Source organism: Schistocerca piceifrons, chromosome 7 (genome assembly GCF_021461385.2).
Source record: "Schistocerca piceifrons isolate TAMUIC-IGC-003096 chromosome 7, iqSchPice1.1, whole genome shotgun sequence".
NCBI classification, from domain to species: Eukaryota; Metazoa; Arthropoda; class Insecta; order Orthoptera; family Acrididae; genus Schistocerca; species Schistocerca piceifrons.
The window spans coordinates 399417240-399705597 of record NC_060144.1 but is presented as its reverse complement, the minus strand read 5'-3'; the positions used below and the strand labels follow the sequence as shown (position 1 = coordinate 399705597).

General features: G+C 43.7%; 1 protein-coding gene across 1 annotated transcript; it reads right to left on the bottom strand.

The window, feature by feature from the left end:
• Positions 1 to 55483: 55483 nt before the first annotated feature.
• Positions 55484 to 272819, bottom strand: LOC124805121 (myrosinase 1-like). The gene is made up of 12 exons (XM_047265573.1): positions 272692 to 272819; positions 178371 to 178569; positions 160558 to 160691; positions 150697 to 150831; positions 126770 to 126892; positions 110860 to 111049; positions 104328 to 104422; positions 75301 to 75448; positions 70622 to 70770; positions 69345 to 69479; positions 60207 to 60313; positions 55484 to 55781 (listed from the first exon to the last, which is right to left on the bottom strand). Exons 2-12 carry the CDS (start codon positions 178546 to 178548, stop codon positions 55631 to 55633), a joined length of 1545 nt encoding a protein of 514 aa, XP_047121529.1. The 5' UTR covers positions 178549 to 178569; positions 272692 to 272819; the 3' UTR covers positions 55484 to 55630.
• Between the last annotated feature and the right edge of the window lie 15539 nt (positions 272820 to 288358).

Sequence of the window (288358 nt, the reverse complement as noted above, 5' to 3'; positions counted from 1 at the left end):
AGGTGGTAGTAGGCTTCAAGTCTTCACGTCAGTGGAGGAGAGGATGGCAGGTAACAGCATGCTGGGGTGGCTGCAGTCTCGAAGGTGGTCATTGCGTCACAGGTTCTGCCTTTGAACTGGCTCACTGCAACTGAACAGAAGAAGGAGTCGAAAGCCCTAGCATTTGTAGCTGTCTGTGGGGGCAATGACGTTAGCCCTTAGCGAGAATGAACGAATGTGACCTGGTTTTCTTAGCCCATCAGCATTCTTCACCGCGCCACTGTGTCCCATCCATTCGCAAGCTTTCTGTTCGCTACTTTCTGCAATGTGAGCGTGCCGAAAGTCATTCTTGTGTGTGATTTATTTGTTACACCAACGTGTGTGCTTCGCAGAATGACAATAGTCTCCCTTGACAGTGGGGTTATACTGATGAGTTGGTGATTCATGACATCTCACTCAAGCGGTGTGTGGTAATGGCCTCGATTGTATGTCAAGTTGTGTATCGGCCCTCCTGCCCATTTAACATTACGATGCAGACATTGCACAATAGCTTCACTTTGCTTGAATCGGTGCTGGTCAGGAAGGTACTTGAAAAACATTTCCCCAAGGATATCTTTCTGCACTGCGACAGTACACAGCACTGGGACACATCTGAAACCGAACGTATTGCCGCCCTTAAGTCCATTGTTGCCGCTGCGAGCGTCAGCGTACCCCTCTCTGCTGGATCCAGAGAGACCGCAACAATGGTTGGCGTCTAACACAAAGTATGCGACGTAGCTGTACGATCCTGTACAGCTGAGTCATCAACATACCTGCCCTCTCTGACGTTAGTTTCGTGGGGCCGTTGAGATCCTGCAAGTCGTTGAGTAGGGGCCCTCGTGAACCCACCAATTCGGTATTCGCAACGGTATTCGCATGACAATCGTGGGAGCCCGACTAACGCGAGCAGCAGTTGTGGAATAATAAATTGCAATCTCGATGGGCCACAGTTTCGTCACTGACAAACCTTCTCATGGACAAACTTTTAAATGCGATTTCTCGATGTGAAGTTGTTACGTAATAATTCCTTATACGAAGTGTTCTGCAGTTACTATTACAGGCTTACAGGCTTCTAGGAGTTGTAGAGGGACTCGGTAGATTAAGTTTTGATAAGAAACTCAAGTCTGTAAATGTACCGTTTGGGTACAAGTTTGAAGACCAGGTCTCCCGGATCACCTTCAAATCTCCTGTCCTACGGTTGCCAGAAGTCAGGTGTGCTGTGAACAAGATCTGTTGCTCATCAGGTGCATAGCGGGTATGCAGATTAGACTAATGCTAAATCTATCACCCCAGATCATAAAAATGATAGATTATCACCATGAAGTTAACAGGCTACTTCAAAAGTCAACTGCAGCTCACATCAGAAACGCTGCTAGATGAGTACCTGAACGTGTCAGAGGTTCCTGGATGATAGAGTTTGAGCTGGTAAAACAATATTTATTGACACAATATGAATAATTACCCAGGACACATAAAAGTCGATACTATAAAACAATTTGAGAATTAATTTACATAACTAAACTAGAACAATGATGAAAAATGAATGGTTATTGCGGACGCCACCAGCATGATGCTGGACAACAACGATTTAGATGGTGCTCAGACACACCAAGGACACGAATTATGCTTTCAAACGTGATTGTAAGACTATAAAATTACGCAAGAAAGATATGTATTCGGACAGAGCTCACAACCGATCAATGAATTAAGGAAAAATCAGAAAAAATCATCACCAGAGAAGTGAGCTCCAATGAATTCAACTCGCTAACAAAACAAAATCATAAGTGGTTATGGAAAATGTCCCCTCTGAAGGAAGAATTAGATTGCAGAAGAACTTGCGTACCAAAGCGTGAACCTTGTTTCCAAATTAGCAGGACGAAAAATAGATACCAGGAATGAACCGCTCTTCCCTTGGTATTGTATTGTATTGCATGTTAATCGAGGACCTAGAAACGACGGAGAGGCTCCTTCCGCCGGGCGGATTTGTGCCGGGGACCAGGCGCTCCTTCCCACTACGGAAAGCCGTGCGTTAGACCGATCGACTAACCGGGCTGGCCTCCCTTAGTATACTGCACCTTAGTGCGCGTTAGGCTTATTTCACATCAACCCGGCAACCGACAAGCCGATATTTTTGCCGGGCCGACACGGGACCCACCGCCTCTTCATACGTAGCCGACAGCTGCACGGCATGCCGTGAGGTACCTCCGTGTCTTGTGTCTTGTGCGACCGCTATGGTCGCAGGTTCAAATCCTGCCTCGGGCATGGATGTGTGTGATGTGCTTAGTTTAGTAGGTTTAATTAGTTCTAAGTTCTAGGGGACTGATGACCTCATAGTGCTCAGAGCCATTTGAACCATTTTTGAACTTGTTTTGTAAATAAAACTGCCTTTTCCTACTGCTAGTTACTTTATTTACCGTATACCATACACGTTTCGCCTTCTCCTGTTCTAAGGCATCATAAGTGGGATCTATAACGATACAGTTTTGTTAGTTTTAGATTTTTAAACAGTTCACTTCGCGATTTTTTTGTAAAAATGTAATTACTCACGATTTGCTGATTTACGTTACCTCACATATGGTCTGGCAGTGATAAAAGTGATAGTGCGACCTCCAGAGCAGATGTGAGGAAACACAAATCATCGAATCGTAAGTAATTACTTTTTTACAAAAAATCGCGAAGTGAACTGTTTAATGATCTAAAACTAACAAAACTGTATTGTTATAGACCCCACTGATGAAGCCTTAGAACAGGAGAAGGCGAAACGCGTATGAGATACGGTAAATAAAGTAACCAGCAGCAGGAAAAGGCAGTTTCTTGTACAGACGTTGGAAAAACAGGAGGAGAAGAAGAGTGCATTGGATCCATCCACTCAATATGAGAAGAGACGAAGTGGGTGCATTCTTTGTTCTTTTTGAGGAATTAAGGGGAGATGAAGATAAGTTTTTTAATTATTTTCGGATGAGTTTACGAAGTTTTGACGATCTACATGCACGAATGAAGAGTTCCATTCAACGCCGTAATACTTCCTTCCGAGAATGTATCCAGCCTATACAAATGTTGGCAATTACAATCAGGTGAGTGGGAAAGAAAACTATAGCTAAAATTTAAAAAAAAACTGTTATCCTAAAGGACGTACATTTTTGTTATCTCCTTAAAAAATAAAGACATTGGTTAAACATTGAGTGATCCAATAGTGAATTTTTAGAGATTTATAAAGCGTGGGGATCTGGAAGATGTTCCTGAAAATTGTTCCAAAGCTCGTGTCAGTAGTGGGTGGTTGACTATTTACTGCAGCATTTGTAGATTGTTGTTCCTGATAGAGAGGGAAACTTGAGTTGTACGCACATGATGCACTAGGATGAGCGGTTGTATTAATGTTTCCCAATGACTTTTTGCGTTTCTTAATTTCGGAGACAACCTGCATAATGCTTAACTGATCATCATCAAATATTTCCAAAGTTCGAACTATACCACTGAAAAAAAAACATATGCCGATTGGGCTTTCTGTGTAGCGCATTAATCAGCTCTACCTCTACAGGGTCAAGTTCCCTTTTTTTATTATTGCGTGATTCTACTGTTTTAAAAGTACGTACTTCCTCTGTGATCGTCTCATTACCACCATTTTCTCGCTCCTGAGCGTCGTCCTTGACAGAAAAAGTGTCATCAGAAAGTGATCTTTCCGTAAATTCATCATTGTCAGTGAGTGGGAAACTGTCGGCAGTCGCTCGTCCTTCTGTGGTTTTCTTCAAAAACTGAAGCTGTTGACTGTATACATACGTTCTGGGTGGCTGGCTATCAATGCCAGATTTTACGGATGACTTTAAATCTTCTCACTTCTATGGAAGGAATCGTGAATATTCGCCTACTTCTTCATAACTAATTTGCCTGAAGCAAGAATACTATCTGAAGTGGTACATCACACTATTATCCTTAAAAACAAGTTTAATGGTTTTCAGCCTGTCTGAAATAATATATTCATGAAAAGCGGAAACGTTAAATGGTCTAGTGGTGTAGAAGTTTATGTTTTTAGAAAACCAATCAGTTTTGCCCTCAATTTGAAAAGTATTAGAGAGCAATAGGAGATCGAAATTTTATATTGTAAAACCATATGTTGGTAACCAGCAACAAAGCAAAATACAAGTGGCCGACACACGATAGTTGTCGGGCAGATGGGTAGCGCTCTACTGTTCTGCATGCCCCAACACCTGCGCCGGTATTTCCGAACGACACCGACAACGGACCGACACAGTGGCGATCGCCGGCATCCCACAGCCTCGGCTCGACTGTCGGTTGTCGTTTAGCCGTCCACGTCGTTTGTCGGCCTAGTGTGAAACGTCCCATAAGCGCCTCACCCTCACAACTGGCTAGCCGGTGAAATGCTGTCTTACCGGGACTGCAGTCGTGGTGGCTGTGGATTAGTCGCGGTGCGCTGAACTACGGCCGCTGCTGACTGTTGCTGGGTTGAGCCGATGTGATGTCACTGCGTCGTGGTGGTTGTGGATTAGTCGCGGTGCGCCGAACTACGGCCGCTGCTGACATTTGCTGGGTTGAGCCGATGTGATGTCACTGCGTCGTGGTGGCTGTGGATTAGTAGCGGTGCGCCGAACTACGGCCGCTGCTGACATTTGCTGGGTTGAGCCGATGTGATGTCACTGCGTCGTGGTGGTTGTGGATTAGTCGCGGTGCGCCGAACTACGGCCGCTGCTGACATTTGCTGGGTTGAGCCGATGTGATGTCACTGCGTCGTGGTGGCTGTGGATTAGTCGCGGTGCGCCGAAATACGGCCGCTGCTGACTGTTGCTGGGTTGAGCCGATGTGATGTCATTGCGGATCGCGAAACTCCTCATCCCCCTGGTTACTGGTCGCGAATACGAGTAAGTCCCGAACTTCAAAGACTTAGCAGGAGACCGAAGTCAAGAAAAATACGTACTCGCGCGGAGTCCAGAGTAGAACTACCAAGCAGAAGTTCGAATCTTAAGACCTCTCTCAGTTTTGATAGCTTTCCTTCAGACCTCGGAAAGGCAACCAGCACAATCTTTTCCAGCCAATCCCGGAAAGGTCCTAAGTGCTTTTCCAATCAAGCTCCTAGCCGGACGGTGTGGCCGAGCGGTTCTAGGCGCGTGAGTTTGGAACCGCGCGACCGCTTCGGTCGCAGGTACGAATCCTATCTCGGGCAAGGATGTGTGTGATATCCTTAGGTTAGTTAGATTTAACTAGTTCTAAGTTCTAGGGGACTGATGACCTCAGATGTTAAGTCCCATAGTGCTCAGAGCCATTTGAACCATTTTTTGAACAAGCTCCTACCATAAAGTTAATGATGTATCCACCAATGAAATACGTGTATATGGAAACGGAAAATGAGCGTCGTGGCGTTCCCACGTCCAGACTTGTTTGTCGAAAATTCAGGATTTTTTTTATACTTTGCACAGCGTTCCCATAGGAAAGAAATTTTCAGGCGCAGGATGTAAAATTTCTGGCTTTACAGCTTCCATATTCGGCTACGGGAAGCTCTTCTAAGAGCAGTTGAGAAGGCAGCAGTGACAAGATGACGTAATGTGGTGTGAGGTGCCGATGACAGATAGTTTTTTCGGTAGAGGTATCGTGAATAAGACCGCCTAAGCTGTGTCCTTCTCTACGACTGGATGCTGCGTTCGGAAGTTGAGGGCCAAAATGACAACCTTCAGTTATTATTATTAGAAAAACTAAACAGTGTATTTACTGGCATTTCACCTTAAAGCATCTCTCAGTAGCAGGCTATCATTCCATTATTTCAAAAGTGTTTGCAACCAGCAGAGTAGTAAACAGCTGCTAAACGAAAAGGCAGATGAAGCACTTCGGAAATCTTCGGATGGCACCTAACTTGGATGACGGGCGAAGTGGTTCGGCTATGAAGGCAGAGTTGGTTCGGCAGTCTCGGGACACAGACATCTTGTCTGCATTCGTCGGTATCGCTTGAGAACTTAACTAGCAATCTCTGGTTGTTTGGTCATGTAACTGAAAACAATTTGATGATAACTATGCAAATGGGCAGTTCATTGTTTTGTTTATTTTTCATGAACGTGTAAAAAATTGAAAAAATTTTGATTTATAAAGTGGAACATAATTGTGCAGTTTCTGGTATTCAGCTAATAAAAAGCGAATGGTATCCCTATAAACTAACTGAAAGCTTATTATTCATACAATATCAGATCCTCCTAAGAGTATACTACAGCCTCACGATAACGGACTCACGACCTATGTGCTGTTTTCTGTTCAGGTGACAACCACTATAGAAGACTGCAGGTTGATGAACAACAATTAGAAATTACGCATTCCGCTCAGGACGGTGGAAGCAAATAGGCACCACGCGTGTACTGCAGTCTTAGTACAAACGGGATCAGTGACACGTCATCTGTGGTAACGCAGAGGAGATAAGAAGGAGAGAAATTTTCGAGGGATGGGGTTTATCACATGCACGTACATATCTCCCTCTCTTTTTCAACTTGCCGTAGCAAGTAGCTAAATTTTGCTTGAAGAAATATATTTGGAGGGCAAATGGATACCTCAGGATTCCACCCAAAGTTTGCTAACAAGCTGAGTTCTAACTCCTTCCTCCAGCAGTTGCTCGTTCTGCTGTTGAGTAAACCAGTCTTCCATTCCGCTGTTCATTGTCCCCAGAAGTTGAGCCAGAACGATAATCCCTGAAAGGCTCACCCGACTGTCCCTGCAGTCCACTGGCGTGAGACCCTGCACTCTAAATGATTGGCAATTCTTCCAGAACGTTCGGAAGCCCTACCTGCTTTCGCCTCAGAGGAAAGGAGTTACCTTGATCAAGACCAGACACATCTAAGAGAAAAGCTACTACAAGAGATGTCAGATAAGGCACAGAGAGATTGGTAACCTACGTTTCTGCAAGTTACCCCCTTAACCACTTATCTAATACAGGAGAAAAGTCGACAAATAGAAACGAGTTTGAAAGTAAATGAAGCAAGAGAGTCTCGTACGCAAATTCAGTACGCAAATAGGATAAAATTTGAGGAGAAAGGACCGAAACAGGCCACCGCCTCATACGGCATGCACACAAACCGAAAAGAGGGCGTTGTCTCCATTTCCTGTGTTAATTATGAAATCACATACCATTTTGTCCGCCTACAACAAAGACTGCAAGAAACGTATGCTCGCGGCTAGGAAGGCCGATTATAATGCTCCACAGGCGCACCGCACTCTCGACGTTGACGAGGACGTACTTCGTCAAGCAGAAGAGAACCCGAGGACGAGTTCTCGAAATATTACCCCATCCTACGGATTTCTGTAGAACACCCATATCAGAGTTAATTGACTCCGCTGTGTGTGTACCATGAGTCGCAAGATAAGAAAGTGATCCAATATTCAAACTTACTTTTCATTAAAACTATACATTTCCGCGCATATGTTCCTCCTCAATACTTTGTCTACTAAGTCCCCTCTACAGTCCCTAGGAGACTGTGATGCGACTGTGATGTACACAGAAAGCAATGACAGTGCCCCTATTAACTATGTGTGGTTACACTGAGATGCTTACCACTCACGCATGCAAGCATTTAGAACTCATCTTGTTAGTGTTGTTGCATGCCGCCTACATGGAACTGCAGTTTAAATTCCCAGAAGTACACTACTGGCCATTAAAATTGCTACACCACGAAGATGACGTGCTACAGACGCGAAATTTAACCGACGGGAAGAAGGTGCTGTGATATGCAAATGATTAGCTTTTCAGAGCATTCATACAAGGTTGGCGCCGTTGGCGACACCTACAACGTGCTGACGTGAGGAAAGTTTCCAACCGATTTCTCATACACAAACAGCAGTTGACCGGCGTTGCCTGGTGAAACGTTGTTGTCATGCCTCGTGTACGGAGGAGAAATGCGTACCATCACGTTTCCGACTTTGATAAAGGTCGGATTGTAGCCTATCGCGATTGTGGTTTATCGTATCGCAACGTTACTGCTCGCGTTGGTCGAAATTCAATGACTGTTAGCAGATTTTGGAATCGATGGATTCAGGAGGGTAATACGGGACGCCGTGCTGGATCCCAACGGCCTCGTATCACTAGCAGTCGAGATGACAAGCATCTTATCCGCATGGCTGTAACGGATCGTGCAGCCACGTCTCGATCCCTGAGTCAACATATCGGGATGTTTGCAAGACAACAACCATCTGCACGAACAGTTCGACGACGTTTGTAGCAGCATGGACTATCAGCTCGGAGACCATGGCTGCAGTTACCCTTGACGCTGCATCACAGACAGGAGCGCCTGCGGTGGTGTACTTATGCACCTGGGTGCACGAATGGCAAAACGTCATTTTTTCGAATGAATCCAGTTTCTGTTTACAGCATCATGATGGTCGCATCCGTGTTTGGTGACATCGCGGTGAGCGCACATTGGAAGCGTGTATTCGTTATCACCCGGCGTGATGGTATGGAGGGCCATTGGTTACACGTCTCAGTCACCTCTTGTTCCCTTGACGGCACTTTGAACAGTGGACGTTACATTTCAGATGTGTTACGACCCGTAGCTCTACCGTTCGTTTGATCCCTGCGAAACCCCACATTTCAGCAGGATAATGCACGACCGCATGTTGCAGGTCCTGTACGAGCCTTTCTGGATACAGAAAATGTTCGACTGCTGCCTTGGCCAGCACATTCTCCAGATCTCTCACCAACTGAAAACGTCTGGTCAATGGTGGCCGAGCAACTGGCTCTTCACAATACGCCAGTCACTACTCTTGATGAACTGTGGTATCGTGTTGAAGCTGCATGGGCAGCTGTACCTGTACACGCCATCGAAGGTCTGTTTGACTCAATGCCCAGGCGTATCAAGGCCGTTATTACGGCCAGAGGTGGTTGTTCTGGGTACTGAATTCTCAGGATCTATACACCCAAATTTCGTGAAAATGTAATCACATGTCAGTTCTAGTATATTTGTCCAATGAATACCCGTTTATCATCTGCATTTCTTCTTGGTGTAGCAATTTTAATGGCCAGTAGTGTATGTAGTTTGCTACGCCACAAAAATTAATGGTAATGTGTGATTAATCATTTGCTATATCATTTCGATCAACACTTTTTCCGTTAATCTAGACTGTCTTTCTCTTGAAGTGAACTGGTAGGTTAACTGATTACACAGTTTTAAACATTTTCAAAAGTTTTCGGGTCATGGAATCAAAAACTGATGCTTTATTTTGTCACAGTATCTCATTTTTGAGACCATGATGTATAGTTTATGTTTCGCACATTAAAATACGAAAAAAATAAATATGTAATATCTTAAGAGGTTCTCTTTGCCGCCGGTGCTGCAGGTGTGTTCCTTTTCGAAACACAACAATCACTTAATATAGTCGCACCACATTGCCTTTTGTACCCTATGTATCCTGGTGAAAGCATTCACCATGTTCATTACCACATCAGCGTAATGCGGGGGGGATAAACCCAGATGTGACTGCAGTAAGCGCAGTTTAAGAGATATGTTGCATTGCAGCTGTTTATACGTGTGCATCTGTCATCAGAAAGTGATATTCAAACTGCGTGTCCTTAAAAGGTTCTCGGTTCTGTTGACCGATAAACATACCTCCTTTTACTTTTTGCGAAACTGAGCCTGGGTGGGGAGTCTGCATTTCTCGAACTGGACGAATTCTGGCGGACGATCTCTCATCTTCAGTTTAACATTTATTACTGCGCTTTTCTGGAGGTTCAGAACAGGAAGTTCTCTGGCACAGTCTACAGAGCGTATATTTGGTATACAATTGTTACTTGTTTTTCTTTACGTAGACTCCTTTGTATATAGTACCCATACATGAAGATTTCATCTTTTTTCCTGATCTCCTATAGTACAACCAGAATTCGAGAAATACGCCCCATTTTTGTAGAACAAGTAATTGAACGTATCCACAAAGCAAATGTCTCATCGCCATAATTGAAATGGAAGTTACCTCCATTATTAATACATTTACGAAACATTTTTGTACCTGGTTGTTAGAAGTAGACTGTCAGCAGAGATACATTACAACATAATTTTTGTAAAAAGCACTTGGAGCAGCGTCAAAATCTTACCATTGTATTACACGAATTCTTAAGAAGTCGCATAGGGAGCGTTGCCACGGTTCTCGCGGCTGCCTACGTCGGAGGTTCGAGTCCTCACTCGGGCATGGGTGTTTGTGTTGTCCTTAGAGTAAGTTAGTTTAAGTAGTGTGTAAGCCTAGGGACCGATGATCTCAGCAGTTTGGTCCCACGGAACTTACCACAAATTTCCAAATTTCATTAAGAAGTCAAGACATTCTCTGACTACAGCAATATAGATTACGTTTGCATAGCATGTACCCGATCACGTGATACTATCGTGCTGTGAGAATTATGTGCTTAATCAGTGCTGCCTGCTGCTTGTATATGCAGTTCAGTATATTAATGAAAAATGTGTAATTGCAGGTTGTTGTTGTTGTGGTCTTCAGTCCAGAGACTGGTTTGATGCAGCTCTCCATGCTACTCTATCATGTACAAGCTTCTTCATCTCCCGGTACCTACTGCAACCTACATCCTTCTGAATCTGCTTAGTGTATTCATCTCTTGGTCACCCTCTACGATTTTTACCCTCCACGCTGCCCTCCAATAATAAATTGGTGATCCCTTGATGCCTCAGAACATGTCCTACCAACCGATCCCTTTTTCTAGTCAAGTTGTGCCACAAGCTATTCCTTCCCCAGCTCTCTTCAATACCTCCTCATTAGTTGTGTGATCTTCCCATCTAATCTTCAGCATTCTTCTGTAGCACCACATTTCGAAAGCTTCTATTCTCTTCTTGTCCAAACTATTTATCGTCCATGTTTCACTTACATACATGGCAACACTCCATACAAATACTTTCAGAAACGACTTCATTACACTTAAATCTATACTCGATGTAAACAAATTTCTCTTCTTCAGAAACGCTTTCCTTGCCATTGCCAGTCCACATTTTATATCCTCTCTATTGCTGAAATTCGACGACTGGAGTTAATTGTCAATTTTATTGTCAGTTCCGCATTAATTCATACCATATTAACAAACTTTAACTCATTCCGTTATTAAAACATATTATATATTTAACGGTGTTACTAATTAATCCCTTCACTGATTGGTCTTTTTATTTAATAATTTGAGCTTAATCGTAGTGATTTAAATTGATTGCTGAGCGCCAGGTGCTGCGGTGTTATACCGTGGCATTTCTTCATAAACTGTGTGTATTGTTTGTCCGTTAATACCCTGGTAGTAAAAGCCTAGTATATGGTGCCTACTCATGTTTTTACTGTTTTGAACTTTTAAGTGTTAATTTTAAATTTCTCCCTGCGCATCGGATTTTTATACCTGTTCATATGATACGATCTAACTGCTATGGAATGTTAGTGATAGAATCGGCTACATGCAAACTTTAATTTTTATAACTAAAATTCACGAGTGGTTATTCTGAAACAGTGTAATGATGTGTGTTCTAGTGTAAAGAAGTATTCTGATACACATGCGTATAATCTGCTCTCTGTTGCCTTTAAGGCGATAGTGAGCTCAGCTTGAGTGCATTGAGAATTTCTTGACGTTGATTCTTATGTAAATGATAAAACCTACAGTTATTCATTTTGAGTTGGCACTTACTATTTACAATTTGTTTTCAGCATAAATTGCTGTAGTGCAACCCCCATGAGCCATGGACCTTGCCGTTGGTGAAGAGGCTTGCTTGCCTCAGGGATAGAGATAGCTGTACCGTAGGTTCCACCACAATGGAGGGGTATCTGTCGAGAGGCCAGACATACGTGTGGTTCCTGAAGAGGGACAGCAGCCTTTTTAGTAGTTGCAGGGTCAACAGCCTGGGTGATTGACTGATCTGGCCTTGTAACACTAACCAAAACGGCCTCGCTGTTCTGGTACGGCGAACGGCTGAAAGCAAGGAAAACTACAGCCGTAATTTTTCACGAGGGCATGCAGCTTTACTGTATAGTTAAATGATGATTGCGTCCTCTTGGGTAAAATATTCCGGAGGTAAAATAGTCTCCCATTCGGATCTCCGGGCGGGGACTACTCAGGACGACGTCGTCATCAGGAGAAATAAAACTGGTGTTCTAAGGATCGGAGCGTGGAATGTCAGATCCCTTAATCGGGCAGGTAGATTAGAAAATTTAAAAAAGGAGATGAATAGGTTAAAGTTGGATATAGTGGGAATTAGTGAAGTTCGGTGGCAGGAGGAACAAGACTTCTGGTCAGTTGAATACAGGGCCATAAATACAAAATCGAATATGGGTAGTGCAGGAGTAGCTTTAACAATGAATGAAAAAAATAGGAGCGCGGGTAAGCTACTACGAACAGCATAGTGAACGCATAATTGTAGCCAATATAGATACGAAGCCCACGCCTACCACAGTAGTACAAGTTTATATGCCAACTAGCTCCGCAGCTGATGAAGAAATGTTCAGATGTGTGTGAAATCTTATGGGACTTAACAGCTAAGATCATCAGTCCCTAAGCTTACACACTACTTAACCTAAATTATCCTACGGACAAACACACACACCCATTCCCGAGGGAGGACTCGAGCCTCCGCCGGGAGCAGCCGAGTAGTCCGTGACTGCAGCGCCTTAGACCACTTGGCTAATCCCGCGCGGCGATATGAAGCCATTGAAGAACTCTATGATGCGATAAAAGAAATTATTCTAATAGTGAAGGGAGACGAAAATTTAATAGTCACGGGGGACTGGAATTCGATAGTAGGAAAAGGAAGAGAAGGAAAAGTAATGGGTGAATAGGGGTAAGAAATGAAAGAGGAAGCCGCCTGGTAGAATTTTGCACGGAGCATAACTTCATCATAGATAACATTTGGTTTAAGAATCATGACAGAAGATTGTATACGTGGAAGAGGCCTGGAGATAATGGAGGATTTCAAATACACTCCTGGAAATTGAAATAAGAACACCGTGAATTCATTGTCCCAGGAAGGGGAAATTTTATTGACACATTCCTGGGGTCAGATACATCACATGATCACACTGACAGAACCACAGGCACATAGACACAGGCAACAGAGCATGCACAATGTCGGCACTAGTACAGTGTATATCCACCTTTCGCAGCAATGCAGGCTGCTATTCTCCCATGGAGACGATCGTAGAGATGCTGGATGTAGTCCTGTGGAACGGCTTGCCATGCCATTTCCACCTGGCGCCTCAGTTGGACCAGCGTTCGTGCTGGACGTGCAGACCGCGTGAGACGACGCTTCATCCAAACATGCTCAATGGGGGACAGATCCGGAGATCTTGCTGGCCAGGGTAGTTGACTTACACCTTCTAGAGCACGTTGGGTGGCACGAGATACATGCGGACGTGCATTATCCTGTTGGAACAGCAAGTTCCCTTGCCGGTCTAGGAATGGTAGAACGATGGGTTCGATGACGGTTTGGATGTACCGTGCACTATTCAGTGTCCCCCCGACGATCACCAGTGCTGTACGGCCAGTGCAGGAGATCGCTCCCCACACCATGATGCCGGGTGTTGGCCCTGTGTGCCTCGGTCGTATGCAGTCCTGATTGTGGCGCTCACCTGCACGGCGCCAAACACGCATACGACCATCATTGGCACCAAGGCAGAAGCGACTCTCATCGCTGAAGACGACACGTCTCCATTCGCCCCTCCATTCACGCCTGTCGCGACACCACTGGAGGCGGGCTGCACGATGTTGGGGCGTGAGCGGAAGACGGCCTAACGGTGTGCGGGACCGTAGCTCAGCTTCATGGAGACGGTTGCGAATGGTCCTCGCCGATACCCCAGGAGCAACAGTGTCCCTAATTTGCTGGGAAGTGGCGGTGCGGTCCCCTACGGCACTGCGTAGGATCCTACGGTCTTGGCGTGCATCCTGCGTCGCTGCGGTCCGGTCCCAGGTCGACGGGCAAGTGCACCTTCCGCCGACCACTGGCGACAACATCGATGTACTGTGGAGACCTCACGCCCCACGTGTTGAGCAATTCGGCGGTACGTCCACCCGGCCTCCCGCATGCCCACTATACGCCCTCGCTCAAAGTCCGTCAACTGCACATACGGTTCACGTCCACGGTGTCGCGGCATGCTACCAGTGTTAAAGACTGCGATGGAGCCCCGTATGCCACGGCAAACTGGCTGACACTGACGGCGGCGGTGCACAAATGCTGCGCAGCTAGCGCCATTCGACGGCCGACACCGCGGTTCCTGGTGTGTCCGCTGTGCCGTGCGTGTGATCATTGCTTGTACAGCCCTCTCGCAGTGTCCGGAGCAAGTATGGTGGGTCTGACACACCGGTGTCAATGTGTTATTTTTTCCATTTCCAGGAGTGTAGATTACATAGTGGTTAGACAGAGATTTAGGAACCAGGTTTTAAATTGTAAGACATATCCAGAGCAGATCTGGATTCTGACAACAATTTATTGGTTATGAACTGTAAATTAAAACTTAAGAAACTGTAAAAAGGTGACATTTTAAGGAGATGGGACGTGGATAAACAGAAAGAACCAGAGGTTGTAGAGAATTTCATGCAGAGAGTTAGGGAACGATTGACAAAAACGGAGGAAAGAAACACAATAGAGGAAGAATGGACAGCTTTGACAGATGAAATAGTGAAGGGAGCAGAGGATCAAGTGAGTAAAAACACGAGGGCTAGTAGAAATCATTGGGTAACAGAAGAGATGTTGAATTTAACTGATGAAACGAGAAAACATAAAAATGCAGTAAAAGAAGGAGGCAAAAAGGAATACTAACGTCTCAAAAATGAGATTCACAGGAAGTGTAAAATGGCTAAGCATAGATGGTTAGAGGAAAATGTAAAGATGTAGAGGCATATATTACTAGGGGTAAGATACATACAGCTTACAGGAAAATTAAAGAGACCTGTTGAGAAGAGAGAACTACCTGTGTGAATATCAAGAGCTCACGTGGAAAACCGATTCTAAGCAAAGAAGGGAAATCAGAAAGGTGTAAGGAGTATATTGAGGGTGTATACAAGGGCCATGTACTTGAGGATAATATTATGGAAATGGAAGAGGACGTAGATGAAGATGAAACGGGAGATATGATAGTGTGTGTAGAATTTGACAGAGCACTGAAAGATCTACGTCGAAACAAGGCCCCGGGAATAGACAACATTCCATTAGAACTACTGATAGCCTTCGGAGAGCCAACCGTGACAGAACTCTACCATTTGGTGAGCAAGATGCATGAGACAGGCGAAATACCGTCAGACTTCAAGAAGAATATAACAATTCCAATCGCAAAGGAAGCAGGTGTTGATAGGTGTGAAAATTGCCGAATTATCAGTTTAATAAGTCACGGTTGGAAAATACTGACACGAATTCTGTACAAACGAATGGAAAAACTGATAGAAGCCGACCTCGGGGAAGATAACTTTGGATTCCGTCGTAATGCTGGAACACGCGAGGTAATACTGACCCTACGACTTATCTTAGAAGACAGATTAAGGAAAGGCAAACCTACTTTTCTAGCATTTGTAGACTAAGAGAAAGCTTTTGACAATGTTGACTGGAATACTCTCTTTCAAATTCTGAAAGTAGCAAGGATCAAATACAGGAAGCGATAGGATATTTAAAATCTGTACAGAAACCAGATGGCAGTTACAAGAGTCGTGGGGCGTGAACTGTAATCAGTGGTTGGGAAGGGAGTGAGACAGGGTTGTAGCCTCTCTCCGATGTTATTCAATTTGTATACTGAGCAAGCAGTGACGGAAACAAAAGAAAAAATTAGAATAGGAATTAAAATCCATGGAGAAGAAATAAAATCTTTGAGGTTTGCCGATTGCATTGTAATTCTGTCAGAGACAGCAAAGGACCTGGAAGAGCAGTTGAACGGAATGGACAGTGTCCTGAAAGGAGGATACAAGATGAAAATAAAAAAAACAGAACGAGGATAATGGGAGGTAGTCGCATTAAATCAGATGACGCTGAAGGAATTAGATTAGGAATTGAGACACTTAAAGTAGTAGATGAGTTTTGCTATTTGGAGAGCAAAATAACTGATTATGGTCGAAGTAGAGAGGTTATAAAATGTAATTACAATGAAATGAATACCCCTAGCTGCATACAGGCGTTGATATAAGGCAACGGGGACAGTTTAAAATGTGTCCCCCAACCGGGACTCGAACCCGGGATCTCCTGCTTACGTGGCAGACGCTCTATATTTTATCTTATTTTGTTCTATATTGTTCGTTGAATGTGTTCGTAGCGGACGTCCAGTGACACTCGTTCAGATTGTTCGTTGATCCGTTCACTCGGTTTTTTTTTATTACAGAGTGTAGCTAAACTTTCTGATCCATCTGAGCCACCGAGGACACAGAGGATTGTGCGACTGCAGGGACTTATCTCCGGCACGCCTCCAGTGAGACTCTCATTCCCAACTTATTGTCCCGCACTATATTCATCGTGCCACTGCCCATTATTCTCATTAATGGCTGCTTTTTTCTGATTGCCGCAGGAGTTCGGGCACTGTTTGTGCATCCGCACAGAAGAAGATGGTCAAATGCCCGGTGAGCCTTAGCTATATATGAAGACGGTATCTGTTCTTTCGGACATACACTCCTGGAAATTGAAATAAGAACACCGTGAATTCATTGTCCCAGGAAGGGGAAACTTTATTGACACATTCCTGGGGTCAGATACATCACATGATCACACTGACAGAACCACAGGCACATAGACTCAGGCAACAGAGCATGCACAATGTCGGCACTAGTACAGTGTATATCCACCTTTCGCAGCAATGCAGGCTGCTATTCTCCCATGGAGACGATCGTAGAGATGCTGGATGTAGTCCTGTGGAACGGCTTGCTATGCCATTTCCACCTGGCGCCTCAGTTGGACCAGCGTTCGTGCTGCACGTGCAGACCGCGTGAGACGACGCTTCATCCAGTCCCAAACATGCTCAATGGGGGACAGATCCGGAGATCTTGCTGGCCAGGGTAGTTGACTTACACCTTCTAGAGCACGTTGGGTGGCACGGGATACATGCGGGCGTGCATTGTCCTGTTGGAACAGCAAGTTCCCTTGCCGGTCTAGGAATGGTAGAACGATGGGTTCGATGACGGTTTGGATGTACCGTGCACTATTCAGTGTCCCCCCGACGATCACCAGTGCTGTACGGCCAGTGTTGGTGATCGCTCCCCACACCATGATGCCGGGTGTTGGCCCTGTGTGCCTCGGTCGTATGCAGTCCCGATTGTGGCGCTCACCTGCACGGCGCCAAACACGCATACGACCATCATTGGCACCAAGGCAGAAGCGACTCTCATCGCTGAAGACGACACGTCTCCATTCGTCCCTCCATTCACGCCTGTCGCGACACCACTGGAGGCGGGCTGCACGATGTTGGGGCGTGAGCGGAAGACGGCCTAACGGTGTGAGGGACCGTAGCCCAGCTTCATGGAGACGGTTGCGAATGGTCCTCGCCGATACCCCAGGAGCAACAGTGTCCCTAATTTGCTGGGAAGTGGCGGTGCGGTCCCCTACGGCACTGCGTAGGATCCTACGGTCTTGGCGTGCATCCGTGCGTCGCTGCGGTCCGGTCCCAGGTCGACGGGCACGTGCACCTTCCGCCGACCACTGGCGACAACATCGATGTACTGTGGAGACCTCACGCCCCACGTGTTGAGCAATTCGGCGGTACGTCCACCCGGCCTCCCGCATGCCCACTATACGCCCTCGCTCAAAGTCCGTCAACTGCACATACGGTTCACGTCCACGGTGTCGCGGCATGCTACCAGTGTTAAAGACTGCGATGAAGCTCCGTATGCCACGGCAAACTGGCTGACACTGACGGCGGCGGTGCACAAATGCTGCGCAGCTAGCGCCATTCGACGGCCAACACCGCGGTTCCTGGTGTGTCCGCTGTGCCGTGCGTGTGATCATTGCTTGTACAGCCCTCTCGCAGTGTCCGGGGCAAGTATGGTGGGTCTGACACACCGGTGTCAATGTGTTCTTTTTTCCATTTCCAGGAGTGTATCTTTCATCTCTGGACGCGGCAATCGATGGCTCGTCGGAATTTGGCCTACATGGAATTTACTTTTGTCCCACTTTGGTAGATGATTCAGGCATAGACCTTCCTTACTTTTAATGACAATCGCATTGAATCTGAGCTACGTCTCGATGCTCTCCGTCAGTTTATTTGTTATTCTAGTGCAGATATATATTATTGGAGGATATATTGTTTACCACCTCTTCTCTCCAACGGTTTCAGATCTTTTTTAAGTAGCGCTTGGAGATTGGACAGATAATGCTCTCTTTTATCTGTCACTGACATTGAAGTCCTCGATTCTGACCGCGGGATTGGTTGTCGTCTTTTTTACCACACCCAGGTTGTGCTTCATGCACCATCTGGCACTGGTCAAACGGTGGCGGGATCGAAATTTTACATAGGACCTCTCTTATCTTTTCCACGAGAATCCTCTGAATCTTCTGCTGAGTGGTGAGTTCAACTGCGTGTCGCGTCCTGTTTTAATTTTAGTCGTGATCTCCACGAATTGCTTCTTATGATGAGTTTGTGATATGTTTGGGAACATAAATTTCCGGCGTTCGTGTAATTCACGTTGTTTACGTCTAGTAGCAGACTTGACAGGTTTAATTTGAGCGATGTTTTGTGTCATCAGATTATTGCAGTTGACGGAATTCCTGCGCCTTTCGCCGGCCAGTGTGGCCGAGCGGTTCTAGGCGCTTCAGTTTGGAACCGCGCGACCGCTGCGGTCGCAGGTTCGAATCTTGCCTCGGGCATGGATGTGTGTGATGTCCTTAGGTTAGTTAGGTTCAAGTAGTGCTAAGTTCTAGGGGACTGATGACCTCAGATGTTAAGTCCCATAGTGCTCAGAGCCATTTTTCCTGCGTTTTTCACTGATCACTGTGCAATTTGCAACGACTGTCAGTCTCGCCCGACAACCCATGAAATATTGTCATGCCCAGTGGATGTTCAACGTTCCCCGTCTTGCTGATGGGTCCGTTGATGGCGTGACTGATGCTGAGTGGGAGTTTTATCTCCGCGCGATAGAGTGTTACCCATCCTTAATAGGATAATGGTATGAGCATGCAAAGCCGCGAATCCGAAAAACGCTAAAATGTTATTGTGCTGCAAGAGCGAGAGACTTTCGGAATACGTATGAGATTTATTACATTGCCCTTCGTTAAATATAACCACGAGTACGTGATGCTCCTCAGGGCAATCCGCTCTCTACCCATTTGTTGATCCTGTCTCCAGAATCGTTGTTGCGAAAATTTGCAGATCGACTGTCAGGTTTAAAAGTCTCAGGATAGAACCTCAGCGTTGGAGTTTATGCCGATGACGTTGTGTCCTCCTTCGGCGAAGTGAGGAACTCCCCTTGTTAAAAGTGATAAGCGATGGTTTTTATCGTACTTTAGGTATGCTCTTAAATGAAGACAAATGCAAATTTTTCAACCTACGCGGCTTCGAGGACGCTGTCCTTGCTTGAGCACGTTTTGCGGATCGGCATACATCTTTGAGGGCTAACGTTGATCGTTGCCCCTGAGGTGGCGGCTTTGAATTGCAGATCTGTTACTGATAAAATTCAGCATGCCATACAGGAACATGAACTACGCTCGTTTTCAATTTTGCAGGAAGTGATAGTATTGGATACCTATATTCTGTGAACGGCTTATTAGATTGCGCAGATGACAGCGAATAAATTGCGCCAACTGTCTCGCCAATTTTTAAGGAATGATCATATATGTAAACTGAAAAAGGTCTTTACGGAAGGAGGATTGTTCCTCTTAGATATTACATACAAAGCGTCTGTATTGTATGTACGACACATGATGCTGTTATCCGCGAACTGCGTACTGTCACGTTACGACTCTTCACACTCGTATGGCCAGTGACTTTTGCTTCGCCTATTGACGTAGGTTACTTTCATTTCAGATTGCGTCGTGTTCCAGACTTTTATATTGCTCTGAATGGTCTGGGAGACGATATCTTGAGATGGCGAGTGGTCGTGACATCTACTTCTTGCTCTCGGGGACGTCATAGTCTGCTCCAATACCGCTGAACAATTATCAACCGCGTTTTCATTGGAAGGTTGTATGGACCAACAGCTGTCTCCCATTAAACACGATTGAAATGGCTTCCTCTTGTGTCTTTTTTTTTCTTTCTAACTTCTTCATCTCAGAGTAGCACTTGTGCCCTATATCCTTAACTACGTGCTGGATGTATTCCAACCTCTGTCTTCCTCTACAATTTTTACTCTCTACAGCTCCCTGTAGTATCATGGAAGTTATTTCCTGATGTTTTAACAGACGCGTGGGATCCTGCCCACTCGTCTAACATAAGGGGCCTAGGAATTTGTTTTCTCGGATACCTAGACAACATTCAAGCAAATCTTATTAATGGAGTTTACTACAGTAAATTAAATAGACAATACTTAACTTTGCCTTCTTACAGTGATGGGTCACAAGCAGATGGCAACTTGCAAATAATCAATGTCCTTCGATCTATATAATTTCCATGCAAGCAGTTTACATAGACCACAAGTCACAGCTCCTCTTCTAGTGCTCCTCTTCCAGTGCGGCTGAAACTGGCTGGAGCGGTGCTTATATTATCTTCGTGTAGATGCCGCTCCTGTCGTGGTGTCGTCCTAGTCAGCGCACCACTGGCAGACGTCGGCTCACAGCCCTCTCTGCTGTAACGTTCCAGGCCGACGTGCCGATTCTTGATGTTACGCCGGAACAAGATGTCCTACCATACTGTCCTTTTCTTCTCGTCCATGACCGCATATCGTCCTAGCTTCCCTGCGCTTCCCATTTATTTCATTCCACAGCGACTTGTATTTCGGTATTCCTGAATTTTCCGGAACGTTTTTGTAGTTTCGTGTTTCAACGATCAATTATAGTATTTCTTCTATTACCCATGGCTTCTTGCAGTTACGTTCTTTGTATCTATGTTTTTCTTTCCAATTTCAGTGATTGCCCTTTTTAGAGATGTGCATTCCTCTTCACCTGTTATGCCTAGTGAGCTTGCAGCATCTGTAACCTTAAATATCTTCGAGCGTATCTCGTCATTCGTTAGTACTTCCGTATCCCACTTCTTTGCGTATTGTTTCTTCCTGACTAACCTCTTAAACTTCAGCCTCCTCTTCATCGCCACTAAATTTTGATATGAGTCTGTAGCTGCTCCTGTCTACGCCTTACAGTCCAGTATCTCGTTTCAAAATCTCTGTCTGATCATGATGTAATTTAACTGAAGTCTTCCCATACCTGCAGGTCTCCATCAAGTATACCTCCGCCTCTTGTGATTCTTGAACATAGTATTCGCTATTAGGAGCTGAAATTTACTGCAGAACTCAATAAGTCTTTCTGCTCTCTCGTTCTCTGTTGCTGTTGATATGATGCTATAGTCATCTGACCAGAAATCCTTGTCTTTTTTTCCATTTCACTTCACTGACACGCAAGATATCTAGATTGAGCATTTGCATCTCCCTTTTCATATTTTCTAGCTTCCCTGCCACGTTCAAGCTTTTGAAATTCTGCACCCCGACTCGTAGAACGTTATCCTTTCGTTGGTTATTCAGCCTTTTTCTCATGCTCACCTTCCCCTGGAAGACCTCTCCTGGAGACCCGAAAGGGGTACTATTCCGGAAAGTTTTGCCAATGGAGAGATCGTCATGACACTTTTCTCATTTACAGGCCACATGTCCTGTGGATATACATTACGTGTCTTTAATGCAGTGTTTTCCATTGTCTTCTTAATCCTGATGCCGTTGATCATTCCTAATTTTTTCGCCTTTAGGGGTAGTTTCCCACTCCCAAGACGAAAGAGTGCCCTGAACATATGTCCACTCCTCCGTCCTCTTTCACAAGGCCTTTCGCAGAATGAGTGTGACTTCTTATGCAGGAAGTCTTCGGCCGACAATTCTGATGTTTTTTTATCCAAAATTTAAGCGGTGACGAGATTCGAACCCGAGACTGTGGACGATTACTAATCAAAGACGCTACCCCCAGACTCTTGGTACAGAGTCATTAATAGCTTATTATGTACTAATGAATGCCTACGCCGAATTGCACATGTTATCGAAGTGGTCCCTTGGACACTCTTCCGTATAGACTCACCTACAGTGGTCACTTGCCGAACTGGCTCTGGCTGCTGAATCAACTTGCTTTCCCCACCAGGACCGCTGTTACTGTCTGCATCACCGATATTATCCTGCGACCGGATCCCTTCTTCTTCCCGAAGTCGAACACTAATTCCATGATGTGGTTAATATTGCCCATTTTGTACATTTTGCATACCCGACCGAGTGGTAGCGGCTCCAGGTCACGAAAACTGACAACGGCCGAGTGAGCAGTGTGCTGATACCACGACACTCCACACGGCATCCAATGACACCACTGGCTATGGATGACACGGCAATCAGTCACTACCGATGGACCTGGCAGGGATTATGGATGGAGCTTTAGCTTATTAACGACAAATTTCGCCGCACTGTCCTAACGGATAAGTTCGTCGTACGTCCCGAACTGGTTTCTACGCTTATTTCAGGCAGTGTTGTATGTCTGTTACCACTGACAAAAAATGTGTGTGAAATCTTATGGGACGTAACTGCTAAGGTCATCAGTCCCTAATCTTACACACTACTTAACCTAAATTATCCTTAAGACAAACACACACACCCATGCCCGAGGGAGGACTCGAACCTTCGCCGGGACCAGCCGCACAGCCCATGACTGCAGCGCCTAAGATTGCTTGGCTAATCCCGCGCGACTGTTAGCACTGACAACTCTACGCTAACGCCGTCGTTAGGTGAAGGCCGTAGGCCACTGCGTTGTCCGTGGTGAGACGTAATGCCTGAAATCTGGTATTGGCGGCACACTCTTGACACAGTGGATCTCGGAATATTGAGTTCGTTAAGGATTTCCGAAATGGAATGTCCCATGCGTCTAGCTTAACTACCAATCCACGTTCAAAGTCTACTAATTCCCGTCGTGCGATCGCTTCGGAAATCTTTTCACATGAATCATGTGAGTAGAAATGACAACTCCGCTAGTGCCCTGTCCTTTTATATCTTGTGTACGCGATACTGCTGCCAGCTGTATATGTGTATATCGCTATCCCATAACTGACATCACCTGGGCGTTTTTTTGAAAGGTTCAATGACAAAAATCATGAGTATTTCTCGTATTGTCGGTGCTCAAAACACAAATCAGGTTTCTGTGCGAAATCAGTGGGTGATCAGTAGTGACGCACGTCTCCTTATTTCATTGTAACATCCGTGTTATATTCGGTAGAACTTCGCATTTAAGCACTTCTTTCTATTTCAAGGTGATGTCAGAAATTAAAACACGAATACATCACAAATTTCGCTTCAACAGCTACGATAGAGCATAGCGTGATTTCAGTAGAGATACCGAAGAACACAACATGAAGCAGTGTTTGGAATATTTTTTCATTCTTTTTTCTTTTCTTTTCATTTCAAAGAGAATTGCATAGAGCAGATTACGTGTTTCTTTCTACATATTTTATGCATTATTCGCACAAACCGAGCTGACACTCTGTGTCACGGCTGACGGCAGCGACCATAAATGCATTTCCCATTTGCCGCCACACCCATCAACCACCGAGCCGCATGTCAACTTGGTTAGCGCGAACAATATCTGCCTTTTATGAAATTACCATTTTTCATTTTCTGCTGTTGTATGCTTAAAATATTTCTACGTGCATAAAATTGTAATGGCGCTTAAAAGTTTAAAACATCGTAATCGATGTAATACGAACTTTGAAAGGTATCCATAGGTCGCTTTGTTTAGCAGTAACAAAGAACGAAATAGATTCCCATTCTGTGGATATTCAGTGACATCAACTGTTCGTCACATCAAATATTTGTCCTGGACCAGATCTCGAACCCGGATTTCCCCCGTATCGCGAGCAGTCCCCTTGACCATTCGGCTATCCAAGCACGCCTACGGGAACATGTGACTACGTGACACATTGGGTGTTTGAGTCGGTGCGTGTTCGCGTAGCCGAAGTTATTAAGGGTACTGCTCGCGATAAGCGGGAGATCCGGCTTCGAGTGACAGTCCGGCACACATTTTCATAGGTCGCAGATAGCTGACACCAACGTATAGTTGCAGAACGCGAATCTATTTCGTAATGTTTACCACACCTGTCATCGTCAGTGACGGAAGGACATTATTGTTTTGTGAATATACATACACTGTGTGTACACAGACATTGTGGCCATGAGTGAAGTAACGAACAAGTCTGGGGAGAAGCGCGGATTCTGATTATTGTCACGTAAGCAAGGGAAAGGCGTATTTCTAGCAGCAACTTTAGACTGTTTTTTCTGTCTATAATGCGCAGTGTTTTCGGTGTACATGCGGAATGTTTTCGGTGCATACTACGGACTGTGAAAGTAAAATATACCATTATATGTGTTAAATTGGTTCCTGTCATGGACTATCATTGCACAAAGTAAACTTGAAAAATACGATATGCAGACAGTGGTGTCACGAGTTTGATGAGTGGACTGTGTACGACGCATAGTGTCGACCGTGATCTTATGAACTTATACATAAAAGTTATAGCCGCTATAAACTGGTTGTTACTTTGAAAGGGTACAGTACCGCCCGACACTGAAAATAGGTACAACATACTTCATTATTTTTGTCAGAACAACACTTTTTTTGTAAAACTAACTCAATTTCAATTAATACAGCGAAGCCGGATACCAGTGTGGGAAAGAATGACAATTTATTTATTTAATTGATCACATGTGCACTCCCACAAAGTAAATCCCTGCATCCAGTTTGGTGAGATCTGTGAAATGAATGAATGTATGGTCGTCTGCTAACCGCAGATAGTGAATGTGAATATATGATCATCTTTGAGTCGATCCTTTGGCCACCTTTGGTGGGACCAAAGAGATGAAATTTGCCTGAGCTTTGAGCGCCTGAAATGTGGCTGACCAATGCAGTAGAAAGGTGCTCCCCCACTTCGACAGAGGTGGGAGAGAACCTCAAGAACGGCCATGTTTCAGCACTCTGTTGCTGGATCTTGTGCTGTTAAGACCTGTTTTAGTTGTGCTCCGTAATGACGAAAGAGTGGAGACATGGTATGCATGTGGAATATTTAAGAGTAGTTTGAAATAATAATTTCTCTATTTCAGGAACTTTTGTGGGGAGAATTAAATGTCAGGCAGGTAATATTAATGGGATTGTAGGAATCTTCGGAAGTGACCAACGGTCACAATGAAACCACGTGTAACAATAAGTTGAAATACTTCCGTGTGCTTAAGTTAAGCTGAATTACTAGCGTGTGTACAATAAGTAGAAATATTTAAGAAATAGCGTGTGTACCATAAGTTGAAATATTTAAGAAATGGCGTGTGCAGGACTTGAAATTAGAGAAGAGTACTTCCACGTGGTGAGTACTGTGTGAGTCTCAAACTGTGTATGAGACAAAAGATAAAGAGAAGTACTCGTCCATGGTATCAGTTGAGGACTCGCGTGTGTGATGAATACGTTCTTAATATTACTTTGCGTGATATAATTCCGTGTGACGCTAGATTCAAACTCTGAGAGAGAAGCAAGGTGAGTCGGCCGTCTATCCAGCAACGCCACTTGGCTTGCATTGCACAGGAAGACGTGCATATATCTCCAGAGTTCGTAGTAGGAAAGTAGAATTACGAAGTGGGGCAGTGTCGTGTGAAACTGGGATAAATATTAATTGAAGTGGGAAAGCTGAAAGTGATAGTGTTGTGACTATTTAGTGTTTTATATTTCTTATTGCAGTGTGATGTATGTCATGTAATTTGGGTATGTGTGGTTTGCATGGGAGAGTAGCAAGGTAGTTTCAAAAGATTAGTGAGTTATGCTTGTTCCTTCTGTATCGCTCGATCTGGAGGAAAGTTTCGTGATGATGATTGTGAGAGTCGAAGTGTGAGATATAATAAAAGATCCACCATCCTATCCAGAAAGTGCACTGTACCGTTAAATAATTACGAGACCATAATATAGAGATTCACCAATGTAAAGCTGTGCCCACTGGGCGGAATTTCTCATGTGTTATTGTTGTAGGTTATAGAATTTGTGTGTTTAGGTTAGAGAATTTATCGGAATAAATAAGATAGTGAAAAGAAAAATATTGGTGGACTTTTCCTTCGAATTGTATGTTGCCATAATGTCCCGAATTTATAATGTGTGCGCCATTCATATTCAGTGCGGTGGCCACGTGTTGACAAAAGCCGATAAATAAAAAAAGAAAGAAAATGTGGTATTGCCAGTGCGTAGTGTACAGTCAGAGTTCTGTAAATTACTGATAGTCAGATGCGTGTTTCTGTTGCGTATTAATCATATAGGAGGATAACTTGTAACTTAAGTGTGAGTACTAGAGTTCATGTTACTCGATAAATAAGAATGAATCCACTCGCTTGGCAGACCACTCATCTTGCAGGCCTGACTGCTTGATAGCACAGTATGAGCAAGGCATGTGGGTGCCTCTCAACTTCATATATCATAACAAAATACTGTGAAAAATACAAAATGGAAAGTGAAGAGACTGGTTTACCAGGCTAACTGCTTTCGATACACAGCGCGATCTGTGAAGTTAAAGTAAAATTATGCTTCTTCTCATGAACTAATATTCCACAAAGTGACTTAAAAGCTACGCTTTTCGGACAGTGGAGTCACGTGTTTAGTAAGTGGACCTATTTTTTCCATTAAGTCCGTACTCTGAACTATAATATAAATGAGGAGCGTGTTTGGTTTATATGGCTGATTACAGGTACTTCAGTCCACCAACAAACTGCAAATAAACCACCATCTACCAAATCTATATATAAGTGGCTATTTTAAGGAGGACAGTTACAGCGGATATTCTTAAAGAAGATTACACAGTATGATTTAAGGATCACCAACGTGGGATGACGACACCACATTTCCCACAGCTAAGTGTTTTTTCCATCAACATTGTGACTGTTAGGAAGCTCACCTCTCGCAAATTTATTTCAAGACTTTTGCTGAAATTACTTTTATGACTTCTGGTTGTTGCTGCTTATCTCACTTAACATAATCCTCCGACTACCGTTGGGATGTAGGTGTCCCACGCCAGATTATCAGATAGCCAGCGGGAATTTGTTGCATGTTATTGCCACGTATTAGTGCCCGCTGGTAAAGGGCAGCCCGCTGATGGTATGCAGAATTGTTATTATTACAGACTGCACCTTTAGTTGTGCTGTCCTCAAGCTTCATTGCCACATCGAGTTAGTCCGCGCCTAGAGGTAGGCAACCCAATTAACAGATTTGCAACACGCGATGCAATCGCTCCTTCACCGACACGTGTAATGGACAGCACGCACGCATTGGCGTTTGCCACAGACGAATCCCACATTGTGCACCTGTAATGTGAATCATGCTAAATCCACTTATGTGTGTCTGCTTTTATATGTCTTGTAGTATTTGCGCCGTAGTCTTCTGAAACCCCAGAGCCACTTTCGAATAACCCTGTATGTCTCATACCCCCTTGTGTTGGAAAATGAGATGGCGGGAAATATTCGTTTTATATTGTCACTTCTGACTACGACATTAATTAAACTAATCATGCATTAATGTGTTTGAAATAAAAATTGGTAGTCAAAGGGTTAAATTTCTTCACACATATTAAATTTTATTTTTGGCAATATAAAAAGAGTTAACTGAAATTAATATTTTTTCATTAAATGCTTTATTTTTCCGCCAACTGTCTTGACAATCTTGGACACTGCTAACATCTCTCAATACCCCCCCCCTCTCCCCCCGACGATTCAACCCTTCTTCAACGATGTAAGGGCCTGCAGCCACATTGAACCTGTTCGCATCGCTTTGGAGTGTAGTACGACCGCAATATTTGCTCTGTTGTACCTAGTGGAACCTCTAGAGACCGCTCAAAACTTTCGACGAAATTTGAACGTGATCTGAAGCAGAAAAAGGTCTTTATCCTGTTACAGCCCTCGTGTTTCGCGCCCTACCATGACGTGGTCACAGGAGGGGCGGGGGCTGTGATGTTGAGACATGCATCAATAAATAAGTGGCTCTCTCTGTAAAGGAACATTCTTCAAGTGTCCAGAAATGTTGTGCAGGCGTCACCAAGTGTGTTGTTGAACTGTGTGGGTCATAGAGGGGCGTCGTGCAGTTTTATTTGCGCATGTGTCAACGTCACACATTTTACTTCCCCCTCCCCGCGCTCCGTTATTAAGCCACAAGAGGGCCGAAACAGCTTAAACACACGTTTCTGCTTGGCTAGCTTTGAACGGTTCCTAGTGGTACCACCGTGTACACGAGAGCGAAAATTGCGGATTTACTACACTCCAAACGGGTACGATCAGGGTCAGTGTGGCTGCAAGCCCACGATGTCTTCCGAGAAGGGTTGAATAGTCCGGAAGGTACCAGCAATGTCAAAAATTGTCAAGAACTTCTTCCTGTTGCTCATCACACTGAGAATGGACGTTTCAGACCGTGAAATGTGATGGGATCAAGGCCCTAAAGAAGGTGTAGTTTCATTGTCGCTCTTTATTCCACCCACGAGGCCTTTTCGTGTTGATTTACAGCAGCGATGTGTCTCAAGCGTTGTCCTCGGCCACACATAAGAAAACCGCGTGTTATCAACATGGGACGTCTCGGTTCTGACCCCCGTCGCAGAAGAGTCAAAAGAAGAGGTTTGATGACCTTCTCAACATGTGAAACGTCCCCCGTGAAGTTGGTCAAAATTGTGGTGAAACTTGGTGTCAGTTCTGAGGTCTGGTTTTTATTCGAACCTTTCAGCACCTTGTATGAAGCGCTGCCGAGCCCTAGGGTGACGTCGCAGGGCTCAACAGTTTTGCATCACTACAGACGAAGGTTTTCTGATCTGTTTCTTTACTTGTACTGTTAAACCTTTCTTCTTGCAAATTTAATGATTCTACATCAAGGGGAAGTACCCTATAGGTTTTAACGAGTGAATTTGCGAGTATCAAAATAAGTGACATAAATAGCACTAGCTTTTGATTGCACTGACTTAGAAGCTTCACTTCTGTCCATCGGCAAGGGACCCCAGACCATAATATAGGACAAAAATTTCAACTTGATGCGTCTGTCTGTTCCTAGGAAGCATGGTTTTGTACAGTCGGACACAGAGACAGACAGACAGACGGATAACAAATTGATCCTATAAGAATTACTTTTCACCGACTGATGTACAGAACCATAAAATGAGTTGGCAAAGAGTTCTCGGGCTTCCAGCCGGGTGGCGGTGTCTTCAAACTGCGACGTTTCGACGAGTGACATACTCGTCATCTTCTGGCGAAATGCCGAGACTTTGCGGATGCCGGTCCCTTTATACCTGCGGCGTGCCCCCCACCACCTGGCCACGGGAGGCTGGATCCAGAGGAGACAGGCTGACAAATTTCAGGAAGAGGAAGAAGAGGAACTTAACAAGATACTCGCCTTTCTTCCATATTTGGGGCCCATATCAGCCAAAATCGGGAGGCTACTGAGAAAATCAAACATAAATACCGTCTTTCGATCACCGCCGAAGACGAAAGAGCTGCTGGGCTCAGCTAAAGACCAACTCAAACTCAACACACCTGGTATAAACAGCATTGCCAGCGAATTTGGTGTACAGTACATTGGACAAACGCAGCGCTGCATCTCGAAAAGATGCGAGGAACACATCAGGCATGTCCGACTTGGACAGATAGAGAAATCTGCGATAGCTGAACATAGCATCAAAGAAAACCACACCTTTGATTTCGAGAACACCAGGGTGCTGTGCCGAGCCGGGAGCTATTGGGACAGCGTCATTAAAGAATCAATAGAAATACGAGTCCACGAGAATCATGTGAACCGGGACGAAGGTTATCAACTGAGGGCGGCCTGGAATCCAACATTAGCCGCAATACGCCAAGAACGCACCAAGAACCGTCCAGCTCACCAGACGCGACCGGAATGCTCTGACGGAGACACGAACGGCGCACCTGCTTCCCCCTCCACCCCACCCGCCGGCTCCGCTGGATCTAGCGTCCCGCGGCCAGGTGGTGGGGGGCACGCCGCAGGTATAAAGAGACCGGCATCTACAAAGTCTCGGCACGGGGCCTACCAGCTCCTTACAGGCATCTTCAACCAGGTCCTCCGCTCTGGGATCTACCCCTCTGAGTGGAAACACGCAGAGGTGGTAGCCATACCCAAAGCGAATAAGGACGCCCGGCAAGCTGAAAACTACAGGCCAATCAGCCTTCTCCCGTCCCTCTTCAAAGTGTTCGAACGTCTGTACGCCAAGAGGCTGCTCCGACATGTGACGGTCGAGAGCATCATCCCGGACGAACAGTTCGGATTCAGGAGCGGTCATTCCACCACCCGCCAGCTTCTGCGGCTGGTGGAAGAAGCCATGCGCGCCCTGGAGACCAGGGAATACCTTGGGGCGGTGTTCCTTGACGTCTCCAGAGCCTTCGACTCCGTGTGGCACGACGGCCTCGTGTACAAACTCTTTGTGCACGGGGTACCGACATCACATGGAGTCCTCATCCGACTGGACCTTCCACGTCCGACTAGATGATGGCACCTCGACCCACAGACCGATACGAGCAGGAGTACCACAGGGGTCCGTCCTTGGCACCCTGCTGTGCTCCATTTTCACCGCAGATGCCCCACGAGTGGCGCCGGTGAAGTTAGCGCTCTACGCTGGCGACACCGCGCTATTCGTGCGGAGCATGAACGTGAGGGAAATGCGACGCCTCCTCCAGATTGGCTGCAACACCCTGGGCGAGTGGTCAACCAAGTGGCGGCTCAAGCAGAACGCCGCAAAGAGCCAGGCAGTAGTATTCACTGAAAGACTTCTGCCTCCCGATTTACCGCCCGTTACTATCACGGGAAGCCCCGTGCCGTGGAGTAAAACCGGCAAATACCTCGGGGTCACACTCGACCAGAGGCTTACCTGGAGACCACACGTCCAGGACGTTAGGAGCAGGGCTATAGGGCGACTTCACACCCTGTACCCCCTGCTTAACCCCACGTCGACGCTGGCCCCCCAGCACGGCATCACCCTGTACCTAGCGCTGGTCAGACCAGTGCTAGAGTATGCAGCCGTGGTGTGGGGCATGGCAGCCGACACTCATATAGGCACGCTGCAGAGGGTGCAGAACAGAGCCCTAAAGCTCGCCCTGCGCCTTCCAAGAAGATACTCCTCCACTCTGCTACATGAACAGACCGGCAACTGCGGAACCGCTTCAGACAGTCTGCACGACTGTTCTACAGCAAGGCCGAGAATTCAGAAAACCGGCTCATACAGGACCTGGGCCAAAACATACACCACAGGCCAACCACACGTTGGCCTGACCTACTGAGGGACTAACAACCCTCAGCAGGCAGGATGCAACTGCATCCCCATAGGCCGAACCAATAAGTCAGGATCCATAACCAAAACCACAGGAATAGCAGGAACAACAAAACATTGTTTACACTGCACCTACGCGAGCAAAGGACAGCTCGTAAGGTAGAAGCGAAGCGAAAGTCTCGGCACTTCGCCAGAAGATGATGAGTATGTCACTCGTCGAAACGTCGCAGTTTGAAGACACCGCCACCCGGCTGGAAGCCCGAAAACTCTTCGCCAGCTGTATACGCCGGGAAAGCATACATTCACACTAAAATGAGTTGTTTATGTTCTAGATTTTGTTGAAATTTCTCCAGGTGCCCCTGGTAGATCTCAAGTATGGTTTCATCAATATAATCAGGGGAAATTTAAATCTTTCCCTTAATCTACCATGTCCCTTCTATTTCACTCACCCCTTTTCCTGTTGCTTCAGCAGTCCCTGTCCCCCCTCCAACCTGTCTCCTCACGGGCTGTACCCGTTCCATCTCCACCAGCATTCTCATACTGTCTCCCTCTTCCTCCTCACACTTTTTCCACCTGCCTCCTCGCACCCTCCTACTATTCCATTTGCCCACTACCCCACTCCATCTTCCAAATGTCTCTTACAACCCTCCCTTCTCCATCTCCTCCTCCGCGCTCTGTCAGTTCATCTCCTCCACTCCCCTCTCTCTGTCCACCTCCTATGCAACCTTGCTTTCACACCCACCCCAATGGGAAATGATTACCACCACAGCACTTTCTTCCAGACAATAAGTGTTAAGTGTACCAAATTTTGTTGAAATGGATCCAAAGATTTAGGAGGATTTGAGAACATACACACATACACGTATTTTTACCCATTCATATCATAAAAAGTGTACGTATCTATGTTCTGCATCTCCTCCTATACCACTGGATCGATTTCAACTGAACTTGGTACACATATCACTTCGGAAAGAACCGCTGTGGAGGTAAGAACCACCTACCTCTCAGACAGGTTAGGGTGAAAAAGAAGATTAACTCACGTCGCGCAAATATGCAAACTTCATTAACCAGCATCTGAGAATGAAAGTATTTAATGAGCTACAACAAATTTTACACATAACTTCAAACCTTTATGAAACTACATAATAAAGAAACAGGGTTTTGTACAGTCGGGCATACAGACAGACAGGCAGACGGACAACAAAATAAAGAAAGGAAAAAAGTTTATCGCTTACCACATGTTCGCTGTTCATGCTGTAAAACTGCCGTGTCAATCATGACGTTTCATTTATCACTTCTTTATTATTGATTTCACTCGCAACTCATTTTGCAGACAGTTTTCACTTATACCAGTGAATGTACTTGCAAATTTATATCTTTGTACGACTTGTAGCACAGACGATATGACATACTACTATCTGTAAATAAATACAGGGCCGGGAGAGGGGGGGGGGGGAGGGAGGGGGCGTAACAACCACGAACATCTTACTAGGGTGGAGTGATAAGGGAGTGGGAGAAGGGGGAAACAGAGAGACAGAGAGGGCGAAGAAGCAGATGGAGAGGTAGTGAGGGGGAAGAAGAAGATGGACGATGACAGGAGAAAGGAGACTGATAGAAAGAGGGTGGAGGTGGAGATGGACAGAGAGAGGGGACGGGGAGATTGGCACAGGGAGGATGGCGGAAGATATGGAAGACAAATAGATGGACAGAGGGGTTCAAGAAATGGCTCTGAGCACTATGGGGCTTAACTTCTGAGGTCATCAGTCCCCTAGAACTTAGAACTACTTAAACCTAACTAACCTAAGCACATCACACACATCCATGCCCGAGGCAGGATTCGAACCTGTGACCGTAGCGGTCGCGCGGTTCCAGACTGTAGCGCCTAGAACCGCTCGGCCACCCCGGCCGGTCACAGAGGGGGAGGAAGAGATGCACAGAGAGAGGGGCAAGAGGAGAGAGACATAGAGTGGGAGTTGGAAAAGTAGGCAGAGAGATGGGGAGAAAGGGTAGAGTATGAAATGGAAAGAGGGGAGGAGGAGATCGACAAAGGGAGAGCTATGGGATAGACAGAAAGGGAAGAAGGAGATGGGAGGAGAGGGTGGAGGAGGAGATGGACAGAGAGAGTGGGGAGTAGGAGATGCAATAATAGAAGCTTGGAATAAATACATACCAGGGCAACACCGGGCACTCGGCTAGTAATATACAGGGTGTTACAAAAAGGTACGGCCAAACTTTCAGGAAACATTCCTCACACAAAAATAAACAAAAGATTTTATGTGGACATGTGTCCGGAAACGCTTAATTTCCATGTTAGAGCTCATTTTAGTTTCGTCAGTATGTTCTTCCACCTACGCTCAATGGAGCACGTTATCATGATTTCATACGAGATACTTTACCTGTGCTGCTAGAACATGTGCCTTTACAAGTACGACACAACACGTGGTTCATGCACGATTGAGCTCCTGCACATTTCAGTCGAAGTGTTCGTACGCTTCTCAACAACAGATTCGGTGACCCATGGATTGGTAGAGGCGGACCAATTCCGTGGCCTCCACGCTCTCCTGACCTCAACCCTCTTGACTTTCATTTATGGGGGCATTTGAAAGCTCTTGTCTACGCAACACCGGTACCAAATTTAGAGACTCTTCGTGCTCGTATTGTGGATGGCTGTGATACAATACGCCATTCTCCAGGGTTGCATCAGCGCATCAGGGATTCCATGCGACGGAGGGTGGATGCATGTATCCTCGCTAACGGAGGACATTTTGAACATTTCCTGTAACAAAGTGTTTGAAGTCACGCTGGTACGTTCTGTTGCTGTGTGTTTCCATTCCATGATTAATGTGATTTGAAGAGAAGTAATAAAATGAGCTCTAACATGGAAAGTAAGCGTTTCCGGACACATGTCCGCATAACATATTTTCTTTCTTTGTGTGTGAGGAATGTTTCCTGAAAGTTTGGCCGTACCTTTTTGTAACACCCTGTATATAGATTGACTGTTATGATTTTCCCGTCACTTCGCGAGATGTATGTGGAAGAAATTAATACTCTCGAAATTTCCTTGATGAACAACGCCTCTCATTCAGCGTCTGTCTCTGCAGTTTGATGGGAATCTCCGCGACATTCCCGCGCTTCCTAAACGAACCCGTGACGAGATGTGCCGCTCTTCCTGGGACCTCCCCAACTGTTCTAAGAAGCCTACATGTAGAGGGGCAAATGCGGGAGATACACATTTCGATCACGTTCAGAGGATGCGACTCGATCTCTTCGGAACTTCCTCGAAATTTTCCGACAGTGGAAGTCCATCGGTTGACCGGAATGTTTTTCCTGCGTCATAGGATTACGCGCTCGTCTAGTGACTTCCACAAGGAAACCTGAACGTCACGTAACAGGCACATATGCAACCTTGGCATCAAAGTGTAGCGTTACTATATGAGATTTTCTTTTTGTGTGTTACAGATGGATGCCACCATCAAGAGAAATGGCGTACATTGCTTCACACAGATCAACTGAAGGACCCTCTCACGGGCTTAGCACTCTCAGAACAACAGAACAACCAATCCTTTGCATATGGATGTCATGTATTCTAAACAATTTTAACTGCTGGAGATTACTGTGACACCTGTCGAAATTTCTAAACTTTCTTTGGAAGCACATGTGCTGAAAACCGAGAGGATTTTCTTGTCCTTACTGTTTTAGCTCCATCTCATTTCTTTGAAAAATATTTCGTGTCAGCGTTGTTGAAAAGCTTTCTTAAATGTTAGAAACTGCATCATGCCATAAACAACAGGACTTAGTTTTATTTTCACTATCTTTTCGGATTACACTCTGACATTCGTCGACTTATCTGTATCAAAGAAGAACAATTTGCACACAATAACTGTACACGGTTCTTGATAAATCTCTTTTCGTCGAGTGTACATACATCAGCATGTCATGCATGCATACTCACCTGTATCCTTAGCCCAGGTCGCCAACGCACGCCTATGCGGTGGCTGTCGACTCAGAGGTACGCCGGTTCGAATCCTGGTGGTGGATGAAATTAGCACTACCAGTGTTTGATTTGCAACGGGAAGATAGGCGGTGGATCAAAGTTCCTGCTCACCAGTCTCTGCTCCAGTGTCCCGGATTAAATTCCAAACCTCTCCGCAGCGTCTCATTAAGTGAGGACATGTGACACCGTTGATGATGTTCCGGATGGAGGCGTAAAACACAAAGGCCGCCTTGGTGTTGATCGAGAGGAGTAGTCTATGTGTCAATACCGGGCCCCACCCACAACCGCTTCATCCGTAACAACACAAACCCAATAGTACGCTATACTCGCATCCATTACACTCACCTACATTCTGAAAATACACTTAAAGTGCAACTCTATCATATTGACATGAGAAACAACCAAAGTGAGCGTAGGAAGACCAACCTTTATACTAGACGGCTGAATACGCCCCGTGAGATATGGCAGCCGATATTTTCACACAATACTAACAACCTTACGTATACACTCAAAACTGGTTAATGAACCACTATGTATAGCTACTGTAGGCGGCTTATGTATAATTATTTTCCCGTGGTACAGATGCCCCGAGGATCGGCAGGGTATGACGGAAGCCGATAATGGAGAAAGTACTGCTGTGTATTGCATTGTGCAGTTCCTAAAGCCTCCTTTAAATCAGACGTCATAAATATCGAAGAAACGCCCCAGGGTGTTTTTACTCCCGAAGATGGCATTTGTGTAATTGACATACAAGAGGTTGTTTCATGAACAATACAAAATAGCATTGCCTTTATAGCGATTCTTCATTACCAGTGATTGTATTAGAGTCGCCACAGATGGGTACAAATAAGTAATAAGCGTTGACCATGTACTTTATGAGCAGTCACCGTTAAAACAGACGCGTATACCGACCGGGAAACTGGTTTGTACTCTAAAAAAAGTCATGAATTCCGCCATATTGCCTGCCCTATCCGCCATATTTTATTGCAGTGTACCAACTACAAGTTATGCGCCATTACAGAGTTTTGGTATACTCAGATTACGCGGTAAAGTAATTGGCACACTGACGTCATTTAGTTCGTGGCATGGCAGCCCAGCAGAGTTAGCGAATTTAAAAGCGAATGAATAATGAAGCCGTCATCTAGTCCCATTACCACATTAATTGAGCTATATTCTCCATTTACTCCCATCGATTAGAGCAAATTTGTCACTGTTAATGGCTAAAGCTTGGTCGTTCCACGGTGTTAATGTTATTGTCGAAGAGAAACAAGGGTTTCATGATTTGTTACCCTTATTAATGTAGATACAAGGAAACATAAATACCAAGTCCGTTGAAGCTGCTGTTGTCCAAAACTGTGTAATCCCGTTAGCCCGCGAAACCCGTCAAACATCCCGATTTTTTGCGGAAACTTGTGATGACGTTCATCGTCAAGGGTGTGACATCACCTTCCCTGTTAATAAATGATTTACTTTTCCCCTCGCAAATAGAGCTAGGAAAAAACTGTTGTCTAAAAGTCTCCGTGCAAGCCCTAATATTTCGCATCTTATCTTCGTGACCCTGGGGGAAAATATACCTTGGCGGCAGTAGAATAATTCTGCAGTCGGCCGCAAATGCCGCTTCTTTAAAGTTCTGCAACAGCGCCTCTCGAAAAGAGCGTCGTTTCCCTCCAGGTATTCCCATTTGAAACAACGAAGCATCTTCGTACTACTTGCGTGCTGATCGAACCTTCCGGTAACAAATCTAGAGGCACTTCTGTGACGGTTTCGATGTCTTCCTTTAATCCGACCTGGTGGGGAACCCAAACACTAGCGTTCTTCCCCAAAATTCTCCCAATAAAACCAAGTCGAGCATTCACCTTTCCTACTACGAACCTGAAGTGCTCATTCCATTTCAAATTGCTTTACAACTTTACGCCTGGATATTTAATCGATGTGGCTATATCAAACAGCATCCAATGCTGTATTCCAAGGTTACAGGATTGTTTTTCTACTTATAAGCATTAACTCACATTTGTCTACATTCAGAGCAAGCTGCCATTCGTCGCACCAATTATTCCACTCAATTGATTTTTCAGCGCCTTTGTCGTCTCCGACAGAATTACAACGTCTTCGGCAAAGATCGAAGGTGTTATTTTCTCCCTGGCTTTAATTAATTTTCCAAATTTTTCTCTGATTTCCTTTACTGCTTGCTCAGTGTAAGATTAAATAACATGGCAGAAAGGCTACAACAGTGGTTCACTCCCTTCTTAGTTGCTGCAGTTATTACTGTCTGGATTCTGTATAAATTTTAACCTTATGTTGTCTGCATTTTATCTCAGATATCTTCAGAAATTAGAAGAGTGTGTTTTAGTCGACACAGTGAAAACGCTTTCCTAAATCTATAAATTAGACAAACTTATCGTCCTAGTATTTTGTAACGGAAACCACCTGGACAAACTGCACGAAGTACCTCGGAGTGAGCCGGGCGCTGTGGCCGAGCGGTTCTAGGCACTTCAGTTTGGAACCACGCTGCTGCTACGGTCGCAGGTTCGAATCCTGCCTCGGGCATGGATGTGTGTGATGTCTTTAGGTTAGTTAGGTTTAAGTAGTTCTAAGTCTAGGGGACTGATGACATTATGTGTTAAGTCCCATAGTGCTTAGAGCCATTTGAAATTTTTGAATCTCGATGTGCATTTCGACAAGCTCCTCTTCAGACTTTTCCTGACTGAGAAGAGAACGGGTATCCTTGGATTGATACACCAACTCTTCCCCTCTGTGACAGCACCTTCATGAACGTCTCTACAAAGCTCCGTCTCTATAAAGTCACAGTACTTCTAGCAATATCGTACGAGTGCTCCACCTGGGAGACGGCGTGCGCATCAAACATCAGACTACCGCAGATTCTACAAAATCTATGCCTTCGGCTTATCGTCGGGGCTCCCAGGTCGGTCAGGGTCCTTGACTTGCACCAGGATCTCGACATGACGACTGTCCAGGAACTTACCATCTACTACACACTTATATTTTTGAATAAAGCGGATGCGCTGAGGCTTTTGACAAGACACCTGCACCACACGGGAACAGTCACCCCTGAACATTGATACTGCGATGGAGTACCTCGGGTTAAAGGCGCTGCAGTCTGGAACCGCAAGACCGCTACGGTCGCAGGTTCGAATCCTGCCTCGGGCATGGATGTTTGTGATGTCCTTAGGTTAGTTAGGTTTAAGTAGTTCTAAGTTCTAGGGGACTAATGACCTCAGCAGTTGAGTCCCATAGTGCTCAGAGCCATTTGAACCATTTTTTTTGGAGTACCTCGAGCCATCGTCGACGCGCCGCACTGAAGCATTAAATAAAGTAATGAAATCAGTCCATACCTACGTTGCCTCAATCCCATCCCAAAAGGGCTCAAGGACAATTCCGAGTTCATATCCCTCTTACTCAAATAAAGAGAGAACACCCCCATTTACCAGTCACCCAGGAAGTCCAGCCGCCAAGGTGGTACCACTTTAGCAGACAACGCCTCCCCTCCACCCCTGCCCCACAAAAAAAGTCTGTGAATCTGTAAAAGAGGTTCGTTGTGTGCAGCGACATTGCGCTGCATGTAGAAGTTCCTTGTCACAGGTGATAGAGACGTGCACTGTGGAAACCCATCTGCTTGTTCATAATAGTTTCCATCATACAAGTATGTTGTTTTTAACTACGAAGGAACAAGCTTATCATACGGAGAAAAAACGTATTGCTCCGGCAAAGAAAGGGCTTCGTGGAGAGGAACTCTCGCAAAGAGTCAAATTACATCCACACTGACCAATACGTCTTCAGGATCCACCATTACTGAATTCGAGATTTCTCGTTGCCAGGATTTATGATACTCTTGGAGGTTATAAGCCCCTCAAATGAGGAGTTTAAAAGTCATAGAGTGTCATAAATCTTGACACAGAGGAATCTCAGATTCAGTAACGGTGGTTCCAGAAGACGTATTGCTCAATTTGGATGTAATTTGACTGTTTACAATAGTTCCTCTCCACGAATCCCTTTCTTTGCCGGAGCGATATGTTTTTTCTCCATATGTTAAGCTTGTTCCATCGTAGCTAAAAACAACATACTTTTATGAAGGAAACTATTCAGTGGCTCCCTTGGAATTATTCGGGACAAATAGTCTACGTATACTGACGGCGGCGCACTAGTTCTCTCGTGTACCTCTCAGCTTCATCTACCTAAGAGGCACAATACTTCGCTCGCTTGCGGAGGGTGAAGATTGCTAACGTATTGCCCACAGAGGCATTGAAAAATTAATCACAGGTGTCGGAACATTTTCGTGTGCGTTTATCCATCAAGAAATACGCGCCTCCCTCTTTGACAGGATTATTTCTCTTGAAGCTACTGCTGGACCCTCCACCGCGTGCGAACTGGCACACACGGCCTCGTCGTTTGTCACTGCCTCGCACCCCTCCTGTCTCAACAACAACTAGGCGCTTACCCTCAGTTAGGGGCAAAGTTCCTCGCCTCTCTGATCCTTGCTCTTTCTGCGCTAAAAGGGAATTTGATGACTACGTTATCGCCAGTCCCTATTCAATCCATACGTCGCTTAAACAATAACTCAGTTGCTTTGCACATGCTTAGGTCCACAGACCACGAACATCGAATGAAAGAGTTTTGTTTCCGCTAAGATTATAAGTTATTGAAATTGCGCAGTAGTGTTTAATAAAAGATCTTATTCAAATAATATACAACCTCGGGAGATCCATTGCTTCTTTATTTTAAAACAATTACATCCATCCTCTGCATAGCAAAGGGTACTTCCTAGTGTACCAGTTAGGGTTTTTTAGCGTTCCCTTCACGCATGGATCTCGAGGAGAATGATTGCTTACATGCTTCTACGTGTGCTGTAATCAGTCAGATCTTGTCTTACTGACCCTTACAGGAGCTATACACGAGGGTTGTAGTTTATTCCTCTCTAGGAACTGGTTCCTGAAAGTTTGTAACTAAGCATTCACGGCGTAGTTTTCACCTATCTTCAAGCGTTTTCCGGTTCAGTTTTCTTCAGCATTTCGGCAACGCTCTGCCATGGGCCAAACAAACCTGTGACCAGCTCTCTGTTAATCCAATCTGGTACGGGACCCATACACTAGAGCAATATTCTATGAATTGTACAAGTGTTTTGCTTTCAGCATTTCTGTGCTATTGCAACGGAAAGGTGTTTGCGATGGTAATCCAGGAGACAAGTGATCTAATATGTAGCTGACTCCGTTTGTATGTGATATGGCTGCAGTAATGATACAGCTGATTCTGTTTGAATGTGATACGGCTGCAATCAAGATTTTTTTTTTTTTTTTGTCATCAGTCTAATGACTGGTTTGATGCGGCCCGCCACGAATTCCTTTCCTGTGGTAACCTCTTCATCTCAGAGTAGCACTTGCAACCTACGTCCTCAATTATTTGCTTGACGTATTCCAATCTCTGTCTTCCTCTACAGTTTTTGCCCTCTACAGCTCCCTCTAGTACCATGGAAGTCATTCCCTCATGTCTTAGCAGATGTCCTATCATCCTGTCCCTTCTCCTTATCAGTGTTTTCCACATATTCCTTTCCACTCCGATTCTGCGTAGAACCTCCTCATTCCTTACCTTATCAGTCCACCTAATTTTCAACATTCGTCTATAGCACCACATCTCAAATGCTTCGATTCTCTTCTGTTCCGGCTTTCCCACAGTCCATGTTTCACTACCATACAATGCTGTACTCCAGACGTACATCCTCATAAATTTCTTCCTCAAATTAAGGCCGGTATTTGATATTAGTAGACTTCTCTTTGTGGTGTCACCGCCAGACACCACACTTGCTAGGTGGTAGCTTTAAATCGGCCGCGGTCCATTAGTACATGTCGGACCCGCGTGTCGCCACTTCAGTGATCGCAGACCGAGCGCCACCACACGGCAGGTCTCGAGAGACTTACTAGCACTCGCCCTAGTTGTACGGACGACGTAGCTAGCGATGCACACTGACGAAGCCTCGCTCATTTGCAGAGCAGATAGTTAGAATAGCCTTCAGCTAAGTCAATGGCTACGACCTAGCAAGGCGCCATTAGCAGTATATTGTCTGAAACTATAGAGTCTCTCTTGTGTCGTCAAGAGCTATGTACCACAAGGATGGATTAAAGTTAAGTATTCCAGCAGCTACGTACTTTTCTTTATAGCATTCATTACGTATCCTGTTTCAGACCTATCTCTATTCTGCTTGAGCTTATAGCGTGTATTTCGGTCTCCTCAAACCACACTGTGTCGGCACTTCTGTCGACACATCACTCTTGGCCAGAAATGCCTTTTTTGCCATAGCGAGTCTGCTTTTGATGTCTCCCTTGCTCCGTCCGTCATTGGTTATTTTACTCCCTAGGTAGCAGAATTCCTTAACTTCATTGACTTCGTGACCATCAATCCTGATGTTAAGTTTCTCGCTGTTCTCATTTCTACTACTTCTCATTACCTTCGTCTTTCTCCGATTTACTCAAGATACGGTTCCAATCTCTGCTGCAGGTACTACGTATGTTTCTGCCAACGTCAGTTCATAGGAAAAGAAGGTGTGACACTACTATGGGTTCATTAGTAACGGAAGGTATCTCGCTTGGAAGCATTATCCATAAAAATACCTTAGATGCTAAATTGACACGTCAAAAACCAGCTAAAGCTCATTTTGTTGGGCATTTAAGTAACTATAGCCTAGTCTCTGTGATGAGATTAATCTCCATCTGAACTACTGTAACTGTAAAAAAAATAAACAAAATAAAATGAAAGCAAGTAAAGAATCAACAATGATAAACAAAAGAAATGAAGTACAGTCGCATCAGCAAAGTGAATGTGTTCTTTTCCCTGCAGTAAACCTATTTTCGTAAATAATGTAGCTACTAAAACACCTTCCCCCAACATAGTGCTTTCACGAAAGTCAGCTGCTAGGTCAACTCGTTCATTATGCCCTCACCGGCATAGAACGATCTTCTCGTAACAATGTCAAAACAAAGTTCATCTGGTCTACAAAGCAATCGAGTGTAGACTATCCTCCTCATAAATCCAGGAAAAGTTACTTATTTCTGCACTTGCAGAAACAGTCTAATGCGTTGCTCAGCTTCTCTACGCCCACCGAGTTCTTCTGCAGCGCGAATAGCAGCGTCTCTTATTTGTTGTCTGAAGCATTTGCCATGTTCGCTGCATTTTCTTTTCTTCATCCCTTCGTATACAAACGTAATTTCTGTCAGTTCTAGATTATGAATCTAATCCATGCTTCATGATGCTTCGTAGTGCCGAGGAGTTCTCGGTGGTGCTGTTTAGTCTTGCAGACTTCACTGCGTCGATGGCAGCGTCGCTGTGTCTTTCGTGACAGCAACTGCTTCTACAGACCACAAAACAGAAAGTTAAATGGACAGGTGAGCTGACGAGACAGCATGTACCGGATGGCTTGAGACTAACAGTTCATTTGTCTTAATGTGCGCGATTTATGACTCATTAGCGACCCAGCTGTATCTTTCTTGATGGCAACGTTCGGAATGTCAAGTCTACAGCCTGACTTTGGGTATATGCGAAGTCCAAAGGTGTAGGTAAGACCCCATTCCGCTACCTGTAAGGATATGGTTCACGTTGAAGTCGCTTGCTACGAATAGCTTGACGGTTTCGGGCAAACTTGCGGCGCATTGCCACGATTCGCGACGCTCCATCCGTCGGAGGTTCGAATCCTCCCTCGGGCATGTGTGTGTTTGTGTGTGTGTGTGTTTGTGTGTGTGTGTTTGTGTGTGTGTGTATGTTGTCCTTAACGTAAGTTCGTTTAAGTTAGACTAAGTAGTGTGTAAGCCTAGGGACCGATGACCTCAGCAGTTTGGCCCTTTAGGAAATTCCTAATTTCACATTTTCCAAACTTGCAACGGATTTGATTGTCATCTGGTAGGCAAAGCTATGAGGTCACGCTGCCCTGATAACGGCGTTGACAGATGGCAGCGACATCCACCTAACAACAAAATGAGATGGACCAGTGGTTAAGAATAATTCGATAGAAGATAGCGTAGTGTTACCACACCAACTGGTGAGCAAAGTGTTGGCGGTGCGCTTTATTGAAGTTGATAGAGAGTTAGTAAGTACCTCGAGATACTGTTACCTAAAGGCGCAGACGTGGCCACTAGTACGCTAACCAGATTCCTTGTGACACTTACAGTAGTCCAATCAGAAAAATAAGCATTTTTGGTGGAAGGGCTCACAACAGTGTAGATGAATAGGTAAATGGCAAATTGTACTGATAAAATCAACAATACATTCTTTCATCAGCAAGACAGTGTAAAAGAAAACGCAGGAAAAAAGGTTCTACACTATGAACAAAAAAAATTAATGTCAGTGCTAGTGAAAAAAGTCACTTGTTCAATAATGGAACAAACACAACCTTTTAATCAACCACAAGGATATGATGTTACATCACTACCCGAATGAACACAAGAAGTACGAATGTATAGAAGGCTGGTTATGAATCAGTAGGATGGAGTCCTGACACCACGTCAAGTGAGAAGCTACGAGCCCTGCTGCAGTTGTCCGGCTACGGATGATGAGAGTCATCACGAGTGTTGTGGTGGACATCTCGGTTGACACGATGTGGAAGCCGTGGACGTAAAATTTTCAGTACCTGGAGCATGCTCTAAAACCACGAACTGTGCCTGTTGCGGTACCTTCCACACAGACATATGTGTACTGATTTAAAAAATTAGAGTTGCACTCTACCAAAACTACGGTTCGGTAGCTTTGGTACAGTAGATAAAAAACGTAGTAAAAAGTAGGATTACCGGTACTATTAGTAGCACTGGTAGGGGAAAAAAAACACAATGAACGTTTAAGAGAGAAACTAAAGGCTGACGCCTTCTTTTTATTCATTTGTTTGTTTGTTTTGCATATAAGTATAACGGCACATCATTCAGTATTAGTTCATTGTGTATTTTACTGTATATCCCTGCAAAATATAAAGTACATTTTGTAAGTAATAAAAACTGGCTGATCGCTTAACTTCTGCGCCTTTATGCTATCCAAAACAACCACTTTTGAGACAAGTACAGTTTACAAGCACAAAAATGCATATATAATTATTCTTCTTACTTTTTTACTCAATAGAACATTCTTAATTATGATCAAAGGCAAAAGTTTCCTGTTATTATTGATAAATACGAAGTTCCTTATCAATAACAGAAACATGTTTTACATAAGTTCGAAGAAATATTGAAGGGATGTTCGACATACTTCTATTTTGAGTTTCTTTACTTTACCTATTTTTTTGAGGTACTTGTGTTTTATAGCGCTTATGATTAATCTCTATCATATTCTTTATTTTTACTGCTTACTTTACTTACTACAGTTACTGACTGTGTACATTATCAGTCTCCCCATCTTGAACCACTGCCTTGAAGCCATTTATTTGATCGTGATATCTGTTGGTCATATTCCGAGCACCAGACACAGTGCATCCACTCAGGTGGTGCCGAAGGCTCCTGATAGCTTAAATGGGACACTCCTCTGCCCTCGTCTGACTGATGCTTTCTTGGCGGCCAAGTTCAGTCCGTGTGCCCACGTGCTAGCTGAGAAGCTGAGTACTGATTCGAAGAGCACATAGTGGTACGTCCGTATGAATGGTAGAGGTAGTCTGAAAGGTTCTGAATTTAGCTTATGTAGTATTTTTTCTGATATTCCTGTTGTTAGCCTTATGTGTTCGTAGAAATTCAGTTTCCCAAGGTAGCGTGTTACATGTACTCGTTTGATTTTTTCCTTCCCTATTTTAACTGAAGGATTCCTTTGGAGTGATCGTTTCAGTAACGTCTATGTTGTTTTGTTTTTGGCTATCCTGAGTTTGTGGTTGTTACACCACTGTATAATTGTTTGTAGTATTCCACTGGCTTTCGCTTCTAGCTGGGCTCTGTTGTTTGCAATGACTATAACTAATAGGTCATCTGCTTAGCCGACAGTTCAGGTATGATAGCCAGATTGGTCCATATCTCATCAGGTTGGTTTTCTGACACATCTATCTTACACGCCGTGTTGTGCCCTTCAAAGCGGCCGCCACACTAACAGACCTGTACCACGGGTAAGGTGCCGCACTTGCTGCTAGTAAGCCTACTCCGAGAGGTCGCATAGAAAAAGTGGATGCCAATACGACTCGCTGGGTCTCACACAGCCTCCACAGCATCAGGGGGAGCGAGCTGCTCCGATACGTTGCACCCATGACACGATAAAAACGTTGCAGTCATAGGCACAATTTCGCTTTCGCGTGATCACGTGCTCACGTAAGGCCCCGTCAGTCTTCATCTGTTATTTAGCTTGCCGCTCGTGTACTCTGGTGCTCGTGTCTTCCCCCGGCCGTGAGCATTAGCCGTTAGACGCTCGCTGGATTTTCGTCATCCGCCCCTGAGTGCAACACTTCGCTGTACCTACGTCTCAACCGCCTACGAGCCCACAGCCTCGCGGCACCCTATCGTTAATCATCCTGGGCACCATTCCTGCTAGGAATTGTCAAGGATTGACGTTTCAGTTGGCAATCAGTGTGGACACTCATCCTCCGAATGTGCATAAAGTTCTGTTCATAGTTAATAAACAACCAAATGTTACTCCTACCTGCGCATTTCAGGTTTCGCCTGCTGCATACATCAGCCACGGGCAGAAAAATATCATTAGAGCAATCTATCTTATAATTTTAAGCTATACCAGCTCCTTTAGGAATTTCTGACACTTTTTCTTAAACACATTACGAAAATTAATTATGCTATATACACAGTCTCAACTACATTTTGTTTAGAGTCGTAAAACTACCGCCACCTATCTTAGATTGACACAAGTAAGAGAAGACTTCAGTAGTTTTGCTGATAGGTTTGGTCACTTACGGTCGTACCAGCGTTCGGTGTGTTGCATGCCTATCGGGCGTTACCTCATAAGGATCGCTTTCATTACATAACCGATCAGTGCCTTACTACTCGTAAATTCCCCCAGGAACTGGAAATCGTGAACCGTCTAGAAACTGAGTGGGAATACACAAAAGGGCCACATAACCTATGGAACAGTTCATTTCTAAACAGTTATCATCCAGTCTGTTATGTAAAAATAGACAGTATTTTTAGCAAAACTTAAATTTTCAATGTTTAATTCAGGTTTTATTCACAAACTGTTGATTTCTAACGTGCAACAGAAATACAGACAACACGTCATGTTAAAAGTAGGTGTTTCGATACATGGTAAGGTGAGTGGGATGTAAGTGATAAGTGAATGTAACTGCATCTTCTGTCTGGATTATGAGACTACGGCTGGTCAATGTCTAATAAAACAATACCAATCGCCGTAACTTAGATTTTAATTTTTAGGCTACCAGTTTCGACGATACACTACGTCATCTTCAGGTCTATACAAAGAAGGTTATAACAGAGCAATAAGTACATATTAAAATACAGAGCGTATTGGCTAAAAGATGCAAGTGCTGCATATTATTTTACGTAATTAAAATATCTACAGTGAAGGTTATAATAGAGCAATAAGTAAATATTAAAATACAGTCGTATTGTCTAAAAGATGCAAGTGTTACATATTAATTTACACAATTAAAAGAACGCAGTCTTAATTCAAATCTACATGATACAACTTAAAGAATAAAACCTAAATAACGGCGATTGGTATTGTTTTATTGGAAATTGGCCAGCTATAGTCCCATACTCCAGACATAAGATGGAGTTACATTCTTTGAATATACCATACCAGGTAATGGGACGAACCTGCAGATTTTTGAACAGCAAGCTCCAACTTATGAGGACAACAGCTGCAATTCATTTTAACAAAATGTGCCAGTTTGCAAGTGTAATACCTAAATATGCTCACGTTAAAATAAGAAGTCAGGGTAACGTTGCTCTGCAAGTTAAACGAAATTGTGAGAAAATGTCGATAAGACGAGAGATAAGGAACTTGTGTAGAAAATATGACCACCTCTCTAAATACTTGTACCTAGAGCACCTTCAAACTGAGTAAATTGTTAAATTCTCAACAGCTAGACAACCTTATGTGTTATGCAGAGAACGTAGTTGAGATTAAAAGGAATATTATCGATAAAACGCATAGTAAGAAGTTATACAAACCGACACGGCAGTAAAGCAAGCAACTTAATAAAGTATGTAAATTTAGTGGCCACAAATTTTTCGACAAAGTGGTAAATAGCACAAATATTGATTTTAATAAGGACGAACTGAGCTTATTGCAGAATGGAAACAAGTAAGCCATTAGTAAGAAATTACGTTGTAAGAACATTAAGTCCATGATTGTTGATATAAAAACAACTATTAATTACAATAAAATTGATAGATCACAACAGGTTATCCTTAATAGTAAGGTAGCAGATGCTACCACGATTGAAGAATCCATAGTACAAGATACTGATGATAAATTAAAAGTACATAAGCTCTAGTTCTCGAGGCAGATAAGGGAAATACGTTGGTGATTATGTATGTAGATGATTGTATAAGTAAAGTTCAAGAATTCTTTGAACAAAATGGTATTTCTAGATTAGAAAATGATCCAACTAGGCACTTTGTTAAATATATAAAATATTCCTTAAATAAGACTTTTTTGCTATTGGATGAGAAGACGTCCAAAGCTTTAGAGGTAATGAACCCCCATGCTCCATACCTTAGGGTACAACCTAAAGTCCACAAATTAAATATTCCTATTCGCCCAATAGTTAATTACATCATAAGCCCTGCCCATAGGTTATCTGGTAGACTTAATGCAATTCTTAAGGAATATTTTGTGTTTGCTCAACAGTTTTCAGTGAAGAACACTACGAACTTGTTGATAACATTAAAGACATTGAAATACCAGAAGGGTATAAGTGGGTGTCTCTAGATGTAATTAATTTATACACCAAAGTAACAATGAAAGAAACTGTTAGTACTGTGAAGAATGATCTTATCAAACACAAAAGACTTTCTGTAGGTGAAGTACATGAATTGATACAGTTACTTGAACTAGTCCTTGCTTATAACTATTTCAGTTTTGATGATACTATTTACAGACAACAGGATGGTTTAACCATGGGGTGTAGTTTATCATGCACCCTGTCCAATATCTTTCTGAGCCAGCTTGAGAACCCAGGATTGAAAAGGGTTATTATCTATCACTACTGGTATGTGGATGACACAGTATTACTGTAGAATGACGAAAATGGTAGCTTTGATAGGATACTGGCAATCTTTAACAGTTTACATCAGAAAATTACATTCACTTATGAATAACATGTGAATAATAAAATTAATTTTTTATATATCTCTTTTATTAACAACAATGGTGCACACAAGTTTGCAATTTACAGAAAACCTTCCACGTCAGATGCCGTTATTCCATTTCATTCAGCACATTTCAACCAGTACAAAACGTCCTTCTTTTACAGCCTTGTTAGTGGGCTTACTAGAATTCCACTTGATAATGAGGAAATCAGAAAAGAAAAGAGTATACTCAAGAACATAGTGGTGAGTAATGGTTTTGCACTGGACATTGTTGATAACATTTATACTAGAATATTGAGGAAGGATTCTAACCTGTTAAATGAGAACTCTTGACCGCGAATACTCAATGCATAAAATTATACAATTAAGGAGTACAAGGGCCAGATATCTAGTAAGATAGCAAGTGCATTTAAGAACATTAATGTTAACGTAGGTTACAGCAATACAAAAACTTTAGGTAAAGTCCTAACGCATTCGATCGAGCACACTGACCCTCTGATGAAGTGTGGTATTTATAAAATTAGATGTAGTGATTGTAATGGATTCTATATTGGTCAGACTAGTAGATCAATTAAGGAACGATTCCGAGAACACACGTCCCTACATACAATTAAACGTTCAAACTGTAAAGAACACCTCAAAACCAATAAGCATCACGTAAAAAGCATTGTTGACGATTTAGAGATTTTGCAGTTTGTAGATAAAGGGGGAACGATGGATTTACTGGAAGAGATGGAGATATTTATCTATTTGGGTAATGAACCTGATGACCTGTTAAATGAGCAGGTAGTTTTTAAAAATAAACAGTTCTTTGAAAAAATTTAGTGACTTCTTTTAATTTTATCAATTACACACATGTTTTTATGCAATATAAATTTTTTTCTGACTACCTTTGTTATACAGAAGTGTTAATAGTAATGGAATAGCCTCCTATAAATTTTTTGTGAGTGTCCTACATATGCCTACATCAAATATTTTTTTAACAGTTAGAATTTCTTTTGCCTCTTATGAAGGCTGCAAGACTGAACAGCAGAAAATAAACTCGTTTCTTTTTTTGTGACAAACGTCTCCTGTGACGTATTCGTCTGAATGTAGCACTTAAGCCCAATGTCCTCAGTTATGTTTGATATTAAAAATCTCTGTCTTCCCCTATTGTTTTTGCTCTCTACAGCTCCCGCTAGAAACATGGACATTATTCTTTGATGTGCTAAGACATGTTTCATCATCCTGTGCCTCGTTCTTGTCAGTGCTTTCCACGTGCTCCTTTGCTCATCCATTCTGCGTAGAACTTCCTAACTTTTTATCAGTCTACTTAATTTTCAGCGTTGTTCTACAGCAGTGGTCCCCAAACTTTTTCGCTAAAGTACCACTACTGACATTCTAAGTTGGCACCTCGGGCGGCGTGTAACTTACCTTATTATTAACTGGTAACCTACATAAACTAGCATGTTATGAGTCCCCAGTATACTACCTGTAGTAAGAACACTATACGTTCGCCGCCGGTCCTCAAGTATTGATCGTTTAAAGCAGGTACCGTTTAGAACACTTCGTGTCGACTGTTCTCTTTTTCAGAGGATACAAGATGTCTTAGACGAAATGCCTAGTTGATGCAATGATGACAGCTTGCTATAAATGTAGAAAGATGTAGGTTAATGCAGATGAGTGGGAAAAACAATCCCTTAGTGTTCGAATGAAGCAACTGGTGGAAGAAGGTACAGCAGTCAGTCGCAACTTGTGTTTATTGTAGCTCACACTGTCATCATTAGATAATTTGCACGTGCGACGAGTCAATATAAATATAAAAATTTCCTGAAATATTAGTGCCGATGGAAACTTTAGATTTTACCGTAAAAGTTCGATATGCTATCAAATCACGAGGAAGGAAATTTCCCATACGAGTAGCCACTCAGCGTAATGCGGAATTAACACGAACAATAGCAACAGAAAGCCAAGCTTGACTAGCTTTCCAAATGGAGCCAAATTAAAAAAAAAATCGAATAATGCATTAACCATGAGCAACTTAGTACAGTCACGTCACTAAATATATAGTTGTAACGCTACAAAGCGATAAGAAATGCAACGAACACCTAAGGAAGGTAATAGGGGAGGCGAATGGTCGACTTCAGTTCCTTGGAAGAATTTTCGGAAGGTGTGGTTCGTCCGCAAGAGAGATCGCGTCACAACACTAGTGAGATCCATTCTTGAGTACTTCTCAAATGCGTGGGCTCCCCATCCGGCCGGATTAAAGGACGACATCGAAGCAATTCAGAGGTTAGATTTGTTACCAGTAGGTTCGAGCAACACGTGAGATTTACGGAGATGCTTCGAAAACTGAAACTGCAATCCCTGAATCGAAGACGACATCCAATTGAAGAAGTTAGGAGAACCGGCATTTGAAGCAGACTTTAGGACTATTCTACTTCCGCCAATGTACATTTCGCGTAAGGAGCACGAAGATAAGAGAAAAAGAGCATATACGCAGTCGTTTTCTCCCTAGCTCTGTTTGCAAGTGGGACAGGAAAGGAAATGATTAGTAGTGGTACAAGGCATCCGCCGAGTACGGATGTAGATGACGATGTTGATTTCTGTCACCCTCAGCGAACCCAATGTTGTGTCACTGTAATTGCCTGACGAAGTCTTTTTGTTGGGGTTGGGTTGTGTTGGGGGAGGAGACCAAACTGCGAGGTCATCGGCCTCATCGGATTAGGGAAGGAAGTCGGCCGTGCCCTTTTCAAAGGAACCATCCCGGCATTTGCCTGAAGAGATTTAGGGAAATCACGGAAAACCTAAATCAGGATGGCCGGACGCGGGATTGAACCGTCGTCCTTCCGAATGCGAGTCCAGTGTGCTAACCACTGCGCCACCTCGCTCGGTAGTCTTTTTGTGTTGTGTGTGACAGTGGATGACTAATTGACTGTTAACAGTAACAGCACTTACATTTCAATGAATGACGCAATAATGGTTACTAAATCTTTTGAAACTCATTTTCCTTCTATTCACTGCGTTGTACAACAACAGCCTTAATCTAGTTTCATATTTGTTGCTACTAATATGTACCGTATTTGAAATTTACCGTCTCTATCACACGTATTCACGAATCAATGTTACTTCCGTTTGAAATTTATACCAGAGCCGCTGAAGATTACGAGCCGCGAACGGCCATTAGTTGTCAGGACTGGAAGACAAACAAAGAAATATTCCCGTCTAACATCATCTAATCCTGCAGTGGCTGTGCTAAATACGCCTCTACCCATAAGGCAAGTGGCGACCTTTACTTAGCTCATGGACGCATTCACAAACTTCAATTACACTACTGGGCATTCTAATTGCTACACCGCGAAGGTGACGTGCTACAGACGCTAAATTTAACCGACAGGAATAAGATGCTGTGATATGCAAATGAATAGCTTTTCAGAGCATTCGCACAAGGTTGGCGCCGGTGGCGACACCTACAACGTGCTGACATGAGGAAAGTTTCCAACCGATTTCTCATACACAAACAGCAGTTGACCGGCGTTGCCTGGTCAAACGTTGTTCTGATGCCTCGTGTAAGGAGGAGAAATGTGTACCATCACGTTTCCGACTTTGATAAAGGTCGCATTGTAGCATATCGCGATTTCGGTTTATCGTATCACGACATTCTTCCTCGCGGTGGTCGAGATCCAATGACTGTTAGCAGAATATGGAATCGGTGGGCTCAGGAGCGTAATACGGAACGCCGTGCTGGATCTCAACTGCCTCGTATCACCAGCAGTCGAGATGACAAGCATCTTATCCGCACGGCTGTAACGGATCGTGCAGCCACGTCTCGATCCCTGAGTCAACAGATGGGAACGTCTGCAAAACAACCATCTGCACGAACAGTTCGACGATGTTTGCAGCAGCATGGACTATCAGCTCGGAGACCATGGCTGCGGTTACCCTTGACGCTGCATCACAGACAGGAGCGCCTACGATGGTGTACTCAACGACGAACCTGGGTACACGAATGGCGAAACGTCATTTTTTCGGATGAATCCAGGTTCTGTTTACAGCATCATGATGGTCGCATCCGTGTTTGGCGACATCGCGGTGAACGCACATTGAAAGCGTGTATTCGTCATCGCCATACTGGCGTATCACCCGGAGTGATGGTATGGGGTGCCATTGGTTACACGTCTCCGTCAGCTTTTGTTCGCATTGACGGCACTTTGAACAGTGGACATTTCAGATGTGTTACGACCCGTGGCTTTACCCTTCATTCGATCGCTGCGAAACCCTACATTTCAGCAAGATAATGCACGACCGCATGATGTAGGTCCTGTACGGGCCTTTCTGGATACAGAAAATGCTCGACTGCTGCACTGGCCAGCACATTCTCCAGATCTCTCACCAATTGAAAACGTCTGGTTAATGGTGGCCGAGCAACTGGCTCGTCACAATACGCCAGTCACTACTCTTGATGAACTGTGGTATCGTGTTGAAGCTGCATGGACAGCTGTACCTGTACAAGCCATCCAAGCTCTGTTTCACTCAATGCCCGGGCGTATGAAGACCGTTATTACCACCAGAGGTGGTTGTTCTGGGTACTGATTCCTCAGGATCTATGCACCGAAATTGTGTGAATATGTAATCACATGTCAGTTCTAGTATAATATAAATGTTCAATGAATACCCGTTTATCATGTGCATTTCTTCTTGGTGTAGCAGTTTTAATGGCCAGAAGTATACAATTAAGCACTCCTAAAATGTTACTTTATCCCAGTACAGATTATTTCGCCCACATGCATTTTACAGCAGTATGATTCCCATACCATAATCATGCAACAAAGGTTTGATGAAAATGACGTCAAATTCTATCGTACCGGGTTTTATATTCTACAGTTAACAACCCTATTTATTGTCACTGACTGCCCACTAAGAGGTCAGATGCCAACTACTCGATTTCTGTGGACATTTTGGTGTCAGTTGGCGAACCAACATGCTGTAGTAATAATTGAGGTTTTTCGGAAGTTAGTACTTGACATGCTGCTGGAGGCATTCGTGTCAAGGTTTTCAGCCGATAATTGTTTGATTGATAATCTAACGCCAGCGTGAGCGGTATTCTAAAAAAAATATTATACTCCAATGAAGTATGCCTCACGGCCGCATAGTTCTCATATTATGTGAATGCCTGGTATCTGTTCCTTCGAAGGAACAGACAGCATAACATAACTCATAAGCCTGACTGGTAAGCGTGAGTGGGCAATGGATCCACTCTATTCAGTGCGAATGCACGAATACGTCCGACCCCCTGCGGGAATCTCTAAGCAGCGAAAATCAGTATAATAGACAGGGACTGCGGATAGGTGGCGCTCGGTGGGTGTGTGACTCGCCCGTGAGGCGTACCGAGGCAGTCTGTGCAGTTGCGACAGCGCTGCGCCCCGGATGGCACAATAGTCACCGCACCTCGCTAATAAAAGGAGATACCGGGTTTGAATCCCGGTCGGAACACATTTTCGTTCGACGCCGCTGACTCCGCTTAATATCCCACTGCAGATTACAGGAGTCACCCCCCTTCAATTCACATGTAGTTCTCATACTGTCTGAGACACAACGCTCGTCGCCACTGACTTCGCTTAATGTCCCACTGCAAATGACAGGAGTCACCCCCCCACCCTTCAATTCACATGTATTTCTCATACTGTCTGGGGCACTACCTGCAGTCATTATTACTGGCGTACCTACTCACTAGCTGCCAATGATCAGTGTTCTCAGTATCGTGACCAGAGGATATTTTAGTTATAAATCTTGATCCTTTGTCCATTTTCTTAACGAATGATAGCGCATACACGTTGTATTGTTACTGTAATGGCCTTCTACAGGTCAAGAGGAACACTTGAAGACGGGTGTGTATCGTCCGGGTCGACACAGCCCCTTATATTTACTCCCAAAACGCCACGCGTAATATTGTCTTCCGATGAGTGACCCCTACAACTTCAATTCTTTGTGTCCGACAACTGCTGAACTAAATGTCCCTAAGACGTCGCTGCGGTATATGCCTATTTGGCAAGCTACTTCCTGTACTTACAACCATTGTTACCGTGAAACATCAATGCGTGCTCAGACTGTCTGAAATGGTACATCGAGACATTTATTTAATGTGGTGAAACGTCGTAAGTAATTCGCTTTCTCCCGTATATGATCGGAGACTGAATGCTCCACTACACTGCAGTGAGAATGTAGGTTTGTTCTTACCTCAGGTGATTGAATATATTGGCATCTTGTCATCAAGAGAATACTTGGAAAGGGGTTTCCGCTCGAAAAAACATGAACTATTCAAAATGAGATTTTCACTCTGCAGCGGAGTGTGAACTGATATGAAATTTCCTGGCAGATTAAAACTCGGGACCTTTGCCTTTCGCGGGCAAGTGCTCTACCATCTGAGCTACCCAAGCACGACTCACGCCCCGTCCTCACAGCCTTACTCCTGCCAATACCACGTCTCCTACCTTCCAAACTTTACAGAAGCTCTCCTGCAAAACCTTGCAGAACTAGCACTCCTGAAAGAAAGGATATTGCGGAGCCATGGCTTTAGCCACATGCTGGGGGATGTTTCCACAATGAGCTTCTGTAAAGTTTGGAAGGTAGGAGACGGGGTGCTGGCAGAAGTACGGCTGTGAGGACGGGGCATGAGTCGTGCTTGGGTAGCTCAGATGGTAGAGCATTTGCCCGCGAAAGGCATAGGTCGCGAGTTCGAGTCTCGGTGCGGCACACAGTTTTAATGTGCCTTGCAGTTTCATGAACTATTCAAGTTACAAGCGTGTAGAAAACTTTGCTTTTTTTCGTTAGTTTATTATAAAGTGAAATGTAAAAGTATCTGCCACAATATATTCTGGAAAAGCGACATGAAATAAAAATGTGGTTGTTCAAACGTAAAATAAATTTATTCCATCAATTTGTGTCTTTCATTAATTTAGAAAAGACGTTACATTGAACGAGTCCTCTGATGACCATGTAGCGAACAACAGTCGCATGACTATAAGAAAGATCTACCACGGCTAGGTTTCTGCAGTCACTTGTCAGAGGCCACAGCTGACGGTTTAAAGTGCTCCGGAAGCAGCTGTTTGGTCCGGAAGACATCTGCGAGGAACTTGGCAGAAGCCCGCGCCTTCCTTGGCCTGTCCGGGTCTTCAAAGTCCACGTGGAACAGTCCAAACCTCACTCTGCCAAAAGAACACATACATATGAAGTTCCAACATAATGTGGGAGCGAGGACCAACAACTTCGATTACTAAATTTTATTTTTTCCAGTCTCTGTCACTATCGCATACAAAAATTTTTACGGATTGCATTGTACATTCTCAAACCATAGCCTTCAACGTAAACATTAACTTACATTTCCGCCAATGCAGACATCTGCAATAGCAATAACTGGTATTTTTATATGTATAAAACAGTAATGCTTATACAAGATACAATGATTTCTTAAAGACAAGAAATGACAGCTCACTCCAATCGTGATGCTTAGCCGCGCGGGGTAGCTTCGCGGTCTAAGGCGTCTTGTCACGGACCGCGCGGCTCCCCCCGTCGGAGGTTCGAGTCCTCCCTCAGCTCGGGCATGGGTGTGTCTGTTGTCCTTAGAAATAAGTTAGTTTAAGTTAGATTAAGTAATGCGTAAGCTTAGGGACCGATGACCTCAGCAGTTTGGTCCCGTAAGACCTTACCAGAAACTTCCAAACTTCCGTAATGCTTAGCATACGCATTATCATTTTATACATACATAAAAATAACCGTTATGACTGTAGGATACGTGTGCACTGGTGGAAATATATGCCAACGTTTACGACGACGGCTGTAGGCTGACAATGGACAAAGTAGTCCGAAACCAGCCACCATAAATTTAAAAAAAATTGAATGCAACTGTGACAGAAACTAGAACACCTTCAGTTCATTAAAAAGCTCTTTGTTCTTCATCACTATGCATACAAGATGAATTGGTAATTTATATAAAATAAATATAATTCTAGAATAAAAATGATTCCTTTAGTAGTATGATAATCCACGGTTTGAATCCATGACCTTGTAAGTCAAATTACATTTCCTGAGACAGACTCTTTTAAGTATCGTTATTTCAGTTTTTATGCAACACTGTGACATAGCTAATACAATGTATGTTACACTTCATATCTTACACTAGCATAATTTTTCACACGTCAGTAAATGACGCAGAGTGCGTTTATTGCAACATATCGTACTGCACACCGTAGCTTCACAGTGTGAACTAAATGGGAAAAACCGATCGGTTAAAACCGATATCCGTATTTTAATTCTGAATGGCTAGTATTTTTCGGTATTTGTTTGGTCTCTGTTTTTTATGTGTTTTTTTTAAATTTTTGCTAATAACCGAGTAAAAAGAAAAATATAATTATCCATCGCAGCAGTGCTACAATTTTTCTCTTATTTTTAAAAAAAGTAATTTTTAGTTGTAATATTTGCATTGGTTTGAAATATTGTGTTGTTATAGAAAATTGGAAAAGCGATCAATGCTATTTTAATAACAATGTCGACAGAAACGAGCAGCAAACACATGGCATAAAAATTGGTACAACACCGCTGAGACAATAATGTCCGGGCTGCGTGTGTTGTGGCTTAAAGGTGCGCGTGTACGTGCAGTGCGCTAGAAATGCCGCCCCCCGGTCTAAACGGTCGTTTCTCGCTATTGCAGTGCAGAGTGGCGTCAACTCTAGTACGGAAATAGTTTTTCGAAGTGACCTAACAATTAGGTGTAATGCTTCATTTCCTTGAAAAGATTAAATATTTGTCTGCCACTTTTATGAAATAATAATACAGTAAGGAAATTCTGGTCGCAGTAATAAATGAAACACTTAATAATTCATTCAGAGTATACGTAAACACGAAAAACAGGGTTCTTCAGTCTCAATTTTCACCCTTTAGCACTGACTATTTGCAGTGCCCAAACAGTGGTATGATACGAGAGTACAAAATGATTATCGAGCAGAGTTTCAAGAAATTGGAATCAATAGGAGAATACCAATGATTTTTTATAATATTCAACCAGGCATCGCTTTTCGAGAAAAGAGCGACCGGTGGAAGAACTACGTTTTATTTTATTTGCTTATTTAATTTAATATTTAGATTCTACACTAAAGAGCCAAAGAAACTGGTACACCTGTCTAACATCGTGTAAGGCCTCCGCGAGTACGCAAAGGGGCCGCACCACGACATGGCATTGACTCTACCAATGTCTGAAGTATTGCCTGAGGGAATTGACACCATGAATCCCGCTAGGCTGTCAATAAATCCGTAAGAGTACGAGGGAGTGGAGATTTCTTTTCAACAACACATTGCAAGGCATCCCACATATACTCAATAATATTCATGTCAGCGGAGTTGTTTAAATTCAGAAGAGTGTTCCTGGAGCCATTCCATAGCAGTTCTCGACGTCTGGGGTGTCGTATGGTTTGCCCGTCGGAATGCACAATGGACATAAATGGATGCAGGTGATCAGGGATGCTTAAGTATGTGTGACCTGTCAGAGTCGTATCTAGACGTATCAGGGGTCTCATATCACTCCAACTGCGCACGCCCCACACCATTACAGAGCCTCCACCAGCTTGAACAACCCCTGCGAACGTGCAGGGTCAATCGATTAATGAGGTTGTCTCCATACTTGTACACCTCCGTCCGTTCGATACAATTTGAAACGAGACTCGTCCGACCAGGCAACTTGTTTCTAGTCGTCAACAGTCCAGTGTCGGTGTTGACGGGCCCATGCGAGGCGTAAAGCTTTGTGTCGTGCAGTCATCAACGGTACATGCGTGGGCTTTCGGATCCGGAAGCCCATATCTATGATGTTTCGTTGAATGGTTCGCACGCTTACACTTGTTGATGGCCCAGCATTGAAATCTGCAGCAATTTGCGGAAGGGTTGCACTTCTGTCACGATGAACGATTCTCTTCAGTCGTTATTGGTCCCGTTTTTGCAGGATCTTTTTACGGCCGCGGCGATATCGAAGATTTGACGCTTTACTGGATTCCTGATATTCACGGAACACTTGTGAAGTGGTCGTAAGGAAAAATCCCCACTCCATCTCTGCCTCGGAGATGCTGTGTCCCATCACTCGTGCGCCGACTGTAACACCTCGTTCCAACTCAGCTCTTGATAACCTGCCATTGTAGCAGCAGTAACCGATCTAACAACTGCGCCCGACACTTGTTGCCTTACATAGGTGTTGCCGACCGCAGAGCCGTATTCCGCCTGTTTACGTATCTCTGTATACGCATGCTACAGCAGTTTCATTGGCGTTTCAGTGTATGTATCTTCTAATTGAGTGCGTCAATATTTTAAACTTGGTTCGATTTCTGCGTTTATTACAGGAATAATAGCAATAAAAAACCGAAAATCAGTTATTTTGGCCATTTTGAGCGGTGTTAACAGTCAGGTTGAACTTAAGTACAGAAAACCGGTTGTTTCAGCGACAACCACCATCTCTGGTGTGAACCGCGCCGTCCTTCGACGCTCTGTAGCGGCTTTGGATGACTTCCTAAGCACCCCTTCGAAAACCCTAACAGTTCATCAGTATCGTTTTTTTGCACATTTCATTTTCTGTGTACAATATTTTACACGATCCTTCCAAAAATTTTCATTTATTAATTTTCTCATAAATTAGTATTACGATCATATTGTAGTTTTGAGTTCAGTTCCCGTGCTTGCAGAAAAATAATAATTAATTAAGGATGGGTCCGCCTTTTAGGAAGTGCACAAATTATTGTTTTAACACCCAAACGTGTTTCACCACAGTTGTGGCAGCCTCAATGTTTATTATTATTTTCCGAAAATACTTACATACAGTTTATTTTTAGTTTAAGGAATATGATACATCAGATTTTGTTGTCATTCGAATTGTATGTACACTTTGCCTTTTATTTTACATTGTATGTGTCCTGTGGCTGCCAACCGAAATCAGCCACAGGTCTAAATTAGTAACTCGTGTCATCTGCAAACATGAGGAATGTTAGACAATGTCTGCATTGATTTTTTTGTTTATTATCTAATCTTTAAGATGTTTATTCTAGTAAAATTCGTGGCATACCCCGGTCTCTGACGTTACCATTGTAGTATTTGACGAGTCCTTGGCTGCGACAAGTTCGTTTTTGTGTGCCAAACGTGTTTTTGTGAAGCTGACCTAAACTTGTGGACATCGATAAAGTTTTGTGAACCTTAGCTATGCCGAACTGTTTCGTGTAGTTTGTTACTCATGGGTTACGTTTCGTATTTTGACAGTGTTTACTCCCGTTTTCTCCTGCTCGTTTGTAAATACTGCGTCCTGTTATATTGCTGTGGCTTGGACAAACGTTTCGTTGCACAAATTTACGTCTCTGATGCGCTTCCGACTGTCGTTTGTTTATTGTTTTGCTTTCGTTTGACGTCCGCGATCATTGAATCTATTCCATTTGTTTCCATTCTCTCTCTCTCTCTCTCTCTCTCTCTCTCCCTATCACAACAGGTATGTCCAGTTTAGTTGATCAAGTGGGTTTGTTAGTAGCATGATTAAAACAGGATGCTAATAAGCAGCAATTCTAACACACCTGTAGAACATTAGAAATGAGTCCACAGACACTACTTACGTGTACCCGAAGATCCACTCCAAATTGTCCAGCAGGCTCCATGCAATGTATCCAAACACCTTAACGCCGTCTTCATTTATAGCATGCAGTAGCTCAGATAGGTACGCCTGCCAAAAGAAAATAGCTTACGTAAGGGAAATTTGGCACGATTATAAGTATACTGATGAAATGAAAGAAAAGAATTTATGGTTTCACGTCCAACCGATGACGCTAAGTATAAAAGTGCTGAATATAGGTAACTAGTAGTATCTACATCTCTAGAGAACTTTAAGCATTAATTATGATTATGATAACACATAGAATAACCGCTACAGTGCCTAGACCGATATGTGTCTCTCATGCAAAAGCTAGCCTATAATTTGTACTTTGCTCATAATAGAGTGCAAAGTGTATTAGAGTTTCATGTCTCCTCAACATGCACAAGGAACGCTACTCTTACCAGAGTACTGATGCACAGTGTTGTCCAAAAGTGTGCTGCGACACATAGCTCGACACGAACGAGCTACTGACCTATCAGATGCCTCTCCATAATGTGCAAGGTGTTCACTAAAATTATCAACAACCACATAAAAAGAAGATTTTAAGAAGGCGCAAGAATAAGCTGGCCTTATAAATAAATATAGCACAATGGTCTAGAGAGTTTTTGATTTAGTTGCAACAAAATCTGAAGAAACATTCCCTTAGAAACAAAGCACTATTCAACCTGTGATAATATAGTGATGAATATATTAGTGTTACAGCTCTCGTCAGACTTCATCAGGATAATGAGAATTTCGAATTTGATAGAGGAGTCAGGCACAGTATTCCTTATCACCAAAAATTGTTCTCAGCACTCTTATAGAAAGTTTCTGGATCCTTAAACTGGAAAAAAGAGAAAAACGTGTACGTGTTATTATTATAACACACATGGACCACTGCTATTCCGTTCATAAAATTGTACTGTTTCTCTGTAGAACTTAACAGAGCAAGTTTGAAGGCAGGACTTCAAATGAACTAAGTGCAGTCACTCTCTTCTGTCATTGGCTGTTCGCATCAGCTGGCAGTTCTGATTAAAATAATACTAGGATTAATATAATGTGCAATGAACTCAGAACAAAATCGTACACATTCACAACGAAGACATAGAGCCAGCTGACGAGTTACTTGTGTATGTAGGGCAGTTTAAAACAATGACTGGATGGGCAGCAAGAGAAACAGAAGAATGAAAAAACCCTTGGGAGCTTTGGTAAACTAAATGGGATTTTCAGAACTAAGCTTCGACATATGTGATAAAGAATGTTTACAATCACTATGTATTCACATTTTTTACTTACAGCAGTAAGGCATGGAGTTCAAATGCAAAAAAAAAAAAAACCTTTCTTAACTAAACTTTGCTTTGCAAGAAATGGAGAGATGCATTTTAGAAATGCAGGAAAACAAATAAATGTATCAGGGAACAGACTTGAGATGAAACACAAAAATGTAGTAACCTATGCATACAGTGTCAATGTTTCACAACTGGAAACAGTGAACTCACAGGAATTTCTGGGTGTAACGATCTATGGAAATACAAAGGTACAGCAGGTGGTAGACGTCGCTTCATTGGTGAATTACTGGGAAAGTGCAATAGGTCTACTAAGGAGATTGGCCGGCCGTGGTGGCCGTGCGGTTAAAGGCGCTACAGTCTGGAACCGCGCGACCGCTACGGTCGCAGGTTCGAATCCTGCCTCGGGCATGGATGTGTGTGATGTCCTTAGGTTAGTTAGGTTTAAGTAGTTCTAAGTTCTAGGGGACTGATGACCTTAGAAGTTAAGTCCCATAGTGCTCAGAGCCATTTGAACCATTTAAGGAGATTGCTTAGAAAACACTAGCGTTATTCATCCTGTATTATTGCCCACAACTAGAAGACCTTTAACAAATAGGATTAATAGGCAGTACTAAACGTTTACGAAGAAGGGCGGCATAATAGGCACAGGTTTGTTTCTCTCGCAGATGACCGCCTTGGAAATGCTGAAAAATCTCAAAAGGTGGACACTTACTGACAGATGTCAGATAGCTTGCAATAAGCTTTCAAAGTTTCAAAAACCTGTACTAAGAAAAGAATCTATGAATTCTAGTAGAAGCCTTTACATATCTCTCCCAGAGGGGCCATAAAGACCAGATTAGACTAATATAAATTATGTGATCAAAAGTATCCGGACACCTATTAGTGGACATAAACATAGTGTGTGTTCTTCCTTGGTCTTTATTGTGGCTTGAACTCTACTAGAGACGCTTTCAATGAGGTGTTGGAATTTGGAGGAATGGCAGTCCATTTTCGCTCAAGAGCTGAAACCAGAGAAGGTATCAGTGTGGGACACTCGAGCCGGGAATGAAGGCGACGTTTTAACTCATCTCACAGGTGTTCCATTGGCAGACCTGTCCATCTCAGGGATGTTATAGTCCACAAACCATTGAATCCCAGATGCTCCTTTACAAAAGGGTGCAGTGTGTCCTAATTGTCCCCGTACTGTATGCAGTATGTACTGCTGTAAAATATGTTCATGTCCTTCAGCATCGCAGTGGTTAGCACACTGGTCTCGCATTCGGGAGGACGACGGTTCAATCCCGCGTCCGGCCATCCTGATTTAGGTTTTCCGTGATTTCCCTAAATCGCTCCAGGCAAATACCGGGATGGTTCCTTTGAAAGGGCACGGGCGACTTCTTTCCCTAATCCGATGAGATCGATGACTTCGCTGTTTGGTCTCTTCTCCCAAACAATCCAATCCAAATCCTTCAGCATTTGGCGTTTTTTAGGGGTATCACAACCTATCCACGAAAAACATACCCATACCGCGTAACCCTATCTCCTCCGTACTAGACTTCTGGCACTACACATGCTGGCGTCACTCGCCAAACAGTACACCTGTCATCGGACTGGCACAGAGTATAATGTGATTCATCATTTCAAATTACGTTTCCAGTCATCGCTTGCCCCTAGCGACGCTCTGTACACAACCTCAAGAATCGCTTAGCATTGACTACAGAAATTGGTAGCTTCTGAGGAGCCGATCGAGCAATGTACACAATTCTCTACACAGTCACTGTGCTAGCTGAACTACTGGTAGCACTTCGGAGATCACAAGTAAATTCTTACGGCGATTTCGTGCGACTTTTTAGAACCACGCACCACAGTGCTTTATAGTCCCTGTCCATCAGTACATGAGATCTGTCTGGTCTTGATTTAGCAGTGGTTGTTCCTTCGTGGCGGGCCGCTGTGGCCGAGCGGTTCGAATCCTTCCTCGGGCGTGGATGTGTGTGATGTCCTTAGGTTAGTTAGGTTTAACTATTTCTAGGGGACTGATGACCTCAGATGTTAAGTCCCATAGTGCTCAGAGCAATTTGAACCATTTTTATCCTTCGTGTTTCCACTTCACAATCACATTACCAGGAGTCGACTTGGGCAGCTTGAGAACGGTTGAAATGCACCTGGCTGAGCTCTCCTGGCTGACTAAATACCACTGTTACTGCTATTCTACTGACAACACTGCACACTTATACTGGTGGGACCGCGTCTCGTGACATTCCTCGTGTACTCCATATCTGAATGCAATAGGAAGAAACGTAAGTGTTCGATGGGAAGTACCTACAGCCATGGATTTCACAATGGCTTGTAGACTATGCTGACATACATTCTAAGAAAAAAAAAAACGACGCACTACGATGCAGTATCCGAGTAGGACGGAAATCGGTAGATGTCATGCACACGAACAGACAAATTGGATGATTTATTCAATAAAAAGAGCTTCACACATGGAGCGTTGATCTACCTCTGGCTCTTATGCAAGTAGGTATTCGGCTTGGCACTGATTGATAGAGTTGTTGTATGTACTCCTGAGTAATGGAGAGCCAAATTCCGTTCAACTTGCGCGTTACATCGTCAAATCCCGAGCTGGTTGGAAGACCCCGCCCATAATGCTCCAAACGTTCTCAATTGGGGAGAGATCGGCGACCTTGCTGGCCAAAGTAGGGTTTGGGAACCACGGTGACAAGCTGCAGGACTCTCGCCGTGTTTGGGCGGGTATTATCTTGCTGAAATGTAACCCCAGGATGGCTTGCCATGAAGTGCAACAAAACGGAGCGTGGAACATCGTCGACGGAGCGCTGAGTTTTAAGGGTGACGCGAATGACAACCAAAGAGGTCCTGCTACAAAATGAAACGGCACTCCAGACCATGGCTTCTGGCTGTCGGGCCGTATGGCTGACGACAGTCAGGCTGGTATTGCATCACTGTCCGGGGCGTCGCGAGACGCATCTCAGCAGCTGATCTGTGCTTAGTTCGAAGCGGGACTCATCACTGAAAACAATTCTATTCTAGTTGTAATACCATAGTTCAGACACTACATATCTTTTGCTGATTTACACTACTGGCCATTCAAATGCCTACACCACGCAGATGACGTGCTACAGACGCGAAATTGAACCGACAGGAACAAGATGCTGTGATATGCAAATGATTAGTTTTTCAGAGCATTCACACAAGGTTGGCGCCGGTGGCGACAGCTACAACGTGCTGACATGAGGAAAGTTTCCAACCGATTTCTCATACACAAACAGCAGGTGACGGCCGTTGCCTGGTGAAACGATGTTGTGATGCCTCGTGTAAGGAGGAGAAAGGCGTACCATCACGTTTCCGACTTTGATAAAGGTCGGATTGTAGTCAATCGCGACTGCAGTTTATCGTATCGCGACATTGCTGCTCGCGTTGGTCGAGAACCAATGACTGTTAGCAGAATATGGAATCGGTGGGTTCAGGAGGGTAATACGGAACGCCATGCTGGATCCCAACGACCTCGCATCACTAGCAGTCGAGATGACAGGCTTCTTATCCACATGGCTGTAACGGATCGTGCAGCCACGTCTCGATCCCAGAGTCAACAGATGGGGGACGTTTGCAAGACAACCATCTGCACGAGCAGTTCGACGACGTTAGCAGTAGCATGGACTACCAGCTCGGAGACCATGGCTACGGTTACCCTTGACGCTGCATCAGAGACAGGAGCGCCTGCGATGGTGTACTCAACGACGAATCTGGGTGCACGAATGGCAAAACGTCAATTTTTAGAATGAATCCAGGTTCTGTTTACAGCATCATGATGGTCGCATCCGTGTTTGGCGACATCGCGGGGAACGCACATTGGAAGCGTGTATTCGTCATCAAATGGTTCAAATGGCACTGAGCACTATGAGACTTAACTTCTGAGGTCACCAGTTCCCTAGAACTTAGAACTACGTAAACCTAACTAACCTAAGGACATCACACACATCCATGCCCGAGGCAGGATTCGAACCTGCAACCGTAGCGGTCGCGCGGTTCCAGATTGTAGCGCCTAAACCGCTTGGCCACTCCAGCCGGCTATTCGTCATCGCCATACTGGCATATCACCCGGCGTGACGGTATGGGGTGCCATTGGTTACACGTCTCGGTCACCTCTTGTTCGCATTCACGGCACTTTGAACAGTAGACGTTACATTTCAGATTTGTTACGACCCGTGGCTCTACCCTTCATTCGATCCCTGCGAAACCCTACATTTCAGTAGGACAATGCACGACCGCATGTTGCAGGTCTTGTACGGGCTTTCTGGATACAGAAAATGTTCGATTGCTGCCCTGGCCAGCACATTATACAGATCTCTCACCAATTGAAAACGTCTGGTCAATGGTGGCCGAGCAACTGGCTGATCACAATACGCCAGTTACTACTCTTGATGAACTGTGGTATCGTGTTGAAGCTGCATGGGCAACTGTACCTGTACACGCCATCCAAGCTCTGTTTGACTCAATGTCCAGGCGTACCAAGGCCGTTATTATGGCCAGATGTGCTTGTTCTGGGTACTGATTTCTCAGGATCTATGCACCCAAATTGCGTGAAAATGTAATCACATGTCAGTTCTAGTATAATATATTTGTCCACTGAATACCCGTTTATCATCTGCATTTCTTCTTGGTGCAGCAATTTTAATGGCCAGTAGTGTATTTTGCTTTCTATTTTGTTCAACATTCCATCGTTGAGCTTCTGTATCTATTCTATGATTAATTCGGTACTGTATAGAAATGTGTACTTGTTTCTTTGTAAAAACTTTGATGTCCTGATAAGAAACATATGCAATATATTGTCTTCATTACCTAAACTCTTTGCCTCACTTGGAGAGGAACAAAAATTATTATATATATAACTGAAAATTTGTTCAAATAATTTTATGTTTAACTGTCAATATGTGTAATTGATCTGTTTTGTTCAAAAGGTTTGTTTGTTACTCTGTGTTTGCTGATCCTCACTTAAGGTTATTAGTTCTTTATATGCATGAAATATGTGGTTCCTCTCCGGAACTTTGTAACGCGCGCAATATGTGGTTGGCATGGATCGAAAGGTGGACGGAAGAGTTAATCGGGAACGAGCTACCGAACTGACAACAGCTTATGTAAAAGTCGTATATTGTGCTGGTGCCAAGAGAGGATTTTTGTGCCGTTTTCCGATATGCCAAAGCCTCGGATGGGTGGATTTGTAAGCTAGCTCTGTTTTGCAAATGGTAGCTATCATCGCCACCAAAAAATGACAGAGCGTTATCATTACCAACTGTAAATCCACCTGCCAAGATGTACTCCCCACCACATTGCGCAATCACTGTACCGGAACAGAAGAATTATAGTAACGTACAGGATCAGCTCATTGGATATTTTAGTGTATTCAAATACAAGGTAACTTATACTCGAACTCTTATAGCTATCTTGATTTTTATCCCCAGTCACACAACCACTTTGGGTCCTTCCCAAGTCAAATATGCTTACCGAGTGTCCATATTGTGAAAAGAGGAAAGCCCAGTTATTAATTCAATAATGCCACTTGAAGATAGTAAGAAGAAACTAAGTTAAAGTTAATGTAGCAGAACTGAGAAATATAGTAAATGATGCTTGTTGAACTGCTTATTAATATTTTGTTGCCAACTTCAAAAGTGAATGTTCTCAAAACTGTGACTTATAGAGTTTTACAAATTAAATGATCATAGTGCAGCCTGTTGAAAATCACCCAAAGGTGAGTTATTGTCTTGTAACTACGTCAAGTTGTGTTCTACTGCAGTAAAAGTTGAGAACTATTACTGTTGAAAGTTACATGTTCATGCTTGTTAAGGGCTTGTTTCTCTAGTGTATTGAAAGTGTGTTTAGTTTTCTCTATTACAGTGGTCAAAATTAAGGACCTGCTCCACTGAAAGTAGTTCAAATGCACAAAGTTACTTAATTATAGAAAGTTTCAATTACTCTTGCTATTCATGTCAAGTTCTGTATAATATTGGTTTCGTCTCATGTATTAAAAGTGCATATTAATAGTGTAACAGGATCCACAGTTTGTCTATCGTGCTCATGCTAGATAATGATTAATAGAAAAACCACTATCTATGAAAACAGTAACTTATTTATTCAAAGGACAGTGAGAAGTAATTTGTTAGTGAATTCCATTTAATTTTCTTTCTAAGTAGAAAGGTATTTGGTAGTGAGAGACCTAATCCATGCACAATACCTAATTTTGCAGTGAACCATATCCACAATCCAGGTCAGATAGGAAAATATATGAAAAAGATACTGAATCTCTGCCTAATTTTAGCATTCTGTAGTGCAATTTAATAGTAATGTAATTGAAATTATTCGCTTTGGCTAAGCCCTGAAGGCAAAAGTGTATGTCACTATCTGTTGACTATCTGTTGTACTTATGCAAATAGCTATGTTCTTCTATAGTTGTTAGCACTTTCTTTAACGTGAACATCTGCTAGTGATAGAGTTCATTGCACTCTCGTGTGATAAAGTATAGGCTGTGTCTGTCCATTAAAGATACTCATATCAATTTTACTGAACAGGAATGTTAATCATTCTCATGCCTAATTAGGCTGGCGACCGTTTTCTTTATTCTTTGAACAGTGTGGATAGGTAAATTATTGTTTGTTACCTTTTAAATGTTTACGTAATTCTGACTTCACTTCCGATAAGTCACCTCCGTTAGACACATCACGATCAACACAACAATATTCCTTTCAGAGGGTAACACTGCACTGCTTCTTTATACTGTAATTGCTTCAATAAAAATAATTTGATTATACGAACTGCCTCCAGCTTTGAGGGTATGGTATAGCAGTAGGAGTGGTAGTGTTATACAGTCAATGAGATTCTAAGCCGAATGTCACTGACAATACTGCAAACGGTGTTTTCGGTGTACAGAGGTCAAAGGTGTTGGGCTTAAGGGGCACCGTGAGCTCTGCCCCCTTGATGTGAGCAGCCTATTAATGGCCCTTCTGGTCAATGAAGCACCAGTTGCACGTCAGAGCAATGATCATGGAGCTCTGAGTGGCTAACGATTGCTTGCTCCTGAACATCATCTCTGTAGGTCGACCGCTTCCTTCTTGACGCTGTGTTCCGCCATGGTTCCACCCACTCCTGCCAACATCCCTCCTATTCACATGTCGAGCGATTGCTCATTACTCCAACCGGCTTCTTTGAGCTCAAGTAACATCCTCTTTCAAATTCTGACATGTGTGTGTACTCGTCAAGCACCTGTGTGTGAGACATAGTTACTGTGCAACTGAATACACAGAATAAAATTCACAAAGACTTACACCCCCTGTTATCTACATCTCCGCTGTTTGTTATCCTTGCCATATTCATGGTGAGACTGTACTGAAGAGTCACACATCCATTTTTCGGCCGGCAAAGTTTACAATTTTTCATTTTCCGTCCCGTTGATACATGTATGAATATCAATTTGTAACCAATTTGTAGGATGTGAAGGCAGGTGCATGGCAGGCGGACTAAAGGCTTTCGTTGTTCGATTCAAGAAATAAGAGAAAGCTGAGGCGACGGCCTAATGGAAGATAGGTGGATAACAACAGAAAACATGCAGAATCAACATGGATGTGGATAACAGAAGACCGTAGTACTGCATAAGTCTGGGCGGCTTTGTCCTGCAGGGGTCATCTAAAGGCTGTTTCTGTCGCTACTGCTGCTGCTGATGATGATGATGTTCTCAACAGTAAAAAATATTATATCAACATTTTACAGTTAATTGTAAAATAATGACCCCAGACAATTGCGGTTTGCCAGAGGTTGTATAGTCATGGTGTAGAACTACGCACCGAAAAGTATGTCACTCGCATGTCGTCCTGCAGATCGCCGGCGTCGCCCCAGCCGTTCTCGGTGATGACGATGGGGCAGCCAGGGTACTGCGCAGAGACCCAGCGCAGCGTCTTCCGGAACCCCCACGGGATGCACTGCGCACACGACAGGAGATCAGTTAAAGCAGTCACACTCTTACATCCTTAGTAATTCCATACATTTCATACGATGCTACACTGCTGCCCATTACAACTGCAATCATTGTGATATTATTGCGTAGGTGGCGGAAGATTTTGGTAGCACCTCTATGTGAGAAAGTAAATTTTATTGAATATTAATAAAGGTCATATTTTCTTCCAGTATTGTAATTATAGATGTCATTATTAACTCCGAACTCTAATAGAGTAACGTATTGTGTCTGTTGTTCCAGCATGATTATAGGATTTATGAGTAAACGTTTTATAGTAGATGCTACAATATCAAAAATTTTACTGATTATTATAGAGATGATCACTTCGGTCTAATAGGCTATTTGTAAACGCTGTATAGATATTTATTCTAATTGCGTATCAGAATTTTTTTTAATTTCAGGTTACCTTCAGACCTGAGTGCACGTAATTTTCTAATCACATTGAGTTAGCACACACAAAAATGGTTCAGGCGAAGTAAAAAGACAAACAAGCTTCGTTATTTTTGTATGAAATATAAATATTACATACATACGACGACGTTTATCAGGCTTCTTACTTTGACTGTACCATTTTTGATATGCTTACTGTGTGGTTAGAATGCTGAGTGTACTGAGGTTTGAGGATGGTCATTATTGACAAAAATTTATAACCCAAAACAATTTTGTAATCCGTAACTGGAATAAATATATGTCAATACCCACCGGGATCAATGTGGATTTTTGTTGCGACTATGTCACCATTCGTAATTTCTGAATGCAGTGTGAGACCCATGTGCATTTAAAATATTTGCTCTCAGTATCCTCATGGCTCGTGGATGCACGAATTATCACATTGTATGGGAATACAGCGAAAGTTGTTCGTATCATTAATTCGTTCCTATGGACTCGATGTGTTCACTTTCCAACCCTGTGTACCCAAGTCTAGACCTCAGAATTTGTGTTGACACTTGCCCACTTAGCCACCGAGATGCAGCCAAAATGATTAAGCAAATATAACACGAATCAGTTATTATTTTATAATCTTTGTACACTTTAATGTTATCCCAACTGAACAGAGAATGGCAGAAGAACGTGAACACCGCGGCCTGCCTCCTCGACAGCTCTTACCCTGAGCCAGGGCGCGGGGCTGACAGGGTAGGATTCCAGGTGTGACGTCACGGCCCCGGAGTCGTGCTGCATGGACGGCACCCGGCCGGACTCGCCCGCCCTCACGGACAGCGTCGTGTAGTGGTTCAGCCCCAGGAAGTCAGCAGAGCCTGTGTGAGCAGAGATATCATGTATTACAGGCCACTGCCACACGTCCAGGGATTCACAAATCTTTAAATTAATACTTAATATCTTATCGAGGTGTACAACTTCCCCTTATAATAGTTCCGGTTCGAGTGACCGCCCGTGGGCAGCACGAACAATGGGGCTGCCGGGCTGTAGCGTGAGTTCCGTGCTTGCCTGGACTCCAGCACGCGGGCGTGGGTGGCCAAGGCCGAAGCAACCCGGCGCCCGTGCTCCACGGGGCAGTGTTGGAACAGACTACCTTGTAGCAACAACTCAAGCGCACAGAGGCTTTTCAAAGTGGTAACCAACAGTCTGTAAATTGAAGGAGGAGAACAAAAGAAAGGGAAGAGATCACTAATGTCAGCTGCATCAGGACATTACGCGCAATCGGCGGCGACGAGAAGAAATGGTACCAGACCCGGATTTGAACCCGGGATCTCCTGCTTATTAGGCACGTGCGTCAATCACTGCGCCATGCGGGACATTTATCGCTACTGCGCGGACTATCGCGGCACGCCTCGTAGCTATCCATATTTCCATCGAGCACCACCTATCCGCATCCGCGGTCCATTTCCGCGACGTTCGCTACTCTGACATTCCCACAGGAGGTCGGACGAATTTGTCCATCCCCACTGAAGAAGGGCAATACTATGTACTGTTGCCCTGGTTTGGAAATATCATAGACTGGGGGCTGATGCACAGAGCAGCCTGAGTTATAGTGGGGAGGTGGGTAGTCTCCATGTGACCCGTGTTTATGTTTAGTGATTTTGCTGCTTCCTCTTCGTTTATTGCTCTCACGTCAAATGAAAACAAAATGGATTTCTGTGGCCGGAAGGTATGCAGTGAATTAAAATACATTCACATAATTACAGAACGCCAAAATATGTTATTAGTTTCAGATTTAATTTTATGTCCACCTTTCTGATAGTCAAACATTCATCGCCTTGCAGAACAGTGAAGTTATTTTTGTCGGTTTGCTAAACAAATTTGGCTTTTAATAATCTTTTCAGCTGAGGCAGTCAATTTATTTGAAACAAAGTATTTAATTCCACACTATTGAATAGTTTCAACTGTCCGCTGCATTTCAAGTGCACTTTTTCATCTTCCAGCACGTATGGCATTATGCCATAATAAAGAACGAAACGTGACACAATACAGAACTGGTACTCCAAGGAAATTTATGTTCGAATCTGGGCATATGAATGTGCACTTTAAGCCAAATTATGCATTTTACTATGGTTCGTGAAATTCTGATGCTCTTGGAGTATCTTCTAATGACTTGTTTCTTTTATGAGATAATGTAAGATTTTTTAATGTTTTACACGTACGAACATACGGGCTTTCTGCGCCATCGCAGCTGCACAAACGCGGTAACATCTGGCGCTCTCTGGCAACTGATGAAACGAACCTATTTCCTACAGGTCGCAGGAAAATATTGCGAATGGTTGCTTGAAAAGTGTAAATTTCAAAGTAAATTTCCTTCTATGCAAGATTAACTATGTGCGAGAATGTACGATGAATTTCTTAAATCACAGACCGTTTGACTCACGTTTAAAAATCAACTTTGATGATGACCATGTAGATGAATTTTGAGCCTAGAAGTTTAGACATTTATGTCGGTGTAAAAATTTTACTGGCACATCTGTGTGATGTATTTTAAAGTGTAACAGGCGCAACAAAGTTCAATACTATATGTGAAAGCTTAGCTTCTCTTTCAGCTTATTAATCTTAGAGACCAATATTATATGTAAAAGCTTTTCTTTTCTTGTAGCAACACTATATATATTAATTTATACCATTAACTTTTCCTACTTATGTGTTCGCGCTACTTAACAGGGATGTTGCTATTGGCTGACTACACCATGTGTCCTATGCTTTGAATATCAGCTGTCATCGACTGGTGAGATCACATGACATGAGCTATGACTGGCTTACAAACGCGCAATCTCGATCTCAATGCTTTATAAAGTAATATGCGGTGTTTGGTGGAATTCGAATTTATACTTCCTTAATACGAAAATATGTACTGTACAAGTTGCTGCATTTCAAACATCTTTCCAAAACGTGTTTTTTTCTCTGAGTTTCGTTTTCTAAAGTGCCGGGAAATTCTACGTCGGTGTATAAATCCATGACAATTCAAAGGATTGGTAAGTTTTACACTTCTGAGGAAAATGTGTATTTTCACCCAGGAGGAAGTGTATTTTTAACCGGAAAATCAGGGAACTTTTTTCCTATGTCCGTGTATCAATCAGCTAGACGTATCAATTATATGAATGCGTGGTGTCTATTCTTTCGGAAATGTCCGAAAGAACAGACACCACGCATTCATATAACCACGTGTCTCTCAGTGGGAATCAGAAATGCGCAGTTAAGGCAAAGAATAGTAAGGGACAGAAATTCGAAAAATTTCATTCAAGTTCCCTCACGTTGACACAGGCAAATTCAAGCGATGCTAGAGACAGATACAGACGCAGGAAGCAAGCCTGTATGTCACAAGTGTGTCGGGTCGACGACACGGCCTGCCGAGCAATGGCACGCATTCAGCAGAAAGGCGACTGCGACAGAAAACCGAAGGAAGCGAGACAAGCAAATTCGTTAGCTCGTAAGGCGTGTTGCAACAGTATCTCTTTCATAACGGAACATAGCGAGGGACCAACACAGCAGTTACCAGCTTGTTAAGTGATTACAGCAGAATAAGAAGGACACATTCGGTCATTACGAAGCGAGCCCTGCGTCATAGCCTCACACTAGCATCCCTCAATTACTCCAGCTCTCGTCATGGGCTGATCACTGGAATCGGTGGAATTCACAGTAATAACACTCGATTCCATGGCTTTGTTACTCTACTGGATCTAAATCCTAGAAAATGCTCCAGCACAGTGCATGAACTAGCCGAAGATGTACTCCAGAGTATGGCCTGCACCTGGTGAACTTCATGCTGCTAGCCGCCAACAATCTACTGATGAAGAAACTGACTGCCCACCGACAGCACTACATAGCAAAGTTCCACCAGTATTGGAGTTCCTGTTCAACACTCGGGCGCCTTCGGGTGCTGAAACCTACGAGGATTCGGGAGGAGATCAAACGACCACGCGGGTTCGGACACCAGTTACATCGCGAATAGGTCACCAAGGGTCATCGTACAATTCAGAATGGAATCGAGTAAACTCTAGCAGCCAGCTCGAAAGGCCGCGCCTGCTCGCCGGCAGTCCGCGGCGCACCAGGGTCGCAAACAACTTGTACTGGACGCGCAACAGTTGAGCTGATTTGACGGACATCAGCTAGAACCCAACACGCAGCTGAAAGAACAACAGCGGAGGCTGGTGCGGGAGAACGAAGACTTGGAAACATTGCAAGCAAGTAACTGAACTCTAATAATGTTTTACTAGCGTCGAAGACGCCATACAGGTTCCCAAAAGCTATCCAACCTGCACGCACAGGTGCCTCCGCTCGGTCTTCAAAATGGTTCAAATGGCTCTGAGCACTATGGGACTTAACATTTCAGGTCATCAGTCCCCTAGAACTTAGAACTACTTAAACCTAACTAACCTAAGGACATCACACACGTCCATGCCCGAGGCAGGATTCAAACCTGCGACCGTAGCGGTCGCGCTGTTCCAGACGGAAGCGCCTAGAACTGCTCGGCCACACAAGCCGGCCAGCTCGGTCTTCTGCAGCACGTAAAAACCTCACAATCTCTCAAATAACGCTGTTGTCTGTCGTACAATGGACTTAGCAGACAGGACTGTACCAACCAGATCTTCATCAAACTTCCTGGCTGATTAAAACTGTGTCCCGGACCGAGACTCGAACTCGGCAACTTTACCTTTCGCGGGAGAGATTCTGTAAAGTTTGGAAAGTAGGAGACGAGATACTGGCAGAAGGACAGCTGTGAGGATGGGGCGTGAGTCGTGCTTGGGTAGCTCAGATGGTAGAGCACTTGCCCGCGAAAGGCAAAGGTCCCGAGTTCGAGTCTCGGTCCGGGACATAGTTTTAATCTACCAGGAAGTTTCATATCAGCGCACACTCCGCTGCAGAGTGAAAATCTCATTCTGGAAACATCCCCCAGGATGTGGCTAAGCCATGTCTCCGCAATGTCCTTTCTTTCAGGAGTGCTAGTTCTGTAAGGTTCGCAGGAAAGCTTCTGTAAAGTTTGGAAGGTAGGAGACGAGGTACTGGCAGAAGTAAAGCTGTGAGGACGGGGCGTGAGTCATGCTTGGGTACCTCAGATGGTAGAGCACTTGCTCGCGAGAGGCAAAGGTCCCGAGTTCGAGTCTCGGTCCGGGACACAGTTTTAATCTACCAGGAAGTTTCATATCAGCGCACACTCCGCTGCAGAGTGAAAATCTCATTCCATACCTTCATCAGTTTTGCTTGGTTTTTACATGCAAATGACTTCACCTAACCCCTGCTCAACAGAGAGATGTGATATTAGTGTAGTTTTAAAATTTGTTGCGGTTGCAAAGATATGAGGCGAGAAATTGGGCGCGTAGTCAACAGTAGACAGGACTCACCCCTGATCTCGGCGATCTCGTGGGAGGTGAGCGGAGGCAGCCGTGACCGGCGCCGCCCCTCCGCCTTGCTGTGAGCCTCCGCTTGCTGCTTCACCACCGCCGGGAAGTCGCCCTCCCTCGAGAAGATGGGGTGAGCGTACAGGCCCAGCTGCAAAGGGCAGTTGTTTAGTTTAAGAGGATCAGTGCAGAGCAGTGAGCTGCTAAAGAAAAGTTTCGTGCATGGCTTTGTGTGTGTGTGTGTGCGTGTGTGTGTGTGTGTGTGTGTGTGGGTGGGTGGGTGGGTGGGTGGCCATATTGATAGGAAACGTCTTTATCAATATCTACTCTTTTTAGCACAAGAAATCGCTACACGTGCCATCTAGGTAATGAACGTAAACTATAACTGGACTCTCTAAACCATTGCTTTTCAACTTTTTTCAAAACGCGACCCCTTTCCAAGTAAAAATATTCTGGCGACCCCAGAACCATAATAAAAGTATGCCAGCGATTCCAAAGACAACGTATTTAATTTTCTTTCTATTGATACTATACTGATCGAGAAGTGAAGTGCAATGTGAAAAGAGGTCGCAGCGCTCTGCGGGGAGAGATATAATTATATTCGTTGCCACGGTAGAGGCGTGGGGGTGAGAAGGGGTCAGCGGGTGCATAGTCGCGCGTCTTTGCTCTCTACAGTCAGTTGTCCGAGTACGCAAGCAAGCACGGACATGATTATTGTCTTCGCGCTTTGCTCTGAGCGAGCATAAAATAGGAAAGTTTCTTAAAAGATCTGTACATCCCCCCCCCCTCCCAAGTCTGGTACAAGTGGCAATGGCGGAACCGAATCAAAACCGAAAAAAATACACTTTATGACGACCATTATCTGAATTATGGTTGTACTGTCATGAACAGTACACCTCAGTGTGTAATTTGCGGCGAAGTATTGGCACCTGAGAGTATGAAACCATCAAAGCTTCTGCATCACCTCTCAACTAAACATTTCAAGGAAGCTGATAACCCTTGGATTTCTCTAAAAAGTTCAGTACAGTGTAACACCGAAAATGCAGGATGCAAGGCACCTGCTACCGATATATATTTTTTTCTGAATTGTATGTAAATAATTGTAATTTAAATTCTTTGTTTTAATAAGTAGGGACATTGCTTCACTGTATGTGTAAATTTAGGTAGAAGTCTGTTGACGTTTCATTGTATTTGTTGCTGTGGTCTTCAGTCCTGAGACAGGTTTGATGCAGCTCTCCACGCTACTCTATCCTGTGCAAGCTTCTTCATCTCCCAATACGTACTGCAGCCTACATCCTTCTGAATCTGTTTAGTGTATTCATCTCTTGGTCTCCCTCTACGATTTTTACCCTCCACGCTGCCCTCCAATACTAAATTGGTGATCCCTTGATGCCTCAGAACATGTCCTACCAGCCGGTCCCTTCTTCTAGTCAAGTTGTGCCACAAACTCCACTGCTCCCAATCCTATTCAATACTTCCTCATTAGTTACGTGATCTACCCATCTAATCTTCAGCATTCTTCTGTAGCACCACATTTAAAAGGCTTCTATTCTCTTCTTGTCCAAACTATTTATCGTCCATGTTTCACTTCCATACATGGCTACACTCCATACAAATACTTTCAGAAACGACTTCCTGACACTTAAATCTATACTCGATGTTAACAAATTTCTCTTCTTCAGAATCGCTTTCCTTGCCATTGCCAGTCTACATTTTATATCCTCTCTACTTCGACCATCATCAGTTACTTTGCTCCCCAAATAGCAAAACTCATTTACTACTTTAAGTGTCTCATTTCCTAATCTAATTCCCTCAGCATCGCCCGAGTTAACTAGACTACATTCCATTATTCTCGTTTTGCTGTTGTTGATGTTCATCTTACATCCTCCTTTCAAGACACTGTCCATTCCGTTCAACTGCTCTTCCAAGTCCTTTGCTGTCTCTGACAGAATTACAATGTCATCGGCAAACCTTAAAGTTTATATTTCTTCTCCATGGATTTTAATACCTACTCCGAATTTTTCTTTTGTTTCCTTCACTGCTTGCTCAATATACAGATTGAATAACATCGGGGAGAGGCTACAACCCTGTCTCACTCCCTTCCCAACCACTGCTTCCCATTCATGTCCCTCGACTCTTATAACTGCCATCTGATTTCTGTACAAATTGTAAATAGTCTTTCGCTCCCTGTATTTTACCCCTGCCACCTTCAGAATTTGAAAGAGATTATTCCAGTCAACATTATCAAAAGCTTTCTCCAAGTCTACAAATGCTAGAAACGTAGGTTTGCCTTTTCTTAATCTAGCTTCTAAGATAAGTCGTAGGGTCAGTATTGCCTCACGTGTTCCCATATTTCTACGGAATCCAAACTGATCTTCCTCGAGGTCGGCTTCTACCAGTTTTTCCATTCGTCTGTACAGAATTCACGTTAGTATTTTGCAGCCGTGACTTATTAAACTGACAGTTCGGTAATTTTGACATCTGTCAACACCTGCTTTCTTTGGGATTGGAATTATTATATTCTTCTTGAAGTCTCAGGGTATTTCGCCTGTCTCATACATTTTGCTCACCAGATGGTAGAGTTTTGTCAGGACTGGCTCTCTCAAGGCTGTCAATAGTTCTAATGGAATGTTGTCTACTCCAGGGGCCTTGTTTCGACTCAGGTCTTTCAGTGCTCTGTCAAATTCTTCACGCAGTATCATATCTCCCATTTCATCTTCATCTACATCCTCTTCTATTTCCATAATATTGTCCTCAAGAACATCGTCCTTGTATAGTCCCTCTATATACTCCTTCCACCTTTCTGCTTTCCCTTCTTTGCTTAGAACTGGGTTTCCATCTGAGCCCTTGATATTCATACAAGTGGTTCTCTTTTCTCCAAAGGTCTCTTTAATTTTCCTGTAGGCAGTATGTATCTTACCCCTAGTGAGGTAAACCTCTACATCCTTAAATTTGACCTCTAGCCATACCTGCTTAGCCATTTTGCACTTCCTGTCGATCTAATTTTTGAGACGTTTGTATTCCTTTTTGCCTGCTTCATTTACTGCATTTTTATATTTTCTCCTTTCATCAATTAAATTCAGTATTTCTTCTGTTACCCAAGGATTTCTACTAGCCCTCGTCTTTTTACCTACTTGATCCTCTGCTGCCTTCACCACTTCATCCCTCAAAGCTATCCATTCTTCTTCTACTGTATTTCTTTCCCCCATTCTTGTCAATTGTTCCTTTATGCTCTTCCTGAAACTCTCTACTACCTCTGCTTCCTTCAGTTTATCCAGGTCCCATCTCCTCAAATTCCCACCTTTTTGCAATTTCTTCAGTTTTAATCTACAGTTCATAACCAATACATTGTGGTCAGAGTCCACATCTGCCCCTGGAAATGTCTTACAATTTAAAACCTGGTTCCTAAATCTCTATCTTACCATTATATAATCTATCTGATATCTTCTAGTATCTCCAGGGTTCTTCCATGTATACAACCTTCTTTTATGATTGTTGAACCAAGTGTTAGCTATGATTACGTTATGCTCTGCGCAAAATTTTACCAGGCGGCTTCCTCTTTGATTTCTTAGCCCCAATCCATATTCACCTACTATGTTTCCTTCTCTCCCTTTTCCTACTCTCGAATTCCAATCACCCATGACTATTAAATTTTCGTCTCCCTTCACTACCTGAATAATTTCTTTTATCTCATCATACATTTCATCAACTTCTTCGTCATCTGCAGAGCTAGTTGGCATATAAACTTGTACTACTGTTGTAGGCGTGGGCTTCGTGTCTATCTTGGCCACAATAATGCGTTCACTATGTTGTTTGTAGTAGCTTACCCGAACTCCTATTTTTTTATTCATTATTAAACCTACTCCTGCATTACCCCTATTTGATTTTGTATTTATGATCCTGTATTCGCCTGACCAGAAATCTTGTTCCTCCTGCCACCGAACTTCACTAATTCCCACTATATCTAACTTTAACCTATCCATTTCCCTTTTTAAATTTTCTAACCTACCTGCCCGATTAAGGGATCTGACATTCCACGCTCCGATCCGTAGAACGCCAGTTTTGTTTCTCCTGATAACGACGTCCTCCTGAGTAGTCCCCCCCCCCCCGGAGATCCGTCGGAGATCCTCCATGAACCATAGACCTTGGCGTTGGTGGGGAGGCTTGCGTGCCTCAGCGACACAGGTGGCCGTACCGTAGGTGCAACCACAACGCAGGGGTATCTATTGAGAGGCCAGACAAACGTATGGTTCCTGAAGAGGGGCAGCAGCCTTTTCAGTAGTTGCAGGGGCAACAGTCTGGATGATTGACTGATCTGGCCTTGTCACATTAACCAAAACGGCCTTGCTGTGCTGGTACTGCGAACGGCTGAAAGCAAGGGGAAACTACGGCCGTAATTTTTCCCGAGGGTATGCAGCTTTACTGTATGGATAAATGATGATGGCGTCCTCTTGGGTAAAATATTCCAGAGGTAAAATAGTCATTGTATTTATCAGTGTCTTATTCTGAAACTTATAAGCTCTCGGAAAAAGCCAAAGGAGTTGTCATTTGCATAGACTAGCAACGATAATAGCAGTGCTTGTGCGTTGTAAAATCTTTGGGGTAGGGAGTTGCACAGAGCGCGCAGAGTGAGAGGAAGACGGGTTCCAGCGCTTGTAGCGTGCGGAAGTGTGATGTTAATACTCTCGCAGCAGAGAGTACCATTTTCGGCGGCATCATGTACGCGCGCCGGCCGGATATCTAGTAGCGGGAGTAAGGACAGTGGACGGGCGGAAGAGGCTGTATTAATTATGACTGCCCGTTTCTGTAATTAGCTGTGGTTCCACAAGATGCTACCGTCTTCAACAACAGCAGTAGTTCCAGCAACACAGTTTCGTCGTCGGTTCCGAGTTTCGCCATATGCACAGCACTGAAGTATGACTGTTAACTGTTAGAAAGTATCAACGGCTAACCCAGCGGCACAACTGAATGTGATTTGATTGATAAAATTTGTTTAAATAATAATCAGTTAAACTGAGGGCGATTGTGCTCTCATTGCCCTCCGGCAATGTTACCAAACAGGATCCTTGTTCCGTTTTTCCCTTATATGCTGAGTGTCATAAGAAACAAATTAATAATTAATGAATATTAATGAATAATTTCACTTTTAAGAATTTTAGCCTCAGTCTACTTTCAATTAACTGTTGTGAAAGCAATTTCATTTTTCAAGTTTGAGAATCACTGGAAAAAATCCAAATCTAAAGAAATGTACAAATTAAGAGTGCGGAATTTTTATTTATTTTACACATAGCTTGGAGCACATGGCTGTTTGGTTTGGTGCATATTCTAGTGTTTAATTCTGTTCAAGTCAGTAAAAGAAAGGCTCAGTTGTTCACACAATAATATGAAATACAATTTGCAAAATAAGCAACAACAAAGCAAAAAGTGCTTGTTTTTTTTCTAAATTTCTTTGATGACGTTACGTTGAGGTCACTCAAAGTCATTGTTCATGTAACGAAGTTCAATACTAACATACAGTTTAATTACGTATTTTCAAATCATTATTCGATTGCCATTTTCAAAATTTAATGCCAAACATAACGTAAGAGTGACTTTACAGTTTTATTTTTCATTACATACTCACTTAAAATTCGTGTCAAAAGACATGACAACCTTCAGTTGCCACGTCAATGTTTAATAATACATGTTTTTCTTTCCCATCATCTTGTACAGCCCTAGTGGGCTGGCGACCGTTAATTATTTCGTTTTCGTTCGTTAGTGTAACTTTCGGTTTCATGATCAGTGGTACCCCTTATCTGCCCAGTGTTGTTCGTGAGTGAATGCACAAAATAACTTTCATTTTTCAAATTATAGCCCTGTTCAGTTTAATTACTTTTTATTTTTAGCAGACTTTTCATCAGAAGGGTCGGCTGTACCCTTTCCTCCTACTTATCGGTATTACTTCTTCGGGAAAGATAGCCTTACCCAATTAGAAAAAATCCATTAGGCATAGACGCAGTCCACGCTCATATTTTATATCGCAAGCAGGATAGATCGATTAGTAAGAGGAATGTTACAACAGCATGCGAAGTACCCAGTCGTGAACGATGCATCATGTGTAACAGCCCCGATGGATTGTTTACAGCTTCAACAACATGCGCATTTTCACTTTACGGCAAGAGCGGTTGTCAACTCGGGAAGCTTCCCGCCGGAATGTCCTTCATCATAACGACGTCATTGGAACATTCATACACTGCGTGTGGCACAACATACTGACCATTTGCCTCATAGTGGCAGACCGCGGCCAACACCAGCTGACGACTGTGGGGACAAAAAAATTACACTAGTAAAAAAAAATACTGTTCAGTTACAAGAAAGTACAAGGTGATTCAAAAGATTGCACACAAACTGAAGGAGCCGACAAAAGAGTGAAAATACAACTTTGGCATGGAACCTTATAGTCTTTGAAGTGATCCTGAGCCAGTAAAAGCTTTGGAATATCAGGAACAACAAGGACAATCAATGAAGATGCTCAGTTCAACAAAGATAATGTACTGTTTTACAGTAGAGCACATGTTCAAAATGGCGATCACCAAATTCAGTATAAGCATAACATCTTTGTAGAAAATTCTGGCGCACTCTACCAAGTATACCAGGCATCGCACGAACTTCGTGAGACACTGCAACTATCCTGGCGACAATTGTTTCACCGTCTGGAGCTAATGTTAAGTACGCGAGGCTTCTTATAAGCCATGCCGATGCTCCCCGCCCCACAACGGCGCCCATACTATAGTTTGTAGAGGGCGTCTACACCTGGAGAAAAGAAAAACACGTGACTACACTATATTTTTTCCCTTTCCTCGCGGTCTCACCTTGCCCCCGGGTACGGACGCCTTGCAACTCTCCCCCCCCCCCCTCCTTCCCTCCCACCCTCTACACACACAAAAAGAAACAAGAGGCGTCAGATCAGGGGCCGAGATGGCCACGCAATTGGACCTAATTTCCGATCTCAGAGAGCACAAATTCAATCCAGATACATGCATACATCAACTGAGCCACGAGACCTTGAACGACGTGACAACAGGATGGAACGATCTTTAAGGACGCGCAATTATACGGACACAGAAAGAGTAGAGTGTCTTTGCTGAACTAACGACACGTGTGCATTGATTGCTCTTGTTGTTTCTGACATTCTAAAGCTCTCAGTGGCTCAGGATTTCTTACAAGACCTACGTTTCTAGTCCAAAGTTACTGTGCTTCATCTCTATCAACTCATTCCATTTCTGCACAACGTTTTGAATCGCCCTGAATGTTCGAAGATGTCCATATCTAACTTCAGAATTTCTGTACCGATTTCAGTTTTCATGGGTAATAGTTTTTGTAATTGCTTACGGCAGTTTGATTATCAGATGTATCTGGCGAAAATACACACTCTCGCAACAAGACTTTCAAAGGCAGACATAAAAGAATTAGCAATTCGCAAAGGAATTAAAGAAATGAATACGATAAGAGTAACGTAAGTAAAACATTAAACCTAAAAATATTTTATTCGCGATTCTCTGAGATACTTTGCCTCAGGAACGACGCTTCGTAAACACCAGCAACAGTCGGAATATTGCGGTACTGAGTTTGCCTTGACACAGCTTTTCCGTTTGAGAAATGTCCTTATGGAACTATGTTTCATGTTCGTCATTAACGGCGCCAAGGTTGCCCTCAATAAGAGAAAATGGTCTTTTAAGAAATATAGCTAAACTGACACGTTACAACCAAAAAATTGTAAGATCCCATAAGATTATAATTTCACTATAGTTCTCTGGAATAAAGTAGCCTAAAAAGTTCTTACAGGCACGAAAAATAGCCTTCTCCTTCTTTCAACATTTCTCGAAAAACCGAGGAAATGTTCATCAGACATTAATTCCAAAATCTGCGTTCTGCAACTTTTTTGTTCCTTTCTCTCACTAATACATGAAGTATTGTTCATAGCTTTCATAAAGTGTTACGACGAAATACTGTTTAACGTGCAATGGAGGTAAATACAAATTTTTGAGATCAACATGAGGAATGCTCACCGTATCCTTCTGTCCAGTTGATAGGTCACTGCAAGCAGTTTTTCTTTTCCCCACTGTAGTCGTCTTTTCTGCCTCTGTTGTACTATAAGCAAAGCAAATATCATTGCTTCGTGTATACGAGCTGGATACCGCGAAGAATTGCAATTACTTTGAGATCTCCACGTGTGCACCATTTCTATTACTTATAATGGATTGATGTGAGTTGCACTTTAAAGCTCTCATACGTCTCCACCAGATTAACTGCATGGACAGAACCAGATTTGTTCCCACTGTTGATAAATATTACTTTCACACTAACTTTTCTGCTACAATGCATGAACGAGAGCGAAACATTTGCAGTGAAATCTTGCCCAAGAGTCTCGATAATAGTCCCGACATCACCGCAAAAAACCATATCACGTTGCCTGTAAAAAAATAAAACTGGCAATCACGATAAACATTCATTTTCGTTTACCGAAAAAGAAGATTCAAAAAGAGCATCCTACTGCTTCGACAAATTTTAAACATAAAAAAGATCCTTGAAATCCCCTTGAGACAAAACGTGCGGCTGATTTGATTCACAGTGGCCTTGAGACGTTGGGTCGGCAAGCATAGATTTCCCTTGCCACCTTCTGTGAATTTCTTAGTATTCGTCTTCACTCACAGCGGCGTTCTTCTTACTCACTGTGACATTCTCAGAACGCACTATTGTCGGTATTTCTTCACTGTGTCTTACAGGCGCTGCAGCACGCGGTAAATTAGGATAACGCGTCGTTTTCCTTGTTTTCGAAGTGATTCCACATACTTTCGTCAAAGATAACAGTCCTTTGTGTGGGTCGTTGGTTCATTCCAAATCACGGAAACAGCTGAGGGCATGTGACGTGATTTCTTTTGACCACTCTGTCAGGAATGTGGTGTAGCCGGCCGAAGTGGCCGTGCAGTTAAAGGCGCTGCAGTCTGGAACCGCAAGACCGCTACGGTCGCAGGTTCGAATCCTGCCTCGGGCATGGATGTTTGTAATGTCCTTAGGTTAGTTAGGTTTAACTAGTTCTAAGTTCTAGGGGACTAATGACCTCAGCAGTTGAGTCCCATAGTGCTCAGAGCCATTTGAAACGAATGTGGTGCATGACAAACAGCATTTGTGAGACTCCAGTTATCCACCTGCTCGCCAATTTTTTTTTTTTTTTTTCACTCAGTCTTCTGACTTATTTGATGCGGCTTGCCACGAATTCTTATCGTAAGCCAAGCATTTCATCTCAGAGTAGCACTCGCAACGTACCTCAATTATTTACTGAATGTATCTCAATCTCTGTTTTCTTCTACAGTTTTTACTCTCTGTAGCTACCTCTAGCAGCATGGAAGTTATTTCCTAATGTCTTAATCGATGTTCTGTCGCCCCTCCCTTCAGTGTTTTTCCTATATTCCTATCCTCACCGATTCTGTGGAGACCTCATTCGTTACCTTATCAGTCTAGGTAATTTTCAACATTCTTGTTTAGCACTACATCTCAAATGCTTCGACTGTCTTCTATTCTGGTTTTGTCACAGTCCATCTCTCACTGCCACAGAATGTTGTGCTCCAAACGTACATTCTCATAACTTTCTTCCTCAAATTAAGGCCTATGTTTGCTACTAGCAGACTTCTCTTGGCCAGGAATGCCCTTTTTGCCAGCGCTAGTCTGCTTTTTATGTCTTCCTTGCTCCATCAGTTCCACTCGAATTAAATTTCGTAGCACCTCGTTATAACAGGATTATGTTTTCGGTTGTGACTATGGAGTTACCTCTTCACAGATGTAACTAAAAAACTATGAGGTATTTACACAGGTATGAGGCATTTCAGCTTCTAAACTGACCCGAAACGAACATTCGCGGTCGCAAAACAAGAAGCAGTGATTTCCAACAACTGACAGAACTTTCAGTATCGAGGTGCAAGTGGTAACAAACACACTGTGATTCTAGTTGTTCATGCGTTATTCATTGGCAATGTACTAAACCACAATTTCCTAAACGTAGATTTCTGAACTGAGTGTCATGTGTATCAGTAATTCTTAAAATATGTTTCGAGCATTTTTAGACTGCTTAACCTGCGGAATATTTCAACTAAATCACAGAAGAAACAGCAGTACGGAGCATTTTGAAGGATTTCGAGAGATTAGATAATCACGAGAAAACTGAGCCCGTAAGCCAATAACTGGTTTCATTTTCCAGTTCAGCCCCCACATCTTAGCAAGAACCACCATTCGCCTTTGCAATAAAAATACGCTGATCACTTTTCTGCGTATTAGAAACACCCAAGAGTACGCAACAGAACTGTGCACTTTACGTTTCGAGGTAAGAGACGGTGTGCGAGCGTCTTCACATGATCAATTTGGACTATAGGTGTCGACTACGGTAAACAGTGTGCCAGTACAGTGAGTCGCGAAGAAGGTGACCAAAGGAACACTTGGAATCGAACTCGGATCAATGGTGTCGTGTGCTCTTCGCCGACGAGAGCAGAGTATGTTACATGTCGTAGTGAAAGACTGAAGAGACTGCGAGGTAGCGATGCATGTCTCACGCATATAGTTCCGAAGGAGCATGGAGGTGGGTCAGTCATATTTTAGACCGGTACCATGAACGGATGTGGACACTTCTCATCGTTGTTGAGAGTAATCTGAGAGCTGTACAGATTGGCGACAGAATCCTGTAAACTATTGTCCAGCCTTACAACATTTCGGCCATGGATTCATCTCTCCCTCCAGATCATCTTCCTCCAGGAGGCAGGAATCTCACTAATGGGACAGCTTGCGGTGTCTGCTGGCATGAGCAGGCTTGGGACAAGCTGAAACCTGCTTTGTACTAGAAATGTAGGTCTTGGAAGAAATCCTGAGTCATTGAGAGCTTTAGAATGTCAAAAACAACAAGAGCAATCAATGCACCCGTGTCGTTAGTTCAGCGAAGACAGTGTACACTTTCTGTGTCCGTATAATTGCGTGTCCTTAAAGCTCGTTCCATCTGTTGTCACGCCGTTAAAGTCTCGTGGCTCAGATGATGTGTACACGTATCTGGTTTGAATTGGTGTGCGCTCTAAGGTGAGGTCCAATTGGGTGGCCATCTCGGCCCCCGATCTGACGCAGAGGGGGCGGGTGGAGGGGGGGGGGGGGTTGCAAGGCGTCCGTACCCGGGGGAAAGGTGAGACCGCAGGGAAAGTGTAGTCACGTGTTTTTCTTTTCCCCAGGTGTAGACGCCCCCTACAAACTATTGGAAGAATCCTAAGGAAATGCAATCCGAAAACAAAGGAAGTAGGTTACAATACGCTTGTTCGCCCACTGCTTGAATACTGCTCAGCAGTGTAGGATCCGTACCAGATAGGGTTGATAGAAGACACAGAGAAGATCCAACGGAGAGCAGCGCGCTTCGTTACAGGATCATTTAGTAATCGTGAAAGCGTTACGGAGATGATAGATAAACTCCAGTGGAAGACTCTGCAGGAGAGACGCTCTGTAGCTCGGTATGGGCTTTTGTTAAAGTTTCGAGAACATACCTTCACCGAAGAGTCAAGCAGTATATTGCTCCCTGCTACGTATATCTCGCGAAGAGACCATGAGGATAAAATCAGAGAGATTAGAGCCCACACAGAAGCATACCGACAATCCTTCTTTCCACGAACAATACGAGACTGGAATAGAAGGGAGAACCGATAGAGGTACTCAGGGTACCCTCCGCCACACACCGTCAGATGGCTTGCGGAGTATGGATGTAGACGTAGATATGGGTGCTGTTGTGGGGCGGGGGGTATCGGCGTGGCATATCAGAACCTCACGTACGTAACTTTAGCTCCCCACGGTGAAACATTTGTCGTCAGGATAGTTGCAGTGTCTCATGAGGTTCGTACGATGCCTGATGTACTTGGTGGAGTGCGCCAGAATTTTCTACAAAGATGTTAGGCCTATGCCTGTACTGAATTTGGTAGTCGCCATTTTGAACATGTGGTCTACTGTAAAACAGTACGTTATCTTTGCTAAACTGCGCATCTTCATTGACTGTCCTTGTTGTTCCTGATATTCCAAAGCTTTCACTGCCTCAGCGTCACTTCCTAGACTATAAGGTCGTATGCCAAAGTTGTATTTCCACTCTTCTGTCGGCTCCTTCCTCAACAACTAGATGACTGTAGAAGAGCAACCATCTACGAATGGGACAGCACTGAGAAGGAACGTCTCTATCACTTTGAGGACAGATGCGCTAAGGAGGATCCCAGTATGCTGCAAGGAACCATGTAGAGCAACGCGGTGCTGAATGTCACGCCCCAGCAATTTTGATTTAACAAATGTACCAAGATGTGGACTTATGAAGAGACAATATTTATTGCTGATACTGGTTTTATGGGCCTTGGATCGAGGTGTAATTCTCTGCTCAACGCTGGAGATATCATCAGAGGTTTTAAAGACTCAGAAAATAGTTGCAAATAAACTCAGCAAGCCGAGCTGTTTGAGTGTATCCACGCAACGGTCGGTTCGTGAGGTCATCAGACCGCTGTGTAACATCGCGGAGTAGCGCCGACGTAAATTATGGGCGGCTTGTAGTTTTGAAGAGTTGGCACTGTTTGTTTTATTTAGGGCTAAGGCCCACAACGTGTCTAATTTCAACCCTTCTTCTTTTCTGTTAAAGCTGTTTCTATGCTTTTGATTTATATGACCACTCTGTACATCCCAGTTAGCAATGATCAGATGTCGCTAAAGCCACAGTGTCAGAGAAACGAATTTGGTGCTTCCTCACACATTTACACCCGCCTTGAGTGAAGTTATCTGAGGTGTTTCACGCATATCCGTTTTCAGAAACAAAATCTTCCTTTAAGAGGCTCACCAGATGAAGACTGCAAGCGAACTACGCTAAATACCTAAGAATGAATGCAAAAGTCCTCTTTTATGGGAAAATGATGCCGTTTATTAGCTCGGTCTGAGGGGGTAGCACTCAGTGAATTGTCACGCCAGTTGAGACGTTCCATTCGCGTATAGTAGGATGGGTGTTCAAAATCACTTCAGCCATCCTGATTTGAGTTTCTCTTCGTTTAGTAAATTGATTAGTTGAATTATGGACTGTTTTATTTGAAAAAAAATCCTTTTCCATTGTCTTCTCTCATCTTAAGTCCCACTTGTAACCTTCATTCCTTTCCTTCCTGATTGGCTGGACACAACACTCCGTTTGACGTTTACTGGGAGGATTCTGTCCAGTGGCAAGCGTAGCACGTAAAGCGAGCCACTTATAACAACTAGGTCATTATACAGAGTGAACCCGAAAACCAACGACAAAATTTTAGAGAATCTTCAGGAATATTAGCTGATTATTGTGGTAGAAAAACCCCTTGCTCTCTGATGGCTGTTTACAGAGCAGTTACATTTCTTACCCCCATTTAGCCGGCCGCTGTGACCGAGCGGTTCTAGACACTTCAGTCCGCAGCCCCGCTGCTGCTGCGGTCGCAGGTTCGAATCCTGCCTCGGGCATGGATGTGTGTGATGTCCATAGGTTAGTTAGGTTTAAGTAGTTCTAAGTCTATGGGGACTGATGACCTCAGATGTCAAGCCCCATAGTGCTTAGAGCCATTTTAACCAATCTTACCGCCATTTACTTCACTATCGATAATGCAGTGTGAAAACATCTGAACAACAATGCAAACGTCGACGGTAGCGCTGTGTGGCTCGGCTTCAAACAAACTTGACACCAGCGATGCTCTCTTCACTCTCAAGCTTACATTCAGTCCCGCTCGGTTCTGATTCTGTTTTGGTTTTCCACCAAGGTCAGTAGTAAATTAACAGTGATACACATCAATATGGATAGGTTTCCCGATGAAGACTTGACGGATCTGCACCTCGTAAATGGGGTTACTGAAGTCAATGGAAGAGTAGCACAATGCCCCGATGCTGAGCTATTCCCGCAGCACCTGAGTATTGTGACGCTATTTGTTTGTCACATGTCGCTACTGATATATTAGCTCTTGTTTCTCCTAGTTATTGGAATGTGGCGAGATGTCCTATCTGAAAGTTGTAGGCGGTGGGTAGACAATGGCGGAAACCTGGGAGGTTTCCCACCAGAAATTCTCACAGGCGGTAGTCGCTCGAGTAAGCCGCTCTGGGTATCTCTTAAGCCAGAGTAGTTCAAAAGCGCCCTTCAAAGCAATGTGAGCCACACAAGCTCTCGAGATATTTCAGCAAAAGCTCACAGGTCCTCCTGAAAGTGTAAGCAGAGAACAGAGCAGCCGCTATCTTTCTGTAAACAGCATGGCAAGCGAGTTGCATTTACACGCCTAGACATAATTCCGCCAATCATAAGGTTAGGGGCAGTAAAATTCCAATTCTTCGCTTGCTCACAGAGAATACAACAAGGTCTGGAGAAGAAAATTCTGCAATCTCTCCCTGCATGCAGGAATAGAGAGGAAGATTTTCAGTTATCCCTGTGGCAAATCTTGTGACTTCCATCCTTTCTACTGTAATTTTGAGAAGTGTGTGTGAGTACAAAGTCGGTAGCCGATTTAAGGGTAGCACATGGCGGCGGTTCGTGTTTCTTCATTGCAGAGAGTCTGTTCGGTGCCCTGCTTCAGCTTGGCGCTCCTTTTGCTATTTTGGAGCAAGTGTCACGTTTAGCTATTGCACTGTCTTTGCACTGCATAGCCTACAATTTGCGAGTCTCTTCCACAACTTCTGATTGCTTTTTATTGTTAGTTCTCTGTCATACTGGGATCAAAAGCTAATATTATCCAGTACGTGCCCCTTTTGTGAATCGCCCAGACTTCGGATAGAGATGTGCATCCCAGAGAGCTTTCAGGTACCTTCCGCACAGATACAATGGTTATAAATCTGGAAATTATGTAGCTGGTAATTCAGAAAAATCTTAACACTACAAACACTTAACAGTACCTCCAAAGTTCATTCATGGAGTGTCTAATTACTCATTATAAGTGTAGACAACAGAGTTTAGCACGCTGGGGGCCGACTTGGGTTTTTTAATAAGACAAGCAATGATTCGGTCCCTCACTTGGATCGACCTTCGACCCAAAACAGTCATTTACTTTAAAACAGCTAAACAGATGACACTGCCGATATGAACGCTCTCCTCCCAAGCAGCGCTTTAACTGGTGACTGCAGTATCGAAGTAAAGTTTACACCACTCACAAGTCTGATATACGAGCCACCAGCGTGCACCATTTTAGAATTCTTATGTTCACCTCGTACACCAAACTTGCCGTAATTCTTCGTCGGAATCCAAGGGCAGAACCAAGAAATCACTTCTCAGCCCTTGAATGACCACACGATGACCACCATCGGGACAACACCGGCCTTCACACTAGGATCTTCGAGCCCACGGCATTCCATCCGAAACCGACTGCTTCTGCGGGGCCCGCCGACCAAGCGGCCTTGCCCACCGACACCGACGTCGCTCCTCACGCACAGTGCAGAGCTAACTCACAGCAACCCCCTTCTCCCTTCTCCCTCGTTCTGTCCGCCTCGCGGCGCTCGGGAAGCGAAATCGCCAAAGATATGCGGCAACCAGAGACTCCTGTCCGATCTCGATACTGACATCACGGCGAGTACTGAGAAGGCAGGTGATTTCAAAAACAAAACAAAAAATTAAATAGCGAGACTTACCGGCTCAGATGCAGTATGCAACATACGTCTGTTAGCGTTGGTATTGTTAACCATATTCAGAGTGCTGTCTAGCTTCTAATGGAACCAGTCTGTGTTGTGAGAAGTTTGTGAAATACTTTTATTAACCAATCCCACTGGCTTTTTTTTTATTTTTCTAACACATCCAGACTTCAGAAATAAATAGCCGTCTTAGTGCTAAAATACAAGGAAATTACAGAATCAGGATTGAGTTACACAAAACTATAAGTAAAACACCATATTATCCAATAGCAATGATCCATTCTAGTCAACATACCATTTGAGTGAGTTACAATCCAACAAACTCGCAGCAGTAAATGTCATCATATGACTTTACTGGTTTATAGGTAGGCGGAAAGAGAGGTTGTTGTTTACAAAAAGTACAGTTGTCTCAGTTTGCGCCATGTAGTAGAAGTAACGCAACCTTTATTACAAAAATAACAAACTCAGTGCGTCATGTAATAAAAATGTTCAAATGTGTGTGAAATCCTATGAGACTTAACTGCTAGGGTCATCAGTCCCTAAGCTTACACACTACTTAACCTAAATTATCCTAAGGACAAACACACACACCTATGCCCGAGCGAGGACTCGAACCTCCGCCGGGATCAGCCGCACAGTCCATGACTGCAGCGCCTGAGACCGCTCGGCTAATCCCGCGCAGCATAACTGAAACTTCCTGGCAGATTGAAACTGTGTGCCGGACCGTTGCCTTTCGCGGGCAAGTGCTCTACCAACTGAGCTACCCAAGCCCAGTCCGATCGGCTAATCCCGCGCGGCGTCATGTAATAGAAGTAACGCAAGCTATATTACAAAAATAACAAACCCAGTTTCATTCCAATATAGTAGTTTTAAACCCTTGTTTAAATAAATAAAAACAGCAGGTTTATTTGTATCTCACCTTGAAAATACACTAAGAAATGCTGATGTACAATCTGTTTTTTCATATATTAGTGGTGAAGCGATCCACCAAATCTTCTACATAAGATCAGCAATAGATTCATACAATTGTCCTAGACAGAATTGTTAAACCACATTAAAAACAAAAAAAATCAAAATGATCTTCAAAAAACTGGTAATTACTTAACAGGATCCTGGAAGCGCCAAGCGACTTCTCTTCGACCTCGTTTTGATTTGTAAATGTGAGTGGTAAAAACTATTCAGCTCAGATGTTTAAAGTTAGGAAGACAAAAAACGATTCTTATTAGGCGTCCTCCAGCTGCAATTTGAAAGTTATTAACATTTCAGTAAGGCTGGCAAGTAGTGTTTCGGCAATATCCTGCCAGTGAGTCAAGTAGTGTTTCGGCAATATCCTACCAGTGAGTCATCCATATCGGTGTCACACGTGATCATTGAGTTTTGATTGTCACTGATGAACTGGGGCGCTGAACGAAGAGATCATCAGCAGTTCAAGGTCAACTGCTGCGTGTTCAGTGACAGATTGGCAAGTACTTTCCACGATATGCGTGATTCGGTACAAAGCTGTCAGTTTCCATCTAACGTTTGAACACTACAGCGCATTCATGACTAACCATAAAGCTGTGCACTTTCATGTGGGGAGGAGTTCAGATCGATATACAACCGCAAACTGCTCACCGTTATTAACGCAAAACCGCAGAGAATTTCACTGGCGGAGCAAAATATGAATTTGCTTGTGATCGATCATCGAAGCGTACGCGGAAAAGTCAAGGCCTGGTTTCGCAACGGTCTTCGTAAAGGCTCAGACCTCATTTAGAACAACAGCACAATATTTGGCGCAAAGCTGTCTCGGATATAGCGATTTCAAAAGCTGAGTACTTTTATATGGACTAGGATATAATTTTTTCCCGCGGCCCATAAATACATCTAGTAAACTCCTTTCTAAGTCTGCACAATAGTTGTGAATGGGCTTCGTCAATTGATGATTGCCGCTTAAAATTTTTTTGCTAGACGTTTATAGTCTTTCTTCTAACATCTAGCTTCCCTTTAAAGAATAGGCGCTTTTCCCAATTATATCGCGATCTAACTCAATATAATTATATAATTTACCACACATGATGGAAATGGTTAAAGCATTTTGAGCTGAAGTAGTATTTATCTGTGGTACAGTGTTTCTTTTATGAAAAATGTGCACCTATGTATGTAGTCAGCGTCCACTTGAAACTGATGCTACACCCGTATTGCTTGACAGTTCTTGAATGTTTGCTGTCGTTCGCACAATTTTCGTTATGAAATATACGTATTCTCACGTACAGTGGAACTCATGTTCCAAACATATCTTGTAACTGAATCACAAGAATATCGAGATTTGAAGCCTTCACGCTATTTAGATGCTTGAGTGCTACATGGAGGGTCATAAGCAGATTCTATATCTTCTGAAGCAAAACAGGGGATGCCTTTACTACACGTATTCCAACTGAAGTGTCTTCTCACGAAATAACTAAGGGAGCTATATTGTCCTACAGAAGCAATAGTTTCCGATTACAGCGTGAATTTCCATCTTACCATGGTCGTCTGCAAGATGTGTTTTAGAGAGACAGAGAAAGAGAAAGACACACAGAGAGAGAAGGAAAACTAGCAGGGAAGAAGCGATAGCGCCTTGGGCACGCGGCAGTTTTTTCTGTACGCACCAGTATCGCCTGGTACGAGACGGACAGCTGAAATCAGTTTTACTGTGGTACAGTGGCCTTAAAGCGGTAACAATCAACAGACTTCGCTCGAATTCACAAACGTTGCTCATTAACCACGGTTTATGTCCGGCTATTGAGACACCTTTCCGGTACATTATGAATGGAAAAACACACGACACTTGTATAAAATTCTGCAGTATTTATTATTTTACAAATAGATTTTTGGCTGTGACACCACTGTCAAATATCTGACGGTGGCATAACAGCCGAAAACTAATTTGTATATTTATAAATATTGTGGGATATTGCACCAGTGCCGTGTGTTTTTTCATTTATAATGTAGAAAAAATTCTACCAACACAACAGCCAGTTAATTCAACCTTTCCAGTACATCGTCTGCACGGTAATGACAATGGCTAGAATAACTCCTCTCTGCTGTAGTCAGATGATTTGATCTAACAGGTCCTAATTTAACATATACTGCCCGACAAAGAAAGTGAAGCACCCTGAAGGCATGATCGGACGTCAGTGTAACTTAGTACACAAACACACCATTGGCGGATATGTAAGTGATTACGAGTTGCCTGTGACAGGTGAAGTGGCCAGCAAAGCGCATTAGCGCTGTTCGTGTTTCGTTACCAGGCACAGTAGGGTATATAAGCGGCGTGAGCAGCGTCAGATGTTGCGTGATCACTGTGAAGGACGAGAGGATGCTGCATACTTCTGTGAGATGGCATTATCAGCGCAGGACAGAGTATGTGAGGGGCCTCATTGTGGGACTCAGTTTTTCGCACTGGTCGAATCGTATAATATGCAGATTTATGGGGCATTTGGATGTGATAGTGATCGTATGTTGAGCTGCATGGGAACGTAACAACAGGCCTACTCGTCATCAAGATTCTGGATGACAACGCCTGACCACAGCAACGGAGGATTGCCGTATTCTGGAGCAAACAGCTTTCACGTCTGGATCTGTCATCCGAGTACAAGCAATGGAATCTCTGAAACATTGTGTGTCGTCCCCCACCATTGGTGGGAGTCCAGCTAACAACTGCCCCATGCACAGGCTTCCATAAACAACAAAAGACCCTGCTGTGTTTGGAGTCATGATGTGACTGGAAGGCATCAACTGCTAATCGATGGCGATGCATTGTGTTCAGCAATGAATGGGCGGCTCTGCACTGCCCTTGACGTCCAGCGTCGGAAAATATGGCGTAAATTTCGTCCTGGTGCACTTTGCGTTGTTGCCAAATTTATTCATGCTACGGCTGCTCTCAGGTGGTCTCCCCCATCTCCTCTCCCTGCCTGGGGTATAGATGTGGTATCATAACAGTTGAATTGGTATGCAAATCAAGTAAATTAATATGTCAATTCATTAAATTAATTATGCAAATTAATTAAATTCAAAATGGTGGGAAACTGAAAAATGGTTCAGAATTCAAAACATAGTGGGAATTCCAAAAAAATGGCAGAAAATTCAAAATGGTGGAAATTTCAAATTTTGGCACTGCCAGACACCCCCCTCCTCCACTTCTTCACTTGTCAATTGGCACGAAAAAACTCTGTGCTGTACTACTGGAGAGGAAGGTACAGTCTTTATTCATTTAGAGGGAAAATCTCGGCTGTTGGTGTGGGAGGTGCATGTATTGGCAACTACATCCTAATTACAGATCATTATATGATTCAAAAACACCACTAATTGACATTTAAAACAAACAGCATAGATCACCTAACAAATACCGCAGCACCAATAGGATATGCACCTTCTGCTGTCAACTCCGAGCAGATGTGTGGCGCGAGAAAAAACTCTGCCACTGCATCAGGCAAGCGCTCGACTTCATACCACTTTCGCAATAGCGTGCGTGTGGTGTCTGTGGTAGGTTGGGAGTGTCAGGCCCTAGACATCCGTACCTCATGCCAGCTAGCTATGGAATGCACCAAGACAGAGTTCAAGATATGTCCACGTGCATACAGCACTCGCAGAGTAATGGAGGTGTTGGTTTAACAAGATACAGAAATTGAGATCTATGCTGCAATGTCATTCGACGATAGTTCCATGAGATCGAAGCGAAGTGACATTTTGTTTTCGTGAGAAGTCATCGAGAGCAGTGGTTTTGAACTCGAAGAACTGGGTCAAATACGTTGAAATTACGGAAAAACTGATAAAATTTCGAAATTGACGAAAAATGCGTAAAACTGGGGAAAAATACGACAAAAAATGTAGATGAATGAGGGTAGTTACATGTTTTTTTGGGTATATGAAAACCATTTCATCCCATTCCTCTTTCTGTTGTGCTGGCTCTGAGTAACAGAAGTGCACTGACGATTTCCAACCACATGGTGCAGGTCAGTACTCGACTCCAACAAGCACACCAATTATTGATCTACGGTTCATTCCAGCGATACCACAAGGACAGCATGTGGGGGAATATACGAACAGCCACTATCTACTACATCGAAGTATGGTGACGCAGCATTCATGCTGAAATCTAGAAACAAGTCCATTGATTCACAACATCACAGGAGCAGAATATCTACAGTCTGTTCTTCATCCTGATTAGCTGGAAGACCTATATGTTAAATAATTTCGTGGGAATGGCGAAATCGCAACATCTCGTGGGAATGAGGCATATGCGGAAAGGGGGGGGGGGGGGGGGGGGCTGCGGTGATGTCTTCGCAAAAGTCAGCTGGACCCTTGTTTGTTGCTCTTTCTGCATTACGTTTGTCAGTTCATCCTGCTCTGGCACATGCCTACGACTGAGGAAGAACGTACGTAAAATAAACAAATGAGTCGAGAGCTTTTCAATTGTTATTGTGCCCTTTATTTCTCCACAAATATGTGATAAGGACGATGTGGCGGGAGGGTTTTGCTTCTGGGAAGCAATGGTAGGCCGTGCAAAACCACATCCAGCTGCTGTGAGTATGGACATATTACAATTGTTTAGGCCCTATACACCTATAAATGCTACTTGATCGGAACATAACGCAGTTGGAAAGCAAAGTTGCTGTGGTTCGTTTCCGGACTTATCACCGGAGGTGTGTGGGAAGTGATCAGACTAAAAAAACATTTATTAGTAGTCGTAATGGGAGGAAGTGATTTCAAAACGTTCACGAGTATATCCGACTGTAAGGGGCGATAGATTCATTTCCTAGACACCTGCACTGTATAACAATGCAAGGGTTCAACTGGACCTGTTATGGTGTTCACAAAGGGCAGGCATACGACTGTATCAGCATAGATGCGCAGAATGTTCTCTCATCAGCTCTCCTAAGCAGTCCCTCGCATGTTCTTTGTCACACTATCGACTGCACTGTTTATTACAGTACACCAACCCTGTGCTTTACAACAGTTTTTTGAGAGAATCTTGGAGGGATGCAGCATCCTCTGGAAGTGCTGACTGAAAATACTTGCAGTATATTCTCGAATATGATTGGCTGGAAAATCTCAATGTCAAATAATTCCCTAGAGCTGAGGAGAATCGAGACTCCTAGCCAGTGTGAATGTGGAGATACCATAATTTTTTCTGATGCTACACACAAAGAATCGATAGTTGCATTGCTTGTTTGAAATGCATATGTGTTGGAGTGTAAAGTTACTGTGCTCAGTGTTCTGACATATACAAAGAAAATGGTGTAGGTGGGACTACATCCAGTGATAAAGAAGGTATAGATCCGATGTGGAAAACTGCAGTTTCAATGTATCAACAGCCATTAGTGGTATGAAAGATTTTATGTGGAAAATTATGTCCAGTCATAAGGAGGATATAGTTTTACATGGGAAATTGATATTTCCAGAGCCACAGTTGTCAGGAGGAGGTGTTTTTAATACTTCGCTCATGTCACCATATTGGTGCTGTAATCATAATATTTAATTGTAATTACACTAATAACCATGTGACTAGTTTCCTAGCCGGCAGGTGTGGCCGAGCGGTTCTAGGCGTTTCAGTCTGGAACCACGTGACTGCTATGGTCGCAGGTTCGAATCCTGCCTCGGGTATGGATGTGTGTGATATCCTTAGGATAGTTAGGTTTAAGTAGTTCTAAGTTCTAGGGGACTGATGACCTCAGATGTTAAGTCCCACAGTGCTCAGAGCCATTTGAACCACTTGAACTAGTTTCCTAGGAGAACTCTGCTTGGTGCCCAGGTGTGTAGTGTAGATAGCCAGTGGCCTGAACGATAGGACATTTCTGGTTTGAGGTGTGAGCCTCTGCTGAGCCCCCAAACTGGTCAGGTGAGATATGACGGTATAGTTGACCTAACCATGTCGCCTTCTGGGCGGGTGACTAGTGAATTAATACTCAATATGTGCTTTCGCGATTGTATGTGTTGTGAGTAATCTCCGGGTTTTAGGTGGAAATTTGAGAAGATTCAAAATGGCGAGTGTTTGCTCTGGACAATTCTTCTGGTGGTTAGTGTGGTGTCACCGCCAGACACCACACTTGCTAGGTGGTAGCCTTTCAATCGGCCGCGGTCCGTTAGTATACGTCGGACCCGCGTGTCGCCACTATCAGTGATTGCAGACCGAGCGCCGCCACACGGCAGGTCTAGAGAGACTTCCTAGCACTCGCCCCAGTTGTACAACCGACTTTGCTAGCGATAGTTCACTGACAAAATACGCTCTCATTTGCCGAGACGATAGTTACCATAGCCTTCAGCTACGTCATTTGCTACGACCTAGCAAGGCGCCATTACCAGTTACTATTGATACTGAATCATGTACCGTCAAAAGCGACGTTCACCATTAATGTAATAAAGTTAAGTATTCCACCAGCTACATCCGTTTTTTTCTAAATTCTAATTTCCTTGTCCTGTTCCAGACCTCACGCCAGCCTGCGTGAGCTAAAACGCGTGCCTTTCGGCTTCCTCTAGTAACACAGTGTTGGCTCTCCTGCCAACCTACAACAGTTAGCATTCTTTTTGTGTGTTCACCAATCTTTCTAGGAAGGCCTCTGAAACTGCCATCACTTTAGAATGGGGATGCTCCAAAGGCCTACACCATAAAGGATTCCAGTATTCACTTAGAATCACTTAGCTTCTCAGTATTTCACAACCATCAAACAAAGCTGCCTCGTTAGTACACAAAGCAAAACCCCTCTACTCCTGCTGGTGGAACAGTAGGGGCTGCTCAGCCAAGTGAATACGGCTAACACATAAACACAACCAATTGTGCTGGTACTTTGCGTCACCGCTAGCCGCTCCCGCCTTTAGTGGGTAGTTACCAGACTCGCTGCAGGATTAGCCACTGCCACTTTGGTGCAAGCCACAGGACAGCTGGTCTTAGGGCAGTCCACAGCCTGCTAACACAAAGTGTGGATCGCTAAAGGCTACATGCTCCCAACCTTCCATAGATACCAAGTGTACGATATTGTGAAGGTGGTGTGAAGTTGAGTGCTGGTGTGCTGTGGTGACAAAGTTTTTCTAGCGCCACACATCTGCTCACAGTTGATAGCAGAGGGTGGATGTATTACTCAGCTTGTGGTACGTGTTAGGTTATCTTTGATGTTTGTTTTAAATATCTGTCAGTGATATTTTGAAATATATTATTATATGTAAATGGGATATATAGTTGCCAATAAATGCACCTCCCACACCAACAACTGGGCTTTTTCCCTCAAAATAAATAAAGACTTCCTCTCCAGCAGCTCAGCACAGACTGATTCTTTTTTCTCCTCCCCCCCCCCCCCAATACAAAAGTGGAGAAATGGGGGAGTGGGGTGTCCAACAGCACTGTCTGGAGGTGGTGGTATGAGCTAGGGATTCAAAATTTGAAATTCCCCGTTTTGAATTTCCCACCACTTTTTTTGAAATTTCTACCATATTTTGAATTTCCAGCTATTTGGAATTTAATTAATTTGCACATCAATTTAATTGTACTCTTGCCACATCTACACCCCAGGGAGAGATAAGGGGACCATCCAAGAAGGGTCGCCATCTTTAATTAATCTGGCAACAATGCAGAGTGAACCAGAATGAACATTAGTCCCGTACTGGCAGCGAGCTGGAGAGAGGTACCATTCTTGCAATGTTTTGGCACAGTGGTGTTACTCCTGGCATCATTGTGTAGTGAACCAGCATTATGACTTTAGGTCATGGCTGATAGTGATTGAGGAAACTTTGGTAACTCACCGGTATGCTACAATGACAGAATAGTTGTGATTAGCCAACGACTACAACGCTTTTTCGTTTCAAGTGCGCAACTTCGCCGTTCTCTGCATGTTAGCTGCCAGTCTTTGAGTCAAGCCGATATTGTGCTGAGATATACCCAGATATCACTGCTGTCTTCGCCGAATGGGACTTCCTCATAGATAACTGCATAATCTTCAAAAACTAATTCTGTCTTCTGTCATTAAATGTTAAACAATCTCACTGACGACCCTGTTGCACAATAGTGGCATCCGTCACGACTTCCTTATGTTAACGCATTTTATATTCCATTCATCTTGTAACAACGCTGTGCTTCTAGTGTCACTTGTCATTTTAACTTTTGTAGTTCTGTATAGTTCCAAGTTCTGGACTTAACTAGAGATCGGCCTTATTGTAAATCGAACTTAAGAAACTTTGTCAGATGGACGCAAAAGTGATGCCTCCCAAAATTACAGGCTCTTATCCACCAGGTCGCTGCCGGAGTCGACTTCTCTTTCTCGCTGACGGTTCACTTTTTAAATCTTTCGCCCAGCAATCGCAGATAAAAAAATCGCAGACGGTCCTTCAATGTAAGACGGAGGTCTGCAAACATGGAGAAAATCTGAGCGCATCATATAATCTTGTGAAGGAAGCAATTAACACGGCAGCGTTTATTAGCAAGCAAAAATAACAGTCTTTCTACAGATGCAGGTGGTATTTGTATTATGCATGTTCTCCTATTCTCAGGTGGCTAATTTAAATCGTTAGGTAAAAAAAGCAGCAAACTACATCAATCTAGGATGTGTGACTTCACGCCAGCTCTTACTCAGGGCTTGTAGGAGAACTTGCAGGGAAGTGTTGTGCGTTTCGAGTCCAAGCACATGGACGTTAAACAAAGTACGTTTCACACGTCATGGAAAATGCAACTTCCTACATTACTTTATTATACTGTTCCGACATGTAAATATGGGTTACGAATTCATAAAATTGAATGTCATAAAGTACTACCATGGCTAAGAAACTTAAAAATGAAAACACTCCATACACAGAATAGACAATTTCAAAACTCAATGTTAATCTTTTTCGTTAGTATCAGTGTACTATCATTTTCCTAATTCAGGCAATAACATGGAATGTCATATCCAGATATAACGCGTTTTCCGGGAGCACGCCAACGATCAAGTCTTCCTTAAATATGTTATGGCCTTTCTGGTTATATCGAGCACTAAGTCTCCCACGGTTTACCATTTCGTTGTATTCACGTTACAGCACAATCAAAGGTACAGCTATGAGGACATAAACAGAGAACGCTGAATTTCTCTGTAATGCTTTGAAGACAGTATGGTTGGCAAAATAATTAAGTGATGAAATGCGTGTTTTTCCCATGGAGGATGCTCATTTACATTTATATGTAATATTACAGTTCACAAGTCAGCATCGTTAGGCATGTTATGTGTCTGAACAAGGCGACCCCAGCCACTCGTATAAAGACAGGTTAGTGATAGCAACACGCTGGATGTGACGGATGGGCCGGCCGCTGTGGACGAGCGGTTCTAGGCCCTTCAGTCTGGAACCGCGATGCTGCTACAGTCGCAAGTTCGAATCCTGCCTCAGGCATGGACGTGTGTGATGTCCTTAGGTTAGTTAGGTTTAAGTAATTCTAAGTCTAGGGGACTGATGACCTCAGATATTAAGTCCCATAGTGCTTAGAGCCATCTGAACCATTTTTTGTGATGGATGACCCATCATACATGTGGTACGGACCTCCGCTGTTTTCGACTGTAGGTTGAAGGTCGGGGCAACAACATACTGTAGATATCCCTGACAATACGACTTACGACCCAACATGACTCGGAGTATGTGCATTCCCAAAAATATTGCTAAGCTAATCATTCCTCAAGAACTGAACATTTTTAAAGGAAACATTCATATGAAAATGTGTGATTTTTAGACGTTATTCAATATCAACAAAAGTTTACGATATGATTGACAAGAAAAATACATCTAAGATGCACAATAGGATACAAGCAAACAACCAGTGCAAATTGTGCAGAACGCTTGGTACTTTGGGACAATCTGCTACCAGACCCAATGAGAGGTGAGATACGAGGAACTTCAGAAAGTAAATTACACATGTCATCCCATTTCTTCCGTGGAGACGAGGAGGGTAGTCTGTGGTCGACTTCAATGAGCCTCCTTCCCTATCAGCATCGCACGTCTGTCTGTCCTTAGGTTCAAATGGTTCAAATGGCTCTGAGCACTATGCGACTTAACTTCTGAGGTCATCAGTCGCCTAGAACTTAGAACTAATTAAACCTAACTAACCTAAGGACATCACACACATCCATGCCCCAGGCAGGATTCGAACCTGCGACCGTAGCGGTCACGCGGTTCCAGACTGAAGCGCCTTTAACCGCACGGCCACACCGGCCGGCCTGTCCTTGGGAAAACGGTAGACACCATTTCACTACACTACATTTTGTTCAGCTATTGCATTTTGTCCAGAGTTCCACGGTGAGTCTGTTTGCCATTTAGACGTTTTGTCTGTAAGACTCTTACTGATCTGTTTACTTCAAGTTTGGATTATGTTTCCAGTTTTTGCATCATTTCACTCCCACACTGCGATGCACCTCGTTGAAATTCATAGTGAAAACCTTAAGCTCTCTATTATTTTGCACCATGCATAAAAGGCAGCTGAGGGTTTTTACCACGAATTCAAAAATTGTTTAGCAGCTGATTTTCCCCACATATATGATGAACCTGTTATCTGTACCATAGCAGAAATGTGACTACGGAAAACCTGGAATATATATATACTGTGGTATCACATATCAATACCACCCCAAGGGTGTCGAAGTTGGTAACAGAACTGTAAAGTTCCCATGAGACGCCGACAGCGGTTGTAGGGGACCCGGCGGATCCAATGAAGCACATCTGCTGAGCCACACTTTCAGCAGCCCCATACCACGAGCGTCCTCTGCCACTGCATTATAGGACAGCTGGCGACAGCAAGACGCTCCACTTGCGCTTAGAGTCTCTTCGCTACCGCATCATCGTTCATAGTTCATGGAGCCTCATCCTTGTTGACACTGTGATAGCTGGACTCTGTTTCTCCCTGCATTATTTGTGACAAGACTTCATACACTTGGTGAAATACAACTTAAGTAAATCTTCTGTTTACTATGTCAACTTGTTTGCTAATCTTTTCTGCTCCTGCCCAGCTTTCTTACAACTACAGTGCCTCTCCACTCTGTAGCCACCTCTCCTTAGTGTTGTGTACAAAGTCGTACACAACAGGTACTCAGTTCGTCCCACTTGTTGCACAATGGTCTTAGTTTGGGACGACAGATGTAACTTACTTTCTGAAGTCCCTACCCAGTAACATGAGAAGCTGAGTTCACGTCGAGACATTACTATACAGGGTGGCAACCATCCGAGGAACATTTTAGAGAACTGGTTTAAAAAATTTTATTTCAAAGGCCCCAGTCAAATCTTTCCAAGTTTTCTCTCTGAGAAACCTCCGCTGTGCCGACGTGAAAAGTTGTCTGCCTGTCAGAACCGAGGCAATTCTCTCCAGTTAAAGCCGCTGACAAGAGACGCCTGAGCCCTCTGCTGAAATCGCTAAGGAATTCACGCCATTGGTTTAAGCCAACAGCGTGCGTGGGACATAGGTCATTTGTGTGGACGCTGGAGAATTCTGCACGTGTACGTTATTCTCGTTCGAGTGTGGGGTTGACAGCCAGGTGGCTTGCATTCATACACGTCAACTGTTGCTCGAAAATCTTGTACGATCGAGACTTCGACCACAACAGACGTCTTTCTTGGGAGGCAGAGGCTCTGGCTCTGCGCCCTGTGGCAGGACACCAACATAAGTTACCATGAACCGCCTCCCCATCCGTTGCCCACTTATTTAATTGCTTGTCCTCCTACACTGGCCTACACCTGGTATTCTGTATACCGAAAAATATGCTCTCTATTTGATTTAATTTTCTGTTCTGTCATTTAGGCCGGTCGGTGTGGACGAGCGGTTCTAAGCGCTTCAGTCAGGAACTGCGCTGCTGCTACGGTCGCAGGTTGGAATCCTGAATCGGGCATGGATATGTGTGACGGCCTTAGGTTAGTTAGGTTTATGTAGTTCTAAGTCTAGGGGACTGATGACCTCAGATGTTAAGTCCCTTAGTGCTTAGAGCCATTTGAACCATTTTTGTCATTTAGCGGCAGCGCTGGATGCCCACTCACAAGTCCTCACCGCTCGACCCCCTGTACACTGTTGTCTTAAGCCGAACGCAGCAACATTCTTCCCTCTCCCTGCATACGTATATTATTATCGTTCGAGTGTGGGGTTGACAGCCTGTTGGCCTGCATTCATAAACGTCAGCTGTTGCTGGATAATGTTGTAAGACCCGAAATTCGTGAATCTAATTACTTATGGAAATAAAAATTATTTTCATGAAGGTATTCGGTTGCTGCACGGTGCCCTGTTGAACTTCTCTTCTCACATACAGGTTGCTTATAACCTGCCTCATGTCAGGCAGTACAGTGAGGCAGAAATATAAATGTGCCGATAATTACTATCAGCGTTCATACATCAGTACAAAGGAGCGCCCAGCAGGCACTTGTGGTTGGCCACATACCTCGAACTGAAGGGCCGCCTCCGCCGCCCGCTGATCCTCCTCGCTGCTGGTAGCGGGCTCGAACCAAGTACAGCACAGTGTGATGCCCACACGACCTGCAGACAGCGCCAAACTCTCTCAGTACAGACAGCATCCATACATTCGTGAGGCACAGTACAAAGCCTATGCACATAACTTCCGTCACAGATAAACAAGTGAATTGTAGAAAAATGTCCTGTTTTGGAAAAAAGTCCCATCACCTCGACGGAAACAATTATTCTGGCGTGGCACATGATACAAAGTGGTCAAATATTTTTGTTGGTCATATGAGCGACATTTACCCGGATGGGAAAAATAAAATATGTGGGCATATTTCACCTTGGAAACCCATTCCTGTAGCAGAAGTCGCTAACTCACGCGTAGCCGCGCGGGATTAGCCGAACGGCCTAAGGCGCTGCAGTCATGGACTGTGCGGCTGGTCCCGGCGGAGGTTCGAGTCCTCCCTCGGGTATGGGGGGGGGGGTGTTTTTCCTGAAAATAATTTAGGTTAGGTAGTATGTAAGTTTAGGGACTGATGACCTTAGCAGTAAAGTCCCATAAGATTTCACACGCTTTTGAACATTTGAACTCATGCGTGCGTGGTGGCACACACGAATCGGGGATAGCCGGTTCGAAGCCTGGCAGTGGAAGACATCGCCACCACCAGTTTTTGGCTGGCAAAGGGAGGAGTGATGGTAGCGAAGAGTTTGTGATCGCTCACCAGTCTGTGCGCCCACGTCCTGTCTGCAGTGGCTCGTGTAGTGATACTGTTAATGTTGAACCACCCATCGGATGGGGACCCTAAGCTGGGCGGTCCCCTTGGAGCTATTCGAAAGGAGGAGTAGGCTATGTACTGTCACCTGTTCTAGCCCCCTTTCTTTATGATCATCTTCCATCCCAAACATGACACCACAGTATACGTATACCGATTAACGTCTCCTACACTCACCTTACGTCGTCCATGTTGGACTGTGATTTTAAAACTGCAAGAGTTAATCATTTGAAAGACAGATTAAAACCATTATCGCTGTGAGTCACTTTTATTTGCCTCCACAACGTTTCCAGTGTTTCCACCTTCATCTCCAGCTGGATCAATGGATTACGTTAGAAAATCTAATAATGAACGTATGTGTTCCTTGTGCTGGAACGTCTACGAAATACAGGGAAAGACAGAGCTGGAGGCATCCACGAAAAAAAAATAATCCACTGATGCACCTGAGGATGTCGGTGTAATCCATCACAATACGTCGTGGGAGAAAACAAAAGTGACTTGCAGTTCAGTTCAATTACTGCAATCATTTCTACACCTATTATTGGGAAACTCTAAACAGGACATACATATTCAATACTCATGCTGGCGTACAATGTTTTACATTATACAAGGTGAGTCAGGAGGAAAGGTACATGCTTTGACGGGTGATATTACTGATGATTCTGAACAAAAAACTTCTAATAAACATATCACCTTATCTTAACCATCTCTGGGTAAACCAATGAAAATAGCTAGGAACGGGAAAGGCGCAGGTGATGGTAAATTAAGATACTGTTATATTACTGTTTGTTTAATTGTGTATGTTTCCTCCCAGATGTTCAAACAGTCCACAGTCAATTTCAGTGCATGTTGCTGCTCTTGTAGACAGGTGTTGTTTCGCCGGTCAGAGCTCAGTTTTGCATTCCTTTACCTGGGCACAAGCACGTAAAATACGAGCGAGAAGTTCCTCTCTTGTTTCCTCTCTGCGCTTGTAGACGTCGCTCCCACAAACAGTAATACAGTGAGGCAAGATTGGGTGACCTCGGTGGCCAAGCACTGACTCCACGGCGACCGATCCAACGACCAGGATACGTTGTGTTGAGATTCTGTGTCACTGGCCGTACTGAATGTGTAGGAGCTCCGTCATGCTGAAAGTACATACGAGCTCGTGTTGCCAAAGGGATATCCTCCACGTATTCTGGTGAACACATTTTGAAGAAACTCAAGATACCGTGTCCCAGTAAGACGATTGTCTATAACACCTGGATCGATGAGTTGGTCATCAATAATACCGCACTACACGTTGACTGAGAAACGTCGTTTAAAATTCGTTTCCACAGTAGCATGCACATTTTCATTTGCCCAAACATGAGTTGCGTGTGTTGTTGATTCCGTTGCGGGTAAATGTTGACTCATCGGTGAACAGAATACGTGGAATTAATTGCTCAATGGCAATGATCCATTGACAGAATTCTTGCCGGGCGGCAGCATCTCCTTCAGGCAGGTGTTGTACACTCTGCCGATGAAAGGGGTACAGACCGTGCTCGTGTACTATGCGTATCATTCGTGTTTGTGAAATACCAAGTTGGGCAGCAATTCTTCTTGAGCTAGTAGTAGGGTTGGGTTCCACTGCTTGAAGAATGTTCTCAACTTCATTAAGAGTTTGATGTATGGGACGTTCAGAGAAAATCCGTGAAACACCCTGGTAAACACCCTACTATCTGGCACTCCGCGATTCCGAAATTGTTGTTGGTATTCTCGAAAAGCAGTTCTGGAATTCCCATTGGACAAACCATAGATAAAATACCATGTCAGCACACTCTGCATGTGTGAAGATCCGTAGCATTGTCACTACACAAAATGGTAGACGGCCGTTGTGGCCCAGCGGTTCTAGGCGCTTCAGTCCGGAACCACGCTGCTGCTACGATCGCAGGTTCGAATCCTGGCTCGGGCATGGATGTGTGTGATGTCCTTAGGTTAGTTAGGTTTAAGTAGTTCTAAGTTCTAGAGGACTGATGACCTCAGAAGTTAAGTCCCATAGTGCTCAGAGCCATTTGAACCATTATAAAACAACATCAATAAACCATCTTGAAGCAGTGTCCTACATTTCAGTGATGATTTGCTGTCCTGTCCCTTCTTACCTTGTATGAATGTCTGTGTACAAATTGCTTGGCAACTATTTGACTGGAAGGTTGGAAGGAGGCTACTCTTCCTAGACTTCAGTGATAGTTTGCTGCCCAATGCCTTCTTACCATGTATCTGTGTACACGTTTCTCTTTACACCTGTAGATGGTACATGGTAATTCTTCCAGCAGCAACTGTAGTACCGTTTCCCGCCAATATCGAGTGGTTTTGTGGGCTAGAGTACACAGCAAGGTGAAAATATACACACACGCGATCGGAAACGGGAACAAAACCCGTTCAAGCGCCCTCAGTTGAGCCTCTTACACCAAGGAGACCACCTCTGGTACATTCAATCGGGGGGAGTGAAATGGGATGAAATTGTCTCTCGTACTGTGATGGACAGTCCATTTCAAAAAATCACCAACAGCTCCAGAACAAGCAGTTGTCTTTACCATTTCCAAAATTCATACTCAGTCCATCCAGTTACATGATTATTATTTGCTGAAAAGTATTCCTCCTATGCTCATCCATTGCCATCCCATTCCATCCCATCCCTTGCGTAGGATGATATGGACGCAATCCTAAGCCGTATGCTTACAGGTAACACTCTTAATGAACTCCTCTCTGTCCAACACGAACACCTCATCAAATGAACATATTTCCTAGGAATTTAATTAATTTTTAAATAGATAAACAATATATTGCTCGAAGTTACGATACATTTCGTGTCACAAGATCCGATTTTTCACGAGAGTTTTTTTTCCATCTTCCTGCCAATTTTATGCAGTTGTATTTGTTGGAATTTATCAGTTTGGCTTCCCTGCCAAAATTTAGGAAATTCTTCCAGCAGAATGATACATATATAAATAAATGAATACAATTCCTAAGACATTATCTTACGTCCTTCCTCTCCAGTAGCTCAGCATAGGCTCAGTCTTTTTTCCACCGATTCACAAGTAGGGTAGGGGAGAAGTATGTGAGGGGCAAGGGGAAGTGGGGGGGAGGGGAAGTGGGGGGGAGGAGAAGTGGGGGTGTTGTTGTCATCAGTGTGACATTGCTACATCTGCTCCCATGGAGAACACGTGGGGGAGATCTGCAATCTTGCACATATTTGGTAACAATGCAGACTGTCCTAATTTTCATGATTATGAACAAGCACTTTCCTCCACTTACGAAACGGTTACATTTGATAAGAATATAGTAATTTTAAAACTGTATCTTTTTTCAATTCTAGTTAAGAATTAAACATTAACTACAAGATGAAAACTGAAAATCAGTTGGAATTTGAACTCAGATGCCTTAAGAGCTATGAGCTCTTGTTCAATGGAGATGTGTTTCACAGTAGCGAAGATGAACAAGTGCTCATGGCTTTTCAGATATGCATTCTAGACCTCCTGTTTACCGGACATCGTTTGCTTGTTTTAGTCCATACTACCACCTATGAAAGTTGCTTACCCTACAGTCTTAGCAGCGACAGTACCAATACAGGTATTCCACTGTCAGAGGTATCAGAAAAGTTTTCGCTTATAACTCTCGGCTTCTCGGTTTCTGATGCAGGGACCCTTACCTCAAATTGATACATTTATCCTCCTCCATCATCCTATAAGTTTGTAACATCATCACAGAATCCCCATGCATATGGATCGATTTACAGGGGATGACGCACGTAACTTTAACGTTCTGTAGCGTCGTTGAATGGCGTTTCTGAACATGGGTTCCTACGTAAAACTTGATCTACTTAGTACCCTCTATAACCTCCAGAAGTCTGTAAAATAAACTGTGAAATACCTTGTATAAACTTCGCTTCACTACTTTATTTTTCAAGAAGCTTGCTCACTTAAGGTTTCTTTCTACACTACTGGCCATTAAAATTCCTACACCACGAAGATGGCGTGCTACAGACAGGAAGCAGATGCTGTGATACGCAAATGACTAGCTTTTCAGACCATTCACACAAGGTTGGCGCCGGTGGCGACACCTACTACGTGCTGACTGATTTCTCATACACAAACAGCAGTTGACCGGCGTTGTCTGGTGAAACGTTGTGATGCCTCGTGTAAGGAGGAGAAATGCGTATTGTAGCCAATCGCGATTGCGGTTTATCGTATCGCGACATTGCTGCTCGTGTTGGTCGAGATCCAATGACAGTTAGCAGAATATAGAATCGGTGGATTCAGGAGGGTAATACGGAACGCCGTGCTGGATCTCAACAGCCTCGTATCACCAGCAGTCGAGATGACAGGCATCTTATCCGCATGGCTGTAACGGATCGTGTAGCCACGTCTCGATCCCTGAGTCAACAGATGGGGACGTTTGTAAGACAACAACCATCTGCACGAACAGTTCGACGACGTTAGCAGCAGCATGGACTATCGGCTCGGAGACCATGGCTGCGGTTACCCTTGACGCTGCATCACAAATGGTTCAAATGGCTCTGAGCACTATGCGACTTAACTTCTGAGGTCATCAGTCACCTAGAACTTAGAACTAATTAAACCTAATTAACCTAAGGACATCACACACATCCATGCCCGAGGCAGGAATCGAACCTGCGACAGTAGCGGTCGCTCGGCTGCAGACTGTAGCGCCTAGAACCGCACGGCCACTCCGGCCGGCCTGCATCACAGACAGGAGCGCCTGCGATGGTGTACTCAACGACGAACCTGGGTGCACGAATGGCAAAACGTCATTTTTTTCGGATGAATCCAGATTCTGTTTACAGCATCATGATGGTCGCATCCGTGTTTGTCGACATCGCGGTGAGCGCACATTGGAAGCGTGTATTCGTCATCGCCATACTGGCGTATCACCCGGCGTGATGGTATGGGTGGCCATTGGTTACACGTCTCGGTCACCTCTTGTTCGCACTGACGGCACTTTGAACAGTGGACGTTACATTTCAGATGTATTACGACCCGTGGCTCGACCCTTCACTCGATCCCTGCGAAACCCTACATTTCAGCAGGATAATGCACGACCTCATGTTGCAGGTCCTGTACGGGCGTTTCTGGATACAGAAAATGTTCGACTGCTGCCCTGGCCAGGACATTCCACAGATCTCTCACCAATTGAAGACGTCTGGTCAACGGTGGCCGAACAACTGGCTCGTCATAATACGCCTGTCACTACTCTTGATGAACTGTGGTATCGTGTTGAAGCTGTATGGGCAGCTGTACCTGTACACGCCATCCAAGCTCTGTTTGACTCAATGCCCAGGCGTATCAAGGCCGTTATTACGGCCAGATATGGTTGTTCTGGGTACTGATTTCTCAGTATCTATGCACCCAAATTGCGTAAAAATGTAATCACATGTCAGTTCTAGTATAATATATTTTTCCAATGAATACCCGTTTATCATCTGCATTTCTTCTTGGTGTGGCAATTTTAATGGCCAGTAGTGTAATCTGCGTTGAATTTTGCAGCATCAGCGGCACCTTTGATGGTAATTGTGCCTACGTGTTTACACTGAAGTAAACTCACCAGATTAACGCAACAGCTCACACATCTTAATCATAACCCTTAAAAACGTGATATTTGACGAGGAACACGCTTCGTGATGGGACTCTGAACTGAGGGTGCAGACGATAAGCGGGGCTGGTCGAGCGCCAGAGGAGTGCAGCGAGACGCGGTTGCGGTTACCTTTCTGGACGTGGCGGAAGCGGTGGCTGTAGAGGCGGAAGGCTCGCGCATGCGCGATGAGCACGGTGCGCGCCAGCAGGTAGTCTGCGACGCCCGGCAGGTCGACGCGCGGCGCCAGCGCCTTTCCGTCAGCGCCCTGGTAGCCGCCCGCGAAAGTGCACGGGTCGTTGAAGGTCGTCCACAGTTTCACCTGCAAGCATGCCGACGAAACATGGCACCCCGCTAAAAGAGAAGGTGGTCGCTTTGGAGATCTGTACTGTGGTGTACTGGTGCCAAGCAGTCACATGATCCCCCGCCACTGACGACAATCAAAGCAGTGAAGTGTTCTGTATGCACCAGTCCGTTGTATCTAATCTGCTTATCGATTCAACATAGAGATGTGACAAAATGTTGGAAAGGAGCTACCATTTTTGGATGTGCCAGTAGAAACACCGTGAATTTAACCATCATTTACTTTCAACAAAGATAAAAAATTGTCATTTCCTGCACAAAAATTTTATTATTCACTTTACCGGTGTCAACGGTTTAAACTGAAGTCTCCAGGAGTTTGAAATAGTCTCAAGTCATAGGTACGCCAACTTCAAATAAGCGTTAGGCCACATTGTCCTAAAAACAATCAGGAAGAAACACATATGTAAAAAAGGCAGAACAAAAATTGAACAATTGTATATATTATATTGTATATTAACTGGCGACCTAGAAACGACAGAGAGGTTCCGTCCCCAGCGCAGCCGTAGTGGTCCACAACCCCACAACGACTACCGCAGTCTTCTAGGCGATCAGTCCGGAACCGCGTGACTGCTACGGTCGCAGGTTCGAATCCTGCCTCGGGCATGGATGTGTGTGATGTCCTTAGGTTAGTTAGGTTTAAGTAGTTCTAAGTTCTAGGGGACTGATGACCACAGATGTTAAGTCCCATAGTGCTCAGAGCCATTTGACTACCGCAGTCCACTTCACCCCTCCACCGCCCCACACCAAACCCAGGATTATAGTGCGGTTCGACCCCCGGTGGACCTCCCAGGGAACGTCTCACACCAGACGAGTGTAACCCCATGTTCGCGTGGTAGAGTAATGGTGTGTACGTGTACATGGGGAACTTGTTTGCGCAGCAATCGCCAACCTAGTGTAGCTGAGGCGAAATAAGAGGAACCAGCCCGCATTCGCCGAGACAGATGGAAAACCGCCTAAAAACCATCCGCAGACTGGCCAGTTCCCCGGACCTCCACCCAAGTCCGCCGGGCTCATTCGTGCCGGGGTCCAGGCGCTCCTTCCCATTCCCGAAAGCCGTGCGTTAGACCGCTCGGCTAACCAGGCGGGCTAAAATTGAACAATAGTGAAGTATAACACCTGTGAACCACAACGTACCTTTGTTACAGAATTAATAAATAGAGTCACATCGCAAGAGAATACAAGTGATGAGTAGCAAGCAATAGACTATCAAATCCCAAATCATACAGTATACATACGTAGAACATCAAGCGACATATGAATTACTTGAAGAGAATTTATCATGCTTATACATAAAGTAGGAACGCAAGAGTTCATAGAACCTTAATAAAAGTATGCACAGTGGAAGTGCTAGTGTCCATTGAACCTTACAAAAGTAAAAAATGGTTCAAATGGCTCTGAGCACTATGGGACTTAACTTCTGAGGTCATCAGTCGCCTAGAACTTAGAACTACTTAAGGGGATACGGAATCACCTATCCCCGCAATGTTAATATATGCCTACTATAGGGAACATTTTCTCACAAACTACTGGAGACAGAGAGGTAAAAATTTTACTGTATGTGCATTCATATGTTACAACAATACTGAAACAACAGTTTATTGTCAAAGTATTTTCTTACAGAGATATTGTACATTTATTTTTAAGTAAATTTTTTCCATCGCTTTTTACTAGACTATCACCCCTAAGTCTTTTGTAAATCAAGTAATTAAAAAATCGTTGTTTCAGTATGTAATAGGGACCTATGTCACTACGTCATAAAAATTTCAGACTTCTAGGTTGACCAGTACCTGAGATAATGTTCCTAGATGAAGTAAAAAGTAAACTTACGGGAAACGGAGAAAGAAGATTAAAACATTCCTGATCCGTAGCTAATACCCCCTTCACAGTCTTCATAATCATCTTCAAGTCTTCTTTTGGCACCCCTCTGCACCTGTCTTGCTTTTTTCACTAATGTCTTGATTATATTATCAGCATGCCTTAGTCTGTGCTGATCTAAAAAGAACATAGCACGTACCGTACGGGAACCAACACACATACCCAACTTTTGAAGGACCTGGCATTTAGTTATATTTCCAAGATTGAAGGTTGCCACAGCATCATACACACCAAAATGTAGTGTATTAATTCCGACAAACACTGTTTTTGGGAGACGATGCCATATCACACTATTCAAGCACTCGTTGGGGTTCTGCGTTTTTCCGTGAAGACATTTCATCAGAAGACTTCTGTCAGCCAGATCTCTGAAAATGGGCTTTATTTCTGCCATGATGGCTGATGGTAGACTGTGGTGGTGAATGTATTTCTCTCCTGTTGTTAGTCCCCTATTGTATTTACACCAGCTGTTTTCACCTTTGGGGCACAAACCATGTTGTGGATGCTCATCCGTGGATGCGGTGTGGAAATATAAAGCCCATATAGCTCTCCTCATTTCTTCAAGATTGCCTGTATTTTGCCTGATTGCAAGGCCATAGCAGTTCTGAATGTGGTCTATTATGGAATCAGTCAATCTTCCTCTGCCATCCAAGGTTTTCCCATCATCTAGTTTTTTCCCTTTCATAATTGATTTTAACCTTCTCAGCCTGGCACCCATTCTCTTCTGCACATGTCCTATACATTCAAGTTTGCTTATATTTACACTGTTCCCATATGGTTTGCTTTCCAAAACTTCTTTGAATGCTTTAGAGTCACCATCTCCCAGATATTTGACATAGCGAACATTATACCACTGTGAAGAGCGATGAAAAATTTTCTTCACCCCAGCAACCTCCATGCCACCACTACTACCATAATAATTAGCAATACAGTCATCACTGTGTTCATTTTTCAGCCTGCCTGTGCACCTACAGTATTTAGACATTATTGCAACATCAATAACCTTGCCAGTATCAACACTAGTTGCTGTTACAACACCATTGTTGGAGGTGTGGCCCCTTTTCTGCCACGTGCCATCAAACGCCACTGTGAGGTCACGACTGCCGTCATTTTCTTCCACTGCTTCTTCCACAGCAACCTGCATTGACTTCTGTGCTACATCTTCAACTGCAGATCCTAGTACATAATTGTAAGCTTCAAACTTTGAAGGTGCACTTGGAAGATTTAGAACACCACATAGCATATCACCAGCTGCTTTGCCCTTACCAATTGCTCGCAATCCATAAACTAACCTAATATTTACACTATAAAGTTCAGTTTTCTTGTATCCATTATTTACAGTTACTGAAACCGAACTTGGAAACTTACAGCTGTATTTACAAACACTGCATATTAAATTAAACTGGGCAGCCAGGCCAACATGGGATTCTACTTTCAGAGAAACGTTTCCATGACATTTTTTGCAGCACAAACTGTTTTCAAGAGCTTCACACAATATATTCGTATCAATGAGTTCAAAAACTTCATTCCCTCTATCAAGTAAATTATATTTCTCTTCCAAATCTCTTAGTTTTTTATGAGAAGCACTGTTTTCATTTGGTGTAAGTTCGTTCGGCAAATCAGTAATAAGTGGATTCACATTTTCCAACAGTGATGATGATGAACTGCTTTGCTTTGCTAATGAATCATTATTTCTTTTCTTTTGCCAGTTCACACGCTTTTTAAATACTTTTGCTTTAGCTCTAGGCATTTTCACTGCGAAAAATGAAGCACTAAATACGAAATAACTCAACAACAACTACTTTCTTATATCACACTGTTTACAAAACAGTCCCGCCACAAAGTCAAAGAGTAACTTGAGGAAACCAGAGAGAAACATTTTCGGGCAACTAGTGTATAAATAGTCGCTGGAAACTGGGATATTTGAATTCATGTCACTTTAAAGGTACTGCCAAAAAGTTCATGGTCAGCCACGAGAGACGTGTATAACTAAAGCGCAATACCCGATCTCACAAATATATAAAAATAAAATAGTTATAATTGTAGTAGAGCTATGTATGATACGTCATTTTAAAGAGGAAACATGGCAGAATATAATACGCCAATAAAAAAAAATTCGATTTTTTAACCCAAAATCCGATTCCGTATCCCCTTAAACCTAACTAAGCTAAGGACATCACACACATCCATGCCCGAGGCAGGATTCGAACCTGCGACAGCAGCGGTCGCGCGGTTCCACACTGTAACGCCTAGAACCGCCTTACTAAAGCAAATCAAATGTCTAAGATAAGCACATAAACAGTCACTTAAACCTAGTATCATGTTCTAAACAAACAGGTACAAAATTATCATTACATGAAAAGGGCGCTACAGAAAAGCGGGTAAAGAGTTCTGTTTTATTGTCAGCTGATAGGGGCGCCATAGGCCAATGGTAAAGCGACGATTCGTTGAACCTTTCAGTACCTTGTAGATGAGGCCGGCTGCCGCATGGGAGTCCGCAGAAAACCCAAGTAAGAGAGCTGCAAGTAGTAGGCTTTAGTCAACATTTAAACGGTTTCTGTTATTGAAATATATGAAATAACATCGTCGTAACTTCTGAACGGTTTGCGTTAGAAGGTTCAACAAACTGCACGGTTGTTCGCGGGGCATTAGGGGAATTAGTATGCGTATGCGAAATGAAGCCCACTTTCATTTGGATGGGTTTGTCAACAAGCAGAATTGTCATATTTTGAGGACTGAGAATCCGCATTTCGCGATCGAGAAGTCTTTTCAGCCTCAACGTGTGACTGTGTGCGGGGCAGTGTCCGTTCACTGAAAAATCGGTGCCATATTCTTGATGGCACGATGACCACCGAACGGTACGTAAAGATTTTGCAAGATGATTTCATCCGCATTATCCAAAGAGACGCTGATTTCGACAATATAAGGTTCATGCAAGACGGAGCTGGACTCCATCGAATCAGAAGAGTATTTGATGTCCTGGAAGAGCACTTTGGGGACCGCATTCTGGCTCTGGGGTACTCAAAGGCCACTGGCATGGGCCTCGATTGGCCGCCATATCTTCCGGATCTGAACACATGCGACTCCTTTTTGTGGGGATATACTAAAGACAAGATGCACAGCAATAACCTCAGAACCATTACTGAGGCCATCGACAGCATCGATGTTCCGACACTTCAGCGGGTCACGCAGAATTTCGCTATTCGCCTGCGCCACATCATAGTCGACCATAGCAGGCATATCGAACATGTCATAACCTAAATCCGAATATCTGTAGTGACGTTTGCCTGTTGAATGAAGTGTGTGCAGAGCGTAGTTTTCTTTTTCATATAGTTCAATAACAGTCACCTTGTATATGGGCTAGAGCAACGGGTTCTACAGACAAAGTGGATTTGTAAACACGGGACGGGACCTTTCGCACGCTTCCGTGTCGGAAGCCTCCACTCCTTGGCAACCCACTTACTTCTGTTTGCTGAAGAACCGCATTCGCCAGTCGGCCTTGTCTACAAGATACTGAGAAGCCGACAGATCGCCGCCTCCCCACAGGCCCTCGGCGCTGCCATCAGCTGACGATAAAACAGAACTTTTTACCTGCCTTGCTTAGTTCTCTTTACATGTAGTAACATTTTTATACTTTTTGTTTATTTAACATTTCATCTAAGGTTTAATTGCCTTTGTTATGCTTATGTTGAATATCTTATGTGGTTTTATAAGGTTCAGTGGATAGTAGCGCTCCCACTGTCGTAATTTTATAAAGGTTTTATGAACACTAGCGCTCCTACTTTCTGTATAAAAAAGCACTCCGTCGTCAGCCCACGAGTGGCCTACCGGGACCACCCGACCGCCGTGTCATTCTCAGCGGAGTATGCGGATAGGAGGAGCATGGGGTCAGGACACCGATCTCCCGGTCGTTATTATGGTATTCTTGACCGAAGGCGCAACTATTCGGTCGAGTAGCTCCTCAATTGGCATCACGAGGCTGAGTGCACTCCGAAAAATGGCAACAGTGCATGGCGGCCTGGATAGTCACCCATCCAAGCACCGACCACGCCCGACAGCCCTTAACTTCGGTGATCTCACGGGAACCGGTGTATCCACTGCGGCAAGGCCGTTGCCGCTACTTTCTGTATAAAGATGATAAATGCTCTTCAAGTCATCATTAAGCAGATTGACAGTCGTTGTATATACTCTTTTTATATATGTATTTCTTGTTGATTCTGTTTACGGTACCAACGTCTGATCCTTATTTGATGCCGGCTTACCTATGATTTGAGCCTATTTCAAACCTCTGAATAAGACAGTTGAACCCTAGAACAATAATGCGGAGAAAATATTACATTGTTACTAAACCATCGTAAATCGTACTACTCCAAATTTATTCAAATGAATAGCAGTTTAAAACTTATTCATTAGTTAATCACGAGTCTAGATCTCCAATGGTATACACACCAAATTAAGTACAAAATGTCCTGTTTTGTAGCCTACAGCATCGCAAATTTCACTAGGGATGAAGTTGAAACTGGTAAAATAAATCTAATAATGTGTTGGTGCAGCTCAAAGCTTATTTTTATCTTTGTTGAAAGTATAAGCACTGCAGGTGCTGAAGTAACAGACAGACATGAAAAATATCATGATCGTTGTTTAGCACTGAAGATCTATCAGCAGACGTGTTTTCAGGTTAAATTACAGAAATTGACGTCTGTTTAATGTTTTGTTAACTCGTCAACAAGACTAATAGTAACATTATTTAGTTGCAGATGACAGGCTACTGGTACACAGTAAATTTAAGAGGGTCTTCCAGAACTCAACTATGAAGAGAATGAAGTAATAGCCACGACAAACATAAACTAATTTAGGAATAATTTCGGTTGAATAATTAGCATTTGCAACAACTTCGCACTGTACAGAACTAAGTTGCACGATTTGTTGGTTTATCAACTCTGGACTGTGCTACGTATCTACAAGGAATGATGTACCCATCGCAGCCATGTAACACATCGTAACAGCAGTGGTCGTAAAAAGAGTCTAACTGAAAGGAGTTGTAGATGAGCATCAACCTTTGCCAGTGACAGCTGGCTTCAAACCCGACAGAAATCGCAGATGCCAGTGAGAGCAGCGTTGTCTCAAGCAGTTTCCAAGTGAACATTCCGAGTGAGCTGCTCGCAATGGACATTTGTTGCCGGGTAACTTACGAAAGCCCGATGCTCACAGAGGCACATGGCGCAACACAACTGATGAGAGGCGTGTAGTGTGGTCCAACGAAATGCGATTTCGCCTCCTTTTGAGGTATGCTAGATGTCGAGTCCATCGACACTCCAATGACGTGTTTAACCCACGATGTGTGCAGGGTGTAATTCACACCATAGGTGCTCATCTGATGTTTTGGGGGTGTTTATTGGTAATATTAATGAAAGAAAGTAATTTCCTGAATGATTCTGCCATTATTATAGATCTTTTGTGAATAATACCTTCTAAGTCGCTTAATATAGTTATTTATAAAGTCGTTTCGGCTGCTACCATATCATATATTAAGTTATAATCTACACTCCTGGAAATTGAAATAAGAACACCGTGAATTCATTGTCCCAGGAAGGGGAGACTTTATTGACACATTCCTGGGGTCAGATACATCACATGATCACACTGACAGAACCACAGGCACATAGACACAGGCAACAGAGCATGCAAAATGTCGGCACTAGTACAGTGTATATCCACCTTTCGCAGCAATGCAGGCTGCTATTCTCCCATGAAGACGATCGTAGAGATGCTGGATGTAGTCCTGTGGAACGGCTTGCCATGCCATTTCCACCTGGCGCCTCAGTTGGACCAGCGTTAGTGCTGGACGTGCAGACCGCGTGAGACGACGCTTCATCCAGTCCCAAACATGCTCAATGGGGGACAGATCCGGAGATCTTGCTGGCCAGGGTAGTTGACTTACACCTTCTAGAGCACGTTGGGTGGCACGGGATACATGCGGACGTGCATTGTCTTGTTGGAACAGCAAGTTCTCTTGCCGGTCTAGGAATGGTAGAACGATGGGTTCGATGACGGTTTGGATGTACCGTGCACTATTCAGTGTCCCCTCGACGATCACCAGTGGTGTACGGCCAGTGTAGGAGATCGCTCCCCACACCATGATGCCGGGTGTTGGCCCTGTGTGCCTCGGTCGTATGCAGTCCTGATTGTGGCGCTCACCTGCACGGCGCCAAACACGCATACGACCATCATTGGCACCACGGCAGAAGCGACTCTCATCGCTGAAGACGACACGTCTCCATTCGTCCCTCCATTCACGCCTGTCGCGACACCACTGGAGGCGGGCTGCACGATGTTGGGGCGTGAGCGGAAGACGGCCTAACGGTGTGCGGTACCGTAGCCCAACTTCATGGAGACGGTTGCGAATGGTCCTCGCCGATACCCCAGGAGCAACAGTGTCCCTAATTTGCTGGGAAGTGGCGGTGCGGTCCCCTACGGCACTGCGTAGGATCCTACGGTCTTGGCGTGCATCCGTGCGTCGCTGCGGTCCGGTCCCAGGTCGACGGGCACGTGCGCCTTCCGCCGACCACTGGCGACAACATCGATGTACTGTGGAGACCTCACGCCCCACGTGTTGAGCAATTCGGCGGTACGTCCACCCGGCCTCCCGCATGCCCACTATACGCCCTCGCTCAAAGTCCGTCAACTGCACATACGGTTCACGTCCACGCTGTCGCGGCATACTACCAGTGTTAAAGACTGCGATGGAGCTCCGTATGCCACGGCAAACTGGCTGACACTGACGGCGGCGGTGCACAAATGCTGCGCAGCTAGCGTCATTCGACGGCCAACACCGCGGTTCCTGGTGTGTCCGCTGTGCCGTGCGTGTGATCATTGCTTGTACAGCCCTCTCGCAGTGTCCGGAGCAAGTATGGTGGGTCTGACACACCGGTGTCAATGTGTTCTTTTTTCCATTTCCAGGAGTGTATAAAACAGCATTCAGCGTCAATCTATAAAACCTGTTGAAGCAGTGTCAACCATTACTTAGGTACACTCTTTCGATGACCGTGAACATTCTCAGTGACCAAATGAAGCCCTTTCATCTACATCTTTGAGGGTATGGTTTGGATACTTCCAAGATAGCAACAGCCGTGTCCTGGTTTAATGAACTCTTAGGTGGCTTCTCGTACCTCGACGACCCTCTAAATCTTCCGGCATTAATCCCATAGGAAACGTCTGGTACTATTTGCAACACAGGGTCACACGTAGCAACCCACATCTTCGCAATATGGTGGCTACAGGATAAAATCATAAATGAGTGGTTTCAGCAGGATATGGCATACCTGCAGACACTTTTTCTCCGTACTTCCCAAAACTGAGTTCATTGTCTAGACTGGAAGCTGTGTTATACGGGATTACGGTGATGTCTCCTCGGGGTAACTAATTTGTTTGTCCAGTATGTTTACAAATATTCCGGAATATTATTGTGTGTTGATAAACAGATCTGTTACACTTCTGTATAAGTACTCGAATTTCCAGTATACTTCGTTAATTCAAAAAGTTTTGAGACTGGATTAAAAAAATTAAGATGGTAGTTTCAACGCCTCAGGTGTTCTACATGTCTTTCCCCCTCCCCTCCCCTCCCCTCCTCCCACCACCCCACTTGAGTTCAACGAACAGAAGTTCACACAACTACATGAAACTGTCAGAAAAATCATTCTTTGGCGTGTTGCTCAACTCACGCGTTACATTGGCCTAAATGTCGGTTCTGTCGTCAAAGCATTGGTCCTTCATGTGAATTTCTGCACTTTGTTCTTTTCTGGTAGGTTCGTACTGACAACACCAAGCCTCTTCATCCGCGATGATTTTCCCACAAAAGAATGGTCCGCATTTTCCATTTCAATCAAGAAAACGCACGCGTCTACCTGACTTTATTTCTGTTCGGAAGTTAAGGTGTGCAGGACAAACTTTGCACACACTTTTTTATGCTTCAAATATTCTGGAGAATGTCTTGAATACTTGATTTAGAGATGTTGCTCGATTGTGATTTGTGATACAACACTCTGGCGCACCTCCACTTAACACTGCCTGATCACAACTGACTGGCCGAATGCACATCACTTGTTTACAATTGTTAGTTCAACTTGGCGCCACAATAACTGTGTTGATGTAGCTTACAAGCATGGAATAAAATCTGTCTCGGAAGTTTTTAAACGGACGTTGTAAGTAATAGTTTGCCAGTTGACAAGAAATCATGTGTCACTTAAATTACAACTGCTGTAGCAGTCGGTATAAGTGAGAATCTAAAAAAGTGACCGCTGTATTCTTACATGGGAAGGCCACGACGTAGGGATCACAGATTTACTTCAAACTTTGACTACTTCAGTTGGCCATTAGAACACCACAATGTGAAAGTAGTAAAGTGCACTACTCTGGCAATTCCGAGAAAATCACCACAGAAGTTTTACACGTCTAATATGCGGCTTATGTATCCGTGCGAAGGGGCCGGCGGTAAGAAGTCATTGTCGCCAAGTTGTTAGCGTAGGCGCCGCACAGGATAGACAGGGGACGAGACGATAGTTCGAATAACGCCAACACTCTTTTTTAATCTGTAGTTTTTTCATCATTTGTCACATTATTCAATTTATGTGGTATTTGAAAGATAATATAATGAATAAACATTCGCGTGCATTTTCATGAAGTTGTATTGAATTCCACATGTTATTTGACTATTTAGTATTTGTAATTAAATTTTCAAGGACGAGGGACAGGCTTGGAAAGCCCAAGTCCAACCTCGACGAATAATGATGCAAATGGCGTTATTCATAATCAGTAATATAGTAAGTCACAATGTGTCAGACTACAAGAGTAATGTACAATTACTCGTCGGATATGCTCTTGACATCACACGTTGCAGGATGATATTTGTCATACAGATATGTTGTTGTTGTTGTTGTTGTTGTTGTTGTTGTCTTCAGTCCTGAGACTGGTTTGATGCAGCTCTCCATGCTACTCTATCCTGTGCAAGCGTCTTCATCTCCCTGTACTTACTGCAACCTACATCCTTCTGAATCTGCTTAGTGTATTCATCTCTTGGTCTCCCTCTATGATTTTTACCCTCCACGCTCCCCTCCAATGCTAAATTTGTGATCCCTTGATGCCTCAGAACATGTCCTACCAACCGGTCCCTTCTTCTTGTCAAGTTGTGCCACAAACTCCTCTTCTCCCCAATTCTATTCAATACCTCCTCATTAGTTATGTGATCTACCCATCTAACCTTCTGCAGTCTTCTGCAGCACCACATTTCTAAAGCTTCTATTCTCTTCTTGTGTAAACTATTTATCGTCCATGTTTCACTTCGATACATGACTACCCTCCATACAAATACTTTCAGAAACGACTTCCTGACACTTGAATCTGTACTCGATGTTAACAAATTTCTCTTCTTCAGAAACGCTTTCCTTGACATTGCCAGTCTACATTTTATATCCTCTCTACTTCGACCATCATCAGTTATTTTGCTCCCCAAATAGCAAAACTCCTTTACTACTTTAAGTGTCTCATTTCCTAATATAATTCCCTCAGCATCGCCCGACTTAATTCGACTACATTCCATTATCTTCGTTTTTCTTTTGTTGGTGTTCATCTTATATCCTCCTTTCAATACACTATCCATGCCGTTCAACTACTCTTCCAAGTCCTTTGCTGTCTCTGACAGAATTACAATGTCTTCGGCAAACCTCAAAGAATATATTTCTTCTCCATGGATTTTAATACCTACTCCGAATTTTTCTTTTGTGTCCTTTACTGATTGCTCAATATACAGATTGAATAACATCGGGGACAGGCTACAACCCTGTCTCACTCCCTTCCCAACCGCTGCTTCCCTTTATGCCCCTCGACTCTGATAACTGCCATCTGGTTTCTGTACAAACTGTAAATAGCCTTTCGCTCCCTGTATTTTACCCCTGCCACCTTCAGAATTTGAAAGAGAGTATTCCAGTCAACATTGTCAAAAGCTTTCTCTAAGTCCACAAATGCTAGAAATGTAGGTTTGCCTTTCCTTAATCTATTTTCTAAGATAAGTCGTAGGGTCAGTATTGCCTCACGTGTTCCAACATTTCTGCGGAATCCAAACTGATCTTCGCCGAGGACATGGAAAACATAAACTGAAACTTCATGCAAATACAAGTGTTTTTATTATATTACCTCACAAATGCCATAAATTAAATAACATGACCAGTGATGAAAAAAATAGTTTGAACGGGAGGTGAGCCGCCACGTCATACACGTTCGTCTTACGAAGCTCAAACGCTAATCACTTGACCACCAAGAAGTCTAACGTTTGGCACCTACGCATAGTTACACAAGCCACTTAACAGACGTGTAAATCTTCTCTGGAGTTTTTCTCGGAATTGCCAGATTAGTGAACTTTACTACTTGCACACTATGTTGTTTTAATGGCCTATTAGAGGTGTACAAAGTTTCAAGTAAATCCGTGATTCCAGCGCAGTGGCCTCCCCTTGTTAGTAGGCCTATACAGGGTGTTACAAAAATGTACGGCCAAACTTTCAGGAAACATTCCTCACACACAAATAAAGAAAAGGTGTTATGTGGACATGTGTCCGGAAACGCTTAATTTCCATGTTAGAGCTCATTTTAGTTTCGTCAGTATGTACTGTACTTCCTCGATTCACCGATAGTTGGCCCAATTGAAGGAAGATAATGTTGACTTCGGTGCTTGTGTTGACATGCGACTCATTGCTCTACAGTACGTAGCATCAACAGGTTAGTGTTCATCACGAACGTGGTTTTGCAGTCAGTGCAATGTTTACAAATGCGGAGTTGGCAGATGCCCATTTGATGTATGGATTAGCACGGGACAATAGCCGTGGCGCGGTACGTTTGTATTGAGACAGATTTCCAGAACGAAGGTGTCCCGACAGGAAGACGTTCAAAGCAACTGATCGGCGTCTTAGGGAGCACGGAACATTCCAGCCTATGACTCGCGACTGGAGAAGACCTAGAACGACGAGGACACCTGCAATGGACGAGGCAATTCTTCGTGCAGTTGACGATAACTCTAATGTCGGCGTCACAGAAGTTACCGCTGTACAAGGTAACGTTGACCACGTCACTGTATGGAGAGTGCTACGGGAGAACCAGTTGTTTCCGTACCATGTACAGCGTGTGCAGGCACTATCAGCAGCTGATTGGCCTCCACGGGTACACTTCTGCGAATAGTTCATCCAACAATGTGTCAATCCTCATTTCAGTGCAAATGTTCTCTTTACGGATGAGGCTTCATTCCAACGTGATCAAATTGTAAATTTTCACACTCAACATGTTTGGGCTGACGAGAATCCGCACGCAATTGTGCAATCACGTCATCAACACAGATTTTCTGTGAACGTTTGGGCAGGCATTGTTGGTGATGTCTTGATTGGGCCCCATGTTCTTCCACCCATGCTCAATGGAGCACGTTATCATGATTTCATACGGGATACTCTACCTGTGCTGCTAGAACATGTGCCTTTACAAGTACGACACAACATGTGGTTCATGCACGATGGAGCTCCTGTACATTTCAGTCGAAGTGTTCATACGCTTCTCAACAACAGATTCGGTGACCGATGGATTGGTAGAGGCGGACCAATTCCATGGCCTCCACACTCTCCTGACCTCAACCCTCTTGACTTTCATTTACGGGGGCATTTGAAAGCTCTTGCCTATGCTACCTCGGTACCAAATGTAGAGACTCTTCGTGCTCGTATTGTGGACGGCTGTGATACAATACGCCATTCTTCAGGGCTGCATCAGCGCATCAGGGATTCTATGCGACGGAGGGTGGATGCATGTATCCTCGCTAACGGAGGACATTTTGAACATTTCCTGTAACAAAGTGAAGTCACGCCGGTACGTTCTGTTGCTGTGTGTTTCCATTCCATGATTAATGTGATTTGAAGAGAAGTAATAAAATGAGCTCTAACTGGAAAGTAAGCGTTCCCGGACACATGTCCACATAACATATTTTCTTTCTTTGTGTGTGAGGAATGTTTCCTGAAAGTTTGGCCGTACCCTTTTGTAACACCCTGTATAATCCGGCATCACGTCGGACTGAAGGGTGGTGCCATGGTCTGAAGTGTCTAACACTATTTTTTTTTCAGAACATTTCAATAGCATTCAGATGGATGGCTTCTGTGCGGCCGTCCATGAGTTGTCAGTACGCTAAGACGAACAACATTCCTCACTCTCAAATCCTCTAACCTCGCAGTGGCCCCTCAATCATCACTCTGCCTCTGAGGGAAACGGCCACCATTAATTACGTTAGAGTGTTTCTTTAAAATTTGGGCCGCCCCCACCCCCCTATTGATGAGATTTGGTGAGATGTGGTTGGACCCTCGCCCATCCCCCCTCACGTCGCCGGGTAAAAATAAGTACAAATAAAATTTTTAAAATTTGTTTTAAACATTGATTAAAACACTTCAATAAAATCATGTTTCGTTTACAAATTGTTTTTAACAAGTAATTAAAAATATTTTTTAAACACACCAAGCCTAAGTACCTTCACTTGTTTTACTGATGAAAGACAACATTATTTGCACGTTCCGTTGACCCGTATTATTACGTAGCTTTTCAGTCTCTTCATTAACACGATCACTAAGAGAACTCTTGTCGGTGAACTTCAGCTTAGCTTCCTTCCACAAACGCTTAACTTCCTACCCAGCTTTGGTTCCACAAGGAACCGAAGTGCACAGCGACTCTAGATTAATTAAGGAAGTTTTCTATGTGAGAAATCGTAGCGTAATCTGTGCATAGTTAAAAAGTCTTTTAAAAAGTTAGCGGAAAACTATGACTTACTCGCCGCCGTGTCTGCACACTATCATCATTTCCTCATCGCAGCCGAGAAAGCTGTTTTTCTAAGTACTATCAGCAATTCAACACCAGTCCAAATTAGTTTGTCCCTCAGCGAGGACCCGTGATTATTTAAGATTATTGATGGATCTTTCAACAACCACCGCATTTCATGATGCCAGGATATGTGCCCTATAGAACGTGTCGAGATCGTATTGTAATCCAGCCAAATCAAACTCAAGACGCGATTCATTGTTGCGAAACTGGTTGTACCTTGATTCCGAAATAAATGGGGATTAGTAGGTACAAAGCAGGCCCTACAATTTTTCGAAATATTTTACTTCAAAGTCAAAAAAGGTTTATGTAACTAAGGAAGATAGGAACATAGCAAGAAGCAGGATTTCACAGTACAAGTAAAGGAAAAATCGGAAATTTCTTCATTGTAATTCCCCCCCTCCACCCCCTCCCCCCCCCCCCCACACACACACACATATATATCTCGCGTATTGACCACGAGGAGAAAATTCGAGAAATTAGGGTCGATATAAAGGCTTACCGATAATCATTCTTCCCTTGCACTATTAGCGAGTGGAACAGGGTTGGCGAGATCAGATAGTGGTACCGAAAGTACTCTCCACCACACACCACTAGGTGGCTTGCGGAGTACAATGCAGATGTAGATGAATAAAGATGTAGAATGTTGACGACTAAAAGTTTTGAGAGTTTTCACAAAAAAATTGAAGGCATTACTTTTCAGCACACCCTCGCCTCACCTGTGAGGCGGGCAGAGATACTTACAGTACACTTACACACCGAAATGAGTAGTTAGTGTATAACTAAATAATGGAATTAAGAGAAATCAATTTTAAGAAGTAAACAGCAGGAGATTGCAAAGTGGTTTTAAGAATTAGTGATAGAGTTTTATAAGTGGATCAGGAAAGAGTTCAAATGTTAGAACTATACAAGAACAAACCCTGTCGCCGAATTTCTCGAAGAGCAGCTCAGCGTAGTCGACGAAGTAGTCGGCGAGCACCGGGTTGGCCCAGCCGCCGAGGTCCTGCAGCTTCTGCGGCAGGTCCCAGTGGTACATCGTTACCTGCAGGCAGACACGGCGGCCGCTTACATTTCCGCTCGTTATTGTAACAACAGGCGCACGGGCGCCGCTAAGCCATTTCCGCCGCTCTGGTATCGCTGCGCACGATAATCCTACTCGTTCGTTCTACCTGCATATTACACTCTTTTCCATTGACCGGACGAAGTGAGTGCCAAGACGTACCCGCATCTTACACGCATCGGCTGTAATGTCTACTATAAGTTGTCCAACACCAACCTAGTGTGCAACAGTTTAGCTCAAGAAGCATGCGCAGCTGTTGCAGCTGTGATGTCCAAACGGATGAAGACTTCAATATATTGTGTGGTCAAAATAGGAGGACTAAAATCAAGTGTGGTATTTTGGTAAGCTTAATAATGAAATCCATATGCTATTTTCATAGCGTATCCACTGTATCAGTGTACATTTCATACCCACGGCTTCAGTTCATATGTAAGCGGGTCCATTGCAATATCAATACGACAGTAACGTGTACCTGTGGTAGTTATAGCGCATTCTTAATTCCAATTTACAAAACTGTATGGAACATAAGAGTATAAAGAACAGCCTTTACCCAGCGGCTTAGCTCGCGTAAACATCCGACACATATACTGCACACATCTCCTCCTCCCCCCTCTCTGTGGTCACACCTCCCTCCCCTGTCTCTCTGTCTACCTTATCCTCACACCCCAAACTGTCCATCTCCTCCTCCAGACCCTCACTGTCTCTCCATAGGCTCCTCCCCCTCCCTGTCCATCTCTGTATGTCCCTTCGAGCATATCTCCTTTTCCCACCCTCTATCCATATCTTTTATTCCTCCCCTCCCTGTCCATCTACTCTTCTTCCCCCCTATTTCGCCCACTCCTCCTTCCCCCTCTAGCTGCCTACCTCTTCCTCCCTGCATCTTACCATCCCCTCCTGATCTTTTCTCTCTCTGTCCATCTCCTCCCCCTCAACTCTCCCTGCCCCATTTCTTCATGTCGATTCCTCCTCCCCCTTCTCTCGTTGTCCATCTCATCCTCCTCTACTCCCTATCTACCTCCTCCTACCCCCTCTCATTACACCTCCTCCTCCCCACCTCAACCTATTCATCTTCTCCATCACCTCTCTCACCTACCTACTCTCCCCATCTATCTTCTCCTCCCATATCTTCTCCTCCCATTACTCTCTCTGTTTCCCTCTCTCTGTCCGTCCCCTCCTTGTCCTCTCTCTCTGTCTGTCTACTTCTGTCCCCCTCTTTGTCCATTCCCCCTACTGTATCCCTCTCTCACTTTCCATCCCCTCCTGCCCCCCTGCATGTCCCTCTCCTCTTCTGTCCATCTCCTACTTTTCCCAGCATGTCCATACACATTTAGTCTATAAAACAGGACAATACTATCGCCACAACAGCATCGTTGTGTCAGGCAACGTACACATCAGGGTCTTGAAAACAGTTTTTTCTGCCTCTGACATGTAGGCTACTCTCCTAAACTAGTCGATAAAAATACCTGTGCTACACTAACACAAAACACCTGTAATGCAATGCAGCCAAATGTCAGGGGATGGAAAACCATTTCTTGCTCGCGATGTGTATGCCACACTGCAAAGCAGGTCACTAACAGAGGCTCATACAGAGCTCAAAATGGTTCAAATGGCTCTGAGCACTATGGGACTTAACATCTATGGTCATCAGTCCCGTAGAACTTAGAACTACTTAAACCTAACTAACGTAAGGACGTCACACAACACCCAGTCATCACGAGGCAGAGAAAATCCCTGACCCCGCCGGGAATCGAACCCGGGAACCCGGGCGTGGGAAGCGAGAACGCTACCGCACGACCACGAGCTGCAGACTACTCTTCTCACTTAACATGTCTGTCACGCAGGGAACCTGTATACCACAGCTCGGCGCAAACAAATTTTTTCCCGTATCTCTGCTCCTATTGGAGCTTGGAGAGTATAGCCCCTTCTCGTTCTTTCTACCCGCACACTGCACCCTTTCCTATTGACTAGACAAACTGAGCGCCACAACATACCCGCAACTTACACGCACCATCTGTAATGTCACACTTCTCTCAATTGTCACAGTATGACGGTTCCAACACCAACCCGGTGTGCACCAGCTTAGCTCAATCAAATGTGGTTGAAACTGATCCAATGGTTTGGGTGGAGATTCTAAACACATGCACATGTGCGCACACACACACACACACACACACACACACACACACACACACACACACACACACACTGCTTTATAAGAATAAACAATGCTGGCTTTCACAGATGGTATGTGTGTCTTTGGTGATTTTTATTTTATGGGCATTAGGCTGTCATCCAGGGCACATTTCTGCATTTAACATTTCGCTTCCTAATGCTCGAGTCATCATCAGAGGCTATAAGGATTCAGATAGCATTTTCAAACTAAAACAAATTCAGTATCCATATAACAGTCAGTTTGTGACATCATAAAACCTCAAAACATGTTGTGGAGCTTGTAGTGGGAAATACTTGGCGCTTTTGCCTCATTTAGCACCTAGGTTCACAACTTGTGTAATTTAAATTGTCCTTCTTTTCTGTTAAAGCGATTTCCGTGCTTTTGAATTTCCATGGCCTCTGTGTACAGGGCTACCTGAGAAAAAAAGTGAAGTACACAAGAGAGGAGAAGGAGGAAATAAAATGAAAATTTGCACGCTGAAAGGAAATGTGGCGTTATTTCAGTGATTGCAAATTCTAGTCAAATTTTCAAAGACCTTGGCTGTCAGTGGCTCATAGTTTCTGGTTAGCATTGTTGATTCTCGATCACGGAGGCCCAGGTTCGATTCATGATCAGACTGGGGATTGTCTCCACTCAGATCTCGTTGTATGTACTATCATCATTTCATCTCCATCAAAGTGTAAGTCGCTGAAGTGGCGTCAAACAGAATGACCTGCACCAGTGGCCCAACATCCCAGTTGGTGCACCCTGGCCAGTAACGCAAGAAGCACACTCACTGATACAAAGAACTTGGCAGTGTGAGGTCACTTATCACTATGGCGTTGCACACCCTCTGGTGTGGTGGAATGCACTGATTCGGTTGGGAAGAGTATCATAAAGCGATTGTATCATCACCTGATGGAAGCTGGCGCAAACCGTTGTAAAAGCTCCTTGATATCCTCGACACTGGGCCTGGAACAAAGTTAATGTCCGAGCTGGTCCCACACACATTCTATTGGGGACAGATTTGGGAATCTTACTGGCCACAGGAACACCTCAGCATCTCGTAGACAGTTCAGAGACACACGTGCCAAGTGGGGACAAGCACCGTCCTGTTGAAAAACATCACCACGATACTGTCGTACGGGAGGTGATACATAAGGACGCAATTGTGCCGACAGAGTGCCCCCAGTCACTACCATCCATGACCCGAAGTCATACCCGACAGGTCTCCACACCACGTCGTCAGGAGTAACACCACTGTGCTAGTCTCTGACTAATGGTGACGGATGACACACAATGTTACAGAGTGTCCATTTGTTCCCGGATGGCTGGTGTAAACGTAAACGAATTTCGATGTGTTTTGTGCACAATGTAGGGATCCTCCCTTGTGATTGTCCACCGGAACTCTGACGGGAGTATTCCTCCCCTCAAATTGCTCATGAAGTCCAACATTGAACCCCTGTCACATCCAAATGCCCTCTGGCAGCCGTCCTACCTGTCACATAGAATTTCAATTCTAATCATGTACATATCTGCCAACAGTGTGTACATGTATGAAGTCACATTTGAGATGCGACCATGTTTTCTGGCGCTTCACTTTTTCTGTCTGACAGCGTAGTAATGATTGGATCTTAATAAAACCATATAATCGAAGAAACGAGTTTGGTATTTTGCCAGTCCCAGCGCACTATTTGCTGCTGCCGATTTATACGTGTTTCCGAGACGACAATTAATACTGATCTACTTAAGCTGAGTGTTAATGATTCTTTTTGTGGTTCCTGTTTACATGAGCGTGTCGTGAAATTGTGTAAACAGTTCTACCTGCTATTCTTTTTTAAGTTTGAAACTGGTATCTGAGTTTTTGCAACCTCTGATGATATATCCTGCATTTGGATACGAAACGTTAGGCACACAAAATGCCTTGAAGCACGGCATATCGTCCGTAAAACAAAAATCGAAATATACATGTTAACTTTTCTTAAAACTTATAGTACAACAGTGAATTTTGTTGCTCTGTTTTATATAATACACCACAAGTAAGTCCCATTTGTTGATTACAGCGTTATATCAGCACACGAAGTTTTCAAAGAGCGCACTTGAAGTTTGAAAGAAAGTGAAATGTGCGTGGATATTTCAGTACGTATCACAAATTTAATAAATAATTTAGATTATACAACAAAACTTAATCCTTAATCAAATACTTTACATACATATTCTACAGAAAAAATGATGTCATCTATTGTCGCCAGTGGTTGAAATTAAACATGGACGTTAGTATTACAGGTTACAAAATGTAACTGAGTTACATTCTCGGAGACAAAAAACGACGTACCACGAAGGAATTATCCGAATGGGAATGTGGCGAACGTGTGCAGACAAAACCATGATTACAACTTTCGAAAAGTTGTATCCTTTATTCAAGATATAGAGAGCTTCCCAAATTGAGCAAGTCTGCAACGCGTTGGTCCACCTCTGGTCCTTATGCAAACAGTTATTCGGCTTGGCATTGATAATAGGGCCGCTGGGTGTCCTCATTAGGCATGTAGTACCTAATTCTGTCCGGTTGGCGAGTCAGATCGTCAAAATGCCGAGCTAGTTACAGGGCCCTGCCCATAATGCTCCGAACGTTCTAGTTTGGGGAGAGATAAGGCTACCTTGGTGGCCGAGGTAGAGCTTTGCAAGTATGAAGACAAGCTGTAGAAACTCTCGTCGTGTTCAGGTGGGCTTTATCTTGCTGAAATGTAAGCCCAGGATGGCTTCGCATGCAGATCAACAAAACAGGGCGTAGATCATCGTCGACATATCGCCGTGCTGTAAAAGTTCCGCAGATGGCAACCAAGGCAGTCCCACTACGTAAAGAAAGGCCATCCCACGCCATTACTTCTGGGCGTCGGGCCGTATGGTGGGCAACAGTCAGGTAAGTAGCCCACTGCCGTCTCGGGCGTCATCAGAAACGTCTTCGGTCAAGCATCTCATTGACTCAAGTAGAATTATATTCGGTGACGAGTCCCGCTTCAAACAGAGTCCCAGCGACCAGGGTGGACGTGTTTGGAGACACCCCAGACAATTGTGGGATACTAACATTGAGCTGTGCTGTGGCTCGCGTTGGTGCTTTTGGTAGGTTTCCACCCTCTGTTGGAGGCCAGACGGTATCGTTTAGATGGTATGGATGCGGTTGTTTTTCTTCTTCAAAAAATGGTTCAAATGGCTCTGAGCACTATGGGACTTAACATCTGAGGCCATCAGTCCGCTAGAATTTAGAAGTACTTAAACCTAACTAACCTAAGGACATCACACACATCCATGCCCGAGGCAGGATTCGAACCTGCGACCGTAGCAGTCTCGCGGTTCCGGACTGAAGCGGCTAGAACCGCACGGCCACCGCGGCCGGCTTTTCCTTCTTCTCATGTTGACTGGCGCCACTCGGTTTGGCAAGCGTTGCCTGTTCGCTTGTGGCAGCAGCGGCGGTTATCGATATGTATTAACTGTTGCCCTATCTTTCGGGCGACGACATTATTTTTCTTGGTCTTGTGAGTGGGCCAGTTCAGTTGCGGAGGAGCCAGGTCCGCGCAGTGAGAGAACAAGCCGGGACCGCTGGCGGCGCGCGTGGACTGCCAGATGGAAGGGCTGTGGTGACGAGGGTGCACAACCTCGTCGTAACCCAGATCCAGCAAGCTTTAAGATGAGTGCATTTCCGCTCTAAACACAGTATTCTGGGGACGTAGGGCAGAGCACCGGTTCTGGCTTTGATGTATTGTTCCATCGTTGCATTTGGTTTATCGCACGTCACGTAGCTTCAGCAAGATTATCATTAGTTACGCTCGCGAAAGTGCTTGTTGCCGGACCTTCTCAGAGATCGATTCCTGGAGCACCGTCTGGATCAGTTGTGTTTTTTATTACCTTTTGCTGTTTTACAGCAGGTTTCAAAATTTTTTTAATATTATTGCCGTTCCTGGCGAATAGGGCCTTCAGCCGTGATTGTGGTCATTTGCCTTAATATTCTAATATGGTATCTGTATTTTAGAAGTAAGCATTAAAACCTAATTTACTGCCATTTCTGGCGTCTGATGCCGTCTGCTGTTTGTTGCGACTTGCTTTTAATATTTCAATACCTGTAATTTGTAAGTTGAAGCGGATTTTAAACAATTCTTAATTTATTGCCATTCCTGGCGTGTAGGGCCTTCTGCCCAGATCATGGTGGCTTGCTTTTAAAACATTATCTGTTGTATATGTATTTAATGGTGATTTGCTAAATTGTAACTCACTGAAAACACTATTATTTACACTGTTGCTTATTCCTTCATTAATAACGTGTGGTATTGTTTATTTGTTGTTGACTCTGGAATTACTGGTTTAAAATAAATTGCGTGTAACTGTAAAAGGCAACCAACAGTAACTGATTACGGCCCCGTCGACAGTCGTAACCGAATACTGTCTTCCCTTGACAACCAGGTCACAAACGTGACTGTCGCCCACCTTACAGCCCGTCATACAGGAATGATGGTCTGGGGTGGCATTACATTTCGTAGCAGGACCTCTTTGGTTGTCACCCGCGGCAACCTCATAGCACAGCGATATTCGTCGACGATATTCTACGCCCTGTTTTCTTGTCCTTCATGCCAAGCCGTCAAGGGCTTATATTTCAGCAAGATAAAGACCGCCCGCACTTCGCGAGAGTCTCTACTGCTTGTATTCGTGCCTGCCAAGGTCGCCAGATCTCTCTCCAATTGAGAACGTTTGGAGCACTATGGGAAGCGCCCTACAGGCATCTAAGGCTTTTGACAGTCTAATGCGCCACTCTGACAAAACCTGGCACGATATCCCTGGGGAGGACATCCAACAACTGTATAAATCAATGCGAAGCCGAATAACTGCTTGCATAAGGGCCAGAGGTGGACCAATGGGTTGTTGACTTGCTCAATTTGTGAAGCTCTCTCTTTCTTGAGTAAACCATCCAAATTTCCCGAAATTGTAATCATTTGTTTGGCTATAAATGTGCATAACATCTACCGATTTCCGTCCCATTCGGGTAATTCCTTCGTGATTCGTCATTCTTTAATGTATTTAATAATCATGTAATCTGCAATTGTAACGTATACTGAAGTATAGTACCACTAATACTGATGATTGAAAAGTATATAACAGAAAATGAGAGACAGAGACAGTTCAATTCAGTTCCCATAAATATGAGATGCAAACAATACAGACTCATGAAACTTCCTGGCAGATTACAATCTGGGACTTCTACCTTTCGCAGACAAGTAATCTATCAACTGAGCTACGCAAGCACGACTCATGACCCATACTCACAGCTTTAGTTCCGGCAGTACCTCATCTCCTAACTTCCAAATTTCACAGAAGTGCTCCTGCGAAACTTGCAGGGCTAGCACTGCTGGAAGAAAGGATATTGAAAAGACACGGCTTAGCCACAGCCTGGAAGCGTTCTGGAAACTTAGATTCATGTTCTGATAACATGTAGAACGTCTGTAGAATAAAAGGTTGAGTTTACGCTTATGCAGCTTGGAAACATGAAAGATGGTCACATGTTGTTTTTGTGGTCTTCAGTCGGAAGACTGGTTTAATGCAAGTTCTCCATCCTACTCAAGCTGCTCTATCCTGAGTAAGCCTCTTCATCTTCAAATAACTACTTAGACCTACATCCTTTTGAAACTGTTTATTGCATTCATCTCTTGGTCCCCCTCCATAACTCTTACCCCCACACTTTCTTCCAGCACTAAACTGATGATCACTTGCTATCACGGAACGTATCCTATAAACCGTTCCCTTCTTTTAGTCAAGTTGTGTCACAAATTTCTTTTCCCTCCAATTCTGTTGAGCGCCGCCTCATTAGTTACATAATCTAACCATCTAATCTTCAGGATTCTAGTGTCCAATCGCGTTTCAAAAGCTTCTGTTCTCTTATTGTTTGAAATTTTTATTGTCCACGTTTCACTTCCATACAAGCCTACACTACAAACAAATAGCTTCGGAAATGACTTTCTAACACTTAAATCTACTCAATGTTAGCAAATTTGTCTCCTTCATAAACGCTTTTCTTGCTATTGCTACTTCACATTTTATATCCTCTCTACTTCCTTCATCATCAATTATTTTACAGCCCAAATAGCAAAACTCATCTACCACTTTTGGTGTCTCGTTTCCTGATATAATACCTTCAGCATCGCCTCATTTATTTATACTATTCTCCATTATCCTTGTTTTGTCCTTGTTAATGTCCATCCTATAGCCTCCTTTCAAGACACTGTTCATCCCATTCAGCGGTTTTCCACGCCCTTTGCTACATCTGACAGAATTACGACGTCATCCGCAAAACTCAAAGTTTTTATTTTCTCTCCTGATCTTTAATTCATTCTCCAAACTTGTCTTTGGTTTCCTTAACTGCTTCGTCAGATGGTCACCTAACTGACGTGAACAAGGTCGAGGAATGGGATCGTCAGCAGATTTTTTGAAGTAACTATTTCAGTTACGTGATTTAGGGAAAGCTCGAAAAGCTAAAATCAGAATAGTTGGACGCGTGTTTGGAGCAGACGCATGGCGATTGCGAGTCCGTTGTCTCGACCACAGATCCACCTGCCTCTGTGCAAGCGACACACACAGTTTTGCTGCGTGCGCTGCCGTCGGCTTTCATCTGGTGAAGCAACAGGACAGGACAAACTTCGGCTTTCAGCCGACGCCATGCGGAATAATCGGCTTTCAGTTGTCGTCATGCGGAATAATCCCATAATATTTCTGGTATAACGCAGGCCATCCAACAGCACACTCACATTTCGTCCTCACAATGGGACACAGGAGTGGCCTAAAATCCCGCGTCAAATCTGCGGGAACTCCATCGCGCAGTCGCCACGTGTGCCGGTGTATACCGCGAGACGCATGGCTCTGCATTACCAGCTAATGGAGTTCCGTCGAAATATCAATCAGTGCAGAGCTTCGACGATACAAAGCAGAACGCGATAAAGCCACCAGCAGTGGAGCTAACACACGCATGCCCTGCGAATTACTCTTGATGGGCAATGACTGGAACCTCGAACACCAGCCTGTTACGTGATGTTTGCAGACTCACGAGGCACTCTTGATGTCACCGATGATCATCTCTATCACTTCCGATTCCCGTCCAGTTCATAATTTTTGGTTATTCTGGAATGGCGTAATACTCCGAGATGTACTGTTTGTGTAGTCGGTAGTTCCAATAACGACACTGCGAACTTATGAAGAAAGAGGACTTTCGTTCGTGAATCAGATGGTTATATAATGTCAGCAGGGGCCGATTGATATGAAAATTACCGCAGAATCACTCTAGTACCACATTCATCAAAAAAATAAGAGCACCTTATTTAAATCGGTAACACAAACTTGAAAGTGGTTTAGAACAGAGATAGTTTGATTTTACAAGACGTAGGGGCTGTTACATTAAAAAAAAAAAAAAAAACAAAGATTAGCGACTTAGCAAAACAGTACGAAACATATTCAAAGATTTGGGGAAGGCTTCTGAGAACGTGGAATGTAATAATTTGTTTTACATACTTAAGTTGTGTGGTACCAAAAACAGCGAGGAGGATAACCCATTCTCTTTTTACGAGAAGTAGATCGCGAAATACAGCAAGACGGGATAGCTGCCCCACTCGTTAAACAATTTATCTCCTTTTCTGCTTTCTAATCTACACGTAACGCAAGGCCTTCATCCCGTTCCTTCACGGGGTCGTATGTTAATTTTTGTATCTAGCAGTGCTAATGGCAAAGAGTGGCCCGATGCACTTCCTGTATAGGCCATCGCAGTTGCTGCATTCTCCAAATGTTGAATGGACTGCCAACCGAATGACTGAAACCATGTACTCTTCAAAATTCGGACCTGCTGACAACTGTTTTAGGATTAACACACCTTATATGAAAGGCCAAATTCCCCCATTGAAAAAAGATACGTTTCTAGGTTTCCATATCTCAATCAGTAAAAACGGAGCCTTCATGGGTTCACTTTTTTGTCTGTTGTCTGTCTGTCTGTCTGTCTGTCAGACTGTTAAAACCCTTTTTCTTGGATCGGTATATGTATAAAGTTCAAATTTAAGTCACATACTAAGTGGCAGAAAGCCATTTCTGAAAGTATTTGTATGGAACGCGGCATGTATGGAAGTGAAACATAAACGATAACTAGTTTAGACAAGAAGAGAATAGAATGGTCGAAATGTAGTGCTACAGAAGAATGCTGAAGATTAGTTGGGGTAGATCACGTAACTAATGAGGAGGTATTGAATAGAATTGGTGAGAAGAGGAATTTGTGGCACAACTTGACTAGAAGAAGGGATCCGTTGGTAGGACATGTTCTGAGGCATCAAGGGATCACCAGTTTAGTACTGGAGGGCAGCTTGGAGGGTACAAACCATAGAGAGAGACCAAGAGATGAATACACTAAGCGGATTCAGAAGGATGTAGGTTGCAGTAGGTACTTGGAGATGAATAAGCTTGCGCAGGATAGAGTAGCATGGAGGGCTACATCAAACCAGTACCTGGACTGAAGACCACACCAACTAAGGTCTACGGTCCCCTGGTTGTGTAAAAAGTCGAAACTTCTACGTCAATGCAGTCAGTAGATACGGCCATTTATGTCACGTATTTTGATATTCACAAACTTTTCATTGACCTAGCATCATGAAATTTGGTAAGAATCAAGGTTTGACGGTAGAATTAAAGGGAAAAAAATCCGAAACTTGTTAATTTGTAATTATAACACTCGAAAAAATATTTTTGTCATCTGTTGTCCGAGTATCTGTCAGTCTGTTAAGACTCCCTGTTTTCTCTGGAACGGTTGTTCGTATCAAGTTGAAATTTATGTCACCGGAGGTATATTGTACCCTGGCAGTGCAGAAACGATAAACTTCTAAGTTAATGTAATCAAAAGATATGGTCGTATATGTCACATATTTTGATACTCGCAAACTCTCTCAAAACAACCTATAGTGTACATCTCGTAGATCTAGAATCATGAAAATTGGCGAGAAGCAAGGTTTCACAGTACAAGTAAATGAAAAAAAAACAGAAAATATTCGATTTGTAATTATATCACATGAAAATCATTTCTTTCGTCATTTTTTTCAGACTTCAAACTTAAAATCTGCTCGAAAGTCTTCGAATCCCTGATAATAGGCATAAATCGTCGAGATCCTCCGTTCCCAAAATGGATTAACTGTCTGTATACATAATTAAGTTTGTACAGAACCTTCAGAGCGCGGATCCTAGTCGTACTTGGCCAATTTCTTCTTTTTCCTAAGGTTTGACACTTCAAAAATTATTCCTGTTCGGAATTATTGGTTCCATAATATTTGACCTTTAAAATATAATTCTTTCAGAATTACAATGCTGCAGTTTTGTTGTTCCAGTTTTCCTGTTTACGACATATATACGTGTACTCAAATAACGTGTTACTTAATGAAATGTTCCAATTAAAAAATATAGCTCTCCAGAAAGTTGCTGGCGAGCTTTGAAATTTCCAGTGCACGTCATAACTTCCCTCTCACGTAATATTACCTACCATTTTTGACATTTTTTTAATTATGCGGTTTATAGCTGAACCGAATTACTTCATCGTCTGATATATATTAGCAATTTTTTCTGTTTTTCATATTATTAACGAAGATGTAATTACTGAGAGTTTCACCATTTTGCAGCTCCTGTACTACGCACATCTCTACATAAGAGTAACGCGCAACGGAATAACAGTCTCCAGTGATTGTTCAACGCGTAAGCGCTGTCAATAGTTATTCGTGAAGTATAGTCATTATTTTAGTCATTCTGTTTGTCATTTTCCGTTAACCAGTCGTCGTCCAGCATTAAAAGAGCAAAGTAATCGCGTTAATTACCTGTTTTGTCACTTATGAGTCATTTCTGTTTATCTTTAATCATTCAGTCATTGCACGAAGAGTGAAGGTCGAAAACCCGCTAAAAACGTGGAATTTGTCTGATATTTCCCGTGCAAAAAAGAACGAGTTAAGCTTGGCAGTTGATATAGTGCACCGCGCCTTCTGCGCCAACCTATTAAACAGAGTAACATTTGCACCCTACGCCCTCCATTCTTTGTTAAATGTGTTCCAGTCTCTGTTATTCCCTTTAGTTTTGTGCTCGACGGCTCCTTGCAATACAATGGAAGTCTTGATGTCTTGACACACGTCCGGTACCCTCTTCTAGTTTCCTTATCGATTCCTTGCCGAAACTCCTCAATTCTTACCTCAGCAGTCCACTTAACTTAAAACATCCTTCTGTAAAACCGAATCTCTAACGCCTCCATTCCCTTATTCTCTCGTTTCCTTACAGTCGATTATTCAGGCTTGCTTACGAATCTGTGCTCGTAACGTACATTATGAGAAATTCCTATGTTTAATAGTAGTAGATTTATCTTGGCCAGGAATGCTCTCTTTGCCTTTGCTAGTCTGCTTCTTAAACCCACCTTGCTTTGTCCGTCGTGTGTAATTTTGCTTCCAGGGTAGTAGAATTCCTTAACTACTTCTACTAAGTGGTCTCCAATTTTGATGTTGAATATATCGCTAATTTTATTTCTGCTATTCCTCATTACTTGCGTCTTTCTTTGGTTTAGTCTCAATTCATACTCCGTACTGTTCAGATCGTTTATGCCATTCAACGTGTCACATTCACCCAGCATAGCAATGCCATCAACAAGTCTTACCATTGATATACTTTCACCCCGTATTTTAATCCCATACTGACACGAAAAATCGTTTTGTTGCCACTTCTACTAATGATTTTAGAAATTTCAAAACATCATTATCTACCCCTTCTGCCTTATTTTATCTCAAGTTATCCTCAGCCCTGTCATGTTCTAACAATGGGTCTCTTACGTCTTCCCAATTCTTCTTCTATAGTGTAAGCTGACAGTTCTTACCTCTCGTAGAGGCCGTCAGTATACTTTTCCACCCATCTAGTCTCTGATCTGTGATTAGCAATGGAAGCCTTTTGTACTGACGCCTTTGCTTCTAATTTCACGGAAAGATATTTTGAGTTTTCTATAAGCTGAAAATGTCTTCTCGACGTACATTTCCTTTCAGTTTTCTTCACTTCCTGTGCAACCTTTTCGCTTTAACTTCCTCGCACTTACCATCGATTTCATTCCTCACATACTGCTGTATTCCTTTCTCTTTCTGAACATATTTGTACTTCCTTGTTTCAACGATCAGGTGAGTTATTCCTTCTATTACCATAATTTCTTCGCAATTAGTTTTCTTGTGCCTATATTTGGCTGTACAGTTTCTGTTTTTCATTTTTTCAGGGATGCTCCTGCTTCTCCCATTGACCTGTCTACTATAGCATTGGTTACAATAGTATCGATGGCCTCAGAAGACTCCAGATTGGACGATTTCCGCATCGTACTGTCTCTTACATTACTATTAAAGATGCAGTTTGTACTCTCCAATCAATTGCCGGTCTGTTGCCTTATGAGATAATCTGCACGCAACAGACGAAGCAAATATTTCCATCATTACTGTCCTAGATACAGACTTAAAATCTGTGTACGGACCTACCGCGCATAACTGCAGTGTTTCTAGGTCTATCGAGATTAATTGCATGTGTACAGATGACTCGATATAGATGTCTCACAGTTTCGGGAATTCTGATCTAAGTTTTTACTAGGCACCAGTAAAGTCGCCTGCCACAACTGGCATAAGAAACTTTTAATGTGTGTTTCCGTATGTAAAAACACTGCGAAAACGTTGGAGTTGAAGTCTGCTTACGGTGACCATCCCGTCTGCCGTGATAGAAAATAGACTCAGTGTCGAGAAGGACAGAGGAGAGTACGTTCGATAACGCAGTACGCCTTACCATGAAAAACACCGACGTACTAAATTATCAGAAAAATTTCAGTCTCTTGAAATGTCATCCCAAAATTTTTTATTTACCATTTGAGCACTAAGAAAAAAGTTAAAACCACGTAACTGACCGATATAATGTCACTGAAGAACACGGTGGAAAAAGTTGAAGAGATTCCTTGCTTTTTAGTGATAAAAACTTTATAATCTGGGCAACCACAGCCACGATAAATCACGTTGAGAAATATAACCGCTTCAGCTGTAAAATCCTTTAATTCTTAGGCATTATCTGTTTCACACCATTTACAGCTGCATCTTCAAGTGTAAATTGGATTCAAGTCATGACATTCATAACAAATTATGGGAATTCCAAGCGCTCACAGTCAGTCCCACGGAACAGACTATGCGCAGAGACGCATAGGTCGTAACAGTATTAAGATATGGTGGAGAATGCTCCGATAAAACCGAACGTCACCATGTAGAGGTGAACACCCGCTATGACACGCTATGTAGAAGACAGTCCACCGGCTAAAAACTTTTAATCGTCATAACAGCAGTGTGCCAAGGAAAATCGACTGCCCTGTATGGCTTCACTTTAGAATCAAAAACAGAAGCAGGCACCGTTGTGGCAAGTGCAACCCGGAGCATTCTGTGATCACAAGACAGCTGTAGTGAGACTGAATACCGTAACATCCAAACAGACCAAAACTAAACGCGAACTACATCTATTTAAAAAAACAGATAAAATTCGTTTGACATCTTTCTCAGAGAGAGTTTCCATTCCTTCCGCTCTTACTATGCAAGTGTAGGTCAACTGTGGTTTGAATCCAAAGAAATAGTATCGACGGCAATTGAGAGATAAATATCACATACATGAATAAGAGTTGGTGCTGATCCTCCATGGTACACAAAACAAGTCAGAACACTACTGCAGGAGCAACGAAAAAAGCATGCCAAATTTAAAAGAAAGGCAAATTCCCAAGATTGGCGAAGTTTTACACAAGGCTCAAAATTTAGCGCGTCCTTCAAGTCGAGATGCTTTTAATAGTTTCCAAAACTCTCTCTCGAAATCTGGCAGAAACCCAAAGAGACTCTGGTGATATGTACAGTACACCATCGGTTAGACGCAATCAATACCTTCAATGCGCGATAGCAATTATGCTGTTAGTGATAATCGTACCACTAAAGTAGAGTTACTAAACAAGATTTTCCAAAATTCCTCCACAGAAAAAGACGAAGTAAATATTCTCGAATTCGAATCAAGAACAATTGCCAACATGAGTAACTTAGAAGGAGATATTCTCTGTGTAGCGAAGCAGCTTAAAACAATGAAGACAATACCACTGGTTCAGATTATATACCAGTCCGGCTCCTTTCAGGGAATTACATTAGGAATTATACAGGGTGATTCAAAAAGAATACCACAACTTTAAAAATGTGTATTTAATGAAAGAAACATAATATAACCTTCTGTTATACATCATTACAAAGAGTATTTAAAAAGGTTTTTTTTCACTCAAAAACAAGTTCAGAGATGTTCAATATGGCCCCCTCCAGACACACGAGCAATATCAACCCGATACTCCAACTCGTTCCACACTCTCTGTAGCATATCAGGCGTAACAGTTTGGATAGCTGCTGTTATTTCTCGTTTCAAATCATCAATGGTGGCTGGGAGAGGTGGCCGAAACACCATATCCTTAACATATCCCCATAAGAAAAAATCGCAAGGGGTAAGATCAGGGCTTCTTGGAGGCCAGTGATGAAGGGCTCTGTCACGGGCTGCCTGGCAGCGTATGAATTGTTGTGCTTCTTGTTCGAGCTGAGGGAACAGCCAATTCTCTAACATCTCCAGATACTGTAGTCCAGTTACAGCAGCACCTTCGAAGAAAAAGGGACCAAAAACTTTATTGGCTGAAATGGCACAGAAAACGTTCACCTTAGGCGAGTCACGTTCATACTGAGTTGTTTCCCGCGGATTCTCAGTGCCCCATATACAGACATTGTGACGGTTGACTTTCCCGTTAGTGTGGAAAGTTGCTTCATCACTAAACACAATCTTTGAAACGAAAGATTCATCTGTTTCCATTTGAGCAAGGATAAAATCACAGAAATCGATTCTTTTAATCTTATCAGCTGCAGACAGTGCTTGAACCAATTTGAGACGATAAGGTTTCATAACTAACCTTTTTCGTAGGACTCTCCATACAGTTGATTGTGGAATTTGCAGCTCTCTGCTAGCTCTGCGAGTCGATTTTCCTGGGCTGCGAACAAATGCTTGCTGGATGCGTGCTACATTTTCATCACTCGTTCTCGGCCGTCCAGAACTTTTCCCTTTGCACAAACACCCATTCTCTGTAAACCGTTTATACCAACGTTTAATACACCACCTTTCAGGAGGTTTAACACCATACTTCGTTCGAAATGCACGCTGATCAACTGTCGTCGATTCACTTCTGCCATACTCAATAACACAAAAAGCTTTCTGTTGAGCGGTCGCCATCTTAGCATCAACTGACTCTGACGCCTAGTCAACAGCGCCTCAAGCGCACAAATGTACAACTAAATGAAACTTTATAGCTCCCTTAATTCGCCGACAGATAGTGCTTAGCTCTGCCTTTTGTCGTTGCAGAGTTTTAAATTCCTAAAGTTGTGGTATTCTTTTTGAATCACCCTGTATTAGGAAATGAGATACTTAAAGTAGTAGATGAATTTTGCTACTTGGCTAGCAAAAAACTGATGATGGTCGAAGTAGAAAGGATATAAAATGTAGACTGGCAATGGAAAGAAAAGAGTTTCTGAAGAAGAGAAATTTGTTAACATCGAGTATAAACTCAAATGTCAGGAAGTCTTTTCTGAAATTATTTGTTTGGGTGGAAACATGGATGATAAATGGTTAGGCAAGAAGAGAATAGAAGCTTTTCAAATGTTGCACTACAGAAGAATGCTTAAGATTAGATGGGTAATCACGTAACTAATGAGCAGGTACTGAATAGAGCTGGGGAGAAAAGAAATTTGTGGCACAAGCTGACTAGAAGGAGGGATTGGTTGGTAGGACACATTCTGAGACATCAAGGGATTGCCAATTTAGAAGTGGAGGAAAGCGTGAGGGGGTAAAAATCGTGAGAAAAACCAAGAGATGAATACAGTAAGAAGATTCAGAAGGATGTAGAGTGCAGTAGTTACTCGGAGCGGAAGAGGCTTGCAGAGGATAGAGTAGCATGGACAGCTGCATCAACGCAATCTTCGGACTGTAGTCCACAATAACAACTTCACGTCAATTTGCAGTAGGATTTGGAAACATATACTGCGCAAATATTATGATTTACCTCGAAGAAAACGAATTACTGAAAAATAATCAACACGGGTTCAGAAAATATCGTTCTTATGAAACACAATTACCTCTTTATTTTCACTAAGTAATGAATAAGTACAGGGGACGTCAGACTGATCCCATATTTTTAGATTTCCAGAAGGGTTTTGGCACAGTTCCTGACAAGCGCCTTCCACTGGTGTGTCATCTCAGTTATGTGAATGGCTGCGTGATTTCCTGTTAGAAAGGTGACAGTTTGTAATAACTGACGAAAAGTCATTGAGTAAAACCGAAGTAACTTCTGGTGTTCTCCAAGGAAGTGTTGTAGGACCTCTGCTGTTCCTGATATACATGAACGACACATGAGACAATCTGCACAGCCGTCTTAGATTGTCTGGAGATAATGTAAAATTATCAGATGAGCAAAACCAATTGCAAAATGATTTAGATAAGATATCTGTATGTTACGAAAAGTAGCAGTTTACTCCAAACAATAGAAAGTGTGAAGTCTCATTTGCATGAGTACTAAAAGAGATCCGCTAAATTTCGATACACAATAAATCACACAAATCTAAAGGCTGTAAATTACTTATGGATTACAATTACAAGTAACTTAAAGTGGAACTATCACAAAGATAATGTTGTGGGTGAAGCAAAGCAAAGACTGCGATTTGTAGGCAGAACTTTTAGAAATTGCAACAGGTCTACTGAAGAAACTGTATACACCACGCATGTCCGCTCTCTCTGGAGTATTGCTCTGCGGTTTGGGGATCCGCATCAGATAGGACCAACGGTAGATCGAAAAAGTTCAATAAAGGACATCTGGTTTTGTATTATCGCGAAATAGGAGAAATAGTGCCACGTACATTATACGTGAACTGCGGTGGTAATCATTAAAACAAAGGCGTTTGTCGTTGCGGCAGGAACTTCTCCTGAAATTTCAGTAACCAACTTTCTCCTCTTATTGTGAAAATATTCTGTCGGCGCCAACCTACATAGGGCAAAATGATCATCATTATAAAATATGAGGATAAATAGATTTAAGTGCTAGTTTCTCCTGCGCGCCATTCGAGAATGGAATTGTAGAGAAATATATTGAGGGTGGTTCGATGAACCCTCTGCCAGGCACTTAATTGTGAATCGCACAATAATCATGTAGTTGTAGATGTAGATTTCTCAACATTTTTTGTGATATCCAAATTTAATGTGTCAATTAATTATTTATTTTGTTTTGATTGTTTTATTCTTCCACGTAAAAAGCTAACACTAAAACAGCAAAAATTATTTCTGCTGATCAGCTGAGTCGATGCAGAAGTTTTGCGTGAATTACGGAAAACGTATTTCCTAAGTTCATGAACTTCTTGAGAGCAGCAACATTTTCTCTAAGTGTAGTCACTGATGTTGGTGATCAAAGTATTAGAAACCTAACTTTCTTTGCATACTTTGTTTCCTTGACTTCACATTCATTTTTTTTTTTTGGACTATTTCATTCACGGACACAAAGTATTTATTGCACAAAAACAGGCTGTAAGAGTAACACCTGGTGTGTATCCTGTTTAAAACAACTGTTTAAAAAATAAGCATACTAACAAGAGCCTCGCAAGGACAGAGGAGAGTACGTTCGATAAAGCAGTACGCCTTACCATGAAAAACATCTACTTAATAAATTATCAGAAAAATTTCAGTCTCTTGAAATGTCATCCCAAAATTTTTTATTTACCATTTGAGCACTAAGAAAAAAGTTAAAACCACGTAACTGACCGGTATAATGTCACTGAAGAACACGGTGGAAAAAGTTGAAGAGATTCCTCGCTTTTTAGTGATAAAAACTTTATAATCTGGGCAACCACAGCCACGTTGAGAAATAAAACTGCTTCAGCTGTAAAATCCTTTCATTCTTAGGCATTATCTGTTTGTATACTCTATAGACAAATTTCAAAGTACGTGGTGGGTTAAGTTTATCAAATTTTTGCTGTATTGGGCAAGTGCTTCAGTTCGTAGCGTTTTTCTATAAGTTTAATACAAACAACAAATACGCAGAACAGAGACATTAGTTATCAATAACAAATTCTCTTTCACTATTTACAACAGTCTCCCAGCGCTGAGGCAACTTTTCATTCAGCGACTCTAAAAATCACATGGTTTTGAGACAAAGAACTCGTCAAGCCATATTCAGAGCGAATTTTCATCCGGATAGCAAGTTCCTTGAGGGCTGTTCGATAGAGAGCGAAAAGGATGAAAATCTTAGGGCGCAAGAGCTGGTGAATAAGGTGAGTGCAAAATTATTTCCCAACCCAACTCCTGTATAGTGTTTTCCGTCAGTCTAGCAGAATACCAGCGGGCGTTATCTTGGAAGAGCATCACATCACGCAGTCTTCAGCCGGCCGCTGTGGCCGAGCGGTTCTAGGCGCTTGAGTCCGGAACCGCACTGCTGCTACGGTCGCAGGTTCGAATCCTGCCTCGGGCATGGATGTGTGTGATGTCCTTAGGTTAGTTAGGCGACTGATGACCTCAGATGGTTAGTCCCATAGTGCTTAGAGCCGTTTGAACCATCACGCAGTCTTCCTGGTTGTTGTTCTTGGATTGCCTCTGCAAGACGTCTCAACTGTTGACAATAACCGTCAGCAGTGATAGTTACACCTCGGGGAAGCAATTCGTAGTACACTACACCGCCGCTGTTCCACCAGCTGCATCACATTATCTTTTGTGATCGCGCGCAGGTCTTTGTAGAGGCAGTGGTTGCTTTGTTTGGGCTCAGCCATTCCTTTCTTTTCCTTATGTTAGCGTAAAGACACCGTTTCTCGTCACCAGTAACGATGCAGGATAGGAATTGTCGGTATTATTCACGAGCTAACTGATGACAAGCAAGCAGAGATGCACATATGGCGCCCCGCTGATTTTTTTGTGATTTTAGCTGGGATCATCCGGTACCGTTATTTTATACATTCCTCATTGCATGTAAACGTCGCACGATGGTGGAATGATCACAGTTCATCATATTTGCCAGTTTTCGAATACAATGACGTCGATCATTGTGGATTAATGCATAAAATGATCCCGAGCGGTCTAAGGCGCTGCAGTCATGGACTGTGCGGCTGGTCCTGGCGGAGGTTCGAGTCCTCCCACGGACATGGATGTGTGTGTTTGTCCTTAGGATAATTTAGGTTAAATAGTGTGTAAGCTTAGGGACTGAAGACCTTAGCAGTTAAGTCCCATAAGATTTCACACACATTTGAACATTTTTTGAACATAAAACGATCTTCATCAATCCCCGAAGCTCTTCCTGAATGTACAGGGACACTAATGTCGAAACGTTCCTCCTTAAGACGATAAACCATTTTCTGGCCACGCTCTATCCAGTGGCATTATCCCCATACGCGGCACAAATGTTCCTGGCTGTCTCACCTACTGTCACCCCTCTAATAAACTCAAACAGAATACTATGTCGGAAATGTTCAGATTTCTCCATTTGACACTCCATTTTCTAGCGCCCACAGTTCCGGTCACTATCTCCAAATGACAATACGTAAACTCAGACAGCAACAGTTAACTACAAATAAAAATCACAATCGATAAATAAACACATAGCAACCGGAATACCAACATGCATAACAAAAACACTACGAACGTTTGCACCAATCTGATATACGAGGGTTGGAACATCAATAGTGGCAACTGTTTATTTACAACTCGTGCAAAATAGATACGTGTTTCAAAGTTTTACTGACTTTCAGAGAAGTCACCAGCATAGTATATAACGCTTTGCCAGCGATGTGGAAGTCGTAGGATACTCTTAGCAGTGCCATTTGTGTTGACAGTTCGAGCGGCGCGGTCTATTGACCGACGAATTCGTAGCAGTTCTGAAGCGAATGCCGTGAAGTGTTTCCTTCAGTTTAGAAATCGAGTTGAGCTCAAGAGGGCTTAATTCAGGGGAGTGCAGTAGGTGGTATAGCATTTAGCAGCCCCATCAGTCAAACAAATCAGTAACAGCTTGCACTGTACGTGCTTGAGCATTGCCCTGCAAAATGATGGTCAGGTCCTGCAGAAAGTGTCATCACCTCTGTCTCTAAGCTGGTCGCAGGTTGTGTTCCAAAAATGGACAGCACAGAGACAGAAGTGATGACACTTTCTGCAGGACCTGACCATCATTTTGCAGGACAATGCTCAAGCAAGTACAGTGCAAGCTGTTACTGATTTGTTTGACTGTTCTGCGCCGCTCGAACTGTCAACACAACTGGCACTGCTAAGAGCATCCTACGACTTCCACATCGCTGGAAACGGGTTGTACACAAAGCTGGTGACTACTTTGAAGTTCAGTAAAACTTTGAAACACACATCTATTTTGTACGAGCTGAAAATAAAGTTCCAACCGCCGTATTAAGATTTTTAAAAATCCCGTTATGTAAATGACCAGCATGTCGCCATGTTTTCACAAAAAAATATGTGTCGTACTTGTAAACCTACTGACTTGTTGTACTTCGTATATACACTGCTGGAAATGGAAAAAAGAACACATTGACACCGGTGTGTCAGACCCACCATACTTGCTCCGGACACTGCGAGAGGGCTGTACAAGCAATGATCACACGCACGGCACAGCGGACACACCAGGAACCGCGGTGTTGGCCGTCGAATGGCGCTAGCTGCGCAGCATTTGTGCACCGCCGCCGTCAGTGTCGGCCAGTTTGCCGTGGCATACGGAGCTCCATCGCAGTCTTTAACACTGATAGCATGCCGCGACAGCGTGGACGTGAACCGTATGTGCAGTTGACGGACTTTGAGCGAGGGCGTATAGTGGGCATGCGGGAGGCCGGGTGGACGTACCGCCGAATTGCTCAACACGTGGGGCGTGAGGTCTCCACAGTACATCGATGTTGTCGCCAGTGGTCGGCGGAAGGTGCACGTGCCCGTCGACCTGGGACCGGACCGCAGCGACGCACGGATGCACGCCAAGACCGTAGGATCCTACGCAGTGCCGTAGGGGACCGCACCGCCACTTCCCAGCAAATTAGGGACACTGTTGCTCCTGGGGTATCGGCGAGGACCATTCGCAACCGTCTCCATGAAGCTGGGCTACGGTCCTGCACACCATTAGGCCGTCTTCCGCTCACGCCCCAACATCGTGCAGCCCGCCTCCAGTGGTGTCGCGACAGGCGTGAATGGAGGGACGAATGGAGACGTGTCGTCTTCAGCGATGAGAGTCGCTTCTGCCTTGGTGCCAATGATGGTCGTATGCGTGTTTGGCGCCGTGCAGGTGAGCGCCACAATCAGGACTGCATACGACCGAGGCACACAGGGCCAACACCCGGCATCATGGTGTGGGGAGCGATCTCCTACACTGGCCGTACACCACTGGTGATCGTCGAGGGGACACTGAATAGTGCACGGTACATCCAAACCGTCATCGAACCCATCGTTCTACCATTCCTAGACCGGCAAGGTAACTTGCTGTTCCAACAGGACAATGCACGTCCGCATGTATCCCGTGCCACCCAACGTGCTCTAGAAGGTGTAAGTCAACTACCCTGGCCAGCAAGATCTCCGGATCTGTCCCCCATTGAGCATGTTTGGGACTGGATGAAGCGTCGTCTCACGCGGTCTGCACGTCCATCACGAACGCTGGTCCAACTGAGGCGCCAGGTGGAAATGGCATGGCAAGCCGTTCCACAGGACTACATCCAGCATCTCTACGATCGTCTCCATGGGAGAATAGCAGCCTGCATTGCTGCGAAAGGTGGATATACACTGTACTAGTGCCGACATTGTGCATGCTCTGTTGCCTGTGTCTATGTGCCTGTGGTTCTGTCAGTGTGATCATGTGATGTATCTGACCCCAGGAATGTGTCAATAAAGTTTCCCCTTCCTGGGACAATGAATTCACGGTGTTCTTATTTCAATTTCCAGGAGTGTAAAAAGTGTTGCCGCGAATGTGATTCACGGAACATGTAAGAAACTAAACTGATTAGTCTTGTTACTTGTGAAGGTTGTTGAAGAACAAAAGGATTGATCGAATAAAGAATGAAGACATCATTTACTGCGTCAACAAGAAAAAAATGTCTAATAAAGATGGCTAGAAAATTACATGTGTGGTGTCTATTCTTTCAGACGTGTCCGAGAAAACAAACATCACACGTATAATTCACATGTATAATTGTGTAGATACGCCTCGACAGGTATACGACTATTTCACTGCGTATGCATACCATCGTTGTTCTCCTTCCGGGAATACAGTGAGGCTGCAAGCAACGGCGCTTATGGGCGGGATCACGTCAGTGGTGAGCAGCACTTGGGAATTTGGGTCGGACAGGAAGTGTGTCGGGATGGCCGAGGCGGTCAAGTCGACCGTTAGCGAGAAGCGGAGACTCTGTGTTGGAGTCCCTGTCCGGTCACAAATTTGCAAGTGCAACTAGTGAATAATTTCAACGCCCGAAGCAGCTAAGTCATATAAATTTCCCTTTAGTTCAGCATGCGTGGACCGGCAGGTACTCACCATGGGTTTGATGCCATGTGCCAACAACTCGTCGATAACTTTGTTGTAGTAGTCTATGCCCGCCTGGTTGACGCGGTCCACACCCCCATCCGGCAGGATCCGCGGCCAGGATATCGAGAACCGGTACACGTCCACCTACAAAAGATCATCTTGTGAGACAGTTAAAATGAAGGATCAACTTACAGTAGTGACTCATTTGTCTAGGTCATCATCCTGATCATCGTAGTATGTCGTCTAACCTAAATCATTTCTTTCCTGTATATAATTTGGTGACCTTCAACGGATAAACTTTTAAGCATTTATCGAAAACTGCCCTTCTTGCGTAACGTCTTCTTCCCGTTGCCTGGTAACTGCAGATTAGGCATCCAGCTGAAGGGCAGCAATGTAGTGCCTCGCAAGGATAAAGGATTAGATTAGATTAGATTAATACTAGTTCCATGGATCATGAATACGATATTTCGTAATGATGTGGAACGAGTCGAATTTTCTAATACATGACATAATTAGGTTAATTTAACAACATACTTAAGTTAATATAACAACTTTATTTTTTGTGTTTTTTGTTTTTCTTTTTTCTTTTTATTTTTTTTATTTTTTTAATTTTTTTTCTTAATTTATATCTAAAAATTCCTCTATGGAGTAGAAGGAGTTGTCATTCAGAAATTCTTTTAATTTCTTCTTAAATACTTGTTGGTTATCTGTCAGACTTTTGATACTATTTGGTAAGTGACCAAAGACTTTAGTGCCAGTATAATTCACCCCTTTCTGTGCCAAAGTTAGACTTAATCTTGAATAGTGATGATCATCCTTTCTCCTAGTATTGTAGTTATGCACACTGCTATTACTTTTGAATTGGGTTTGGTTGTTAATAACAAATTTCATAAGAGAGTATATATACTGAGAAGCTACTGTGAATATCCCTAGATCCTTAAATAAATGTCTGCAGGATGATCTTCGGTGGACTCCAGCTATTATTCTGATTACACGCTTTTGTGCAATAAATACTTTATTCCTCAGTGATGAATTCCCCCAAAATATGATGCCATATGAAAGCAATGAGTGAAAATAGGCGTAGTAAGCTAATTTACTAAGATGTTTATCACCAAAATTTGCAATGACCCTTATTGCATAAGTAGCTGAACTCAAACGTTTCTTCCAATTTAATCTCTCATCAATGGACACACCTAAAAATTTTGAATATTCTACCTTAGCTATATGCTTCTGATTAAGGTCTATATTTATTAATGGCGTCATACCATTCCCTGTACGGAACTGTATGTACTGTGTCTTATCAAAATTCAGTGAGAGTCCGTTTACAAGGAACCACTTAGTAATTTTCTGAAAGACAGTATTGACAATTTCATCAGTTAATTCTTGTTTGTCAGGTGTGATTACTATACTTGTATCATCAGCAAAGAGAACTAACTTTGCCTCTTCATGAATATAGAATGGCAAGTCATTAATATATAATAAGAACAACAAAGGACCCAAGACTGACCCTTGTGGAACCCCATGCTTGATAGTTCCCCAGTTTGAGGAATGTGCTGATCTTTGCATGTTACGAGAACTACTTATTTCAACTTTCTGCACTCTTCCAGTTAGGTACGAATTAAACAATTTGTGCACTGTCCCACTCATGCCACAATACTTGAGCTTGTCTAGCAGAATTTCATGATTTACACAATCAAAAGCCTTTGAGAGATCACAAAAAATCCCAATGGGTGGTGTTTGGTTATTCAGATCATTCAAAATTTGACTGGTGAAAGCATATATGGCATTTTCTGTTGAAAATTGCGCATGAGCCAGGTAGAGACGTTGGTTGAGCGTCCGATGCAATACTGCAACTTGCGGGCGACATTTTGGTGATGGCTCCGTGTAATGGCCGAGGGACTGGCTTCGGCACTTGGATCCGCATAGAGTGTCGGGGTGGTTGTGATGACCGTTAACGGAGCGGCTACACTGTTAGAAATGGCTGTTTGCTTCCTGCTTGGGCAGTGGCGAGGCGCGGGTTGGAGTCCGATACCCAGAGCATGCTGCACTGCCTGGTGGAAAGGGCACTTGGGGCGGTTTCAACTTGATTCAGGAACATTGAGGATACTGCGGTGAGGTCTACTTTACGACCATCAAGTGTAGGGGCGGCGGAGGGATTCCGGAAAATCCCTGTGTTCCACCGACATGTTCCGCCATCTTTGTTATCAAGGCACTTGCTCTGTAACATTGTGTGGTCTCGACCCGTGTGGGAGTCCTGGTTATGCTCTGTTCTTGTAATAAGCAAATATGTTATTTATTACTAAAATTTTGTAAAGTTCTACCTCACATTTCACGGAGGGCTGTCTTGTCAGTATACGTGCAGTAGGCTGGCGAGTGATCATTGTATGTAATCTATCTTCTTTGTGTTTATATCCTATATAAAAATGCGTGAGGCCGGTTGCACTGACTGGAGGACTGTTCACTTTTATTATTATTTGGCTTTCAACTAGTTCTGTGCCACTTGGCGTTAATTGTTATTTACATTCTAATTCTTGTGGTATCTCGTGGTAGTGGCCGTTTCACGATTGCTGACAGCCCATTTGAGTACAATGTGTCCTAAACGTTTCTGTTCAAGAGCTGCTTCCTAAGTTTTGGTAACTCATTTGAAAAGTAGTTGGCCACCAGAGGTGGATGGTTAAATACAGATTTTTTTTTTATTTATTTAATTTGACTGCTGTAACAGCTAGTTGCCAAATCGCATTTTTTAAAATTTTGCTTGTCTTGGGTACCTACAAAGGCGAGCTGCTAATTGTAACTGTTTTAAAACCATACTAGTAAATTGCTGTGTTTTAATACGGATAATAACTGAAATTTTTTCATATTTTCTTTCCAGTGCCCCCATTATTCTGAGTGTTTACCAGTGTGGAAAAGTTAATCAGGTGTAAATCGTTTTTCTAAACCGAGCGCCTGGAATATTAAGAGAACTAAAACTTCTAGTTTGTGAGGTAACTGGAGAGTTTTGGCGCCCAGGAAATATTCTAAGTTCGGAGTTGGGGCGTGGCCACATGGGCCGCTCAGCAAGCCGGGGCCCGGCAGCAAACACATGGCGCCGAACGTTAGCAGGACAAGAGGGGTACCCCCAGCACATGGCACACCGGCCGCGTGGCTGGGAATTCCATGCTGATGCTGTGTCGATGAAAGAGACTTGTATGCCGAGAGTGCCAAAGTGACTTTGTGAAACCATCATGGCAGACATTCACAGTTCATATAGAAATTAATAGTAGCCAGATGAATCATGATACCTCAATGATACCTCAAAAAGAAACATGTACATCACTATTATTTGCACGATGATTCTGATAGTGTAGTCAAATTTTCAATATCTTTATTAGTTCAAAGTTTAGTATCTGACGGTAAATAATACAAGTAACACCCAGCAACGAATTTCCAAAATCTAAACGCTTCATCCGATTTTGTCCATCGACATGTCTTTAGAAAGCTGTTAGTGTAAACCAAAGTTGTATAAATTACAGGCATGTAACTTCAATAGTACATGAGTTATTGGAGGTCAAAGTGGCCGATTACTACCGATTGCGTCAGGCCATAAGTACTCCACAGTTACACGAAAAACCGGTAGCAGCATGCTTATAAATACATTTATTCGTTTATGTCTTTGTTTATATCCGATATACATTATTCACGAAGAAATTTGGTTAAATATTTACTGTGTTTTAGTAAGCACAGAGACATTAGACTACTGGCCTACCTTTTGTTCTATTCCTTTGATAAATGTTTATTTAATTTGTTTATGTATCTAATAATGTGTGTTAGAGCGTGTTTATGGTCCAGCCATAGGAATATTTATTTAATTTCAAGTTATTTAAATGTAAATCCAGTATTTCGAATGTGTTTCATTATGTTTGTGTGGGTGCATTGGCTTGAAGGCATGGGGCGAGCGCTCTAGCTAATCACAGCGCTCGTGAACGGGGGAGTATGGCACAGGACACGAGGGAGTCTGGGACAGTATAGCGCGGGGGACGCATGGTCGCGAGAGAGACGTGAAGTGTGGAGCGGTTTGCGCGTGGTCGCGAGAGATAGAAATACTTTGGAGTATGGACTTGTGGACTTGTGCGATTTCCGTGGCTTCTACAGTGAAGATGTAGTGTGCATTTAGAAGTGAATATCTCGTGAGCTATGTTGATGTTCATAGCTAATTACGTGCAGTAGGAATCTATTGTTTCCCTGTTATTCAACTTATATTTTATTTAATTGCTGGACCATCGAAACCAGTAAGTGTTTTGCACAAATATACGGCATTCTCAAAAGTACTTCTACTATCACGCTCATCATTTAAATTCGTTAAGATAGTACCTGCAGATTTTATTTAATTGCAATCTTTCATTTATAAACTATTACGTTGCATTACAAATTCGCAATTTCCAAGTGATAGGAACCTTCGACCATTCGATTCATGTGTATATTCATATTGTATACTGTAGACTCAGCAGTATTTGGATGGTAATGCAGCAACTACGTATCCCAGGCCCTAGACAACGAAACCAACCAAAACTTTCAATATTTCAATTTTGAGTCTGAGTGTACGTAGTTGAGGGCCACACACCACGTCATTTCATTTTCTATTTTGAAAGCCCGCAAGTTGCTTTTAATGTTTTATTGTTAAATAAACTAACTGAAATTGTATCAGTTTATTTGATCTAGCGCCTTACCACAGACCAACTTAGGTTCCGACCGTTTCAAAACTCATCAATTTGGGCTGTAGTTCTGTTATTCTCTCCAGATGAGGTAACTTGCAACTGTATGGTTGCCAGTGACTAATCTAAACGCCCGTCTCTAGCTGGCATTTCTCCTCAGCCACCATACCCGGGGTCGCTGTTCGATTGAAGGTTTCAACTTTCCAACAGCCACTAACATTTTCGTCTTAGTATAGGTCAGTAGCGCAATCGTACGTCTTTGCTCTTGTGCATGTTTTCTTATTGTCAATCACATGTCTGGGCACTGAGGAGCAATATTTAGTGGATGACGCTTATGGATTTCTTAATATTTTTATGCCTCAGTCGAAAATAAAGAAAAATCATAATATGATATCTAAAAGCCTTTACCGATTCCCAAAATAACGCTGAACTTTACTGCCCTTCACTTCAGTGCTCTGCAAAATTAGAATCTGAGCACACTATATGTAATTTCCTGTATACTTCATCTCAGCATATTCTATTTTCTTGTTTACCCTAACGGTTTTTATTGATTTTTCTCATATTAAAAAGACCGAAGGAGCGATCTGTTTTACTTGTTAAAAACATACAACAGCCTAGATAACATAAATATTTCTTTATTTAAAACAACCGATTTCGACAGACTACGCTGTCATCTTGAGGCCTCAAAAAATCTTTTTGTTGTGAAACGTGTTCATTTTACGTTGGACCTCACATGGCAACTTGTGAGGTCCAACGTAAAATGAACACTTTTCACAAAAAAATATTTTTTAATACCTGAAGACAACAGCAACGCCTCTCGAAATCGATTGCCTTAAATAAAGAAATATTTATGCGATCTAGGGTGTTGACTGCTTTTAGGCCAATGGTCTTGTGATACTCAGCAGAATCAATTCGCCATGTCTCATGTGAACTGCTAACTGGTCAGCTTTCTGATTGACAGTGAACGAACATTATAGACTACACACCACTTTCTTCTTTCTTAGTCTGACTATAATAAAAATTTAATAGTAATTCTATTCACGAACGCTAATACTCAGAAGTCCATGCCTCTTGTACTCTGAGCTTCGTGGCGTCGCACGAATTCTCACTCGTACCCGCAGCTGGGATACGCGCGCTGTTTTAGGCTGCATCCTCAGTGAGCGACGGAAGTAACCCACAGTATACAGCAGCTATAGGCGACAAAACACTGCCGCAGTACAGCTACGCTCGGAATTGTCCTAGGTTGGCGACGTCCTTGCCGTTGCTTGACGTCCGCTATAACCGGTGGCATGAGAGTTAAAACGTGTTAGAATCTTATCGCTACGGCATGCACTACAGTGATAACGACAGCTATGGGTCTTCTCAGCGAAGTGCTGGAATGGGCGCACAGCCTGCTACGAAATACTCACAGTATTTAAGCGAACTACTTGGTGAAAAGATTTGATTCTTTCGTATCTTGTAGCCTGATATCTTCGCTCGATAAAGTGCTGAACCTTTTCCGTTATTCGTCCTAGCTAATGTGCTGCACGGAACTAAGTAAATGACTGCACTAAATTTTTAAAAGTTTGTAGAGGTAATGGTTCAAATGGCTCTAAGCACTATGGGACTTAACATCTGAGGTCATCAGTCCCCTGCACTTAGAACTACTTAAACCTAACTAACCTAAGGACATCACACACACCTATGCCCAAGGCAGGATTCGAACCTGCAACCGTAGCAGCAGCGCAGTTTCGGACTGAAGCGCCTACAACCGCTCGGCTACAGCAGCCGGCTTCTAGAGGTACAATCTCTTTGTATAGATTTTGCGCATAGTTAATTTTAGGTCATATATTTCAGCGTATGAAATTTAGCCAACTTGTGTACAGACCACAATACAAATTTCGCTACGGATCCCTCTACCAATCAACTAGGAAGCGTTTCTCGAAGAACCATAATCTCACCTTTTCTATACTTTCGAGAACTGCATTATTAAGGATTACCAGCTTAAATTTGATCCACAACACAGGGTTAAAGATGTCGCAACTCCAATATCAATAACAATCTATAAAACTCTCTTACTGGTTCCTTTGAACTTCTGCTGATAATCTCCACAAATACAAAAATAGGATACAGCTCAAAATTCAGTTAAAACTCGCACCATAACATGGAAAGAAATTAAGTTTATCGGGTTCAGCTGTATCACACACAAGTATCTCTCATAAAATATTTATTTATTTATTTATTTGTGCATTTATTTCACCTGGCAAAGTTATGATTTTCCATCGTATACCTAAATCGTTTTAGGCAAATTTCGGAGCGGCTCCTTTGAAAAATATGCAACTGATTTATGCAGTATCCAAATGGAAACCGCCGCACTGACTGCCTAAGGCCTCATATAGACATATTTGCACTGATTCACAGTTAATGGAGCTCCAAAACTTTGAAGTATGCTCCTCAATTTTGGTTTCATTGTATTTTATCGAATGACCAGCCGACATAAACTATCTGATCAAAAGTATCTGGACACCTATTAGTGTACATTAATACGAGCTGTCTCCACCCTTCGCCTTTGTAACGGCTAAAGCTATACTGGGGACGTTTTCAGTGAGGTGTTGAATGTCTGTGGAGGAATGACAGACCATTCTTCCCGAAAAGCCGAAACCAGACAAGGTAGTGATGTTGGACGCTGGCATCTGGAGCAGAGTCGACATTCTGATTCATCCCAAAGGTGTTCCATTGGATACTATTTTCTTAAGCGCAGTGTGGGAACCACACCTTAAACATGAAAATCACTCCCATACCATAACATCATGTCTTCCGAGCGTCACTGTTGGCATTACATACACTCCTGGAAATGGAAAAAAGAACACATTGACACCGGTGTGTCAGACCCACCATACTTGCTCCGGACACTGCGAGAGGGCTGTACAAGCAATGATCACACGCACGGCACAGCGGACACACCAGGAACCGCGGTGTTGGCCGTCGAATGGCGCTAGCTGCGCAGCATTTGTGCACCGCCGCCGTCAGTGTCAGCCAGTTTGCCGTGGCATACGGAGCTCCATCGCAGTCTTTAACACTGGTAGCATACCGCGACAGCGTGGACGTTAACCGTATGTGCAGTTGACGGACTTTGAGCGAGGGCGTATAGTGGGCATGCGGGAGGCCGGGTGGACGTACCGCCGAATTGCTCAACACGTGGGGCGTGAGGTCTCCACAGTACATCGATGTTGTCGCCAGTGGTCGGCGGAAGGTGCACGTGCCCGTCGACCTGGGACCGGACCGCAGCGACGCACGGATGCACGCCAAGACCGTAGGATCCTACGCAGTGCCGTAGGGGACCGCACCGCCACTTCCCAGCAAATTAGGGACACTGTTGCTCCTGGGGTATCGGCGAGGACCATTCGCAACCGTCTCCATGAAGCTGGGCTACGGTCCCGCACACCGTTAGGCCGTCTTCCGCTCACGCCCCAACATCGTGCAGCCCGCCTCCAGTGGTGTCGCGACAGGCGTGAATGGAGGGACGAATGGAGACGTGTCGTCTTCAGCGATGAGAGTCGCTTCTGCCTTGGTGCCAATGACGGTCGTATGCGTGTTTGGCACCGTGCAGGTGAGCGCCACAATCAGGACTGCATACGACCGAGGCACACAGGGCCAACACCCGGCATCATGGTGTGGGGAGCGATCTCCTACACTGGCCGTACACCACTGGTGATCGTCGAGGGGACACTGAATAGTGCATGGTACATCCAAACCGTCATCGAACCCATCGTTCTACCATTCCTAGACCGGCAAGGGAACTTGCTGTTCCAACAGGACAATGCACGTCCGCATGTATCCCGTGCCACCCAACGTGCTCTAGAAGGTGTAAGTCAACTACCCTGGCCAGCAAGATCTCCGAATCTGTCCCCCATTGAGCATGTTTGGGACTGGATGAAGCGTCGTCTCACGCGGTCTGCACGTCCAGCACGAACGCTGGTCCAACTGAGGCGCCAGGTGGAAATGGCATGGCAAGCCGTTCCACAGGACTACATCCAGCATCTCTACGATCGTCTCCATGGGAGAATAGCAGCCTGCATTGCTGTGAAAGGTGGATATACACTGTACTAGTGCCGACGTTGTGCATGCTCTGTTGCCTGTGTCTATGTGCCTGTGGTTCTGTCAGTGTGATCATGTGATGTATCTGACCCCAGGAATGTGTCAATAAAGTTTCCCCTTCCTGGGACAATGAATTCACGGTGTTCTTATTTCAATTTCCAGGAGTGTATGATGGCAGGTAACATTCTTCTGGCATTGACCAAACCCAAACCCTTCAATCGGATTGCCACAGGGAACAGCGTGAATCGTCAGTCCAAATCATTCGTTTCCACTCATGCACTGACCAGTGGCACCGCTCTTTACACCACCTCAAGAGTCGCTTAACATTGACTACAAAAATGTGTAGTTTATGAGGAGATCTGTTCGATCATAATTAAGTCAATGCGGTACCTGGACTGCTGGTGCCACTTAGGAACTGGTCCCTATCCGTCAGTAAATGAGGTCCGCCTGGTGTTGGTTTCACTGTGGTTGTTCCATTGCATTTCCATTTCACAGTCACATCACCAACAGTCCACTTGTGCAGATATAGAAGAGTTGAAATGTGCCCGGTGGATTTCTTACTCAGCTAAAATCTAACTCCTAATCCGCGTTGTAATGACTGAGTTCTCCTGATCGACCTCTCTATTTACTTCACAATAATCCCCACCTCCTTTTATACTGGCGGGTTCGCCTTTAGTGACATCTACTGATCATATCCGCATTACATTGGAGTGTCCGGATACTTTTGATCCGATAGTGTACGTAGTGGCCGCTGGTGTTGTGTATTCCCAAACAGCGCGCATCGCTTGCCCTATATTATATTTTCTGTACTCGTACGGAATTATATAAGCTACCTTGTGCAGCTCTGTCGTCTTTGAGCGATGCCATACGGGAGTTCAGTGCATTATCGCCAGTCTACACCTGAAGCTGGCCGGAAGATTGGGCCGGAATATCGTGGCAAAAAGCTACAGATCTCCGGCAGCTAGCCCGAAATTTCACGGAACGGCCTGTTAGGGATAGATCCATTTCTCGTGAATGCTACAAAAGAAATGTCGTTGTTTTGGATAATGAGAGGTGATACGTCCATGTGGTCACGGCTAGGTTTGCACTGCACAATACTCACATTAAGCTCCTTTAGAAGCTGGACATCCTCCCGAAACTTGTGGTAAGAGTCGGCTGCTACGTCACCAGTGCCACCATCATCGGTGATTTTGCCACCGGAATGCAGCAGGTGGTCCCAGATGCTCTCGCCCTTGCCTAAAAGACAAATAAGAAAGGTCCTTTAACAGAATGAAATGAACGTTACATGCGAATCATAATTGTAGAATTATCCTACTTTCACTTTGCTCATCAGTTTGAGAGCTCGGAACCCTCTCCGTCCCCCTCTCCCCTTCCCCCTTCCCTCTGACACAGTGGCTTACCTTCCACCCCAGTTAACAGTAGACAAATTGCCCTCTGGGAACACCTATTAAAAAGTGCGTGTCGACTTCTCGACCATAGTAATAACCAAGGGCAAGTTCTCTCTTAATCGGCATTGACGACCGATTTGCGATTTGTAACATAGATTAAACCGCCCATGTTCCAGGTGGCCACAGCTCGTAAACAGCTTGCAACAGGTGTCCATTTTGCAAGAGGCTGTCTGCTGTTGTCAGTGATATGTGTGCAGAGAAGCGACTACAGAGCCAACTACACTGTAAGTTGCATAGAACCAACACCTTGAAGCTGCTACCGAGCGAGGTGGTGCAGTGGTTAGCACACTGGGCTCCCATTTGGGAGGACGACGGTTCAATCTCGCGTCCGGCCATCCTGATTTAGGTTTTCCGTGATTTCCCTAAATCGCTCCAGGCAAATGCCTGGATGGTTCCTTTGAAAGGCCACGACCAACTTCCTTCCCCGTCCTTCCCTAATCCGATGAGACCGATGACCTCGCTGTCTGGTCTCCTTCCCCAAATAACCCAACCCAACCCATGAAGCCGCTAGCAATGGTTGCTTTGAAAGGGCATGGCCAATTTTCTTCCCCATCCTTCCCAACTCCGATGGGACCGACGACCGACCGACAAATCAATCAACCAACCAACCAAGCTGCTAGCAGGTAAGGCTGAGATATCAGGTATCGCCTTGGTAGAGAATCGCTAACTGCAGCAAAAGATGTACAATGTTCAGTTCATACAAGATATTTGTGCAATGAGTTACCTAAAGAGACCGCCGCGAATACGTCTAAGAGACAGTTTATCCGATGTTCCATAGGTTCTATTTTAAGTTAGAGTCTATATCTTTTATAAGAGACATTTTTATGCCTACCCATCACAGAGCTGCTAAAATATTTATTCTTCTGAAATTAGTTCCAACAGGATGTCATCGTCTGGCAGACAATTCTTTTTTTTAAATATTGTATTTTAAGAACGTGGTACCCCATGAACAAAATAATTAAAGTTAGCCAGACGATGACTTAGTGTCGAAACTAGTTGTAGAAAAATGAGCACTGTGGTGGCCTTGCATCAAAATGTCTGCACAAGGGTTTACAAAGTAAATTTATCCAGCAATTTGAACAATTGTAGAAAAGGTGCCTAGAACAGACGTACCAAACTAACAGTAGAAATGACTTGTATTACTATACACACTGCCTGACAAAAGAAGAACTGAAGTAGCCAGAGGCCAGAGTCAATGTAACCATACACGCACATACCATCGGCAGGTACATAAATGAATAAGAGTTGCAATTCCTCGCGACAAGTATAGCGGATACCACCGAAGTTCATTAGTGTTGTTCGTGTTAAGTGTTGTTACCAGGCCTGGTAGAGTACATAAGAGGCGTGAACGTCGTCTAATGTTATCACTGTGAATGACAGAAAGATGCCGTGCACTCGTGTGAGACAGCATTATTAGCAAACCACAGAGTTTGAAAGATACCTTAATATGGGACTCCATCTGGCCGACTGGTCGAATCGAGCAGTATCCAGATATTTCAGATTTGACAGTGGACCGTTGTTGCACTGCACGGGAAGACAAGGGCAGGCATTCTCGCCGCCAGGTTTCCGGTCACAGCGGAGGATCACCGTATTGTGCACCAAGTACATCGTCATCTCTTCATATCTACGTCTGCCATCTGAGAATGAGTAATGGACTCCTTGCAACATACTGGTCATCCCACACTACTGGTCGGATAATAGCAACTGCCGAACTAGGAGATTCAGTCCCATGCACAGGCTGTGTTTGGAACAATGCCACGACCGGGGAGCATGGGCTATTGATGAGTGGTGTCGCTGTGTGTTCAGTGATGAATCGCAGTTCTGCGCTAACCTGGTTGAATATCATCGGTGAATATGTCGGCGACCTGAGACGACGTCACATTTTTCCAGTGTTTTTAAGAGACACAGAGGTATTACTCCTAGTATCGTGGTGTGGGGAGCCATCAGATGTTACCTCAGATCATGGATGGTAGTGACTGAACGAACTCTGACAGTGCAACGGTATGTCACAGACGAGCTGCATCCTCATGTGTTAACTCCCATGCAACAGTACAGCGGTGCCATTTTTCAACAGGAAAATTCTCGTTAGCATATGGAGTGTGTGATAATTTGAAACTTCCTGGCAGGTTAAAACTGCATCCTCATGTGTTAACTCCCATGCAACAGTACAGCGGTGCCATTTTTCAACAGGAAAATTCTCGTTAACACATGGAGTGTGTGATAATTTGAAACTTCCTGGCAGGTTAAAACTGTGTAGCAGGCGGTTAGCTCAGTCGGTGGAGCACTTGCTCGCTTAAGGCAAAAAGGTGCGAGTTGCGAGTCCCAGTCTGGCACGCATTTCAATCTGCCAGACAGTTTCAGACAATAAGGTTGTTAGAGATGCTGACAGCTGACCGTACAGTTGTAGCTACTTTTCCTTTGCTGTTTCCTGCAGTTTCCTGCTGTTTGGATCTTTAAGCGGTTTACCATTTATCAGTACTATTCTACACACATTAAAAATAGTTTTGCGTCACCTCGGTTCCTAGAGTTCCGGAACCTGTACAGAAAACTGAAATATAGATCAACATAAACATCATTTCCGTCCTTTTTATGGGTTATGAAAACCACACATTGCATGTTGTACCACCATACGGCGAGACCTTCAGAGATGGTAGTCCAGATTGCTGTACACACCGGTACCACTAATACCCAGTAGCACGTCCTCTTGCATTGATACTTGCGTCTATTCGCCGTGGCATACTATCCACAAGTTCATTGAGACACTGTTGGTCCAGATGGTCCCACTCCTCAACGGCGATTCGGTGTAGATGCCTCAGAGAGGTTGGTGGGTCACGTCGTCCATAAACAGCCCTTTTCAATCTATCCCAGGCGTGTTCGATAGGGTTCATGTCAGGAGAACGTGCTGAGCGTTCTAGTCGAGCGATGTCGTTATCCTGAAGGAACTCATTCACAAGATGTGCACGATGGGGGCGCGAATTGTCGCCCATGAAGACGAATGACTCGCCAATATGCTGTCGCCGATGTGGTTGCACTATCGGTCGGAGAATGGCATTCACGTATCGTACAACCGTAACGGCACCTTCTGTGACCACCAGCGGCGTACGTCGACCCCTCATTATGCCACCCCAAAAAATCAGGGAACCTCCATCTTTTTGCACTCGCTGGACAGTGTGTCTAAGGCGTTCAACCTGACCGGATTTCCTTCAAACAAGTCTCCGACGATTGTCTGGTTGAAAGCATATGCGACAATCATCGGTGAAGAGAATGTGATGCCAATCCTGAGCGGTCCATTTGGCATGTTGTTGGGCCCATCTGTACCGCACTGCATGGTGTCGTGGTTGCAGAAGATGGACCTCCCCATGGACGTTAGGAGTGAAGTTGCGCATCATGCAGCCTGTTGCGCACAGTTTGAGTCGTAACGCGACGTCCTGTGACTGCACTAAAAGCATTATTCAACAAGGTGGCGTTGCTGTCAGGATTCCTCCGAGCTATAATCCGTAGATAGCGGTCATCCATTGCAGTTGTAGCCCTTGGGCGGCTTGAGCGAGGCATGCCACCAACAGTTCCCGTCTCTCTGTATCTCCTCTATGTCCGAACAACATTGCTTTGCTTCACTCCGAGACGCCTGGACACTTCCCGTGTTGAGAACCGTTCCTAGCACAAAGCAACAATACGAACGCGAACGAACCGCGGTGTTGACCGTCTAGGCATGGTTAAACTACAGACAACACGAGTCATGTACCTCCTTCTTGGTGAGCTGACTGGAACTGTTTGGCTGTCGGACCCCCTCGGTCTAATAAGTGCTGTTCATGCATGGTTGTTTACATCTTTGGGCGGGTTTGATGACATCTCTGAACAGTCACAGGGACCATGTCTGTGATACAATATCCACAGTCATCGTCTATCTTCAGGAGTTCTGGGAACGGGGGTGATGCAAAACTTTTTATGATGTGTGTACATTTCTATGTATATTTCGCAAGCCATCTGGCAGTGTGTGGCAATGAGTACTTCCTGGGCCTTTACCTCTTCCCCTCTTCCATTAGCGAATTGTGCATGCCAAGAAAGACTAACTTCTCCGATTTTCTCATCGCGATTGTTTCGCGAGACATATGTGGAACGAAATAATGCTTGGAACGTAAGCTCTCTGATTTCAGCAGTAAATCTCTCCCTGATATACAGTTCCTATTTTGGTCGTCTGCCACGAGTGCTTGCTCAGTATCTCTGTGACGCTCTCGTCCTTAGTAAATGATCCTGTGACGAAATGTGCTGCTCCACTTTGCATCTGTTAATCCAACCTAGTAAGGTCCTAAAACGACGACTAACACTCAAGAATTGTTCTTACAATCGAAACCACTTCTTTCGTGCATGAAATACATTTTGCGATGCCACTCTGTGTTGGAGTAGCGAACTATTACCTACACATTGTAAGTAGATTAACTAGAGATTAACAAGGCTTTGGGGTTAGCAATGATTTTATTTTTTACTATAATTTGATTAGTGATATTGAGTGCGGTTCTGAGGGTGAACGAGACATATAAACTAGGCAGCAGTGATGCACCGGTACAGAGGGCATAACTTCTGCTGGTCGCAACTGCAGCTGATTCAGAGTTCGATCATTTCCATCAAGATGCATTCTGCGTTGTAAGAGAGTCCTTTCTACTGTTTGACCGGTCAATCTCGCATGAATACTCTAGAGAGACGTCACAAAAGCGGTGCAGAAGTCAGTGTCTGGCTACATACAAGCAAGCAACTTGCCCAAAACTGCGCAAACGAGCACACTTAGGATGGCTATGAGAAGTACAGCCCTCTGAGCAATGGATCGTTTTCTTTGAAATCTGAGGTATTAAACAACATTCACACAGCAAGAGCTCTGTCTCAGAGAGACCCAACTTCTTCTATGCTGGTATGCATTTCGTCGTCTATGCCCATATGCTGTTCTCTTAGCTAGTGGTTCATGTGAACAAAGAGATGAAAATCATAGGGAGCCAAGTCCGTGCTGTATGGTGGGGGATTAAAACACTTCCCATTAAAAACACTGCAGGAGCGTATTTGCTGCAGCTGCAGTGTGGCGGAGCATTGTCGTGAAGAACGACAGTGGCTGATGACATCCCTTCGCTTATTCTGAGTTGCCCTTTGTAGACAACTTTCTCAAGTCACCTGAGCCACTCGCTGATCAAGATCATCACTTAACCGTCGCTTCCTTTCCCGACCGACTGCATTGTTATCCTTTGCATGCCATGCTTCATAGATCTTAAACCATTGCCTCAGTTTGCTGTCATGCATGACCGTTACATTATTTAGGCTGCATGAAATTAATGCCCCCCAGTATGAAGATATCGAATGACAGCATGTATTTTACTCTAGGCAGTAAACATCGATGTTTTGGGCATCTTTAAGTACACACTGTTCCAACAGTCTTGCAGCAGTGGTAACACCGGTCAAAGTCAAATCACCGAAGTAAAGCACTGTCGGGATTGGCTAGCACTTGGATGGGTCGCTGTCCGGGTCTGCCGAGTGCTGTTGGCAAGCGGGATGCACTCACCACTCGTGAGGCCGATTGAGCACCAGCAGTCACGAAAACTGTCAACGGCCAGGAGAGAGGTGTGCTGACCACATGGCCCTTCGTATCCGCTCCCGGTGAAGCCTAAGGGCTGAGGATGACACGGCGGCCGGTCGGTACCGTTGGGCCTTCAATGCCTATTCGGACGGTGTTTGGTTTTGTAAGTACTCACTCTACTATCAGAGCTGAAAAGTGCGACGTGAAGCGATCGACGGCGATACTAAAGACACCGTGCAACACTTATGCACAAAGCTTCATCAGATTTACTCTGTTTCTTTAATTTACTCTGCAACTGAACCCTGAAAAAAATGTAAACAGTGATGGCGCTATAAGACTCCCTTGTGGAACTACCGAAATTACCTTTAGATCAATCCATTTTGTCTCGTAACAAGAGACGCTACGTACCACGTAGGCAGTCTCCATCACACTTGTAGCAGCGCTCAAATGCTTTTTCTCCCTTTTGTCTCACTTATCTGTGGCCAGTTGCACAGACCCTTATGTAATAAACCGCCATCCTTATTGCAGTATAGATTTTCCCTCAACAGTAGAATGAACTGGCGCAGCGCTCGTAATTTCGGCTGTTAAAAGTTCACTTGCCTAATAGTAGTCGCCTCATATACTGAAACAGGCAGTAAAGAAGATAAGCTTAATGCATCTACATTTTCACGAACGTAGCTACTCTGAAATTCACTCGTAAATGTTTGGCAGAGGCTTCACAGAAACACTCTCAGACTATTTCTCGACCGTCCCACTCTCGATTAGCACGTGGGAAAAATAATTTCTCATGGAATTTGCGTAATTTTCTTCAACCCCTGTACGTTCCGCAAGGAAGAGAATGTAATGACGAAGCAAAAACCGCACAAGAACACAATTCTTTCGAGTTATCAGTCTTCTGACTGGTTTTATGCAGCCAGCCACAAATTCCTCTCTTGTGTCAAGCTTTTTATCTCAGAGTAGCACTTGCAACCTAAATCCTCAATTATTTGCTGGATGCATTCCAGTCTCTGTCTTCCTCTACAGTTTTTATCCTCTACAGCTCTCTCTAGTACCATGGAAGTCATCCGCTAATGTCTTAACAGATGTCGTATCATCCTGTCTCTTCTTCTCGTCTGTGTTTTCCATATACTCCTTTCCTCGCCTATTCTGCACAGAACCTCTTCATTCCTTCCCTATCAGTCCACTAATTTTCAACATTCTTCTGTAGCACCACATCTCAAATGCTTCGATTCTCTTCGTTTTCAGTTTCTACATAATCCAGGTTTCACTACCATACTATGCCGTGCTCCAAAGGTGCGTTCTCGGAAATTTCTCCATCGAATTAAGACCTATGTTTAATACCAATTTACTTCTCTTGATCAAGAATTCTCTTTTTGCCAATGCTAGTCTGTTTTTTATGTCCTCCTTTCTCTGTCCGTCATGGGTTATTTTGCCGTCTAGTTCGCAGAATTCCTTAACTACATCTACTTCGAAATCACTAATTCTGGTGTTAAGTTACTCCTTGTTCTCATTTCTGTTACTTCTCATTACTTTCGTTTTTCTTCGATTTACACTCAAACCATATTCTGTACTTATTAGACTCTTCAAGAGATTCTGCAGTTCTACTTCACTTTCACAGAGGATAGCAGTGTCATCAGCGAATCTTATCATTTATATCCTTTCACCTTGAGTTATGTTGTAGAATACTTATTCCCGGTCGATAAATCCTATGAGCGTTTCTTGGTTTATCTTCGGTCTTTCTGCCATTATCAACTGCAGTATCAGAATTGCCTCTCTGTTGTTACCTTTACCTTTCCCGAAGCCAAACTAATCGTCATCTAACAGATTCTCAATTTTCTTACATACTTTTGTGTTAAACTTACTATTGACAGAGTATATCAAAGTAAGGGGAGTAGCATGTGGCGGCGTGTTACGAGAGCTTCAGGTAACATTGTGCATCATCGATTCAGGTACTCACACTGACGACAGCCGTAATGATGATGTGGAACAGTTTTTGTCTCGTGCTGAGTAACAACAAAAGACACATTATGCAAAGTTACTGTTTCTCACTAAAACCATTCAGTCCCCCATATTAACTATAAACAAGGACGATCTGGACTTGAGGGACTGCTGAAGGGGCGCACGACTTTCTGCCAACAACTAAACACAGGCAGATACATAGTTGATTTGAAAACATTTTTCCACACAAACGATATATTATTTAGCATTTGCTGCCACCCCCATACGCCATCAGAAATTATAATTGCCTTTCATTGAGCTTTTGGTAAAACCTTTAAAAATAAAAAAATCCAGCAGCAATGTTTTTGGAAACGGGTTGTTTTTAGGGTTCCGCACCTCAATTGGTACACGGGAACAGTTATACATTGAAGCGCCAAAGAAACTGGTATAGGCATGCGTATTCAGACAGGCAGAATACGGCGCGGAGGTCGGCAATGTCTGTGAAAGACAACAAGTGTCTGGCGCAGTAGTCAGATCGGTTACTGCTACTACATTGGCAGGTTATCAACATTTAAGTGAACTTGAACGTGGTGTTATAGTCGGCGCACGATTGATGGGACACAGCATCTCCGAGGTAGTGATAAAGTGGGGATTTTCCCGTACGACCATTTCGTGGGTGTAGCGTGAATATCAAGAATCCGGTAAAACATCAAATTTCCGACATCGCTGGGCCGGAAAAAGATCCTGCAAGAACGGGAGCAACAAAGACTGAAGAGAATCGTTCAACAGAAGGGCAACCCTTCCGTATAATGCTGCAGATTTCACTGCTGGGCCATCAGCAAGACGTCCATGGCGAACCATTCAACGAAACATCATTGATATGGGCTTTCAGAGCCGAAGGCCCACTCGTGTACCCTTGATGACTGCACGATACGAAGTTTTACGCCTCACCTGGGCCCGTCAACACCGACATTGGAATTTTTATGACTGGAAACATGTTACCTGGTCGGACGAGTCTCGTTTAAAATTGTATCGAGCGGATGGACGTGTACGGGTATGAAGACAACCTCATGAATACACGGACCCTGCATGTCAGCAGGGGACTGTTAAAGTTGGTGGAGGCTCTGTAATGCTGTGAGGCGTATGCAGTTGGAAGTGATATGGGACCCCTGATACGTCTAGATACGACTCTGATAGGTGACACGTAAGTAAGCATCCTGTCTGGTCATATGCATCTATTCATGTCCATTGTGCACTCCGACGCACTTGGACAATTCCAACAGGACAATGCGACACATCACATGTCCAAAGTTGCTACAGAGTGGCTCCAGAAACACTCTACTGCGTTTAAACACTTCCGCTGGCCACAAGACTCCCAAGACATGAACGTTGTTGAGTATATCTGGGGTGCCTTGCAACGTGCCGGTCAGAAGAGATCTTCACCCCCCTCGTACTCTTTATGGACAGCCCTGCAGGATTTAGGGTGGCAGTTCCCTGTAGCACTACCTAAGTCATTGGTCGAGTCCATGTCACGTCGTGTTGCGGCACTTCTGCGTGCTCGCGTGGGCCCTACACGATATTAGGCTGGAGTACCGGTTTCTTTGGCTCTTCAGTATATGGTCACTTTGTTATCTGTCTGTCCCACAATTGAGACAGATTTTTGAAAGGAATGGGTACAGTTATCAGGCTCAAATTTATGTCAGGTAGTAAGGTCCCTTGGCAACGTAAAAAACTGAAGCTTCTAAATCAGTTCAATACGGCCACGTATGTCACGCATTTCAATACTCGCTGACTCCATCATCAAAATCTTTAGATGAAATGGCGGTACAGCGTGTGCCTGGAAACCCCGAAGTTGCGAGATGGACTCTCGCTCAGACCACAGAATTTTCACTCTTCTTTTTAATCCAGCCTTCACCTCTCACCGATGTGACAAGTCCCCAGAAACAACTCTTTGTTCGGATTCCACGTTAAACTCCGTGCTCCCTTTCTCCAGCTGGACAACTGGGGTAAGTTAGGGACATGCAGGTCGCCGACGTGCCGTCCAATTCAAAGACTTGCACCAGGCCACTGAGCCACACGAAATTATTATTATTATTATTATTACAAGGGCTATTCGGAAAAGTAAGTTCCGATTAGTCGCGAAATGAAAACCATTGTGAAAATCCGATGAAGCTTTGCACAGACGTGCTGGGCAGTTTCTCTAGTATGTTCGTCGATCGCATCACGTCACTCGTTTTAGTTCTGAGCGCACAGTGAGCATGTAAAGATGCCTAGAAAATAGTGTCTCACGCCAACTGCGAGAGTCCGGTGAGAAATTTCGCCTGAAGCTATGTAGCCCAAATGACATAACTGCCATGCGTTTCCTTTTTCCCTGCAGGACCAATGAAGAAGCTAGTGCAGCGTTTTTGATTAGGAAGTGTTTGATCCCCACTATACAGCCGATAACTGGCTCTCTCTGAGTTTCATTACTGCTCACATGAACCACTGACTATTAAGAGAACGTTTTGGCACAGACAACAAACTGCAGTCCAGCGCAGAAAATTGGCGGAAAGCACAGGTGGTTGCTTTCTATGACGAGGTTATTGGAAAATTGATAGGATGCTAGGACAAACGTCTACGTCGCAGCGGCGACTATGTTTAGCGTACTCGGAAAGGTATGTCCGATTTGGCGCGAAATGGAAACCAGTGTGGAAATCCGATGGAACTTTGATCAGATGTGTTGGGCAGTGTCTTTAGTGTGCCTGTCGATCGCTTTACCTCGCTCTTTTCGGTTCAGAGCGCAAAGTGATCAAGTAGAAATTCCTAAAAAAACAGTGTCTCCCACCAAATATGTAGATCTGGTGAGAGATTTCGCCTGAAGCTATAAAGCCCAGAAAACATAAATGTCATGCGTTTCTTTCTTCAAGGCAATTCTCAGCCGCATTCTGCAGGGGCAATGAAGACGCTGTTGCAGTGTTTTCGATGGGAAGTGTTTGATCACCCACAATACAGCCCTTAAATGCCTCCCTCCGATGTTCATCCCTAACACAGGAAACGCTGGCTACAAAGACAACGTTTTGGCACAAACAACGAAAGGCAGACCAGCGTAGAGAATTGGCAGAAAGTACAGCCGTCTACTTTCTGTAACGAGGATACTGGAAAGTTTGTACAACGCTACAACAAATGTCTAAATAGGGGCGGCGACTATTTAGAGAGGCAGCTGGAAGGTGTGGCTAACTGTTACGAATAAAAAATTTTTGATTTTCACTGTGGTTTCCTTTTCGCGACCGATCGGACTTTACTTTCCGAACAGCCTCGTAGATAAGTAGCTGGAAGTTGTAGCTAACCATTAAAAATAAGACATTTTTGATTTTCACAGTGTTTTCCATTTAGAGGTCGATCGGAACTTACTTTCCGAATACCCCTTGTATTATCATGTATCTACATATATTATTAAGTGTGTACAGAATTAAGAGTGCGAGTTGTTCTCATACTTGTTCGATTTTTTTTATTATTTTCTTAAATAAGTATTACTTAGACATATTTTAACAGAAATAAATTTATGAATCTTATTACAGAGCTAAATATTAAAATACGAAACAAGTTATTTTCGTTTTAGGTAATTTACGGGATCTTCAAAAGCTTTTCGTGAAAGCAGAATGAATCTATCTTGCTCACCTCTGATGTACCTCTCACCACGGTGTCCCAAGCAGCCAGTTGTGTCTTAAGCCGTCCTTCAGTCACTATGTTTACACTGAGCTCCGAAAACAGCATTTAGTAAACCGATTTCACACTACTGCTTCTGATTCATCAAATTAATTATTTTATTTTATGAATTTTGCAGTCCTACACGTTTATTGTATGAAAGGGGTCTTTTAAACCCTGTATCAAACCAGTTGTCTTTCCGATACTTTATTTATATTTTACTAATAACAGTTATCAGTTTGGGACTTCTGCACTCTTTGTTGAGAGATCAAAAGCACTGTAAAAGTTGCATTCCCGTACAACACTCCGATACCGAATCTGGAAATGTGGTTCTAGCTGCCAGATTTCCGCTTCCGCAACTAGCTTTCGCGTAAAGCACAACCGTTTTGAAACGTGCTTCGGTTGTCAGATTACGTCTTGTTTCCAAAAATTTTCGGCTTATCTGGGCGGCTTGACTTTTTGTACAGCGAAAGAGAAGCAGAAATATCTGCTTGAATGGAAACAGTCATTGTGGTGACTAAATCAGAAACGGAAACAGTTGTTCTCCAGATGGCTTATTCGACCGGTTTAGCGAGACCGCTTCGGACCTTAACATGTAAACTCGACAGCGAGTAATGGTTTCCAAAATTCGGTTTCCGCTACTGGAAGTTGTGTCGCGTATAAAAGCAGTGAATCTAACTCCACACATGTTCACAGATATGGCGGTGGTGTAAAACTTTCTTTTCTTTGTTTTTTGAAGGTTATTTTAACGCTTGGATGCATAACACGGGCCCTTTAGTAACGGCAACCTTTCATTCTCTCAATAAATTGACTTAAAATTTATATATTTTGGTTGACGTCCTGTATAATCCTTGGAAATACACTGACTTTCTTTGTTTCTTGCAAGTCAAATTAATTATTTTATTCCATGAATTTTGTTGTTCCACCCGTGTAGTTCATTATAGGAGCCTTTTAGACCCTAGCAAACCAGTTGCCTTTCCGATACTTTATTAATTTTTATCAGAATGACGTGTTAAAGTAGCTGTTTTACTTACAACCGTTATCAGTTTGGCACTATTACTCCTTGTTGAGAGGTCAGAATCTGTAAAAGTTGCAATTGGAGGAAAGTGTATTTCTCAGTGGCAAAAGATTTTTAGATGGATTTTGTATCATAAACAGAATAAGTAGTCTTCTAGGGCCCTACGTGAAGCGAAGAGTGGAGAATTAGATGACACAGAGTACAGAATCGGTGATTTCCTTATCGGTCATGATGGAACTCACTAGGATAAATCACTGCAACCAATGACCAGAATAAGCCGGCCGCGGTGACCGAGCGGTTCTAGGCGCTACAGTCCGGAACTGCGTGACCGAGCGGTTCTAGGCGCTACAGTCCGAACCTCGTGACTGCTACGGTCGCAGGTTCGAATCCTGCCTCGGGCATGGATGTGTGTGATGTCCTTAGGTTAGTTAGGTTTAAGTAGTTCCAAGTTCTAGGTGACTGATGACCTCAGATGTTAAGTCCCATAGTGCTCAGAGCCATTTGAACCAATGACCAGAATACGAGTACACAGTTTCGCGAAAATTTTTCTTTCTCCAGTAAGAGGTAGTGCCACTAAACAAAAAGGAATGTTAACTAGGAATGAAGCCTCCGTGACCTGAGAATTTTTATAATCGTGACTTTCATCTTAAAGGACAATTTGACAGTTGTACGTTGTGTGGCCAAAAACAGCAGACGTGTCATGTTTCTCTGTCTCCGCAGAACAGCTTCAATGCAGATGAAAAACGTAAAACCAACATTATTCTATAATGAATGAACATCAGTAGTTGATTCTTTTGACCAGAAAGCGTATTACATACATTTGGAAGAAACAATCATGAAGATGACATTTTGTTTTATGGAGAAACGAATTGGATACAGTAGATAGAGTAGCAATAAATACCTCATGCCTGTTTTCACAGTAGCATACCAACTACACGGAAGGCAGGTCTGAAAAAACGGAACTTTTCTCGTACAGACAGGAGAATCAACAAGTCACGTTTTCAAAATAAAGTTCTACGAGGTACGGCCCGTTATGCAGCCAACAGACAAAGATTGCGACAGCTGGAAGGTCACTAAAAGGAAGATGCCTTATGTGTTCCCGTCGATAAGGCAGAAAAGTGGTCAGTCATTCAGCAAATGCACGAAAAACCTATTCAAAGAACGTACTGAAATTATTTATGAAGACTATTGCTTTTAATGAGCGAATAAGCTTGTGTGGATGAGTAAAAGTGACAGTTACTTATTCAACTGTGGAAAATAACAACATAACTAGCTGACAAAACTGGCATTCTCTGGAAACATCCCCAAGGCTGTGGCTAAGCCATGTCTCCGCTATATCCTTTCTTTCAGGAGTGCTAGTTCTGCAAGTTTCGCAGGAGAGCTTCTGTAAAGTTTGGAAGGTAGGAGACGAGATACTGGCAGATGTAAAGCTGTGAGTACCGGGCGTGAGTCGTGCTTCGGTAGCTCAGATGGTAGAGCACTTGCCCGCGAAAGGCAAAGGTCCCGAGTTCGAGTCTCTGTCGGGCACACAGTTTTAATCTGCCAGGAAGTTTCATTCTCTGGATGTTCATTTTGCTAGTATTCTATCAGAAATGAAACAAAAAAAGAAACTGTATTCATAGTAAAGTATCAAAATTTTCATTACCATGTACCCGTGAAAACGCCTTTAAAATTATCAAACAGTCAAACAAAGAAATACGTGTAATGTACAAATGAGTAAGTACAGTACCCAAGTTAAGAAACATGATCCCGGACATTTTTTGTATGCTGGGCGCAGCTGCTTTGCGAGTCTACAAAGCGATTTTGTAAAGGTCTCAATGGCAACTCCTCTACATAGCTCTACATCCAGTAATTGTTTCCGTCCACAGCCATTTGCGCTTCGCTATCAAAACCGCTACCACGTGTCAGAAATTTCCCTAATTTGACTCAACTGTACGAGAGCCTTAATAAAAAAGAATAAATTTATTAAAACTTCATGGACGATGGCGCAACTTTTTACGCATCTCAGTGTTTATGATGTCATATCTCCTGCGATCTTGGCGTCACACAGTGATATAATTTCGTAGGTACATTCAGCGGCATATGTGGATACTGTTTGCCAAATGTGCTCAGAATAGAGTTAATAGAAAAGAAGTAATAAATTTATACGTCAAGCATGATGCGGCAGTTTTTCACGCTCTGTGTTTACGATGTCGTACCTCCTGAACTATGTGTGTTAGCATGATATAATTTTGTATGTGCATTCAGCGGCATATATAGATTCTGTCTGAGAAATTTATTGCGAATACACTTAGTAGCACAGAAATAATAAATTTAACATTTCCTTCAATTTAATTTTATACATATTTTGTAACCTCAAAGTTGATCGTATAAATACACTGGAAGTAAGAATTAAAAAAGCCTTTAGTCACAATTTTTCGTGTCTTATTAAATACACAATGCATTTCGGACCCTGTGGGTCCATCATCAGTACATGATTTACTTTTGCTCTTGAGAGAGATGAAATGCATGTTCTTATCATGAAACAGTCTCATGTTATGTTACGAATTTCGTAAGTAAATGCGGAAGATATGTGCGAAACTGGAAAAATAAGTAGTGTAAACTTATCAAACATTCCTAGAAAATAAGTTAAAAACGCTTTTCTTATATTATGAGATACGTTTACACTGTTTATTTTTCCACTATTTCGCACATATCTTCCGCGTTTGACTTACGAAAATCATAGCCTAACATCAAACTTTTTCATGACAAGAACATGCATTTCATCTCACTCAAGAGCAAAAATAAATCATGTATTACACTAAAGAGCTGAAGAAACTTGTACACCTTCCTCGTATCATGAAGGGCCCCCGCGAGCACGCAGAGTGCAGTAACACGAGGTGGCATGGATTCGAGTAACGTCTGAAGTAGTGCTGGTGGGAACTGACACCATGACTCCTGCAGGACTGTCCATAAAACCGTTAGAGTTCAAGGGGGTGGAGGTCCCTCCTGAGCAGCACGTTGCAAGGGATCACAGATAAACACAATAATGTTCATGTCTCGGGAGTTTGGTGACCAGCGGAAGTGGTTAAACTAAGATGAGTGTTCCTGGAGCCCCTCTGTAGCGATTCTGGACGTGAGGGGTCTCACATTATCCTGCTGGAATTGCCCAAGTCTCGTCGGAATGCACAATGGACATGAATGGATGCAGGTGATCAGACAGGATGCTTACGTACGTGTCACCTGTCAGATATGTATCTAGACGTTTCAGGGGTCCCATATCACTCCAACTACACACGCCCCACACCATTACAGAACCTCCACCAGCCTGGACAGTCCCCTGCTGACATGCAGGGTTCACGAACTCATGAGGTTGTCTCTATTCCCGTACACGTCCATCTGCTCGATACAATCTGAAACGGGACTCATCCGACCAGGCAATATACTTTCAGTCATCAACAGTCCAATGTCGGTGTTGACGGGCGCAGGCGAGGTGTAAGGCTTTGTCATAAAGGGTACACGAGTGGGCCTTCGGCTCCGAAAGCTCATATCGATGATGGTTCGGACGCTAACACTTGTTGATTGTTCAGTATTGAAATCTGCAACAATTTGCGGAAGGGTTGCACTTCTGTCACGTTGAACGATTCTCTTCAGTCGTCGTTGATCCCGTTCTTTCAGGATCTGTTTTCCAGCCGCAGCCATATCGGAGATTTGATGTGTTATCGGATTCCTGATATCCCTGCTTCATTGCTTCCTCGGAGTTGCTGTGTGCGCTGACTATAACAGCAAGTTCAAACTCACTTAAATCTTGATAACCCGCTATTGTAGTAGCAGTAACCGATCTAACAACTGCGCCAGACATTTGTTGTCTTATGTAGACGTTGCCGACCGGAGCGCCGTATGCTGCCTGTTTACATGTCCCTATTACACAAGCTGAGACAGTAAAAATCTGCTAATCTCCACATACTTTGCTTTTTTCCTTTCACAATTGCAATACGGTGTACTTCTTTGGGGTAACTCAGTGGGTTCAAGTACGATCTTCAAGTGGCAGAGGAAAGCAGTCAGGTGCATTTTAGGACTAGTACCAAGACAAAGTTTCAAAAATCATTTTAAAGAACTAAAGATAATGACACTACTTAGTATATACATTTATAATTGTTTAATATACGCTAAATAGAACGTAAAGAACTTTAATTTAAGATCTTAAGTGCATGTTCACAATACTCGAAATAATAGTAACATAGACCTACCATACACAAGGCTGACATTAACATAAAAGAGCCATAAACACCTTAGCTTGAAATTTTATAACAAACTCGAAAGGGCTGTGAGCGAACTACCGATGAATAACTTTAAGCAAACAATAGAAGTGTGGCCCAAATGTACGCCACATTACTCACTTGATAAGTTTCTAAACAGTGACACAAAAGAGATATGCTACATGAAACAAAAAACTGCCGTATAAATTATACCTATATGTTTGTGACAGTAATGTACCGACAAAGACTTTTTAAAAACGGTGCAAATGGCTCTGAGCACTATGGGACTTAACATCTGAGGTCATCAGTCCGCTAGAACTTAGAACTACTTAAACCTAACTAACCTAAGGACATCACACACATTCATGCCCGAGGCAGGATTCGAACCTGCGACCGCAGCAGCCGCGCGGTTCCGGACTGAAGCGCCTAGAACCGCTGGGCCACAACGGCCGGCTAAAGACTTTTTACATGGATATGAAAGATGTACCATGAATAATCTTGATACTATTGTATATTTAACTGTTATGATTTATTATTATTATTATTATTATTATTATTATTATTATTATTATTATTATTACCAATGTGAATGAATAATTGTTGTATTATCCATATTACTTTAGCATTCATATCTGCTTGCCCTCCAGAGGCACAATTATGTACAATAATAATTATTGTAATTTAAAAAAAAATGTATTGAACACACTGACGATGCGAATTGTATGGAAAACATACTGAAAACCAAATAAAGATTATATTCTATTCTATTCTATTTGAATACGCATGCCTATACCAGTTCCTTTGGCGCTTCAGTGTAAGTCGATGTACACCTGATAATGGAAATACCTCGTCTATTTAATAAAACATGAAAATTTGTTAGTGAAGGTGTTTTTCAAGTCATACTTCAGATGTATTTCCTTCAATACCTACATTTAGGTACTTGTTTTAAGGTAGGGCTCTTACAGACACCTCTCATGCATTCCAGAGTTAAACTAGTGTAGCTGCGAGCGGCTGCAGCGAGTGAGTACTGACCGTCAAGGTCCCAGGCTCCCTCGACCTGATAGGCGGCGGTGGCGGCGCCGAAGATGAAGTCGTCCGGGAAGCGGTTGCGCGGCCTGTCCGCGCGCTGGCCGCGGCGCTGGGGGCCGTCCGCGTCCGCCTCCAGCACGTGGCCCTGCTGCGCGTGGTAGGCCGCCACCCGGCTGTACATGGCGCGCGGCTGCAGCTACAGCTGCGAACACGTGGGACAGAGGCTGCCTTCAGACGGGCAGTGCGGTACGTGGGGACGTTCCCGTCAGGAGGCGACCTTGTCAACCCAGCGGTTAAGCTGGCGCTCAGCTGTGCGCATGGCAGCAACGACGCTCATAAAAGATAACCTCCACCTGGCGATGAGTCACGCCACCTTCAGCAAGCGGCGCCGCTCTGAACGACAAAGCTGTCTCGACTTGCATAACTCTCAGCAGCTGTGACGAGCACTCAGTCAACAGAGGCTGTGCTTCTGTTCCCTTCAGAGACTGGTTTGATGCAAAGTAGGGATTGGACTGGATTTTTTGGGGGAAGAGACCAAACACCGAGGTCATCGGTCTCATCGGATTAGGGAAGGGCGAGGAAGGAAGTCGGCCGTGCCCTTTCAAAGGAACCATCCCGGCATTTGCCTGGAGCGATTTAGGGAAATCACGGAAAACCTAAATCAGGATGACCGGACGCGGAATTGAACCCTCATCCTCCCGAATGCGCCACCTCGCTCAGTGATAAGTAGGTTACTGGCGGAAGTGTGAGCGTAGCTCTGAAGCGGAATCTGGATACCTCAGTAAGCACAGCAGTAGCTTGAGAAACGCACAGGTACCGGCTTCGAGCTCACTGGCTTAAATTGACAGTAAGTTTCATATCACTGCAGACTCCACTGCAGAGTCAATGGCTCTTTTTGGTTTGATGTACGTCCACATTCTTGTCTGTAGTCCTCGATCTCCCTCCATAACGTTACCCCCTTCTCTCTATTACCAAATTGACTATTCCTTGATGCCTCAGTGTACAGAGTGGTCCATTGATAGTGACCGGGCCAAGTATCTCACGAAATAAGCATCAAAATGGCTCTGAGCACTATGGAACTTAACTTCTGAGGTCATCAGTCCCCTAGAGCTTAGAACTACTTAAACGTAACTAACCCAAGGACATCACGCACATCCATGCCCAAGGCAGGATTCGAACCTGCAACCGTAGCGGTCGCGCGATTCCAGGCTGTAGCGTTTAGAACCGCTCGGCCACCTCGGCCGGCCGAAATAAGCATCAAACGAAAAAACTACAAAGAACGAAACTTGTCTAGCTTGAAGGGAGAAAACACATGACTGCGTTTTTTTAAATAGAAACCCCCATTTTTCATTATTAATTCGTGTAGTACGTAAAGAAATATGAATGTTTGAACTGGACCACGTTTTTCGCTTTCTGATAGAGGGCGCTGTAATAGCCACAAACGTATAAGTGCGTGGTATCACGTAACATTCCGCCAGTGCGGACGGTATTTGCTTCGTCACACATTACTCTTGTTAAAATGGACCGTTTTCCAATTGCGGGAAAGGTCGATATCGTGCTGATGTATAGCTATTGTGATCAAAATGCCCAACGGGGGTGTGCTATGTATCCTGCTCGGTATCCTGGACGACATCATCCAAGTGTCCGGACCGTTCACCGGACAGTTACGTTATTTAAGGAAACAGGAAGTGTTCAGCCACATGTGAAACGTCAACCACGACCTAAAACAAATGATGATGCCCAAGTAGCTGTTTTAGCTGCTGTCGCGGCTAATCCGCACATCAGTAGCAGACAAATTGCGTGAGAATCGGGAATCTCTAAAACGTCGGTGTTGAGAATGCTGGGGACTGATGACCACAGATGTTAAGTCCCATAGTGCTCAGAGCCATTTTTTTGAGAATGCTACATCAACATCGATTGCACCTGTATCATATTTCTATGCACCACGAATTGCATGGCGACGAATTTGAACGTCGTGTACAGTTCTGACACTGGACACAAGAGAAATTACGGGGCGATGACAGATTTTTTGCACGCGTTCTATTTAACGACGAAGCGTCATTCACCAACAGTGGTAACGTAAACCGGCATAATATGCACTATTGGGCAACGGAAAATCCACGATGACTACGACAAGTGGAACATCAGCGACCATGGCGGGTTAATGTATGGTGTGGCATTATGGGAGGAAGGATAACTGGCCACCATTTTATCGATGGCAATCTAAATGGTGCAACGTATGCTGATTTCCTACGTAATGTTCTACCAATGTTACTACAAGATGTTTCGCTGCATGACAGAACGGAGATGTACTTCCAACATGATGGATGTCCGACACATAGCTCGCGTGCGGTTGACGCGGTATTGAATAGCATATTTCATGACAGGTGGATGGCCCGCACATTCACCGAAGCCGACATCCCGGGATTTCTTTCTGTGGGGAAAGTTGAAGGATATTTGCTGTCGTGATCCACCGACAACGCCTCACAACATGCGTCAGCGCATTGTCAATGCGTGTGCGAACATTACGGAAGGCGAACTACTCGCTCTTGAGATGAATGTCGTTACACGTATTGCCAAATGCATTGAGGTTGACAGACATCATTTTCAGCATTTATTGTACAGGTAATCACGCTGTAACAGCATGCGTTCACAGAAATGATAAGTTCACAAAGGTACATGCTTCACATTTAAACAACCAAAATAAATTGTTCAAACGGTCCTACTTTCTGTATTTTAATTTAAAAAACCTACCTGTTACCAACTGTTCGTCTAATATTGTGCGCCATATGTTTGTGACTATTACTGCGCCATCTATCACATAGCGAAAAAAGTGATCCAACTAAAACATTGACATTTCTTTACGTACTACACGAATATGTAATAAACAGTGGGGGTTCCTATTTTAAAAAACGCAGTTGATATCCGTTTGACCTATGGCAGCGCCATCTAGCAGGCCAACCATAGCGCCATCTGGTTTCCCCCTTCAAGCTGGACAAGTTTCGTTCTTAATAGTTTTTTCGTTTGACGCTTATTTCGTGAGATATTTGGCCCAGTCACGATCAATAGACTACCCTGTATATACTATAAACTGATCCCTTCTTTTAGTCAAGTTGTGCCTTGAATTTCCTTACTTCCCACATCAGTAGAGCATGTATTCAATAGTTATCCAATCTACACATCTAATCTTCAGCATATTCCAGTGGGATCACATTTCAAAAGCTACTATTATCTAGTCGCCTGAAATGTTTATAATCAGCGTTTCACTTTCGATCAAGCCCACACGCCGAACAAACAATTTCATAAAATTATTCCTAACACTTCATTTTATATTCTATGTTAACAAATCTATCTTTTTATATTTTTCCTCTTATTTTCAGTAAATTTTTCACATCCTCTCTACGTCTGTTTATCTGTCTATCGCTTGAGCCTTGTCCCGTAGTTATGCACGGGCAGCCATCGGTAATCGGATTTGACATGTTAATGTTTAAGGGGTGGCCAGATGCCCTTCCTGCCGCCACCCCGTACCCCCCGGGACGGAATTAGTTTACCCCAACTGTCTGCGTCGAGTGTAATCAATGGAATAGTGCGAAAGTGTTCAGACGTCTGCGAGCCGTGTAACTGAGGTGTAACTTGGAGACCAGCCCAGTATTCACCTAGTGGGATGTGGAAAACCGCCTAAAAACCACATCCAGGCTGGCTGGCACATCGGTCCTCGTCGTTAATCCGCCGGGCGGATACGATCCGGGGCCGACGCGCCTACCCGAGTCCACAAAGCAGCGCGTTAGCACTCTCGGCTACCCTGGTGGGTCTGTACTCTCTACATCTGTCATTGTCAGTTATTTTGTTGACCAATTCGTAATCTGATTCCCTCAGCATTGCCTGATTTAATTCAACTGTATTCCAACACTCTTGCTTTCCTTTAGTTTATAATCTTATATCCTCGTTCAAGGCACTCTACATTCCTTTCAACTGATCTGGTAGGATTGAAACGTCATCATCAAGCCTCCAAGCTTTTACTTTCTCTCCCAAAACTTTATGTCCCTGTCCAAATTTCTTCTTAGTTTCCTCAGTATACACTTTTGATAGCCTACAGTGCTATATCTCTCCCTTCTTAACCGCTTCTTCCCCCTTATTTTTTTCGTCATTTAAAAAAGGGTATTCCAGTCATCATTACCAAAAGACCCCTCCAAATCCTCCCATAAATTAATCCTGTAGAACGTACACAATACTGTGTTTTTCATTTATTATTCTGTTGTTCTACTAAGATCACTTAACAAATCACAGATCAGGTGAAACCGATTTTTATTGTAAGCAGTTGAAAACTTTAAGGAGTTAATGCTCTGTCTTTGGTATTATCCAGAGATCACGGTGCCACACCAAAGTCGGCAGCACATATCGATACCACAGACGTTAGCGGGATCTCACAGCAATCTGCTACGACCTACGGGAAGTGCTCCTGAAGGCCACACCTAGCCCTCAGCATAGCAGCGCCCTCGCATCAGGTATCAATACAGAGCTGAGCATGGAAGCGATCTGTCTCCAGTTTGTGACGTCAGATGCAGCAGCGAATGTCATCGAACAGAACAGTGACAGTTGTTAAGGTTTTTGATGAAAAGTACTTTCGTAAATACAGCCTTTTATACATCAAGGGAACAGTTTGTTAATAGGTCCATCAAGTGATTCTTTGTTAGTCAATGACAGTCGTAAATTATACAACAATCCTATAGCAAAGAAGTGTGTCAGGTACAACTTTTATTCATTTATGTAATAAAGTGTACTCATATTTCACGTGTTTTAGTTTCCCCTTCTCCCAGAGCAACCGAAAAACCCACAGTTATGGCTGCACGAAAGCAGGTTCGTCTGGTCACAACACTGTCAAGTGAGTATTGGAATTCCGAGAGTTTTTAAGAGATCTTTGCCTGATTTGCAGTTACTTTACACAAGATTGTTACTTCTGAGTCTGCCGATCTACTTGGTTCCTCCGATGCTAGGCAGCATACCGGGCCACAAGTTTCCTCCAGAGAACTCGATTAGTTGCCAGGTTTTCAGTTTCACTGAAGATCCTCTGCAAAAGTTCATTTCCAGGCTTTACGATGTCTCCCTCTACTTCCGCATCCATAACATTGATTATTTGTGGATTCTTCCACTTTTCATATGTAGAACATGTCACACAAGTTTCAGTCTCCTTTCAGCAACGACTTTTTGCAGGCTGCATAGACCACTTCTTGTCGGCACTTCATCATCTGAAACGCGGCCGCGACAGCCGATCTTCAAAATTCGCCTCAAGCATCATTGGTGAAAAAAGAGCTTATGTGCAGATTTTGCTGACATTTTCCATAGTTTACACCCCTATACGGCCATGGGTAAAGTGATGGAGGAGTACAGTAGAAGCTTTGTGGGCACAGTAGTCAGCTGGATCCCATTCGTTGGAAGAAAACAGAAGCTTTCCCAGTTTTGCCGGTGATGTGCGCGTCTACGTACCCGTTATTACAGATGAGACTGCCGACATATGGAAATCGGGCAACAACTTGTATTTCCTTTTGTTGGCATGAAATCAGAGTAGATAAATTTTCACTTGTTATGGACATTGTTTTCATTTTATCACTATTCATTTTTAGCCCTATCGAACTTGCCATTCTGTTCAGCTTGATAGTCATTAGTTGTAACATTGTGTGGATTTTGCCACAAGAACGTCAACACCAAATTAAGATCCGTTAGCCTGGGTTTCTTATGCAAACGTATGTGAGTATTGGAGTTGTCCGGGGTTGTCCTCATTATGAAATCTACCATAATGTGAAAAGGAATGGTGACTAAATGCTTCCTTGTCTGACGCCTGTCAGAATACTAAAGAAAGAGTTGTTCTCTTCTTCCGTTCTTATACAGCAACTTTACAGGTTTTTAAAGACGTCAGTGTGATGTTCAAAAATTTCACACAAACTTGCAATGTTCTACAATGATTCTCGGTGTATTATGTCAAATGCTTTTTTTTTAATCAACGAAGTCAAGGTACAATGAACAGTTAAATTCTAAAATTATTGCATGTATTGTTCTATTGTGTTTCGCCGAACAAACATTTATTCGGAGCAGGATCTCCCACTTCGAAAGCCATCCTGTTCTTATCGTAGTCGTTATTGGCTTCTAGTATCCTTTACAGAAGAAAGAGCCAAAATTCTTTACGTGCCACCAACAGAAACGCGATACCTCTCCAATCTGTACATTCGGTTATATTTCCTTTCTTCGGTAATTTAACAATGACGTCACGCCTCCGGTCTTCTGGACCTTGACTTGTTTGTCAACAAATATTTCAACAGTTTATAATGTGGTGAATTAAGTCCTGACTTCCATATTTCTGAATTTTGGTTGAGACTTCATCCAAACCAGCTGCGTTATTGTTTTGCTGTGCACACCTCTCCTTCGTGATATCACCTGCAGAACAAATACTTTATTTATATTTATGTGCACTGCTGCAGAAGATAATTTCACACGACGACAGGGAGTGAAAATAGGCAAAATAAGTTACGGCTGCTGCTTATATCAACAGAGTAAGAGATATAAAAGGAGTCTAATCCATAAGAATGACCTTCCCCGGAAAAGTTGAAACGTCTCTGCGAAGTCATTTCATAAGACGCTTGTCGAATTCGGTACAACTTATTCACTTTACTACCTGATTTTAGCTCAATTCATGAACTCTTCCAGAAAGACTGAGCACGCAAATAAGGCCTATTCAATATTATATGTGTGTTTTAATGTGGGGTTTCGGCTTTGTTTTGTGGGAAACGCTGAGTTGGTCATCGTCTGCTGGGAGCAGACGATGTTGCTTCTCGTTCAAAGGAGAGCACAAGATGACGAACTTAGGTTTCCAATACCTGAACAGAAAGGTTTATCCATCTTATTCGAACGCTGTATCGAAGGCTGTTTTTGTGTGTGAGGTTGCTGACGGAGGGCTACCCCTCTGGTAGCTTCCGCTGCACGGGGAGCTGGGTATTCTCGAAAGAGAAAGCGGCACTCTTCGGTGAGCGCTTGGTGAGTACGGATCGTAGCTCTTAAGGGGGGTTTCAGGTGATAGGAAGCAGGTTTAGTTAGGACTTCATTATGTTTAACTGTTGAAATACTTAAGAACTTCAGCTTAACTGAAGCGTTTGAAGCGAGTTATTTTTCCGAATGTGCCATAATTATATTGCTTTAAATAGGTGATTTTTGGGTGTTTGAGTTAAAAGTGCGGAAGTACATTTTGAACAACGATGAAGTAGAATTACAAACGGTGAATCTGATTAGGAAAATCTGGTTAGGATCACTTCAACCGTACGTGAGTGTAGTACTGTGTCGAAGCGAGTATGATTTTTAATGATTTTTAATCTTATATTTGGTGGAAGTTGCTTTTGTCTTTGTGTGTCGATTTTGTGCCACGTGTTTGGTAATCAATGACGCTTCTGGTCCACCACGACAATGCAATAGGCTTTATTTTAACAGTTTGCTTGTTTAATGAGCTATAATTTCTGCAAAGAATATACGCTTTCTACAAAGCAGAACAACAGTTTGATTCGGAATGCACCACGTGCTCTAATTCGGCCGTTTGCAAGCAGCAGACGCAGTTAGTATTTTGAATAATTATCGCACAACCTCGTGTTTGGTAATCAATGACGCTTCTGGTCCACCACGACAATGCAATAGGCTTTATTTTAACAGTTTGCTTGTTTAATGAGCTATAATTTCTGCAAAGAATATACGCTTTCTACAAAGCAGAACAACAGTTTGATTCGGAATGCACCACGTGCTCTAATTTGGCCGTTTGCAAGCAGCAGACGCAGTTAGTATTTTGAATAATTATCGCACAACCTCGTGTTTGGTAATCAATGACGCTTCTGGTCCACCACGACAATGCAATAGGCTTTATTTTAACAGTTTGCTTGTTTAATGAGCTATAATTTCTGCAAAGAATATACGCTTTCTACAAAGCAGAACAACAGTTTGATTCGGAATGCACCACGTGCTCTAATTCGGCCGTTTGCAAGCAGCAGACGCAGTTAGTATTTTGAATAATTATCGCACAACCTCGTGCATTGGTTAAACCTCTGTCCAGAATAGTGCATGCGTGAATCGTAATGCGAATCTCACTGAGATATTTTTGTGGTATGAATGCAAAGGAGATGATAGTATAATTGTCTCCCTCCCCCGTTTTCTGTGTTTCTTCTTGCTGTAGTTAAATTGTGCTCTGTTAAATTCTCACGTAATTCTTACTCAAATATTTCTAGTCAGGCACCAGTTATGTGTAGTTAGGATGTGCAACCAAATACTTAGATACAATAAATCATCTACGTGAAAGATAAATTCAGTGGTGTTGATCTTACCCACTTACTCCGATTTCCAATCCTGAATTAATGGTTCAAATGGCTCTGAGCACTATGGGACTTAACTTCTGGGGTCATCAGTCCCCTAAAACTTAGAACTAGTTAAACCTAACTAACCTAAGGACCTCACACACATCCATGCCCGAGGCAGGATTCGAACCTGCGATCGTAGCGGTAGCGCGGTTCCAGACTGTAGCGCCTAGAACCGCTTGGCACCTCCGGCCGGCTCCTGAATTAATCAAGTTGCTTCATGCACGACATGGAGTGCTATTTATCTGCCTACTTAAAGAAATTTGCATACTTGTAATTAAATTATTAAAGTAATTAAACTAATAATTTTCCAGCTCCGTTTTTTTTTCTAAATGGTTAGGAAAGGCTTGGGGTGGTGGCGACCCTAAATTTCTACATTTTTATCATTATTTGTATGAGAGAAGCAGCTAGAAATGCGAGGTAACGAATATGGCTCGATGAGAAAGGTCGTAAAGATAGTAATACGTTACAAAGTGTACTAGCCAATATTACACTCTAAGGGGGGAAAAAAGGCGACACACCACGAAGCAGTTATCCGAATGTGACAAGAATCGGTAGATATAACTTACATGTACAGACGAGCAAATGATTACAGTTTCAGAAAACCGAATGATTTATTCGAGAGAAAGAGCTTGACAACTTGAGCAAGTGAATAACGTATCGGTCCACCTCCGGCCCTTATGCAAGCAGTTATTCGGCTCGACAGAGTTGTTGGATTTATGAATTCTTCTCGGGTTATCAGCCGGATGGTGGCGTCGTCTTGACGCAACGTTTCAGTGAGTTTCGTACCCTTTTGTAATGTGGCCCCATGGCAAGGAAAACTACAGGAGTTTCTACGCCATCTCCATGGCATACATGACAGCATCAAATTCATCATGGAGATAGAAGAGAATGGCTGCCTTCCCTTCTTGGATGTTTTGTTCAAGAAAAATCCGGATGGTACGTTGGGACACTCTGTATACAGGAAGAAGACGCACACGGACTTATATCTCAATGCTCGGAGCTGCCACCATCCAGCACAACGTAACTCAGTACTGAACACCTTAGTACAAAGAGCCAGGTCGATCTGTGACAGCGAGAGTTTGCCGCGTGAGTTAGCAAATCTGTGGGAAACCTTCCGTAAGAATGGCTACACCGAGACACAAATAAGACACGCCTTGTATGCAGACAAGAGGCCGGAGGAGAAACCAGAAGAAAACAAAGAAAAACGTGTGGCGTTTCTGCCGTTTGCTGGACTGCCAACAGCCAAGATCGCAAGAATATTAAAGAAGCACGAAATAACGACCATCTTTCGCGCACCGAAAAAAGTCAAAGATATACTTGGCTCAACCAAAGACCAACTGGGGCTGCAGGCGTCGGGCATTTACAGTGTTGAGTGCGAATGTGGGATGGAATATATCGGGAAGACTCAACGCTGTATCTCCAAGCGCTGTACTGAACACATCAGGAACGTACGACTAGGACAGACAAACAAGTCCGCTGCAGCAGAACATAGCATTATCGAGGGGCACACCTTCGAATTCGAAAAAACAAAGAAGCTGCGCAGCGCCAACGGTTTCTAGGACTCGATCTTCAAAGAGGCAGTGGAGATACGTCTGTACAACAATTTAGTAAACAAGGACAGCGGTTTCCAGCTCAGTGCAGCGTGGAATCCCAGAATTGACCAAATACGACAGGAACGCTCCGATCTGAAGGCAGCGGCGTCTGCAGACAGATTGGATAGCCACCGGGTCTCGACGTAGGTCCGAGCCTCCGCCCCCCCCCCCCCCCAACCACCGCCACCGACGCGGTACTCCCATCTCCCTTCCAGAGGAACATGATTGGCCGGCCTACAGTAGAGGACGACGGCCAAGCAGTTACGGCCAAGCAGTTATGTAGATACGCAGAACTCAACATCCCGACGGCTATGCTGTTTACCCGCAGGCTCGGAAGGCGCGAACCTCCTCAACGCCACCCCCGCCCCTCCATCTTCACCTAAATGGAACCCATCTCCCCTGGCGCAGAACCGACAAGTACCTTGGCGTAACCTTGGACTCTCGTCTTACGTGGAAACCCTACTTAGACGAGGTCCACAGGAAGGTCTGCGCCAGAATGTCCATCCTATACCCAATCCTGAACTCAACCAGCTCCCTTTCCTGCCCAGTAGCAGTAAATGTGTACCAGGCCCTGATCCGGCCAGTAATGGAATATGCGTGCCCTGTATGGGGATACGCGGCGAAGCAGCACCTGGACAAACTCCAGAGGCTGCAGAACCGCGCCCTCACGAGGGCATTGCATTTACCCCTTGGATTCCCCATAGATGATCTGCACGCCGCAGCCGAAATCCCACTCCTGAGAGAGCGTTTCCGAGATCTGACAAAGGCCTTCTAAGAGGGTTCTTCCAGATTAGGAAACGCCCTCATCCACTCCCTAGGTCGGTATGACATGTCCCGCGACAAGCACAAGCGCCCCATGACGATCTTCGACGATTAAGTCGAAGAGAAAATCCCAATATCCAGTCCCTAATCCTGCTCCTTCCCATATAACACCAATCTTCTCGCCAACCTTAGGCAAGTACCAGACACAAATAGAACAATCATCACATTTCACAGACACCAAAAAAAACCTACAGATATAATCACACACACACACGTACGCAGGGGAGTAAAAGCCGAAAGGCTACAAACTCCCCCTCACACTTCCCCCAAGAGGGGAAAGTAACAGATGAGAGCAGCAGCAGCATCCCGACACTTCGCCAGAAGATGATGGGTACGGAACTCATTGAAACGTTGAAACAAGACGATGCCACCACTCGGCTGATAACCAGAGAAGAATTCATCAGCGGAATATAACGAGAAAGGCCGAAATCGCATAGAGTTGTTGGATGTCCCTCTGAGGGATATCGTACCATATTCGGTCCACTTGGCTCGTTAGAACATCAAATTCCTGAGATAGTTGGAGGGCGTTGCTCATAATGTTCCGAACGTTTTCAGTTGGAGTGAGATCCGGCGACCTTGCTGGCGAAGGTAGGTTTGACAGACATGAAGATAAGCTGTAGAAACACTCGCCGTCCGCATGTAGGACTTTATCTTGATGAAATGTCAGCCCAGGTTGAGTTGCCAAGAAGGGCAACAAAGCTGGGCGCAGAATATCGTGGACCTACCGGCGTGCTGTAAGGGTGCCGCGGATGACAACCAAAGAATACTGCTATAAAATAATATGGCACCCCAGACCACCACTGTCAGGGACCCAACTGCTGTCTGGAGCGTCTCCATACACGACTTTGCAGTGGAGTAGAATTGTTTTCAGTGATGAGTCCTGCTTTGAACTGAAACCCGACGACCAGCAAAGACGTGTCTGGTGAGGCCCCAGACAGCAGTGGGATACCAACCCGACTGTCGGCCACTACAAGGCCCGACAACCAGGAGTAATGCTCTGGGATGGCGTTTCTTTTCATAACAGGACCGTTTTAGTTGTCATCCGTGGTACTCTTACAGTACAGCTGTACGTCGACGATATTCTAGCCCCGTTTTGTTACCATTCATGGTGAGCCATCCTGGGCTTACATCGCCTGCAGACGGTGTGAGTTTGTACTGCTTGTGATAGTGCTTACCGAACCCTAACATGACCAGCAAGGTCGCCGGAGCTTTATGGAGAGGGTCCTCCAACTAGCTCGGGATTTTGACTATCTGACGCCCCAACGGAACAGAATCTGGGACGATATCATTCAAGAGTACATTCAACAGCTCTATCGATCAGTGCCAAGCATAATAACCGCTTGTGTAATGGCCACAGGTGGATCAACGCATTATTGACTTTCTCAATTTGTGAAGCCCGTTCTCTTGAACAAACTATCCAATGTTTCTGAAATCGTAATCATTTGTTTGTCTGTATATGTACGTCACATCTACCGATTTACGTGAGACGTGCTTCTGTCAGTCTCGTTTAAACACGCGCCCTAGTTACGCCTTGGCTTCCCGCCGGCGCTTTTCCCCGTGGCGGCGCTGTCTGTTCTCCTCGTCTCATGCCCCGCCCTCTAGGTCGGTGGAGTGGAGTGACTGACTCGTGAACCGTGGCAGTACGCCATCGACTCCGGAAGTGCTTGTTTGTCTTACTTGCGGTGTTTTGTGTGGTGTCGGCCGGCTCATTCCACAGTGAGGTTCTACGGCATAGCGTGTGTGACTTGGAGAAGCCGTTAGCTCCGATTATGCTTCTTCTTGTCGGAAGAGAATCGAAATAAGGAGCTGTGATGTTGCTGTTCCGGAGAATAGTGGGAGTCGCAGAGGACGGTTGCTCCGGGAATGTTTTGAGCACTGAGTCCGGCAGGTTTTCCTCCGGGACTGAAGTTGAGTATATTTCGCTATTGCCGTTGTGCTTTTGACTTGCTATTGCCTTGTATTAGGGTGGTGTTTGTGACTTCCTTTATGTTGCTGCCGCCGACATTGTGTGTTTTCCGTCCACCGGTTTAGCTCGCCGGTTCTGAACCTATGAAGGAAAAGGTTGAATGTTAGTTCTGCACTGCGTTTGCAGAGTTTGACTTCGAGTGTGTAGGTTGTTCTTGTACTGCTGGGCTGGTTCCTCGGTTAGGCGTCGACGTGAGCGTGAATTGCTTGGTTAAAATTTGCAGTAGGCACTCCGGGCATGGTCGATGTTGTACAACGCGGATAGTAGAACATGTTGAATCAAAGGCTGTGAATGTGAACTGTTGCTCTGTCATGTCACACTAGGAGACCGTCTAATTAGGTACTGATGTATTGGTTGCTATCTATTGATTCCTGTGACCAATTTGGTAGTCAGTTCCAAGCCTACGTGTTCTATGTATGTGAGAGAAAGAAAAGAAATTTGTGAAGTATGTGGCTGTGCACACCTTAAAAGTTGTTGGTGCATGTGTTTTTCTTAATGATTGTTTTAATACCGTATGTTATTATCAGCCCCTTTTTAGGCTGAAAATTTTACAGGGTTAGAGAATTTTATTTGCATGTTTATCTATATGAACAGGGTCGATTGAGCTGGTGACTTTTACGCCAGTTTGTGAAATGTGGCAGCTTTACGCTGCGGTTTAATGATTTGTAATTGAAGGGCATCATTTAATTCCTCTTTGGGGCTCGCCTTGTATTTTTCCTGGTTTGTACTACCTGAAGATTGTAAATCATGATATTGGGGCACGATGACTGATTGACTGGGTGTTGTGTGATGTCCTTAGGTTAGTTAGGTTTAAGTAGTTCTAAGTTCTAGGGGACTGATGACCATAGGTGTTAAGTCCCATAGTGCTCAGAGCCATTTGAACCATTTGATGACTGATTGGTAGCCTTGCAGTTGCTTGTATTTCATACTCAGCAACAGTGGTTAAACGTTTGTAAATTTGCTGGTCATGTTGGTGTGCAATTGTTTGCATTTTAAATTTAGATTTTATGCAAGTTTACCTTTTAGAAGTATATGCATGTATTGTTGTCCCTAGGTTTAATCTGGATAGTATCAATTGATTTATTTAAGGTTGCTAAGTTTTAGGGAATTGCTTCGCTGTATGATAGTTCTTAATGCTTAATGTGGATTCTAAATGTACAGTGGCCCTTAAGGCTCGATTACTGATAAATTTGTTGATTTGCCTTCTGTTTTTGAGAACTTTCTTAACCTTAACCACCGACCAGCCCTTCAGGCTGAGCTGTTTATTAAGTACCTTGATGAATTGGCCCTTCAGGCCCCCTTTTGGAAGCTCTACAGCCCTTAAGGCTTTGAAATCCAGTTTTAATACTTAACCTCCCTTGTTAGTGTACTGGGGCCCTTAAGGCCGGCTTACTGATAAATTACTGGCCATTACTTACTTATTGCAGAATTTGTTTGACTAATTTCATTTATTACCTGGCCTTTAAAGTCGAGTTGGTAATAAGCACTTGTTATTTTCCAGGTGATATTTTTAAGATTTTCTTATCTTATTAATTTGGCCCTTCAGGCCCCTTACTTGGAAGTTGCACGGCCCTTCAGGCCTCCTTATTGTTTCACACTGCCTTGCCTAAACTGTTGGAAAATCTGCTCTTTAACTAAAGTCTAGTTAACTATTTTGATGGCCCTTCAGGCTCAAATCTTCTGTTCATGCGTTTATATTTGAATATTTTCTTTGTCTGTGGTATTGTCCTTTTATATCTTAAATTTTGAAGTGAAGTGAATTTTGGTTTGCAAATTCACTAGGCCTTCAGGCTGAACACGTTATATGTTGTTGTTGTTGTTGTTGTTGTGGTCTTCAGTCCTGAGACTGGTTCGATGCAGCTCTCCATGCTAATCTATTCTGTGCAAGCTCCTTCATCTCCCAGTACCTACTGCAACCTACATCCTTCTGAATCTGTTATATGTATTCTTGCTAAATTGGCCCTTCAGGCTTTCTTTGCGATTGCAGCCCTCAAGGCATACGCAGTACTATGTTGCGTGGTACAATGTTAAATTGTTGATGAACTAGTTTCTTAAGGTTTGATTCTCCCTATATTCATTATCTTGGCAGATTGTATATTGTATTTTAGCTAGTTTTAATAAATGCATTAGAAGTAAGGTGTTGTGTTACTTCTACCAGCACTTGGCCCTGCTTCCTCGCCCGATCCTAGTGGCTCCTTACTTCCTTGATTGTTAGAATTTTTGCCCGTTAGTCATTATTATCGGTTTCATTACGTACTTCCCACTCGAAGAATTCTTTCGTGGTTAGATTTTTTGGGATTAAAATGTATATAACATATGAGACGCCCTGCTAAACCTGCAGGACAGGACAGGTAGTTTAAGTTGTGGAAACGGGCCAAAATAAGCGGCTGTCAGTTACACTCGAATATACGATCTTTTATTTGATCAAACATTACAAGAGCCAAGAAAATTAATATAAAAACAGCTTTAGTTTTGGAACTTAATTAGCGGCTGAATGCGCCGTAATATCTCATGCCTTAAGGGGAAGACCACTTTAATTTAAAAACGGCTGGAAAGCCAATAACTTAAAGCTCAACCAAAATCAGAAATTTAAAAAGCAAACCTTATCTTAAAAACAGTTTCTTAATTACGATGAAGGCCCAAAGAACTTGACACTTTAAGAGCAATCATCTTAAATTCAAAATCGGCTGAAGGCCCAAAGAATCTGACGCTTTAAGGGCAAAACAACCTTAATCTAAAAAGTACAAACGACAAGAACAAACAAGAAAAGGCAGGACACCCAAGGGCGCTCAGAAGTTCCGAGGGTCGGCCTGGAATTCAAACACTAACTCTCGCTTAGGTGAGACAGGCCGTTTGCCCAACCATTGTCGATGCGACGACAACCCAACCGATAGACAGTCAACAGACCCACCGACAAGACAACCTCAGCTTCACCCGACCAGCACACAACAGGGAGTTCAATGGAACAGCCTAGAAGGTATTGGCACCCACAACAAATCATACATTGAGCTGTCAAACTACACACCGTGGTGGACAGCGACAATACGATGAGGAAAATATGCTGCCTGAATTTACATCAACGGCCAGGGCAGGTAACCGGAACGTTAACGACCACGAGGCAGAAGATTCCGCTGGTTCACTTCAATTCAAATACAGTTAAACTCCACTGGAGGGTGGCTAAAATTTGCCAACTTGAAAACACACGTTGTTGCAGTCGTGACTTGCTGGTAGATTAAGTCAAAACTCAACTTTCATGTCCAGGATCAGTGAGCCACGAACCTCATAGCAATGGAACAGCACAACACACTCCGACACCGCATAGAGGCCACCAGTGGGCACGGCCAAACTACTCGCCATGGAGATTTCCTCGCTGCTCCCAAGCCAGCAGACCAACTCCCAGGCCCGGAAACGGTGAAAGGACCAAGTATGCGTCGGCCGATGAGATGACCAACCGAACGACCAACCAATAGTCGTCCCTCCCCAATCTCCCTCCGTCGGACAGTTCATGTGTGTCGCCAGCGGTCGGCGAGCACTGGCTGTCGGCGCCTCACCGGCGCTCCGTCCCCGACTTCACTGCTGCTGCGTCCCGACTGCATTGCTGGTCTATCCCCCACTGACTCCAGACACACAACGACCCGGAAATACTATCAGTCGCTCCAGAGATGGTACGACAGTGCACTTATCGATATGCGCTGCTGCTGCCGCTCACGGGCAAGTAAGGCAGGAAGTTAGTGACGCCAGTAAATGGAATAAGAAAACGAGGCGGCAGTACCGTAATAGAAGATGACAAACAATAAATGGGATAAACGCGAGCTGTGCACGGCTCAACATATACACGCATACCAATTATCAGCCGCTCTGTACTGGAACCTGATCCTGCGTCTACGCAAATGACACAGGCTGACGTTAATCTCGGTGCGACGTTTCAAGAAGTAGAATCATCCAAGCTAACAGGTGCTCTTGAAGAATTTGGTATCTACTACGGCGACAACCGTCTAAAATCAAATTCGGATAAAGTTTAAGTGTATACATTCCACCTATGCAGTAAGACGGCAAGAAGAAAGATGAACAGTACCTGGAAACGACCCAGTCTAAATCACTGTTTCCACCGCTAATAACTAGAGGTAAAGTTGAATCGTGCCTTAAACTAGACACCAGACAGTAGAAATGCACCAGGAACAATCCCGTCTGCAAGGCCACAAAACCACGTGGGGAGCGCAGCTCAGCGCCCTCTGTACACCTGCTCCTGTTCTGGCTCTGTGCGGAGTACGATGCTGTAGTCTGGAGGAACTCTGCACATGCTAACCAAGTTGTCACGGATCTTCATGAGAGAGGCCGCATACTTACCGAGTGCCTAAGACCAACCCCGAACAATAAAATCTTTTCACTCATGGGAGTGCCACTTCCAGAAGTGAGAACACAAGTAGCAGCAGAGAATGATGCAAGAAAGATATCCGAAGCATCCACTGTTCGGAACTCACGCCTGTTTACCACGTCTGAAATCCAGAAAAAGCTTCCTACTTACAACAGCACCAATTCCACCTTCAGCAGAAGTCCGCCGAATTGAACTGCGGAGAACAAAGTCTCCTGGAAGATTATGGACAGCAAAAGAGAAGCTACCATCAGGCTTCCATCTCCAGTATGAGACCTAGAAAACTTGCAACAAGTTAATAACAGGAGTGACAAAGTGCAAGAGTAATTTGAAGGAGGGGGTAATCAGTTTTCCGTACGGGATTAGCCGAGCGGTATACGGCGCTGCAGTCATGGACTGTGCGGCTGGTTCCGGCGGAGGTTCGAGTCCTCCCTCGGGCATGGGCGTGTGTGTTTGTCCTTAGGATTATTTAGGTTAAGTCGTGTGTAAGTTTAGGGACTGATGACCTTAGCAGTTAAGTCCCATAACATTTCACACACATTTGTCAGTAATGGTGAATTTTGTGAATATAAAGCAAAGCTGGGCTCTGAACACTTGGTTCGCAGTAATCTGAGCGAACCTCATGACATGGAAGACTTGTTTACAGCAATTGATTGTGCCTTTCTATCTGCTGTACATCAGACTAATACAGGAAGAAATTCTCTGTAATTAATACTATATTGCAGTTTCAAAGTATATCGTATTTAATGTTCTTTGGACAAGGATAAACAAATAAATAATTTGTATACCTGGGTAGCCACTAGAAGCTCATTTCTGTAGGTTAGTAACGCGCCAAATGTGCTCCCCCATTCCGACTTACTATTCTTTCATGTGACGCTGTCTTCACTGTAACCCTCCCCCCCCCCCCCCCTCCCCGCCGATTTCTCTTATGAAGAACAGGACTTAATCAATAATACAGAGTCCGCCAGAAAAATGTATACACACCTTGTCAGGTTCTATCGAGATATCGATGTTGTCGTTCGATTTGAGTTACGAGTGTGTTGTAGTATGGTCTTTGGCTCAACAGACGTTAACACTTTCAACTCGGTATTGAGAAAACAAGATGGCTGAAGCACGCTTGACATTCGAGCAACGAAAATGTATTGTGAAGTGGTTTTCGAAGTTTGATAATCCCGTTGAAGTGCAACGTCAGTGGAGACGAGAGTTTGAAACAGAACCGCCAACTCGACGACCAACAATTATACAGATCACAGACAAGTTTGAATTGCATGGAACGATATGTGATATTCGCAAAAGAAGATCAGTAAGACAGCGTACAGCTACAAGTCCTGCTTCGTCGGCTCTCGTGTTGGAAACGTTTGTTAATTCTCCACAGAAGTGTGCTACGCAATGTGCACGTGAAGTGGCAGTTAGCAGTACAAGTGTACGAAGAATTCTGAAAGCTGCAAAGTGGAGAGTTTACATTCCACGATAACTGCACGTGATTAATGATGACGATCCTGATCGCCGAATGCAATTTTGCGAATAGTATCAGCAAATGGTAACTGATGACGAACAATTTGTGACGAAGGTAGTGTGGAGTGGCGAGGCACCATTTAAACTTAATGGAACCGTGAATCAGCATAATAGTGTATACTGGGCACAGGGAAATCCGCATGTTTATGTGGTTAAAGCGATCACTCTACCAGGGGTTCACGTATAGTGTGGACTATCATCTAGGGGCTTATTAGGACCCTTTTTCTTTAGTGCTACCGTCACTGGAGAAATATACCTGGAAATGTTACGCACATCAATTTTGCCAGGTATACGCGCACTTTATGGAGCTTACCAATAGGACGGGCCGCCACCACGCTACCACCTAGCAGTACGAGCTTTCCTGCATGACAATTTTCTGGGGCATTGGATTGGGCGAAGTGGGCCCATGGAGTTCCCTCCACAGTCGCCAGATCTAACACCAATGGAATTTTACTTGTGGGGAACTGTGAAAGATAACGTTTATCGACGTCAGCCATGCACGCTAGAGGAACTTCGCTAGGAGATTACAGCGACACGTGCAGCGATCTCCACTGTAACATTTACTGACGTAGTTGCGGTGACCGCTCGTCGTTGTTATGTGTATAGCCGCCAACGGTGACATTTTGAACATTTGAAGTAACCATGTGCTAAACTGAAGGCTGTAGAACATGTGTGATCAATTATTAAATGTAAAATAATACTTTTCGTTCCTTAAAATGTGTATCCATTTTTCTGGCGGACTCTGTATTTCAGTTCTCCAATTAGAATTTTGTGGTGCTTTCGATCAAAGGCTATGGCAAGGTCACTGAACATCAACATACTCAATCAGGACTTTCTCTGGGGACAATCCTTCATGAAATTCAAAGTGTGAGGCAGTTACGTTCTGTTAAGAAAAATCAGTCAGTACTCTATCACACATTGTGAAATGATTGGCTGGAATGAAACTGATCTGCAGTTGCGAGTGGTTCGCTATCCTCCAGTTTTGTAGATGCACATTGCTGGACAGTGGAAATATACATGTGCCGAATCAGGGACTGATCAGAAAGATAACTTAAGGTTAGTGCTGTCTAGACAGGAGAAGATTTTAATACTCTGCTAGAAACACCATTTCAACGACCTGGATTGCCACTTTTTAGTGACCTAATGACTTTCGAGTACATTCTGTTTTAACTCAGATGCCGGCCGGGGTGGCCGAGCGGTTCTGGGCGGTACAGTCTGGAACCGCGCGACCGCTACGGTCGCAGGATCGAATTCTGCCTCGGGCATGGATGTGCGTGATGTCCTTAGGTTAGGTTTAAATAGTTCTAAGTTCTAGGGGACTGGTGACCTCAGAAGTTAAGTCCCATAGTGCTCAGAACCATTTGAACAATTTTTTTTAAACTCATATCAGCGCCGGGTTCCGCGACTTTCTCAGAGTATTAACCGGGACCAGGGCTGTTCTTTGAGCAACATTTTCAATCGGCAGAATATCTTGACCATTAGTTGCGGCAGCGATACCTGGTTTTTGTTCGCCCTCACCACTAGCGGCGCTGCTTTCGCATCGCGTGGGGCAGAGAGAAGGGGGAGTTGGAAGGGTGAGGACAGACGTACATTACTGGAATGACATTAATGTATACTTAGCGAGGCCGCGCAGTAGTTAGCGCACTGGACTCGCACTCGGGAGGACGACGGTACAGCCCCGCGTCCCGCCATCCTGATTTAGGTTTTCTGTGATTTCCCTTCGGGCAAACGCCGGGATGCTTCCTTTGAAAGGGTACAGCTGACTTCCTTCCCCATCCTTCCCTAATCCGAAGGAACCAATGACCTTGCTGTTTGGTCCCTTCCCCCAAAACAAACAACCAACCAGCCAACTAAAGTAAACAGTGTCATTGGTCTCTCTGAAAACAACAGTTTAGAACTACAACATGGCGGCGAGCTCAAGGACGTATAAAAAGCTGTTTATTTACTGATAAAACAGTCGTAAGAAATGGGAATAAACTGATACAACCATGTTACCTTCAGAGTTTTGGCATAATGGTCCATACATGCGTCACGTTTGGCTGTAATTTTTCGTACAGCAGACGGAATATATAAGGAAAGGAACATGTTTCAGTGGAAGCATTACTAGAAACATCTTATGTATGCTTGCTTTTGTCCTGCATGTAAGCCTAAATAATTGCATTAAATTTGTCTTATCAGAAATACCGGAATTATTTAAGTAGTTTATTACATTTTATGGGTCTCACAATCTACTATTAACAGACGTAGCTTAATGATGAGCTTTTAGCCACTTTCGATCGACTTTGGCCTTTCTTCGAATAGTATGTTGTTAGAACAGAGCACCTATAAGTAGAAAGTGCTATTTGTCGTTGATAATAAGTGCCTTTACGCATGTGAGTGTTCTTATGAAAGCTTCAGACAGCTTTAAACGTGTATACATGTAATTTGATGCTCTTCTCATTGCAAAATTCTACAATGTATGTGTTGAACTCAACTAACATACAAATATTTGCTCGGCTGAAGGAATTCTTTACTTCATAATAATCACAATGCTATTTCGTTTCAGAAAATCGTATTAGTACCACACGCAAACTTCCTGATGTCGCCATCTTACCTCACCAAACGTCAGGCTTCAGTAAAAGCTACGTCTGTGCCAGTCTGGTAATGTATGTCTGTAGGGAGGGGGGGGGGGGGAGGGGGAAGAGGGCAGCAATCAAGGCACTTCGCACATGCGCCGAGTACTCTCTGGCATGCACAGGGGGCCGGCTCCAGACTCAGTAACAGTAGCGTCTCGCCTGAGGACGACGACCAGGCGGACGTTCGAATTATTAAGTAAACTTGAAACTGTAAACCGAAGAAGAGTACCATGATTTATTTACTACGAGGGGCATTCAGTAGACAATGCAACACATTTTTTGTCAACCAATCTCACTTCAAAAAATGCGGAATGTGTGTGGCACGTCGTGGAATATTCCCGCTTCAGCCCCTATAGTTCCATGAAATCCCGATAGGTGGTGACGCTGTACGTAGCCTCCAAAATGGCGTCTGTAGCGGAGGTGCGTTCCAAGAAGAGAGCTGTCACTGTGTTTTGTTTTTTTTTAGAGGAAAACCAGAGCATCGCAGATATTCATAGGCGCTTGCAGAATGTCTAAGAAGACCTGGCAGTGAACAAAAGCACATTGAGTCGTTGGGCGAGGCATCTGTCATCAAACGTCGCGCAAACATGTTCGATTTCACGCGTGCCGGCGGGCCACACACAGCTGTGACTTGTACAATGTTGGAATGTGCGGACGGTCTCATTCAAGGTGACTGATGGATCACAGTGAAACACCTCGCTGCCCAACTGGATGGCTCTGTTGACAGAGCTGACACACTTGTCCACCATTTGGGGCATTCAAATCCGTGTGCCCGTTGGGTTCCTCGCTACGTAACAGAAGACCATAAAGAGCAACGAATAACCATCTGTGTGGGATTGCTTGCGTGTTACGAGGCTGATAGTGACAAGTTTTTGTCGAATTTCGTCACATACGGCTAAACATAGGTTCATCCCTTCGAACTGGGGACCGAACGGCAATGCATGGAGTGGCGCCACACTACCTCTCCTCCAGAGAATAAGTTCAAAATCTCAACCTCAGCCGGCATAGTCACGACGACGGTGTTCTGGGACTCTGAAAGAGTTATTCTGCTTGATTTCCTCCCTCATGGTGCAACGATCAACTACCATCAGGAAGCTGAAGAAACACCTTCAGCGTGTTGGTCACCACAAAAATGTAAATGAATTTCTCCTTCTCCCTGACAACGCAAGGCCTGACATAAGTCTGTACACCCGAGAGGAGCTCACAAAACTGCACTGAACTGTTCTTCATCCAGCCCGGATCTCGCACCTTCCGACTTCCATCTGTTTGGCCCAATGAAGGATGCACTCCGCGGGAAGCAGTACGTGGATGATGAGGAGGTTGTTGATGCAGCAAGAAGTTGAGTCTAATGTCGACCAGTGGAGTGGTGCCATGCTGGCATACGGGTCCTCCCAAGGTAGCGTAAGACCGTCGCTTTGAGCGAGATTATGTTTAAAAACAGTGTCTTGCAGCCAAAAAATGGCTCTGAGCACTATGGGACTTAACATCTGAGGTCATCAGTCCCATAGAACTTAGAACTACTTAAACCTAACTAACCTAAGGACATCACACACATCCAAGCCCGAGGCAGGATTCGAACCTGCGACCGTAGCGGTCGTTCGGCTCCAGACTGTAGCGCCCAGAACCGCACGGCCACTCCGGCCGGCTTGCAGCCAAAGGAGTGGAGAATAATAGGGTGTATTAGAATTCTGAATAAAACCAACCTACTTTCAAAAAAAAACATAAGTTGCATTACTTATTGAATGACCCTCGTAGTTTCTTAGACACGGTAAGTCCGAAGCCACGCCTTTTAGAAGACGAGTAAATGATATCAGAAAACATCCAGAAGTAACAAGGATGCTTACATGTCACTACCGAAATGCACGGAGAAGCCTACAGGAGGCCTCTATTCGGCCAAGGATTTCAAATAAGTGATACTAATGATGATGATGATGATAGACTATTAACTTGCTTTCTGTAACACACTAGTTTTTCGCTTCCGTGTATGTGAGTTATTGCACCCAGCGTAATTACGGACTATTGTACGGTGTTTGGTTCAAACATTAGTATGCACTCCACTCAGTTCGCTGCATGCATCCCGCCGCCCCAGACAAACAGCGCAGCAGCCCTGGTAATCCAAACACGCTCCGCCATATGCTAATGTATCGCCGCGTTTGCAATGCACAGAGAAGCCACATGGCAGATCAACCAGCCAGCTGTGCTGCGCTAGGCGTCCTCTTTTGTTTACGATGTACTTCGTTTTCAATGGTAGCGCTGAAACTTTGCAGCTCTGCATGGAGCCTGTACTGCAGGGATAGGACATGAAAGATCATGTCTCGAGAAACTGGAGAACTTCTCGAAGCATTCCTCGTAAAACATGCCTCATGAGACTCTCGCGTACGTAAACGCGCTTCTGACGTCACCATTCCGCAGCACTCCGAAAGTCTGAAGGAACAACGTGCTCGGACGATCTGTGAAAAAGGCAAATAGGCTGAGCCGTAAAGAGAGGTGTGGCCTTCTGCTCATAGCGAATAACAAAATGTGCCTCAACGTAAGCAAGACGCGAGGAAAATTATTTCATTTCAGCACTGTCTTTCGTTTGGCGCGAGCAGGAACGTGTTACAATGAACGCAGTGCCGGGCATTTTAACAGCAACGAATAGTATATAATGGGCCTGGGAATATTTCACAAATGTTCGAGAAAATAAAGTCTAATATCGTAATTGTTGCCAGTGCATGATTTTCAAAAACCGAAATTCAACCGGTGTGGTTCACCAATTGAAGAACCATGAAACATTCCAAAGCAGTCAGCCATCAACTAGTAATTCTTCTTCTTCCTTTCAGGTTACTGCTTAGTGCTGGTATGACTTAATAATGACAATGTGTAAGCTATTTTGTGAGGGTGACAGATGAACGTTAGGGAAACGAAAATTTCGTTGTGTCCCTGTCAGTATTGCCGTTCGTAATCGATCAGTTATCTTTTTAGTAGCCCTATGTAATTAATTTCTCTATTCTATCTTACACCAAATGTAAAATATGTTCGGGCAACTCGATATTTAGGCTTTTCATCTTGTTCAGGAGACGAATTACAGTGTTAATAGAAGACTCCCGCGGTACATACCGTGGTTTTTGTTTTAGACATATAGCACTTACAACAATTAAAATGAGGCATAACATTAAATAAAAGATAACTGTGTTCATTTCTGAAGCGCAACTAGTGTTCGGGTACTCGGAATATTCTTCCCTTCTTCCTTTAGTTGCTCCTGTGATAAAATTCTCGTGTTAACATCAATTGAATATATTTCCAAACGCAAAAAAAAAAAAAAAGTTTTCTGAAACGAAGGCAGTGTGACGTTTAAGGCTTTAAGATGATAAATGAAAAGCATAGTTTTCTTTTGTTCTACAGCATTACTTTTATTGTGTTAATCGGTTTTCGGACATTTACTGAGTATTGTCACCAAAGAACTTACAATGTTCGTAAACAACGTTGGAAGAGAAGTTACACGTCTACATTGAAGCAGAAAAATACAGTAAGTAACATCTTTGACAGTATGATGGTAATGCAATGTAAAAAGTAAAAAATTGAGCAGTACATAAATAAATTAAAAACGGAGTAAACAAGAAAGAACTTTAACACAAAATAGGAACAGCATGCCGACGTAACAGTTTCTATTAACAAACAAAACTAGATAAAATATATAATTAGTACTTGATAAGGCTACTTCAGGAGATTTAAAACATGGAGAGTGATACACGAACCAATTAAAATAAGAAAGAATTATCAGTGTAACTACAGAATGTATAAGGAACTTAAGCAATATCAATAAGATAAACAGAAACGAATAAATGCAGGAAAATGGAGGAATGTGAGGGAACATACTGTAAATGTAATCTTTGAAAGTGTGGTGACATTGCATTTTAAAAGGTAAAAAAGGCTGAACAATATGCAGATACAAAAGGAACAACAGGAAAAACATTAACGTAATACTCAAAACTGCGACTATAACACTTTGCATTAAATAAATTAACCAAGTAAAATAAAAACAATTTGTGGTACTTGTATTACTTTCCATGTTTAATACCTCTTGTAGTTGACTTATCAAATATTGTTTTTATTTTACTTGGTTCATTTGTTTAATGCAAACTGTTACATAGTCGCAGTTTTGGGTATAATGTTTTTCCTGTTTGAGTATAATGTAGAACAAAAGCATGCTTGTGCTTTTCATTTATTATAATGTTGACTGCCAAGACCCGACGGAAGATTCAGTCAACATTTTAAGATGAATTACTGCCACAGTATCAACACACATAGAAGGATGAAAATTGAAAATTGTGGTAAAGATAGGCGTAGATAACTTAAAAGAAGTATACATTGTACGTAGCATCATACTACATGCCATCGTAAACAGATATTTCTTCTGTTTAAGAAATCTTTAGAACCATTAACTGGTTAAGTCTATCAGTTTCGATAACTGCCTTGCCGATATTTAGCCTCAGAGTTCTTGAAATGAGTTACTTATACAGCTTTCATTGCAGTATGATTGCTTTTGGTACAGGATTCTAAGATGTTCCACAAATTTTGAACATACGTAAATCAGTAGACTACAGCGTCTTCAGTTCTTTTGGAGTGTTGTACAGGAGTCACAGTGCCGTATTGGTGGCAGCCTGCTGAATACCACTGATCTGCTCGAAGATAAAACGGTTTTCATTGTAATGGCCAAGTCATGAAGGATTACCAGAAAGATCAAAAACTGCCAAGTCACGAATAATGCTAATAACCATGTAAGGAGACCTGCAGTGACAGAAATTATTGCCAGTCACTTTCGCCAATTCGGTTATAAAACAGCTGATGTGATTTCTGGGTGTCTATTGGACGCAAAAGGCGACGCAGTCAGGCACAATTTGTAATCAAACAGACCGAAACGCAGTATATAGAGGCTACTAGTCAATAATGAGCGAAGAATACCGGCCGACAGAAGGAAATGCATGAGCGAGAAGATTTACACTCACTTAAGCTTGTACACTAAAAAGGACTTACAAAACGTGCCTATATAAACGTACCTCTAGAATGATGTTAGTTGTTTCCTTTGTAGATTTACTTTATGTACCGATATCTCGTTGTCACTTCCATCGTGACGTGTACCTGAACCTAAGGGTTCGATTACAGAAATAGTAACTGGCTCCTTTCATGATTCATGTTTTGAATACCACCGTTAGACGTAGTTGTGTGCACTCCGTTTCTGATAGAAATAGGGTGATAGGCCGGTGCGACCATTTGTTTTGGTAATTGGTTAGAGCATTTAATAATAGCTTGAGATTACAAGCATCGTCTGCGTTATACACTTACATTTGGTCTAGGACCCAAATGAGAAACCAGTGGTTGTGCTCTTCGTCATGCTAACGTTACCACACAACGAAGCATCGACGCTGACCAAAAGCCATACCAGAGTCTCATTCCCATATAATACAATATTCTCCTCCTTAGCCTAACATCCAATTAATTTTGTACGGTTTTGCAACACAAAAACTTAAAAAAAAGAAAAGCTAAACAAAATTTAAAACAAAAAACTCAGCTTGATCTTCATCGCCGTCTCAACCCTGCACGTAGCCGCTCGCATGCCAAAGATGTATGACTTAAAATACCACGTCACCTCCAATCTGATTGTGGGATTCAAAATAACATCTAAACTCCGCAAGCTACTGTACTGCGTATAGTGTAGGATACTTCATGTATCACAGTTTCCAACACGTAATAACTTATGTCGTACTTGCACACGTCTGCCTTCAGCGTATCAGTATCGTGTGTTACCCTTTATTACTTGATGTAGTGTAGGTTCGCAACTGCGCAATAATTTTACATCCCCTAAGTAGCTCTGAATCAATTCTGTACACTGGGGTTGGAATTACTGTACAAGTATGGGCAGCAGCTTTGTACGTGTGGGCTGTAGACTTTAGAAACAACAAATTAAGTAACATCTTTAGTAGATAATCTACGTTGCTTGATTAAGAACTGAAAGATGAATGTTCTACATATTGTTTACTTTATTTGTGCTTACTATCCATATAGCAAAAAACTAGTCTGCTCGTCTTCGTGTTTTTCGAGTAAGCATTTACGGTTTTGAATAGGAAATTTAGAACAGAGACAAATCATTGAATAATCAATGAAAGGTTGCATATAAATTTATTCAACGTAAAATAATGAAATTAAGACACTAATAAATTACAGACATTGGCTGCGAGTGGGCACTGATTTAAATCAGCGGTGAAAGTTGAAAATTTGTGCCAGACCGGGAATCGAAGCCGGGTCTCCTATTTACTAGGCAGATACTCTAGCCACTTTTTTTTCATGGTTGGTCCATTTTGTTCGTTATTGTTCGCCTCATTTGGTTTGGGATGAACGTCATAACAGAGGGCAGGTGCTCGTCGCAACTGAACGGACTATCCTTACCGTCAGACACAAATTCTCAACTTACCCACACAGTACTAATGTACTCGCGCCATTTCGCCGATTCCCGTAAGAGTTCGAACCTGATGTGCACCCGCACTTACAAGGTCATTGGCCGTCCTCTCCTTAGTTATATATGTGTGGTGGCTGCTGCATCAAAAATCTGTTCTTATGAACATGTCCTGACGAACAGAAAAAACATGTATATAAATGACGAAATGCGTTTGTTTTTGAACATTATCCTAATTGGGTATTGTTACGTGTCATTCCTTCTTGTAAATAAACTGTTGTTTCCAAAATTTTCAGCAGATGTTCCGATACCATCATTTAAAATTGCGTATCAACTACGCGCACTTGCCGACCGTTTCTAGTGCACGAGTTCCCGCCCACCCGACCCAGTCGATAAGCGATTAATTAACCCGACAGCCGCACTCGCAGGGAGCAGTTACTACGCAGCGGATATGCATATCCGGTTTAGAGAGGGCAGTATAGTTTAACACTTCTCGAGGGCACCGTTATTTTCCACCGAGACCCATACCTAGTGAGGTGCATAATACGAGGACTCGGTGACTGGCTCAACATGCCCAACAGCTGAAATATAACTTTTCGGCCTTCTCACGTTTTTTTTATTAAATCCTAAATACTTTCTAACACGTCCGTAGTTGATACGGCCAAAAAAGGCAGTCAGACATCAACAAAAAGGAAACACATCAAATACACTGAAGAGCCAAAGCAACTGGTATACCCGCATAATATCGTGTAGGGCCCCCGCGAGCACGTGAAAGTGCCGCAACACGACATGGCATGGAATCGACTTATGCCTGAAGTAGTGCTGGTGGGAACTGACACCATGAATCCTGCACGGCTGTCCATAAATCCGTAAGGGTACGAGGGTGAGGAGATCTCTTCTGAACAGCACGTTGAATGGCATCCCATATATGTCTGGGGAGTTTGGCGGCCGGCGGAAGTGTTTAAACTCAGAACAGTCTTCCTGGACCCACTCTGCAGCCATTCTAGACACCTAGGGTGTCGCATTGTCCTGAAGGAATTGCCCAAGTCCGTCGGAATGTACAATGGACCGCTGTTGGCGTGCAGGGTCATGGATTCACGAGGTCGTCTCCATGCCCGTACCCGTCCATCCGCTCGATACAATTTCAAATGAGACTCGTCCGACCAGGCAACATGTTCCCAGTCATCAACAGTCCAATGTCGGTTTTGACGGGCCCAGGCGAGCTTTGTGTCGTGCAGTCATCAAGAGTGCACGAGTCGGCCTTCGCCTCGAAAACCCATCTCGATGATGATGCGTCGAACGGTTCGCACTCTGACACTTGTTGATGGCCCAGCATTGAAATCTGCAGCAATTTGCGGATGGGTTGCACTTCTGTCGCGTTGAACCATTCTCTTCAGCAGTCGTTGGTCCCGTTCTTGTAGGATCTTTTTCCGGCCGCGGCGATGTCGGAGATTTGATGTTTTACCGGATTCCTGATATTCACGCTACAATCGTGAAATGGTCGAACGGGAAAATCCCCACTTCATCGCTACCTCGGAGATGCTGTGTCGCATCGCTCGTGCACCTACTATAACACCACGTGTCAAACTCAATTTCACCCTGATAGCCTGCCATTGTAGCAGCAGTAACCGATCTAACAACTGCGCCAGACACTCGTTGCCTTATATAGGTGTTGCCGGCCGCAACGCCGTATTCTGCCTGTTTGCATATCTCTGTATTTGAATAAGCATGCCTACACCAGTTTTTCTAGCGCCTCAGAGTAGTTTAGTTACAATACAGTATGTACACCCATGATGGGGGGAACAAAAAGGACATGAAAAGCAGACTAGCACTGGCAGAAAGGGAGAAGTCTACTAGTCTAGAGGACTCTACTAGTCTACTAGTATCAATCATAGGCCTTAATTTGAGGAAAATATTTCTGGGAATGTACGCTTGGAGTACAGCATAGCATGGAAGTAAAACATGGCTGTGGGAAAAAGGGAGCAGAAGAGAACTGAAGCATTTGAGTGCTACAGACGAATGTTGAAAATTAAGTGGACTGTTAAAGTAAGGAATGAGGAGGCTCTCCACAGAAACGGAGAGGAAAGGAATATGTCGCAAATCCTGACAAGCAGAAGGGACGGGATAACAGGGTATCTGTTAAGACATCAGGGAAGAACTTCCATAGCACTACAGGGAGCTGTAGAGACTAAAAACTGTACAAGAAGACAGAGTTTGGAATGCATCTAGAAAATGATTGAGGACGTAGGTTGCCATAGGTACTACGAGATGAAATGGTTGGCACAGGAGAGGAATTTGTGGTAGGCCGCAACAAAAAAGTTAGAAGGCTGATGACTCAAAAAAAAATTCGTAACTGAGATACACATAACTTTGGATAGGTGAAGTCCTCTGGTAGTGCTTATATGCAAGACACTAATGTTCTTTATAGAAACAACTAGTCTTGAATGCTGAGATAACTAGATAAGTCACTGCCAAGTGGAAATGCTTAGAAGCGTCGTGCTACGTCTATGTAATTCCCACACTGTTAACTTGTGTACTACGGTAGATATGAATCCATCGATTCAGTGTGGCCGGCCAGTGTGGCCGAGCTGTTCTAGGCGCTTCAGTCTGGAACCGCGCGACCGCTACGGTCGCAGGTTCGAATCCTGCCTCGGGCCTGGACGTGTGTGGTCTTCTTAGGTTAGTTAGGTTTAAGTAGTTCCAAGTTCTACGGGACTGATGACCTCAGATGATAAGTCCCATAGTCCTTAGAGCCATTTGAACCACTTGCTTCAGTTTGTTTCGGGGTGAAGCTATGAACTGCGGCCGCTTAAAAATGCGCGCCGGCCAATCAGATTCGCAGGCGATTACGTCACGTTAATTCAGTGTCCTCTGATGGCGTGTATGCAAGCTGTTAGTACTTAAATGCATTAGTGCAGTCAACGGTAAAATGCATTGCTATATTTAGGATAAAATCATTTTGGGTATTGGACCACGTTATTGGAACCACTAAAACAGCAAATTGCCGACGTTTGGAGCGATTTGCGGCGGTCCCCTTCAGCAAGTTGATCGAAACGTTGACAATTTAGCTGTTTTAGTAGTAACAATAACGCGTCCCAATACCCAAAATTATTTTGCCCAAAGTGACACCAGACGTGGAAGACTACGAACTTATATACACTACTGGCCATTAAAATTGCTACACCACGAAGATGACGTGCTACAGTCGCGAAATTTAACCGACAGGAAGAAGATGCTGTGATATGCAGATGGTTAGCTTTTCAGAGCATTCATACAAGGTTGGCGCCGGTGGCGAACCTACAATGTGCTGACATGACGAAAGTTTCCAACCGATTTCTCATACACAAACTGCAGTTGACCGGCGTTGCCTGGTGAGTTGTTGTTATGATGCCTCGTGTAAGGAGGACACACGCGTACCATCACGTTTCCGACTTTGATAAAGGTCGGATTGTAGCCTTCGCGATTGCGGTTTATTGTATCGTGACATTGCTTCTCGCGTTGGTCGAGATCCAACGACTGTTAGCAGAATATGGAATCGGTGGGTTCAGGAGGGTAATACGGAACGCCGTGCTGGATCCCAACGGCTTCGTATTACTAGCAGTCGAGATGACAGGCATCCGCATGGCTGTAACGGATCGTGCAGCCACGTCTCGATCACTGAGTCAACACATGGAGACGTTTGCAAGACAACAACCATCTGCACGAACAGTTCGACGACGTTTCCAGCAGCATGGACTATCAGCTCCGAGACCATGGCTGTGGTTACCGTTGACGCTGCATCACAGACAGGAGCGCCTGCGATGGTGTACTCAACGACGAACCTGGTTGCACGAATGGCAAAACGTCATTTTTTTCTGATGAATCCAGGCTCTGTTTACAGCATCATGATGGTCGCATCCGTGTTTGGCAACATCGCGGTGAACGCACATTGGAAGCGTGTATTAGTCATCGCCATACTGGCGTATCACCCGGCGTAATGGTATGGGATGCCATTGGTTACACGTCTCGGTCACCTCTTGTTCGCATTGACGGCACTTTGGACAGTAGACGCTACATTTCAGATGTGTTATGACCCGTGACTCTACCCTTCATTCGATCCTTGCGAAACCCTACATTTCAGCAGGATAACGCAAGACCGCATGTTGCAGGTCCTGTACGGGCCTTTCTGGATACAGAAAATGTTCGACTGCTGCCCTGGCCAGCACATTCTCCATATCTCTCACCAATTGTAAACGTCTGGTCAATGGTGGCCGAGCAACTGGCTCGTCACAATACGCCAGTCACAACTCTTGATGAACTGTGGTATCGTGTTGAAGCTGTATGGGCAGCTGTACCTGTACACGCCATCCAAGCTCTGTTTGACTCAATGCCCAGGCGTATCAAGGCCGTTATTACGGCCAGAGGTGGTTGTTCTGGGTACTGATTTCTCAGGGTCTGTGCACCCAAATTGCGTGAAATTGAAATCACATGACAGTTCTAGTATAATATATTTGTCCAATGAATACCCGTTTATCATCTGCATTTCTTCCTGGTGTAGCAATTTTAATGGCCAGTAGTGTTCATTGCTATAATTAATTACTCTTTGTACACTTTTATCATCATGTCCATCCTCCAGTGTGGATTGCACTCTGCCTAATGACGACTTCGCAGTTGATTTCTGCTTACCTCCATACTTCGGGTGAACATTAATCTGCTCTGCGCCCCTTTTTCAGTATAATATAATACCAGGATAACCGACTAAACAGAACACGAACTAATCCTCTATAATAAGTTTCAACAAATGACTGAGTAACTTGTTAAAAGTATTGTCTTCACGTTCTTTAAAATCTCCCTGTGTGTTTGAGTTCTTTAAAATCCGTCAGGTGTTATCCCGTGTCATAATACTAAGTGGCTAGCACACCAAAATAACAGACGTTTCAGCCGGACAGTAGAACATTCGCACAGAGTTTCGTGAGATGAAATGTGTGGCTACAGTGCTGTATACTATTTTGCGTCGGGTGGGAGAGGAGAGCAGCACTACCCATCAGCAGTCTCGGTCTTTAACGCTTAATAGGGGTGTGAAAATGAAATGCAGAGCTGCGTTCGTAAGGAGACACATATGAAGAGGGAAGTGGAAAACGTTCTAAGTGCCTTATTTGACATATGGCGGGAGAATTAAAAACAATGTGTGTTTATCTGTACACAACTGATTTATATCCAAAAATTGAAAAGCCATTCGATACCTCGGAATTATGCCACTCACCGCATTACTGCAAAATACAATGAAACAAATTAGAAAATATGTAGTTTGTTGGGAACATTGTTAGTGCCACAGCAAGAAACTGTCTTGTTCTAAGTGGCAGAAAGTTTTTAGACGTTGATTCTTCCAAAGAAGAAAAGAGCAACTAGGAACTGTTAATAATGCTATTTATTTACACAAACAGCGCCGCTACCGGTTTCTATTCACATTTACGAGGTTTGTCCAGAAAGTAAGTTCCGATCGGTCGAGAAATGGAGACCACAGCGAAAATCCGATGAAGCTTTGCACAGATGTGTTAGGTAGTGTCTCTAGTATGACCATCGATCGCATCAAGACGCTCTTTTCAGTTGTGAGCGCACTGTGAGCGAGTAAATGTGCCTAGAACAACGATGTCTCCCGCCAAGTTTGAGAGCCCACTGAGAGGCTTCGCCTTAATGAATGCAGCCCACCTAACACAACTGCCATGCACTTCCTCCTTCATGGCAATTCTCAGCTGCACTCTGTAGGGGCAGTGAAGATACTCCTGCAGCCTTTTCGATGGGAAGTGTTCGATCGCTCACAACACAGCCTTAATTGCCTCATCCTGAGTATCATCACTGTGCACATGAAACGCTGGATACGAAGACAACACCTGGGCGCAGGCTACGCTCAATAGACGAGCGTAGAGAATTATCAGAAAGCACAGGCGTCTGCCTTCTATGACGATGGAGTTGGAAATTTGGTATAACGCTCCAATAAATGTCTAAGTCGGAGCGGAAACTATGTAGAGAAATATCTGGCAAGTGTAGCTAAAATGTTTCTGATTTTAACTGTGGTTTCCATTACTTTATAGACAACCCTCGTATGTTACATTTGGTTTTATTTAAATTAGTTGTTGGCTGGTTCTTTTATTTAACAAATAATGTAAACAACAACAATTGTTATATAACAGTCGTGTAAAGAGGAACCTATCGGCTCCATAACGATAGCGCCGATATGTGTGTAAAAACAGGCACCATTATCAGTGGCTGGTTGCTGTTTTCTTCTTTGCACGATTCAACTTGTATTTTGTACACAACCACGGCCTCAAAATTGTCAGTTTCCGACAAAATAGGAGGAAGAAAGTTTTTCTTTCAAGTGCCATTAATACTGAAGTACTATGTCCCTTTTCGACAATACAAGTGCAGAGATGCAGCATTAAGTTTTCAGCTCGTAGAACTGTAGCCAACAAAAAGCACTTCTCATAACTTTTAAATTTTGGAAACCTGGGGGGTAGCACAGCCTGGCAGATGGGCGATGCGTCACCTATTAACGCTTGCTTGAAAGAATTCCTCCATGTTTTGGCCATTCGATCAAGTCTGGGGAACTGAAACAGAGCACGGAGAACACAACAGCACTGTAAACAAGCTTATGAAAAAAAATGGCACTTAGAACGTTATCCATCTGCAATTTGCATTCTTTATGTGGTCATGAGCTGAAGAGAATTAAAAAACAAAGACGTCGTGCTAACCGCAATTAACACCAACAGATAGAGGAAAACTTTATATCCAGTCAGTTAACTTTCCAAGAAAACAGTCACAGGCCATTCTTCTAACAGAATGCTCCGTTAACGACGAAAGATGTATTCACTGATGTAACCAAATCCGCAGAGTACACATAAACGCAGTAATGTTCTGCGACACTGCACCTTTCCAGCAGTAACATGACTGCATGAATTGCAGTGTACTATTTACTGCGCAAGCTACATCACAATAAAGGAAGCATGCCTGAGGAGTGAAACTCGCCTGTTTCGATAGCGCAGCACTCTCTACATGGCAGTGTTAGGAGTATATACAGGGACTTCCAGATAAGATGCGTTTCTCTGTGCTTTAACTGTTGTTGTACGTAAACTGTTTATTATTTCGAAATATATTTATCCCACTATGAGACAAGACAGTCAAATGGAAAAATGTTTGCGGCTGCCTACGGAACCACCATTATATCCAGACGTGCACCTCTCGTCCCAAGAAAATCGACGGCCACGTATGTCTTTCAACATGGCTCTAAAAAATACATGTAAATCGCATGGGGAGAAATCGGGGCTGGAAGATGTGTAAAGGCTTCCCAGCGAAACTTCTGCCGCGTACGCGAAACAATGTTGACTACATGTCGGCGGGAAGCTATTTCAAAGGTACTTGTAATATACGAATGGCGACGAGATATTTGTATACCGTCATGTGCCGGAAACCTAACAGCAAACACCTGTTTGGTGCCTCTCAAAATAAAGCCCGACAACCACGAGGACATGGAATCGCAATACTGAGACAGATCGCGTCATTCTTCACGAGGATCGGACATCCCAGATCCAGGTCTCTGAATTTTCAACACATAGTGGCGGCTAAATTCTGTTAGGCACATTGTATATAAATCATTGCTTCTTAAACAATAGAGCGCACGCATTGAAATCGAGACACCAAGACAAAATGAGAGCCAGCAACAAAATGAGAGCCAGCACAGCAGGAAGAAGTGCTGGTTTTTATGTAAATGAAGAAAGACGAAGGGAGAAACATTTTGGTTTAGCATCCCACCTACGACCAAGTTATTAGAGACGGAGCACAAGCACAGAGTGGGAAAGACATCGGCTGTGCCTTTCCAAAGAAACCACGCCGAGATTCAGTGAAATTACCGAAAAACGTCAGCTTCGACGTCTGGACGGGTATTTGAACTGCCGCCCTCTTGAATACAAGTACAATGCCTTTCCGCTCACCGCCCCCCCCCCCCCCCACCCCCCGGCTAACCCCCTCCACCTGCCAACTCCCTAGCTTGGAAAACGGAAAATAGGAAGAAACAGATAAGAAAAACACGCTGTTTCCTTGACCTGGCAGCCTGTGACTGTTATTGTCCTCCTCAGATCAAAGAAAAGTCATGAAGGCAACACTTCTTTAGTCTCCTCTTGTTTGCTGTCTGATCCTGAAATGAACACGACTCGAAATTTCAGCGATCCGTCTGTCTGCGTCTCCAAGGATGACACACTTGCTGCTGAGCTCCACTGAAAACTGATGCCGAGACTGGAAACCGTCCAATATAGGCCTTTGACAGTACATGGCTGCACACCACCGGCGCTGTCCCCAAGAATGGGCTTGGGGCGCCGCCCGCGGTAGACACCGGCGTTAACGATGTATCGCGGTCAAAGGCTGTCCTCAAACACTTATTTCGACCGCATTTAAGAACATCGTGCTTTTATGCGGGATAACACAGCGTTCCCCGTCCTGCTAAGACGGAAACCCCTGTCACCGTATTAGTGCTGACACCGGCGCACATATCAAGGAAGTCCCCTAATTGGCAAGCCTTCTGCGCATAGCGTGATGACGCAGACCTGACTACTGGTCGTGATTTTCCTTCGTGGCATGATGGATGTTCATTCAACTCTTCCACAGACCTCTCTAATGCGTCCATACTGGTGTTTCGCGTTCAACTGAAATCCTGCAATACATTCGAATGTAGTGTTGTACCCGTACGTAGCATTCATGATAACTGTGTCTATGTGTTTATAAACAACTTCTATTCTGTCCTTGAAGAATTAAGCTGAATCCTGTATTATATTGTTGACTGCGATTCCATAAACTTAGCCGACCGGAGTGTCCGTGCGGTTCTAGGCGCTACCGTCTGGGGCCGAGCGACCGCTACGGTCGCAGGTTCGAATCCTGCCTCGGGCATGGATGTGTGTTATGTCCTTAGATTAGTTAGGTTTAATTAGTTCTAGGCGACTGATGACCTCAGAAGTTAAGTCGCATAGTGCTCAGAGCCATTTGAAGCATTTTTGAACCATAAACTTATGGCTTGTCTGTTTTTGTGTTCATAAACATTTTATTTCATGTATTGACACGTTCCACGACCTTGGAGATATGCTCCTCAATTTTGTCCTATGGAGCTAGACGCGTAAAATAAAATTAAAAAAAAACAGGAAAGGTCACAACAGCAACACACCTGTCCGACATACCAGAGTGATGCAATACTTTTGCTGATTAGTGTAGGTGAATCTCCAATTCATCTACGCCGGTGGTATATCCATATCAATGGTGTGTTAAAAACTGTTCAAATCGAATCCCGCAGTCTTTAATTCGTTGATGAAAATTTGACCCCATAATGCATCTCCGGGTGTTTTCGGATTATCAGCGCTCTTCTTCCCTTAGCACAAGATAATAGTCCTTTCTCTTTATCCCAACTACTCCAATTCAGGGACCCAGAAGTTACCATGACATAAGAGGTAAGGTAACAATTACGAATGAACTAAACAGTGCTGCAACAAAAAAGTAATAGACCGCTTTGAAGTATAATCACGGGAAGTAAGCAGAAACTGTCGATGAATTTAATATTCTCAGAAGTGATTCAAACGTACAGAATAGTTAACTTTTCACATACCTCAATTTCCTTTTAAAAGACTGTCTATCTGATTCATGTCTAGTGATGAGATTTCAAAGGAGTGTTGGTGCTCTTATTGATTATGACAGAGCTTCTTTACACATAAGGCACTAAGTACACTCATTTTTACAAATAGTGAGGCTGGTCATTGCAGTATATGGATTACATACAGTGCGATGATTTATGTATTAGGTGAGACTGGTTCAAATAGTTGATGCATGAGGCTTATATGCTATGCTATTAAGCCTTTCACGATTCTTGTGTTCTGTGCATGTTTAGTCGAACTTGCTTAATAAGTGTTTACGTTTATGTGGAAAAAGTTAAACTGTCCATCATTATGTTAACTCTGAGAGCACATGTTGAGGATATGTTTTGAAAACTGCTTTCTTTGGAGGTTACTGGCACATTAATTATTTTGGTTCTGTGAGTGTTTGTAATGTCACAGCTGTACATTCCACAGTTTAAACTAGTAACTGTTAACAAATTAAACTAATTTATTAAATCAGTGTGTGGCAAAATAACATCCCAATCGTAGTCTGACACCTTCGGGTTTACAAAGGTCATATTTACTATTTTAATTATACTAGCAACTTCTGAATACCAATTAAGTATTTTCAAACCAGTAATTAATGTTTTATACTAAAGGGTACAGACAGAAAGGGGTCGTTGCAACATCTAGCATATAGAATTTATATGAATAAAAACTACACTTCAGGTTTAACGCTGCAGTACATCTGATATACGAATTTTATGTTTTTTTATTCTTGTTTCCAATGCTGTAATTACATTTCTCAGATAACTACTATTTTTTTGGTATTTGGTAATTGTTATGCTCCAATAAGAAACTGTACATTTGTAGTTTCCACTGTGTGAGAAACAGCATGTATGAGAACAATATATTGTGTACTACTATAATTTTCACAATGTGCTCATCTGTATTGTATCTGTTTTGTGAGATTACAGTTAATTATTTCAGTAAGAAATTATCCAAATTTCAGCATAGATTTAGCTTTCTAGCATTCAGTGCTGATAACACTTATTCTTCCCTTTACATAGACACTTTAGGAATATTCATAACTTCTATAACTGAGAAATTAAAATTAAAACAAAATAATTGATGAATTCTTCTCTTTGTATTCGAATTAGTCATTAATTTAACGTTATACAAAGTAGTGATTATACTTAAAATGTTAATATCTTAATAAGCTCTAAGACGCTATGGTTTCCTTACTTTCTATGTCCAACGATGTGAAAGTTTTCTTCGTATGAAAGATTTCGCCACTGCCCCCGTGCTACATGCGGATATTACGTTACAATAACTATCTTAGGTCCCAAACATACAATCTCAACCCGTGTGGCAGCGAGCCACTTTCATGGTCGTTGCTCGCTCTCCGTCCAAGACACGATGTTTCAAGCATACTTAGGTACCAAAAGATTTATAGAAAAATTACTTGCCATTCCCATTAAAATTATATATTAACATTGATGACTGACAACCAACGAGCACATCAACTAAATGTTCCATATTCTGGTTTCATGGAACACGATTCAATCAATCTAAAACTCGTGAGTACAAAAGAAACACTACAGATATAGATCTGGCCAGGCGTACTGGCGAGTGGCTGCCTGCGCTCTGAGGCCGCACATGTGCCTAACCTCGCTAGCGCTCTCTAACATTCGACAAAGCCAACGCTGTGCGTTCGTGGTTGCCGAGTTCGACTACCAGTAGGGCGTCAGTAGCGAGACGAAGTGTAGATTTTCGCCCAGTTCTTGTTCTACATTCCTTCTTGAGTTATTAATTTCGGCAGTTTGACTCGAAGCAAAAATATGTAGCTTGTGTTATTATTTGTGCAATTTATTTATTGAGTGGAAGTATTTGCGTAACCTGAAAATTGAAAAGCTGGAAGAAAATTTTCCCCTGTGCCATGGTAGTAGGATTTACAAACAGCTCCAACACGATGCACTTTGACAGCAGAAAAATGCGGACTAAAAAGACAATTGAGTTTCAGCAGCAAGGCAGTTTCATAATACATAGAGTCTATAAATATTTAAAAGTCTTGTACACAATAATGGTGAAGTGTTAGCATCTACATGCACGGTCGTTAGGAAAGATTTGCGGAAAGTGGACAGAATCAATAGCGATGATATCAATAAATGCGACATGTTATACAAAAAAAAAAGAAAACACCTTGCTATCGAACAGGCTATTTGTGCAGAACCATCCAGCGCAAGTGTAGCGAGGAAAAAATCCCCAACGTTCAATTTTCCATGGAAAAATATTAAACAACACATATCTTTAACCAAACTGAACGACTTATCAACAAACGTTGTCAGGCGGACAGTTTGTGAATTTTACAATGGCGAGTACCCAACATTTACAATCCAGCCAAAGTGGGGGTCTTAAGGCACCTGCTGTGAAAGGAGCCAGGCTGATTGTCGTACATGTGGGGTCACCGAATACAGGATTCTTAAAGAAACTAAATTTGTTTATAGATGTATCAAAACAAACAAGTCAGAAAATGAATATCCTGAAATGAACACAGCTAGTCTTAGCAATTATGCATTTTCGTTAGCGTGCTAATTTGCGTGAAATACCAGTAGTTATAATATGTTCTACCCTGATACGCATTTTTTATCAGTGATTTACCTACATTTACACTTCATATAAACATATAATACCTCATGTAGCCTATAATAATTTTACACACTCTAGACTACAAATAACGAACTGAATAGCAAGACTTTTAATGTGTTTTTACGTTCAAATGATGTACACTTACATTACTTCAATAACGACATGACTAACATAGCGGAAATCATATTTCACCACAAAACGTAAATATATTGATTCTGACAAAAGCAGGAACTATTACGAGGTGTAATAGATGTGCATGTGACTATCAAGTGCTTAACACTAACAGTCACCTGCCAAAGGGCCTGACCATACCTATAGTAGGTTTTTACATCATAGTCTGCGATTCATTCTCTTCACTGCTAACCCTGGAAAAACTTCAACGTCAGATCTATCGGAAACTTACTGAATATAGATTGAGCGAAGTTAAATAACTAATAATAGTTGTGAGATAACAAATCTGTTATCTTCGCTTGGGAGGGGGGGGGGGGGGGGGGGGGGAAGCACACAGACTGTACACCGATAGTGAAGTTGTTGGCCACCTTGTCATAATCAAGACTCAAAGTTGAAACTGTCATAATAATTCACTCTACAGCTTCTCAGTATCGCACGAGCCCTGGTTTGATAAACAAAGTTAAGCGTCGGCGTTTTCGCTTACGTTTGCACACGCTATATATTGAGGAGATATCTTCCCACTTTTGTCGTTTTGGTATCCCAGACGACACAGATACGCGACAGTCATTTAATACGAGACTGTACGCTTTGTCGTCCGCTGTCTATTTGTACCAAAGCTCCGTTGCATCGAAGGATCACAAAATTTACAAATTTTACAGCCAATGCAGCGAACAAAAGCGTTACTTAACATTATAATTTACGTTATCAAGACATTAGATGGCATCGTTTACGTTGTTCTTAGCAACGCTCAACAGCTGTCAGTACCCTGCTCCAACTCGTATTCAAGAGAGAGATGTCGCTTTGCTGAGGTTTGTCCGTGTGTTTACAAATTTTGGTAATAAGCAAGAACATCCTACCGTGATGTTTGTACTGTCTCAAATTCCAAGTGTATTTGTTTGGTGGTAGCTAACTTTAGTGATTGGTGACACGGTGCGAAATTCCGCTTCTTACCCACCTTAGAATGGCGCAGTGGATAGACACTGGACTCGCATTCGGGAGGACGACGGTTCAATCCCGCGTCCGGCCGCCCTGATTTAGGTTTTCCGTGATTTCCCTAAATCGCTCCAGGCAAATGCCGGGATGGTTCCTTTGAAAGGGCACGGCCGACTTCCTTCCCTAATCCGATGAGACCGATGACCTCGCTGTCTGGTCTCCTTCCCCAAACAACCCAACCCCAACCCCACCTTAGAGGTACTTTGGAGTGAACCGAGCGTCGCAAGACGGATTTAATACCGATAGAACCCCTCCGCGAGATTCTTAGGATTGCGGGCCCGTGACGTGCATTCGAACGTTGGGCGTTGGGAGTGCCAAGTTTCTGACGTCACAGACTGGTAATAGCACGTTTGGGAGTCTTTCCGAACGCGCTAAATAATATCTATCACTCGAGATATTCTGAACGTGCGTTTGATCGTAGACCAATGAGACAGAAGAACGGCACCTACGGCACACGCACGCCATCTATCTTCAGTACAGAGTCGCGAGACGCCATATTGCCTTTCAGCTGAAGCATATACACTCATGCTCACAAATTAAGGATAACTGCAGAATGTGTGCCACACATCGTGGCAATACACAAAACTGGCGCTAATAGCATAGCCACATAGGGAATACATACGACACAGCTCTGTAAGTCCACGGCATTGGTGATAAATTGAGAAAACCGTCCCGAAACACATGTGCTACAAAATGCCACTGTTTCCTGTGCATGTACCCCGACATCAATATGGGATATGATCACCTTGCGGACGTACACAAGCCGCACAACGGGTTGGCATACTCTGGATCAGATGGTCGAGCAGCTGCTGGGGTATAGCTTCCCATTCTTGCACCAGTGCCTGTCGGAGCTCCTGAAGTGTCGTAGGGGCTTGAACACGTGCAGCGATACGTCGACCGAGAGCATCCCAGACGTGCTCGATGGGGTTTAGGCCTGGAGAACAGGCAGGCCTCTCCATTAGCCTTCTGTTTGGGTACACCTCCACGATAGCAGATTGGTGGGGCCGTGCGTTATCATCCATCAGGAGGAAGGTGGGACCCATTGCACCCCTGAAAAGGCGGACATACTGGTGCAAAATGATTTCCCCATACACCTGACCTGTTACAGTTCCTCTGTCAAAGACATGCAGGGGTGTACGTGCACCAATCATAATCCCACCCCACACCATCAAACCACGACCTCCATACAGGTCTCCTTCAAGGACATTAAGGGGTTGGTATCTGGTTCCTGGTTCACGCCAGATGAAAACCTGGCGAGAATCACTGTTCAGACTATACCTGGACTCGTGCGTGAACATATCCAGGGATCCACTGTTCCAGTGACCATGTACTGTGTCCCTGACACCAGGGTTTACGTGCTCTCCTGTGACCAGGGGTCACTGGAATGCACCTTGCAGGTCTCCGGGCAAATGAAGCATGTCTGTTCAGTCGTCTGTAGACTGAGTGTCTGGATACAACAGTTCCAGTGGCTGCGATAAGGTCTCGAGCAAGGCTACCTGCAGTACTCCGTGGCCGTCTGCGGGCACTGATGGTGAGATACCGGTCTTCTTGTGGTGTTGTACACTATGGACGTCCCGTACTGTAGCGCCTGAACACGTTTCCGGTCTGCTGGAATCGTTGCCATAATCTTGAGATCACACTTTGTGGCACACGGAGGGCCCGTGCGACGACCTGCTGTGTTTCACCAGTCTCTAGTTGCCCTAGTATTCTACCCCTCACAACGTCATCAATATGTGCTCTTTGAGCCATTTTAAACACACAGTCACCACTAGCACGTCTGAAAACGTCTGCACAGTTACTCGCTGCACCGTACTGTGACATGCACCAACACACCTCTGCGTATGTGGCCTGCTGCCAGCGTCACCGTGCCGCGACCGTAGGTCAAATGCACCTCATGGTCATATCCCGAGGTGATTTAAACCCGCAAACCGCCCACCAGAGCGTTGTTTCACCATGTGTCGGCATTATCCTTAATTTACGAGCATGAGTATATGTACATATGCCGTATCTCAGCATGAGGACATTGCGGATCTCTCGAAAACTCGTCGTTAATTGTATAATATGCTTTAATAAAATGACAGGAAACATCGTAATCGTCGTAAGAGAATTATTGTACCTTGCGTATTATGAAAGTACGCTCTTTCAAGGCAACGGCACACTGAGAATCCACGTTCTTGGCGCAGTTTGTTATAATTATTTGTCAGTTAATAACATGTCAATGACTAAGGATTTCACGAGACGGTAAGATGCAAATTATGGTCGTGTAACACACGTGGCCGGTATAGCGCAATGATCAGAGTCGCAGATTTATAATGTGTCGCTGGCTCGCCTCTCGCTGGACCCAAAAAACTTTTACTAGCCATCGCGCTTTTTAGTGGGTTCTGATGATTTGTTATTAGTTTAATAAAAGAATATTCTATAACATTCGATGTTAAGTAAATATTAGTGCGCGCTTTCTGTGGAGTGACTTTGTTCGATTGGCTTGATCTACAAGACAGCTTGCAGCACCTGTAGTAAGACATTTTGCACTTTCTTGTTTATAAGTTTTTAATTTCACACGTTGTAAAGATTCTACTGCTGAATAGTAATAGTGATCGAGAAAGAATGACTTCAGTGTGTTACTAAAAAGTAAGAATGATGAAATAGTTTTTATCTTATGAGGAGAACTACTTTAAATTTGTATCGCGCTATTTGTAATGGAACTTTCATGAGCCCATGTCGTAACTGACTCGGCATGGGACTTCCCTTTTTGCCTTAGAATATGTTCATAGATATTAAAGTTTTTATTTATGTAGACTACAGAAAAATAACATGAATAGCTTATGGACAAGGGAGGAAATATGCGTATTATAGAGATAACGTGGGAATTTTACACCCGTCCATTTCACAAACACCGTGATTTGCGAGCCATATACAGCCGACAACTACCGCTGGAATGCGTTGCGATCGCATATCCCACGTTGAGACATGCGTCCCGTATGCACAAGCCGTATTGTTTATGAGTGTTCAGCAGTACGTTGAACTCTGTACTCTCAACATTAACTTTCGTGTGCCGACGGCTTAAGGAAAGTATTTAACTGGAGCAGAGGCGAATAGGGAACCAACACACATTGTTCGCATCGCCTGCGAGCGATAGGGACGTTCATGTGTCGAGTAAATCATCGACTTTAGAGTGTATACTCCTAATCAAATTCGCTTACATATGCACTAGGCTTTCATTTGCTGTCTGGGACATACGGTACCAGATTGAAATTGAAAGCATGTCCCATCCGCCTTTTATGGCAAAGGTGTTCATATGTCCCCCCCCCCCCCCCTGCGCGTCCCCACCCTCCCTCCCGTGGTACGACAAATGCTGAAACTGCAAATCCTCTCCCAAATTTTCCCAACAGAGATTCGCTCGAACCCACTGGTAGCTCGCATGAGCTTTGGCTGAAAAGTCCTTGACTCTGTATGGGTCGTTACTCGAGCAGCCACAATACGCAGAAAAAAACTAAAAGAAAGAGAAGGCAAAAAAAGAAAAGAAAAGGCCATGTGGCGAGTCGGACTCGCGCACTGATATCGGTCCCTGATGCTACAAGATTTTCGAGAATGTTTTACTTTCAGTAATATTAATGTGACATAAAGTCATGCAGGAGGCAGGCGACCGTTATTATAGTAATCAGTAGTTCTCCATTCAGGCTAATTGGGTCGCAATGGTAAAGGCAAAAATCAGGCAAAGAATGACTTGATTGCTCATATGACGCGTTTCGGAATTTATCCATCGTCAGATGTCCAGGAACGATTACTGCTCGCAGATATGGCATTTCAACAAACAACTTGAAACGCCATATCTACGTGCTGCAATCGCTCCTGGATATCTGTTGTATAAACTGCGAAACGCGTCATGTGAGCAATAGAGTTATTCCTTGGCTAATGTTTTACTTTTACTATTGCGATTAAGTCCGCCTGAACGCAGAACTACTGTTTGTTTTCATTTCAGGTCTGACGTCGAATAACAAACGACAAAAATTTTTCGAGTGATCTAATTACAAATTTACAATTTGAGGATTTTTTTCCTTTGGTTGTACAGTGAAATTTTCCTTTTCACCAAATTTCATGATTATAGGCCAACGGGAAGTACCTTATAGTGAAGGGTCTGTGCGTGAGCCTCTTCATGATTTGCCTATGGCATCTCAATTCGTACAAATAGTCTATTACCCAAGATCTGAAGAAGAAAAGGGAAAATAATGAGCAGCTGAGTGTGTTTGTGGTGACCACAGTGCACTATCCATATTTCGTTATAACATTTCATTAGGTTATTGGTACTTGTCGGAGCCCCACAAGCATGTTTAATACATTTAAGTGAAATATTTCATCTTCTTTCCTCTTCTTGTCAGAGCAGCTGAGTGTATGAATGAGAGTGTGTAGATCGGTGGGAGTGTAGTAGTCTGTGTCAGAACAGCCAACGGTAGGAAACACGTACCAGGTAGCAAAGAGGGTTCTGTTTGCTTTGAACAAACCTTTTGTATAGGTTGACACCACAATAGGGGTTCCTCTGGCCACTTCTGTAGGTACGGGGAGCGGTTTTTGGTTGGAGAGCGAATGCTCATGGAGTGTTCTGTGGGACGCGAGACGGGTGAGACCTACTGGCGGTAAGTGTCCTTTTCGGTGAGAAGTTAATGTTGTGTTTTATGTAAGTTTTTCGAAGCTAGTCAAAGTAAATGATTCCCTTCGTCGTTCATAGCTTATTATCGTGTGTGACAAATTTTACTTGCTAATTCGCGAGTGTTAAATGCGTTAAAATCCTGGGACGGTGTAGGCTATTGTTCAGTTGAACTGTTAATCAAACGCGTGGAGCCGTGTTCAGTATATTGTGATTCAGTTCATTTTGTTTAGTATCCCTTTCGCGAGAAGATGTATATTGCGTATGGTTTCCGTGATTTTATGACTGAATTTTGTGTAATTCGTCTCACTTGATAACTTTCTTTATGGACACTTTTGTTTGTGAGGACCACATGGTCGTGATCCAATAGGAAGATCTACAGTGCCAAGGCCACAGTGATCTTCCTCCGTAGAATATCTGCATTAATTGTTATTCTTATTTATGCTTCATTTTTTATAGAAAGTCACTTTAATAGAAATTTTATTCATTTATCTCGCTTGTTAAAATCAAGGGAACAGCCCCTCTTGCTAACCACGTATGCTGTGGTGAAGGTTTTTAGTTCTTTTCCTTCCTGTTAGTCTCTCATTCCTCTTCCATAAATCATAGACCTTGCTGGGGACTCCGAAGTAAAGTTCTCGGTTTAATTAATATGCGACGTAATAGATTGCAGGTAACAGCAACCATCATGTTAGTCACTATGCATATTCGTGAGTGCAATTAAATTTACCGATCTAATAAATGTTCTTTTGCCAGAATTTTTGTTTATGCTCTCACTGCTAAAATTCCTCTCCATGCTTCATTTAGCTCTGATGTACGGCACATCCTACTCCATTCTGTTTGCGCGACAGCTGTATTGCGGCCACGCTTCGCCACCATATTCAGATTAATTGTAAAGACACTCCTTAATTGTAAAGATACCTTTCAATAGGTTTTGAAGAGTGAGTTTGCGAGTATTAAAATAAGTGACGTAAACGACCGCATCTATTGATTGCACTGACTTAGAAGCTTAAATTTTTTACACTATTAAAGGACCATAGACCTCAGTATGCGATATAAATTTCAAATTGATATATCAACCCGTTCCTGAGGAAAAAAGGTTTTTAAAACTCGGAGAGACAGATAGATAACAAAACTATTTTATAAGGGTTCCGTTTTTATCTACTGAGGCACGGAACCCTAAAAGGAAGGGGAAATAATCCTAACAACAATACGGGCCGCAAATGGGAAGTACACTGAACGTAAGTCACTCCGACAAAGGACACAATATTGAAGTCAGGTATTTGCCCGATCTGCGCAAAGGCCCCCACACACCGAGGTCCGGTTGGCCTGTGTTGAGAGGGGGAGGGGGCGGGGCGTTTCTGGCGATTATGGCAGATCTAGTTACAGAGTACAGTGCAAGTACAAGTGCGTCGGACCACACCACTCAGCGCATATTGTTCAACACAGGGCTCCATAGCGTACGACACCTACCTGCCCAAATGTCACTCAACGAAATCGTCGGTCACGATAGTAGCGGGCACGAGATCATGGAGATTGGTCTGTAGATCAACAGAATGAATCACCAGGTCGATGGTCACTTCCGGACACGCAATCCTCCAGGCGAACGGCTACTGGAAAGATGCATCGCACAAGAGACGCAAGCTGATGGGGATAGTATTATCCTTTGTCAGACACTCACCAAGGCTTCCGTGTCATTTGTGGTAGTAATCGAAGACACTATCAATAACTGTGGACTAGGTGAATATTATTGCGGACCACCTGCATCCCTTTAAGCTCTATGTTTTCCCCTTCCAACAGGATAACAATCCATGTTACAAGGCCAGAATCATGCTACACCGTTCAAATAAACTACGGGAATGTAGTCGGGTGATGTCGTCGACAACAGCCGATATTTCTACAGGAGCACACCCTGCCAATTTTAAGGCAAAACTGCAGCAAGTAAACGCTGTGCAAGGGTTTTAAAACCTCGGCTTCAGAGAAATTCTTAAAAGATAACACACACACACACACACACACACACACAAACTAGCACCATCACAAACCAAAGGCGACCTATGTCAGAAGTTATAGATAGTGAAATTCATAATTAACGGGTAAGGTAGTAAAAACTACGTCTTTCTGTTTTTTGACAAAGGAGAGAGCGGGTTCCCATGAAGCCTTTAAACATAAACCGCCATCTCTGTATATAAGGTTACTTTCCAGTTTAATTTCAACAGTTTCCTCGTAACACTATCCCAATAGCTGGAAGTACATGTCAGAATCTCCGTGTCGTTACATTCCATTGGATGACCATTGCCAAGACAATGTTCTGCAATGGCGGATTTTCTCGGATGTTGTGATGCTTGTGCTCGGTACGCCGGTCCTCCATAGTCCAGACAGTCTGACCAACGTATGACATGCAGCAACTGCAAGGAATAAGAAGACACCAGCCCTATGCAGACCGAGATCATCTTTTACGGAACCTTAAAGGACCCTGATCTTAGATGGTGATTGGAAAACACATTTCACACCATATTCCCGCAAAAAAGACCAGTCCTATTCGAAATGCTCCCTTCGTAAGGCAAAGAGGCCGTAGACTTTGGTGCCACCTCGGTATTGCCATCAGTGAAGCGGTGCACAGCTGCTCGACAGCCCAAGGCACGTCTCATCTGTCTTCCACAACAACCATTCTGACGGAAGGTGATTTCGAGATGGGTCAACCCAGCTGACAAACCCTCAGGGGTCTGAGATAAAGTGGGCAGTGTGAACCAAGACACGGAGTACACCTTCACGTTGAGCCGGACGGTGACAACTGTCAGCATGCCGACACACGTCAGTGTGATAGGCTTCCTATAAACGGCATGTCCCAACATATCGGAAATTTCCCTGCCGACCAACGCATTAGGGAAGGAAAGACATCCTTTTCCACTTCCAGAGTGAAACAAACATCCTGGTGGATTAAATTCAATGTTCTAAAAAGTTGTTCAAATTCTCGCTGCCGTGAGGCCGAACAACGAAAACATAGTTTATCTATCTGAAAAAAAAAAAACAAGCAAGTTTCAAAGCTGCCGGCTCCAAGACACGTTCAAAAATGGCTCTGAGCGCTATGGGACTTAACTTCTGAAGTCATCAGTCTCCTATAACTTAGAACTACTTAAACCTAACCAACCTAAGGACATCACACACATCCATGTCGGAGGCAGGATTCGAACCTGCGACCGTAGCGGTCGCGCGGTTCCAGACTGTAGCGCCTAGAACCGCTCTATGAGAGGATACGGAACAAAAAAGGTCTAATGAACTTACGTTAGGAAATGCATGGTTTCCATGCTAGAGACCATTTATTCAATCATACTTTGTGACAGGACTGCGGTCTAATAGACGCTGTACCATGCAGCCACAGCGGTTCTAGGCGCTACAGTCTGGAACCGTGCGACCGCTACGGTCGCAGGTTCGAATCCTGCCTCGGATATGGATGGTTTCCTCCTAGAGGGTTGTATTATTCCTCACACGTCATGCACTAGCGCCCTCTCCTGCCTTAGTAATTGTTACTGTTGTAACTGATTCACTTCTCTTGCTGATTCAACTTGTAATGGATGTGATACAGCGTTGTACACGACGGTTCCGTTTTCGAATCGAGATCTTGCCGACGGACTGTTTACTTACGGAAAGGCAAATGGCAACAGGCGGTGGGCAGCAAGGTTGTATTAGGAGAACTATCCCAAAAAAAAATGGTTCAAATGGCTCTGAGCACTATGGGACTTAACTTCTAAGGTCATCGGTCCCCTAGAACTTAGAACTACTTAAACCTAACTAACCTAAGGACATCACACATCCATGCCGGAGACAGGATTCGAACCTGCGACCGTAGCGGTCGCGCGGTTCCAGACTGTAGCGCCTAGAACCGCTCGGCCACCCTGGCCGGCAACTATCCCCGCCGACAACAACGACAGCATTCAATGTTTGCAACAGTGTTTCGCAATTTGTCTGAGACACGGTCGTTGCAGGAAGTAGGAAATCATGAAGGATGTACCTGAAATGTTCAGACGCCCAACATGGAAGAAAATTTAATTACCACTGTGGCAGGCGACCACCGTGTCACACTACCAGGCAATTGGACCGCCAGTACAAGGTAAGCCAGATGGCCGTGTGGAACATTCTCCATAACAATTGCTACTACCCTTATAACTTACAGCGTTCGCAGGGTTTACTCACGCCAGACTTTCCACATCGGGAGCAGTTTTTTCAGTGGTTTCTTCAGCATGCAACGTCGATTCCGGGATTTGTGTCATCCATCCCACTCACAGATGAGGCCACCTTTACAAGGAGTGGTATCTTCAACTTCCACAAGTCATCTGTGGGATAGTATGCAGAACCCCCATGATATGATGACAGCGAATCACCGCCATCGGTGCAGCCGGAATGTGTGGATCGGGATAAATGGCGACCTATTTTGTGGCCAGTCTTCCTTCCACGTCGCCTAATAGGCCGGAACTATCGGCGTTTCTTGCGGGTGACTTTGCCTCCCCTGCTGGAAGAAATGCCATTGATGAATCGAAGGGCTATGTGGCTGCTACATGATGCTGCTCCAGCCCATTTCACCGTTAACGTCAGGACGCATCTCAATCGTGTCTTCCTTGGTCCATGGATCGGACGAGGGGCTCCAGTTTCATGCCCTACTCGTTTACCAAACCTCAACCCGTGCGATTTCTGGTTGTGGGGCCATCTCAAAAGTATCATGTATGCAGACCCGATTCTAGATGTGGGGACACTGGAGAAGCGTATTCATGCTTCCTCTGACACTGCTCGGATGCAGCACGGCCGATATGGACGAATGAGACAGAACATGCTACAGTGTGTACACGCATGCGTTGGGGCTCATGGAGGCCATTTTTAACAAATACTGTAACTATGGCTGCATGGTACAGCGCGTATTACACTGCAGTCTCTGCAAAAATGTGTGACTGAATACATGATCTCCAGCATGGAAACCATGTATTTCCGGAGATGAGTTCATTAGACCTTTTTTGTTCTGTATCCTCTTTTCGGTCAAATGGTTCAAATGGCTCTGAGCACTATGGGACTTAACATCTGAGGTCATCAGTCCCCTAGAAAAAAATGGTTCAAATGGCTCTGAGCACTATGCGACTTAACTTCTGAGGTCATCAGTCGCCTAGAACTTAGAACTAATTAAACCTAACTAACCTAAGGACTTCACACACATCCATGCCCGAGGCAGGATTCGAACCTGCGATCGGAGCGGTCGCTCGGCTCCAGACTGTAGCGCCTAGAACCGCACGGCCACTCCGGCCGGCTCCCCTAGAACATAGAACTACTTAAACCTAACTAACCTAAGGACATCACAGACAGCCATGCCCAAGGCAGGATTCGAACCTGCAGCTGTAGCGGTAACGCGGTTCCAGACTGAAGCGCCTAGAACTGCTCGGCCGCTCCGACCGGCCTTTTCGATCAATCCCCAGAGTTTTTAAACGGTGGAAAAAACCACCATGAATAGCTTCCACATTTCAAGAAGAGGAACAGCAATGGCAAACGCCGAATCTATTACCCGTATGGGGCATGCAGGTTTTCTTACTCACATCTACAGGTTTGTAGAGATAGACTCTCCCTCATGCACTGACATCCATAAGATGATATCGAAAATACAGTGCAATAGTTGAAACCTACCAGAAGTGGACACAAGACTCTGAACGCATCCAATATTCCGACCGAACAGGCCTCGGAAGGCCCAATGGTACTACCGACCGCCGTGTCATCCTCAGCCGATGAGCATCACTGGATGTGGATATGGAAGGCCATGAGGTCAGCACACCACCCTTCCGGCTGTTGTCATCAGTTTTCATGATCTGAGCAGCCACTTCTCAGTCAGCCAGCTCCTCATTCGGCCTCACAAGAACTGGGTGCAACCCGCTTGCCAAAAGTGCTCGGCAGACCCGGACTGTCACCCACCGAAGTACTAGCCAAGCCTCACAGCCCTTAACATTGGTGATCTAACTGGACCCGATGTTATCACAGCAACAAGACCAGTGATGCATCCAATATTGACATTTGTGAATTTATACATGAATAACACAACAATATCATTTAGATTTAGCTGTATGAACTAACATTCAAAAACATTTGTAAATGCTTGTAATCCTTCCAACGGTAGCGTTCATACTTTGGCATAAAAATGTAAGCTGCAATACATAATTTTATCTTACTTGATACTCGATTAATCGAAATTGCTAGTGAATTAAGGTTTAGTTCATCAGCAGCTCCCTAGAGTTCTTAATTACGACCCCCTTGAAAAATTTACTATCTGTGAGGTCTCACCTGCACAACATATAAAAATAAATTAGCGGATAAACTGAAACTTAATCACAGGTGCACTGCAGATTTCGCGCTGTATGGGCGCCATATTGAGGATTTTTTTCTACAGAAACAATCTGTAAAATTTATGGTATCACCGTATAGGATCCATGGATTAAATCTGTGATTTGTGTTTACACCATGATAATCTAGAAGTAATTGCTTTCTTTTTTCTTTTCATGGAATATCTGGAAGAGGTTAGTTGGTCGAATTATAAAATCCGCTGCCCAGTACATAGTTTGAGACAGTTTGGCACGCTCCTTGGCATAATTAGTAAATGACGATCATTTCTTCGCTGTCCATGGTTTATCCACATGTTGCAGAAATAATTACACATCGTTAATGGTAGGAATGAGCTCTCATAAAGTAGCGATGCAGTCATTCTCTCTCTTGCTTCACAAAAGTTCTTCCAGCACATGATGGAGATGTTGTCAATTGTATTACATCTACTAAAACGATTCCTTGCCCAATTTCATGCGTATTTTTTTGCTGCGAAGAATTGCGTGGCCTGGCACCTTTCTAATGACACAGTCTTTTGTGTATGCTACACGAAAAAAATCACACAGTGTCTCAGGGAATAATAAACTGAAATTAACGCGGTCTTTGATCTTCCCAATATCAACATAATTTGTTGAAACAACCATGAACATGCCTTTACGTAAGTCGATACTTCTAAGACGAAGCCATCACATTTAATACAAAGGAAGCAGACATTAATTTTAAAACAGGTTAAGTTTGTGACAAGCCTGTAAAAAAATGAGATATAACTTCAATTGTTTGCACGCCTCTACATAAATACTTGGATGCTAAATAACAATTAAAAAGGAATGTGGTAAATTTCATATGGGAAAAAATTCAGATCACTGAATGGGTCTTGTCTACCAGTTGAAAATCAGCGCAAGACTAACGATAATAACAATATAATGTCCTCCTATTATTCCGAAAGATTGGAAAGAGATATCTCAACAGATTGTTGATGATTTCACAAGGCGAACTCTGTACGTCCGTTGACTTGATTGATACATACGAATATCTGACACCGACGATGACTACTGGAAATTACTGCTTTCTGCTAACTACAGCACACGAATTCCTGACACAACCTTCTTTCACCAGAACAAGAAGCTAAGAGGATTAATAATCATTTTTTTAGAAGCTACAATAACAGAGTATGAGACAGAATTACGACTTTTTTGCCGTTGGTTTTCCCGAAGATTAAAATCAGCGATTTTTTCCAACAAGGCACCAACGCTATATTTTTAATTTTTTATGTTACCGGCCAGCGATAATGAGAATGCTGTACAGTGAAGTGAGCGAGCAAGCCGATTTCCAGTCAGACAGTAAGCCAGTACAGACCAGAATGGCGGTTGCAATGGCTACAGATTTTGTGGGGCTTAACTGCCGTCCGTAGCTTAATTTTCGATGTTGTGAAGCTAACGGGTGTTCTACATTCACTCGCCTTTCTCTGACCAACGATGTCAAAGGACAGTAAGCGTCCATTGTCGGTGGTAAACATGTGTTGGCGTGATCTGAAATGGCATTATTTTACTTACATTTAATATATATTGGCCATCCGTGATTCTCTGGTGATAATCAACCACCTTAGATACTCTTTGGTTTTTCCTTCCTTCCCTAAAGGTCATTTACGATTAATGAAAGCCGAAAATGAATGAGTGTAATTGTTTCAGTCATAAATTATAAACTTATGAAATGATCACCAGCACTTAGCGTACTGCATGACGCCTCTTATTTTTCATGTCAGGTATATTTTAACACGTTAGAAGTATTGGCCACATGTCGTCATCAAGACATATTGTTACGATGGACTCGTAAAGTAATTACCAACGTGTTTTCAAAATATTAATGTTTGTTATTTGTTATTCCCTCGACATTCAAGCTAGCAACAGTCATTCGGACCGAATGCCAAAAACAGAAACTGAGTGTTAAGCCTATTTAGCCACTGCCGAGAAACCTTTAAAATCCCTGTACTATGAAGGACGTGCAAGGTAACAGCACACATAAAAGTAGGAAAAGAGCCTGTCTCACCAAGAAAATATGGGCCCATATCCCTTCTGTGCCACTTCTTCAAACTGTATGAAAGTCTGATCCTCAGTCGAATCAATAACATCACTGATTCAAAGTTAATCCCGCAGCAAACTGGCTTCAGACCAGATATATCTTGACATGTGAAATAATCGGGTCTACTGCCGGATCCTCCAATGCGGCAGTCTCAGATAGCACCTGAAGAAGGCAGCGAGTTACGTGGCCGAAATATTGTGCCAGAGCGACACAAACATCCGACAGTAGATATGATTACTCCTCATGTCAAGATCTCGCCGGGAAAGCCTGAAGAGTTACATCAGATATATCTTGTTCAGGCGATATCTTGGCACTCACGAAGCATATAGAGGAGGGTTCTGAAAATCAATTGATAATGGGCTTGGCTTTGGTCGATCTAAGTGCCACCAACGATACAGTAAAGCAGAGAAAACTATTTTATCAAAATCTATGATATTACTTGGGAGCATCAACTAGTAAAATTATAGAATCCCTGCTGCAGAATGACAATTCTACGTCATCCCAGATGGGAATACAAGTCGCTGGAGGAAGCAGAAAACTGACCTTGCTCAGGGAAGTATTCTAGCTCTCATCTGTTCAGCATATATACGAACGTTCAGCCAGTATCCACAGATACGAGATATCTTCTGTATGCTGACGATTTGGGTATCACACCGCAAGGCAGAACCTTTGAGGACGTAGAGGTAAAGTTGGAGAATACCCTAGAAGCTACGTTAATATATTACGAAGACAACTCTCTCAAACCAAATTCTACACAAACGAAGTTTGCGATTTTCCCCTGCACACACGCCTAGCCAATAGCCGAACGTAGACTGAAATGGGTCTACCCTTGAGCACACAGACAAGGCGACGTACCTCAGAGTGACGCTTGACATGTCCCTCGCATATAAACGTCACTGCGGCAAAAACCGGAATAAGGTGGCTGAAAGGAACAATATGCTCAGAAAGTAAATGTGGCGCGAAATCTACTGTGCTTACAAGGGAACCTCCCCATCGCACCCCCTCAGATTTAGTTATAAGTTGGCACAGTGGATAGGCCTTGAAAAACTGAACACAGATAAATCGAGAAAACAGGAAGAAGTTGTGTGGAACTATGAAAAAAATAAGCAAAATATACAAACTGAGTAGTCCATGCGCAAGATAGGCAACATCAAGGATAGTGGGAGCTCATAAGCGCCGTGGTCCCGTGATTAGCGTGAGCAGCTGCGGAGCAAGAGGTCCTTGGTTCAAGTCTTCCCTCGAGTGAAAAGTTTATTTCCTCAAAGTTATGATCTGTCCGTTCGTTCATTGACGTCTCTGTTCACTGTAATAAGTTTAGTGTTTTGCGACCGCACCGCAAAACCGTACGATTAGTAGACGAAAGGACGTGCCTCTCCAATGGGAATCGAAAACATTTGATCGCAAGGTCATAGGTCAACCGATTCCTCCACAGGAAAACACGTCTGATATATTCTATACGACACTGGTGACGGCATGTGCATCACATGACAGGAATATGTTGCCGACCCACCTAACTTGTACACTTGGCGAATGGGTAAAAATATTCTTCTATCCTGCTCGGTTTAGATTTTCTAGTGGATGTGATAACCACTCCCAAAAAAGTGATGAAAACATAAGAGTTTGTTACATAAACTGAAAATAAGAAATTAAACTGTTCACTCGAGGGAAGACTTGAACCAAGGACCTCACATTCCGCAGCTGCTCACTCTAACCACGGGACCACGCCGCTCCTGAGCTCACATTCTCCTTGATGTTGCTTATCTTAGGCATGGACTACTCAGTTTGTATATTTTGCTTAATATTTTCATAGTTCCACACAACTTCTTCCTGTTTTCTCGATTGATCTGTGTTCAGTTTTTCAAGGCCTATCCACTGTGCCAACTTATAACTAGATCTGATGGGGATGCGATGGGGAGGTTCCCTTGTTAGAACCAACGCTTTAGCGCTTTGCTTTTCCGCAGCTGAGTTCGCGTGCCCTGTCTCGTCTACGTCGGCGCATGCAAGGAAGATCGACATAAGCCTAAATGCAATTTGTAGGCAAGTCACAGGAAGCATGGAGCCCACTCCACTGGACAAGCTCTACTAAGCTTCAGGTTTCAGCAGTCCTAAGTCTCGCACCATCGGTAGCCTTTATGGAATAAAAACACTAAAATCAAAATACAGGTTCCTCAACTACAATTTGGATGAACCACCTGTCGGCTACCGTATTTCAGAAGATCCACCAAGTGGTGATGAATTAAACTACAAGTCATGGGAAATGACTGGTGTAGTCTCTGTCAACACCAGCCCGATAAAACTGAGCCTAGCCGCCCGAGGTGGCCGAGCGGTTCTCGGTGCTACAGTCTGGAACCGCGCGACCGCTACGGTCACAGGTTCGAATCCTACCTCGGGAATGGATGTGTGTGATGTCCTTAGGTTAGTTAGGTTTAAGTAGTTCTAAGTTCTAGGGGACTGATGACCACAGCAGTTGAGTCCCATAGTGCTCAGAGCCATTTGAACCATTTTTGAAACTGAGCCTATTAGAAACTGATGACAACAAGTCCGACTGCGGAGAAATATAGAATATGTAACATCTTCCAACAGGCCGAAATTGTCTTCCACGTTGCTCCCTAGACGACAACTGGCTGCGCGGGGTAGGGGTGCGTATAAGGCGCCTTGCCACGGTTCGCGCGGTTCCCCTCGTCGGAGGTTCGAGTCCTTTCCCGGGCATGGGTGTGTGTGTGTGTGTGTGTGTGTGTGTGTGTGTTGACCTTACTGTAAGTTAGTTTAAGTTAGATTAAGTAATGTGTAAGTTTAGGGACCCATGACCTCACCGCTTTGGTCCCATAGGAACCTACCACAAATTTTCAAATTTACGACATCTGGCTAAGCAAACCTGAAACTTTTGATTTAGCCCAATATTGTGCAGAAAAACAGATAGATCAGGACACGAAAAAGTAAGTAAGTATAGTAAAATATTATATTCTTGTTTCTGAATAGTAGACAAAACCGGAAAATCATGACAATCTCAAGGAATATGTAAATAAACTGGACACTGTAGATATTTTTAGGGACCACACTGTAATTTAATTTCAGTATAGCTTGACATATAAGACGGTAAATTTCACCTTCGTTTAAATGCTCCAAATGGCGACAGGCAATTGATTAAATATTTCTTAGCCGAGTTTGAAAGTACATCTGAAAATCAACGATGATAAGACAAATTGTGTGCTACATAACAATAGAGCCACAGAACCAGCTCAGTAGCTTTTATTTCTGAGGTGGGGAGACTCGACGGACCACAAAAGAAATAAGCACAGAAGTAAAAATGTCCTGGAGTGGTTTCGGTAAACTGAACCAGGTTTTCATAACTAGATACCGATGTTTCGGGAAAGCAATGCACTCTAGCAGTGTGATTTATGACCTACAGGAAATAGAGATGGACTTTCAATGCGAAAACCAATCAACAGCCTTGGGATGGTCATCGATCATTGGCAAAATGAGGGTTGCCAATTACTAGTACATACACGAATACACAAAATGTGTCAGTGGACAAACTAGAGTGAAATATATAAATTTACGAGCTAATACATTAAGATCAGCTGCTTAACAGTGCGTTAGTTCACCTTTGACAAGCACTCCAACTAAACAATGATTCTGGGTGGAATGGCTTTGACAAGTCGTTGGTAGGTTTCTGGAGGTTTTTGGTACCAGATGTTTACGCTTACGTTATGCAATGTCCATAAATTACGGGTAGAGTCTGGAGATGTCCGGACTGCTGTGGGATACCATTGGTGATCTTGCAGCTCTAGAAGAATGAAATTACAATGAAATCCAGATCATTAGTTATACACAGGCATTGCTAAATAGCAATGAGGACAGTAGAATATATTTGCCCCGGCCACGACTCGAACACTGGATCTCCTGCTTATGTAGCAGACGCTCTATCCGACTTTCTTTCTTTCTTTTTTTTCCGAGGTATAGTAGATCAGGCGGCAGAGTTGCAGGGGTCGTGCTTGGAGGCCTGGCCACAGTATTCCCGTCTCCTGACAGAATAAGGGAGAGGCAGCGGGAAGGAAACATTGTACATGTATGTAATTCTTTTTTATTATTTTTTATTAATTTATTTAATTTTAATGTCCCATAAGGAAAATCATATATGAAAATGAAAGGAAAGAAACATGGGGCCGAAGTGACATCCTCGTCACTTCACTGGGAATAATATCCTATCCCGCGAAACTACGTAAACCTGGGACTCCCCACCCCTTCGGAGAGGTCATGAAACATGCTGCCTAGAAAGTTCGCAAAGTGCGTTTTGGATTTAGAGTGGCGTCGGATGATATTGTGTTGTTCTAGTAGATAATGCCAATAGTCAATGCCCGATATCAAGGTCCGCGAGAGCACGTAGTGCGATGCGTCTCCTCCAATCCAGCGGATTGCCGACGTTTTCTGTGAGGGAAAAAAGACAGCGTCAGGGACAAATAAAGCGTCCGTCGTGATCGCGGATTCGTCGGCGCGTCGGAGGAGTGCCATGATGCGTTGCGTCAGCCACCAAACATCCTTTGCCTCACCGCACTGCATAGAATGTTCGTCGGTGTCCTGCATGCCACACGTAAGGCAGAGCGAATGTCGTACATAAAATCAACAAAGAATCGCGCGAAGTGAGAAAAAGAAGGCGATATTGTGCCTACCGCCACCAACGGTTCAAAGGACGGGGAAGAAGCACATCCAGGATCGCCGACGTGGTGGCGTATTGCCGTTGGTTCCATGTTCGTAGCGTCGCTCGCAGGTATAGAGCTGGAGCCTTGTTCCGCACATTCGTGAGATTAAGCCCTCCAGAATGGTGTGGAAGAGTTAAAGTCTCATATTTGACCTTAAACAACATCCCTCGGCTGACATAGTATCCAAAGGCCGCCATTATCCTGTCAGCAATACCATGTGGCATTGGCACATGAACATTAGTGTATTCCACCTTTTGGAGCAGGCCGTGGATACGGAGTGAATTGTCGCGTATGTGCAGTCGGACGTGCTGGAGCAGTCATCGGTAGCTCGCCACCACTGATTGCCGTAGCGATCGAGTGAAAAATACTCCTAAGCATCGCAAGATGTCCACCGTTGTAAACGGAATGGGCAGAGCGTCCAGCCCTCGTCTGATGCGCATAATCTTGGTTTTATTCATGTTGACCCTGCTCCCCGCAACTACTCCGTAGGTAGTAAGAAGGGCAACCACTTTACGTATTTCGTTGTCCGACCGGACGAGGATCATCAAGTCGTCGGCATATGCACGACACGTGAAGAAACTCGCACGGAGTCGGACGCCTGTAATGGTTCGAGCGCTATTGCAAACAGCATCATCGACAAGGGACATCCTTGCCTAACTGAGCTGAAAAAACAGTAATCGTTCCTACCTCCCTGCCATCGACTCTCACCGTCGAAGGAGCGCCGCGAAGGAGGCGCATGAGGACGGTAATAAAATCCTGAGGTATCGCCATGCGTCGCATGGTCGAGTCAAGGAATTCATGGTTGATCCTATCAAAGGCACGATCAAAATCCACTGATACGAACGCCGCTCGCATCCGACCAGCTTCCGTCAGGAAAATTCGCCTAGGATAGAATGGAAGTTGCTCCGAAGCCCTAGACAAGCCTAGTCTGGTTGTAATGTCTTGGATATTACAGTCTTGAGCATTGCCGCCAACATTTGCGCAAAGATCTTATAGTCAGTATAGAGCATTGTGAGCGGTCTAAATTGATGGGCGCTGACACTCGCTGCCGATTTCGGTATTGGTAAAAGCAGTCTCGCCATGAACTGCGACGGAACGTCCGTGTCAGGGCTCAACAACTCATTATACATCAACACCAGCTGGGATATCATTAAATCCGCAAATGCGCGAAAAATTCGAGTGTCAGCCAATCTGGCCCAGGGGATTTATGCACCGCACCCTTCGTGAGTGCCCTCCGTATGGCATCTTCCGTTAGATGTTCCAACAACGCCTCTGCTTCCGGACCATCCACCTCTGCTTGCATCTGTCGCAAAATTTCTTCTCCTATCCGACTTTCCGTCGGCATCCCAGTGAAAAGGAGGCGGTAATGCTCCAGAAACCCAGCAGCAATGTCCTGTTGTGACGTCAAGGGCCGACCTTCGTCATCATGGAGCACTGTGATCAAGGATAGGCGATTACGCTCATGTCCCTTGGACACATGATGCATGCTAATACGTTCTCCATCGACGTTGTCCAAGCACCGAGTACGGATCGAAAGTCCCTCCAGACGACGTCTCGTGATCTATAAAATCACACCTGAATGCGATAGACTTCGCTTGACGCTCGGGCGGTGGGGCCCTGGAGGACAGGTCACGGATCCCCATGTAATAATGAAGTGTATCTCGGAGCCATTTCGCCTTTTCCTTGCCATACGTTACGAGAGCTCTTCGTGTCGCCGGTTTTTCACATTGCAGCCACCATGAAAGAACCCTACGGTGCATCGTCAGACGGCGAGTGCGTGTCAGCCATGTTTCTTTGACGCGCTGGCGACATTCGTGATCCACCAATAAGGATGAATTAAGTTTCCGTGAACTACGGCTCCGCTAGACCCGTTGCCGTGGGAGGGTTAACGTGCACAAATATTCAACGAAGTCCGTAAAAGCTGTGGGCAACGTTCAGCAGCCAACACGTGATCTCTTAATCCGTCAGAAACATAAATCCGATCCAGCCTGCTCGCCGAGTGGCTAGTAAAAAAAGCGTAGCCCTCTCGCTGCCCATGGAACTTTTCCCACGTGTCCATTAGTGCCATGTCCCGACAGATCGTGTGCAATGCGTAGCAGGCGCTGAAATTAGGGGTTTAATCCTTCGGTGTGAGAACACAGTTAAAATCCCCTCCTACCAAGATGGTGTCATATCTCCCATGGAATATGGGGGCAATCTCCTCCGAGTAGAATCGTGCTCGAACCCGTCGATTGTCAGATCCGGAGGGTGCATAGATGAAAATACGAATGAAGTTCACGGCCATAGCCAAACTCCTAGTCGAAGGGAGTTAATCAAGGTCGTACATTGGAATCCCTTCCCGGACTAATATCGCTGTGCCACGTCCTCCGTCTGGAGCCGGCGCTAGGTAAGTTTTGTAACCACGCACGTTGTGAAAAGCACCATTGCAGGTTTCCTGCACTATCAGAATATCCATGTCTGTGGCGTAAATCATGTCCCAGAAAAGTTGCATCTTTTCAAGCGAACTTGCGGTATTAATGTTCACTGTTCCCAACTTATATGCTTGGTCCGTTGTCGTTGTCATGCTCGTGTCATGTCATTGACAACTCCAAGGGCTTTAGTCCACTATTCGTTCTCAGAGGGGTGCCCGCCAACAGGCTGCTCTCCGTTGTTTTCGTTCCGTGGTGTGCGTCCTGTAAGAGTCGTCATCACTTGGGAATGCCAATTCCTGTATCTCTTCGACTGGTTCCGCCCAGTCGCAGTGGTCATCAATTCCAGAAACGTCCTGATGTATTTCGATGTGGCATTATCAGTTTTGCTTCCGAATCCTTCTTAACCCATTAAGTACCAGTGTCCTATTTTGAGGACAGAGCACATATTTATGTATAAATACACAATAAATTATTAATAACAAATGTATGCTTACAGGAAATTAAAAGCAATAAATTCTACCATTAATTGTTTATTGAATACTAAGGCACACTTTTCGTTATTACAGGTATTTACTTTATCGACAATTTAGTAATATTTGAAATATGTGGCAAAGATATTTCTGTGATTATTTATAGTCAACAATGTGTCTTTTAAACTACTTGCATTGTTAGCTCAGTTGGAGTTATATTCATTGTTTTCCATTGTTATAATATTTGGTGTACTCGAAATAGGACTCTGGGACTTGGTGTTATCATTTCAGTTATTTGTATTGCTGCACGTTAGAATATGAAACTCTGCTACTGCTGATGTATTTTCTTTTTATAAAATGGTAATTTTACCAGATTTTGTTGCTGAGGTAAGTAACAACCCCTCTTTTATGTTACCCATTAGTAAATAATACAGTTCCAGATGGACAGAGGTACTTACACATTCCCTTTTCTGTAGTTTGTGCTAATGTATTATTCTTTCATTTCACTTTATTTTATTTCATTTCATTTTATATAGATTATAATGGCCTTCAGACGAGATAGATAACTCACTAACGAAGTAATAGAAGAAATAATAAACAGTGACGCATTCTATAACGCGGTGTCAGATGATCAGGACAATATTGATATCACCGTATGTCCTCCTGAAGTAGACTGTATGACCAACGAAGAAGAAGGTCCAGACGACGTTACTGGAACCGAGTAGTTAAAAAATGGTTCAAATGGCTCTGAGCACTATGGGACTTAACATTTATGGTCATTAGTCCCCTAGAACTTAGAACTACTTAAACCTAACTAACCTAAGGACATCACACACATCCATTCCCGAGGCAGGATTCGAACCTGCGACCGTAGAGGTCGCGCGGTTCCAGACTGTAGCGCCTAGAACCGCTCGGCCACTTCGGCCGGCGAACCGAGTAGTCCTAAACATGCTGGACTGCATTGAAAAACCCAAGAATCATTGTGTATACTTTGACAATTTCTTCATTAGTAGAGATGTTCTGATTCATCTGAGAAATTAGGGTTTTAGAGCAACTGGGACTGTCAGAGAGAATCGAGTTGGTGACCGTCCACTACTGAGCAGCAACGAACTGAAAAAGACAGTTCGAGGAAACTATGACTACCAGTTCGACAGGAATGGTGAAGTCTTATTTGTTCGATGGCACGACAACAGATGCGTTACAATTGGTACAAATTTTGACAAAGTTGAACCTTTGAGAGCAGCTACGTGGTACGGTAGACAAGCAAGTAAGAAGATACAAGTGCAAAAACCTGCCGTTTTGGAAAATATGCGACGGTAATTAGAGGGAGAAAATGGTACTGGGTCCTATTTACACGTATGCTGGAAATGCCCCTCGTAAATGCCTGGCTGTTATACAGACTAGTACATGCGAAAAATGCACTGGACTTACTGGATTTCAGACGTGCTGTTACACTTACATACCTGAAATTGCACACTGGAAGACCGAATATTGGACGTCCAATGGAATACCCATCAAGTCAGATGAGAGTGATACCAGACATCAGGTTTGATGAAATTGGTCATATGATTGACAAAAGAAGCACACAAAGAAGATGTGTAAGAGCTAAATGCAATGGGAAACCAAAAACATATTGTGTTAAATGCCGTGTAACACTGTGTGTGAAGTGTTCTGCACCATTTCACAAGAAATAAATAGTTCAGACCTGAATACACTTTAATATGCTATGCGATACTGATAGATCCCAGCGTCCTATTTTCAGGACGGCATCAGCATGTATAAATATTATTTGGCTATTTTTGTACTTATTGTGGTTCATACAGTTGTTGTTGTTGTGGTCTTCAGTCCTGAGACTGGTTTGATGCAGCTCTCCATGCTACTCTATCCTGTGCAAGCTGCATCATCTCCCAGTACCTACTGCAACCTACATCCTTCTGAATCTGCTTAGTGTATTCATCTCTTGGTCTCCCTCTACGATTTTTACCCTCCACGCTGCCCTCCAATACTAAATTGGTGATCCCTTGATGCCTCAGAACATGTCCTACCAACCGATCCCTTCTTCTGGTCAAGTTGTGCCACAAACTTCTCTTCTCCCCAATCCTATTCAATACTTCCTCATTAGTTATGCGATCTACCCATCTAATCTTCAGCATTCTTCTGTAGCACCACATTTCGAAAGCTTCTATTCTCTTCTTGTCCAAACTATTTATCGTCCATGTTTCACTTCCATACATGGCTACACTCCATACAAATACTTTCAGAAATGACTTCCTGACACTTACATCTATACTCGATGTTAACAAATTTCTCTTCTTCAGAAACGCTTTCCTTGCCATTGCCAGTCTACATTTTATATCCTCTCTACTTCGACCATCATCAGTTATTTTGCTCCCCAAATAGCAAAACTCCTTTATTACTTTAAGTGGCTCATTTCCTAATCTAATTCCCTCAGCATCACCCGACTTAATTCGACTACATTCCATTATCCTTCTTTTGCTTTTGTTGATGTTCATCTTATATCCTCCTTTCAAGACACTGTCCATTCCATTCAACTGCTCTTCCAAGTCCTTTGCTGTCTCTGACAGAATTACAATGTCATCGGCGAACCTCAAAGTTTTTATTTCTTCTCCATGAATTTTAATACCTACTCCAAATTTTTCTTTTGTTTCCTTTACTGGTTGCTCAATATACAGATTGAACAACATCGGGGAGAGGCTACAACCCTGTCTTACTCCCTTCCCAACCACTGCTTCCCTTTCATGTCCCTCGACCCTTATAACTGCCATCTGGTTTCTGTACAAATTGTAAATAGCCTTTCTCTCCCTGTATTTTACCCCTGCCACCTTTAGAATTTGAAAGAGAGTATTCCAGTCAACATTGTCAAAATCTTTCTCTAAGTCTACAAATGCTAGAAACGTAGGTTTGCCTTTCCTTAATCTTTCTTCTAAGATAAGTCGTAAGGTCAGTATTGCCTCACGTGTTCCAGTGTTTCTACGGAATCCAAACTGATCTTCCCCGAGGTTGGATTCTACTAGTTTTTCCATTCGTTTGTAAAGAATTCGTGTTAGTATTTTGCAGCTGTGACTTATTAAACTGATAGTTCGGTAATTTTCACATCTGTCAACACCTGCTTTCTTTGGGATTGGAATTATTATATTCTTCTTGAAGTCTGAGGGTATTTCGCCTGTTTCATACAGTATGTACATTATAATTAAAGAATAAAAAATTCAATTTAAAAAAAAATGAATTTGGGACTTAATGGGTTAACTTCAGTTAGCAAAGGTATTGATGCTTTAAGGAATGTCACATAGTCCAATAGACGTTTAGTTAGTCCGTTTCCAGGTAATCTATCTAGTTGTCCATAGAACTTCATTCGTCTCTTTCTTATGTCAATTTTGATACTTTTTCTGTTGTCTCGATGGTTTGCAGTCTGTATCCATCTTGTATGTGTCGTGGTCCCAGAATTTTTCTAATAATTTTTCTCTCTACTTTCTTAATTTCTTGTAAATCTAGTTTTAGATTCAATGAGAGTGTTTCATTTGCATATGTGATTGTCGGTTGGATTCAGCATATCACATATGGCGGAATTGGTCAAAAAGTGACATTTTCGGATTGTTGTTGTTGTGGTCTTCAGTCCTGAGACTGGTTTGATGCAGCTCTCCATGCTACTCTATCCTGTGCAAGCTGCTTCATCTCCCAGTACCTACTGCAACCTACATCCTTCTGAATCTGCTTAGTGTATTCATCTCTTGGTCTCCCTCTACGATTTTTACCCTCCACGCTGCCCTCCAATACTAAATTGGTGATCCATTGATGCCTCAGAACATGTCCTACCAACCGATCCCTTCTTCTGGTCAAGTTGTGCCACAAACTTCTCTTCTCCCCAATCCTATTCAATACTTCCTCATTAGTTATGTGATCTACCCATCTAATCTTCAGCATTCTTCTGTAGCAATTTTCGGATTATTATCTCTTATTAATATTTGATCTCTCCTGAATAATTTGATGCATTATTTGTCAAAAAATTCCGATTGGATGTGTAGTTTTTATCATTTCAAAGTTAATAGTGCGTGTGTAAAATTATCCCGTTGTTCTGCACTGACTTGCCTAAGTATCTCTATCTCTTGAACTATTCAGTCTAGAAGGCTGTGGTTTTCAGCTATTTATTCCTTAAAATCATGTTAATGTTAGTGTTAAGAGGTTGGATGCACTGTGTAAACAGAAATGGCGGTATAGCACGTGCATTTTCTTTATTTACTTTGTGGTTGTCGTGTTTCATAAGTTTTGTACTGAAAACATAGTGGTTTGGTGTGTTATTATACGCTCTTATACCTCTTTTCAACATGACGAAAAGAAAGGGTTGTTTTAAGAAGCGACGTTTCCATGGAAATCAGCATATCACAAAATCTGAATCCAGTGTTGATCCTGAAACAGATTTTTCACATACCCGTGATAAGGACACGCCTACTACCGCTTCGAAGAGGAAACTTGGAGACCATGAGGATTTATTTATTGGAAAAGATCAAAATAGTTTAGGTTATGTTCTTTTAGATTTGAGTGTCTTAGGACAAGTTTTGCATGATGCTGTGTCATGTAAGGTTTGTGGTGGGCAAATTAGTATCTCTGAGGACTCATCTGCAAGGACTGGACTGGCTAACAAACTTGATATTCAGTGCGAAGTTTGCAGGCTCTCGTCATCATTTTGGACTTCTGAAAAGTGCAAGAATGATTTGTTTGAGAGCAACGTTAGATTCCTGTATGGAATGAGGTGCATTGGGAAAGGATTGACTGCAGCTGAAGTATTATGTGCAATGCTGAACTTGCCAAACCCACCAACCAGATCAAGTAAGTACACAGAACTAATTGGTGAATGTGTCAGATCTGTTGCTGTTGCTTCTATGAAAGCTGCTGCTAAAGAAGCAGTAGAATTAAATAACACAACAGACTTATCTGTGGCAGTTGATGGCACATGGCAGAAGAGAGGTCACACATCAAAAATGCAGTTGCAACTGTCACTAGTGTTGACACAGGTAAAGTTTTATACATTGAAGTGCTAACTAAATACTGTCATCAGTGTAAATCAGTTGATGAAACAAGTGAAAGCCATAAAACAAATTGTGCTAAGAATTACGAGGGAACTGCAGTTGTTTCTATGTTCAGACGTTCACAACAGGAGAGAGGTGTGTGTTACACTGAGTACTTGGGGGATGGTGATTTAAAAGCTTACAAATCAGTAGTGGAAAGTCAACCTTATGCTAATAAGCAGATTGTTAAGATTGAATGTGTGGGCCACGTTCAAAAACGGATGGGTACACATCTCCGAAAATTGAAGCAGACAGAAGGAAAAGAGAAGTTATCAAATGGAAAGACTCTAAATGGTAAAGGAAGACTTACAGACAAAAACATTGATGAACTCCAGCATTATTGTGGAATGCCAATAAGAAACAATACACATGACCTACAAGGAATGAAACGAGCAGTGTGGGCTACATTCTTCCACAAATCTTCCACTGATGATACACCTATACATGGTCTTTGTCCACCTGGTGCTGATTCATGGTGCAAGTACCGCAAAGCTCAGACAGCGGGTAGCAAGGAACAATTTAGGCACAAAAAACATACCATCTGCAGTGATGGGAGCTATTAAACCAATATATAGAGAATTAGCTCATCCTGACCTTCTTTCCAAATGTCTCCATGGTCGAACACAAAACCCGAATGGCCGGCCGGAGTGGCCGAGCGGCTCTAGGCGCTACAGTCTGGAACCGCGCGACCGCAGGTTCGAATCCCGCCGCGGGCATGGATGTCTGTGATGTCCTTAGGTTAGTTAGGTTTAAGTAGTTCTAAGTTCTAGGGGACTGATGACCTCAGCAGTTAAGTCCAATAGTGCTCAGAGCCATTTGAACCAAAACGCGAATGAGTCTTTTAATAATGTAATTTGGACCCGCATACCAAAAATTGTCTGTGTAGAAAGGAAAACTATGCTTGGGTGTTTGTGATGCTGTGATAACGTTTAATGATGGTATAAAGGGAAGAACTGGGGTACTAGAAGAACTTGGTATCACTCCAGGTGCCAACACACTGCAAGCCTTTCAGGGAATGGATTGACTTAGGATCATGAAAGCCCAGAGTGCAGCAGAGGAAATGACTAAAGAAGCAAGATGCAGGAAAAGAAGGAAGCTTCTAGGTTTGCAGGAAGGTCGAGAACAGGGTCCAGATAATGCTGATTATGGGACTGGCTGTTTCTAGAAGCTGGCATGCCTCCATGTGTAAGTTAATATCCAATAAAATGTTTGAATTTGATTTTCAGGAAATGACTTTTTAAAATTATTTGGCCCGTTATCTCAGGAACTATTACAGATACATATCTCTAATTTTACACTATGTTATCACTTAGTATACTGCAACTACTGAACCTCCCAAAACATCTCTACCTCTAACGGTTTTTTACTTATGGAAGAAAAAGTGGACTTTTAAAAGAAAATATTGAACAACATTTTTAAAAAATCATAACTAGCTAATTATTTCTCTGTTCATTTTAATTCTGGGTCAGTAATCAGGAAAGGAGTGATATTATACATCCCAAAAATTTCAGATCTCTGTCTTTCACAGGTTCTGAGATAATGGGTCATCAATATTGCAGATTTAACACTGTGGGTATAGGACGTACGTACTCCCCTTAATATGTTGTAGTGTCTGATTTTAGTGCCTTTTGACAGGCATTTTTTGTTATACAAATTTGAAACAAGTCCCAAACATTTTATTATTTAAGCAACCGGTTTCACGGCTTCATTAGTGTTGTCTTGAAGCCAAAGCGAAACTGGTTGCTTGAATAATAAAATTTTTAGGAAAAATTACGGCTGTTGGTATCCTTTTTTTCGGGTTACTGATCAGCCGCTGTCCCGCATCCACATCTACATAATGCATTTACAGAAACTATAAGAAGTTGTCAAATGAAAAGGTACGAAACGACGACCAACCGGTCGAAAAGTGTACATGTCGCTTTGGAATAACGTAGTGAAACATCTAAGGACGCGAATGTAGTGTCATCACCTCCCCCAAAAAAATTCAAAACTCTGCCTCAACCGCCAAGGTGATGCTCACCATTCGACGTTCGAGGTCCGAGACTCATCGAATTTCTTGAGCAAGGAAAAGCCATTAACAGTGACGCGCTCTGTGAGACACAGCGTACGTAGCCTACGCAACTCCAACAAGAGCAAACGGCCTGGGCTGATGCCGCAAGAGGCGATTCTGCTCGATAACGCGCGTCCACACGTCTCCAGTTTGATACTGAGTGTGGTGGTCAAGTTCACGTGGGAGCACCTTCAGCATCCGTCGTACAGGCCGGACACGTCGCCCTGTGGCTGCCATGTGTTTGGTCCGCTACAAGAACGTTTCAAAGGGGATCACTTCAATTCGGACAACGAACTAAGTGGCACAGCGGAGGACTGACTCCTGTCACAGCCACAGGAATTCTGGGAATAAGGAATTCTCCGGTTCATGGGAGAGGGATAGTTTTGCTCAAGCCTCTGGTGATTACTTTTAAATAAAGACTTTAGTTATACCTACAGGGTTATTTCGTACCATTTCTTTTGAAAACCACTTATATTTGTCTCATATTTATATTTTCGCTCCTATTAACTGCAGCTGTATTATGTTTTGTTACTTGTAGCTCCTTTTTTGCCATTATATGCGTAGCATTAACGCTTTTACGTTCACTTATGCACTGATTTAGCAAAGCATTCGCCATATGGCCTAATAATTCAAAAATCAAGCTATGTAAAACATGGCTGGTTGCCATATTCCTTCACGTAATTCATTCCTACTGTTGGTGTACGTCCCATATGCTAGAAGGGAGACAAAATGTTGACGCAGAGTTATACAAGGATATTTCTAATATAACTTGCTATAAAATAACACCAAGAGTTATACTGAACAGGTTCAACCCATATATTGAAGAAATATTAGACAAAGCACAAGCGGGGTTCAGAAAGGGCAAGTCAACAACCGACCAAACATTTACAGTAAGACAAATACTAGATAAGAACTGGGAGTACACTCAAGATATCTTCCGTATGTTTATAGACTTTAACAAACCATATGCCAGCAGAGTGAAAGAGGAGATGTGGAGGATACTGGAAAGCATTGGATAGCGGACAATCTGATAAAGCAAACTAAAATATGTGTTATGGAATCAAAGTGTAGAGTGAGAGTACAAGGGGTGTTCTCAGGGACACTTGAGGTAAAAACAAGAGTGAGACAGCAAGATATTATATCACCAACCTTGTTCAGTTTAGCACCCATCAATACGTTGTGGAGAGTAAAACAAGAACGCGTAGTAGTCGACATACGGAAAAAGATAAACGTCCAGACTTTCGCAAGTGATATTGTGGTGATTGGAAAGAGGATGGAAGACCTGGAGAAAATGGGTGCGGTACTGTACTGATGGAAGAAGCTAAGAAAGTAGGTCTAAATATAAACGAAAGTAAAGCAAAGTTCGTGGTAGTAGAAAGAAGAACTCAGTTAGGATCAAACCATTTAATAATCAGGAACCTAATAATACAGAAGACAGACACATTCACGTACCTCGGTATCAACATCAACCAACAAAACCTTATAGAACAAGAGATCGTAACGACAATTCAAGCTGGGGAACTATGCATAACATCACAAGATCAAAGTTACTATCCAGCACGCAAAAATAACAATATATCAAATCATTATCAAACCAATACGCAAGCGATACATGGACCCTGACAAAAAAAGGGAGAGAAAACTCGTCACTTTTGAAAATAAAGTACTGAGAAAGATTGTGGGCCAGTAAAAGAAAATGAACAGTGGAGAATAAGGAAAATAGATAACTCGGACAATCTTGCCGCACCCGGTAAATTAACATGTTTTGCCAGTCAGAGTGAGGATTTTCAGGAGTCCTGTGTACGCAACTGTGGCGGATTGACTAACGCATTCTTCTCTGAAGGTACCGTAACTAGTGAGATGTATCCTCATAGGCTGCAAACATCGATTTTACGTGCCATCCAAGACGTATTTGGAAAAGAAATATTTTACCTGCGACAAGATGGGGCTCCGCCACACTGCTACAAAGATGTCAGAGCCTACCTGGACGTAGATAGGTTGAAGCCCACAGTGTACAGTACCGGTCAGTCTGAATTGCGCCTCGTCAGGCCAGATAACCATCCCTGTCAACCGTTCATCCTCGCGAAACATGCCTTGAAACCACTCGCAGTACTCCATCCTTCGGCCCGGGTTGTCCTCCTTCGTAGCGTGCTGCGATTTTGGAATGTACATTTTGCACTTTTCAGCCTTCAGAATTCGTCGTACGCTTGGTCGGATTACCCGCTTTCACGTGTCCTGCTTGACAGTTTTTCTAGGTGACGTGGTAAATGTTGCAATACAACAGAGCTGGAAACTGAACTCGTTGATGTCTTTAGCCAGCCAGACCTTTCCCTATGCGTCCTCAGCTCGTGGTCTAATGTTTAGCCTTGCTGCCTCTAGATCACGGGGTCCTGGGTTCGATTCCCGGCCGTGTCGGGGATTTTCTCCGCCCCGGGGACTGGGTGTCTGTGTTGTCCTCATGTTTTCTTCATCATTCGGGAAAATGGCGAGACTAGACTGTGACAAGATTGGGAATTTATACGGGTGCTGATAACCATGCCTTTGAGCACCCCACAATCCAAAATCATCTTCTTCAGCATCTTCCCTTATGGACGTCCTGAATAGTACCGTCGGCTTTAAATTTATCCCGAGTGCGATAAAGTATTGAACGTGTTGGTGCCTGAGTTCCGTACACATTCCGTCATTGCTGTTGTTTCTCGATGATGTTTGCCGTGCGGTTTGAAGCGTCATGTCACGGACTGCGCGGCTCCTCCCGCCGGAGGTTCGAGTCCTCCTTCGGGCATCGGTGTGTGTGTTGTCCTTAGCGTAAGTTAGTTTAAGTAGTGTGTAAGTCTAGGGACCGATGACCTCAGCAGTTTGGTCCCTTAGAAATTCACACACATTTCAACATTTTCCATGATGTTTTCGTACTTCCAGTAGCACTTCAGTAAGACCTTGCGTTGCTCAAACGACAATGTTGCTTCATTCATTGCTGCACTGTCTTCTGCTGGAAAACGCGCGCCAAGGTCTGTTGAAAAAAAAAGAAAAAAAAGGGCTACGCTGCCGCGCAAAATTGCAACGATATGTTATCTTCTTCCAAAACTATTAACTATCACAGAGCATCTACATTTTTCTGGACCCTCTGTGTTAACAAAACCAAATTTATTAGTTTCTCAGTGTGCTGACTCCGCAACTATTCGTTCAACAAGTGATAATCCGCTCCATGAGCTCTTGAGTACTTTACTGAGTCCGCTACCCGTTTCGGTCTTTGTGTTAGGCTATTTTCAAGTGGTTCTGAAAACTGCCATGAATATTATAAACACATAAACCTTGTCTACAATAGAAGGCGAGAAAACACCACAACACAAAGCGGCTGCGTGTAGACTGGTACCATGACGGGGAACCATGGACTGCTGATGAACGGCGTCGCATTGTGTTCAGCGATGAATCGTGATTCTGCACAAGTCCCATATGATCATGGACGGCGAATATGGCGACACTTGGGGAGTCACCCATTCTTCCAAAGCACAGCGATGTTATTCCCAGTGTCATGGTATGGGAAGCCAACGGGTATGACTTTAGATCACGTCTGGCGGAGACTGAGCAAACTCTGCCTCCACAACAGCACGTCACCCACATCGTGCATTCTCATCCGTCATCTCTGACGCGACGGTATTGAGCTAACGTCTTTCAATAGGGCAGAGGTAGTCCACAAACGGCACGTGTCTCTATGACCTGTTCAAATGGCCCTGAGCACTATGGGACTTAACATCTGAGGTCATCAGTCCCCTAGAACTTAGAACTACTTAAACCTAACGAACCTAAGGACATCACACACATCCATGCCCGAGGCAGGATTCGAACCTGCGACCGTAGCAGTCCCGCGGTTCCGGACTGCAGTGCCTAGAACCGCACGGCCACCGCGGCCGGCTCTATGACCTGTCTACGTGACGCTAGCAAGATCCCCAGATCTGTCCCCCCATTGAATATGTCTGGCAGTTCGAACGTCATCTATGCCCCAGTGCCAGTACCCATGATATCAAGGACCTTACGGCAGTTGTAGACCAACTTGCCTTTATGACACCCCTCCCCAATCGCTCAACTGAGGCATCGCATGCATCCAGGCCACGAGAGGGTGTAACTTCATACTGTTAAATGGCCTCATACTGCCAAATGCTTTGTAAATTTGGCTCAGTTTGTGATCACTGAAATAACAACATCTATCCTCACAATCCGTGAAGTATCGTTTCGCTACCTTGTTGCCTTCTTCGTGCTTCACAGTTTACGTCAGGCAGCTAGTGTGTGGAACACTAGTATCTGTTGAAGAATGAATGGTTCTATGTGGATAGTGCTATTTGTACGTAAATTTTTTGATTTCTTTTAAAAAAGGTGGATTAGGTGACAGAATACATATCCACATGTGAGACGTGAGTTTCTCCCGGCATATACGAGGGCAGTTCAATAAGTAATGCAACACATTTTTTTCTGAAACAGGGGTTGTTTTATTCAGCATTGAAATACACCAGGTTATTCCCCAATCTTTTAGCTACACAACACTATTTTTCAACGTAATCTCCATTCAATGCTACGGCCTTACGCCACCTTGAAATGAGGGCCTGTATGCCTGCACGGTACCATTCCACTGGTCGATGTCGGAGCCAACGTCGTACTGCATCAATAACTTCTTCATCATCCGCGTAGTGCCTCCCACGGATTGCCTCCTTCATTGGTCCAAACATATGGAAATCCGACGGTGCGAGATCGGGGCTGTAGGGTGCATGAGGAAGAACAGTCCACTGAAGTTTTGTGATCTCCTCTCGGGTGCAAAGACTTGTGTGAGGTCTTGCGTTGTCATGAAGAAGGAGAAGTTCGTTCAGATTTTTGTGCCTACGAACACGCTGAAGTCGTTTCTTCAATTTCTGAAGAGTAGCACAATACACTTCAGAGTTGATCGTTTGACCATGGGGAAGGACATCGAACAGAATAACCCCTTCAGCGTCCCAGAAGACTGTAACCATGACTTTACCGGCTGAGGGTATGGCTTTAAACTTTTTCTTGGTAGGGGAGTGGGTGTGGCGCCACTCCATTGATTGCCGTTTTGTTTCAGGTTCGAAGTGATGAACCCATGTTTCATCGCCTGTAACAATCTTTGACAAGAAATTGTCACCCTCAGCCACGTGACGAGCAAGCAATTCCGCACAGATGGTTCTCCTTTGCTCTTTATGGTGTTCGGTTAGACAACGAGGGACCCAGCGGGAACAAACCTTTGAATATCCCAACTGGTGAACAATTGTGACAGCACTACCAACAGAGATGTCAAGTTGAGCACTGAGTTGTTTGATGGTGATCCGTCGATCATCTCGAACGAGTGTGTTCGCACGCTCCGCCATTGCAGGAGTCACAGCTGTGCACGGCTGGCCCGCACGTGGGAGATCAGACAGTCTTGCTTGACCTTGCGGCGATGATGACACACGCTTTGCCCAACGACTCACCGTGCTTTTGTCCACTGCCAGATCACCGTAGACATTCTGCAAGCGCCTATGAATATCTGAGATGCCCTGGTTTTCCGCCAAAAGAAACTCGATCACTGCCCGTTGTTTGCAACGCACATCCGTTACAGACGCCATTTTAACAGCTCCGTACAGCGCTGCCACCTGTCGGAAGTCAATGAAACTATACGAGACGAAGCGGGAATGTTTGAAAATATTCCACAAGAAATTTCCGGTTTTTTCAACCAAAATTGGCCGAGAAAAAAAATGTGTTGCATTACTTATTGAACTGCCCTCGTAGAATCCGTCCGAACAGGTCTCGGAAGACCCAATGGTACTGACTGTATCATCTTCAGCCTATAGGCGTCACTTGATGCGGATATGGAGTGACGTGAGGCCAGCGCACCGCTCTCCCAGTTCTAGTCAAGTTTTCGTGACCGGAGTCGCTACTTCTCAGTCAAGTAGCTCGTCAATTTGCCTCCGAAGGGCTGAGTACACCCTCCTTAGCAACAGCGCTCGGCAGAACGGACTGAAACCCACCCAAGTGCTAACCCAGCCCGACAGCGCTGAACTCCAGTGATCTGACGGGAACGGGCGTTACTACTGCGGCAAGGTCGTTGGCCCTCCCGGCATATTCAATGTACAAATAACTTAAGGGAAGCAACCTGGTGACGTTTTCGACAACATTTCGACACGTGCACACCCCGCCATTTTGAAGGCAAAATTGCAGTAAGTAAGCGATGTAAAAAAAAAGAAGTCAGAGGGACAGAGTTAATGCTACTATTATTGGTTATAATTTTCACTACTGATAACTTCTAACGTCGGTAATCTTTGGTTGCGTGATGGTGCTAGTGTTTACAGTGTGTGTGTGTGTGTGTGTGTGTGTGTGTGTTTTAACTTTCCCGAATTGCTGTGCGAAATGAGGTTTTTAAATTCCCTTCCATAGTGCTTACTTGGAGCTGTGTTGCCTTCAAAATCACAGGGTGTCACATGTCGAAACATTGGCGGTTGCCGACGACGTCGTCCGGCTACACTCCCCTAGGTGATTTGGACATATCGAGACGCTAGTCCTCCATTCTCGGTTGTTTCTAGAATTTTTCTGTAGCTTGTAGCTCCTTTCACCTCTGGCTACATGAGAGAAAAAAAAAATGCAACTTGCACCTTGGTTCGGAGTCGACGTTACAATGACCAGGTAAGTCAGTGTACAGGGTGGTCCATTGATCGTGACCGGGCCAAATATCTCACGAAATAAGCGTCAAACGAAAAAACTACAAAGAACGAAACTTGTCTAGCTTGAAGGATGAAACCAGATGGCGCTATGATTGGCTTGCTAGATGGCGCTGCCATAGGACAAACAGGTATCAACTGCTTTTTTTTAAATAGGAACCCCCATTTTTTTTACATATTCGTGTAGTACGTAAAGAAATATGAATGTTGTAGTTGGACCACTTTTTTCGCTTTGTGACAGATGGTGCTGTAACAGTCACAAACATATGGCTCACAATTTTAGACGAACAGTTGGTAACAGGTAGGTTTTTTAAATTAAAATACAGAACGTAGGTACGTTAGAATATTTTATTTAGGTTGTTCCAATGTGATACATGTACCTTTGTGAACTTATCATTTCTGAGAACGCATGCGGTTACAGCGTGATTACCTGTATATACCATATTAATGCAATAAATGCTCAAAATTATGTCCGTCAACCTCAATGGATTTGGCAATACGTGTAATGACATTTCTCTCGACAGCGAGTAGTTCGCCTTCCGTAATGTTCGCACATGCATTGACAATGCGCTGACGCATGTTGTCAGGAGTTGTCGGTGGATCACGATAACAAATATCCTTCAACTTTCCCCACAGATAGAAATCCGGGGACGTCAGATCCAGCGAACATGCGGGCGACCAATCCACCTGTCATGAAATATGCTATTCAATACCGCTTCAACCGCACGCGAGCTATGTGCCGGACATCCATCATGTTGGAAGTACATCGCCATTCTGTCATGCAGTGAAACATCTTGTAGTAATATCGGTAGAGCATTACGTAGGAAATCAGCATACGTTGCACCATTTAGATTGCCATCGATAAAATGGGGGGCCAATTATCCTTCCTCCCATAACGCCGCAGCATACATTAACCCGCCAAGGTCGCTGATGTTCAACTTGTCGCAGCTATCGTGGATTTTCCGTTGCTCAATAGCGCATATTTTGCCGGTTTACGTTACCGCTGTTGGTGAATAACGCTTCGTCGCTAAATAGAACGCGTGCAAAAAATCTGTCATCGTCCCGTAACTTCTCCTGTTCCCAGTGGTAGAACTGTACACGACGTTCAAAGTCGTCGCCATGCAATTCCTGGTGGATAGAAATATGGTACGAGTGCAATCGATGTTGATGTAGCGTTCTCAAGACCGACGTTTCTGAGATTCCTGATCCTCGCGCAATTTGTCTGCTATTGATGTGCGGATTAGCCGCGACAGCAGCTAAAACACCTACTTAGGCATCTTCAATTGTTGCAGGTCGTGGTTGACGTTTCACATGTGGCTGAACACTTCCTGTTTCCTTAAATAACGTAACTGTCCGGTGAACGGTCCGTACACTTGGATGATGATGTCCAGGATACCGAGCAGGATACATAGCACACGCCCGTTGGGCATTTTGATCACAATAGCCATACATCAACACGATATCGGCCTTTTCCGCAATTGGTAAACGGTCCATTTTAATACGGGTAATGTATCACGAAGAAAATACCGTCCGCACTGGCGGAATGTTACGTGATGCCACGTACCTATACGTTTGTTACTATTACAGCGCCATCTATCAGAAAGCGAAAAAAGTGCTCCAAGTAAAACATTCATATTTCTTTACGTACTACACAAATATGTAATAAAAAATGGGGGTTCCTATTTTAAAAAAGCGCTGTTGATATCCGTTTGACCTATGGCAGCGCTATCTAGCTGGCCAACCATAGCGCCATCTGGTTTCCGCCTTCAACCTATAGGAGTTTCGTTCTTTGTAGTTTTTTCGTTTGATCCTTATTTCGTGAGATATTTCGCTTGGTCACTATCAATGGACCACCCTGTGTAAAACGCAGACAATGGCAACTGTATACCACACCCATTAGTCAAATACTAGCACACCGCCGCAGTGTTCAAACCAGCCATCAGACTGAAGGCCCGCCTTATCAGATCTGACAACATAATTTTTAATTTTTTTCATTGCACTATTTTCAAAGTCTACTTATTCCTTCTCTTATGAATCCTACACCTCACTATATACTTCAGCACAATATTTTGGCTCTACATACAAGTTTACGAAATATTTTTCTCTTATTAGAAGTTAGTATTCGATACCTATAGATCGCTTTTGTATAAAATAGCTTCTTTTCTGTGCACCAGTCTGCTTATCGATGTTTTCCATAGTTCGGTCATCTTGTATAATGTTTCATTGTAGACAGGAGAACCCTATCATTTCCTTCAGTACGCTTTCATCAATGTTAATACTAAGCAAACCATTATTCTTTCTTCTATTATTCCTCACCACTTACGCCTTTCTTTTGTTTGTCCTTAACGTAAATTCTGCATCACTCAGGACGTCAATTCTGTTAATCATTTTTCTACATCATTCTTACTTCTAGCCAGAGAAGCTGTCTTCTGTGTACCTTATCAGCCTCGTTTCTATTCTTTCATTTTTATTTCTGTTGAGAAATATTGTTGCCTCATTTCCTTCTTTGACACACGAGTGAAGGAAGGGCTCTGCCCCACATTCATCTAACACGAATCTTCTCTCTTGATTTCCCACTTTTATTATTCGGCTGTCTCGTCATTTGTTTTCCTTCTTCGCGTGATATGGCAAACATTATTCCACAGAAGTAATTTCCTAGGTCCACGCATTCCATGAATTTTTCTTTGTTTTCCTTTCTAGACGCTACTAAGTGGAGAGCAGAACTGCTTTCTAGTACCATCACTTCTACTTTCTTGGAAGCTAAACTCTTCGACCATCAATTCCTCTGAATGGCACTTAGAAGCAAAAACTCTGTGTTGCAGTGTTGTGAAGGAGACGACATACTGCGTCTAATGACTTCAGTAACTGACGCTCGTTGCCCGCTACGAAGAAACACAGCAGTGGCGGCCATAAAGGCAAAGACAGATAACATTGTGTGACACGTGCCGGTGCTTCTAGATACAGCGTGAGGTACAGACGTGTCTCATTCCACCTCCAATCCTTCCACAGGGGAGAGAAGAAGCGTTCGGTGGTTCGAGGGTATTTGTGACGGCCGACTTAGCTGCTTGCTTGCTTGGGCTGACAGGGATACACAGGATGGGGCAAATAAAAGTGGCCCAGACGACTGGATACTATTTTATGTGAATGTATGCAGAAAACCACACCCCCGTGACCAACAGTTACTTCCAGCAGACAGACAACCTTTTAGGTAAAGCAACCACAGCTATGAATAGTCATCTTGGGTATTAATAAACCACTTCAGCTGTATTTAGTCCTTTGTTATTGGATCGGTACCGGTTTCGTGGCACTAAAAGACACATATTCTGGCGAGCATCCGTATAACAGTAAATCCAGAAGGAATAACAACCTTGAGATATACACTTGTATGGTAAATTATTTTAAGATTTCAAAAAGTTATTAAAAGCTGTTAAGAACTTCTACATGAAAATATCAAAATGTTAGTACTCATATAACTGAAATATTACAGCGGAATTTGTACCCAAAATTCGAGTTCCGTCATAACAAAACACCGCTAACGGGGGGTATGCCCTAGAATAAAACGGCCTGATTCCAATATAGGGCTATTACAAATGATTGAAGCGATTTCATAAATTCACTGTAGCTCCATTCATTGACATATGGTCACGACACACTACAGATACGTAGAAAAACTCATAAAGTTTTGTTCGGCAGAGGCCGCACTTCAGGTTTCTGCCTCCAGAGCGCTCGAGAGCGCAGTGAGACAAAATGGCGACAGGAGCCGAGAAAGCGTATGTCGTGCTTGAAATGCACTCACATCAGTCAGTCATAACAGTGCAACGACACTTCAGGACGGTGTTCAACAAAGATCCACCAACTGCTAACTCCATTCGGCGTTGGTATGCGCAGTTTAAAGCTTCTGGATGCCTCTGTAAGGGGAAATCAACGGGTCGGCCTGCAGTGGGCGAAGAAACGGTTGAAAGCGTGCAGGCAAGTTTCACGCGTAGCCCGCGGAAGTCGACGAATTAAGCAAGCAGGGAGCTAAACGTACCACGGCCGACGGTTTGGAAAATCTTACGGAAAAGGCTAAAGCAGAAGCCTTACCGTTTACAATTGCTACAAGCCCTGACACCCAATGACAAAGTCAAACGCTTTGAATTTTCGGCGCGGTTGCAACAGCTCATGGAAGAGGATGCGTTCAGTGCGAAACTTGTTTTCAGAGATGAAGCAACATTTTTTCTTAATGGTGAAGTGAACAGACACAATGTGCGAATCTGGGCGGTAGAGAATCCTCACGCATTCGTGCAGCAAATTCGCAATTCACCAAAAGTTAACGTGTTTTGTGCAATCTCACGGTTTAAAGTTGGAAAACCGATGGATCGGTCGTGGTGGAGATCACGATCAGCAATTCATGTCATGGCCTCCACGCTCTCCCGACTTAACCCCATGCGATTTCTTCCTGTGGGGTTATGTGAAAGATTCAGTGTTTAAACCTCCTCTACCAAGAAACGTGCCAGAACTGCGAGCTCGCATCAACGATGCTTTCCAACTCATTGATGGGGACATGCTGCGCCGAGTGTGGGAGGAACTTGATTATCGGCTTGATGTCTGCCGAATCACTAAAGGGGCACATATCGAACATTTGTGAATGCCTAAAAAAACTTTTTGAGTTTTTGTATGTGTGTGCAAAGCATTGTGAAAATATCTCAAATAATAAAGTTATTGTAGAGCTGTGAAATCGCTTCAATCATTTGTAATAACCCTGTATATTGGGTGAGGCGTAAACAGATCATACCATAGTGATCCATTGGTAAGGTGAAAATAAATGAAAAACTATTAAGACCTAATTTTGGACCAGAATGAAAAACGAAGAAGTGGTTGACACTAAATGAAGAGATGTTCGCGGCCTGGAACAAACCCGTCAAGTAAATAGCTATTGACGGAAAAGCAGAACCTGAAAACCACACTTACAGCTTCTCCGACCTATACGCAATCGCGAACGGGGGACGAGGCCGCGTGCTGGGTGTCATACTGAGGGCAGGAAAGTAAACAGCTTTTAGAATGAAATGAACACCCTTAGCTGCTTACAGGCGTTGACATACGTCAACGGGGACAGATGAAAATGTGTGCCCCGACCGGGACTCGAATCCGGGATCTCCTGCTTACATGGCAGACGCTCTATCCGTCTGAGCCACCGAGGACACAGAGGATAGCGCGACTGCAGGGATTTATCTCTGGCACGCCTCCCGCGAAACCCACATTCTCAACGTATTGTCCCGCACTACATTCGTAGTGCCCCGCCCATTATACTTACTATGCGCGGCGCGTTGCCGATTCCCGTAAGAGTTCGGGCACTGTTTGTGCATTCGCACGGAAGAAGAAGATGGTCAAGTGGCCGGTGAGCCATAACTATATATATATATATATATATATATATATATATATACTAAGATGGTATCTGTTCTTTCGGACAAGTAGAGAGGATTACATCAACTAACTTAGGCAGTCGAAATTTGCAAAAGTGCTACAGTGTCTCAACTTCGTTTGTGCATTCAGGGTTGGGTGTGGAAAAAGATTAATGGCTCTCATAATTTCGACCGCCTCCGGGTTGGTTCAAATAGCTCTGAGCACTATGGGACTCAACTGCTGAGGTCATAAGTCCCCTAGAACTCAGAACTACTTAAACCTAACTAACCTAAGGACATCACATACATCCATTCCCGAGGCAGGATTCGAACCTGCGACCGTAGCGGTCGTGCGGTTCCAGACTGTAGTGCCTAGAACCGCTCGGCTACTACGGCCGGCATCTCCTCCGGGATGCTTAAAGCGTGCCCCTTGTTTCCTCGGTGAAAAATTCTCAAGTTACTAGTGGTATCGGTGACGGAATGTCGCTACCAGCAAAAGGTGGGTTCTCAAGGCAGATTTTGAGCCAGAAACCCTAAGATGTTCTTTAATCGTGGTGCTAAAGTTCCTGCCTGTTTGTCCGATGTACCGCGTGGGGCAGTCATTGCAAGTAGTGCAGTACATCCCGGTTTCATTATACACTCCTGGAAATTGAAATAAGAACACCGTGAATTCATTGTCCCAGGAAGGGGAAACTTTATTGACACATTCCTGGGGTCAGATACATCACATGATCACACTGACAGAACCACAGGCACATAGACACAGGCAACAGAGCATGCACAATGTCGGCACTAGTACAGTGTATATCCACCTTTCGCAGCAATGCAGGCTGCTATTCTCCCATGGAGACGACCGTAGAGATGCTGGATGTAGTCCTGTGGAACGGCTTGCCATGCCATTTCCACCTGGCGCCTCAGTTGGACCAGCGTTCGTGCTGGACGTGCAGACCGCGTGAGACGACGCTTCATCCAGTCCCAAACATGCTCAATGGGGGACAGATCCGGAGATCTTGCTGGCCAGGGTAGTTGACTTACACCTTCTAGAGCACTTTGGGTGGCACGGGATACATGCGGACGTGCATTGTCCTGTTGGAACAGCAAGTTCCCTTGCCGGTCTAGGAATGGTAGAACGATGGGTTCGATGACGGTTTGGATGTACCGTGCACTATTCAGTGTCCCCTCGACGATCACCAGTGGTGTACGGCCAGTGTAGGTGATCGCTCCCCACGCCATGATGCCGGGTGTTGGCCCTGTGTGCCTCGGTCGTATGCAGTCCTGATTGTGGCGCTCACCTGCACGGCGCCAAACACGCATACGACCATCATTGGCACCAAGGCAGAAGCGACTCTCATCGCTGAAGACGACACGTCTCCATTCGTCCCTCCATTCACGCCTGTCGCGACACCACTGGAGGCGGGCTGCACGATGTTGGGGCGTGAGCGGAAGACGGTCTAACGGTGTGCGGGACCGTAGCCCAGCTTCATGGAGACGGTTGCGAATGGTCCTCGCCGATACCCCAGGAGCAACAGTGTCCTTAATTTGCTGGGAAGTGGCGGTGCGGTTCCCTACGGCACTGCGTAGGATCCTACGGTCTTGGCGTGCATCCTCGCGTCGCTGCGGTCCGGTCCCAGGTCGACGGGCACGTGCACCTTCCGCCGACCACTGGCGACAACATCGATGTACTGTGGAGACCTCACGCCCCACGTGTTGAGCAATTCGGCGGTACGTCCACCCGGCCTCCCGCATGCCCACTATACGCCCTCGCTCAAAGTCCGTCAACTGCACACACGGTTCACGTCCACGCTGTCGCGGCATGCTACCAGTGTTAAAGACTGCGATGGAGCTCCGTATGCCACGGCAAACTGGCTGACACTGACGGCGGCGGTGCACAAATGCTGCGCAGCTAGCGCCATTCGACGGCCAACACCGCGGTTCCTGGTGTGTCCGCTGTGCCGTGCGTGTGATCATTGCTTGTACAGCCCTCTCGCAGTGTCCGGAGCAAGTATGGTGGGTCTGACACACCGGTGTCAATGTGTTCTTTTTTCCATTTCCAGGAGTGTATTTGGAACAAGTGGCATGTTCTCTGTGCCTATACTTTGTGCCAACGTTGCTGGGCGTAAAGAAAGCCGGTTCAATATTTTTAGACCGCAACAGTTTGCCCATTTTTTCGGGAATATGGCTGAAATATGGAATTTTATGATACATGGTACCAGCGGCCATACGACTATTGACATTGATAATGGCGCTGTCCGTTGGGATGGCTTTTCTTCTTACCAATGGCGAACTCACTGTCAAAGCCATTTTTGTAGACTATGAAGTGTATGATTCGACACTCTTTACCAACGGGGTACTATGGAGCCTGTATAGAAACGACCTGAAAGCTGACATTTTGTACTTGGTAGGGCGGTTGGAGGAGCTATGAATCACTATAACGGTGGTAGTTCCCTTTCTGTAAATATCTTAAGGTAATCTTAAGGTCCAGATATGGTAGCGTTCCCCATTCATTGTGCTGAGCAGTAAATTGAATGTTCTCTTGTAAGCCATTTAACTCGTCCACGAGTTGACAACATTCCTCGCGTTTCCCATAGAAAAGAAGGAGAATGTCATCTACATACCTATACCAAGCTACGATCTTGCTAGCATACACTGGAAACTGAGTCATAGCGTCCCACTCAAAACCTGTCATGAAGATATTGGAAAGACAGTTTGACATGGGGGATCCCATTGCAAGACCTTGTTTTTGTAAAAAGATGTTGTTCCCAGAGCTGAAGTAATTGAACCTTAGAACCAATTGCAAAAAGTTGAGTACATCATTGATTTCGTTGCTGGGTCTTCCGCCCTGCGGTCTTAAATCCTTATCGGCCAGAATACTGGTATACATGTTCTTGACATCCAAGGAGGCTAGATGAGTTCCTGGGGCGATATGTAAACTAGCAAGTTTTTCAGTTAACTGTCCCCTATCGTGAATGTTAAAGGAAATCGAGAGGCGCTAGCGCCGGTCCAGGTACTTTGCAAGCAACTTCTCAGTATTGCAACCAACCCCACTATGGGCGTTAACAATTGGACAAGTTGGCAAGTCGAATTTATGTACCTTAATCAAAGCTCCCCCCTCCCCCCATGAACCATGGACCTTACCGTTGGTGGGGAGGCTTGCGTGCCTCAGCGATACAGACAGCCGTACCGTAGGTGCAACCACAACGGAGGGGTATCTGTTGAGAGGCCAGACAAACGTGTGGTTCCTGAAGAGGGGCACCAGCCTTTTCAGTAGTTGCAAGGGCAACAGTCTGGATGATTGACTGATCTGGACTTGTAACAATAACCAAAACGGCCTTGCTGTGCTGGTACTGCGAACGGCTAAAAGCAAGGGGAAACTACGGCCGTAATTTTTCCCGAGGGCATGCAGCTTTACTGTATGATTAAATGATGATGGCGTCCTCTTGGGTAAAATATTCCGGAGGTAAAATAGTCCCCCATTCGGATCTCCGGGCGGGGACTACTCAAGAGGATGTCGTTATCAGGAGAAAGAAAACTGGCGTTCTACGGATCGGAGCGTGGAATGTCAGATCCCTTAATCGGGCAGGAAGGTTAGAAAATTTAAAAAGGGAAATGGATAGGTTAAAGTTAGATATAGTGGGAATTAGTGAAGTTCGGTGGCAGGAGGAACAAGACTTCTGGTCAGGTGACTACAGGGTTATAAACACAAAATCAAATAGGGGTAATGCAGGAGTAGGTTTAATAATGAATAGGAAAATAGGAATGCGGGTAAGCTACTACAAACAGCATAGTGAACGCATTATTGTGGCCAAGATAGATACGAAGCCCACACCTACTACAGTAGTACAAGTTTATATGCCAACTAGCTCTGCAGATGACGAAGAAATTGAAGAAATGTATGATGAAATAAAATAAATTATTCAGATTGTGAAGGGAGACGAAAATTTAATAGTCATGGGTGACTGGAATTCGAGTGTAGGAAAAGGGAGAGAAGGAAACGTAGTAGGTGAATATGGATTGGGGCTAAGAAATGAAAGAGGAAGCCGCCTGGTAGAATTTTGCACAGAGCACAACATAATCATAGCTAACACTTGGTTTAAGAACCATGAAAGAAGGTTGTATACATGGAAGAACCCTGGAGATACTAAAAGGTATCAGATAGATTATATAATGGTAAGACAGAGATTTAGGAACCAGGTTTTAAGTTGTAAGACATTCCCAGGGGCAGATGTGGACTCTGCCCACAATCTATTGGTTATGACCTGTAGATTAAAATTGAAGAAACTTCAAAAAGGTGGGAATTTAAGGAGATGGGACCTGGATAAACTGACTAAACCAGAGGTTGTACAGAGTTTCAGGGAGAGCATAAGGGAACAATTGACAGGATTGGGGGAAAGAAATACAGTAGAAGAAGAATGGGTAGCTTTGAGGGATGAAGTTGTGAAGGCAGCAGAGGATCAAGTAGGTAAAAAGACGAGGACTAGTAGAAATCCTTGGGTAACAGAAGAAATATTGAATTTAATTGATGAAAGGAGAAAATATAAAAATGCAGTAAATGAAGCAGGCAAAAAGGAATACAAACGTCTCAAAAATGAGATCGACAGAAAGTGCAAAATGGCTAAGCAGGGATGGCTAGAGAAAAAATGTAAGGATGTAGAGGCTTATCTCACTAGGGGTAAGATAGATACTGCCTACAGGAAAATTAAAGAGACCTTTGGAGATAAGATAACGACTTGTATGAATATCAAGAGCTCAGATGGAAACCCAGTTCTAAGCAAAGAAGGGAAAGCAGAAACGTGGAAGGAGTATATAGAGGGTCTATACAAGGGCGATGTACTTGAGGACAATATTATGGAAATGGAAGAGGATGTAGATGAAGATGAAATGGGAGATACGATATTGCGTGAAGAGTTTGACAGAGCTCTGAAAGACACGAGTCGAAACAAGGCCCCGGGAGTAAACAACATTCCATTGGAACTACTGACGGCCTTGGGAGAGCCAGTCCTGACAAAACTCTACCATCTGGTGAGCAAGATGTATGAAACAGGCCAAATATCCTCAGACTTCAAGAAGAATATAATAATTCCAATCCCAAAGAAAGCAGGTGTTGACAGAAGTGAAAATTACCGAACAATCAGTTTAATAATCCACAGCTGCAAAATACTAAAACGAATTCTTTACAGACGAATGGAAAAACTAGTAGAAGCCGACCTCGGGAAAGATCAGTTTGGATTCCGTAGAAACACTGGAACACGTGAGGCAATACTGACCTTACGACTTATCTTAGAAGAAAGATTAAGGAAAGTCAAACCTACGTTTCTAGCATTTGTAGACTTAGAGAAAGCTTTTGACAATGTTGACTGGAATACTCTCTTTCAAACTCTAAAGGTGGCAGGGGTAAAATATAGGGAGCGAAAGGCTATTTACAATTTGTACAGAAACCAGATTGCAGTTATAAGAGTCGAGGGACATGAAAGGGAAGCAGTGGTTGGGAAGGGAGTAAGACAGGGTTGTAGCCTCTCCCCGATGTTATTCAATCTGTATATTGAGCAAGCAGTAAAGGAAACAAAAGAAAAATTCGGAGTAGGTATTAAAATCCATGGAGAGGAAATAAAAACTTTGAGGTTCGCCGATGACATTGTAATTCTGTCAGAGACAGCAAAGGACTTGGAAGAGCAGTTGAATGGAATGGACAGTGTCTTGAAAGGAGGATATAAGATGAACATCAACAAAAGCAAAACGAGGATAATGGAATGTAGTCAAATTAAGTCGGGTGATGCTGAGGGAATTAGATTAGGAAATGAGCCACTTAAAGTAGTAAAGGAGTTTTGCTATTTGGGGAGCAAAATAACTGATGATGGTCGAAGTAGAGAGGATATAAAATGTAGACTGGCAATGGCAAGGAAAGCGTTTCTGAAGAAGAAAAATTTGTTAACATCGAGTATAGATTTAAGTGTCAGGAAGTCATTTCTGAAAGTATTTGAATGGAGTGTAGCCATGTATGGAAGTGAAACATGGACGATAACGAGTTTGGACAAGAAGAGAATAGAAGCTTTCGAAATGTGGTGTTACAGAAGAATGCTGAAGATTAGATGGGTAGATCACATAACTAATGAGGAAGTATTGAATAGGATTGGGGAGAAGAGAAATTTGTGGCACAACTTGACCAGAAGAAGGGATCGGTTGGTAGGACATGTTCTGAGGCATCAAGGGATCACCAATTTAGTATTGGAGGGCAGCGTGGAGGGTAAAAATCGTAGAGGGAGACCAAGAGATGAATACACTAAGCAGATTCAGAAGGATGTAGGTTGCAGTAGGTACTGGGAGATGAAGAGGCTTGCACAGGATAGAGTAGCATGGAGAGCTGCATCAAACCAGTCTCAGGACTGAAGACCACAACTACAACAACAACAATCAAAGCTCGGAGTTTTGGAGTTACTGGGTTCATAGGAACAATGAGTTTCTTCTTGAACGGATTTGGAAAGGTAGTGGTTGTATTAAGAGTCATTTTTTAAGCTGGTCAAGTATCTATCCGTAAGGTTTACAGTAGACTTAAAAATTCCATTATCTACAAAGAGAGATTGCACTTTAATCACATACTGATCTTCACTTAAGATAACGGCTGTGCTTCTTATGTCCGACTGCACGATTAGCGCGTTATGTTCGTCGAGTTTTTTGTTATTACTGTCCAAAACAGCCTTGTCACTGTAAAGTCGTTCCTTGACTAAACCAGATCCTTTGTAGTCAGTACGACCTCCCTCGATTATTTTCTTGACGCCAATAACTACTTCATAGCGTTAGGCAGTGGCGTGGCTATGTTGGCAGAATGTGGCACAGAAACGGTGTGGGAGATCAACGAACTACTCCCTTGTTGATTGGTCATATCATTGATGTATGACAATCCTTCCTCTAAAAATGATCTTTCTTTCTTATCAAAGTTGATATCAGAAATGTTGCGCTCCCCCTACGACGAAAGTCAAAACTACACTCAGTGACATACTGATGAACAATCTAATGCCTCTTATTACGTAACCTACTTAGTTTACCCTGATGTGTAGCACAAATACGATCTCTAAATTGCCCCCTTCGTCCCCAATGTGCTCGCGGGCCCAATCATACTGCTGCCCGCTTACTAACCTGGAAAATGCCAACTGGGCTAAATACAATCCCTTATTTACCTGATCATTTTTTGCATACAAACTTCGTATTTCTCATCTGACACAATATGCCATAACTTCGGAAATATAGTGTTCAGGCATAGCCAATCTTTGTCGGAACGAGTGCTTTATATGATTTTGGATGCAACCATTCTGAGACACAGCCTATTGAACTGGACGTGTGCTTTAAGCCTCAATTGGCATGCTTCTGCAGCCCACTTTTAGGTAGGGCAACCACAGCTATCAGTAGCCATTTTGGGTATTAATTAACCGCTTCAGCTATATTTAGTCCTTTATTATTGGGTCACTATCGGTTTCGTGGCGCTAAAAGCCACATCTTCAAGTAAACATCTGTATAACAATAAACCCAGAATGAATAACAGCTCTGAGATATACACTGGTATCGTAAATTATTTTAAGATTTAAAAAAAAATTTGAAAACTATTAAAAACTTTTACATGAGAACACAAAATGATAGTACTCACATAACTAAAACATTAGTCATCTGAAGGTGTGGCTTTTAGTGCCACAAAACCGGTAGCGATCCAATAATAAAGGACTAAATACAGCTGAGGCGATTTATTCACATCCAAGCTGACTTCCAACAGGATGGAGCAACTGCCCATACAGCCGGCCAAACCTTGGAGCGCACATGAACATTCTTCGCGCCTGACAGAGTTGTCAGCAGAGCTCAGTCTGTCACTATGCGATTACATTGTGGAGGAAGCCCTGAAGTCTAAGGTGTATCGCAAAAACCCTCATAGCCTTCAAGAACTGCAGCAGAACGTTTCGTACGAGACTGTAGCAGTTCCAGTTGTCCAGCTTCGGTCTGCCTTCAGCAAATTATTGACACGGGCTCAGAAGTGCCAAGAGATGTGTGGTCGTCACTTTCGACATCTGCTATAGTCAGGTTAGTACTCCATTTCCTTTGCTGTGTTTCTTTGTACCCTGGAACTCTTTTCTCTGTGCCACTTTTATTTGCCTCGCCCTGTAGAACGGTGCTGTGTAGATAACTAATGAAAATGTTCGTACTGCCAAGCAGCCTTCTTTTACATTGCAAACTGAAGTCATTAATTATTTTTAAAAGTTAAGTAAGTAGCTCGTGGTTTTGTGGTTAGCATTGCTGACTCTCGATCTTGGTGCTTCGGGTTCGATTCCCGGCCGGACGGGGGATTTTTCTCTGGTCGCGGTTGCGTGTCTGTGTGACCATCATTTCGTCATCGTTGATGCCCAGACCGTTGAAGTGGTGTCAGATGAAGACTTCCTCCGGGCGGCCAACTGCCCAGAATGGGATTCGCAGCCAACAATGCCATACGCACATTTCATTGTTTTTACGTTAAAACTGTACAAGCTTTCCACCACTTCGTGATGAAAAACCTCAAAATGTCCACTTACATGTACATCTGCAGCGCGTAAGAATTCATATATCATGAAATTACGCCCTTACATATTGTCAGAATGTAATACAGTTATTATGGATATAAGGGAGATACATTATGAAGGCATATTATATCAGTTGAAAGAGAAAGATATCGTTAATAGTGAGCTAGAAATATTGTAACGCATGGGTCTCGCGAGTAGGAGTCGGTTAATCATCCGCTACGTTTGGCAGCTGGGTGATAACTCGAGTAACAGCGGGTCTGGAATTATCGTCGCTGGACCAAGATGACGTTGTGAGAACAGAGAACTGCGTTATACATGGCGATTCCGTAATGATGTTACAAACTTCCAGGGATGATGGAGAAGGGTAAGCGTTTCAGCTAGTTCGGAAACGATCGAGTCGGAAGTTTTAAGCGAAGATGGTTTTGATATTCTGTCGGTGGAATACGTCTACTAGTACTGTTGTTGCTTAATATTGTAGTGTAGGCAACTTTCAGAGGTGATAGTATGGACACAACAAGAAAAAAAAGTCTGGTAAACATGGGCTCTAAAATACAGACGTTAAGAGCTAAGAGCACTTGTTATCTTCGGTATTTGATTGAAAGAAGAGACCAGTCGACAGAAAACATCCTACAGCATCATCGGGGAAGGGGGTTGGGGAGGGAGGAATTGTAGAGGGAGAATCAAGGTCTAACTACAGAAAACGGGTACAAGTGGATGTATCGTGCAATACTTATACAGACATGAAGAGGCTTCCTAGAGTATAATTTATTGCGGAGAGTTACGTCAAACTTATCTAAGACAGAAGACCACGAGAGTGCGTAAAAGCGTTAAAGTTGTTAACAATTACAGTATAGCAACATGCCTCTATTCCTCCTTGTTGTGTACCAATTAAACTCTAAAGAATGGCTATTTGTTGTAAAAACGGAAGTTTGTGTCGTTTTGTGGAATGTAATGTGTGCTTCTGAATGCAAAATATACGTGTAGCTTTACTGCTGCATAACATTTACGAGGAGAATAGCCCTCAGGGCCTGAATCACGCGATTGTTTTCTTGCATCGTAACACACTCGTCACCTCACACAGCGTTATTAAGAAAGAAGTGGGGACAAGAACTGTAAACTTGGAAAGTAACGGTGTACTGTACCAAGAGTTCCAGAACAAGCACCGATGCTTCGATGGGAACACATTTCCACACCACAGAGTGTGGTAGAGTCTGAATCGAATCCAAAGACTGTGGTGTCCCTTGACAAAACATATGTGTTTAAGCAGTTGGTAACATCGTTATTTCCAAACGGAAGTTTCATTCCTTGAATTACATGGCTGATTAGCTTATGTGTGATTTTAACACTGTACTGCACAATCGTGTGAATGACTGTCTTTTCAAGACACATGACAACAATCGACAGAGGGATTAGTGTCGGATTGTTGTAGCGTCAGAAATATATGTAAGTAATAGAAGTAAAGATATGTATGTAGCGATAGTATGAGACGTGGACTGTGCTGTTCGTTGTGGTACAAGTGGCAGAAAGGAGAGTTACAATCACATTTAGCCGTTATAACAAACAGCGCTTCAATAATTTTCTATTTTATAAGTAGTTTCATACGTTATTCCGAGCATAGAAACTTCCACCAGTTCTTTGAAAGTGCAATCTACGTAGAAAATATCACACAACAATCAACATATGTCCGCTTTACTACATAAAAACTTAGTACTTCGTATCTTCCATCGCTACTATTGTTTTTCATATCGTAATATTTCATCCAATCGGTGCAGTCCTAAAGTATCGACCGCACACAGTTCAGTGCAGCGCCGCGAAACGGCATCAAAAAGGCGCTGACCCGCGCGCCAATGGAAACAGCGGGCAGCACCACACCTCCAGGAAGAGTTCATCGCCCCTATCATCTCTGATGTAACCAGCTGCCCATCGTTGGTCGCCACAGTTCGAATGCAGTTTTCGAAAGCATCAGCACTAATAGGAAGACGTTACTTAGCCTGCGTTCTGCGAGTAGTAATAGAGTGTAAAGTACTTCTAGTTATGTTTAGTTTCTTTTTAGAAATAGAGTGCCGTAATTAGAAAGCGTTTTGTACAGATGATTCCTGCCATCGGCCATCGCAACTTCTCTCCTTTCTTTTTTGTATCGATGCTGACTCCCACAGTAGCCAATACAACACAATTCTTACATTTCATTATGGTAGCGTATTTATAAATAAAATACGTTCATATCTCTTGTCGAAAGAATTTATCTAGAGTGTTGGAGCACTCTTTAAATGAAAACAAACTTCTCCGTAGACGGAGCTACCACGTCTCAGACATCATTATGATGTTGGGTAAGCATTTAAAATGTTTAATAAAAGAATACATTGTCTGTTGTAGGCTGTATTGTACTTTATTAAAATCGACTTTAACAAAGCACAATACAGTTCACAACGGACGATGCATTCTTTTATCAGACCCTATAGGCTGTGGATCGCCACGAAAGCAACATCTTTAAAATGTTGTTGTCCTATTCAGAGCTAAAAACGAGCTCTTTTCATAGTTGTTGTACAGATCACAGTCGTAGCGAATCTGTGCCAAATTACGAACATCAGAAAGAGCTGTAGCTAATTATCTGTTTCGTAATAAACATGCTAGAATTTGTCATTGAATTCTTCAGGCGAATAAAATACAGCATAAGAAATTCGTTCTTTACTCTTATGAAATAGAGGTCTTTGTAAAATTCCATCACTTCTCAAATACATGAACTGAAAAGATTTCTTTGTAGTGAGGGGTCTAAGAGAGAAATAAAATGCGAAGATTAAAAGACGTCAAATCTTTCGATAATTTCCGTTATCATGTTTTCAAAGTGCTAGTTGTCAAGCGAAAGTTTAAGTCATTAGATTTTAGTTTGCAGGTCTCCTCAAAATCACTAAATGCTCGTGGTGTCCAAGTTAAACCTCACTTCTTGATACTACTCTCTTTTGTTTTTCCTGAATTCACTGTGTACAATCAACAGCATATCTGTAGCCTTGGAAACTATTATATTCTGTTTACACCCCAAAACTGCTAGCGCATTACGATAATCAGAAAAAGTGCAGTTATTTTCGATCGTCGTTAACACTAGTGCTGTACACCTCTGAAATTGTTGCACGAAGTGTGCACCAGGGTCACAGTGGCCCTCAATTATCTGATGGCGAAAGTGCTTGAAAAATAGTATATTTTATAATGAAATTGGACTCTGATGTACTAATCTCATTTTATTTCACCTTTCTCATGTACGTTTTCAATCAATATTAGTATTAATGCCTCCAAAATTCGAGGCTTAGTAAAAACTGTCATGGAAACTTTTCAATGTAGAAACCTGAAAGTGATGCGGATCTAAAGACTTTGTTTGCAGTTTAATTACATGAAAAAGCTATTCATTTAAAGAAACGCACATACTACACGATTATTCTGAGGTGTCCAAAACCTCTTACATTCATTATTTCCGCAATCTCGGAATATGGACTACAAGTTATCGGTATATGGCAGACCTGAACGTTTAGGGACAGTTGTGTTCCAACAATGAGCATTCTTGCCGTGAGCAACTCTGTTTACTTCATCGCTATCTGAAGATTCAGTAGACTGATTAGATTCGCCATTATCCATAACTACTGTATGGGTATCGACCTTCAGAATCACTTTCATCACGAAAATCACTTATTTCATTTTCACATTTAAGTTCTTCTAGCAAGGCTTCCCGTATAACATAATCTGTTAGTAAAATGTCATTCCCTTATACCATTTTCACACAAATTATCTTCAAACTGAGGGACAGAGCAGTTACATGAAGTGTCCTCCAGGGCCACAGTGAACATTCAAAAAATAATTCTGTCGAGTTAATTAAGCACCACTGTGTCACTATTTCCAACGTCCATCCTCTACTAGACCTCCCTCAATGTTGAGTTTGCATTGGCGGCAGCGGGCTGTGTATTTGCAGTGACGTGTGCATAATAGCAAACAAAAATCTCCAGGATCAGAGTTCAAATGGTTCAAATGGCTCTGAGCACTATGGGACTTAACATCTATGGTCATCAGTCCCCTAGAACTTAGAACTACTTAAACCTAACTAACCTAAGGACATCACACAACATCCAGCCATCACGAGGCAGAGAAAATCCCTGACCCCGCCGGGAATCGAACCCGGGAACCCGGGCGTGGGAAGTGAGAACGCTACCGCACGACCACGAGATGCGGGCTAGGATCAGAGTGACCGAGGTGTATACTCTCAGGGTTAAACAGTTTCAATGACTGCAGGGAACAGCAGGTGGACCTAAAGCGGCGAGCCTTACCCGCTGTTTCCATTCACGTAATCCACAACGCTTCTACGTATAATCGACTGATAGAAACAGATAAGTGTTCCGAGGTCAGCCGGTCAGCTGAAGCCAGTGGCTGCACGAGATAGGCAAGCGCATTTCCCGTAAACATGTATCTAAAGCCACGCGTGCAGATGTCATCCATATAAACACAGCACCAGTATTCACTTCAGTACGACTGTACTTCGACCGTTGAAAAGACGGCGGAGTAAGCAGTAAGTGTAAAACTTTCTTGCCTGATTCTCATGTGCAAAGCGTCGCTTTCACGGTACGAGACACTGCTATGCAGACGCTAAATTGTTCGTTTCCCTCTTTAGGTGGGTCAAACGAAGCGCTCGAAGACTGGCCAGATGTCGAACTATGCGGGGCAGCGCTTGAAGACACGCCCGATGTCGAACTATGCGGGGCAGCGCCGCTTGGGAACTTTGACGGCTTCCTGGCGCGCCGCGAGAGGAGATGAAGCAGGTTGCCGGAAAACTTACCTCAGGCAAGAAGGTCGCAGCACCAGCAGTGCAGGCACAGCACAGTACAGCAACGCGCGTCCCGTGCTGCGTGTTTGACGGCGGCGTCGCGACTGGTAGGCGGCTTGGTTTGCCTTGGCTAGCCTGGGCGCGACCTTGGCAGCCATCTGGATGACTCAGCACCTCCGCCGCTCTTCCTGCTGCTATCGCCCAGCTGATCCTCACGCGCTCTCGCTTCAGCTCAGTATATCGCGAGATGCTGTCTAAAGTGGGTTTACACTTCTGCGCCTACAAGTAGTCGCCGTGTACCTGTGTTCGCCTCATACGCAAGGAAAAGCACACTTTTTTATCCGCGCAACTAAAGAGCCCAACACACCCACCAACCGACCGACCGACCGACAGAACGAGGGTAGTTGTTATGGCCAACCACTCGTCACCCAGTATACTGTACCGCGTGTAACGCTGTCGTGTCAAGTTTCCGACTGAGGTTCGTCAGTTGTCTGCGTGTGAGATAACAAAATATTCGACGTAGGGATAGGAACAGGGTGGCGCTTTTATCGCTGAGTGAAGGCGTGTGTAGGCTACATACGAAATCGGTCGTTCAGTCGGTTGCACTGTCGGTTGGTGCATACGTATGGCCCTTAAGGACCGACATCGGCCGACCTTTTCAAATCAGTACGCCACTAAGAGCGCGGTTACACTGTAGCCGATCTCATCGTCCGGACGTGCACACTTCGGACGACAATCGGGGGAAATTAAACTTTTCTTTGGTCAAATCAACCGACATTCTCACACACGAAATATAGACTGTGCTAAACTGGTAAGTTTACTCCAAGAAAGGGCGAGTTTGTGGCATCCTGAGGGTGAAAATATCATAATTGGAATATAATTTAGAATATATCGGCTGAAATCGCAGCTTTATCGTACACCACAACTAGGCAGAATATTTATTGGAAATTTTATGCGTAAATTATAACCTCAAAAAATAATTAGTTGAAGTGAGCAGGGTGGCTTAAAAAATGGCTCAAATGGCTCTGAGCACTATGGGACTTAACATCTATGACCATCAGTCCCCTAGAACTTAGAACTACTTAAGCCTAACTAACCTAAGGACATCACACAACACCCAGTCATCACGAGGCAGAGAAAATCCCTGACCCCGCCGGGAATCTAACCCGGGAACCCGGGCGCGGGAAGCGAAGGGTGGCTTATCTTATGCAGAAAGTTAGTGTAGTGCGTCTTTTTTTGGCTTGTGGTAGGTTGGCATTAGCTGTCTACAGATTACACTATCGGCCATTAAAATTGCTACACCAAGAAGAAATGCAGATGATAAACGGGTATTCATTGGACAAATATATTATACTAGAGCTGACATGTGATTACAGTTTCACGCCATTTGGGTGCATAGATCCTGAGAAATCAGTACCCAGAACAGCCACCTCTGGCCGTAATAGCGGCCTTGATACGCCTGGGCATTGAGTCAAACAGAGCTTGGATGGCGTGTACAGGTACAGCTGCCCATGCAGCTTCAACACGATACCACGGTTCATCAGGAGTAGTGACTGGCGTATTGTGACGAGCCAGTTGCTCGGCCACCATTGACCAGACGTTTACAATTGGTGAGAGATCTGGAGAATGTGCTGACCAGGGCAGCAGTCGAACATTTTCTGTATCCAGAAAGGTCCGTACAGGACCTGCAACATGCCGTCGTGCATTATCCTGCTGAAATGTAGGGTTTCGCAGGGATCGAATGAAGGGTAGAGCCACGGGTCGTAACACATCTGAAATGTAACGTCCACTGTTCAAGGTGCCGCCAATGCGAACAAGAGGTAACCGAGACGTGTAACCAATGGCACCCCATATACGATCACGCCGGGTGATACGCCAGTATGGCGATGACGAATACACACTTCCAATGTGCGTTCACCGCGATGTCGCCAAACACGGATGCGACCATCATGATGCTGTAAACAGAACCTGGATTCATCCGAAAAAATGACGTCTTGCCATTCGTGCACCCAGGTTCGTCGTTGAGCACACCATCGCAGGCGCTCCTGTCTGTGATGCAGCGTCAAAGCTAACCGCAGCCATGGTCTCCGAGCTGATAGTCCATGCTGCCGCAAACGTCGTCGAACTGTTCGTGCAGATGGTTGTTGTCTTGCAAACGTCCTTATCTGTTGACTCAGGGATCGAGACGTGGTTGTACGATCTGTTACAGCCATGCGGATAAGATGCCTGTCATCTCGACTGCTAGTGATACGAGGTCCTTGAGATCCAGCACGGCGTTCCGTATTACCCTCCTGAACCACCGATTCGATATTCTGCTAACAGTCATTGGATCTCGACCAACGCGAGCAGCAATGTCGCGATACGATAAACCGCAATGGTAATAGGCTACAATCTGACCTTTATCAAAGTCGGAATCGTGATGGTAGGCATTTCTCCTCCTTACACGAGGCATCACAACAACGTTTCACCAGGCAACACCAGTCAACTGCAGTTTGTGTATGAGAAATCGGTTGGAAACTTTCCTCATGTCAGCACGTTGTAGGTGTCGCCACCGGCGCCAACCTTGTGTGAATGCTCTGAAAAGGTAATCATTTGCATATCACAGCATTTTCTTCCTGTCGGTTAAATTTCGCGTCTGTAGCACGTCATCTTTGTGGTGTAGCAGTTTTAATGGCCAGTAGTGTATTATTACCACTTACTGGCTTTTGTGTTACTAGGTTGGTGATATGAAGTGGTTTACAAAATGGTGTACGGTAAGTATTTCCACTTTTCAGTGCTTTACGCGTTCAGAATATCATGTGCTAAACTTTAAGCTTGTGTTTCACAGGTATGTTGACTGACAGTCGTTGGAGGTTAATTGACGTATGTCTGCACAGCTTTAAATAAATACAGCGAAACAGGAGTGTTTGTAATCTTGCTTTTGAAGGTCATCACGAGTCGAGTATGTGACAGAGCGTTTCTTCCGTTATCCCATACGTTCGTAAAACTTGTTTGGCTATTCCGTTTGCAGAGGACAGAGTGAACAGTACTCGCCCAGTTGTTTTCGAGACAGATATAGCTCATCCACATGCATTCGGCGTCCTTGTTAGCAAAAGCGACAATGCAGCGTACGTTTCCAAGCACAGAGGCGTACTGTTGTCCATCCCACCCCAGCAGATTCAAATCTAACCTACTTCACACATAGAAGAGATTCTAACCTAACCTAACATTCTTCAACCTGCCAAAAACTGACTGAGATCAGACGCACTATGACCACACTGTCGGCCGATATTATCGGGCGACCTCTGGCGACGGCATCTGACGATCGCTAGACTGAACCACTTACTCTGTTCCAGCGATGAAGGTGTCATCTCTACTAGCACAACTCGCCACAGCCAGTATATTTTCAAGTAAAGACGACCTCGTAAAAAAGCATTAATATCTTCTGCGCAGGGCACTCGTGAACGTGGCGGAAGAGACAAACCTGGGAAGGTGTATCGCCTTTAATAACTCGTGACTCGAAGTAACATTTCGTCTGGTTGGGCCACTGACAGGAAGAAAAAAAACTGTAAAGAAGCTATACCAGCGGCGATATGGTTATTAGCTATGACAGTAACAGATATACTCTAATGTAATATACAAACGCAATATAAACAGACATTATGTAAATCATTGAGTTGCAGAAGAGTCTACAGCCCTTACGCGCTCAGTAAAATTTTCTTTCAACATGAGTAGAACGGTAATCGACTACTCACGGTGGTTGTACATTACATGCCGGCGCGTAAAATCAGCTGCCACCCAAGAAGCGTGTGTGTGGATCGGCGACATTAATGATCGGTTGACTGTGCGGCACGTAGAGGTCTGAAATACTAAGTATGCTGAAGACCGTACATGTACAGAAGCCGGGGACGGTGGCATTGTCGGAACACAAGCAATTCTCGCCTCAAGCATGTTGTAACAACGGGTTTTGTGACCTTTGTGTCTTCTTATCCTTTATTTTCTTGTTTACTTTGTTTCGTGACACATTTCGAAGCTTGCTTGAGGATCTGATATCTCCCTACGAGCGCTCTCCCATAACAGAGACCAAATATGTGAATGCAAAGAATGATTTAAAATTTACAATGCCTGGACAAAGAAAAAGCCTACAACATACATAACAACATAAATAGATAAAAAAGTTTTTGATTGAAATAGTTTCGGCAGTAATCAAGTCAGCTCTATGGGTGGAAGACGTTTTTACCGTTATTCATCACTTACAAAGAAAAATCACAGAGGATAAAGTAAAAAAGTGCCGCGTCCTCCATTTAAAATTGGTTTCGAGTGTTTGTGCGTATAGACTACCTGCAAAAAAAAAAAAAAAAAAAAAAAAAAAAAAAAAAAAAAAAAAAAAAAAAAAAAAAGGAAAGCGCTCAGAGGACACGGTCGGACATGCAGTCGGCGAGTATTTAAATGATTAGAGCTGCAATTCTCTGTAACAGGCAGAACGGCGGTCAGGATGCATCACTATTGTTCGTGTTTAGAGTTCTTGCCAGCCTGGTGTGGTATGAAAGGGGAGTGAATAGCGTCGGACGTTGAGCGATCACTGTGGAGAAGATGGAGATACTGCGTACTAGTATGAGACAGAGTTTGAAATGGGCCTAATTGTAACTCTCCATTTGGCCGGCTGGTTGAATCGTGCAATATTCGGATGTGACAGCGCCCCATTGTTAGACCTGAGGAAAGAAATACTTGTCAAGTCCGCAGCTCGTGGTCGTGCGGTAGCGTTCTCGCTTCCCACGCCCGGGTTCCCGGGTTCGATTCCCGGCGGGGTCGGGGATTTTCTCTGCCTCGTGATGACTGGGTGTTGTGTGATGTCCTTAGGGTAGTTAGGTTTAAGTAGTTCTAAGTTCTAGGAGACTGATGACCATAGATGTTAAGTCCCATAGTGCTCAGAGCCATTTGAACCATTTTTGAACTTGTCATCAAAATACTGGTCGACCACTCTGACCACCACAAGTGAAGACCGCCGTATTGTGCTCCAAGCATACCGTAACTCAATCAGATCTGCAGCTGCCATCACGAGAACAAATAATGGACTTCCTGCAACGTTCCCTGTCATCCAGCACTATTGGTCGGAGACTAACAGCAGCTAGTTTAAGGAATTACTGTTCGATGCGTAGGCTGCTCTTAACACCACAACACATACGACAGCGTTTGATGTGGTGCCATCACTGGGAATCATGGACTGTTGATGAATGGTGTCGCATTGTCTTCGGCGATGAATCGTGGTTTTGTACTACCCCGGCTGACCACTGTTGTCGGGTGTGGTGAAGATATGGGGAGAGGTCCCCTCTTCCCAATGTTTTGCTTGGCACATATTATTTTACTCCTAGCGTCATTGTTTGGGGGCAATGGATGTGACCTTAGGGTTATGGACGGTTGCAACTGAGGGAACTCTGAGGCAAAATAGGTAACTGGACCTTTAGCTATTGTATTCTAGTTTTTTTTTTCTTTTTTTGGATACATGGTGCGTTGGAACTTGAATAAATCTGAAGAACCTGTTTGTGATTCAGATATCGACAAAGTCTCGACAAAAGATTATTTATTCGTGAATAAGTTTAGATCAGTGTCGGCTAGATGCCCATCTTCAGCGTTTAAAAGCTATATTTTGAAACTTCGTATGTTTTATGATGTTCAACATTGGATCAATAAGCATGGGTAAAGGTTTAGAGACACTCCGATTTACCTGGTACAGTGTCGCTGGAAATAAAAATGTGGAAAATTCTGTCAGAGAAATGTACTGAAGCTAGAAGTCATTCAACACATCTGGCCTGATGGCTGAAACGTCTCAGTGTCTCAACTGTTTTGGGAGTTGCTCCGAGCTTAGGAAATTTGGGAGTCAGTTGTTCGCTCGGTCGGCAGCACTCCTCCCATGGGCCCCCTGCGAGTGTGTTACAGGTTTCTTATTAGGGTTAGTGATCCAGTGTTTAACCAAGTTTTTGTGCCAGCACGGGAAGTTTACAAGAAATACTGAACACCTTCCCGTTCCTGAACGTGAAATTCTGGTTAGTTTATCTCCTATTTTGTACTACGTGGATATTGCAACGTGCAAGATATTCCTCGTGTAATTGATAGGCAGAGATCTCGTGTTAGATTGTAAAGTTACAAGCCAGCTCGAGGAGGTGATGAGAGGGAGATGGGCTTCGCAGAGTTTTATTGAAACTAATAAACTCTGTTTCAGTGGGAATTTTGTGCTGTTTTTTTGTGACTCTTGATGCTCGTTCATTGTACTGTTATCATCTTCACATCTACATCACAACTCTGCAGTTCACATTCAAGTCCTGGGCGGAAGGTTCACAGACCTCCTTTCAGGCCATTTCCCGCCCATTTTACTTTCCAGAAGCACTTTGGAAAATGAACACCTAAATATTTCTGTGCGAGCTCTGATTTATCTTATTTTATTACAATGATCATTTCTCACTATGTACGTGGGAAGAGGAGGAAGTCAGTGATTGGACTTTTGTGAAAACATGAAAACATCTCGTCCCAACGTAAAACTTACTTGTTCTTATGAGTGCTCCCCAACTCGAGAATAATATCTGTGACACTCTGTTAGCTATTTCACGATAATACAAAGCTAGCTGCTGTTCTTTGACCTTTTTCGAAGGCCTGCGTCAATCCTGTTTATTAAGGGTCACATACCACTCAGAGAACTCTAGCAGAGTTTGGTAAAGCATAGGCAGTCTCTTTAGTACACCTGTTGAGTCTTCTAAGTGTGTTGCCAATGAAACGGTTCCCTTTTCCAACAAATGGCTCTGAGCACTATGCGACTTAACTTCTGAGGTCATCAGTCGCCTAGAACTTAGAACTAGTTAAACCTAACTAACCTAAGGACATCACACACATCCATGCCCGAAGCAGGATTCGAACCTGCGACCGGAGCGGTCGCTCGGCTCCAAACTGTAGCGCCTAGAACCGCACGGCCACTCCGCCTTTTCCAACAACATTTTCCAAATTATGTTGTTCGTAACTGTAAGCCCTTGGCATTTACTTGAATCGACAATCCTTCAATTTGTATTCTTTGTCATGTAAATGAAATTTAACACATTATTTTTGGTACTCATGTGAAGGATCTCATATTTTTTACTATTCAAGGTCAATTGCCACTTTTCACACTATACAGACCTCTTCATTAAATCATTTTGTAATTCGAATTCATCTTCTGATGACTTTACCAGCATCATCTGCAAGGAATCCAAGACGGCTGTTTACACTTTCTATGAAATAGAAGCAGCAGAGAACCTATAACACTTCCTTGACAAACGCTAGACATCACTTCTGTTTCACTCGATGACTTCCCGTCTGTTACTGCAAGCTGTGTCCTTTCCTGGAGGAGATTTCTGAGTAAGTTGCAAAATACCGGTTGGAACGATGGTCGGTTGACTGTTAGCGGTATACGTTTCCTTGTTTTAAAATCTTGAGATCAATTTTGAGAGCACTTAGTCTGGTGCAGGGTTTTTATCGTTGGTATTGGAGTAGTGGTTATTGGGGTGTTGCGTAAGTTCGTGGCGCAATCCGTAAGTTTAATAAATACAACAGATACACATAACAGAGACTTTAGTCATCAATAACAGTCTGCCAACGCTGGGGTAACTTTTCTATTCCACAACTGTAGAAATCACGTGATTTTGGGGGCAAAGAACTCGTCGAGCCATGCTAGTTGCGCATTTTCGTCCTGAAAGAAAGTTCCTTGAAGGTTGTTCGATAGAGAACGGATACAGTGAAAATCTGAGGGCGCAACATCAGGTGAATAAGTTGGGTGCGGAATGACTTCCCAACTCCTGTATGGTATTTTTTGTCAGTCTGGAAAAACGCTGCTGTGCGTTATCGTGAAGTAGCACCACTTCACGCAGTCTTTAGTCGCTGTTCTCGGCATGTGCCTGTAACAATAAATGTCATGATGACAACTCGGGTAAGCATTTCTTAGTTCACACACACAGTCACTGTTCCACCAGATAACATAACATTATCTTCTGTGGATGCGCGTTGGTCTTCGTACGGGGTGTTGCTGCTTTGTTTGGACTCAACGATTCACTTCTTCTCCTTATAGTAGCAGGAAGACACCATTTCTCGTCACCATTAACGGTACAGGAAAGGACTGGTCGATGTTGTTCACGAGCCAGCCGATGAGGAACAAGCATAGATGAACATATGGCCACCCGCTGATTTTTGTGATTTTGGCTTAGAGCATGCGGTACCCGTGCACCCGATTTTTAAACTTCCCCTATTGCATGCAAATGTCGCACGATGGTGGAATGATGGTAGTTCGTGATATTTGCCAGTTCTCTAGTACACTGACGTGGATCATTGTGGATTAATGCTTTTAAATGCGCTTTTTCAAACCTCAAAGGTCGTCCTAAACGTGGAGAGTCACTAATGTCAAAAAGGACCTCCTTAAAACCAACAAAATTTTTCTTGCCCTTCTCTGCCCAACAGCTTTATCCACACATACGGTATAAATATTTTTGGCTGCCTCCCTGCTTTCACCCCTTTACTGAGCTCAAACAGAACAGTATGTCAGAAATGTTCCGATTTATCCACTTGACACTCCATTTTCTAGCGTCCCCAGCTGTACTCACCGTCTCCAAATGACAATACATAACTCAAATAGCAACAGTGATCCACAAATAAAAATCACAATCGATAAATAAACCCATAGCAACCGGAACACCGACATACAAAACGAAAACCCTACGAACTTATGCACCAACCTAATACTTTAACAATATCTCGCGAGCTCAGAACAAGGCTGGCGACTGTTAGCCCAAACTCTTTCACAAATGCAGTAGGTCCGAGAATTGATGCAGATCCTCCGATAAATATTTCCTTGCTGGTAAGTGACGTGACATATTGCAAAATTTGTCAGGCGCGGCACATCGCTTGGAACGTATGGTTAGCGGCCTCGAGTAAGTCTTCGCACGACGTCACGCCGTCTGGGAGGAAACTTCATTAGCTTCGTCTTCCAACTCACACAGAAACCACACTGCAGTTTTAACAGTCTAATTATATGGAAGGTGGAAGGGAATTATTGGCTGCGCCGGGAGTGAGATCGAGTTGTAGCGTACCACGATCTTATCCAATCTGTACGTATACTGAAGTGAGTGAAGTCATGTTATACCTCGTAATAACGTGTCATACCTCCTTTTGCCCGGCGTAGTGCAGCAACTGCACGTGGCATGGACTCAACAAGTCGCTGGAAGTCCCCTGCAAAAATACAGAGCCATTTTGCCTCTACGGCTGTCCACAACTGCGAAAGTGTTGCCTGTGCAGGATTTTTTGCGAGAACTGATTTATCGGTTTTGTCCCATAAATGGTTAATGGGATTCATGTCGGGTGATCTGGGTGGCCCCAACCGATCGCTACAATTCTCCAAAATGTTTCTCAAACCAATCGCTTACATTTGTGGCAAAATTCCATCGTTGTTTAGGAATATGAGGTACATGAATGGCTGCAGATGGTCAATGATAGGTTCTCTTGGACCAGAGGACCCAGTCCATTCCAAGTCAACACAGCCCATACCATTATGGAGCCACCACCAGCTCGCACAGTGCCTTGTTGATAACTCACGTGCATGGGTTGGTTCAAACGGCTCTGAGCACTATGGGACTGAACATCTATGGTCATCACACCCCTAGAACTTAGAACTACTTAAACCTAACTAACCTAAGGACATCACACAACACCCAATCATCACGAGGCAGAGAAAATCCCTGACCCCGCCGGGAATCGAACCCGGGAACCCGGGCGCGGGAAGCGATCACGTGCATGGGTTCCTGGTGTCTGCGCCATACTCGAACCCTGCCGTCAGTTCTTACCAACTGGAATCGGGACTCATCTGACCAGGCCACGGTTTTCCAGTCGGCTAGGGTCAACTGACATGGTAATGAGCGTAGGAGAGGCGCTGCAGGCGGTATCGTGCTGTTAGCAAGGGAACTAGCGGTGGTCGTCTGCTACCATAGCCCATTAACGCCATATTTCGCGGCGTTGGCCTAAGGATACGTTAGTCGTACGTCCCATATTGATTTCTGCGGTTATTTCAAGAAATGTTGCTTGTCTGATAACGCTGACAACTCTGTGGAAACGCCGCTGCTTTCTGTCTTTAACCGAAGGCCGTCAGCCACTGCATTGTCCATGCTAAGAAATAATCCTCAAATTTGGTATTCACGGCACATTCTTGATACTGCGGATCTCGACATACTGAATACCCTAACGCTTTCCGAAATGGGATGTCCCTTACGTCTAGCTCCAACTACCATTCGGCATTCATAGTCTGTTAATTCCCGTCGTGCGGCCATAATCACGCCGGAAACCTTTCCACATGACTTACGTGAGTACAAATGACAGTTCCGTCAATGCTCTGCCCCTTTATAACTTACGTACGCAATACTACCGCCATCCGTATATGTGCATATCGCTATCCTTTGACTTTTGCTACCTCAGTTTAGAGCAAGTCGTGAAGGGAACTAAGAAGATATTCGGAAAGGAAATTAAAATCCAGGAAGAAGGGACTAAAACTTAGAGATTTACCGATGATGTTGTAATTTAGTCGCAGATGGCAAAGGCTTTTGAAGATCAGTTGAAAGGAACGGACAATGTCTTGAAAAGAGGTTACAAGATTCTTAAAACCTTTTCTGGCGTTGCATCGGATTATATTATGGAAACCACGCAGTATTCCTATCTTACAGCATGAATTCAACAAAAGTAAAACTTTGGTAATGAAATACAGTCGAGCATTGTCAGGCAATGCTGACGAAATTAGGTTAGGAAATGACACTCTAAAAGTAGTAGACGAGCTTTGTTATTTCGACAGCGATATAGTTGACGATGGACGAAGTCGTGAGGGTAAAAAAGAAATTTATAGCACAATTTTACAAAAGAAGTGATTAGTTGATAGGACACATCCTGAGGCGTCAAGGATCTTTCAGTTTGACGAGGGAGGGATGTGTTAGGGGATGAAAAGTCTAGGCTTGACTGCGGTAATTAGATTCAAAATTACGTATGTTGTATTATAGTCATGCAGAGATGAAAAGTTTCGCACAAAATTGACTAGTGTAGAGAGCTGTATCAAACCAGTCTTCGGTCTGAACTCCACAACAGCAATAACAACAACCAGCAACTACAATAGTTGCCTCACATCAAAATCCTAACCCTCCTGTGGTGTCTGGGGTCTTTTTGGATCCCAGGGATCGTTTAACTAAAGAGAAACAGTTTTAATGTGGATGTAGAATTATCATCCTACAGATATGCGTTTCATGGGCTTTTGATTATATCTAGGTAAAACATTTGTAGTTATACTGCAGTTCATACGATGGTGAGTCAAATGAAAACCTTAAATTTGTAATAACAAATCGAAATTTCGCGCCGTTATCCTGTAAGTTGGTAAGTGTGTTACAAACAGCGTGCAGAATGTCCTGTAGGTGGCAGCATAGTGCAGATGCACACATACTGTCGCAGTATAAAGATGGCCGCCCCACTCACGACTTGCACCAGGGAAGAACAGCGTTCTGTTATTCGGTTTTTGCGTAGTGAAGGTGTGAAACCTACTGAAATTCATCGACGAATGAAGGTTCAGTACGGTGACGCATTTTGGTCACAACAGCAAGTCTACCAATGGAGTAGGAAGTTCGCAAATTGTGTGACTTCCGCGGAAGATGCTCCTCGTCCAGGTCAGGCACAACGAGTTGTGACTCCATAGAACGTTGCAGCAGTTGAAGCCATAGTGAAGGAAAATCGCCGAGTGACATTGAATGACATTGCAGCATGTTTACAGATTAGTCATGGGTGAGCACACCACATTGTGCATAATGTGCTCCAGTTTCACAAAGTGTCTGCAAGTAGGGTGCCATGACAGCTGACTCCTGAAATGAGAGGACGACGTGTTGATGCTTGTGAAGAACTTCTTCAAAAATGGTTCAAATGGCTCTGAGCACTATGGGTCTCAACTGCTGAGGTCATTAGTCCCCTAGAACTTAGAGCTAGTTAAACCTAACTAACCTAAGGACATCGCAAACATCCATGCCCGAGGCAGGATTCGAACCTGCGACCGTAGCGGTCTTGCGGTTCCAGACTGCAGCGCCTTTAACCGCACGGCCACCTCGGCCGGCAAGAACTGCTTCGGCGCTTTGAACGAGAAGGTGATGGCTTCCTTGCAAGAATCGTTACTGGGGACTAAATCTGGGTTCACTTCCACCAACCGGAAACGAAGAGAGCGAGCAAGGAATGGCGCCATTCCTCATCACCAAAACCAAAGAAGTTGCCAACAGAACCATCAGCAGGGAAGGTTATGCTGACTCTCTTTTGGGACGAAAAAGGCGTCATTTTGGAGCATTACATGTCTAGGGGGACCACTGTCACCAGTGCATCATACACAGGTCTCCTAAAAAATCATCTGCGGCCTGCAATCAACTCAAAGCGATGTGGATTGCTGTCAGCAGGTGTCCTTTTGCAACATGACAATGCAAGGCCCCACACTGCCCGTACAACAGTTGCAACAATCATAGACCTGCATTTTGAGTGTCTTCCTCATCCACCATACTCACCAGACCTTGCACCAAGTGATTTCCATATGTTTGGACCACTCAAAGACGCAATGAGAGGAAAGAAGTTCTGTTCTGATGAAGAGGTACGCCACGCGGTGCATGAGTGGTTGCGCGGATTGGCAAAAGAATTTTTTTCTAAAGGAAATTATGCATTTTGTAAGTGCTGGAGGACTTGCATTGAGCGTGGGGAGATTATGTTGAAAAGTGATATAGCTCTGTACCACTTCTGCACAATAAATAATATTTAAAAAAATATTTAAAATTTTCGTTTGACTCAACCTCGTACAAAAAATTTGAAATTTTGGCAGTGGTGTCAGAAAATATATCACGTACACAATATGTGATTTTTTATGCTGTCTTTCAACTTTATAACGAAAATGAAAACTTGGCAATAATGCACCTTCTTAACTGCCTTTTATATATATATTGTTGTAAACAATTAGTAGAAAACACAAACATGTGCATTGTTGTGACTAATTCACTTTTAGGAATTGCATTTTGTTGAAATAATATACTTTTGACAGTGGCTACAGTCTCAAGAGGAAGATATACAGCCCAGAGATGAAGTAGATGTGAGTCAATGTGAAAAAGATGATAATGATATTCAGAAAACTAAGGTGCCTCCTCTTGTATCTGGATGTGCACTGACAACATATGACATAGTACTACCTGATGCCTTAAAGCAGATTTCAAGGAATGTAATACTTGAAACTGCACATATTCCCGTCACGTTGCATTAGACCATAATTAAGTGTTCCAAATCCGAAGCGAGAAAGGTGTGATTCCAGCCCAAGATCAAAGAACGTGAAAGTGAATCACAATCTGATGAGTGTCGCAAGTTTGTCTGTAAAGAACATACCAGGGTAAGAGTGCTGCATAATGAGTGTTTGTCACATGACTTGGAGAGCGAATAGATGTTTATTTCTAATACAGTTTTTTACGCATTATACTGCACATCATTAATTAATGACAGTAGAGTTATATAGTGTGTGCTATATGAATAGTGGGGAGAAACAAGGTACAGCAGTGAGAAAACAGATTGTGCAGATCAGTGTTATCTCATTGCTAACGTCGCCATCAAAGCTTTCGTGTTGGCAGTACGTTTCGCAGTATTGCACAAGATGCGCTCACAAGCGCCGATGTAACGCCAAAACTACAAGGCTCTGTCTCGAGCTCCTCGTCAGGGACGCAATTATTAGCCCTAGCCTTCTCGCAGGTCGAACGTAGTGCCACCCGGAGGAGGGGGGGGGGGGGGGGGGATAATCTGTGCACTCGTTGCTGCTGAACGTGTTCGGTATCTCTAATGTATACCTTTCGGAGGGGAGTGGTGGTTGCACCATACGAGAGGAGAATCGACCTCATGATCCACCGTTGTTACTGAATAAAGTTTTGTAGCATGAAATGTCTGCATGTGTACCTTGAATCCATTAGTTAATCTTCTGCGTTCGTATTTTAAATCTTTCAGTTTATTTAGTACATCATTTTATTAACTCTATTTGTCGTCTGTATACTTTTTTTTATATAAGTCAATTGATTATGTTTTACGAAATCTACGTAAGCCACTTCGGGAAATGTTGGAGGAGGAGGAGATAAGTGTTTAACGACCCATCAACGAATCAACGACGAGGTCATTAAAAGCGGAGCACAAGATCGGATTAGAGAAGGATGGAGAAAGAAAGCGGCTGAGGCCTTTCAAAAGAACCATCGTGGCATTTGGCTTAGTGATTTAGGGAAATCACGAAAACTTAAAGCAGGACGACCCGACGCAGGCTTGAAACGTCGACCTCCTGAATGCGAGTCGTTGTTCTAACCACTGCGCTACCCCGCTCGGTCGGGAAAAATTATTTAAACCCAGCGTCGCATGGTATTTTGTCTAATCCTTCTTTCATTAGTGTGTACAAAATTTTCATGCCAGCTGCGCGACGTGCTATTAAATATTATTTTGATTTGGAATATAATGCCGAGAGAAATAACGCAGAGACGGAGGGCACAGTTCCATAGCCATAAACAGCAGAAGGTCCAAATGGCGCTTTTCCACAGAAGGTAAAATTCAGATTACAGCTATTTGTTAGGGTACCCATCATGTAATGTACTTAACATTCAGTACAGCCTACCGATGGGTAAGACATTCCAGCACTGTGAAACATGCAAAACACCATCCACAGCTGTAACTCCGTGTATGAAAGCGCAGAAGCTGTGATGGGTAGCTCCAGATAACATTACCAATACCTTAGAATTGTTAGCACGTGTCATAAATATTCAGACGACGACGGGGTACGAAGTCAGTGCACTTTTTGCTACAGATATACCATAAGATTTCTTATTATGCTAAATAGTGCTGGTGAATAGCAAATACTTATGGACAGAATATGGGGAGTTTAGAAAAAAATTTATATATTTATTGGATCCATCGACAAAATACGTTGTATGCTCCAGCTAAGACTGTACTACCTGCACTGATAACTATAGATTGCTATCCAGGATTTAGCAAATTATGATTTTGTACAATATTATAGGGCTATTTTAAATTAAATTACAGTTTTGTTTATATCATTTATGCCTTAAATACTTGCAGTTGTAAGTTACATTGCGTTTTGATACAATAACTGCATTTCAGTTTATCTTAAAACTGAAGTACACAAATATCTCGTTTATACTATGGTAACAGTTTTCTGTCAAAATAGTTTTGAGCGATCTTTTGAAATTTTTTTGGTGTTTGCCTCCACCAAGTTTGAAGAGTTCTTTTAGGGCCATTGGTCTTCCATACGATAGCTTTGACTTGTATTTTATGGCGATGTGTGTTCTGGCATAGCCACAAGTGCCGGAACGAAGGTGAAGAACGCAAGAGAAGAGAAGGCAATGAAACGACGTCGGTCAATGGAGCGCTGATTAGGACCGTACCACGACAGGAGCGGACACTACAAGAGGAGAATAAAAGCGCAGCTCCTGCCAGCTTTGGCCGCTCATATCAGCTCAGTATTCGGACAGTATACGGATAGGCCTAGCAGAGAACGCTACCATAGCAGTTGTTAGTGATCCACAAACGGTGTGACAAACTTGCATGAACATTGCATATAGCAAGGGACTCTGATTTATATTGCATATCGCCCATCGCTTGCGAC

Excerpts from the sequence above, each read along its gene's own strand:
- LOC124805121 (XM_047265573.1), bottom strand. The coding sequence starts at position 178,548 with ATGTACAGCCGGGTGGCGGCCTACCACGCGCAGCAGGGCCACGTGCTG. Across the intron at positions 75,449-104,327 it reads AGGCGGCCCTTCAGTTCGAG|CTGGGCCTGTACGCTCACCC; the intron begins GTATGTGGCCAA and ends TGCCCTTTGCAG. Across the intron at positions 70,771-75,300 it reads CGAGATCGCCGAGATCAGGG|GCTCTGCTGACTTCCTGGGG; the intron begins GTGAGTCCTGTC and ends CTGCTCACACAG.